At 45.6% G+C, this 261,580-nt stretch overlaps 4 protein-coding genes and 1 long non-coding RNA gene across 9 annotated transcripts; 2 read left to right on the top strand and 3 right to left on the bottom strand.

Moving 5' to 3' along the window:
- Positions 1 to 13,529: 13,529 nt before the first annotated feature.
- On the top strand, positions 13,530 to 14,920 carry FAM181B (family with sequence similarity 181 member B). The gene has a single exon (XM_030043153.2). It carries the CDS (start codon positions 13,613 to 13,615, stop codon positions 14,792 to 14,794), a length of 1,182 nt encoding a protein of 393 aa, XP_029899013.1. The 5' UTR covers positions 13,530 to 13,612; the 3' UTR covers positions 14,795 to 14,920.
- A 2,046-nt stretch (positions 14,921 to 16,966) lies between these two features.
- Positions 16,967 to 17,799, bottom strand: LOC115353559. The gene is made up of 2 exons (XR_003927604.1): positions 17,656 to 17,799; positions 16,967 to 17,568 (listed from the first exon to the last, which is right to left on the bottom strand). It is a non-coding gene; the product is annotated as an uncharacterized LOC115353559 (long non-coding RNA).
- Positions 17,800 to 36,088: 18,289 nt separating this feature from the next.
- Positions 36,089 to 41,865, bottom strand: CCDC81 (coiled-coil domain containing 81). Its single transcript, XM_041118592.1, has 11 exons — positions 41,790 to 41,865; positions 41,565 to 41,626; positions 40,905 to 41,061; positions 40,109 to 40,365; positions 39,696 to 39,781; positions 39,245 to 39,369; positions 38,545 to 38,665; positions 37,911 to 38,031; positions 37,669 to 37,815; positions 36,444 to 36,880; positions 36,089 to 36,152 (listed from the first exon to the last, which is right to left on the bottom strand). The coding sequence occupies exons 1-11, from the start codon at positions 41,863 to 41,865 to the stop codon at positions 36,089 to 36,091; spliced, it is 1,653 nt and encodes a 550-aa protein (XP_040974526.1).
- A 4,842-nt stretch (positions 41,866 to 46,707) lies between these two features.
- Positions 46,708 to 175,181, bottom strand: ME3 (malic enzyme 3). 3 transcript variants are annotated; one of them, XM_030043106.2, is made up of 14 exons: positions 174,768 to 175,181; positions 106,443 to 106,576; positions 104,742 to 104,891; positions 87,408 to 87,483; positions 82,074 to 82,235; positions 79,008 to 79,111; positions 64,512 to 64,621; positions 52,259 to 52,356; positions 50,938 to 51,051; positions 50,184 to 50,289; positions 49,437 to 49,579; positions 48,345 to 48,518; positions 47,816 to 47,914; positions 46,708 to 46,983 (listed from the first exon to the last, which is right to left on the bottom strand). In XM_030043106.2, the coding sequence occupies exons 1-14, from the start codon at positions 174,954 to 174,956 to the stop codon at positions 46,822 to 46,824; spliced, it is 1,821 nt and encodes a 606-aa protein (XP_029898966.1). In that variant the 5' UTR covers positions 174,957 to 175,181; the 3' UTR covers positions 46,708 to 46,821. The 3 variants fall into 3 exon arrangements, with proteins under 3 accessions (XP_029898966.1, XP_029898967.1, XP_040974490.1); XM_030043107.2 differs by lacking the exon at positions 174,768 to 175,181 and adding an exon at positions 120,382 to 120,399; XM_041118556.1 differs by lacking the exon at positions 174,768 to 175,181 and adding an exon at positions 114,702 to 114,756.
- Positions 175,182 to 224,837: 49,656 nt separating this feature from the next.
- Positions 224,838 to 233,327, top strand: PRSS23 (serine protease 23). 3 transcript variants are annotated; one of them, XM_030043027.2, is made up of 3 exons: positions 224,838 to 225,088; positions 229,505 to 229,725; positions 230,136 to 233,327. In XM_030043027.2, the coding sequence occupies exon 3, from the start codon at positions 230,149 to 230,151 to the stop codon at positions 231,265 to 231,267; it is 1,119 nt and encodes a 372-aa protein (XP_029898887.1). In that variant the 5' UTR covers positions 224,838 to 225,088; positions 229,505 to 229,725; positions 230,136 to 230,148; the 3' UTR covers positions 231,268 to 233,327. The 3 variants fall into 3 exon arrangements, with proteins under 3 accessions (XP_029898887.1, XP_029898886.1, XP_029898888.1); XM_030043026.1 differs by lacking the exon at positions 229,505 to 229,725 and having other exon boundaries at positions 224,839 to 225,088; XM_030043028.2 differs by lacking the exons at positions 224,838 to 225,088; positions 229,505 to 229,725 and adding an exon at positions 225,441 to 225,655.
- Positions 233,328 to 261,580: the final 28,253 nt, after the last annotated feature.

Below are 261,580 nucleotides of genomic sequence, written 5' to 3'. Positions count from 1 at the left end.
TTGGCCAGTAACTATGGACCAGGGCCAGCAGAATCAACCGGGGCAAGGATGAGGGCAAGCCAGAAATCAGACTATTAGTCTAAGTGGCTGGAAACCAGCTCCCTGGGCTACCAGCACAGACACATCCTCTATGTGCTCAGAAAGGGACCTGTGTATCCCAGGCACTTTAAAAAAGGTCATATTTTGGCTTGGTGATGGGAAGAGCTGGTGTGCTTAGACTGGCAGCCCTTAATGTCATGCTGATGGTGCCTGGCCCAGGGCATCCTCACAAAGTCACCTCTGGTCTCAGCTCCTTCTCCCCATAATCCAGAGGAGCCCTAATGAAGCGTTACCCCGTTGGGTTATCGCTGGACCTTTCTACATAGCCCTTCACGTCATGGTGCAAATCATGGGCTGTGGGCATCAGACTGTGAGGCTCACCTCCACGCCTCCATCACAGCAGACTACTGGTGTATATTTTGCAGTTGGGAAACACAGAAAGGAATTAAACCTATTACATACTGAAATGATAAGGGTGTGTTTTAGATATTGACAAGTCTAGTTTTCATGGTCCTTGTTAAATAGTGCTTGATCTAGTTCCTCCCTGAGGAATCTCCTATGGCCTGTGACTGTCAGTGGTCTTTGTGTGCTGTGCCGTGCTATTCAATACTCAGTGTATTTTGAATTTAGATCAGCTGAAATGTCAGATATTTCTCTGATGATGTCATTTTTTCCAACAGAGTGGCCTGGGAATCAGCAAGTAAAAACAAACAGGGAGGAAAGAATGTGTATTAGGTAGATACTGTCACAAAAGAGATAAAATGGGGAGAGACTTGCCGCTACATGGAAGACCTTAAAAATGCACCAAGAGTTGTGAGGAAGAAGGCTCAAACCCCCTCCGTCTCTCTCCAGTCCAGCAAATGAGGAGGTGAGTTCCATTAGGTACAAGTTTGGCGGCGGCTTATCTGGTGCCGGACCATCTGACAGAGCTATCTGATGTTGTTTGCAAAGCCTGCATAAATTAAATTCCACGTACATAGAAAAAATTTAAACAGGATCTCTGGTGCCAGCAGCTCCTCTTATCGCTTTGTAGCCTGTTTGTGTTCCCTGGCAGATAATCACCATGACTAAAATTTATCTGAAACAGCCAATTTTGCTACCAAAATCTGTTTTCTGACCTTAACTGACTATTCACAGAAATGACAGGTCCCCACCCTCCCCCAGTATAAAATGCTAACAAAGCTCCTCTCCTAGGAAATCAATGAGTTTTGTGGACACTTTATAAAGTCAAAATAAGAGGCAATGAGTGCTCCAAAGAGCTGGATGGAGGGGCTGAGTGCCTGTTATTTCTCGGTCTTAGTATTTGTGGTAGTTTCCTTCACCTGATTTATTTCTTTTGCTGTTGTAGGTTGCATCTTCAAATATAGAAAGACTTTGTGCAGTTGGATGGCCACGCTGGAGAAATAGCTGCCTGCCACCCTCTTCATGCCAACTTGACTTCTGCTCTTTCTTTCTCTGCTCTTTTCTAATCTGTGTTTTCAAGAGGTCTGTAAGGTAGGAAAAGGTGGCACAAGCATTTGGCGATGCAGTGAAGGGCACTGGGGAATTGATCAGGGTTCAGATGAACCTGGCAAGATCAAAAAAGAAGAGGTTTAACTTTAGGCAGCTCCTCAGGCTGTTCACCATGGGGCTGCACATGATGCTGGCTCCAGACGGTGGTGGGAGCTGGGGCTGAGACAGAGGAAGAAGGAAGGACCAGGGCAGATGCACACAGGTCTGCCTGTGGCTCGTTAGCAGATTTCTAATCTAACAAGGCTCCGCTGCCCAGACCAATTCCCTTGGCTGACCTGTGTCTCCATAGATCTCCACTCAAGTCATGTGCATTATAAATCCCCAGTTTATCCTCCTGGGACACAGACTGGGCAGGAGGGCAAGGAGCACTTGCTGGCTAGATACAGGAATCTTCTATCCACAAAGAGTTTTTAAGCACTTGAGAGTTAACTTATCTTTCTGAAGAACCGAATTCTTCAAGTGGATCTGCTCATTTCTTCCAAAAGTCTGTTGTTTGTACTTTCTTTGAGTCCTTCTGCCCTCTTTCTCCTTCTGACTCTTCCTCCATGAAGCCCATACCATTCCATGAACCCATATCGTGCTTCTAAGGAAAATCCACCTTCAAACAGTGCATCTAGACCACGTGTACACTCTGCAGCGGTCCAGACCTAGCGGTCCGCACCTGAAGATGAGAACTGAAGGCCCCAGACTACAGAGGGAATGGCTTAAAGACGGTCCCTTGCAAAAAAATCACCAGACTTCCTCCAAGCAGGTCAAAATAAACTGCCTCTGGGCAAAATTGAGTACACAATGTTTGTATTGCCATATTTTGCATGTCTGGCTGTTTGTGACGGGTGCCAGGCTCAGAACTGGCTCGAGTCATTGGCAAAAGTGCCCACCCTGTCTGTGTCGGAGGATGTAGCCTGAATCTCCTCATCCCTCAGGGTTTCCCAGTGGTTTCTCTTCTTCCTCCTTGTGTTGCCACCAGAAGACTGAATTTCGCCTATATTGATGACTCTCCCCACTCAAGTTGAATGAGTTCTCCATACTCCTATTCATATCTTTCTCAAAAGCCCCTTCCATAGGCCCAAAAGAAATAATTCAAAGCCCTACTCCAGAGAAGATATTGCCCTTCCTCACCTTCGTTTTCCTAAAGCATCCAGCCATATGGACAAGGCTTATGACATCTGGCAACTATTTGTTGTAGCGTTTGTACATTCTTGACATGAGGCTAATTATGGATATTTTGAGATCTTATTAAGCTTGTTAAGCTTCAAAATGGGAGTAGGAGGGATTAGATGTCTTGGAGGATTTCGCGAGAGAGATGCTCTGCTTTTTTTTTTCTCTTTCCAGCTTTGGTCCCAATCCAGTTTAAACCTGCAATGAATAGAAACAGTTACTGGCTGGGAGTTTTCACCCTCAAAAAGGAGTGTGATCACCTCTGAGTGGCTAAAAAGGATTTTCAGGACATTTTGGGCAACTGTCCTGCACTGGTTTGACACCTATTGCTCCAAAGGACGTTGGGCCGAGTTGGCAGGTGCCCTGAGTTTTTAAGGTCTGGGTGGGATTAGTTTGATTATGTTGATCATGGGGGCTCCCTTCAAGGTCAGTGGGAAAACAGGCAATCGCAAGGCAGGATCACTAAAATAGGGCAGGAAAGTTACTCTGGAGCTGCCCGTTTCTCTCCACCAACAAGAATCACAGAATCATTTAGGTTGGAAAAGATGCTTAAGATCATCGAGCCCAGCCATTAACCTGACACTACCAAGTCCACCACTAAACCGTGTCCCTAAGCGCCACGTCCACAGAAGAGGACCTGTGGGTGCGATGCTCACGTGGGGTCCTCTTCGAGAGCCACGATCGGTGGCTTTTGGGTCTTTTTTGATTGTTTGTCAGCGTCTGTGTTTGGCAATCCGGTGAGCGTCACGTTGCGGTCCTTACTGGGGTGAATTACGGCTGTGGGGACGGCGGTGCCCGGGCGCAGGCGGCAATAGCCGGGCTCCTCCTGCGGCTGAGCGGGGACCGAGACCCTCGCGCGGGTCGCCCAAGGGAGGGCGTGCGGCGTACAAACCTCCATCCTCCAGCGGGGAACCCCCTGGGAGCACCAGAAGGAAGACGAGAGCGTTAACACGCAAAAAGGGCAAAGCTTGAACGCCTTGGTCAAAATCCAAGCCCCCGAGAAGGGCTCTACCAAAAATCCACCTCGGACGAACTCAGCAGCCCCCCGACACGCGTGGCGGTTCGGACACGCGAAGCGGGAGCGGCCGCGTTCCCACCGCCGGGCGCGCAGCGATATGACGGCATGCCAAAGGATCTTTAGGGGCTGGGGCGGGGGGAAATCCTGGCATAGAATTTAAAATGTGCTCTAACCTTTTCTGCAAACTGAAAGCAAGAAAAATGCTCATAAAACTACTCTTTGTGCACAGAAAGAAGTCCGTTTTTATACTGTTGCTAAGTTCCTTATTGTTTTCTGGCTGTTTTTTGTGTTTCTGTGGCAGCCTTTTCTGTGGGCCTCTTTCAGTGACTTAGCTATATTGGCCTGCAGATAATTAGATCAGTGCTATCATTTTCACTGTCCTTTTTCCTCTGGGGCTATTTGCATGATAATGGCAGTTTGTGCGACTCTCTCCCTCCGTCTCCCTCTCTCTTTTAACAAGACACCATTTCTAAACATGAAATAATTCAGGGAACAATCTGTGAGTGGCTCTGTTAAGAAAAGACTGAAAACATCTGGTTAAGAAAACAAAAATCCAACATTTTTGTTAGCTTTAGCTTTCAAAAAAAAAAGTCTTTTTTTTTTTTTTTACAGTATTTTTAGTCTATACGTGTTTGCTATATGCAAAGCTCGTAACCACAGTATACTCCCACTCTGGGTATATATGTATATATAATGATTTATTATGTGTTTATCTAGATAATTTATAGAAAAGTAAGATATTAAGATTTAAACTCTTAGTGAATCCTATGAAAATTTAAAAGGTAGCTCTGCCCCACAGACTGGTTTTGAACCCCCCTTGCTGTGAACGAAGTCTTCCGTTCAGCAAGATATGCCCAAATCTAAGCATGAGAGTAAACGCATTGAAATCCAGAGGTTGACTTGGGTGGCTGACACTTGTGTTGTGCTGATTTAGGGTCTGGGGCTTTCCATAACAGAACGTATGGCGGCCAAGGGTGGGCCAAAGCAGCACTCTGTGCGGGAGCAGGGACTCCTGCCGTCCCCGCGTCCTGCAGACCGGTGACCATCTCAGCCTGCAGACTGTGCTGCACCACCGGGAAGCTTATTTTTGCTGTAAGAAAGGGGTCCTGGGACCAATTCCTGCTCCTGATGGGATTAAACTCCCTGCAGACATACCTCAGCAGGGGAGAGAATAAATGGTGAAAAAAATAAAAGGAGTTAATAGAATTGGTGCTGGTATCAGGAGATCATGGAATTCAGCTGAGATTTGGATTTCCCCATGGCAGCTCAGCAAGGGGAATCAGCTGTCCTGCACCCCATGTTTTTTGACATGGATCTGTCGGATCTTTGTGTCACTCTGGCAAAAACATATTCCTGGTCCAGCTCCAGGCCTCGGAAACCTCCTCAGAGCAGCCCAGGGCTGCAGCGGGCGGGTGGTGAGACTGGGAATAGAAAACGGTATTTGCCTGTTTAGTTAAGCTTATTAAAAACTGGAACCTTTGTAAGGGACAATTTCAATAGGCAAAACTGGTCACAGTTTTGATAGCATTTTCAATTAAAAACAAAGCAATTAAAAATTCCACAACTGTCTTTTTTTTTTTGAAAAAATGAAAATTCTTGGAAAGAAACAGGGCTTAACCATTTAAATACTGGAACACAGTGTTGACCAACATTTTTAAAGATGATCCTGTGTTGCAAATATCTCATAACTATTGTAACACACCAGAAAAAAAAAAAAAAAATCCTTTAGGTAAATACCTGTGAGGATTGGGCTCTGTTGTTGCCTGCCATGGGGTCACACATTTCAGCACCTGAGCCCCAGCTGTCTCCTGGCATGGACACAGATGAGATGGTGCCAGAGCAGCTTCCATAGGCAGAGACCACCTTGTTGCCAGCGTCATCACGTTACAGATCCATCAGCTGAGCTGCACCAGGTTTTTTTAAGAGACATAAAGGAATAAGAAGAGTTATGATGGCATTGCTGTGGTCACAGGTACCCGAAGTCACCTCCAAGTCAGAGACTCTTCAGCATGGTTGAAGCATCCTTTGAGAGCTACCTGGAGTGGGAGTAGAGGGCTGAGCCCAGGCCATGGGAGAGCTGGAAGGACAAGCAGAGTTTAGCTCACAGCTACGCGGAAGCAAGATGCCACATGTCGTATGAAGATTTTTGGCATGGGGTTTCCTGGCTCAAGAAAATTGGTTATTCCCAAATGGAGGGCAAAGAGACAGGGCCTGGCTCACCAGAGTCATGGGAGTCGCTGATGCTCAGCAATTCTGAAAATTAAGGTCCATTAATCGGGGTTATTCATCATTCAATGAAAGGCAATGGAAATGGCTTCACTGGGGGTTGGACGAGGTCCTTACTTCACAGCATAAATAACGAAAGAGAAGACCCCTTTCTGAAGCACTGGTGCCGAGCTGTGTTCGACCATGGACCACACACCGAACGGCACCCAGCCCTCCGACGCTCTCCCGTGTTGTGGATGGCGCACGGCCGGACCTCTGAGAAACACCGCCGTGCCTTTGGTTTCAGTGACCATTCTGAGATACATGAAGACTATTTTGCAGCATTTGCTAAATCCTCACTGTTTGCATCAGGTAAGATTTGAGGAGCTCCTGTCCTCCCCAAAGCGATGCAGCACTTCCCAGCAAAGCCTGTCCGGAACCATGAGATCAAATAAACCGGTTCTTGCCAAGCAAACAGAGATTAGTGGAAGGATAGCGTGCAGCAAACAAGGCAGTGCTTGACATTAGTTGCTATTTGTTTGCATTTCACATTTTATTTCCACCCAGCAAAGGTCTTCCAAGCAGCACCCTGCATGACTCGCAAAAATGCAGGAATGAGTTTGATCGAAAAACCGACACACTTACCTGCAGAAACGTCTCTGAGGGAAGATAAAACCCAGCAATTTTCAAGGAATATTCAAGGACTGAGGAAAAAGAAATACAAAAAAATATTTCTCAATAGTATGAAAAGTAATTTCCTTTCTTATTCTTTTCAAGTATCTGTAAATGTTTCCTAAATGCATATTTCTACCAGTAGCCAAGTGCCGGACTACGAGCAGGACTTAATGAAATGAAATTAGAATTTCAATCCCCAAAACTCTTCCCTGAAGAGGCAAGTGATGGTTTTTGCACAGCTTTTGTAGCGGTGGCAGAGAGCCACCAGGAGTATACCCAAGTGCTGTACTCAAGAAATCAGCCCACAAAGCTTGCACTATTTTTGTGGCAGACAAGTTCATGTTTTCTCAACTTTTGTGGGATTTTGATCTATACCAGGTCATTTTTAAGCAAGCCATAAATGATTATGCAAAATTTAGGTGGAAGACTGATATATTACAGCTAATACTCTTCCTGAATGCCCATGTTTTCAGAGGGTATGAAAAAATTTTTAACCCACTGAAGGCAACTCCAGTGAAGAGCTGAAAGCCTGCTGCCATCCCCTTTAAAATTATACAGAAGATTTGAACAAAAGTCACAACAGAATGAAGAAGATCAGTGTTTCTCCAACTGGAAGGTTTATATAATGACAAAACCAGCTACAGTCTAAAATAGTGAAAGCAACACAAAGTTTGTTAAGCTGGTGTTGAGGTTTGTTTTCAGATGAGCTGCCCCAGGAATTAGATTTGGACACGGTCCCTTCCCCATTGCATGCTGCTTCTGATCTTGTCCTTAAGGTTCCAGTCTACCTTCCCATAGATAGATTTCCTTCGCAATATATCATATATAAAGTGCATAACAAAGCTGTGGAACAGCATTTACAAATGCTCAGATGAAGGAGAATGAGATGGCCATGATGGAAGAGCTGATTCACCGATAAGCAACCCCAGTTTTACAGTGGAGTAACCTCACTGAAATAAGGAATTCTACTCTTCTAAAACCAAGAGTTGGGTCGGGCTCAGCTGAACGATGGACTTTCCTATTCATCCATAAGGTTAAATACAGTCTCCCCACGTGTGGTCCACGTTTCAGCTGAGTCCTGCACTCCTCACGTGGGCGAAGCAACCATTGCCTTATGAGCAACACGATCCCAGGATAGCACGCTGCAGGACTGGGCTGTGTAAATCCCCAAGATTTCAGAAAATACTGGCATATGGGAAATAAAGTCTCTCCCTGATGAATTTATGAACTCTGTTCCAGTGGAAACTTTGGATATTCAAAGTTGATTGGATGAGGGCTTGAAGTGAGCCACGATTTCTTTTCCAGTTCTAAACCGTATATGCTTTTTTTCCTTGCTTAAAATAAGCATATAAAAAAATCTCAGGTTAAATGTTTAAAGTCCACCTCAGACACTTGTGTCTAGCTCAGCAATACTTTGCTGAAACCCAGAAGTCTCCAGTGGCATCTCAGAGCTCAGCCCAGCCTGGCCAAGGACCAGGAGAGCCTTTACAGGGTCTCCTGATGGAGTGATGATCCCCTGAACACGCACAACACAGCTCTGTGCTTTATCCTTGTACAACTCTTTCCAATGTGATGCAGTGCTTACAAGCACACGTCACCCACTCACCGGTGCCAGGAGAACCACCAAAACCTGCTTTGCCCTTTCTTCTGGAGGGAATATATCCCAGGAGAACATGAAACACACACCAAGATTGAAAGAGGGGAAGGGAAACTGAGACAACGGCATCCAGAAACTGCAAAAGGAAAACAGGGCTTCATTTGCAGGGTGCCAAGTCTGCAGTCCTGTGTCCACTAATAATTTCATCCGAATAAAACGGCATCTCTAAGAAGCCGAGACCATAAAGGAAGGAACCGTGTATATGCACACGTATGAATGTGCATCATTTGAAGGGGTCTATAATGATTTAAGGCAGGTGAGGACTGAATCTACATAAGTCACACGATCTTGTATCAACACACATATACTAAATTTAGGTTAAGTGGCTTAAATTTGGCTTAAGCGGAATATGCCTTTCATCCCTCCTTCGGATTTTACTGAATATTTTCTTGTCAGTTCTTCTTTCTTCATTAGTCGGGAAGCAAACCGGTATGTTTTAAAATTTCTCCTGCTGTTGCAAGTATAAACTTCCTGAAGATTTTAGCCTGTTTGCAAGAGATTCAGTAAAATGAAGACTTTTTTTAGGTCAACATTTTCTTCTGGCAGACTGAGCCTGAAGTGCACTTTATTTCCCTTTAATTTAACAGCTCCAGCAGCTTTTCCAGTTAAATCGACTGTTCATTATTGAGCCCATTTATGAAGGGCTGTGCAGTGCAGTTTAATGAATCCCTGGCACAAAGCTCCCTTTCAGCGTAGGGAAAGAATAGCAGCCTATTTAGGTCCTGTAGGGCTGTATGTCAAAGGCTGCCTATAATACTTGTCAGGGAAGGGCAGAAATTCCCACTGATATAAGAATGTGCAAGAAATCAACTTTCACAACCAACTCGCCGATTAAGACGCGATCAGGAAATGAGACTGTAGGTTCTGAGCGGTGACACCTGTTTGGGCAGCCAGATTTTCCCATCACTCGACAACCATATGGGCCGTACAACCGGGCAGGGAAGAAAAAGTCCTCCCTCCCCTGTCGTAGAGATTTTCTTACTTTCACGCTGCCTTCCCAATGCCGGGGTGAAAGGAAAACGGGTGTTGTGAATTGTGAGGGCTGGGCTCAGCGCTGGGTTTGGTTTGCCTTCCCCAAGGGAAGGTTTTGCTAGTGATCATAGAATCATGGAATGGTTTGGGTTGGAAGGGACCTTTAAAGATCATCTAGTTCCAACCCCCCTGCCATGGGCAGGGACACCTTCCACTAGACCAGGTTGCTCAGAGCCCCGTCCAGCCTGGCCTTGAACACTGGCAGGGATGGGGCATCGACCACCTCTCTGGGCAACCTGTTTCACCACCCTCATTGTAAAAAAAATCTGCTTTATATCAGCCTGATTCTACCCTGTTTTAGCGACGGGGCGCAGCATGAGATGTTTCCTTCGGGCTGGATCCTAGCGGGATCCCGTCCCAGCATTGCAGGGGATTTACCCCGGTGTTGGACACAGAGACGGGCGGTCCCACGAGCATCGGGAGGGCAGATTCAGCTTCTGCACCCGCCTCCAGTGAAGACCTGCTCCACAAAAGTGCTGGCACCGTAACGCGGTCCTCAGCTGTGCAAGGCTTTCTTGTTTGCGTAAGCCGCTCTCTCCTTTCTGGCCCGCTTGGTCTGTAAGGATAACAAATTGTTCTTCTTGCGAAGGGCTTGATCGTGTGGCTATGAGCTCAATTTGTGGCCTGTGCAAAGCATTAGTGAGCACGGCGTGTCCCTGCTCCCTTTGATTCACAGGGTGACCGTGCTGCGGTTCCCTCAAAAAAGCCACACTTGATGCCAAGGGCATCGTTCTGAAAAGCCTTGGTTTAATCCCAGAGCTGGTTGAGATGCTGCTACCTATAATGAGCAAGAAAAGAAACAAAACCAGATAAATTTCCTACACAAAAGTGGGCAAGAAAACAGCAGTAGAGCCCCTGGAGCCCCTTATTGAGCACTGAACGCTATCCTGCGGGATGAAGGTTTGGGGTGGGGGAAGCACTTCTGCAGCCACTTCACTCACCTCGGTCTGATGGGGGGAGAGTGGAGGGACGAGGACATCTGGTCTGAACATTTGCCTGGGGTTGGGGTTATTTTGTGGGTCTTATCCCAGCGCTTCCCGGACATTAGACCTTGCCAGCGAGCCGAGGTGGATCGCTGGTGGGGCATGAGAGCCGCCCTGCGCGGGCTGAGCATCATCAACCTGAACGAGCACGGGCAGAAGAGAAGCATTGGCTCATACAGCCGCTGGGAAAGAGAGGTGTTTTACAGGAATAACCAAACCGCTATTTCCCTGGAAAAATTAAGTTTCTTTGCAAGTTGTTGACATCATGTGGCTTAGCAAATTTCCCCCCAGGCATTGCCCAACTTGGGGTAATCAGCTCTGCTTGAGAGAACACGGAGAATAAGCATGTTTAATGCAATTATGAAGGCTTTCTAAATCTCCAGATCTGGTTGAGAATATGTAAATTCGGCTGCTTAGCACAACTGAATGCAAACTTTCCTTTGCATGCCTGACAATTGTTTTAATACTCTCCAATTTTTAGGAGGTAATAAAGTCTCCCACTAAACCGTAGCTGAGCTCTCAAAGCTGTTTAATTGAATGAATTCAGCCTTACAGAAGAGAAGCCAGGGCTTTCAGCTTTTTTTTCTCTAAGCCACCGGATATTTAGCCACTCTGCATATAATACCACCCAGACTCATTAACAAACTCCTTTAGACAGGCTATGAAATATTGCCGCTGTAATGCTGAAGCAGATACTAACTTGAGGACAACTTATTTGCTGCTCTATGAGAGTCGTTTCATGTTGCTTAGATAAGAAATGGTCCCGGACTGGCTGCACATCCAGCGACAGACAGCGATCCCCATTTTCTAGACCCGTGCGCAGCTTGAAGTGGCCTCGGAGTAGATGCAAAACTATCTAGTGCAGCAGATGGGATATATATGTTGTTCTTTACATTTCCCCATCAATAAGGGAGCTTGGAGCAGACTGCAAAGCTTGACAGGGCTTGACAGGACCTGAGGGCAAAAGCTCGGGTAGCTAATCCGTGTTGGTTGTATTCAAGCTAAGTAGTTTAAATCCACCTTCTACGTAGACCTACTAATTCTGATACGGAGACGTATATAGATTTCCCATAGCCCTCTGCCTACCGGGTTTTTTTGCTTCAATTACACAGTTGCACTCAGAGCAACTCTCCAAAGAAGAGAGTCTGGGAGGCTCCAGCTGAGCAGGTTTTGCAAGGAGACCCAGTCCAGATGTGCCGGCACCAGAGCCAAGGCTGTGCCTGGGACCGCCAGGCTCTGCCTGCCGCTGGGACCCTGCTGGGACCCTGCTGGGACCTGCTCAGATGCAGGTGAGAGACCAAGAAAACCAGCATTTTTGTTTTGTAGAGGATTTTGAGCCTTTTTTCCCTCTCATGAAATACGTGCTTTCCCCTCTTTTCTCCTTGCAATATTTGCCTTGCATTCAACAAGTGTTTGAAACAAGTCAGGTGAATTTGGCCGATTTTTTCTTTTTTTACCACAAAGTACAGTCTTAGGAGCCTGTTTCCCTTTCCTTCTGCAGAGTTTCGCTTTCCGTTTTTTTCCTTCCAACACAAAACTACTGCATTTCTAATGAGTTGATGCAGACCAAGAAAACTCACTTTTTCAGTCAAAATCCGATATGCATCTTTATTCATATTTGGATGTATAATATCACCGAAAATAAATCTGGACCTCAAAGGGTTGAGATTGTTCTGCATCAGTGCAAAAGTTTTCTAAAGAAAAATCAACCAAATACCTTTTCCCCCCAGAAGAGACAAGATAGTTCCTTCAGGAGCCGTTATCAGTACTTTCAGTAGCCACTTCACTAATTTTTCTACCTTCCGTATGGGAGATTTATACTGCTGCTTCACTAAAGGCGTGCAAGTAAAAACCTCCAGTTTTAACTGAATGCAGCCCGGTCATTTAAAATCTCTACTGGATCACAGTGCTAGATTTTCTCAGGACTACACCTGACTAGGAAAATGCAATATGCCAGGTAACGTGCATAGCAATGAGCTTGGAAAAAACCTCCTTTGCAAATTAAATTAGGCTCACGCATCGTGGCAGGTGTCAGAGCAAGAGCGTGCCTCCATGCCCGTGCTGTGCGGGCGATCCAGCAGCAGCGGGGCTGACCTCGGGCAGAGGAACACATTTTGTGCCAGCTGAGCAGGAGGGGGGGACAGCGCCGGGGGTGGCCGCACGCCGGCGATGGGGATCGCACTGGTCGGGTCTGGGGGATGCTGTGTACCTGTCCCGGGGCCTGCGTACCTGTCCCAGGGGTGTATGTGTACTTGTCCCAGGTGTCTGTGTGTACCTGTCCCGGAGGCTGTGTATCTGTCCCGGTGTGTGTGTACCTGTCCCGGGGGTGTGTGTGTATCTGTCCCAGGGGTCTGTGTGTACCTGTCCCGGGTTCTGTGTGTGCCTGTCCCGGGGTTCTGTGTGTGTACCTGTCCCTGTGTGTGTACCTGTCCCTGTGTGTGTGTACCTGTCCCGGGTTCTGTGTGTGCCTGTCCCGGGTTCTGTGTGTGCCTGTCCCGGGTTCTGTGTGTGTACCTGTCCCTCTGTGTGTGCCTGTCCCTGTGTCTGTGTGTGCCTGTCCCTGTGTGTGTACCTGTCCCTGTGTGTGTACCTGTCCCTGTGTGTGTACCTGTCCCTGTGTGTGCGTACCTGTCCCGGGTTCTGTGTGTACCTGTCCCGGGTTCTGTGTGTGCCTGTCCCGGGTTCTGTGTGTACCTGTCCCTCTGTGTGTACCTGTCCCTGTGTCTGTGTGTGCCTGTCCCTGTGTCTGTGTGTACCTGTCCCTCTGTGTGTGCCTGTCCCTCTGTGTGTGTGTGTGTACCTGTCCCTGTGTGTGTGTGTGTGTGCCTGTCCCTCTGTGTGTGCCTGTCCCTCTGTGTGTGCCTGTCCCTGTGTGTGTGTGTGTGTACCTGTCCCTCTGTGTGTGTGTGTGTGCCTGTCCCTCTGTGTGTGCCTGTCCCTCTGTGTGTGTGTGTGTACCTGTCCCTCTGTGTGTGCCTGTCCCTCTGTGTGTGTGTGTGTACCTGTCCCTCTGTGTGTACCTGTCCCTGTGTGTGTGTGTACCTGTCCCTGTGTCTGTGTGTGTGTACCTGTCCCTCTGTGTGTGCCTGTCCCGGGGGGGCGATGCCCGTCCCGCCCCCGCGGCACCGCCGGTGCCCCCGGCCGGGGGGGGGTGGGTGCAGCCGGCCCGGCCCGGCCCCCGGTGGCCCGGCGGGGAGGCGGGGAGGGCCGGGGCCAGCCCCGCCGCTGAGCCCTCCTCCGCCCCCGCCCGCCGCCTTTTCCCCGCCGCCGCCGCCGCCCGCCCGCCCGGCGCAGCCCTGCGGAGCTCGGGGCGGCGGCGCCGGGCCGCCGGCCATGGCCGTGCCAGCCGCGCTGCTCAGCCCCCACCACCTCCTCTCCTTCTGCTTCCCCGCCGCCGCCGGCGGCCTCCTGGGCTATGGCGACCTGGAGAAGGGCTACGAGGGCGGCGGCGCGGGCGAGGCGGGGGACTTTAAAGAAGCCACCAGGGACCTGCTGAGCTTCATCGACTCGGCCTCCAGCAACATCAAGCTGGCGCTGGACAAGCCGGTGAAGTCCAAGCGGAAGGTGAACCATCGCAAGTACCTGCAGAAGCAGATCAAGCGCTGCACCGGCATCATCGCCGCTCCCCCCCCGCCGCCGCCCGCCCCGCCGCCGCCGCCGCCCGCCTCCTCCTCCTCCTCCTCCTTCTCCTCCTCCTCCTCCTCCCCGCCCGCCGCCTGCCCCGCCAAGCCCCCGCCGCGCCGGGAGGCCTCGCAGGCGGCCAGCAGCCTCCAGAGCAAGAGCCTGGCGGCCCTCTTCGGCTCCCTGCAGCAGGGCCGGGGGCCGGCGGGCGGCGGCGGAGGAGGAGAGGCGGCGGGCGGAGGGGCGGCGAGCGGCGGCGGCGGCGGCGGCGGGGGGGGGGGGGCGGCGGCGGGCGGCCCGCGGAAGGTGCCGCTGCGGGACCGCAACCTGCCGCCCTCCTTCTTCACGGAGCCGGCGCTGCCCCCCGCCGCCGCCCGCGGGCCGCCGCCGGGGGCCAAGGAGCTGGAGAAGGGCGGAGGAGGAGGAGGAGGAGGCGGCGGGGCGGAGGCGACCGAGTTCTTCGAGCTGCTGGGCCCCGAGTACGGCGCGTTGCTGCCCGAGCACGCCGCCCCGCCGGACGCCTTCCCCGGCGGCGGGGCCGCCGCCCGCCTGCCCGCCGAGCTGGGCCTGGAGCACGGCCTCTACGAAGCGCCGCTGCCTCTGCCCGCCGCCCACCACCACCACCCGCTGCTGGGCGGGCTGCTCTACCCCGAGCCGCCCTGGAGCCCGGCCGGGCCCTGCAGCCCCCCGAAGAAGGCGCCGGCCGAGGCGCTGCGCCCGCTCTACCCCGGCGGCGGGGAGCCGGCCCCAGGCGGCGGCGGCGGGGGCGAGGAGCCCGGCGGGCACCTCTCGCCGGGGTTCGCCCCCTTCTTCCCCGAGTGCCCGCTGCCCCCGCCGCAGGTGCCCTACGACTACAGCGCCGGCTACCACCGCCCGGCCTACCCCGGCCTGTAGGGCCGCGCCGGAGGGCTCGGCGAACCGCCCCGGCCCCGCAGCGCTCCCCCCGGGACGGTGAAATGGCGGCGGGGGGCGGCCGGGAGAGGACACCCGCGGGGACCCGGCGGGCGCTCCGGGGGGGGGGGGGGGGGGGGGGGGGGGTGTGCGTGTCCCGAAACCACGGCCGCGGCCCCCCGCAGGATTCACCCGTGTGCTCTGCGAGTCGCCGACTGCGGCGGTTTGGGAGACGCTGCAAATAAAATGTGAAATACTGGGTTCCTTCAGGTGTTTTTCTAGCGGCCGGCGACGACCTTTCCGTAGCCCTTTTCCTTAGGGGTCAGGTTGTGTCTTGCTGTAGGCAGAGGCCCTCGGCGTACCTGTCCTTGCGCGGCGTTGGAACGGGGGCCGCGCTTGGCGAAGGCGGCCCGGACCGCTCGGACGCGGTTTCGGTCTGAAAGTAAAAACTCGGCCAGCTCTCGCGGTGCGTTTAAAATTTTTCCCGGGTCGGCGTGCATCGCAAGCGCTGGCGGATGTTCAGCTGAGGACACAAAGGCGAGGAAAAACCATAAAAAATTAAACAGTGAAGCAAAATTAAAAATGCTGCTACCAAAACTTAGTGTCCTGAAATTTAACAGTGTCTTGCAGGATCTTGCAAACAGCAATTTAGAGTGATACGTAAGTTAATTGACGGCGTAAGTTCGGGACAAAAATGTACTGTAGCCGCTGCGGCGGTGTGATTCCTACGGACGGTTGGATTCCTTCCAGGAATGTGTCAAAGCTCGGAAAGCAACGCGGCTCGGTCTCATTGTGTACAGGAGATTATTTGATAATCATTTAAGTTATGTAAAAGAGTCTATGATAGGTCCTATAAAAATAAAGCTACACAATAGATCTAAGGTCTGTGGTTGTTACTGCCGTTGAAACGCGGCGTTCAAGGGCCTTTCACCGCGCCTCCACCCTCTGTAATGGTTTCTTGGCAGGAGTTAAGACGGGCAGTGGTTTTTGTCTTTCCTGAATCCTTTGAAATGCCGTATTTTATCCACAGCGACCCGTGTGTGTTTTGCCTTCATTTGTACCGGCTGTTTCTTTAACTTACTAGAAAGAAGGGAATGATAATACGCTACAAAGCCAAGGGATGAAAATTGTTACAGTTATGAAAACAAATCAAACTGCTCTGAGGTTTCCTATTGAGATGCAAGTCTTAAAAGGCAATCCCGCAGTCTGGCTCCCCGCCAGCCCCAAGAGGATTGTTTGTTTTTGAAACGGGATCCACATATGGATCAGCCTGAGGTTTTACCCTCGGTGGTGACAAATCCTTGTGCCTTCTGTCTTTTAAAAGATAATGTGAAAGGTAAAACAGTTTTCTTCATTCATCAACCCAGATTTAACTTTTCAGAGACTCGGGGTCAAGACGTTGGGGTGCGTGGAGAGGCGAAGCAAGATCTTTTGGAAATAAACCTTCAGATAGTTTGTTTCGGAAATTGGCTTCATTTTACTTTTAAACAGCAAGAGCTGTAACTTACGCTGCTGCCTCTTTCCTCCCCAAAAGCTGCCCAAGGTCTCCACAAAAGCTGTATGGACAGGAACCACCGTGGATGAATGTCCACAACACTCCAGCATCTAATAGCTGCACGCTGTTAAGGAAATGCTCTTTTCAAGTATAATTTTGCAGTAGTTTATTTAACTAAGCTTCACGAGAGCGTGTATGAGGAACAATGGGCGGCTGGTCCAGCCAAGGTAGCTACAAATTAGGTTAATCCTGCCCCGCTGCTGGTTTTGATGTCGGGACAATGTCCTGCTCTGTGAACTCAGTCCTGCCGCCTTCACTTTGGCAAACCTCCCGGCGAAGAGAGCGCGAGTTTGCATTCGCAAGCAGCGCTCTGCCAGGTCCAAGCAGAGCTTGCGTATAACCACGGTTTAGGTTACCTAGACAGGGCCAGCTGGGGGGTTATTTCAGCTGGAGAGGTGGTCTTGTTCGTTTAGCAAGTGCTTCTAGCATGTGAATTTGTAGCACGAACTGGCAGCTGCTTGGAGTATTTCAGCTCGAGGGTGCTGCGCTGATCTATCGTATTGCCCAGCTTTCTCACCTGAGCCGTGCGCCCGAGGTCGGCGCGCTCAGCCGGCCGAGCAGATGAAGGGGAAGCTGATTATGGAATGGTCTCTGCTAAGGAAAGAAAACGCCTTTTTCACTTAGGATTTCACTGAGCAATTTATTTATTTCACAAGCTCGATATGCAAATGCGTATTAACCAGGGATCTAATCCTGAAGACCTTGCAGCCTATCCTGTCAGCTGTCTCACAGACTTCAGTGACGTTTTGCTCAGAAGAAGTCTAAAAGAGGTCTTCGGGAATAGAGTCTGGGATATGCTGTGTAGACGTTGCAAACCTGAATGGTTTGGTTGCCCACAGGCCTCACCTTTTGATTCCAAGTAGCTGTGAAGTGCCACAAATCTGACCTGCCGGTGGTTTTCACTCGTTTGGTGCTCTGCTGCCTTGGTGCCCTGTGGTGCTCAGAAGCTGAGCATCGTCAGCCTTCTTGGGCGAGATCTTGTCTCAGGCCAGTGGGAGAAGCGGCTCTGTGGGTGTCAGCAGAGCCGGGCTGGTGCAAAACTGGCGCGGCGGCCCGCTCCAGATGCTGCCAGGTTGGGAGGGTTCTTTGTGGGCTTGCAAGAAGTTGGGACCGGGCTCCAGGAGTCAGCCTGACTGAACAGCAGCTGCGGATGTTGCTTCGGCTTAGCTTCTATTCTGCAATAGCTTCTTAAAGGGGGATTTTCAGTTCATAGGAGATTACACTGAAAAAAAAAAAATCAATAAAAAAATTAGTATTCTTCAAAGCACCGCTGCATTTCTGCCAGAGGATGGATGTATTTGAGGAGTACCTGGTACGGGAAGCCTGATGAGGCTGGAAAGGAGCTAACAATGGCTGGGTCGATCCCGGCAGCTTTCCCCACAGCAGAGGCCAGACAAAGGACTTCTGTGCAACTCCTGAGGAGTGCTGGAGCTCCTCTCCCTGCTGCGGAGGAGGCGAGGGCACGGCTACCAGAGCAGGGCTTGCCATCTAGCGGAGCTGCAGCTTTCAGCTGCTTTGTGCATGTGTGGGCTCTTTTTGTTGCGGTTGTTTCCCCCAGCTTGAATAGCGCAGGCACTGAAAATGTCACAAGAGTCTCGCTCAGGGACACCCTTGGGAACTTGTTTTCTCCACTGAAACACTGAAGAGCATCACCTTAAGCGTCTGTAAGAATAAAACCTTTTGTAATCGAGCAAGATATTTTGGTTTATCTGCTGCACTTTTACAAGGAGTCTGTCCCTAACTAAAGCTGATCCTTTTTAGCTTTTCTGTCTTAAAAGAAGTGTGTCCCTTTGAATGGCAGCGGGTTCTCGTTCGGTTGGATCAAGGTCAGACTATCAAACTATTTCGTTTTACAAAGCCCCTGCACCGAGTTCCTCAGATACACTAAATTCCGTTTTGTTGCTGGTGTATTTTACACATGCCATCTGATTTTACTGGAGATTTTGGTGGAAAAGCATACACAGCTGAATAATTTTTCCTATGCAGTCAAAGATGATAAAGGGGAATAACAAGAACCCCTCGTTCTCTTTTTAAGTGAGGGAATCTTACCTTTCCTTAATGGTGATTTACTGATGAACAACAAAGGGTTCACCATGAATAGTTATTACTGTGTCTCAGTATTTTGTGACTTAAACGGTCTGGGTCTTTTCCAAAGCCGCTTCAAGAAAGCAGAAAGATCCCTTTATTTTCTTGGATGGGCTTTTGAAAAAGGCTCACTAACTATTTCATGACCTGAGCTTGGGATTGCTCTAATACGGCCTGACCGTCGACGATGAGTCACCTTCGATGAGCTTACATAGTTGTTCAAACAATGTTAGTAAGAAAGATACAGAAGTTTATTGTAAACTCTTTTTGTTTTCTGGCTTTTTGAATAAACTCCTTTTGGCAACAGTGCAAAAACTGAAGGTCATTCTGCAGTTATTGGCAACGGGAGGAAAAAGGTGGTGGAGCAATTCCGTAGCGATGTGCAAGCAATTACGATGGAAATGTGAGAGTTCAGGCCTACAAACCTGACTATATGAAATGAGAGTTGGGAATGCTTTTAGGATAGCTTTGTGTCAACTGAAGAGACTGCAGCCTGCCTGCTCTGTAATAAACTCACCTCTCATTTTTAAGATTGGTAACCACTTGTTTAAAACCCAATGGTTTTTGTAACACATGTACAGAAAAGAGTAAAAATAAAGTACATTATAGTGATGCCCTCTCCCGAAATCTGTGTGGATAAAGATTGGCAGAGGATTGCTGAAAGGTGAATGTTATGAAAGGTGAGGGGAGAACTTCTGTTTTCTGTGTTTTATAGTATGTTTCAATACCTCACTGTAACCTTGATTAACCTTGGTGACTCCCCTCCATCACTGGCAGAGAACTACTTCACTAGACTGGACATTTTTAGTCTTTTATGCTTTTTGGACCCCCTCCATAGCAACTGTAAATGTGCTGTCAAAGCCTTATTTTTTTTTGTGGTTTTTTTTGGTTGTAGTCCACAGATCCACAGTTGTCCAGAGATCACAGACTCAACATCACTGCATTGTTGTCCATGGGAAATATTTTTAATTGCTTGAATTGGCCAGTGTAGGCTTTGAGGAACGTGCAGCATTTCTCAAATGACCCTTCATCTCTCCTTCTCTGAGATGGGGGAATCACGTCTTATTTGTGAAATCTCTCTGTGATCCTCCCAGAGACAGCTAAAACCGCACGCTTTACGCTGTGCTCCCTCCAGGTATTCCCCGGCAATGTTGGGCATATAAGAAAATGTGAATTGGTCCGTAATAAGGGATGGAGGACCGGAGTCAAGCTTTGTATTAACGGGTTCTGGTGCTCCTGTTAGTGCGCGTTTTGTGTGTTAGGATGTCTCCTGGTGGGCATTTTAGACTGCATCAGTCTTAGCTGCTAATTGTTATTCTGTCTGCGGGCTCTGCTGAACAAATTCTGGCAAATCCTGCTGTGCCAGATGAAGAGGTGACTGTCCCCATTTGCTACCCTGCCTCTTTGCCATAGGTGCCATCCCTTAGCTGTGTGTACTGAAGGGAACTGTGTCTGTGCCTCTGTTACTCCAGCCTGTGATCAGTGCCCAAGTCCATCGTCAAGTATGGTTGAAGTGAACTGGGGCTTGTACTGATTAGCTCAGGAACTGCTGGAGTTCAGCTCAGCCATTTCAGCCACAGCTCAGCTAAGCAAATCTGCCTGCAGGCTGGGAGTGAGTTAAATCTGAGATACTGGGTGACAACAATATGACTGTACTAGTAGCTGTAGATAGCTACTGCTTTCTGTTTCTTGAGTAGAAGCTGGGCATAATCATCACTGATTTTTAATTTGATGCTGCCAAGCCACTCTTCAAATGGAAAGAATCCTGCCTGAGACAGGCTGCTGGACCAGGGGTGGTGGCACAGGAGAGGCAGCGGCCCAGATTTTGTCTCTCCTCTTAATCGCAGACTGTGGCACAGGCCCTTCTACACTACAAAGTAAAGAACGAGTTTATAGGGACTGATCCCCACGACCCGTTTCAGTGACACGAAGCAGACGTGGCCCTTTCTGCAGGTGGTCATCCAAAGCTCACGGTGGAGAGCTCGAGCCTGTGCCGAGCGTACTGCGGTCTCTACTGCGGGTTCAGGCTGAGACAACGCTCCGGGGTGGCCTTGAGCGCTATCCTGGACGCTCCCTTAGTACGACATACGTCCTGTTTCCTTCTCCTCCCATGTCTCGTTGATGTGTTCAGCTCCTGAGCTAGCTGGAGTGCTTCTCTGGGTATTGAGGCTGAGCACCCTGAAAGGTGCTCTTTCCTCCCAGTGGTTAAAAATGAGGTTCACAGTGAATTTGTGAGATCTCTGGAAATCTCAGCGATTTTCCGAACCAATCTGCAGGACTTACAGGTTAAAATAGGACTTATTGTCCTGACTGCTGACTATATGAATACAGCCAGGGTGACTGTGAGTTGAGCTGGACTCCAACGGATCTCTTGTTCGAATAATACCAGCCGGTGTTACAATTCTGCCATCAAATCCCTTCCCGGTTCCAGCAGTCTCTTCCCTGTCAGTGGTTTGTCAGCTAGATTCATTAGGTCTGGAGCAAGCAGCCCTGTTGTTCTCGATATACAGAAAGCAGAGATCAGATGATAGGTAAAATTGGATGTGAATTCTAAATAAAAGGGAAATTCCATCCTTCTACCACCATTTGTCATCAGCGGGCAACTAATAAGGAATCATTTTTTGCATAGTAACGCTTCACAGTAGAACTGGGCTTTAAAGAATAGCTATGATTGCTTCTGTGCACTCAAATAATTGAATATAAATCAATTACCACCATTTTAGGTATTTGAACAGCCAAGCTTGCTCTATGAAGAAAAAACCTTTCTTTCCTGTTTAATAGCCAGACCTTTAGCTTCTTTGTTTATCTACATATCTGGGACAAATGATTCAAACTCAGTCATTAATTAGTGATTTTTATCAAGATTTTCCTTTCAGGACTGAAAGGTCAGCACACCCTTGAAGTGCTAACAAAACAAATGTCTCCAATTTGCACATGAAGTCAAGGCTTGTGAGGAAGAAGCCTCAGAAAATGACTTAAAGGGTAGAGGTTTAATTCGGGGTGGCTACTTGTAGGAACACGCCTGGTGTGCTAAGCACAAATGTGATGACCAGGTAGCCGAAATTTTATCCGAAAGTCTGTGATTAACATTTTCTATGGATTAGATAACCCTTCAGGCCTAGAGCCAGCTGACAGAAACGCCAGGCACAAGGGCTGAAGTAAAAGTCAGGCCGGAGGAGCATGGCCCTGACTTCGAGATTTTTTGTTTTTATTGTATTGTGCAGGGACCCTTTGGTCGTGAGAGCCACACGCTGGCTCCTGGATGCTGGGGATCAGCCAGCGCTGCAGCCTGCGGCAGAGTGCTCCCAGCAATGCGCTGCCTTGGCTGATAGATGGGCCCTGCCGGGGAAGGAAGAACATGTTTTACTATGGGACAAACGCTACCTGACTAATCCAGAGCAGCTGGGATTACAAAGAAGATGCAATTTTGTTAAATAAGAGGAGAGACGTGAAATGGCCAGGCAAAGAGAAGCGAAGGCTTTTTCCTGGCAGAGGCAATTCAGGTATCAGTCAAACGCTAGGCTTAGCATCATGTTAGGATGCCATAGTTGATCCTTTCCGGGCTTGAAATAGGCATTGATATTGTCACATCATTACCTGTATTGATACCTTTTTCTTGAATTTATGCTATTTTTATCACTGGTTTCAAATCACGTCATTTTCCAAAGGAAGAGACAAAGAACAACTTGGAACAGAGGACTCGTTCTGCTGCTGAGAGAAAAAGCGGGAGCAAACAGAGGAAGCCAAAATGATCGGCTATGAATATTCTTGCTTAAATTAGAAAACAGACTGCAAACAGACAGCAGCTAGAAGTCCCACGATGTTCAACTTGTGTTCTTCCTACACTGCTTTAATCCCTTTTACTAACTAATGTATCATCTGGTAGGGCAGCCACACAGCAATTTCTGCTTTCCGCGAGGAGTCCCTCCGCAGGAGAGTTTTCTTGTACCACACCGGCCAAGAAATAAAAAAAATTCATTGCCACTGCTTCAGTCCCTGGTAAAATGGGATGGACCACTAACAGGCGCTTCTCAGCCACGTAGAAGCCACGGCCAGAAGTCAGTCCTCGGCAGCCCTCAAGTGGTTCGCGTTGGATCCTACACGTTGGCGTCCCAGCCCTGGCAAGGAAGCCCCCCGGGCGGGCACGGCCTCCCCTCGAAGGGGCGCCTGCCGCACTTGCTCCTTTCCCAGCTCCCGCAGACAAGTACACTGGAAGACCCTCCTGCTGGAAGCAACCCTCTTTATTGTCCGCTAGGCGGTGGGGTTTCGCCCCGGGGAGCGCTCTCCCCTCCTCCGCTCCCAGCTCGAGAGCTGCAAGAGGGCAGCGCCGACTCCCCAGCCTCTCCTCCCCGCTGCGGGACTCGGAGCGCCGGGACCCTTCAGGCCGGTCCTGCCCTGCCGGTGGCTCTTCTCAGAGGCGCTGAGGAGAGACGGAGAAAAGCTTCGAGGGCCGGGTCCAGAGAGGGAGGCCGAGGAACGCCGCCTGCCCCCTCCAGCCCCGCGCCCCTGGCCGCGCGCCTGGCCCGCGGGAGCCCCGAAGCCCGCTGACGGTCTCTGCGGCTCTGCGGAGGCCCCTCGCGTCCCAGCCGGCGGCGGGGAACCCGCCGGGCTGAGCCGCTGTGCGAGGCCGGGGCAGAGACCTGTGGCTGCAGAGGCTGGCTGGGAGGAGGCAGGGGCTGCGGGCTCTGAGGAGCTGGAGCCCAGCACCGGCTCCCGCCGGAGACGCGGAGCCGCCCGCGGGCGTCGGGTGCCAGCCGGAGCCCTCGCCGGCGCAGCCGGCCGCTTGCCCTGGAGCGGGAGGGATGTCTGGTGGAGGGCCCGGGGCCCCGGTTGCTCGAGGGGCTGCTGGCAGGGGGACGCGGGCCGTTGCAGGAGAGGCTTACCAGAGCAGGAGCTCCTCTGCAGCCTCCCTCGGGTCTTCCATAGCTCCGCTCTTGCGCCCGCCTTCCTACGGGGCCTCCCTTCTCTTCTCCAGCAGCCTCCGCACCCGGATGCCCCGCACGGGACGGCAGCTGCAGCAGCAGAGGACGACGCTCTCGCTTGGGCTGTCGAGCTGCCCGCCTCCGCCTGCCCCCAGCCCCCTTCCCCTTGGTCTCCGGGGGAGCCTGAGCCCGCGGCCGGCCGCTGGGCTGCAGGGGGACGGCGGGAGTCGGGGCCTCTTCCCCGTCATTCCCTGCCAGCAGCAGCCAGGGGACGGACGGAGAACCAAAGCCCAGGGGCAGACAGCCTGCAGCCCGGGTCCCTCAGACGGCCCGCTGCCGCTTCGCTCGCACGGGCCCTTGGGGGAGCTGGCACACGCTTACCTGCTCAGTGACTCGTCCGGAGCAGCTGCCTCTGCCGCCTTCTCCGGGGGGTGAGGGATGAGAAGCTGCTGCTGCTTCCACTCCACCGGTGCCACCTGAGCGCCCGGCCCGCCACCCCCTACGGAGAGCCGTCCTCTGGGCGTCAGCGGCACCTGCATTGGCATGAGACGAAGATGGGACCCCGGCCCGAGCCCACTCCAACCCGCAGCACCGCGGGAGGCGGCGAGGCAAAGACCTCGCCCGTCATCCAGCCCCCTGGCCACCCACCGGCCGTTCTGAAGCCAGGCTAGAGCACCGTCCCCAGTCAGGGACGCCGCTGGTGTGGCTGCAGGTCCTGAGCGCAGCCGTGTGCTCAGCACAGCCGTCGCTGCCACCTCAGAGCGGGGCCAGGGCCCGGCCCGCTCCCCCCGTGGCCCCTGCACCTCGCGCTCGGCTCCCTGCAGGCAGCACAAGGCAGGGAGGGGACTGTGCTGGGCACGGCAGGAGCTCCCAGTGCAAACGCCATGCTGCCTGCAGCTTGTAACCCACCATCCCTGCCCACCGCCCTGCTCGCTGCCCTTCCACGAGCAGGCACCCCAGGAGGGTGTGTTTCACGGCATTTCACACCACGGCTCCCGGGGAGCGGGAGAGCCCCTTCCTGCCGCTGCTCTGCCTCGCCCGTGGCCTTTGGGGAAACAATGCCCCGGCTCTGGCAAGGAAGCTCCCGGGGGTGGGCACGGTCTTCCCTCCCAGAAAAAGCGCCTACCGAACTTGCTGCGTTCTCGCCAGCCTTCCCCTTCCTCGCCAGCTCCACGAGCCGCAGGGAGGATGCGCCGTCTTCCAGCAGCTTCCGCGTGTCAGCCTGCGTTTTCAGCTACGGGGCAAGCAAATCCACAGGACGCGTCTTAGGTGGAGGTGCAGAGCCAGGAGCTGTCACGCGCCGGCGCGGCAGGCCTCCCAGCGGGGTCTGCCCAAGCTCAGGACAGTTTCCCCTGCAGCCTTCTGTCTCCAAGGAATTCAGCAGGAAAGGCGTCAGCCCTTGGCCTTGAAGCCCAGGGGAAGGCGGCTTTCCCTGCGGTGGCCTTGGAAGGAGTCCTCATCCTCAAGGGAGGAGAGAGAGGCTCAGAACGTGCCGGTCCTTCTCCCGGAGGGAAGCTTCCAGGTCAAGCACAGAGAGGGCAAAAGGGTCTGCAACGGCCCCCCGTGGGCAGAGAAAGGTTAGGTTTTGGAGTGCTTGAAACATACCCGGGCCCTCTCTGCCTCATTCCTCTCCCTGCGAGCCTGGTACTCTGCCCACTTGCGCTCCTCCTCCCTTTCTCTCTGGAGCCGCTCCTCAGCCAGCGATGCCCGCAGATTCCTTTCATCCCGCTGCATACACAGGTAGCAGACTTCCTGCCGGCACGCAACGGTGAGAGCGACGTCAATGAGGGAAATGTCCAGAATCAGCACGCGTCGAATGACGCAGGCATGCTGCCCGCAGGGGGTACCTGTCCTGCTCTCCGGTGACCCTCACAGACGGGGGGTCGAGTCTGGGGCCGGGCCGTAGCAGACCGCTTGCTCTTCCCGTCTCCCTTCCTTGAAGAGCTCTCCTCGCGCACTGCCGGCAGTCTGCAAGCACGCGAGAGGGGGAGTTTCGGCTATGGCTTGTGCTCGCCAGCGCGCTGCCGCACGCGTGGACCGTCCCTCGTCTCTGCTCTGTCCCAAGGAGAAGCTGCGACCCGAGCTGCGGCGGCAGCCCCCAGAAGCAGAGCTGAGGTGCCCACGCGCAGACCCCGTCCAGAGGAACCCTCTCCCTTGCCAGCCCCCGAGCCCTGCCCTCCTCTGACCAAAAGAAGAGGCTCCCTTGCAGCTACGGAGAATGAGAAAAGTCAACCGTAGCCGCCTGCTGTGAGCATCTGCAGGCAGGTCCCAACAGGGCTGCACGCTGGCAGCGGGGGCAGGAGAGCAGCCCCTGCTAAAACCTGCTTTCTGCTCACTGCCCCGCAAGGAGAGGGCAGTTTGCCAGGACACGTGTCGCGATGGGTTTGGAGGTCACCAAGACCCTCTGACCAAAGGCAGGCTCTCGCTGCCCCAAGGAGCAGAGCCCTGGGGTTGCCTCCTCCACCTCCCCACCAGCCTCACCGGAGGGAAGGCTCTTTTGCCCCGGCAGCCTCGCCCAGGTCTCCTTCGACCGTCACCCGAGGCAGTCTGGCCGGAGAGAGACGTTCGCGCGAGAGCAGCTGGCGCTTCTCGGTGAAAGGCCCTGTAAGAAGGTGACAAAAAGGCTCTTCAGAGCAGCCCCTTGGTGACCCTGTGACCAGGCAGGGACCAAGCCTCTCTGCGTGCCGGTGGGGAAGGGGGCTGGCAGAGAGGGACGGGGACGCTCCTGGACACCAATCTGAGCCTGGGGCTTTCTCCCTCGGAACCTTGCCCAGACTGTCACTGATGTGGCCTGACAGTGCTCCCGCTGGTCTTCCTTTCTCCCTGCATTTCACAGGCAGGGAGGCGAGCCTCGGGCCTCTCCGCTGCCATCGTGGCCCCGGAGTGTCCCTTTGGGCACATCCAGCCCACGGGGGAGTTGTCAGCAGACCGGAGCTACGGGAGCCCAGTGCGGAAGGGGCCTAAGCAGTATCGAATGCAGCTGGAAGCGCTGGGCTGCCCTGCCATCTTGGTCCCTACCAAGGGCCTGCAGGGCTACGGTCACAGGAATCGGAGTCACAGGAGGGCCTCCTCCTGTACCAAGTACAGCCTTTTGGCCGTGGCTCTGAACCCCTTGCCCTTAGCAGAAGGCGCAACAGGGGAGGGTAGAGAGGTCTCGCAGGAGCCACCGCTCTCACAGTACCTGTTCGCTTAGCCTCTTCCTCCCTCCTCGCTTCTCCCTTCTTCTTCTTCTTCTCTGCCTGCCCCTTGGGAGTCTGAAGAGCCCCTTCCCCAGCAGCTCTTCCAGGTGCTACATAGAGCCCGATCCTGGAAGCGAGACGACAACGGCAGGCTGAGTCCAGGGTGCCACCTCCCAGGGCTGCAGGGCTTGGTGCCACCTTGCTTGCTGTGGGTTGGCACAGAAGGGGCAACCACTAGCCCATGGGTTAGTCACTAGCGCTGTGAATCCACCCATCTTCCAAGATAAGCAGGAGCAAGCGTGGAGTAATGGGGGATCCAGGCCTTGGGAAAGGTCTCCCTCCGGCTCCTTCCCGAGCAGCGGGCAAGCCCTGGCACTACCGGCCGACCCAAGAGAAGCTGAGAAGCTGCCGACGTGGTCAGCGGCCAAGGGCTGCAGAAGCAACCGTACTCACTTGGGAAACACGACGACATGGCCAGAAGCCGTCTGGGAAAGGGCGTCCTTTCTGCCCGATACGGCCGAACCCGTCATGCTTGAGCTCTGCGGGAGAGACAGCCCCGCGTGAGACCATTGCCAGGAAAGGAGCCCGTTGCCAACCGAGGCAGCCGGCCTTTGGGCCGCTAAGGCAGAAAGCTGCCCTCTGGCAGAGCTCCCCGTCCTCAGCGTTAAGCCCTCCTTACTGGAAGCAGGAGCTGCACAGCGAGCGCCCGCACCCCAGTCATGAGGCCGCCTGGCTTTGTGCAAGGGCAAGAGGCAGCCGTCTCAAGCAGGAGACGAGTCAGACCCACAGGAGAAGCCACTGCCAGCGGCCTTTCAGGGCGTTTCCCAAGAACCCACGGCAGTGCTGGCGGAGCGAGACACTCACGCCGAGGAGAGATTTCAGCAGGCGGCCGGTGCTCTCCAGGCTGCAAACAAAGTCTGCCGAAAATTGCATTTTGACTTTGTTCTTCCGGAAGCGCAGGCAGCCCATGTCCTTGAAGATGAAGTCCACATCCTGCTTCTTTGCCAGGGTGTAAGACAGAAAAAGCAGGGTCTCTTGAACGCAGCGCTGCACCGTGTCCCGAGGAATGCGGGTGTCCAAGGATACCGAGGTGTAATTCAACAGAACAATGGAAAGAGCACCTAGGAAAACACAAGCGAGGAGCAAAGTAGCTTTGCTGGAGTGGAGGACAGTCAAGTAGGCGCAAAGCTGTGCTACAGAGCTTCTCTAGAATAGTCCTCCGGTGCCGCCCAAAAGCGAGATGTTTGTAGCCCGTTCCCGTCCCCAGCTCAAAGCACTCTCCGGGCTGAGAGGCAACACTGGAGAGAAGAGACTCCCTGAAAACACAGAGGTCCGAGGGCCTGGTGCCCCACACCGCTCGCGCCACACCACATCCTCCCTGCTGCCCGCCGGCACCTGCAGCTGTGCCAGCTGCCTTGAGCAGAAATGACGGTCAATGCGGCCATCGGGGCGCAAACAGTGCAGAGAGGGACCTTTTCAGGAGCTGTGGCTTGGCAGCCGGCGGAAGGCGGGGGGCTGTCTTTGCTCGTGAGGAGCTCGGGCTGATCTCAGGCCTTTCTCAAGGAGCCCTAGGCTCCTCTCAGTCCCCCGGCAGCAGCGGTTCCGCAGGCACCCCGACGGCCTCACAAGGGGAGGCCATCCCGTTCATCCGCCTGCTTACCAGGAAGAGTTTCTTTCTCGTATTGGAGCCCGTGAACCCATGCAAAGTTCTCCGACAGCTGGAAGATGGGCTTCAGCGTGTGGAGGAGATCAGAGGCCCCCGTGGACAAATAGTGTTTAATAAGGCAGAAGGTGCCCAGTCCAGGTATTGTGACGCCCTGAAAAGAGAGACAAAAGGAGGAACAGGGCTCAGGATTTCTGCAATGGGACACGGCCTCTGCGAGCAAGGCGATGGGCTGTTGCGCCTCGGCTTATGGGGAAGGGGCTGGACGGTGGCAGCCTGGTGAGCTTTGGGGGTGGCCTCGCCCTCTTTCACCTCCCTCCAGAGACGCTCCAGAGCGGAGAAACGCCCTCGGCTAGGGAGGACCCCCCAGGGGCTTTCATAGAATCATAGAATCATTTAGGTTGGAAAAGACCTTCAAGATCATCGAGTCCAACCATTAACCATGCCCACTAAACCATGTCCTTAAGTACCCTGTCCACTCACTTTTTGAATATCTCCAGGGATGGCGACTCAACCACTTCCCTGGGTAGCCCATTCCAATGTTTAACAACCCTCTCAGTAAAGAAATTTTTCCTAATATCTAACCTAAATCTCCCTTGCCTCAACTTGAGGCCATTTCCTCTTGTCCTATCTCCAGCCACCTGACAGAAGAGACCAGCACCCACCTCGCTACAACCCCCCTTCAGGCAGTTGTAGAGAGCGATAAGGTCTCCCCTCAGCCTCCTCTTTTCTAGACTGAACAACCCCAGTTCCCTCAGCCGCTCCTCATAAGACTTGTGCTCCAGGCCCCTCACCAACTTGGTTGCCCTCCTCTGAACACGCTCCAGCAACTCAATGTCTTTCCTGGAGCGAGGGGCCCAAAATTGAACACAGTACTCGAGGTGCGGCCTCACCAGTGCCGAGTACAGGGGAACAACCACCTCCCTGTTCCTGCTGGCCACACTATTTCTGATACAGGCCAGGATGCAGTTGGCCTTCTTGGCCACCTGGGCACACTGCTGGCTCACGTTCAGCCGGCTGCCAACCAGCACACCCAGGTCTTTCTCTGCCGGGCAGCTTTCCAGCCACTCTTCCCCAAGCCTGTAGCGCTGCATGGGGTTGCCGTGACCGAAGTGCAGGACCCGGCACTTGGCCTTGTTGAACTTTATACGATTGGCCTCGGCCCATCGATCCAGCCTGTCCAGATCTCTTTGTAGAGCCTCCCTACCCTCAAGCAGATCGACCCTCCCCCCCCAACTTGGTGTCGTCTGCAAACTTGCTGAGGGTGCACTCAATCCCCTCATCCAAATCATCGATAAAGATATTAAACAGAACAGGGCCCAACACCGAGCCCTGGGGAACACCACTTGTGACCCGCCACCAACTGGATTTCACCCCATTCACCACTACCCTCTGGGCTCGGCCAGCCAGCCAGTTTTTCACCCAGTGAAGAGTGCACTTATCCAGGCCACAAGACGCCAGTTTCTCAAGGAGTATGCCATGAGAGACAGTGTCAAAGGCCTTGCTGAAGTCCAGGAAAATAACATCCACAGCCTTTCCCTCATCCACTAGGTGGGTCACATGGTCATAGAAGGAGATCAGGTTGGTCAAGCAGGACCTGCCTTTCGTAAACCCATGCTGACTGGGCCTGATCCCCTTCTTATCCTGGACTTGCCATGTGAGTGCTCTCAAGACAAGCCGTTCCATAATCTTCCCTGGCACCGAGGTCAGGCTGACAGGCCTGTAGTTCCCCGGATCCTCCCTCCGACCCTTCTTATAAATGGGAGTCACAGTGGCAAGCCTCCAGTCCTCTGGGACCTCCCCTGTTGACCAGGATCGCTGATAGATGATAGAGAGTGGCTTGGCAAGGACCTCTGCCACTTCCCTCAGTACTCTTGGATGGATCCCATCAGGTCCCATCGATTTCTGAGTGTCCAGATGGCGAAGTACGTCCCTAACTAATTCCTCCTGGATTAAGGGGGGTATGTTGTGCTCTTCATCCTTACCTTCCAGCTCAAGGGGTGAAGTACCCTGAGGATGACTGGACTCACTATTAAAGACTGAGGCAAAGAAGGCATTAAGTACCTCGGCCTTTTCCTCATCACTGGTTGCTACGTTCCCTTCTGTATCCATTAAAGGAAAGATATTCTCCTTGGGATTCTTTTTACTGTTAACATACTTGTAAAAACATTTTTTGTTGTCCCTCACAATAGTGGCCAGATTTAGTTCTAGCTGAGCTTTTGCCTTTCTAATTTTCTCTCTGTATGGTCTAACAAGATCCCCGTACTCCTCCCAGGTTGCCCGCCCTTTCCTCCAGAGATGATAAGCTCTCCTTTTTTTCTTGAGTCCTAGCAAAAGCTCCCCATTCAGCCAGGCCGGTCGTTTTCCTCGGCGGTTTGACTTGCGGCACGTGGGAATAGCCTGGTCCCGAGCCATTAAGATTTCCTTCTTAAAGAACGTCCATCCCTCCTGGACCCCCCTGCCCTTCAGGACCGTCTCCCAAGGGACTCTCTCAGCCAGTGCCTTGAAGAGGCCAAAGTTAGCCCTCCGGAAGTCCATAGTGGTGGTTTTGCTGACCACCTTCTTTGCCTCACCAAGAATTGAAAATTCTATCATTTCATGGTCGCTAAGCCCAAGACGGCCTCCGACCGTCACACCTCCCACCAGTCCTTCCCTGTTTGTAAACAGTAGGTCTAGCAAGGCTCCTCCCCTGGTTGGCTCACCCACCAGCTGTGTCAAGAAGTTATCTTCCACACACTCCAGGAACCTCCCAGATTGTTTACTCACTGCTGTGTTGTATTTCCAGCAGATGTCTGCAAAGTTAAAGTCCCCCACAAGGACAAGGGCACACGATTCTGAGACTACTGCCAGCCGCTCGTGGAACAATTCATCCGTCTCTTCAACCTGGTCGGGCGGTCTGTAACAGACTCCCAGCACAATATCTGCCTTACCGGCTTCCCCTCTCATCCTCGCCCATAAGCACTCCACCTTGTCATCAGAATCGCGTAGCTCTATACAGTCAAAACGTTCCCTAACACAGAGCGCCACCCCGCCACCTCTTCTACCTTGCCTATCCCTTCGGAAGAGCTTGTAGCCATCCGTTGCAGCACTCCAGTCACGGCAGTCGTCCCACCACGTCTCCGTGACGGCGACTAAGTCATATCTGTCCTGCTGCTCGATGCCTTCCAGCTCCTCCTCTTTATCGCCCATGCTGCGTGCGTTGGCATAGATGCATTTGAGCTGGGTTATCGAATCCACCCCTAACATCGGCACGCTGCCCCCAGGCTCATCTCTGGCGCACCTAGTTTTAGACCTTACCCCCTTCAAACCTAGTTTAAAGCCCTTTCTATGAGCCCTGCCATCTCATGAGCAAGGAGTCTCTTACCCCTTTGAGACAGCTGGACACCATCTGTCGCTAGCAAGCCCGGTGCTGTGTAAACCTCCCCGTGATCAAAAAACCCACAATTCCACCTGTGGCACCAGCCTCTGAGCCACGTATTAACCAGGTGTGTTTTCCTGTTCCTTTCAGTGTATTTCCCTGCCACCGAAGGCATTGAGGAAAACACTACCTGTGCTCCCGATCCTTCTACTCATCGTCCCGGTGCCCTGAAATCCCTTTTGATTGCCTTTGGATTCCTCTCTGCAATCTCATCGCTGCCAACCTGCACAACCAGCAATGGGTAATAATCAGAGGTCCGAACCAGACCAGGGAGTTTCCTGGTAGTGTCTTTCACCCGGGCCCCAGGGAGGCAGCAGACTTCCCTGCGGGATGGGTCAGGTCTGCGTATCGGGCCCTCTGTCCCCCTCAAGAGGGAGTCGCCTACGACAATTACCCTCCTTTTTCTTTTTTCAGAGGACGGGAGAACGCGTGGCGCTGCCCGACCGGGCCTAGGCACCTCCCTAGAGAGGGCTTCATCTACACCCTGATCTTCACCGGCCTGCTCCTCAAGTTCCACAGCCCCATACCTGTTGAGTAGGGGCAACTGGGAAGGCGAGGGAGGGAGACCGGGAGCGGATCCGCCTGCCTCCCCGAGCAGGGACCTGTACCCATTCCCCTCCATCTCGTAGGTCCCCTCCCGCCTGCAGGCAGGAGGGCAGGGGATCCTCCGCTTCTTGCGGAGCCTCCGTCTGCCGCCTCTGCCTCAGGGACGGCAGGGTGCGGGCCCACCCATCTATCTCCCTCTCACACTCCCCGATACTCCTCAACCTTTCCACTGCCTCCTTCAGCTCTGCCACCAGGCCCAGCAGATCACTCACCTGGTCACACCTCACACGAGAGGTGTCCCCGCGGACCTCCGTCGTCTCTGATAGACTCGGGCACTCCCTGCAGCCAGAGACCTGGACAGCTGCACGTTTACACGGCACCTCTGTCTGCGTCGCCATGTCTTGCCTAACAATGGCTTTCCCCCGAGTGGCAACCACACCCGGCTCTCCCTCCGGGCCCACGCTCACCGCCTGAGCGGCCTGCTCGAGCTGGGAAGAGGCGGGCTGCGCCCTGCCCGCGCAAACTGCCGCGCCGCGCTCCTGGTGGCCGGCGCTCCTCAGGGCCGTTCGAACCGCCCGCGGTTGCCCCGGCAACGCCCGCGCCGCGTCCGCCTCTCTGGGGAGAGCCGCCGGCTCCGGCCGGGCCCCTCCGCTCTTCCCCGGCGCCCCTGGGCCTCGGGAACCTCCCGGGCCTCGGGAACCTCCCCGTCCGCCTCCGTCTGGCTCTTGGCCGCCGACCTGCCCTTGCCGCTGCTGGCCTCGCCGCTGACTGAACGCCAGTGGGGAAAGCCTGGAGAAATGGCTCGGACCAAAAACCGCGCAGTCTGGCAGCGGGCGATGAGCAAGCTGCCGGCAGCGCGGACCGGTTCCTTCTGCTGCAGCTGGGCTCTTCTTCTCGTCCCGGGAGTCAGAGCAGCGGGGCCGGTGGCACGCCTGTGATCAGCAGGGTACCTCCGGGGTGTTTCTTCCGCATTAGGAGGCAGTTTGTGGGGACAAGCAGGACGGTGGCTGACGCCAGGGCCCTTAAACACCGCGTCGCGCCCTCCAGGACGAGTCCCAGCCCAACGGGGCTGCTCGGCTGCCTGTTAAACTCCTGCGGGGCTCGCTCTGCCCGGACAGGAGGCAAAGCGACTCCCTCCAGCTGAGGCCCGCTCCCCGGAAGGCGGCGGGAGCCGCGGGACGCCGAGGCCTTCGGCACGACGACGGCTCTCGTCCCGGGGCCGGGGCGAGCCCGCTCCACGGCGGCGCCCGTCCACGCCCCGGGGTCCCCGCGTCAGCCGAACCGCCCCGACCCCGGCACGAGGGCACCACCTTCCCCAGGCGGCTGGCGCGGCCCGGGCTGCCAACCGGCCCCGAGGACGCGCTCGCTGCCTCGCTCTCCGGGAACGAGCCGGCGGCCGCTGCCCTCACCCCTCACACCAGCTGCCCGTCCCTCCTTCCCTCAGCTCCCTCCGCCTCTGCCCCGGCCAGCCCCAGCGCCGCCCCCGGCGGGGACGGCCCGCCAATCACGCGCCCCGGGGGGGACGGCCCACCAATCACGCGCCCCTGGCGGGGACTGCCCGCCAATCACGCGCTGCCAAGCCGGCAGGCTGCTGCCCGCCCGCGGCTGGGTCTCGGAGCCCCGGAAGGTTCCAGAAGGCGCGGCGGGGCCCGGGGCGGGGGGCGCTGGCCCCCACCTGAGGGGGTCCCAGCGGCAGCCTGCCCACCGGCGTGAACCCGGGCACGCGGAGGGAGCCTTGGCCGCAAGCCGTGCTCCCCGGGGGACGCAGCCGAGGGGAGCCCCCCCGCCCTCCGTCAGCCCTCCGTTCTTGTAGCGGCGCTGGGTTTCATCAGATAGGGTCCGTGTCCCGCAGAGTCGGGACGGACGGGCGGTCGCAGCGGAAGGGACCTTACGGCGAGGGGGACTGACCGAAGGCAGCGGTCTCCGAGAGCGTTGGCAAAAGAGCGGGGAAGAAGGCGAGCGTGCGAGAGCGGGGCGATACGCGCGGTGACGGCACGGGTCCGCACCAGGTGCCTTCCCGGCCCTCGTGCGTCCCGCTCAGACGAGGGTCCTCCGTCGGGGCGCTGGCTCGGGAAGCCGCCCGTGCCGCCCTTCTCTGTCCCCGGAGGAATCCCAAGCGCGCAGCGCAGACAGGCCGGGTGCTGTCTCCTGGTGGCAGGAGGATCTCGAGTCTCTCTTGACCCTGTCAGGCCCCAACCTTGCATCCCTGCAGGAGCCCCTGTGTGGTTCAGGCACGGCCGAGCCAGTTCTCACTGGCCTCCGGGGACAGCCCAGGGTGCTGAACGACCTCAAACGCACGCTGCGTGATCCCGAGAGCACGTGGAGCTCTCCCCGCCTCGCGAGCTCGGCCCTGAACGCTGCTACTGTCCCACGAGACGGGCAGGCTCCACTAAATCACGAGAGAGAGAGAGGGGCAATGCCCCTGACTTCTGGACTAATCCTTGACATGGAGTTACCGAGGGATGCTCGTCTGAACCCCTGGGCTGACTGCCTGTGACGCTCCCCGGGGACCCGTGGGCTGGATCGCGCTCTGAACACTTCTTCATCCCTCGCACGAGCCACAGCCAGCAAACACACCAGCTACCCTGTTTTCCAAGCTGCGCTCAGGGGACAAGGGGTGGTAGGAACCCAAGCTCGCGGCCCGGATCCTCCCGAGCCCGGCCGCGGATGCCGCGCGCGCACACTACGTGCCGCCCTTGCATTTTCTGCTGGGCGCAGCCGAGGAAGCGCTGCCCACAGCCAGAGGCTCTCTCCGGTGGTGTCCCCGTGTCCCAGAGCCCTGGGGAGGCCTCCCCTAGCCCAGAGCAATTGTCCCTGCCCCCCCCAAAGAAGGCACCAGCGGGATGCCGGCATCCTTGGCCGTGACGGGGAGGGTGAGCTGTACGAGGGCAAAAAAATCAACGACCTCTCTGGCCTTGGCCGAGAGAACTAACGGGGGGAGCGATGCCAGGCTACAGAGGCGGGGCAGTGAGCAGCTTACGGAGAAGAGAGCCTGGTGAGCCTGGACAAAAAGCTGCTTGGGGCAGGATGGAGGGTCCGCCTGGGCTTCGTTGCAGAAAAGAGAGGCCATTCAGGCAACCGCTTGTGCCGTGAGACTTTGCACGTTGCCTTCGTGCCACACAACAACCTGTGGGATGCCCTGGAGGGTTGCTAACCCACCTTCCTCTCCCAGCTCCCACAGACAAGTACACTGGAAGACCCTCCTGCTGGAAGCAACCCTCTTTATTGTCCGCCAGGCGGTGGGGTTTCGCCCCGGGGAGCGCTCTCCCCTCCTCCGCTCCCAGCTCGAGAGCTGCAAGAGGGCAGCGCCGACTCCCCAGCCTCTCCTCCCCGCTGCGGGACTCGGAGCGCCGGGACCCTTCAGGCCGGTCCTGCCCTGCCGGTGGCTCTTCTCAGAGGCGCTGAGGAGAGACGGAGAAAAGCTTCGAGGGCCGGGTCCAGAGAGGGAGGCCGAGGAACGCCGCCTGCCCCCTCCAGCCCCGCGCCCCTGGCCGCGCGCCTGGCCCGCGGGAGCCCCGAAGCCCGCTGACGGTCTCTGCGGCTCTGCGGAGGCCCCTCGCGTCCCAGCCGGCGGCGGGGAACCCGCCGGGCTGAGCCGCTGTGCGAGGCCGGGGCAGAGACCTGTGGCTGCAGAGGCTGGCTGGGAGGAGGCAGGGGCTGCGGGCTCTGAGGAGCTGGAGCCCAGCACCGGCTCCCGCCGGAGACGCGGAGCCGCCCGCGGGCGTCGGGTGCCAGCCGGAGCCCTCGCCGGCGCAGCCGGCCGCTTGCCCTGGAGCGGGAGGGATGTCTGGTGGAGGGCCCGGGGCCCCGGTTGCCCGAGGGGCTGCTGGCAGGGGGACGCGGGCCGTTGCAGGAGAGGCTTACCAGAGCAGGAGCTCCTCTGCAGCCTCCCTCGGGTCTTCCATAGCTCCGCTCTTGCGCCCGCCTTCCTACGGGGCCTCCCTTCTCTTCTCCAGCAGCCTCCGCACCCGGATGCCCCGCACGGGACGGCAGCTGCAGCAGCAGAGGACGACGCTCTCGCTTGGGCTGTCGAGCTGCCCGCCTCCGCCTGCCCCCAGCCCCCTTCCCCTTGGTCTCCGGGGGAGCCTGAGCCCGCGGCCGGCCGCTGGGCTGCAGGGGGACGGCGGGAGTCGGGGCCTCTTCCCCGTCATTCCCTGCCAGCAGCAGCCAGGGGACGGACGGAGAACCAAAGCCCAGGGGCAGACAGCCTGCAGCCCGGGTCCCTCAGACGGCCCGCTGCCGCTTCGCTCGCACGGGCCCTTGGGGGAGCTGGCACACGCTTACCTGCTCAGTGACTCGTCCGGAGCAGCTGCCTCTGCCGCCTTCTCCGGGGGGTGAGGGATGAGAAGCTGCTGCTGCTTCCACTCCACCGGTGCCACCTGAGCGCCCGGCCCGCCACCCCCTACGGAGAGCCGTCCTCTGGGCGTCAGCGGCACCTGCATTGGCATGAGACGAAGATGGGACCCCGGCCCGAGCCCACTCCAACCCGCAGCACCGCGGGAGGCGGCGAGGCAAAGACCTCGCCCGTCATCCAGCCCCCTGGCCACCCACCGGCCGTTCTGAAGCCAGGCTAGAGCACCGTCCCCAGTCAGGGACGCCGCTGGTGTGGCTGCAGGTCCTGAGCGCAGCCGTGTGCTCAGCACAGCCGTCGCTGCCACCTCAGAGCGGGGCCAGGGCCCGGCCCGCTCCCCCCGTGGCCCCTGCACCTCGCGCTCGGCTCCCTGCAGGCAGCACAAGGCAGGGAGGGGACTGTGCTGGGCACGGCAGGAGCTCCCAGTGCAAACGCCATGCTGCCTGCAGCTTGTAACCCACCATCCCTGCCCACCGCCCTGCTCGCTGCCCTTCCACGAGCAGGCACCCCAGGAGGGTGTGTTTCACGGCATTTCACACCACGGCTCCCGGGGAGCGGGAGAGCCCCTTCCTGCCGCTGCTCTGCCTCGCCCGTGGCCTTTGGGGAAACAATGCCCCGGCTCTGGCAAGGAAGCTCCCGGGGGTGGGCACGGTCTTCCCTCCCAGAAAAAGCGCCTACCGAACTTGCTGCGTTCTCGCCAGCCTTCCCCTTCCTCGCCAGCTCCACGAGCCGCAGGGAGGATGCGCCGTTCTTCCAGCAGCTTCCGCGTGTCAGCCTGCGTTTTCAGCTACGGGGCAAGCAAATCCACAGGACGCGTCTTAGGTGGAGGTGCAGAGCCAGGAGCTGTCACGCGCCGGCGCGGCAGGCCTCCCAGCGGGGCCTGCCCAAGCTCAGGACAGTTTCCCCTGCAGCCTTCTGTCTCCAAGGAATTCAGCAGGAAAGGCGTCAGCCCTTGGCCTTGAAGCCCAGGGGAAGGCGGCTTTCCCTGCGGTGGCCTTGGAAGGAGTCCTCATCCTCAAGGGAGGAGAGAGAGGCTCAGAACGTGCCGGTCCTTCTCCCGGAGGGAAGCTTCCAGGTCAAGCACAGAGAGGGCAAAAGGGTCTGCAACGGCCCCCCGTGGGCAGAGAAAGGTTAGGTTTTGGAGTGCTTGAAACATACCCGGGCCCTCTCTGCCTCATTCCTCTCCCTGCGAGCCTGGTACTCTGCCCACTTGCGCTCCTCCTCCCTTTCTCTCTGGAGCCGCTCCTCAGCCAGCGATGCCCGCAGATTCCTTTCATCCCGCTGCATACACAGGTAGCAGACTTCCTGCCGGCACGCAACGGTGAGAGCGACGTCAATGAGGGAAATGTCCAGAATCAGCACGCGTCGAATGACGCAGGCATGCTGCCCGCAGGGGGTACCTGTCCTGCTCTCCGGTGACCCTCACAGACGGGGGGTCGACTTTGGGGCCGGGCCGTAGCAGACCGCTTGCTCTTCCCGTCTCCCTTCCTTGAAGAGCTCTCCTCGCGCACTGCCGGCAGTCTGCAAGCACGCGAGAGGGGGAGTTTCGGCTATGGCTTGTGCTCGCCAGCGCGCTGCCGCACGCATGGACCGTCCCTCATCTCTGCTCTGTCCCAAGGAGAAGCTGCGACCCGAGCTGCGGCGGCAGCCCCCAGAAGCAGAGCTGAGGTGCCCACGCGCAGACCCCGTCCAGAGGAACCCTCTCCCTTGCCAGCCCCCGAGCCCTGCCCTCCTCTGACCAAAAGAAGAGGCTCCCTTGCAGCTACGCAGAATGAGAGAAGTCAACCGTAGCCTTCTGCTGTGAGCGTCTGCAGGCAGGTCCCAACAGGGCTGCACGCTGGCAGCGGGGGCAGGAGAGCAGCCCCTGCTAAAACCTGCTTTCTGCTCACTGCCCCGCAAGGAGAGGGCAGTTTGCCAGGACACGTGTCGCGATGGGTTTGGAGGTCACCAAGACCCTCTGACCAAAGGCAGGCTCTCGCTGCCCCAAGGAGCAGAGCCCTGGGGTTGCCTCCTCCACCTCCCCACCAGCCTCACCGGAGGGAAGGCTCTTTTGCCCCGGCAGCCTCGCCCAGGTCTCCTTCGACCGTCACCCGAGGCAGTCTGGCCGGAGAGAGACGTTCGCGCGAGAGCAGCTGGCGCTTCTCGGTGAAAGGCCCTGTAAGAAGGTGACAAAAAGGCTCTTCAGAGCAGCCCCTTGGTGACCCTGTGACCAGGCAGGGACCAAGCCTCTCTGCGTGCCGGTGGGGAAGGGGGCTGGCAGAGAGGGACGGGGACGCTCCTGGACACCAATCTGAGCCTGGGGCTTTCTCCCTCGGAACCTTGCCCAGACTGTCACTGATGTGGCCTGACAGTGCTCCCGCTGGTCTTCCTTTCTCCCTGCATTTCACAGGCGGGGAGGCGAGCCTCGGGCCTCTCCGCTGCCATCGTGGCCCCGGAGTGTCCCTTTGGGCACATCCAGCCCACGGGGGAGTTGTCAGCAGACCGGAGCTACGGGAGCCCAGTGCGGAAGGGGCCTAAGCAGTATCGAATGCAGCTGGAAGCGCTGGGCTGCCCTGCCATCTTGGTCCCTACCAAGGGCCTGCAGGGCTACGGTCACAGGAATCGGAGTCACAGGAGGGCGTCCTCCTGTACCAAGTACAGCCTTTTGGCCGTGGCTCTGAACCCCTTGCCCTTAGCAGAAGGCGCAACAGGGGAGGGTAGAGAGGTCTCGCAGGAGCCACCGCTCTCACAGTACCTGTTCGCTTAGCCTCTTCCTCCCTCCTCGCTTCTCCCTTCTTCTTCTTCTTCTCTGCCTGCCCCTTGGGAGTCTGAAGAGCCCCTTCCCCAGCAGCTCTTCCAGGTGCTACATAGAGCCCGATCCTGGAAGCGAGACGACAACGGCAGGCTGAGTCCAGGGTGCCACCTCCCAGGGCTGCAGGGCTTGGTGCCACCTTGCTTGCTGTGGGTTGGCACAGAAGGGGCAACCACTAGCCCATGGGTTAGTCACTAGCGCTGTGAATCCACCCATCTTCCAAGATAAGCAGGAGCAAGCGTGGAGTAATGGGGGATCCAGGCCTTGGGAAAGGTCTCCCTCCGGCTCCTTCCCGAGCAGCGGGCAAGCCCTGGCACTACCGGCCGACCCAAGAGAAGCTGAGAAGCTGCCGACGTGGTCAGCGGCCAAGGGCTGCAGAAGCAACCGTACTCACTTGGGAAACACGACGACATGGCCAGAAGCCGTCTGGGAAAGGGCGTCCTTTCTGCCCGATACGGCCGAACCCGTCATGCTTGAGCTCTGCGGGAGAGACAGCCCCGCGTGAGACCATTGCCAGGAAAGGAGCCCGTTGCCAACCGAGGCAGCCGGCCTTTGGGCCGCTAAGGCAGAAAGCTGCCCTCTGGCAGAGCTCCCCGTCCTCAGCGTTAAGCCCTCCTTACTGGAAGCAGGAGCTGCACAGCGAGCGCCCGCACCCCAGTCATAAAACGCCGCCTGGCTTTGTGCAAGGGCAAGAGGCAGCCGTCTCAAGCAGGAGACGAGTCAGACCCACAGGAGAAGCCACTGCCAGCGGCCTTTCAGGGCGTTTCCCAAGAACCCACGGCAGTGCTGGCGGAGCGAGACACTCACGCCGAGGAGAGATTTCAGCAGGCGGCCGGTGCTCTCCAGGCTGCAAACAAAGTCTGCCGAAAATTGCATTTTGACTTTGTTCTTCCGGAAGCGCAGGCAGCCCATGTCCTTGAAGATGAAGTCCACATCCTGCTTCTTTGCCAGGGTGTAAGACAGAAAAAGCAGGGTCTCTTCAACGCAGCGCTGCACCGTGTCCCGAGGAATGCGGGTGTCCAAGGATACCGAGGTGTAATTCAACAGAACAATGGAAAGAGCACCTAGGAAAACACAAGCGAGGAGCAAAGTAGCTTTGCTGGAGTGGAGGACAGTCAAGTAGGCGCAAAGCTGTGCTACAGAGCTTCTCTAGAATAGTCCTCCGGTGCCGCCCAAAAGCGAGATGTTTGTAGCCCGTTCCCGTCCCCAGCTCAAAGCACTCTCCGGGCTGAGAGGCAACACTGGAGAGAAGAGACTCCCTGAAAACACAGAGGTCCGAGGGCCTGGTGCCCCACACCGCTCGCGCCACACCACATCCTCCCTGCTGCCCGCCGGCACCTGCAGCTGTGCCAGCTGCCTTGAGCGGAAATGACGGTCAATGCAGCCATCGGGGCGCAAACAGTGCAGAGGGGGACCTTTTCAGGAGCTGCGGCTTGGCAGCCGGCGGAAGGCGGGGGGCTGTCTTTGCTCGTGAGGAGCTCGGGCTGATCTCAGGCCTTTCTCAAGGAGCCCTAGGCTCCTCTCAGTCCCCCGGCAGCAGCGGTTCCGCAGGCACCCCGACGGCCTCACAAGGGGAGGCCATCCCGTTCATCCGCCTGCTTACCAGGAAGAGTTTCTTTCTCGTATTGGAGCCCGTGAACCCATGCAAAGTTCTCCGACAGCTGGAAGATGGGCTTCAGCGTGTGGAGGAGATCAGAGGCCCCCGTGGACAAATAGTGTTTAATAAGGCAGAAGGTGCCCAGTCCAGGTATTGTGACGCCCTGAAAAGAGAGACAAAAGGAGGAACAGGGCTCAGGATTTCTGCAATGGGACACGGCCTCTGCGAGCAAGGCGATGGGCTGTTGCGCCTCGGCTTATGGGGAAGGGGCCGGATGGCAGCAGCCTGACAAGCTTTGGAGATGGTCTCACCCTCTTTCACCTCCCTCAAGAAATGCTCCAGAGCAGAGAAACGCCCTCGGCTAGGGAGGACCCCCCAGGGGCTTTCCAGCAAGTAGGGAAAGCCTGGAGAAATGGCTCAGGCTGAATGCTGGGCTGCCCACGCTGGCAGTGGGCAATGAGCAAGCTGCAGGCAGTTTGGATCGGTTCCTTCTGCTGCAGCTGGGCTCTTCTTGTTGTCCTGCGCGTCAGAGCAGCGGGGCCAGTGGCACGCCTGTGATCAGCAGGGTACCTCCGGGATGTTTCTTGTGCTTTAGCAGGTGGCTTGCAAGTTGAGGACTCCTGGAACGGGCAGGGTAGGAGGGGATGAGGAGATGGCAAAGCCCACCTTGTTCAGCGCAAGCTGCCGGAGGATGTACTGGGATACGCCATTCCAAATTCTCACAATCTCTGGAAAGCAAGAGAATGGGAGGTTCATGCTCCACGTCAGCCCAAGGCACAGAGGCGGCGGGTGCCAGTGTCCTGGGATACACCCTCCCCAGGATGAACTCCAGCACCAGAGGGGAGCCCCCCCCTACAGCAGCGCTCATCAGACAGCGCCCGATGGCCTCACCATCCTCCGAGAGGTTCATGAGGGTTGGAATCATGAGGCGGCCACGACACAGGATGGGAGCGCTCCTGGCCTCCATCTGGCTCCGGCCCTCCTCCGTCCTTCACCAAGCAGCCGTCCCACACCGGTTCGCCGCCTCCAGTTGCCTTCTGCTCCTCGCGGTGAGGTGTCTCCTCGCGAGCAAAGCAGCAGCCAGCACCTTGCTCCTGAAGGCCTCGCAGCCGAGTGTGGGCTGGCGCGGGCAGCAGCGCTGGTCAGCGGGAGGTGTCTCTAGGTCACAACCGGCCCCATCGCCACCTCACTGCGCGTGTCACAAGCGGGGGGCACGTCACGCACCAGCAGCTCGGCCCCTCCAGGGCGTTTGGGTTCAAGTGACTGATCATCTCTCCCCTGGGGCCAACCCACCCCCAGGGCAGCCCCTAATTCCTGGGCTGCCAGACTCCAGGAGAGGGAGGATCAAGCCCTGCCCTTGCCACAGAGGAGCCTCTTTTTATCCTCTGGCTTTATGTGATATCTGTCACGCCTTGCAGGGACGAGGCCAGCCAGAGAGATGGCAGCCCCTGCCTGGCTCTCTGAGGACAACGATTAATCCTGGGACCTGGGTACCTTCAGCCCCCGGCTCCCCTGGAGGAGGCAACGGCTGTTGTGGGAGATGTCTAAAAGTGTCTCCCATGCCTGGGCTCTGTCCCTCTCAAGCTGTTCCGTGTGAGCCTCGAAATCAGCCCAGAGACACTTCTCTTCTGCTGCTCCCCGGTGTTCATGAAATATGAACACTAATGACACAGAGACGTAGGAGGTGCCTTTCCGGCTCCCTTACGTCCGCCTCAGGCACAGGTCTCCGCCTGGGCTCTGGCTCTTGCTGTCCTTCTGGCATCCCGCAGGAGCTGCCCTCCCATGCTGGCAGCGGTCTGCGGACACGCAACAGGAGTCGTCTCCTCCTCAGCTTGCGCTCACCACAAGGTTACCCGTGCGTGCAGCAGAAGGCATGGCTGCTGGAGAACGGTGCGTGGCACACGGCGGTAGCCCCGAGCTGTGCTGCTCAGCTGTGGCCTCCTGCCGCGGGTGCTCAGCTGCAGGCCTTCCCCTCGGGACAGAGACCAACACTGACACTCCACAGGGCAGGCGCCGGGGGGTGGCCATCCCTTCTCTCCTGCCCCCTCCATGAGACACCGCTGGCTGGTCCAAAATGCTGTCCTAGGTTCCTAAGGGGGATTCTTGTTGGGAGAGAGGGCAAGAGAGAAAGCGATCTACTGTAGGAAGAAGTTCTGCCATTGGTGCTTCGCTTGTGCCTGCCACAAAGACAGCTTTTCCTTGAAAAAAAAAGCCTTCTCTCTCCCTAAAGCCCCAAGCCCTTTCTGCCCTTGGCCAAGAGAACCAACTGGAGGAGCAATGCCAGGCTACAGGGAGGGGTCAGTGAGCAGCCTGGGGAGAAGAGAGCCCGCACAAAGAGGTGCTTAGCACAGGACAGAGTGGGGAAGAGGTAGAAGCCTCCAAGCTCACTGTATTAGGTTTGTGTGGCAAGGTTTTGGCAAGAGTCGGGCTGCAGGCATTCTATGAGAAGGTGCCAAAAGCTGCCCCATGTCAAACAAAGACAGTTCCAGCCAGGCCCAAGACGGACCCCCCCGCTGGCCAAAACTGAGCCCACCAGCAACGTTGGTAGCTCCTCTGTGATAACATGCTCAAGAAGAGGTGAAAACTGCACAGCAGCAGTCAGAAGAGACAAGGGAGCACATTTTCTGTCAGGACCCATGGCCCCACAGGGGATCCACGCTGGAGCAGTCCGCTCCTGAAGGACTGCACCCCATGGAAGGGACCCACGCCAGAGCAGTTCCTGAAGAACTGCGGCCCGTGGGAAGGACCCGCATTGGAGAAGTTTGAGAAGGACTGTCTCCCGTGGGAAGGACCACATGCTGGAGCAAAGGAAGAGAGGGAGAAGGGAGGAGCGGCAGAGATGAGGTGTTTTGAACTGATTGCGACCCCCATTCCCCACCTCCCTGTGCTGCTCGGGGTGGAGAAGGTAGAGAAGTCGGGAGTGAAGTTGAGCCCGGGATGAGAGGAAGGGTGGGGGGAAGGTGCTTTTAGATTTGTTCTTATTTCTTGTTATCCTACTCTCTTATTAACTGGCAATAAATTAAATTCATTTCCCCAAGTCGAGTCTGTTTTGCCCGTGATGGTAATTGCTGAGTGAGCTCCCTGTCCTTAATTCACAAGCCTTTGATCGTACTCTTCTCCCCGCTGTCCTTTTGAGGAGGGGGAGTGGTAGGGCGGCTTGGTGGGCACCTGGCAGCTAGCCAGGGTTAACCCACTGCATTCGCCTTTTCCATCGAGGCTGTCAGTGTAGCTTGGCCGAGAGGATTGTTGGGCAGGGGCAGGGTGGGAATGACACCCCCAGTGCCATCCTTGCACACAAAAAGAAGCCCCAGCCCTTGTTACCCCTGGGCTTCCTTTAGAGAAGAAGAGGCCATTCAAGTAAATATTTATGCCATGGTGCTTCCCACGATTGGCTTCATTCCATACAAGTACTTGTGGGATGGCGTGGGGGACTGCAAAGAGCAGGACAGCACACCGTGGCCTCTTCAAAGGTGTGCTTGGAGGAGTAGAATCATAGAAACATTTACTTTGGAAAAGACCTTCAATATCATCGAGTCCAACCATCGTCATCCATGCCCACTAAACTGTTATGGAGTACCCTGTCCACTCGCTTTTTGAATACCTCCAGGGATGGGGACTCAACCACTTCACTGGGCAGCCTATTCCAATGTGTGACAACCCTCCCAGTAAAGAAATTTTTCCTAATATCTAACCTAAATCTCCCTTGCCTCAACTTGAGGCCATTTCCTCTTGTCCTATCATCTCCAGCCACCTGACAGAAGAGACCAGCACCCACCTCGCTACAACTTCCCTTCAGGTAGTTGTAGAGAGCGATAAGGTCCCCCCTCAGCCTCCTCTTTTCTAGACTGGACAGCCCCAGTTCTCTCAGCCGCTCCTCATAAGACTTGTGCTCCAGGCCCCTCACCAACTTGGTTGCCCTCCTCTGAACACGCTCCAGCAACTCAATGTCTTTCCTGGAGCGAGGGGCCCAAAACTGAACACGGTACTCGAGGTGCGGCCTCACCAGTGCCGAGTACAGGGGAACAACCACCTCCCTGTTCCTGCTGGCCACACTATTTCTGATACAGGCCAGGATGCAGTTGGCCTTCTTGGGATTCCTCCGGGGACAGAGAAGGGCGGCACGGGCAGCTTCCCGAGCCAGCGCCCCGACGGAGGACCCTCGTCTGAGCGGGACGCACGAGGGCCGGGAAGGCACCTGGTGCGGACCCGTGCCGTCACCGCGCGTATCGCCCCGCTCTCGCACGCTCGCCTTCTTCCCCGCTCTTTTGCCAACGCTCTCGGAGACCGCTGCCTTCGGTCAGTCCCCCTCGCCGTAAGGTCCCTTCCGCTGCGACCGCCCGTCCGTCCCGACTCTGCGGGACACGGACCCTATCTGATGAAACCCAGCGCCGCTACAAGAACGGAGGGCTGACGGAGGGCGGGGGGGCTCCCCTCGGCTGCGTCCCCCGGGGAGCACGGCTTGCGGCCAAGGCTCCCTCCGCGTGCCCGGGTTCACGCCGGTGGGCAGGCTGCCGCTGGGACCCCCTCAGGTGGGGGCCAGCGCCCCCCGCCCCGGGCCCCGCCGCGCCTTCTGGAACCTTCCGGGGCTCCGAGACCCAGCCGCGGGCGGGCAGCAGCCTGCCGGCTTGGCAGCGGCGTGATTGGCGGGCAGTCCCCCGCCAGGGGCGCGTGATTGGTGGGCCGTCCCCCCCGGGGCGCATGATTGGCGGGCCGTCCCCGCCGGGGGCGGCGCTGGGGCTGGCCGGGGCAGAGGCGGAGGGAGCTGAGGGAAGGAGGGACGGGCAGCTGGTGTGAGGGGTGAGGGCAGCGGCCGCCGGCTCGTTCCCGGAGAGCGAGGCAGCGAGCGCGTCCTCGGGGCCGGTTGGCAGCCCGGGCCGCGCCAGCCGCCTGGGGAAGGTGGTGCCCTCGTGCCGGGGTCGGGGCGGTTCGGCTGACGCGGGGACCCCGGGGCGTGGACGGGCGCCGCCGTGGAGCGGGCTCGCCCCGGCCCCGGGACGAGAGCCGTCGTCGTGCCGAAGGCCTCGGCGTCCCGCGGCTCCCGCCGCCTTCCGGGGAGCGGGCCTCAGCTGGAGGGAGTCGCTTTGCCTCCTGTCCGGGCAGAGCGAGCCCCGCAGGAGTTTAACAGGCAGCGCCCAGCAGAAGATGCAGTGATGCAGTGGGGCGGACGCGTGTGGGTTTGGGGGTGCCCTGGTCTCCAGCTCGGCTCCCCGCTGTGTGTCCCTTCCCTCCTGTTCCCTTGGAGAGCAGCCTGGACTGCAGAGGGGAGGGAGTCTGTTGTCCCCATGGGGCTGAGGGAGGTTTTGGGGTTTGTTTCCAAGGGTGTGGGGCATAGGACAGCACCAGGCTGTGTGGCCCGGGCACCAGCTTGGGTTGGATGAGACTCCGCAGACGTTGGGGACTTTCGAAGCAGGAAAGGGTAGTGCTGCCCAAGTGTGCACCTCTCCCAGGGCAATGCACACACTTCCCATCATATCCAGAGAGCCACGGGCAAAGTGTGACTGTTGTGTGTGAGGGATGATCACGCACACGGCTGCTACCACGGAAGCGGGGCTCTGAGCTTCCCACGGGCACTCCCCCTAGGAATGGGACTCTTTGCTTCCGCGGTGGCCCAGGTAGCTTCTCCCAAGGCAGCTGAGCTGAGAGCTGGGCAGTACGTTAAGCAGGCAGCAACATGCAGTACTGGTTGACTGGGATGGGCTGCAGCCATAGTCTTTCTCTTTCCTTGGAGTACTGACTGCCCAGCTTGGACTCTGTTTTATTCCCTACTGATACGCTCCCACAGAGAAAAAGCAGCGGCAAGTAAAAAAACTACTTGGATTCATTTACTTTTACCATTCTGCAAGCCTGGAGGTGCATTTATATCAGCAGTGATATGAACCATGGGAACTGATGGTAAAAATGAGAAAACAGTTCTCACAAAAACTTATACATCTTGTGTTTGCATGGCTGCGGGGGGCCACCTGTAATCATCAATAACAAACGAATCATAATCAGGACTGTAAACAAGCCGTTTCACAAAGGTTTCCTTGTCTGCTGGCTCGGGGTACCAAGAAGCAAGACCATGCTTGTAGGCCCAGTCAACAATCTGCAAAAAAGATAAGCAAAATGAACTGATGAAACAACGTTGGCACGTTATGAACTTGAAACAAACTGCAGTTTGGCCCTGGCTGTATTTTCCCTCTTTCCTCCCCTCAAAATTGTGTCCTTTTTTTCTTTTTTCTCTTGTGCAAGTCTGTGAGTCGGCTGCGCTTCATCCCTTGGGTGAGGGAATCCAAGCTGCCTGCAATTACTGGCTGCTTAGAAATGCACACCCCTGCCCTGGCAAAATGGTTGGAATGTGCAATTAAAGAAGGAGAGCAGCCCTTTAACCACCTCCGCTCACACCCTTAAGCTCCTCAGCTACACTGTGCATCTGTCAGTAATTCCTAGCAGGCCAATGTGATTCTCGGTGGGTGTCCCCTGACCAGGAATTACAAATTTGATGTATACAGGGCACCAATCCCACAATTAGACAACAAGCCCAGATCTGGAATAGTATTTAGGTATTTAGGCCCCTATCCAATACAGGACGAGAGGTTCCAAAATAGCAATTTGGAACCTAAAATCTTTTGGCAACTTGTGTCATGTTTGAATTTGACCCTAAACCTGATTTTTTGAAGTGCTGAACACTCACAGCTCCAAGCAATAAAGCAGAGCTTTGTGAGCTGTGAGGCACCCGGAATCGGAAGGTATTTTTCACATTTGGGCTTTAATGATGGGAGAAATCAAAGCAGCAATTCTACCTGGAAGCATTCCTGAGAATCATTGCTTTAGGCTGTAGAATAAGTTGAATTAAAAAAACACAAAGCAAAAATGATGCCAGGGCAATTCCTGCCCTCCCTACCACAGAAAGTGGAAATAAAAGTGGAAATACTCACTTTCACAGCGATTTTGAGAGACACCTCTCTGATGCTGTCCAAGGGCGGATAGAGTCTTCCTTCTGCAAGATTCTGCTCTGTCACCTCGGCAGCAATAGACTAGAAAGAAGAGAAAGGCGGATGGTCTCAAGCACGTACCACATTCACTAGCATTACATGATGTGTGGCTGAAACCTTAGCAGTGGCAGAGCTGGGACTAGTTCTCAATGGGAACTGCTGAACTATTTGAAATACATGTGTGCATATATTTCATTACAGACTCAGAACTGGAGCCAGAATGGTGGAAGTGCTGTGCCAGGGAAGCAGTTGTGGAGAATGAGGAGAACCCTGTCATGGCTCCTGCACCTCCGTAGGTGCAATGGAAGCGTGAGCTTTCCCTGAGACTGGAAAGGGCTGCAGCTTTTTGCTGAGGCTGTGCCACTTCCACTTAACGCATTGCCCCAGGCCAGGTTCTTGAAAACACCTGAAGTAGGTGCATGTGCCTCTTATTGTTTCTTAAAAAAATATTAGTTAAATGCCAGTTGGAAACCTCTGCTGTGATGAGGAAGATATCATCAGAGATGTGCCGGACTCCGCAGGCAATGACTCCCAGTGCCACTCCTGGGAAGACATAGGCGTTGTTTCCTTGGCCAGGGAAGAAGGTCTGTCCGTTGGGCAGGGTCACCTTTGAGAATGGACTCCCACTTGCAAATATTCCTCGGCCCTGATCAAAATTGAGAGAAAGAGGCATCCAAATTCAGAAGAGAAGTCTTACATTTCTGCTGCTCGCCATGATCAGTGCTCAGGGGGCTCCGGTGACCAAGTGGACAAATCTCCAGCCAGTCAGTGAGAGGCATCTCCACCAGAGCCATCTCCAGTTGATGCTTCTGGAGGGCCTGGTCCCCAGAGCTACGAACAGGGCCATGGACAGGGGCACTGAGCACTGAGTGGGTGTTTGCACTGCCCAACTGCAAGTGCTCTGAACTTGCTGAGAAGGAGTCTCTCCTCCTCTCTATTAACCATCTATGGAGCGTGAAGGGAGACTCCTGTGGGATAAAGGTCTGGGGGCTGTGTGATTGCTCTAGCTAGCAGCAGGTGGTGGGGAGCGCAAAGGGGAGAGTGAGACAAGGCCTCCTCTCTGACGCCAGGTCAATCCACATGACAGTAATTCTTCAGTGACATTGGGTCCAAGTTGGGTGATGAAACCGTTACATAAACAACTAGGTTGGCAAAACACAGGGGACAGTAACCTGGGAGGATGGGACATCTCAGACAGCTATGGGTCAAGGAGGCAAATGCTTTCTTTAGAGGATTACAAAGTAATTCAGGCTGGTAGGGACCCAAACTCCTGCTCACAGCAAGGTCAGCTATGAAATCAGACCAGGCTACTCAGCGCTTTATCCAGCCTCGACTTGAAAACTTGCAAGGACAGAGACTGCATGAGCAATCTGGGCCCCTCTTCCACCTCCTGACTCTCCTCACAGTGTGAAAGTTTTTCTTTCTGACCAGCCTGAACCTCTTTTATTTCAACTTATGCCCACTGTCACTTGTCCGCCCACCATGCACCACTGTGGTTTCCTCGGTACAGTCATGGCCACAGCGTACCCGGAGCACCCAGCTTCCCCACGCTGAGCTCCAGTACCTCGGTGAGGCGGTAGCACTGCTCCGCTGTGCACTCCGCTTTACTTGTGGGGTTGCTCAGGGCAAACACAATGGGCCTCTCATTGAAGGCTGCCATGTCCTTCAAAATCTTCTCAGTGAAAGCTCCTGCAACGGCTGCGACACCTAAAACAACAACAGCAGAGTGAGCTGGTGCTTTCCGACTATCTGACTTCAGTGCATTGGGCTGATCCCTCCTGAACGCCTCTATGGGTAAACTAACTGTGGGAGGGAACAGGCTCCACCTCTGGAGATGCAGGTGGGAATGTTTCTTTCTCGTATTACGGCGAGATTAAAAGCCTGTCTCAAAATAAAGCCCTCTGCTCCTCTGGGCAGAGTGGGGATCAATGTTTAGTCCAGTCTGGCTGCAGCACTTTGCCTCCCAAAGGCTCAGCACTTTTGTCTCCCCAAACCTGCACAAGCTGCCTGTTGTCATCCTTGTCCTGCCCAGCCTGCCAGGGCCAAGCTTGGTGCCGAGAGCCCCAGATCCTGCATCCCTCGGTGCCCCCCTCTGCAGCCCTGTCTGGGAGGACTCCTACAGCTCCAAAAGAGAGGAAGCCTGTGCCCCACAGTTGAAGGGGAAAGGATGGGGAGAACTCAACTGACAAAATGGAGGTAAAAAAAGCTCATTTCGTTTTGACTGGGAGAACAAAAGAAGGCCCTGGAAGAAAGACAGAAACTCTCCTAAGAATTGAATTGATGTGAAAAGGTTGTGCTAAGGGAACTCCACCTATAATTGCTGTAGGCTTCACTTTCTGCACAACCTCTTCCAGCGTGTTCACACTGGGGTGGTCCTGGGCAAACATTTCTTTCTCATGGTTCAGGTGGCTCCTGCCCTGTGAGGAAAAAGGAGTCGTCAGACTTTGGTCTGTTGGCAAAAGGTGGAGACATAATGTAGTAACTCATCAGTTTGTTTCATCTCTTGGCCCTCCACCTAAACCAGATTCCACAGAGCAGCCAGTCAGGCATTGAGCTGTTGGTGTAATGTCACATGGGGCTCCTCTCACCCTCCAAAATACATTGATTGTATGTAAGAAGGATCCGGCTGCCAGGGCAAAGAAGTTGTACATGTAGCACAAGTCTCCTCAAGTCAAGGGACAAGGGCAGAGGCCTGGAGGACCCAGGGAGGGCAGAGTAGAGCTGGGCCAGGCTGGGTCACCAAGCAGGGCACAATGTTGCTGTTGTAGTACCCCATATGACATGCAAGACTTCCAGCACTGCTTGAGACCATGGCCAGCAGTGTATGCTACCTCTTTAGAGGCCCAGCCCAAAGTGTTCCCTTCAGGGCAGCCAGTGCTGTTGGTACAGTGTTGTTTCAGAGGACCTAGTCCTCTGAAAGCAGGAACAGCTCTGCTGACACCGATAAAACTGCAGCCCTTAACTCCAGCGCTGAGCAGGAGTACAACGTATCTGCCTGCTCTGGCCTCTCTCTAGCTTGCAGGAGGTGGACGGCAACTGAAGCTCAGGTCTGGAGACAAATTTACCTTCACAATCAGTCCCTTGGAGTCCACCATCCAAATTTTTTTGATGGCATCCTCTCGTGAAATTCCTTCCTTTTCCATGGCCATGAGGATGAGATGAGCTATGCCCATTGCAGCCTGGAACACAGTATATAAACACTTCATTGGGATATCACCATCTTTTGGGGGAGATTTTAAATTAGAGATATGTTGGGTCATGCCTCAGCACCACACAAAGCAAGGAGGCTTTATGTTCCATGGTGGCACAGGCATGGGGCTGATTTTAGCATTGTAGTTGCTGCCATAAATAAAAAAAACCCCAATCGTCCAGCAGAGCAGGCTGCCTGTGAGGCTGGAGCAGTGGAGGTGCTGGTAGAGGCTTGACGAGTAGAGGCTGTCTCCATCATTTAAACTAGCTGCTGCAGGGGAAGAAAAGGGGCAGACACTGAACAAACTTTGGTGATGATGCCAGTACAGAGGAGCTCAAAGCGAAGTAGGATTGCTGCATATGAAGTACTGCCAAGAGGAAAGTCCTCTTCTCCCATTCCTGCCTGAGGAAGCAGCCCTGGACATGCTGTGTGTGTTAGTGGTCCTACAGCTGTGCCTGGCCCTCCTGCCCAGGTGGGGACTAACAAGGCAGGAGGGTCTCTGTGCCACAGAGACGGTGGCCAGCACAGACGTGTCTGCCAGGAGCGGTAGAGAAAGAGAACAATCTTTGTTTCACAGAAGGATAGACAAACAGTGAGTAACAGACCTTCCCAAAGTCCAACAGGTGGGCGAGAGCTGAGCCAGGACCTGGACCAACACCTTTAGTCCACAGTCCAGGCTTTAGAAACTGTTTTTCCCCCCTGTCTCTTTGAGGAAGGTGCCATACAGACTACCTGACTTCTGCCATGGGGGCAATGACTGACTCCAAAAAGTGAGGTTATGTTTTTAAAGTTCTTTGAGTCTGAGTCCTTTTGACTCTATTGCTAAAGAGGCTCTGGTTTACCCTAAATACCAGCCCTGAGGACTCAAACCAGCCTCTTTAATGTTCCTGCAGCACCCTGCCTCATAAGGGACTTCCCTCAAGGTACTTAAAGCCCCACTGACACATGGGCAGCCTCATAGCATCCAGGAAGTCTGCCCAGGACTCATGGGCCAAGAAGTCACCGAAAGATTGTTGGCAACTTCCATGCAGCAGCAAGATCCGCCCATGGGGCCCACTCCTGCCCAGTAACAAGGAACCTGCTTCTGTGCTTTGTTTTCATGAAGCCAAGCCTTGCAGGCAGTTTCATGGTTGACTTTTCTCTCTCTAAATTTGAATTTAGACCATATTTAGGAACAAACTCAAGAACATTCTTACCTCTCCAGCTCCCTGGAAAACAAACTTATGGTCAGAGAGCTTGTTCTTTGTGATCCTTAAGGCTGCAAAGATGCCAGCAACTGCAACAGACGCAGTACCTGAAAAGAGAGAAACACCATGAGATGGACATCTCGGCAAAAGGATTGTCTATCCTACTGATACGCTGTTAGAAACCTTGTGGTAGGAACCATTCTTAGATCCTGTCACTAAAGGCTCAGAGTGCCTTCACTACTCTGAAATATTAATCCTCAGAAGACCCCTGCAAGGCAGGAGAACACCAATTTCCCTCTATATAGTCAGAGGGACACCGAATCCTAGAATGCCAAAAGAAGTTAATACTTAACTCCCAAGGGTTTAAGATGCATGTGACTTGTCTAAGGTCACATAAGACATCCGTAGCAGAGTGGTGGTCTGAACTTGGGCACCCTTGTCACAAAATCCTCTGTGATCACAGAATTACCATCCTCTTCTCCTCATTTACCTTCACAGCCCAGCACCACCTTCTCTTTTTCCACTTCCCTGATACTGTGATACACTGACACAGAGCCATCATGCTTCACTGCCAAGCATTAAGGTGTCAATGAGAATATGAGTTGGTCCCGGATTAGTGAGAAAGAATCCAGTAAATGGAGAGCAGAGTCCTGCTGTTACAGTCACCGTGATATGTACAGCTTTCCATTCATCAAGGGAGGCAGGTGTCTAGACTGAATGAACCTGCCTTCACCCCACATCAATCACATATAGTAGTCACCTAATGTCCTATCCCAGGTGAAGGAACATGGTGGAAAGAAATCAAGTAAGGCACAGACTAATGAGGATTCAGGCACTGGTGGCATCTCAGGTCACCTCGGCAATGTGGATACAAGCATTAAAGGTGAGCTAGGAATGAAGGAAGCAGTTTTATCAGAATATCTCAAATTGGAAGGGACCCAAAAGGATCATCAAGTCCAGTAGTTTTATTCCTCAGTGTTTTAAAGGATGCCAGTTCGGATGTGCCCCAACTCTGATGCTGTCCCCAGCTCTAATGCTGGTCTCTCCATTCTCATCTTCAAAAACTTTGTGAGAAATCAGGGAGTTCACAAGTAACAAGTCTTGTGTGGGTGGTCATGGGTGGGGCAGACGATGAACCCTTTTAGGCTAATAAACCTGATTTCACCAAATTTCCAGCATTTCCTATTTTCCTGCCCATTTAATCAGCCAGTGCTTCAGTGAGACCCGTTGCAGGGTCCTTAGGGCCTGGGGTGCTGCAGGCATCAGCCTTGTTGGGAAACAGAGCAGCTCATGAGCAAAGCATGACCACGAGCAGTGAAACCAGCAGATGGTGCTGCCTCATCTGTCAAGGACCGAGAAAATAAATTCAGCTTTACCTGCTGTGTTTCTTTAGTGCAAAAGCCACAGCTAAACTAGAAATCTACTGGTATATCATGGCATTGGGGAATGATTTACCCTCTCATTATTTCCATGCAAGCAGAAAACCTAGTGGGACCACAGTTACTCTGGCAGAGAAGTAACTTGTATTGACACGGCTTATTTTGCTTAGGGAACCTATATAAACCACTCTGACAAAATCTTTACTGGCCAGACCAGAAGTGTTTATCAGTACCATTAGTTCACCAACAATTTGTGTTTATAACTCTGATAAGTTTCGTTCTCCAAAAATGAATAATTAGTGCCACTGAAGAGTGATTCTGGTTTAGCAGAGCTGGCAGTGGCCACAATCCTGCAGCAAACGTTAGCGTCGCGGTGTCCCTGCACAGGCACGCCAGTACAGAATGGCAGCAGCATCATGTCTTACCCATGAGGGCATTGCAAGCATCTGTGTCTTAAACACAAAATGGACTAGAATAATGGTTGGTGGCTTCGTAAGCTTCTTTCTTGCAATGAATCACTTGAGACACTCGCTTCAGCACCCAGGATGAATTCCCTCCATTACCTCAGAAGACAGTTTGTATCATTTTATTTCCAGACCCAGAACCATCTGAGTTCAGTCAGTTTAAAAGGGAGTTGATGGGGAGGGAACCAGCCACTGAGTGCTCGGCTGCTTCAGTATTAACATGTCAACTCAGACAACTGAGGGATGTATATGAAGGATTTCCTCTTGCTTTGCCTGCACTAAATCTCTGCCTTTTTAAGCTGTATTTAAAGTAATGTATTTACCGGGGGAAATGCCATGCCATCAGACTAGAAAAATTATGGAGGAAGATAATGAACATCCAAGGAATTCGAAGGAAAACCAGATAATTCTAGTACCTAAAGGGGGCCTACAAGAAAGCCAGAGAGGGACTTTTTAGTAGGGCCTGTAGTGACAGGACAAGGGGTAATGGCTTTAAACTGAAAGAGGGTAGATTTAGATTAGATGTAAGGAAGAAGTTCTTTACTGTGACGGTAAAGGCGGTGAGACACTGGCACAGGTTGCCCAGAGAAGTTGTGGATACCCCATCCCTGGCAGTGTTCAAGGCCAGGTTGGATGGGGCTTTGAGCAACCTGGTCTAGTGGAAGGTGTCCCTGCCCAGGGCAGGGGGGTTGGAACTAGATGATCTTTAAGGTCCCTTCCAACCCAAACCATTCTGTGATTCTATGATAATTGCCTAGTTTTTAGATTTTGCTTTTTATGGGTGTCACATAGCTAGCCCATGCTCATGCTCTGTATTTCGGTATGTCTATAATCAGCAGGACTGCTTGGCTTGCTGCCATGCCAGATGCTAAGGATGGGACTCCTCTAAACAAACTTTTATGATCCTGCTCATGCTAAAGCAGACACCTGAACTGGGTCAAATGAAATGCACCCTAGAAGTGTCACTACCAGCACAGTTTTTGATGAGAGACAAGATAACTGGAATACATGTAGACACTTCTATTGCAGACATCTAAACTGTGGATGAAGGGATCCCACCCTGGCAGTTTGAACTGCAAAGAAGTAGGGAGAGACCAGGGTCCCACAGTTGTCAGAGATGCCAAGCTTGTGACACGCAGTGGAATAGGAACACCTACGCATATGCTCACGCATGGTCACACGCTATCTCCCAGGCTTACTTGGCACAGAATTCCCCAAATCCCCATGTGGGTGGGAGTGGGGAACTGATCAGAGGAAAAAAAATCCAACAGTGGAACAGTTACAGTGCGACAGTGTAAACGTCAGGTCACAGCATCAGCAGCAATAGATGCCTGGAAAGTATTTAAAAGAAAGAAATATAACTGGAGAAATATCTTGTTTCTCTTTGTCCTGACCTAGGCAAAATTGCTTTATACCCTATGACTGTCAAGAAGTCTGATGGCACAAATGCTGGTATCTGCAAACCCATTTAAATGGAAAATGCTCATGGGACATTCAGCAGAGGGACTCGAGATCTTTGTAAGAAGTTACCAGCAGGAATTTGAGAAGTGGGGCCTACAGAAAGAAAGGGTGCACGGATTCAGTCTGCAGAGCAGTGTGCATTTTGCAGAGCAGAGACCTGTGGGACTGGGTGTGCCGTTACTCATCCCCCCGCACTTGCACTGCAGCTCTGACTAACAGCAGGACTCTGTTCAGCTCTGCCATTCCTAATCCTCCTCCTCTCTCTCCAATGTGTTTCTAATCCCTCTACATCTCCCAAACTGCATCTCACTCCCATTACTCAAGTAACAAAGTTACCGTACCTTGGCCTCAGCTCAATATTTTTCTTTGATAATTACAATTTCTGAGCATGGAACAATAGAGCTACTCTCTGGAGGAGAGTTCACAGCTGGTTCGTGTAAGGAATTGGCTAATCATTGTGCTTCAATTCTGAAAAGACCACAAAATGAGATGGGGGGGGAACCCCTCACCATGAGTTGTGGCAAGAAAAAACAACCACCCTTCAACACGTTGGTCTATCTGTTTTCCAAAGAGATTAAATGCTGCTATTGCAGATAACTACTTCCTTAAGTAATTAGCAAGAGCCAGCTTGGCTGGTCTATATCTGAGGTGAGATATGGAGGAGTGCAGGGAGAAGAAAGGAAAATGCTGGCAAATCATCCCGTCTGTCCAAGACTCAAAGTGAACGCTCAATATAATATCACAAAATAGCAAACAGACCTCAGGAGCCTCTCTGGGGAGTCCAGAGCAACAGGAACAGCAAAGAAAAGAGGCATTTAAAACTAAGGTACACTCAGGAAAATGGCCATCCCTGTAGGAATTAATCTCTGACGCTCAGGCACATTCAGAATATTGTAAAACATTAAGGAAAACCCCTCTGAGGCTGACGTTCCACTTGCAGTAGTGTAAGTAAGAACAAGCCCCAGTAGATGTCAGTGGAGCTACGCTGGAGCAAAACCCAGGGGCAAGGATCTGGACCTGCTCCACAGCTTCAAGACACTGCACAGATGGAAAAGGCTGCAGCCCAGAGGCACCCACGCCTGGGGACCTTATCCTTCCTCCAGAGTGGGGAGAGCGGACAGAGGGGTGAGCGGCTTCGCACACGGAGCTGCGGGCAGCGCTGGCACGACTGCAACAGGGAAAGTGCTGCCCAGTGCCGACGTCAAGGCTGTGCCGCGGGTGACAGCACCCCGTGGCTAAGCGAGGGACGTGGGGAGAAGCGGGGACCCTGCGGGTGCTTGGGAGCAGGAGTCCCCCCATGCTGAGGGCTGGCACTGCCCTGTCACCTGGCTCGGGCGCTGGCTGAGAGGAGCTGAGCATCACCACCACGCCAAATCCTTCTGATAGCAGCAGCGACGGGAGCACGCAGCCACACCGCTGCCTGTTTCTGCATACAGTACCGTGTGGGTGATTCCCCCTTCTCTACAGCACACTGGTGGAAGAGAGGGTCTAATTCAGCCTGATCTTTTATTTTTTACCCTTGCCCCACCTGCTTGCACTTTGCCCCATCAAAACCATGCCAAGATGAGAGCCCAGGGACCAGCAAACACCAGTTTAACAGCTCCAGCAAAGGGCAGCCAAGAAAATATATCTAAATTTATGGACGCAGAGGAAGCATAGGGCTTTTCCAAATCCTGGTTCACATTAACTCCCTGCAGCAGTTCCGCCTGTTACTGGAAAGCAGTGGAGCTTGATCAGATCTGCTCCAAATACATAATCAAAAGTCAAACACAACAAAGCTGAAGCAAAACGCTGCTCAAGTGTTTGCAGCTCAAGGTCTTCACCTCCATGGCTGCGGGCTAGTGTTAGCCTTCCCCCAAAGGGCCTCTGTAAGACGTTAAGAAAATAAACCTAGAAATGGTGTGGAGCAAGTCAACAGGAACAGCACTAAAACACAAAGCATCACTGCTCAGGAAAGGAACTTGCCTTCTCCACTAGCAGACTTAGGGACACTAGTGACCCAGAAGAGGCGGTGGTATGGTGAAGAGCTGTCTGACAACAGAGACACAATGGTCACCTTAAAGTAGATGCCTAACGTAGGTCATCTCTAGGTGCCCGTTTTTAATCCTTCCACTGCAAAGTGCTTGGACTATACAGGGCAGCATCTTAAAAATACGTCACAGCGCTGGCCTGTAGCATTGCCCTCCCTCGTGCCTGCGCAGAGTGCCAGCCAGCGCACAGGCTGTGCCAACGGGCAGACCGAACCCCTCGTCCACAAAGGCAGAGGCTACCAGGCGGCTGGCAGCACTTCACAAGAAAGCATCCCCATCCCCATCGCAGCAGTGGAGACCCCGTGGATGCTGTTTCATACCAACAGGCTAAACCAGGTCAGGGCACAGTCCTGTTCTGTTCATTTTGCCTCCTTAGCCTGGACTTAAAGGCCATAGACAGCTTAACACAGAGGTGACGTATGCTGTTCTTTACTGCAAAGGAGGAGTTTGCAATGGCATCCAGTGACAAGAAAAACAGCGAACAAGAAAAGCAGGAGAGGAAAGGGAAACATGTTACAATCCCCAAAATGACAGAAGATACGGGCCAGATCTTTAGGGCCCTGCACCACTAAGCCTAAGATACCGAAGCCCATTTACACCCAGGAGTCCATACTGTTCTGACCTGGCTTGTTTAGCAATGTGTGATTTAGACACAAGTCTAGGAGCTGGCTCTTAAACAGTTAATGCAGTAGCATCAAGGGAAAATGCAGGAGCCTCTTCTGCTGCAGGGCACAGCAGGTCTGAGGGGGCCTGGTAATGGCGAACACCTACAGGACTGAGAACATCTCCACATCTATCGTCAGGCTGGGTAAATCCCCACACGGAAAGCGTGCTGCTCAGGAGCTGCCTGGCAGGACATAGCCTGCTTTGTTCTGCAGCAGGGTATCGTCCAGCGCTCCCTTCCTATTGTGCTTCCCCCCCTCCTTAGTTTCCTGTGATAATTACTGATGCATTTTCCACGCCAGCTGAAACAACAAAGTAAGATACTGTACCATTTTAATCTGCTGAAATTAGTCAATGCCGAGCCAAAAACTAGCTGCGCTTGTTTCACACAGCACATGGAAAGGTGCCCGCAAAATAGGCCACGTTTGCACATGGTCGATTTCTAACTTGCCCAAATGTTTGAAGCTGCTCTGGACAGCCTGTTCCCAACCTCCGCGGAGGTCTGGGAGCAGTGTTGCTCCAGGCTGAGACACTGCTTCCTGAAGTGTGCCGGAAAGGTTAGGGAAAGGTTATCTGCTAAGATAATGAGAAAAGGTGGCTGGTGGGTCAAGAGATATTTTGACGCTCATCAGCAGTCACACATCTAACAACAAAGGGGAATCATTGCTCTAACGACTGGGGAAAGACCCGGAGAGGTTCTGCGAAAGTGATGACCCCTGTCCATTGCCTGTAGACTACTGTAGTTGTGGAGGGACTATGGAAATACAAAAGGCTGAGTGTTTTTAATGTAGCTATTGATATGGGGTTTCCCATCTTGAGGGGCCTTGAAGAAGTCTCATTTGCATGGTGTAGCGGTTCAGCCTATTTTAGAAATCCTGTCTGTTCACAGCGTCTCAAACTGGATATAGATATATCTGAAACACTCAGACTGGTGGTTCCTTGAGATGTTATCAATGTTACACTTACATCAGGTCTAGTTTTAAAAGACTGCTACAGATGCCCAGAGCCAAGAGGTAGTAGGCTTTATGCTTCTGTGCACTATTCTCTCTGCCCTGCCCATATGTGTGAAAGGCTTTTGAATGACATGATCAGATACAATTAATTAAATAACACATTAGAGATTTCTTCATTTTTCTGCAACTCTGACTAAACTTGCAGAACAACTTCTGCTGTTCAGTACTGAGTAAGCAATCTAAGCCTAAGAAGAATTGATGTTTGATACGTGAATATGGAGGGTAACACACTGATCAACCAGGAGAATGAACTTTTCATAAAAAAAATAAGGTTGGAAAAGATCCCTGGAGGTCATCTAATCCAGTATGTGCTTAAAGCAGGGCTACCTTCAAAAGTAGATTAAATTGCTTAGGGCCTTCTCAAAAGATAAAAGTCCCAAAGCCTTTCTGCACAACTTGTCCCAGTGTTCAACCACTCTCGTAGCAAGGAACGTTTTTGTTATGTCTGATCAGATAACTGAACTATGATACTGAAGGATCTCTGTTGCACCATAAGCTGAGTCAACCAATTCCAGTCACAGGTTGATGCATTTGATCCCACTTTTGCTTAGCCCAGGCACAAACTCCTGCTGATTCTTTGGTTACTCAGTGCACATCTTTGAAGGCTGTGTTGGAATTAGACAGGCTCTTTACCACAAAGACAGTGAGGCACGTGCACACAGAGCCCTAGTCCCATGCTAAGAACCTTAGGTGTGCAAATTTACAGGGTTTCTATGGACTCCTGCCTATTTAGCAGGGATTATTCAACAGACTAAGTCCATGAGACCTAATGAGATACACCTAAGGATGCTGAGGTACGTGGCCAATGGCATTACAAAGTCATTCTCTGAAAGGTTTTGGTAACTGGGGAGATTCCTAATTCCCGAAAAAAGACAAATGTCACACCCATCTTCAAGAAGGCCCAGAATAAGGATCCAGGGAATTTTAGCTCAGTCAGCCTAACCTTGGGGATTACAAAGCAGATCTTCTGGAAGGTACATCTAGGAACATGAAGGTGATTGAGAACAGTATGGCTCTCCCAAGGCAAATCATGCCTGACCAACTCAGCTGCCTTCCTTGATGAGACAACTGGCTATGTGGACAGGGAGAAGGGTCGCAGTTGTTGCTTTCCTTGACCTGCATGAGGCCTTTGAAATAATCTCCCAAAGCATCCTTGTAGCCAAACTGGAGAGATACAGACTGAACAAGTGGACTATCAAGTGGGTGAAAAAGTGGCTAGGCTGCTAGGCTCAAAGGCTTGTGGTCAGTGGTACAAAGTGGTACCAAGAGGCCAACAGAGTGCACTCCCAGCAAGTTCATGGATGATTACAAATTGGGGATAGTGATTGATCCACTGGTGGGTATGACTGTCATTCACAGGGATCTCAGCAGGCTGGAGAAATGGGCTCAGGGAAACCTCATGAAGGTCAGCAAAGGCAAATGCAAAGTCCTGCAGCTTTGCATAAGACTTGGGGGTAATGGTGGACAACAAGTTGAAGATGAGCCAGCAATGCGCCCTCGTGGTGCAGAAGGCCAACAGCCTGCTAGAATGCGTCAACAGAAGTCTAGGCAGCAGGTCAAGGAAAGTGATCATTTCTTTCTATTTCAGCACTTTTGAGGTCATCTCTAGACTAGCATCTCCAGTTTGGGGCTCTCAGCACAAGGAATATATTGATGAACTGGAGCAAGTCCAGAAGAGGGCCATAAATATGACCAGGATGTACAAAGAGGACTGAAGGACCTGGGTTTAAATAGGCTGGAGAAGACTAAGAGGGCATCTAATTTCTGTCTACAACTACTTACTGAGTGTTTGTAAAGAAGCCAGATTCTTCTCAGAGGTGCATAGCAAAAGGATGAGAGGCAATGAACACAAGTTGCATCTAGAGAAATTCCAGTTAGCTATTAAGGGAAAAAAACGCACAAGAAAGATGAGAAAACTTTGAAACGGGTAGCACAAAGAGATTGCGAATATCCAAGTGAGGGCTGGGTGATGTCCAGAGGTCCCTTCCAAACTAACCTCTTCAGTGATTTTATATATTTTCTTGTATGAAGCAGGAAGCCAGAGATGCCTGTCTCAGGGATTCGCAAGACTTGACAGGTTTGTAAGACTTTTCAGTTGTCTACTTTCTGTTTATCACTGTGCACAGTTCAGTGGAGCAAAGTTAGAGCAGGACGAGGAAGAGCAGGATCTAAAGTATTCCCATTACCCTCCAATTTCATATATGCTTCACCGCCTGTCCTGGTATTTTACTGCAAAAAAGGAAGACGTGACAATTTTCTCCCATAGAGCTGAAATTGAAGCTGTTGCCCCTTGCATGAACCCAGACAGAGCTGGGAAAGGACTGATGTCATCACCCCCATAGAGGAAGAAGAAGCACTCCCTTAATGGGGAGCTCCCACGCGCGGGCACTACGAGCCAGCTCCTGCTAGCTCCCAGGCTAATGGCTTTCAAAATAAGAGCAATCACCTCATCCCAGTTTGCGGTACCTGGCAGGCATCCCATTCAGCATCAGCAGGCTGGTTCGAACTGGAAGAGGTCTGAGTCACATTAATTCTGCGGGGTTAGGATGGATTTGGCAATATAGTAATTTGTGTGACAAAAAAAAAAAAAATTAGGCGTTAATATTTTAAACTGCTTTCTGTTCATGTAGGCCCTGGGGCAGCAAGAGGGAGGCCTAAGGGAGATTAAGTGGAGCAATTTATACTTTTCCCACATCTCGTCTGTGTGTGTGTGTGTAGGCACATTGCATTCAGAGTCCCACTAACCAATGGGCAATGAGTTTAAATTAGTACAGCTCAGGCCTCATCTAACTTGCACTGCTTGTGCCTAAGATGTGTTTTTAAATCAATATACTTAAAAAAATGCCAGCTCAGAAGCTGGGATAATTCAGGCTTCAGGAGGTCTGTTCCTGCCTGACTTGAGTAAAATGAACAAGGCCTGCTTAAACAAGGCTTTGTGTAATTCTCATTAATCATTTAAAACACAATTTGCATTGAAGTCTCCCACTTTTTTAAGTAGTCGAGCCATGAAACACCAGCATGTTAGAAAAGAGATGGCCTGAGGCAAACCCAAAGAACGGGAGGGTGTAAGTGAGAAAATGGCAATCCCTACCTTTCTTATATCATCTGGGGATACAGAGGAGTACATTAGGGTGAGTAAATCAGACTACTCATCCCAGCTTCAACTCCATTAATCTCTGGCATGACTCCAAGACAGAGTTATCTGAGCAAATCCAAGTTACTTCAGCTTCCCAAAGGCCCTCAAAACTCATTCCTGACTACAACCCTGGCTTGGAATCCCCTTTTCTTTCTGACAGCTACATAAAAAGACCTGGAACAGTGGCTTGCTTCCCTTGACTCATCGCTTGTCTGTGCAAAAGATCAGCAGGATTTCTTACCTTATCTGCTACTGCGAAACCAATGCCAGCTAGCTGCTTTATTTGAGAATACAAGGGAGTTTTACTAGTAAGAGATAAAATCCTACTGTTTTAACAGGTGGGACTCCAGAGAATTTTCAGGGGACTTGACATCTCCCATGCACCATGACAGACATCTAACTGGGGAGAAGCAGACAAAGTCCATCTTATGGCAATGCTGTTTTACAGCATCCTCCTGGATGTGGTTTGCCCCTCCGGGGGAGTAATTTCCAGGAATTGTCTGAGGCATTCAGCTATGACCTATGGCCAAAAAGAAAGTATAAAAAATATAGTCTCCTGCTTCCCACTCAGAATCTTCAGTTTCGCTTTAGTATCTTCTTTTTCTTCTCTCTGTCAATCTAAGAAACCATTCCCACTCACCAAGAAACCTTTCCAGTTCACTCTAGTTCCCCCAAGAAAACCTATATCCAGGCCTACAGATCTGCCACTTTGCCTGGCCTCTTTTCCTTTTAACTGCTGAGTCCCCTTCCACTTGCAGAGAGAGCAACTAATCCAAAATAAATCTCTACATTACCAGTTTCTTATTATGGGCTTCATCTGTCCATCTCCAGAAAAGTTTGAGTTCTTGGTTCCTCCATTTAAGACTTCAATTCAAAGATGTATCTGTCTCCTGTGTTCTCTTTTTCTGTGCTCCTCTCTCCACTGAAAGCTTTTGTGGGTGGCAAGAACACCTAATGAGTCGTCTTCTACACGAATAAATATTTCACCTTCTCTGAAATGCCTTAAGCTCTTCTGCTTCTAAACGCTCTTCATGAAAGTGTCTTTGAGCAGGACCATGCATCTCATTACACCAACTGTATTCCCACAAGCCAGGGTCTTACTCCTTCTTGTGTCATGACAGATATGAACAAGCTGTTACAAATACTCCCAAATATTGCTAGATGGAAGAATGCAGAAATAGTGCTGGAAAATCTGCTCACAGAAGAACCAGCATTGTGTGAAAAATGGTACTGGTGTTTCCTTCGGTCTCTTTCAAATACAAGTGAGGATAAGCCCAACTGACTGCAAATAATTAAATCAACAAACCTTGGAAATTTCTGCATGTTGCAGGCAGGACTAGACAAAAGAAGAAAAGATGAAGGGACTCACAGGAGAAGAACTGGTTATTTGCAATCACTTGGGAAGATCCTGTCCCTGCTGAGTGCGCAAACAGCCCTTCCAATGGTTTAAAGAAAAGTCAGCACCAGACCAGGATGCCACCAATAAGCAGCTTGCATCCCTTTGCGCATTTGAGCAATTCTGCTGGCTGCTGAGGCTCACAGGGCCTGGGAGCAATGCTGGTTATAGCCCCAGCTTTGCTGCTGTCATTTCTCTTTGGCGCTGGAAGAGTTATGTTAACCACTCCAGGGGAGAACGTATCTGTTCTCAGATTACTGTGGAGTTAGCATCCACGGAAAGGAAAGAAGCTGGTCTACCTTTTCGTCTATGCATGTAATAACAAGGATAACAATTGAGGGACAATGCCAGGATCAGCTAATGACCACCTGGCTCATGGAAACTGAAAGCCTTGCATAACTGTTAAAACGTCATCACTGTTTTAGCTAAATTACAGAAAATTAATGGAACTCTCTAAATTACCTTAATAATCTCAAGCACATGATCCATTTTCTCTCCTGAACAACACTTCTGCAGTGAACAGCTAAATTCCTAAAAACAATGGAGACTCACTTTTCAACTTAAATTGCTGTGCTTTTGTTTATATTTTTAAATGTTTATGTGTAAACTCTAAAATTTATCACACATCTGAGTATTGTATAATAAACACTCTTGTGATCTTAATCACCTTTCCTCATGACAAGGTGAAGGTTAAATTTGCATTTTCCTAACAGTACTTACCCTGAATATCATCATTGAATGTACAGTATCTGTTGCGGTATTTATTGAGGAGACGAAAAGCGTTAGCATTGGCAAAATCTTCAAACTGGATCAGACAATTCATGCCGTACCTGCAAGTTAAAGGGTGATTAAAAATGGATAAAAATATTTCCACAACATAGGATGATATATACATCTTTTACCAGGACAATGTAGCTAGATACTCTCGTGCAGAGACAAAAGTATCGTAAGAGAAATGAATCACAGTAACAGCAAACAGGATCACACCCTTCTCAAGGTCCATACACTCAGAAATGTGGAGTCACCAAGAATAAACTGTATTCAAAATTCAAGGGGCTTCTTAATATGTATACCTATATACATATCTATCTATATATCTATATGCATTTTGGACTATTGGCAGGACAAATTTTCAGTGGTGTATTTACCGATGAGCTTCTCAAAGCGAAGGAGATGCTCTTTTGCAATGGATATTGCAACTGCCATGTTGCAATACAGCAAATCTGACTGCAAAGGGAACATCAGTTAAAGGGACACCACCAAGCACCCACTTCAACTGTAGGTGACCAAGAGACGAGAAAAAACCTGCTTGCAGGACCACATGGACTGAATGCTTTACAGTGTGGTTTCATAGCCATGTTTTTGTGCTTTGGAAATGTTTCTCTCCACTGAGTTGCTTTGCAGGAAACCAGCACACAATGACAGCTAGTGACCCGTAGAGTCAAAAGGCAGGAAATAATTGCAAACTTTCCATAATTGTCCAGTAATATCAGGGTAAGTGTGCAGTTTCGAAAAACTGGGTAATATTCAGACTGCTCCATATCTATACACTTTCAGCACTTTGTATGACTCTAGGCTGCATTAAAGCTTTGCAAATAAAATCTAAAAGGGCCCTGAGTACTCTTTTCTCTCACATAAATGTGATAGGGCACTGGGAGAAGCTCAGGGAATGAGTAATGGAACTATTAGCAACCTCTGGGCTGCAGGCAGGTGAGAGGGCTCTAAATAGCTGCACTGTGTGAGAGACCTGAGCCTCTCTGGGACCGTAAGCAGTGCCGAGGCAGCATCACCTTACATACCTCCCATTCAGACTTTCCTCCTTTGCCACTGAAATCTGAGGTAGGGGACACTCCTGCTTTAAACTAGAAATTGATACTGGATAAAACATGCTCCATTTGAGAACTGTGGCTCCTGTCATGAAAAGTTCTTTTCATGGCAGTTGCAGTGCGGGCAGCCAGGCTCTCCTGGAAGGGCCTTGAATTTTTTATTATTACGATTTTCCAGTTCAAGTACATCTGTCAGCAAGGAGACAATGATAAGCACGTGCATTGTGCTCCTTTATTTGTCCATCATGAGAAACTCTCGCTTCGTAAGCCCGCTGGTCTCAAAAAGGGAAAAGGGTTGGCTCTTATGCTTGCTTCACGTTCTCTGTGCTTGCTTTTAGAAAAGGACCACAATGGGGACAGACTTTTTAGTAGGGCCTGTAGCGATAGGACAAGGGGTAATGGTTTTAAACTAAAAGAGGGTGGATTCAGACTAGATATAAAGAAGAAATTTTTTACGATGAGGGTGGTGAAACACTGGCACATGTTGCCCAGAGAGGTGGTCGATGCCCCATCCCTGGAAACATTCCAGGTCAGGTTGGACGGGGCTCTGAGCAACCTGATCTGGTTGAAGATGTCCCTGCTTATGGCAGGGAAAGAGAATACAGTACAGAGGGGTTAAAAATTGCTTTTAACATTAGTCTATATTTATTGTGTGCCATCTGATAGCTCCTCCTTTATGAAGTACACTTACTCCCCACTCTGCAACGTCAGAGTCCAGTAAGCCCTCTCTAGGTAGGCAGATGCAAGCATGACTAGCCATACTGGCCAGAAAGGCAGCAACTTCTTGTTTACTGTCCTGAAAGGAGCCACAAAAGAGCCCTGTGCAACATCCCTGCTGTATTTGCACCAAAACTCTCACCCTGGGTATGGAGGTTTAGGCATGGATTTTCCAGAGGACCAACAGGCTTTGAAATTCAGCAGGACCTAGATGCTCAGGTGGAGAAATGCCAGCTTGCCATACTTCAAGGGGAAAAAGCCCTAGAAAAGGGACTGGACAACTGCTCCCATTGGTTTTATGACTTTGGACAGGACAAATTCTTTCCTGCACCCTGTATGACAGGCCACGTTCAACAGCAACTGGAGCCTATTGAATTTTCGCATTTCTTTTTATAAGATGCTCTTAAATTGTCCCCAGTGTGCTGCTAACTGCAAGTTACACCGAGTATTTGAGGGACAGACTGCTTATGCACTTTAAGCCTCTCCACTGCAGATTCTGGCAGCTATCAGGGAGATATCCAGTATCAAAATTTCTTCTGAAATGCTGAGTAACACTCTGAAAAGCAACAGATGAAGATTCCCAAGTCTCTTTCTCTCTGTAAAGTCTAGGAAGTCAAAATGAACACTGTGGATATCCAAGGAATTTGTCGAAATAAACAATACAGAAAGTGCCTGTGAAAATCAGTTTTCTAATGGACGATCCTCTTATTCATCGTTTGAATGTGTAAGGAAAACATGGCTAAGAGGGAGATGACACACCATCCAGAACATCTGCTAACATCTCACAGCAAAGAATTAGCAAATCTTTAAGCAACTTCAGTTGCTATAGAAACTATTTCTCTAACACCAGTCTTATTATTTATTTGTATCACTGAGGAAGTAACATTACTGATTTGCTTAATAAAATCAATGATCTCAGCCAGCATTAATGTATGTGTGACCAGCTCTCCAAAGAGCATAAGGGTAGGTGGGTGGGTTTCCCTGACTACAGACTCAAATTTGCAAACGTATTAACCTGAACATTTTTTTTTTCTCTTTTGAGCACAAAATTCTTTCCTCACGTCACATTTGTGGTCTGCAGCATGAGACAGTGCACAGTTACTTCTATTTATTTTTGTCTTTGATCATTTTTTATTAAGGAGAGCACAAGGAAAGCATGGTGGCCCATAAACACTTAATTTCTCTTCCTGTCCCTCAGTATGACAGGACAGTGCTGGAATGCAAACTCTTTTCACTGAGCTATTTTTTTGAAGATTGTTTTCTTTTTCTCTGCAATATGTCTACTGAGCTTTTTAAAGTATAAACCACGTTTCTGAGCCTATGTGAGGCTTTGCATAATGTGAGAACTAAAGTTTTCATTAATGAAGACCACAAATTAGTCATGGCAAGACCCTACGATCGGATGCTTTAAATGAAAGAATCAAATATTTCAGATTTACGGTTAAAGATGGGAATCTTGGGATGATGATCCTAGTCCTCAAGGACTACCCACTTTACTGGGGTTTTGAGAGGACTTTAAAGACCTTGTGCTGCTCAAAGTCACTGAAATTAAACACAAGTTAGGCAGCTGACTTACTGAGCTATCTCAGAAATCCACCAGTTAATGCTTACTGCTCTTTCCTAATGGTACTTTGGTGGCTGTGTGCAATGCTCCATCTTAGGATGACCTGAGCAGCGTAAGGATAAACTTAGCAAGGAGTATGAACAAAACAGCTCCTGGGGCCATTTGCAGTAACATCCTTGTGAGTATCAACATGATGAGTCAGTTCTACTGTCCTTTCCTCCACAGCACAGTAACTCAAAATTTGTGTAACCTGTTTCATCCCAAAGGAATTCAGAATGCTCTACAAAGAGTGTTTGGGTAGCGTCCAAAAGTAAAACGTGGCCAACCTGGGACTTGAGCACAGAAGTGCTTTAATATGCAGCAATGCTAAAAAAAACCCAGCTCGGGAGAGACGGTGGAGAATACTTGTTACTGCAAAGGGAAAGGGTGGCTTGAGAGCTGCTACTTGTACTGAAATTCAGCCAACAAAATGCAGCACAGAATGGAATTTCTTCCAATACCTTTACATACCTAAAGGCTGGCTGTGTAGCACCCAGCTAGACAAGCTGCGCTCTCAGACAACAGAGAGAAAGAGGCACGTCCAATAGCAACTTCTTTGAACTAGTCTAAGTAGAAAATGGAAGTAGATAACATCTCATGAGATGCCTCTTTCTCCACAGTCTCTGTGAAGACAGACTAAGATGACCAACTTAAATTTAGATGTCTAACTTTAGACACCTAAATTAGAAGAGATAATCTAATGTTATCTAATTATCACAGCTGGTTAGGAAGATCTTAAATATATGTCATGCACCCTAGGTCACTGGCTTATCACCCTTTCAACTGCAATGCTTTGTTGTCCTTCAAAGCCTGTAATTTCTTTGTTGATCTTCTCTATAGAAATTGCCCTGCTCTATCCCTTTTGTATGGTAGCCAAGTGCTCCCCTATCAGGGTACATGGAAATACTTGAGGATGGAATGAATTATATGGGCCAGTCTCCCCCCACCATAACATTTTTTAAATGAAAACTGGATTTTGACAAAACTGATTTTGCAAAATTGTTGTGCTTCATTGGAAACACTGTAGTTCCCATGAAGAAACCAAACTTAATGATTTCTTTATGAAAGAATCATTTTAGTGAGCTATGCTTTTGTCTAACCAGCTAAGAAATTTTGCTCTGTTTAACTTATGACATCTGACACGAATGCAGTCCCAGTTAGTACAGACATGCTTGCTGTCTGTAGGTGCAGAATGTCTCTTTTTAGAAAAAGTGATGGTAAAGTGAGTATTTGAACAAGGATTTCTGAAGATCTCCTCTGCCACATTTAAATATCCTTAAATTTGTGGCTAGAATTGAGGGTGGTCCTGCAGAGAGATCTTGCAAACTGCTGTGGTAGAAAGAGGTTCCTGAAGTCAGCCTGCTTGGCTCGTTGCCAGTTCTCATAGAATCTTCCATGCTTCTCCCAATCCATGTGACTCATCTAACTTTCAGCTCCAAGCCTGAAGGAGAGTTTGAAGCCAAGAGCCAAGAGCAGCAGGTCACATCAGGACTGAATGTTTTCCAGTCCAGGAAAGGCACGGCCAGCTAAGGTTGGCTCCCTCCAGTAATCTCATTCTGATATTGTCAACGACATCTTCTCTAGAGCACTCTATCATCTCGGCATGTGGGACATTAGTAGTTAAACACCCAGGATCTAATTGCCTTTATCTAAAAGGAAAGCTCAAATGTAGACTATCAGGATTTCAGATCGACAAGGTACATTGAAACAGAGCAAGTGCCAATCTCCAGTTTGGTTTCTTCCATTCCCCAGTTCTTCCCCCCTCCTTTCAAAAATGGAAGGTTTTGGGTTTTGACCCAAAAACTGGAGCTTTCCCCTTAGCATAAGTAATTCTTATATTTTCAGGCTGTGGAAAAGGATATTTGGACAGTTCATTTCTGTATCTCTCTGACAGAGGCGGTTTTGAAAGAATTCAGATATGCTGGATAGAAAGGGAGGGGCTATAACAACAAAGTCTTTTATGGTCACTAAATATTATCCAGGGTAATGTCTTAACACCCACCCCTCAACCACTACAACACATTCACACTTTTCAGCAAAAAAGAGACCTTTTGGAGTTACAAGCCAAACTCTGCTGTACTGGTTTGTTGTATGGCAGGTTCATGTCAGGTGCAAACTCTGATATCCTTTGCTGAAGGCTCTGTATGTTTTCTTCAGATAAAACATTGAATTTAATTTCTCTCTAAAAACAGTTCCTCACTTCTGTAACTGGTGACACTACAACAGTCATTATTTAATACCATCACCATGTCTCCTGGTTCACTGTTGGCTGCCAGACCACCATCTGGGGACCCTGTTCTCTACCATCTCTGGAATTAATTTAGTCATTTTACAGAGTTGGAAACAAAGAGATGTACTTTGTCAGTTCTTCCTCATCAAAAAAATCACTAGTCTTTCATGGTAAAGACTATATTGCTGTCTCATTAGTTTGCATATTTGGGGATTTTGTGCCACAAATAATTATGACCCAAATTATGGCTTTCTCTCCCATACCTTGCAAAAACCTTCCTGTAAAAATGGCCTTACTGGGAAATGCTTTATAGAATGGTCCCATACACTCATTTTTGTCCAATCTCCAGACCTTGCATAGCAAATTCTGCACAAACAGGATTTTTAATGAAATAATATGCTATTGATCAAAATAATAGTATAAGACTGTCCCCCTAATGAAGGGTGCCTCTAGAAGATAAACACAGACAATATTACAAGTCTGTTGTAAAGATTACCACCCAAAAGTATTTATTAAGAAATTATTCCATTTCCTGGAAAACAAACAAGCGTAGGATTCATGCTCTGTTTATCACTGTACTGTTGTTCCAGCACTGTTACTATCAAACTAGAGCTACGCTAAATCTCTGGGCTGTGCTAACAGGAAAGATGCTGTTCTTAGAGTCTGTATCCCCTGTAGAGGATGATGCACATCTCTCTTGGATGAGCATGAAGTGTGGAACAAAGGAGCGTAAATCCCAGAAGAGGGAGGCAGATGTTTTCCTGATGACATTGCTTTTAGCTTCGTTATTTAGGAGACTTCTCAATTGCCTGAACAATCTCATTATGCAACTTGGTTCTTTCATCCTCATTTGTATGTACCTCTTCGAGTTCATCCAGCCTCATTATGAGCCACGAGGTCAGAGAGGAAAAAATTCATGAGGTAGCAGTTACCATTTGAGAAGCATCTGACCAAAACTGCACAAGTCAGAACTTCAAGGGTGGCCTGAGGACCTGTGCAGTGCCTTTGCTGATCAGTATCAAAAGGGCATTTTTTTTCACCATGAGCTGGGAGTATAAAACATTCCTACATGCATGAAAAAAATTGTATTTGCAAGAAGGTCCAGTTTCTTTATAGAAAGAATCACAAGAAGGAGGTTCCAATCCTTGTCTGAATTGACATTTTGTAGCACTGCTTTCAGTCATTCATGATATAAGAATCTGCTTTGATGCACTGCAACTCCTACTCATAGTCTTACATAACACCACGCAGAGAACCACCAAATTGTCCTTGCCCTTGTCCTCGAGTTCTTCTTACTGCTGCTTGATACACTGGCAAGCAAAGTTCTGATTTCCAACAAAAATGAAATTTTCCTTAAAGGAGCCCGTCATCAGAAAAAAATCATGCTTGGCAATGATTAGCATTTAGGATTGGAAAACCAAAGTCCATTCTAGGAAGCTAAACAACACTAGCACCTGAGTCTGGCCAGTGTCCCAAGGCCATTGTTACTGTTAAATTGTTAGCATGATCCTTGGCAGGCTTCTGGTCAGACCAGCAGTACTCTGCCATACAATTCCTGGCCACAGTTTAAGGGTCAGTTTGGTCAGGCACCTCCTCAAGAGGCCAGCTGAGAGCAGCCCTGAGGACAAGGACTTGGGGGTATTGGTGGATGAAAAACTGAATATGAGCCGTCAATGTGCACTCGCAGCCCAGAAAGCCAACCACATCCCGAGCTGCAGGTCGAGGGAGGGGATTCTGCCCCTGTACTCTGCTCTGATGAGACCCTCATCTGGAGTACTGCCTTCAGCTCTGGGGCCCCCAGATTAAGAAGGACATGGACCTGCACGAGCAGGTCCAGAGCAGGGCCATGAAGATGATCGGGGGCTGGAGCACCTCTCCTGTGAAGACAGGCTGAGATAGTTGGGATTGTTCAGCCTGGAGAAGAGAAGGCTCCAGGGAGACCTTATAGCAGCCTTCCAGTACCTAAAGGGGACCTACAGGAAAGATGGGGAGGGACTTTTTAGTAGGGCCTGTAGCGACAGGACGAGGGGTAATGGCTTTAAACTGTAGATTTAGATTAGATATTAGGAAGAAATTCTTTACTGTGAGGATGGTGAGGCACAGGAACAGGTTGCCCAGAGAAGCTGTGGCTGCCCCATCCCTGGCAGTGTTCAAGGCCAGGTTGGATGGGGCTTTGAGCAACCTGGTCTAGTGGAAGGTGTCCCTGCCCATGGCAGGGGGGTTGGAATTAGATGATCTTTAGGGTCCCTTCCAACCCAAACTATTCTGTGATTCTATGATTCAGAGAGAGAAAAGGCAAGTCGTTCCCATAAAGTCTTTGCAAACTGAGTTTTCACAAACAAGAGTGGAAGAAAACTAGACTGTTGTCTTATCCGACACCAAGGTTGACTCAAGGCACAGAACAAGATACGTTTTCATCTACATTAGAAATAGAGACAGCACCAGCAATCTTCAATAAGCAAACACTGGTGCCAAGCTAAGAAGAGGGTTAGATGGAAAAAAGTACCTTTGTTCATCCCATGGAAAAAGGGTGCAAGGCCCAGGCTCATTCTTGCTATTAGAGATCCAGTTCCTTCCCACCTCTGAGTCTGCTGATAGCCCAGGTGGCAGCTCTGGTGTGGTTGTTGGGCTCTTTGCAATAGGCAGGGTTACACAAAAGCATAAGTATGTCCTAGAAGACCAAGGCTTTTCTACTGCCATTCATGTCTCGGAAATCTCATGTTGGGATTGCACTGCTTGCATATTTGTATATGTTTGTGGCCAAGAAGAGGAAACCCAGATAGGTAAAGAGATAACAGCAAGACAAGTTTACTACTTGGAGGCATGGGGCCAGGCAAGTGCGCTGTTGTTTACAGGGAGAGCTTACAACATTTGTGTGCTTACAGGCTGCAGACAGACATTACACTTAACATCAGAAAAAGCCTTTAATTTTTAAGACTTCCACAGAGCTAAGAGGAAGGCAAGTTTTCCCTTTAAAAACTGACAATGAAAACTAAAATTTTGATAAATTAAAATAGAAGTTGACATTCTCGTTCTGAATCCACTGAAAAAAACCTTCAAACCCTCACTCAGCACTGTGATGTGATTTAATAGCACTATTTATATCACTTATTAAATAGTTCTAATAGTGTAAAAAGGAGAGATGAAGAGATATGTTAGAAAACATGATCATATCTTACTTCATTTTGAAATAGAAATGTAATGAGTAAGGTTCATTGATTGCCAGGTTAATCATAGCGCGTTGAAAGTTGGACCCAAGGATCCACATTAGAAGTCATGACTGTTACAGCAGATGTAGCTGTTATGATGGTTGTCATGACTGAGACAAAAATGCAATTGCTTTTATGCTAGAACGTGTGTTTTGAGCCAATGGGTGGTAGTTTTGCAAAAACTTGTAGCCTTTTGTATTGTAGCCAATACAAAATTTAGAACTCTGGGTCCTGGGTTTAGAAATCCTACGCCAGGGAGCTGCATCATGAACCCAACAGGACCCGCTGCCTGCCTCGCCATCACCTTAGGCTGCAGACTATTTCTAACGCTGAGTAGGAGTCTCACTAGGTTTCTGCCAACATAAACACAGCCACCATGCTCCGAGGCATACAGCCTGCTGTGGATTCACTGAGTGCTAAGTCAATGAAAGTGACCTTTGAAGCAAAAAGATAGCAGGAAATCCCTGAATCTTGCATGACTGGAAGCTGGGGGGTATGCCAAGAATTGCATGCTGGCTGTTCTTAGTCATATGCCAGTGCATCTACTATGAGCTACTGTTAGAGACAGAATACGGGGCAAGATCACACCAAGATCAATCACAAAGTTCTTGGAAAAAAAATCCTGAAAAATCATAGTCAACCTTCATTATAGTCCTTACAGCAGAAAAAAAAACCCCAACTCTTTTGCGCACATATCTCATGACTTCCAAGCACTAAGACCAGCACCAATGGCCGCTATGGCCATTCTTGTGTTTTTATGCAAAATGACGTCATCCTCCTTGCAGTGCGTCTGAGGAAAGACTGCAGCTGGAGGTACAAGGCTTCTTAAGAGCATGGCATAAGCAGGAGATGCAACCTTATTAGTGCTGACCCACAGATGTAGCCTTGAGCTACCCTCTGACAAACAAGGAACGGAGCCACACCACCTGCCTTCCGCACAAACAGATCTTCTCCAGCTACATCTTTCTAAACCAGCTGTGGTAAATCTGGCTTAGGTGGAAAGTACAGACAGAGAGCCTATGGCAGAGGGCTTATCAACATCTAACTGCATTATCCCAAAGGATTTGAAGGCAAGGTAATAAAAGCCCATTACCACAGTGATCCCGTAGCAGAACATCTGGAGCTCAATCATTCCTCAGTAGCAGAAAATCAAGCTAATAAAACCTAAATATTGTTCTTCAAATATCACCCAGTGGCTAAAAGCAGATCACAGGAGCTGGCTGATAAGCTCATCCCACATCAAGCCAGGATAACGGGCAGCCGGGTGGCTCTTCCCATTACCATCACTTTTCCTTTCTGGATGGTGTCAGAGTCCCTCTGGCCATGGTAACTGGGGTAGACAGGCAAGGAGAATATCCACCTTGTATTCCCATGAAGGCTGGCGTCAGTCTATACCATCAGCCCTGCCAGGGCACTGGTGATGCTGTGCAGGTCTCCTAACAGACACGTAGATGCTGAGGAGGGACTTTAGGTGTTAGCAGTATTATGCCAGGGCTTTGTGGAGGCCAGTGGTGCCTAAAGACTTAAGTCTAGTCTTTCAGGATCAATTAGCCAAGTTAACTACAGCATCTGAAGAAATAATATGAGGGCATCTGTACTGGTGATTTTGTTTCCAAAAGGTGCTGGCGAATTTGTGATCCACGGCCCTGGAGAACTGCTGAAACAGAGGCAGCTTGTTTTCAAACAGACTCTGCTTGTTGGAGAGCACATGGGACCTGACTTGCTATGTTTGTGGGTAAAAGTACTGGGAAGGGATTAGGCAAAGAGGAAAAACAAACTCAGCAGAGCTAATTTCCTTCTTTTCCCATTTTGAGAAACTGAGTGCTTGATCTCTTGATATCTTCTGTGCTCTGCCATATGGCACAGGCTGATAGAACGCTTCTGTTACCCTGGTCACCCTGTTAATAAGCACTGATGGGAAAGGAAAGGGGAGTGAAGTTATGACAGCTTAATGAGGCTTCTGCGACACGGTTACTGTAGCTGCTGGGCCGAAGCCCTTCAGAGCCCAGAGAACATGCCCCAGCACAACGCATCTCCCATGGAGTTTTGATTTCAACCTTAATTTGTTCATACAGGCAAGCCCCAGAAATTCTGCGGGTTACTGCAATTATGATCCTTGGACACTCTGGGTAAATATTTATTCCAGCCTACAAAAATGTACCAGTTCAAGAATAAGACTGACTTGCCCTTTGCTGTGGTAACTGAGGAGAGGGAGAACTGAAGCAGTGTATTTTCCCATACAAAGCATATTACTCATTGTGAGAAAACAGCAATTTGTCAGCCTGCTTCATTCAGTCATAGGCTAGGCTCAATGGGCCAAATTCTGCATGTAGTTGCCTCCCAAGAGGAGCAAAATGCATAGCTTGGAGCTCTTTTTAACAAGACCTCAGTCATTTCATGTGTTTTAGGTGAAAGAGTAATGAATGGAGGTTTAGGCAGCAGGAAAATGCAGAAATTTATCCAGCTGTTTCAGAAAGGGCTTTTCTTTCTAAAATTGCCCAGAAGTCACACTTTATTTCAGAATACTGGAAGTGCTAACTCTGAAGCCTCTGACACACTCCTTGTTTCATTACTAGGTGGCTATTATGAGACCAGGAGCCCTTTCTGCCGACTGTAGGGGTCTCCAGCTATAGAAATTTCACATCTGTTTGATATTATTATTCCATTAGAAGACTAAATCTTCACTCCCCTGGCTTTCTTGTGGGCTCTGACACATTCCACTTTGGTGACAAATGTCCCTTGAGCCAGCAGTGATTTGACAGGGTGGGAGGTACTCCTGCAGAAGAACTGACAAATGGTTTCCATGAGAAGCTGAAGTACCCTCAGGAAGCAGACAGAATTTCTGCATGAACATCAAGCTGAAAAGGAAACCCCCAAATTGCAAGAGACTTGTGGCAACCCAAAAGGTTCCTCCCCAAATAACTGAATTTGCATGTGACATTATAGACTTGCATAAGAAACCACAGCAGACCGAAGATCGCAGCACTTCATACTCACAGGTTTCCTCACACATGGAAGCAGCCTACAATAACACAGCATTTTCTTGACCTTCTGAACAGTTTCTGCTTCCTTTCGTAACAGAAGCAAGAGCTCCTACTGGGTTGCATCCAGTCATTCCAGTGGAAATTTGAGACCAAATGAATCTGTTTCATATATGTTTGCCAAACCCAGGCTGATAGCAGGATTATTCACCAGCCCAGAGCTCACAGAGGATCACACTCCAACAATGCTTTAAAGTATGCTGGTGGTCAGGATGATAATATAGGGTAATGGCTCCTTTCACTCAAGGACCTCCAAATACTTTACAGATGTGAATGGAGAAGTGCAAAGTGGAATTTCCCAGCCCCACTTTGCAGAGAACATTTTGGGGGCTTACTGCATTCAAGCAATTCATCTGGGCTAAGAGAAATAGAAAGGCTGGGACAGGGGCCCCAGGAACTTGATTCCCAGTACTTGGATGAAAGTATTAGACATGACATCACCTCCTCCCAAGATAAAAGTTCATTGTTTCATGGCTGAGTGTCTTCTCCCTGCAATGTGGAGATTAGCTCATGTAAACTAAACACAGGAAAATAACAGCGAATCCTTCCTTTCCAGCAGCAAGCACAGAAGAGGCAAATTGTTTTTCTGGCCCTGTCACTGACATCGCAGGAGTAGTAGGTGCAATGAGCTTTACATTTAACACCATAAGCATAAATCTCAGAGCCAAATTTGTGATGGCTGAGACCATCATCTGGGTTCTCATTCTATTGTTCCCATTCTATCATCAACACCAACACTCCAATACCCCTGTGGTCTCCTGGCCAGAAGGAAGTGGGACAGTTTCCTTGAAGGATTAATTAGTGACTAAAATCAAAACAAAAGAAAAACCCACAAATCAACCCTGACAGCTCTTAAATCTTTTCTACTTGTACAGCCTCTTGTGATTTCCTAGCTGTGTTTTACAAGCTTTCTAGCCTCCAAAAATGTCTTCCCCCTAGATAACCCACAAGTGTCTAACATAATACTACACTGTTATCAACTGACATTTCAGTCAAGCTTTCTTATCAAATATAAAGAAGGACAAACCAGAGCACAAACAGAAAATTCTCTTCTCTGCAGTCACCCTTAGGTATTTTTAATCCAACAGGCAAGGCAGTGTTATTGTGTTCATATTCACAGATATAGGGGCTATAGGACTGGCTGATAGCAAGTATCTTTACACAGCGAGTGGGCAATCACAGCTGGGTGGGTTGATGTACTGGCCGGCCATCATACAGGACATGTCTACACCATGATGCTGAACAGCAAAGGAGAGACTCCTGTCCTAACAGCAGCATTGCATATACACGGAGTGCAGCACAACACTGCACAGAGCCACCGCATCAACAGATGCTGAAATTCTCCATGACGCACTCACCCCTCTCAAAACTTGGTTCATCAGCTGTGACTGAATGGTCCTCAGCGTTTCAGCCCCTATTTCCTACATCCCTCCACCCACAGCCAGCTGGGCAGTCAGGCCGTACGTAAAGATATGCTCCTCAGTGGGCAGGTAGGTGTTGTCATTAGGCACTGGACATGATGCCTCCCACCTGAAGGCAGACAGGATGAACGGCGAGCTGATGACACACGTACCACCCACTCCCTTCCATTTATGCAGGAACACACACACACACATACAGCCGGCTGGAGACACAGAAAGAGGGACAATCAAACATTGCTCCTTCAGCTGTGAAGAAAAGACCCTACAACATACAGACAGGCAGCAGCCTATTAATCAGGCACAGACCGCAGCTCTCTTCCACTCCTTATCAATATCATCTGCTGCTTTAGGAAAGGCAGAAAAAGCTGCTTAGGAGCTTGGGGCTTTCCAAATATTATTATTTTTTTTCCTTAACAGTTGTTGTCACTTTCCTTCTTATGGTAACCTCTCCAGATAGTCAAGGAGATTTTAATATATTTTCTTTTTTTAGAAAGAGGAACTCAATGCAGTGCAAGAGATGCACATACAGCGCTGAGGTTGTGTTTCTGCTCTTCCCATATCAAACTCCCTGGTACATCAGAGACCTTCTATCCCAGCTAGTAAGTAAGAATGGAAATATGCACTTTGTCTGTCCCACCGTTAAAAAGACAATGCTTATAAGCCTGACCTTCTCACTTTGCACTTAAAGCCAGCAGGGAAGCTCCTATTTTTAACAAAGCGATAGACAGGCAGTCTGCAGACTCACACGGACATCAGCATTTAACACACCATTTCCATTTAGATGATTTCCTTCACAATGGTGAAAGCTAGAAACTTCCTTTACAAAATGTAAACAAACCAAAGTTTAGATTCTGCCTATGCTGAATGAGGCTCATAAACGCATGATGGAGGCCAGATACAGCCCACAGGGCATACGTTTGACACCTCTGGTCTATATGGACAGGAAATGGTTATAAATAGTCAGTCCCATTTCAGTTCTCTGAAGACAAATATTTTTGACACAGAGTGCTCAAGTACAAAGAGTCATTTGTAGACCACCCAGGAGACTTGCATTTAAATGACCTTTCTTTGCTTGGACGATCAATTATACTAACGTTTATTTCATGAGTTGCAACATTTGTTCTTAAATGGAAGCAGCCCAGAGGAGCCATGTATATAATCCCACTTACTTGTTGGTAACTGCCTGCATAAACTCATCAATCAGTTCGTCGTATTGTTTCCCACGAACTCTCTTGTGTTTCAGTCCAATATAGAGTGGATCACTCAGGAGAGCCTAGGACACAAAGCAATTCTGTTGACATCTTCTCTTCCATGGATGGACAGAGATTTATGTCCCAGCCTACCCAAAAAGTTTGTCTGTTGTGGTCATATTAATTTTACTCACTATGCAGTGAAGGCCAGCTCACACAGCTCTTCCCGAGCAGAAAGTGTTTCAATAAGAAGCTATGGACTATATTTTTGTGTAAATAAAGTTGGAGGGATGTAATGCTTCTTGACTACTGTAGGAAGTGGAGCTCTGCATCCCCAGAACAGCTCTACCAAAGGCTCCCTGCCAAGGTGCCTCACTCCTAGTGAATAAAACTGACCTTGCGTGTGGAGTGTTTACTGTTCATTCAGTTCTTAATTTTGCACTGAGGTTACCAGGAAAGCTGTTGACCATTGCTTTGAGCAATGAAGATTGCCTGAAGTAGCTTGAAATGACATGTGTCATATAAGCTTTTAGGTGACAGCCCAGAGTTGACCAGAACTAGTGATGAGATGCCAAAATGTTCCCAAACCCTGCACCTACCTAGCATTTGCCTCAGTTATCTCCAGGTGTCAAGGCAAGGTGTTTTCATACAACAGATTATTTTTTGACTCCTCTAGGAATATAAAAACAGGCCATTCCTCCAACCAATCCAGCAGGTGTTAAGTCAAGACCCCTAAGCCACCTAAAAAGGACTGAGTCAGCATGGAAATAGCATATATTTTGGGAAAAATTACAGGACAAACAGTGGCAGGAGACAGGTGGGCCAACACCTCTGTGAATCACTGCAAAGCAGCTCTACTTCCCTTCCAGTTTCAGGAACTGAATCATCCCCACGAGAAGGGGACAAGCCATCTCAAACCTATTGTCCTGCAGCCATAGGGGCCCTAAATATTGGCAGGCATGCTAAAATTAGATCTGTTTTTACAGCCACAGCTGTTTTCCCTTAGAAGGAAAGATGAAAGAGGTTTTCCTCTGAGTTTGATACATTAACTCTTCAGGGCCATGAAACAGAAAGCAGACCCATTTGCATTACTTCACTGATTGCTCCTCTAGCACCATGGCTCTGGGGCTGGTTCATGGAGTATACAATTCTCCCATAGGCAAGCTGAGAAATGCCAAGCTCTGAAAAAAGACCAATTTGCTGAAAGAATATACAAAGTATTATGAACTGTGAGAAAGACAAGCTGGGAATTGATGCTAAAAATATAGTATGACTGCTGTATTTACTCCACTCTACCTGAGGTGCCTGTGTTAGCAACACAGTCACCTTAGGCTCACCATATATTAACCAGCAGAGATGAACAGGATGAATGCCTACAGGAGGTGTCTTTCTGCATTGATAAGAGTTTAGTCGTGGGGCAGGATGCTTGTAGGACGTGCTTAGGATTGGGTTAAGCTGGGTTTATGCACATGAGAAAGCCATTAAATAAATAAAAAAATTATTGATATTGTAAAGAAATATATTGTTTATATGGCTTGAAAACAGGAAGTTCTACATCTTAATCCCAGCTGTGGAAACTAGCTTCACAGAGTCGCTCCTGGACACATAAGCTACACTTGATCTTGGGCAGAACAAAACTCCCCAAGACTGACTCTGGGAGTCCCTTTCTCCGACACCATCTGACCCTTGGAGATGCCTAAAAATCATTGGTGCCACTTTGGACTTTAGAGTCCCCCTGGATGCTCAGTTAGAAAGAGATGGTCATGCATGGTCAGAAGCTTCCCATGGGAAGGGAAGCACTTAGACGCAGGTCCCTCTGGAGGGGGAGCTCCAGCTGGGGCCTCAAAGCATGCTGACACTTGGTGGTGTGCAGACCAGCACGGAGGAGAAGGAAGAGATGAAGGAGCCAAAGTCAAGTACAATGCTCTGTTGACTGGAAACTCCACAAAGTGAGAGACTGAAACTTAATTCCTGCTTTAGCCTCAGAGGGCCTGAAGTCAGAGATCCCACTTTTCAGGAAAGACTGTGGATCAGGCTGAGATGAGCACACCCTGTATTCCATAAGTCCATGACAGGCCACTATGCTAAAGGGATAAAATAATCCTGGGACTAGAGACCAAAGAGTTAATTGGGAATCTCATCCCAGATGTCATTTGTGGCCACTGATTTTGTTTTCTTTCATTCTTTTCAAGTGTCCAGTATGAGACACTTGGGCCTGGAGCGAAAGAGCTGCAGAAAATCTAGCTTTCCAGTGAGCACAGGCATGTCTGAAAACGTCGGCACTCGTTTGCCTTCATACACAAACTCAAAGCTCTTATACCCCAGATTTGTTATTTCTCTCAAGAAACGTGTGTTTGGTTTACTTGGGGTCAAGTGAGGCACGAGTACATTTTACAAAAATGGACAAACCCAGGCCCTCACAGATAACTATAGGATATTCATTTTAAAAAAGACCTCCTCACAGATGTCCATTCTGGCATTGCTAAAATGTTGCACTTCGGCCTTTCTGAGCCAGAGTCATAAGGCAAAAATCTGCAAACAGATGCAGTCCTCTTGTCTGGTTATCGTGTGCAGTAAAGTGTGCAATCTGACAAAACACTGAAATTAATCATTCCCAAAACACCCACCAGGGATTCTCCATTTTCTGGAATACAGTCACCTCTACGAAGACACGAGTATCTGCCTGTTTTCTCACAATTACCAGAGGAAGAATAAATCTAGGACTTCCTGTACAAAATCTTTCAACTCACCTTGTCATCCTGAAAGTTCGAGCTGACCCTTCAGCTCCAACTGGCAACACTCTGAGTCTTCTCACCAGGGGACCATGAGGCTATTTAGTGTTTATTTTAATGCCCCATAAGAGCAACAGTTCCTTGAGCATCAAACAGGAATGAAACCTGCCTACATCCCTGCAGTGCTGGTCTAGCCATCGTCTCATCTTGGATGTCTCTGGCTTTCCCTCCACATTTAGGGAACTGGCTCAGATACGCATTAATCTCAATCCCTTCTCCCCTCTGACAGATTTATGAAAAAAGTAAGTCTTACCTCGTTGTCTGTGCCAACGTCCAGCAGGACAGGGAGACACTGTTGCGGGTGAACTCCACCACAAGCTGTGTACAAAGCAAGCTTCCCCACCGGGATACCCATGCCGTAACTTCCTAGATCTCCTAAACCGAGAATCCTCTCTCCATCCGTCACCACGATAGCCTAGGAGGATCAAAAGAGACTGTTGTATGGTGTTGCCAAGGCAATAGAAGCAAAAGCAGCTCCACTGCCTTCACGCCGATGCCATTTTGCAGTTGCATTGTGCAATGGATATTTGCTCCTTCTACATGATCCCATGTTAATTAGCTGTTAGTGATAAAGGGCTCTTCATTTTGGATAGTAGAGACAGTGTGGCTGATGGGTAGCTGCTTGCAGTGTGGGAGAGGAGCAGCGCTGCTTGCCAACACTTCAATTCACTTGTAGAAGAGCCCAACCACCACAGCTCTTTGTGCATCCTCAGCTGTATAACCAGAAGCTGTGCAAAAGAGATCTGGCCTTGATTTTTCCTTTCTTTTTTTCTGGAAAAAGAGCTCTGTACAAAAGTGCTCATGCTTATGAACTGCATCCGTGGAAGTAACAAGCTGGTGTCTTCACACTGTTGTAGAGTAGCTGTGGAGTAGCCAACTTCAGATAATCAAAACAAAACTCATTGTAACTGGGTCCCTTTGCTTGTGGTCCCCTGACTGCAAGGCAGGTAGACAGAAGCCATCAGCACGGGCAGCAGCATGGACTGCAGAGGGGCTCCCACTCGTTGTGTTTAATATTAGACTTTTTTTCCCACCCAGCTGGGAGTTAAACAATTGCCATTTAACTCTTTGTGCAATTGGCCTTTTGCATTTCAGCAATACTGTAATAAGCCAACTCATCAAAATCTCTCATCCATGATTTTCTGTTTTTCTCATTAGTGTATCATTTCTTTGTGACAAGAAGGGAAATAAAAGCCTCCCTAATGATGTCCAAATTAGAAGCCTAACGCTGAGCTGTTCAACCTGCACTGTACATCACTGAGACCTTAGGATGCAAATGACCAAGCAGATCTGACTAAACTTCCCCATTTTTAGGTTAGTTTTGTCCCCAGGGTCCGGCATTCTTTGGGGCAGCTCTGAAATTCAGTAAGAACAGGAGTATACTGGTGTCTAGTCCCACTGTGGGAGACAAGTTGTAAACACGATAACAAACTTCAACTTTCAACACTGTCCCAGCACTTCAGAGAACAGAGTGCTCACATCAAATGGTTTATGAGACTGTGGGGGACTCAAGTGCACAGTCTAGCTTGGATTTCAAAGAAGGCGACTGCAGAGAAGTTCTTTATTTGCTGATCTGCAAAGTTAAGGCTAAACTTAGGACATACACATGCATGTGCTTTAGTGAGAAATAAGTGAATGGGGGATTAGAAGCTATCTCAATAGATGTACTTCCTTGGGGAGGGGGTGGATAATAAAGATGCATTGGTTTATTACTGTGATGGAGAAGCATCTCTTTGTTTAGGAATGGAATAGACCTCTTGCTGCACTTTCCTGTTTCGGGAAGAATCGTACTCATCTGTTTCAGTGTCCTTTCCCTGCATATTTCAGATGATTAAAGGGAAAAACCATGGAAGGACTTAAATTTTTGTACTGTAGCTTCACAATGAACAACAAATGCTCTTATTCAGCATAAACTATATACACATCCCAAGGCTATTTTCTCCCTCAACATAAACCACTGTTTGTTAACAGCAGAACAGAATTACATTACATTACATAGTTCAGGAATAAGCCTGAGGAGAAACTACAGATACAGAGGACACATGCATCTACTCTGCTTTTTACATCTATTTTGCCCTCCAGCATAATAGAGACTATTTTGAAATGGTCCTGCTATATGTAGAATACTTGGTTTTCTGCTGTTGCCAGTTCCTTGTCAGTAGGAGTTAGAATTCCTGAAAGAGAACCTTCAATGAAAAAGCTAGTAAAACTAAAAGGACTATACACCTATCCTTAGGCTAGAGGTTGAACAAGCCCTGCCACCAGATATTCACAATCATGGCAGTGATACACTTATCCGCCTCCATTTTCTAACATTTTCCTATTTGTTTTTCCTTCTGAGTCAATGTGAAGTGTTAGTGATGGGTAAGTCTCTTTTTGGGTGGGCTCCATCTGTTTCTGGGTGTGTGCTCACTTTACCACACCCAGATGCAATTGGGACTGAAAGGCAGTAATGAGAATAGGGAAAGCAGCAAGCATACGCTCTGCTACAGGTTCATCCTGAAACTGATGCAAATTAAATGAAAAGGAGTCAAAATCCTAACTATGCAGGGAATCCCTTTTTTCAAAAAGGAATTAATTTCTAATGAACCAAAATATTGCCCTGAAGCACAGATCCCCTTTCATCCAAATAAATAAGTGTTCTCAGGCAAGCCTAAAAACTTCTCAATAGCACTTACATACCCATCACAGTCTTCGATGGGCTGCACTCTGTAGGTACCAAAGCTCCCCAAGGTAACACTCAAAAATACAGGAGAACAGAAAATACAGCACAGGAGACTACAGACTGGTGTCTGTATCAGAGAGAGGAAACTGGATTCACATTTGTTTGCGGCTCTTCGGATGTAAAAAACAATGAAAAAAAAAAAGCACAAAGTTTTAGTGGGTACCTGATATACAAGCATATTAAAGTAGTGTTGTTAATTGCTCACGTTCATGTGATCAAAACTCAACAAACAGGCCATTAATCTCCGGCTGAGCAGGACAGACCCTTCTAACAGAACCACTGGTTTAACAACTAGGAACCTGTTTTCTACTTCCAGCTGTGCTACAAATTTTCTTGATGACTAGTCAAGTCTTTGGCTAAAGGTTAGGTGTGCAGTTTAAGCCAATCATCTAACCAGTTTCTAAACTTCTTTGATAGCTGATGGGGAGAGACAGAAACCTCCAGAGTGCATCTCCTCCCTCCAGCAGCTGTTTTGGGAAGGGATGAAAAGGGTATTTCTCTTTGAAGATGCTCATCTCCCTCTTCATTGACCACTGCAGAAGTACTCACAAACTGAGATTAGACACTGAGTCTTCAGGCAGCTGATGTTAACTGAAATTATTCTGGACCATAGGCTGTATGTAGCTAGCCCAGTTTTGCAATGCCTAAGTAGGAGACATCTGGCCCAGCAGAGTGATCCGGAGCACTACGCTGGCCTCCAAGCTGCCAAGGCAACGCAGAGAGGCAAGTGCCACTGTTGGCATTCCCACTTCTCTCTATTGATTGCACGAAGATGTCAGCCTTTACAGGATGAAACAACACTCTGGCTTGAATGCACCAACAGAAAATGCTAGATGGAAGGATGAGTCTGAACAGCCTGTATAGCAGCAATCCTGATGGGGATTCAAGATGCTGAGTGCACTTCTAGGGTGAGCATCCTATGGAAGGAGGGAGGGAGGGAGGGAGGGAGGGAGGGAAGGAAGGTAGGAAGGCCAGTCCAGTAGCTTGAAAGGCAGCATGCTTGCCTAGGAATATGAGATATGGTTTCTAGATTATCCTCATTTTGGGGTGGTTTGAACTCATAACTGCCAGGATGACACCCTACAACACCACTATCCTGCATGATTCTCTGCATTCCTTCTGCTCTAGTTGGGCTATCATACAGAAAAGAGTACAAGATTCAGGAACCAGAGAGACAATTAGCAAGGGGAATCACTGTTGAGGGCTATCGACATTTTATCCAATGTTTCTTCATGGCAGGATTCATTAGCAACCCTGGAAGAGACACAAAAAACCCACACTCCCATGTGAGTATGCTCAGAAACGGCTTCTTCCCACTCATTCTGCTTCCAGCACTCTGATTCTTTCAGAGCAGCTCAGCTTCAACAGGAGGGGTCGAGGTGGGGCACATCAGAGCTTGGCTGAGGCTTTGCTAAGCTAAGCAGAGCACCCTTCCAGCCCTTCCAGGCAGAGGATGCAGGCCTGCGAGCCAGATTTCCCATTTCCACAGTAAATGCTGTTGCCACGAAGCTCTAAGGAGCCACAAAGCAAAAGGTGGGGCAGCACCTCCAAGTATTTCTTCACTGTCTTTAATGGGACTTACTCTTGCTGGTGTTCAGTGTGGTCCAAGCCTTTTCAAAAAACTGGGTCCCTCCAGGGACTTAGGTGCAGTGCACGTGCCTCCCTACTTATCTCAAAACCTCAAGTGTTCCAGTGCCTACTAGTTCAGGCATGGAGAAGTCTGCGTACAAACACACAAGGAACCCTGTGGTCCAAAACCACGATACTGATGAAATTAGCTGCCGTTGTAGTCTGGCAAACCCAGAAAGCATATAGTCTGAATCTCTTCCATGGACCACTGCCCTTCCTATGGTCTGTTTTGGGTGCCAGAGGGGGCTGTTTCAGCAACGGTCTCTAATCTTTCTGTGCCAGTTTCCCCATCTGCAAAAACATCTCTATTAGCCATAATGAGCTCTGCTCACAGTCCTGAGTCAGAAACAAACGGAAATACTGAGATCTTTGGACAGAGCAAGGACAAAATATCTAGTTTGCATCTGTTCTCCATGGTTCGAAAGACAAGGTTATAGGAATATGATTACTTTTTCTGGAAACATGATAAATTCTTTTTTTTTCCCTTAGAAATGTAAAATGCTTGCAAGATTTTCTCAGCTGCCAAACCTTTGTTCCTGGAAGAAACAGCTAACTGATAGGGGACCAAGGCTCTGTCAACAGCCAGGGTAATTCCCAGGCACGTGTACTTTCAGACAGATGGAAGGAGGTGACTGGCAAGACCTGTCTCAAGTGTTGACTTTTTCTCATGCCAGGGACTTGCCCAGCCCCAAGCTCTAGTGAAAAACACTTCACAAGATCACTTTTTGGGTGGGGTGTCAGTAATATTTTCAGCTACTGGATATCAAACATTATTTGCTGAATTGCCAGTGTTCTGGATGCTGCATGACTCACTGGATTTGGGAAGGAGACCTACAAGCAAGTCAGTTACAGAGATATCTTAAAGAGCTTTGGTACATCTAACAAGTTGCAAGTTAGCCACACAATTCTTGAACACATATCTTACTTCTTCACTATGACCCCTACTCCGTACAAATTTATTATCATGCACACTTTTTATTAACCAAGGTCCTGCTACTTTGATAAAGTTGTTCTTGACCACATATACACATAACAGAGTCTCTGAAGCCCAACCTGGACTGGAAAATGAAGTTGAACTGAAGTCTAGCCTGGAAACTCTGAGGAAGGGAATAATTCGTCGCTTGTCCTTTTAAATAGGCAATTCTGTAAATAATGCCAAGTAGTTCCATTCAATAACCCATTTTGCACCCAACTCCCTGTAATTTCCCAGGCCACAGAAGACATGCCACATACCTTAATATTTTCTTCAGGCCAAGAGTTTAGCATTGTTGCAATATGGCCTTTGTCATGGATGGTAATAAACAACCCCCTAAGAAAGGAATAAAAAAGAAGAAAAATAAGCCTTGTAATAAAAATAACTCTAAGATAAAATAAAACAGGTGAAACTTGAAAATGCAGGGAAATGAGCTACTAAGCACAAAACCAGGTGATTCACTGACATGGAAATGAGACCTCAAGGGACTGCTAATAACAAGATAAATTCTCATTTCAAAACCCCAAGGCTCAAGATCCTTAATGGCAACTTCACTCAACAGCCACTGGTGTTGCACATTTCACCCTTGTGAAATGCCTTTGCTTTGGGGAGCAAACTCTGCCTTAGTGCAGAAGAGCTTTCTAGTTAAAATAATTCTGATAAATGCAGGGGAGGATGATGGTTTTACCATAAGCCTTGTTACATGTTCTTTCCCAGGGAGCTTATTGCTGGCTGTTCAAACAGTGAAAGCATGATCCTTCCCACCTAATTGCCAATGTCAATGTGGATGTGGATGGCTATTGCAGAGCTAGACATTTTGGGTCTCCTCTCTAGTCAACAGAGCTCCAACTGGATCTGATTGGATCAATATTTGCCATGGCATTTGGTTTGACCAAGCCAAACCTGCCCTTGCAACACTTTTTTTTGTGAATATCTGACCCCAGTTTTTGACACTTGCATTCACCAAATGAAAACCACCCAAAATCATGAGAAGTGAAACAGAAAATTAAATGTTTGAATGAAACCTCAGTATGAAGTATTTACATGGACAATAGCATACCCGATTGCACTAAGGTTAATCACTTCTCAACACAAACGTCTTCAAGATTTAAACAAAAATGCCTTCTTTTTAATAAAATTAGGAACTGAAAGACAGCATTCTTGAAACATGCTTTAGACTTGTGCTTATTTTTCTCCTCTTTGCTGTTATTACCAAAAATAGTATCCTTAGCAGGGATTCTTCCAATACCCAGGGTAGTATTATTCCCATTGACTGATCTCCACTCAGATATTTTGGGATTTTTTTGAAGCTCCTTCTAGGCAGGGCTAACCCTAAAGAAGAAACCTCCTCCATACCTGGCTCAGGGGAAATTGCTTATGTTGCTCACAGTGCTCTCTAATCAGCACAAATCAAGGGCTCTAACTTGATAACTCCTCTTGGCAGGAGGCGGCACTCATTTTCCTTCCCTTGTTATCTGCTCACAAAAGCAGGAGTTGTGCTGCTGATTAGTATCAGCTGGAACAACAGAGAAATGCATTTTTGCTGCTTACATCTCTCTACTGTTGCTCATCCCCAGTAAGTTCAGATCAGGTCATGGTTTGGGGTTCTAATGTGAAATGTTAGCTAGAAAAAGTCTCATTTTTGGAGGAGGCTGAAAACAACTTCTATTGTAAGTCTATATGAGTGATGAATAATCAAACAACATTGGGCTGCTCTCTCAGGCAAAGACTTCTCTCACAAGACTCTGCTAGGGGGCAGATATCTTCCCACAGTTAACTGTGGGAATCCTAATGAAAAAGCCCTTCACTTTGAAAAGAAGAAAAACAAAAGTGCTGACTTCAACACTGATCAATTCACAATCACACAGAAAGATCAGAAATGCAAAAAAAAAAAAGGAAAGTAATGGTTCATTTATCTAGCATAATTCTTTAAAACTGTGCCCAGTACCCAACGGACTAATCACATACACATGGCCTATCTCAAAGGCAGTATTCACAGATGTTAATCTTCATAAAAAAGGGGTACTGTACTGCTGCCATCTACATTTAGAAAAGAGTTATTAACCAGGAATTAAAAGCACAAAGTAGTAACATCATTGCAGACACTTCAAGTTATGACATGCTTTTAAAAACAATGCTATTGTTTTAGCGTAGCATTTTTCCATATGTAATAAAGACACCTATTACTTAAGTGTCTAGCTGTGTGCCTCAGATGTTCACATCTCTTCAGTGCTGAAGGGAGCCCACCAGCTATTTAACCTTTGAAAGACATTCAGTGCTCGCAGCAGAAGCTGAAACCCAGCTGTCTACCCAGCACCGGTCCTGTGGCTCAGTGAATTGCTAGTTGTTTCATACAAAGTGGAGAGGGCAGACACCCACGAGCTCCTGGCTCTGACCGTTGTCTTGGAAGGGCAGTGAGCTGGTTTCCAATCCCTGCTCTGGATCTGGCAGAAGCGAGAGTCCAGCCTGGGTGTTCCAAAATCTGACGACTGCTCTCACTATGTGGCTGGGAGAAGGGCTCTCGTGGCTATCACCATGACATGTTTTGCCTGATAAAGGACTGGCTTGGCTTAGATAGCCAGGTTGGTAGCTGAGAACCAAGCACAGAGAGGCACCCCTCTCAGAATTTGTATTCCTTACCTTAAACATATTATGCTTATTTGATATCAAGCAGGCCCTCCCATCGAGTATGCTGACTTCTGTGGATCCTTTTCTGAAAACAAAATGGCTATGACACACATTCACTCTCCCTTCAGGCCACGCCACGGACCAGGTCCCTAGTCCTAGCTGCTTACCTCTGCTGTCACATGCATAGAGCAATTCAGGTGAAAAATTGCTCCTTCCTTTACTCCAGGCAAAATCAGATGGCTTAATTTAGACTAACAATTATCACACTAATGGCACTACCAGCTGTGGAAAGGAAACCTTCAGGAGCAGAAATGGTGACCCGCCTGGGGAAAGTGAACTCTCTCACTCACTCAACCACATCGTGAAGTGAGCACATATCTGAGCAAGCCTCATATTTCCCTAACACTTGAGTCTGAGAGCCAAGGACCCAGTTTCAATAAAACAAAAGTTTCCAGTGCCTTTAGGCACCCAGCTGGAGCACAATCCTGAACCTGGTCCAGGCATTGTGGACTCCATCAGGTGTTCAGGCAATCAGAAGAGGATCCTGGTAGTGGTGAGCTGGAAGTCCCTTTGTAGACCGAGTATGAAACGACCAACTCTGACAGGCAGTTCAGTGAGTTCACTGTGTTTTTAAGAAGATGTAAAGGGAAACCAACACACATCAGACTTTAGACTTGGGGTGTCACAAGTAAGTCCTCATTTTGAATCATCCCCAGGAGAGTTGTGCTCTCTCCCCTGATGATAATGGTCACCCACAGAGATGAGCTGGCCAACTTACCTGTTGAAATAAGATGCCTAAAATTGGCAGAGGGTTAATCTTTCCCCAAATCCCTTCTGCAAGGCAGGCAGAAAGAACAGACAAGCTCTGCAAACTGAGCTCAGCAAAAGGCTTGCTGATGACTGAACACAGAGGAGTAGCAGCGAGGTTTCTCTCAAGGGTACACAGATTATAGGAGAAGTAACAGGAGCAAAGAACAGGAGCTTTGAGAACAGCAAGGTAGAGCTCTGAATACTGAGAGGGACAGCTTGATCTATTTGGACCAGTAGTAAATAAGAAATATCCAAGTGACAATAAAACAAATTAACCTGATTTTTCAGAGGAAAAGATGCAGCCTAAGCATTCTGAAGAAGACTCACCTGTGCCCAGGATCCTGTCATTCTACATGGGCTTAGTCATTGTATATCTTTATCCCCCCCAGAGAAGAAGCTATGCACACAGTTAGCTGGAAGCCAAACACACATGCATGGGGGCAAAAATACAAGAAATAGAGCTTAGTAAAAATCAACTGCCCCAGCAATGTCAAGCCAGAATGTACACACTCTACCACTATTTCTGGCTAAACAGTAACCTTTAGAGAGCTGTTACCTTTGTGGGGGTAATTCAGAGTGCAGAATGCTCCAACCTGCATTCATTAGGGTTTCAGAGCTCCAGTCTCCTATTCAGCCGTTAACATCACAGGTTTCACTACAGCTGCCTTTAGTTAAGGTGGAAGTCAGACTAGATTTTATTGCGCCACTGAGCATGTCTGTAAGGTTCCAGGAAACTTCAAGGAGTGTTACAACTTCATAATTTGTCACTGAGACAGTATTTCTAACTGGATTTCAGCAAGTCAAGTCAAGCTGCCCGAACTGGACTGCAGGATCCAGCAGACTGCAGATAGTCAATGCAGAATCTGTCAAAGGGGTTGGATATGTTCACCTACACCACACAAGACCTTTCCTCAACCCTAAGCCAGGGACATTTTCTTTTCCTTTCTGATTTTGTTCTGGCTGAGTTCATGGAGGTGGTCCAGAAATTATAAAGCTACACACCTTACCATGGGAAGGGTCCTGCTGTGGTGCTCAGTACTGGTTAGATCTTGGCCATCCTGATGGCATTTTGAAAGACCCACAATGAAGACAATGCCAGAATTGCAAGGCTCATTTTAGAAAGAGTTCAGGGACAAGGAAGACAGGACACATTTGATGCCCAGAGGAAGCAATGCCAGACACTGGTGATGGCTTTTTAGAATAACATTAATTTCTTTTAGATATTTGGGAAGGAACAAATTCTAACATGTCTCAGGTATTAGGAAACCAAAATATCCTTTAATGCTTTTATTCAATGAGCGGTTACTTCTTCAATAAGGCAAAGTAGTGTTCCCCTTTCTGATCTTTGTGGTTAGCATGCTGCCTTGTGAGCTATTTCCCCTTAGATGAAACAGTGTACAATGGAGCCAGGAGTGCTATCCCTAAAGCACTATTGTTTATTTACAGAGCATGTGCAAAGCTTCATTTCCCAAAACCCAGAGGAGAGTGAAAAAGATTATGCAACTTCTTTCCTCACAGCTCCAAATCTCTCCTCACTTCCCTTCTACCCTAAAGTCTCACTCCTTCTCCTGAATAGCTTTTCCTTGGCAATTACCAGTGCTTCTGTGGCTGTGTTTGCAACCCTCCCGGTGTTCTCTCACCCCACTTTTCTAGCCTACTGCTGCTACGACTTCAGTTACGTGTTAACATCTATATGATTAATGGCCTCTTTATGCTTATCATGTATGAATAACAGTCAGCAATTATATCCACTGACTTTACCATCCTGGTCAAAAGCCACAGAAGAGCAGAACAGGTGATGGCACTGGATTGCTGACTTGTATACTAGTGTGAAGCAAAAGGACCCTACTCTTTGCTATACGTGAATTTTCCTTACTAGCTAAGATAGGACCATATTTGTATACTTATGTCCCTGTGGAGGAAAAAAGACACCACTAGAAGGATCTCAAAAGCTTCTAAGTTAACAGGAGTTGAAAACGACAAAAAACCCCACCCAACCAATGCAGCTTCATCCTTCTTTTCCTCCCTCACTCCTCTAAAAGGACTACTCTCTGAAAAAAAAGATACTTGCTTAGCAGGGGAGGTATGTATTTGAACAGCATTATCCAATAATAGATACTGCAATGGTCAGGCTTGCCCAGGTTTTGGTATGTAGCATGAAGAACACAAAAAACTCAACTGCAAGTTACATGTGCTTTCTGCACAGCAATCAGTCCATCAATCTTGTTTATTGGATCTCAGAAAAGAAACATCAGAGATGTCTTGTTTAATGGGCTACCAGTCTTTCTTTGCCTTATATAATTACTTGTTTCTGAGAAGAGGGACTGATGAGGGGAAGCAGATGAAAATGGTAGCTAAGGTCCCTGATTCTCCAGATACTTACACACTGCTTGCTGTCCAACATGACAGGGGCGCTTGCAAAGTGCCTGGCTCCTCGTGTGTGTGCTGATGTACCAGCATGCAATGAATTGCAAGAGTAAACGATGAAAATGGCAACAAAACTCAGGCTTTTGTTTCATTTTCCTTCCACTTATTAACTGCTAGTCTGGGTGCTATGAGAGGAACTTACTCCACAAGAGAGGAGAGGATAAAGACTACTGCGTGGGTTAGCATTAAGAAAATGAACATACTCACAATGCTTTTATCAGACAGGCAGGCATCATGATTCAGTGTTTTCATCTGGATAGGAAAGGCTCATTCTCAGAACAAAAATGCTCAGGACAAAGGTTAAGCATCTCCACTGACACCCTGAAGATGATGAAATCGTGCCCATATAAAAGTGTTTTGACTTAGTAGAGCCTGGACTTCCCTCAGAAAGGGTAGGAAGTCCATGGGAAGCCATTGCTTAAAAAAGCAACAAACAAAAGAGATGAGTCAGATCTTTGCCAACATCTGAGCCCGCACCAGGCCGCCGTTGAACAGCCAAGAAAAAGTTGTGAGACAGCAGTCAGAAACCTACACTGAGATACGAGGTTGCACAGGAGAGGGCTCTGACAGGCATGGCACAGGCTGACCTTCTGCAGTGGTCACAGCCATTGCCTTACATAAAGGAAAGCTTTGAGCAAGACTGTCTCAGATTAACGTTGAAGTTCACCTGGCAAAATTATCTTGACCCTCAGGGAAGAAAAAGTCAAGTTGGCTTGTCACTGTGGAAGGATCCTGACTGCTGCCGCATGCTGCTCTGTCGTCTTTGGAGTTTGGCTGAATTATGCTCCAAGCCCAGACGACTGGTAGGTGTTTTGGCTGTCCAAGGCTGCAACGGAGACACATCTGAGGCAGGGATCAGCTGATGGCCTTGGCTTTTGTTGCATGCTAACCACAGAAAACTGTCACTGCTGTGCCAGAAGAACAGGCTGGAGGACCCACTCTGGATTAAAGGCCAGTCTGTGCTAGAGGTGCTGTAAAATGGGGTTATATATAGGGTTATAAAGCCCTATATTTGGTTTTGTTTATTTACACTTTCAAGACTCATACACAGAATTGACAGGTTGAGCAATATGAGCCTTTAGAGACATTTCCACCAGCTGCACCCCTATCGTCGATCTTTTTGGTTCAGGTCTCTGCCAGAACAGGACAAGAGGATTCAGAATAACAAAATAAACTTTGAAATTGCTTGGCTCTTTTAGGGAGCTTGAGATTATAAATGCCTGTGGGCTACAGGCTTTGGAGAGAAAGTATGTGCTAGCATGCACTGATTTGTCTACATACAGTACAATTAATCATCAAATTGGACAAAATCTCTGTGGTGATTCATCAGCTATTTTTGCACATTTGTTTATAATAAAGCCAAGAACTTTTTGTTGTTTTAGATAATTTTCTTTGTAAATTGTCGGATGCTGAACAGTACCCTGAGGTACTGATGAAAAAATAATAGAAACCAAGCACAATCAACTATTAATGAAATCTATACAGAGATTTATAAGGCAATATCCTATAATTTAAGTATGCTGGATATGGAGAAGGGATGAAAGGGATGTGGAAGGGAACAAAAGGTATCACAAATGTGAAGTGTTTCAGTGGCCAGAAACCAGGAAGAATCCTGGATTCATTGGTTCTGCTAGTCAGGAAACAGCCTAAAAAATAAATAGTCCTTTCGTCCTCTCCAGGGGGGAGTCGATGGAGAAAGACCAGCTCATTAACTACTGTTATTGGTCATTATGCAGCAATGTGAAAATGCAGAGGGTTGGCATTAGGTCCCCAATGAATCTCTGCTATCTACAGTCTAGGATTAAGGGAGGACGCAAACAGACCCACGTTGCTCTTGGCTTGTCATGAGCTGCTTGTCCTTACTGGATTCTCAGGACTGGATTCTCTGGTTTAACCAGAAAACTGTCAATGTCATAGCATAATTCAGTGGTTAAATCCTGCTTGTATTTGAAAACTTCAGAAACCAGTTTTTTCCAGTGTGCTTTTCAGCAGTGGTGTTTCAACAGAGGTGTTTCAGAGGACCTCTGAGAAGTCTGTGTGAGGATTGAGCCCCTGGAGTCAAGGGCTGGGTAAGAGGTTTTGGTATGTAGGGTCACGGGGTCTGACTCTTGCTTACCCTCAGCACCCAGAGCTCCCTTCTTGCTGATGTCCAGGACGGAGAGGGAGAAACCAGGCTGTTCATAACTACTCTGCCACCCATGCATAAATTTACAGATAGATGCACATGGGTAAAGACCAGGCTTTGAGGTGAGACATAAGATCCCACCACCCAGGGATTCCACCAACCAGCAAGTGTGGGCAGTTCCCAAATTCAGTATCCTTTGCTGCATTTAAGCTCACCACGCTCAAGGGCTTGAAGCTCTCCATTCAAAAACAACTTTAAGTGTAGGAAAATACGACTCAGCCCTGATTTTTCTCTGCCTTTTTGAAGGCTCAGTCCTAAACCTGCCTGTATGTTGGATCCTGGCAGTATCTCAGTAACTGGAAGATTACAGGGTTGCAGAGAGAAATGTGTTGAGATGGGCAATCAGTGCTGTTGCTCAGTGATGTTGACCAAGGAGACCTTATCTGTTTTCACTGCTAATCACATAATATATTCTTTTTCACTTGACAGTACAGAGGTTAAGGTGGGATCAAAAATCCCTGGGAAGTAAATTAAGTCCTACCCTGATTATATTTCCTTCCTGCACTGTGCAAATTCTTCCAAGACCCACACCTTCACTTTTAAAGTGCACTGCAGGGAGCCCCAAGAATGAACACAGAATTAGGACAAAGTTTGACAAAGAAAAGAAATATTATTTTGACAATACCAGAGCAATCAGCTTTCAGATAAATTGAATCTAACCTGGCATACTCTGTCTTAGTGAATCCAGCTAATAAATAATTCTAACTTTTGCCATAAATCACAGCAAATACAGAAAATATCAGCAGCTTTTACAGCAGGTCTTCCATAATCATGTACTGAAGATGTGTGTAGCTTGCCTTGTCAAAATGTTTGAATGGTGTATCTGCACACAGAGATCTCCAGAAACGAAACCCAAAACACAGCAAAACCCAAGGAAGGTAAGAATTGCAGTATCAAAGCACAGAAGTCCTCACTCTGTGCAGACCTGTTGGGAAAGTCTTCAGTAAATGCAACACAGGTCTTTATGCTACCTATTGATTTCTCTTCTCTTTCAGAAATGGATGCCCTGTTATTAGAGGATAAGGGTGCTAGCTTGCTAGCTCTGACACAGCCATTATATAGCAACATGAAACTGCACCTCACAGTTACCCTGCAGTGGCATATGAAAGTCAATATAAACTATATAATAAAAATGTATCATTTATTAATATAAATATTCCATAAACTAAAGAGTTAAAAAAGAGGATTGCTCCTTTTAAAAAATGTCCCCAGGTCACAATGCACAGTCCACAGGAGGCTGTCCCACAACCCAATGGATATCACTGTCCAAGGTTTTCATGATAGCCAGTGTGATTTCCCCTCCAATTTACATCCTGGTATTCATTATTCTAAATAATTCTCCTCCCTACTCCCTGTCTTTGGCATTTTTTGTTTAAGGTGGGGTTGTTCCTTGTGGCAGCAGCATAGATTTATACCGGATTAAAGGCAAACACATCCTTTTGAATTTCCTTCACCAGGTCAACCTCTTTCTTTTGGCCAACTCCACCTCTTCCTTTGAGCTTTTCCTGGTAAATCAGGGAATTTCAACAGAAGGGAATTTCAAATTACCTCTGACAGCAGGGGAAAGCCTGACCTTTGTAAATTAATATGAGACTTTGCTGTTAACTTCAGGGGGCCTGAGATTTTACCTCATGCCCATGGAAGTTTCTCTTGGTTGTTAGAGCCACTGCACATATATTTTGCTCAGGAAAAGTAAGGGAGAGAATATATTGGAGATACAGAAGAAGCACTGATTGTTTTTCTAATGAAAAAATGGATGCAAGTCCTTTTTCACTCCCATCACAATGTAATAACTGTGGTACAGCCTCACAGCACCAACAGTGTCCATTCTATTCCCCCAATCTTCACGGTACCTGAGATTATGGCTGGTACACCAGCTCTTCTCTCCGTACACCCAGAAGGAAATCTGTGCTCCTCTCCCCATTTTGAGAACGACTTAACTGAAGGGGGAACAGAGAAAGGACAAGGATGGGGGTACAGCATGCTGAAAAGACTTGCCTGGAAAATATGGGGTCAGCACAGAGGGAGCAGTGGGAACCCTTGAACTACTTTGCCACCTCTCAGCAGAGGTTTCCAGACAGGCTGAGCCGTTCTCAGCAGCCCTGGGCTCCCTCTGTGCTAACTGCTTCCTCTTCACCTACTCCAACCATGGTCTTCTCCTCCTCATTCCACAACCTGGTCCCATACCAAGCACTGTCTCCCACCTATATCTCCTGCCAACCTCTTCAGGGCTTCCTGAGTACACACTGTCTCCATGATACTTTCCACAGATCCCCTCCTTCAGTCTGTTACAAGACCAGTCTGCTTGTGGTGATGTTATCTAAATGCAGATCATTAAACACATTCATCTTCTCTTCCACTGACTTCAGCTGCTTCTGGAAGAAGGCTGAACCAGGCTGGTGGCAACAAGAGAAGTTACGACAACCAGTGTTTTTACAAGAAGTAGAGATTGCCTAAAGGGGTTTCAAAGCACAATTTCCGGGACAATAATCCAAACCCCAGTCTTCCCACTCACTTTTGGTCTCCACTGTTTTATAGAAAAGGGAGTGCAGACAATTCTGTGGTTAGGGACAAGTCTATGGAATTTACACCTTTGTTCTAATTTCCATTTGGTTTGGGTTTAAAGTGTCTAGAAATGGCAGGTAACTTTCTCTCCTGCTGCTCAGACTGCGCAATACCATTAAAAAAAAGTGCCTCAGCAGAGCCAGATCTCTTGACAAGACAATTCTGTAGATTGACTGGTGTTTCACTTGCTCATTTTTCATCAGAGACAGATCATAATTCTGTCAGACTTAATTTTCGCACCATCTGCATCCTGTTAGCTTTCATTCTCCAGGTTCAGCCTCAGCCCAACATGTTTTGCATTGTTCTGCAATCAGTCCTCAAGGATAGTTACGTCTCCAGAAAAGAAGAGTGAACTTAAGCAAGTTTTTTCTGTCCCCATAGCTTGCCTCCAATGGTGACGCACCAACCTGTTCCAGTCCTGCTCTCAGGGGATGCCAAAAGGTTTTGCAGAGCAGCTGATGACTTTATATTTTCAAATACCAGTATGCTTATGAATTTCCCAGTGTCTCGACAGACTGTGGTCTTATGCCACTGTAATAAACTATCCCTCACTATCACAGAAGAGATAAAACCCTGATTCCATGCCCTGAGGTAAGTTCTCTCTCTGCTTTCTCTTTGTGAAAAAGTATAAAGTCGCTTTCCAAAGGTACTGTCACAATTAAAAAAGATCCTCCAGCTTCAAAAATACCTTTTAAATAGCATTGCACATGTTCAGTCCTGTGCTGCATAAGGACACCCATGATATTCATTATGTACATTTTACATTGAAAAAAAGAAAAAGCAAAAAAAGGAAAAAAGATCACAATACTACTATGCACTTTTCTTCGTAAAGGACTTTGTATCTTCACTCTAAAGCAAAAAAGGACTCTCAACCACAGTCTGAAAGCTTTTAGGTCTGGTAGAAGCATTTCCGAAGATAACGGTGATGCTTTCTGTTAATGGGATCAAAGAACAAAGATTCCTCCTTCACTCCGTCTTTTAGCATCTCAAAAAGTTGCAAGCCCTGCTCTGTTACATTTCATTCCCTCCTCCTACCAAATTTCTGACAAGGATAAAGGATCCCCAGGCTTTGAAAAGCAAGCACTTCCAAGGCCCATGTTCCTTGGTACCTAGGGTAACCTGTCCTTTGCCTGAAGCTACAATTATGTTATCACTGCTGCTGAACATAAGCAAACCTGCTCTCCCCATGCTTTGAGCAGCTTGCTCCTGCTTCTGCACATCCCTTTCATCACATCAGCACAATTCCTGTTGCAGCTGGCAGTGAAAACTGACTATCTGGATTACTGCTAGTCTGGCCCAAAAGAGACTTGGATCTACCCAGATTTATTCCTGAACCAGATCATTGCACAGCTGCACGGACATCTGTGGAGGCACAGGGGTGGTGGGCGGGAGAAGTAAATAACCAGGGATGGATTGCAGGAGGCAGACTGCAAAGCTGTGTATGTGCAGCCAGAGGATCTGAAGCTGTACAACTCTGCAAGAAATGTCCCTTAAGTCTGGGTCATCCCTGATCATCTGGAATTACACCTATACGTGAAACAAGTCTTGTCACCTTGGGACACTATTTCCAGACATATCCTTTGGCCTTGACAACCTGCATACATCTGAGTCCCCTCACAACCATTCCAGAACTTGTGAAACCAAACACAGCAGCAGATTTTTGTAACAAAACTGCAACCGCAAGACCCTGAGACACAAAATGAGGAGGAGCATAGCCTGAGAAGCCCCCAAGAAGTGAGCGCATTTGCCTACCCTAGTCTTGTACTCCTTCCGTTACTGGCCACTGCTGCAGACAGGATCCATGGCTAGGAAGACTTCTCTTTGGACATGGTTGCTCTTCTCTTGTGCTTATTTAACGTGGTCTGATCACAGAAGAGAGATTTTGACAGGGTGCTTAATCATAAGTGTGACAGAGGTGCTATTGCTTGGTACTTCAACCTGTACTTACATAATACACAATAATTTATATTTTTTATTTCAAAAATTCAAAATATAATATGATACTGTACTTTGGCCTGAAGATTTTAATACTTATTGCATGACTTTGAATAAACGAATATTGGTAACTCAGCAGGGAGCTGCCTGGAAAACAAGATAGGAAAAATGTGATTCAACATAGACACCTTCCAGCAAAAACTTCAGAGCTCTTAGGGGACAGTGCCAGAATATCATCTTAATAATTTGATGGTTCCACCTCTCTTCCAGTTGTTCTAAACCCCCGAGTCTTCATCACATAGGAAAAAGTTGGAGGCCACATTAAAAAAATAAGGCTGCTTGAAGAAATTAAAGTGACTCCTGAAGAGAAAGGCAGTAGGAGTTTGGGGAAGGCAGACAGGAACCTGCTGGGGCATCAGGAACTCTGCCTGGCCCACCAGAAGAAGTGGAGAGACTATGGGCATCATAGATAAGCATGCCAAGAGTCGGATGTTTGCAAGTGGTTTTTTCCTAGTAGCTCTTTTCTACTGGTAAACAGAGAAAGCCTGTATTTTTAGACTGCTGGCTGGGTAGCTTTTCGAAAGGAAGGAATAGCAGGTGTCTGACCCCATTTGGAGCAGATAAATCTGCTGGCAGAGAGGATGCAGGAGCCCTGACCTGGAATGAGAACTCCAGACACTAGCCCAGTAAAAGTGCAAGTAAAAGGTCCACCCTCAATAGTTTATATATAGAGACCAGGAAAGGTAAAAGAGGCATTGAGCCCTGCAATTATGACAGCAGTATCTGGCAAACAAAATCTGCAGCCATGCGAACACTGATAAATGTATTCTGATGAGAGAAGCCCTGCTGGACCTCATAGGACTATTTTCAGATGCTCTTGTACAAGAGTTGCTTTGTAAGCAAGTTACTTGTGCCTTAATCTTTCCAGGCTCAACTTTCAAATATAAAGCCAAGCACTAATGGGGCTGAGAAATATCTCAGCACAGGGAATAAGTTTATTGTGTCCACAGGTCACTAATTGCTGCTGCTGTGGCTGCAGAAAGACTGCATAATATTCTGTAGATTTCCCTCCTCACCACAAGCTGTGCTATGGGGACACGGACAGTGGGACTGAGCGCACCCTCAGCAAGTTTGCTGATGACACCAAGCTGTGTGGTGCTGGAGGGAAGGGATGCCATCCAGAGGGACCTGGACAGGCTTGAGAGGTGGGCCCGTGCCAACCTCACGAAGTTCAATGAGGCCAAGTGCGAGGTCCTGCACATGGGTTGGGGCAATCCCAAGCACAAATACAGGCTGGGCGATGAGTGGATTGAGAGCAGCCCTGAGGAGAAGGACTTGGGGGTAGTAGTGGATGAAAAACTGAATATGAGCTGGCAACGTGTGCTCACAGCCCAGAAAGTCAACTGTATCCTGGGCTGCATCAAAAGCAGTGTGACCAGCAGGTCGAGGGAGGGGATTCTGCCCCTGTACTCTGCTCTGATGAGACCCTCATCTGGAGTACTGTGTTCAGCTCTGGGGCCCCCAAATTAAGAAGGACATGGACCTGCACGAGCAGGTCCAGAGCAGGGCCATGAAGATGATCGGGGGCTGGAGCACCTCTCCCATGAAGACAGGCTGAGAGAGTTGGGGTTGTTCAGCCTGGAGAAGAGAAGGCTCCAGGGAGACCTTATAGCAGCCTTCCAGTACCTAAAGGGGGCCTACAGGAAAGATGGGGAGGGACTTTTTACAAGGGCATGTAATGACAGGATGAGGGGTAATGGATTTAAACTGAAAGAGTGTAGATTTAGATTAGATGTAAGGAAGAAGTTCTTCACTGTGAGGGTGGTGAGGCACTGGCACAGGTTGCCCAGAGAAGTTGTGGCTGCCCCATCCCTGGCAGTGTTCAAGGCCAGGTTGGATGGGGCTCTGAGCAACCTGGTCTAGTGGAAGATGAGGGTTGGAACTAGATGATCTTTAAGGTCCCTCCCAACCCAACCCATTCTATTCTATGATTCTACTGCATCCTGTATGTGCACATCCATCCATGTTGGAGCACCGTATGGTATTTTAAAACTGAGATATCTCATCTCTCCTGCCTGATCAACAGCATTAAATGTGACGGTTTGGATGAAAAGGTAATTGCTGCAGCAGACATTCAAACCAGCTCCCTGCTGCCCAAAGAGTCAGGCCGGGAGGTGCGGCACTCTGGAGGACAGGTTTAGAAAAACTTTGAATCACTGGAGAGATGACCCAAAACCAACAGGACAGAGTTCATAGCAGGACATATAGTGAGGAGAAATGCTAAGCACTATTATACAGTGGCACATATTTGGTGGGGTAATTGTGTCAAAGAAAAGATTCACAGGAAGATGACAAAATGAATTACAGTGACCGGACCACTCAGATAATGCCAAAAAAGGCAAGGGCACGCTGGGACGTGTTAGCAAAAGCTAAAATCTAACTGCTCCAGTCTCCCTGACACTGCCAGTCCTCCATGGCAAAGCTGTGCTTACTCTTCTGTGGTGCATTTCAGGAGAAATGTAGCCAAACAGGAGACTCCAGAGTAGGACAACTCAGACAGAACAACATGAACTACAGGCAAGAAAACCACCAGGCTGAACGTGATCCCAGTCTTCTACTGTGAAAAGGCTACTGTAGAGACGATGACATTGGCAAAGAACATTTAGGTTATGTACTAGTGGAAAAACACTTTCTACTTATATGAGAGTTAAATACTGGAATGGGCTACGTACAGCAGCTCTATTGCAGATTTAAAATAAAACATCATCAGTTAATGAACAGGATTATATGATAAGGCTTCCTGTGACAGCAGAGCAAAAATGAATGGCTTGGACATCCTCTCTAGCTCTAGGTGCCATGTTCTCCCTAAAACATCAGTGAAATATATTTACATAGGTGTCATTTTGCTTTAAAAACCTTCCAATACAAATAAAATTAGGTTAAAAGAATCAGCTTTTCAGACTGCCAGTGCAGCTTAGGATAACAAACATGGGAAGCGCTAGAAATTCAAACTTAGATCTTAATTCCTGAACTCCCCAAATCTGCACGTCCCAATGATTTTAGCAGAAAGTGTTGGCATCCTATGCTGAACTAAGTGTCTTGCAGGCCAGCTCCTGATGTACATAATATGCTCCAGGAGAGAAAATATATACTGCAGGACAATAAGAGTCAGATTGACAAAAAAAGCACATATGAATGCTTCTCATTTTAATCTCATCACTTTACATGATATAATAGCTCTCTTCTTTTTGCAATAAAACCACTCTTTTGCTAAAACAACCTTGATTAAAACCAAATCTGAGGCCAGGCTGAAATTCACTCTACATCTTCAGGGAAACAAACTCCCCGCCATAGGAAATTCAGTGTACTAAGGGCATGATAGTTTGCCCTTCCCTGTGGAAGCCACGGGCTGGAATCCAGAACAGCTCCAAGCCCAAGTTCAGCAGCAAAACTGTCAGACTATGAGAACAGATGTTCTTACCACAGTGGTAAAATACTATGGGTTTAAAACATGAGAACGAAGTGAGTTCAGGAAGGGGAATTCTCCAACAGCAACAACTGCAGAAAGAGTCCAGTATATGGAAAGACATCCCTGATTTCCTGAGGATAACATCAGGGATGGAAAATAAAAGAAGTAAAGCTCCCAAATATTGTTTTAACTTCTTGCAAGGTAAAGGCAGACTAAAGGCAAAGACACAGTGGCTGTACAGCAGGAATTGTTGCTGTGAATTTTGATTAGCTGAGAACCAACAGCGTGCTCTTCCCTGCCTGACAATGCTCACAATTCAACACCTGGAGACAGAGTCTGGGCTCTCTTATCTCTGCTACCTTTTACTCTTGCCCAGAAGAAGTAAGTGTCCCCTTGTACAAAGAGCAATTCCTTCTCTGGTTTCTTCATACACACTGAGGAGGAGGAAGGGATATGGTCAAGGCTTGACTAGATGAATGACTTCACCACAGCCCAGCAGATCCAGAAGTTGGGTATCAGGGAACAGAACACAATTACCTGGGCTAGACACAAACCAAAAAGCAATTCTGAGGAGTAGCTCATGTGAAGGAATACAGTGGCTTTAGTAGAAATTTTGATGACAAGCAGGATGCAAGTGTGTTTGCCAAGATAACCTTATTCATAATATGTTATTCATTATCTGTCTACACAGCCCTTACATCTTCGAGGTCTGCCTCAGCGTCCCCCTGTGACCTTGAGTCAGCTAGTAGAATTTGCCTCAGTTTCCCCACATACCACATTACTCTCAGCTGAAACTGCAGTCAAACCTCATGCTTTTGAAATGCTTTTAAAATGGTATTATTCCATTCCTTTACTTTGCATATTCCTACAGCAAAAACTAAAATGTTTATCTGTCCACTGGTACACTTCAAGGACAAAAAAATAAAAAGCTTGCAAAGAAAACTGAACCTTACCATTGAATTTTCAGGCAAGGACTAAAATGTATTTCAGAATGCTAATGAGGTCTTTATCTAAACATTAATCATTAAAAAGAATTACACAGAACAGGGCCTTCCAACACAGTACAGAGTGTCTAATGTTGCATGAATTTACACAGTAAGTGTTCTGAGCAGCGAGGAAGGCACTGGTGCAGAGCATCATCTCCTATGAAAATGTTTCTTGTGGGGTGGTTTGTGGAAGTGCATACAAAAGTTCAAAATGAGCACAATGTATCCAAAATCCAACAATTACTCAAACACCAGCACCGCAGAAGGCACTCAGTGCTCCTGAGACAGCAGATGGGGAGGGGTGCACCCATAAGTTCAGAGAGCTGTTTGGAGCTAAGCTGCACAGACTGTACAGTACTGTTTGAGAACAAAACCACTCTGTTCGCTGTTCATAGGAAGAAGGCAGAGCTATTCTCGACTCCCCAGCTCATCATGAAATGTACACACACGAAGCTGCTTGCTGGTCCATTTTTTGATGAAGGATCGAGTTTTAGATGTTTTGGGCCACCCACATAAAGATGGACTGTCGATACAAAAGAAACATTCACATAAAATTAAAAAAAGGGGCAAGAACAGCCGCTTCACTCACCGTGGTCTCCTGAAAGCCAAACCATACTGCTGACAAGCCAGGCCAACCGTTGGGGTGTAAACGATGGGCATGAATCTCTCAATGTCAGAGGTCAGCACTCGGTAAAAAAGCTTCTCATTCCTGTCTTGTAATGTCATAAGAACAATATACCTTAAAAGTAAAATAAAATAGATACATATCAGTATTCATGGTTGTTGGCAGTTTCATAAAAAGCAGTAGTTGGCTCACTCAGTACGTATTCAGTTCTCCCAAGCCCTGACACTCTTCAGTGCTACATCATGAGCAGATACTTGAAGCAAAATTTCCCAGAGGACCTGACTAGCTCCACCATCCTCACTGACAGCTCACGAAGACTCAGTAGGACTGGAAGTCAGATCCATGTATAACCTCAGAATTTCAGAACTTGCATTAAAAACAAGTGCAGTGAATGGAAAAGGTCAAAAGTAGACTTCAGGGCTACCTGGGACAGAGCGGGACACCATCTTTATTATAAAAATTTATTATGCAATCTAGAAGATGAAATATGCATATATGCAAATGTTAATATGCACATTTCAAAGCACTGTCTTTCCTGAAATATTTCCACAAAACCTCTCTCTCCATTATCCTGCATTCTCAATCACTTAATCACTAAAACCAGAAGGATAGCTAAATTCCATCTTTGAAAAAAAAAAGACAAACACATTAATTTAGAAAATGAAATGTTAAATCAACTTTGTATTCTTAGTGTTGTCCAGACTTACACATGCATCACTGGGTTTATATGACCACTTAGTGACTTACAATACGTTACATTTCTCCCAAAGATTTTTCCTCCTTGAAAATGCTTCATCGGCTAAGATAGAATTTTTCAAATTGAAGCCAGAAAAATGAAAACCTCAGAAAAATAAAGAGAGATTGCAAATTATTTTCTGTCTGAGAAATTTGTATGAACATAACGACAAACTCCCTTTTGTGTTCAGCACCCAAGCAGTGTGGCTTCAAAAAGGCATCACACACTGCCAACAATATATAATTTGCAAGACCGACACAGGCATCTGTGACACAGAAAAGCCAATGGAATTGCTCTACAGGGGAAGAATCCTGCTGCTTCAGTCCCCAGATCAATGGCAGCTGAGAAAGATGGAAATGCAAACCCTACCGTCCATCACAACAGGCGTCAAGCACCATCTTCCATCAATAACCCTGATGAACAATACTGGATGCAATGGAAGCTCAGGAACAGAAAGATTAGTCAATACACATCATTGCTTCTGCTTTTTTATTTTTTTCCTACCAGTTGGCAGGTTCTTTCTGTTCTTCTATCCGGTATTTTATAGTGAATGAGCATCCAGATAGGTACATGCAAGTACATGTGTTCACTCTACCTGCAGTGCTCTGGGGCAGGGACTGCCTTTTCGTTCTGTACTTGTACCCAAAGTACAGTGAATTGCTAGGCTAATACCAGAGCTCTCAAGCAATGAGGTGGTAGGAAAAAGCAGTACCAGTGCTATTCTGGGACTGGGATGGCATGTAACATAGGTGAAGGCAGACAGGCCAGAATAAACACTCCTGCTGCTGGAGAGTAGGGACAGCTGGAAAAAAGTGACTCTGAGGGAAACCTGTGTGCCTCGAAGCAGGATCTTCAAGTCTTCCTGGGAGCTTTAAAGAAATGAAAATTAAAGGGGGAGGGAAGGAGGAGATAAGATGCTTTTGACATACTTGTCTAGATCATTAGATTTGTTCTCATAGTTTTTCATCACACGGAGGACTTGAACGTCTTGGCTCAAAAAGCAAGGAGGAAGGAGGCCATGAATTCCCAGCTGCAGCCTCTCTTCAAGTGTAAAAGCCATTCCCTGGGAAAAAAAGAGGAAGGCATGTTCAAATGGCACACTATGCACTACCAGACAGGATATCCAAGAGGAAAGCAAGCAACAGCATGCAGCCCCCAAGGGCCTGGAGGCAGCCCTCCCCTGCATGGACCGTGGGGCTCGGACCACCCAGACCCTACAGCTTCTGGATTACCAGTCCCAGCATCAGCAGGGCTTTGATGATCCACATTCTTTTGCCGTGTCAATTTGGTTGGTCTCTACAGTGTGTACAACTTTATAGTGTATACATTCCTAGGGTTTCTTTCACTTTATGCTCTTCTTATAATACTTAATTAGCTCACGCCTACTAGTTTCAATGGCCTTCCTGAAAGCCCAGCTCTCACAATCCTTTACAAATCACATGACAGGTTTAGAATCATAGAATCACAGAATCGTTTAGGTTGGAAAAGACCTTTAAGATCATTGAGTCCAACTGTAAACCTAAACCCGACAAGTCCACCACTAAATCGTGTCCCTAAGCACCACATCTTCATGTCTTTTCAATACCTCCAGGGGTGGTGACTCACCACTTCCCTGGGCAGCCTGTTCCAATGCTTGATAAACCTTTCAGTGAAGAAATTTTTCTTAATATCCAATCTAAACCTCTCCTGGCGCAACTTGAGTCCATTTCCTCTTGTCCTATCGCTTGTTACTTGGGAGAAGAGACCGACCCCCACCTCGCTCCAACCTCCTTTCAGGCAGTTGTAGAGAGCGATAAGGTCTCCCCTCAGCCTCCTTTTCTCCAGGCTGAACAACCCCAGTTCCCTCAGCCGCTCCTCATCAGACTTGTGCTCCAGACCCTTCACCAGCTTCGTTGCCCTTCTCTGGACACGCTCCAGCACCTCAAGGTCTTTCTTGTAGTGAGGGGCCCAAACCTGAACACAGCACTCGAGGTGCGGCCTCACCAGTGCCCAGTACAGGGGGACGATCACTGCCCTGCTCCTGCTGGCCACGCTATTTCTGATACAAGCAAGGATGCTACTGGCCTTCTTGGCCACGTGGGCACACTGCCGGCTCATATTCAGCCGGCTGTTGACCAACACCCCCAGGTGTTGTTGCCTTTTCCACCAGGCAGCTTTCCAGCCACTCTTCCCCAAGCCTGTAGCGCTGCATGGGGTTGTTGTGACCCAAGTGCAGGACCCGGCACTGAGCCTTGTTGAACCTCATACAACTGGCCTCGGCCCATCGATCCAGCCTGTCCACATCCCTCTGTAGAGCCTTCCTACCCTCGAGCAGATCAACACTCCCGCCCAACTTGGTGTCATCTGCAAACTTACTGAGGGTGCGCTCGATCCCCTCATCCAGATCATTGATAAAGATATTAAACAGAACTGGCCCCAGTGCTGAGCCCTGGGGAACACCACTTGTGACCAGCTGCCAACTGGATTTAACTCCATTCACCACCACTCTTCGGGCCCAGCCATCCAGCCAGTTTTTTACCCAGTGAAGAGTACACCTGTCCAAGCCATGAGCAGCCAGTTTCTCCAGGAGAATGCTGTGGGAAATGGTGTCAAAGGCTTTACTAAAGTCCAGGCAGACAACAACCACAGCCTTTCCCTCATCCACTAAGCAGGTCACCTTGTCATAGAAGGAGATCAGGTTAGTCAAGCAGGACCTGCCTTTCAGAAACCCATGCTGACTGGGCCTGATCACCTGGTTGTCCTGTGCATGCTGTGTGATGGCACTCAAGATGATCTGCTCCATAACCTTCCCCAGCACTGAGGTCAGACTGACAGGCCTGCAGTTCCCCAGATCCTCTTTACTGCCCTTCCTGTAGATGGGCGTCACATTTGCTAACCTCCAGTTAGCAAAGATTCAGATTTGGATACTGAATAGTATACCCAACTCATCAACTTCAGTTACCTTCTAGTTTTCCACCAGACACAATGTATATTAATGGCATATTAGCAGAGCAGAAGACAGACAGGACATGTAGGACGCTTCGTCAGTGCTAACCCTTTATTTTTATTCAAGGAGCACATAGAGTGCCACAAGTCTTTTTAAGCAGCTGACACTGGCCTACAGCTTAAGCTGGAATGCTAGATTGCGTGGGATAACCCTGCCCTTACAGGACAATTTCATCCTTCCTAGGCAGAAGCCTGAGCGTGTCCCCCTCCCGTGCACGCAGGGGCTGATGCTCCAGACGACCAGCAGTGCCCTGTGCTGGACTCACCCTGATGAACAGCAATGGTAAACGCATTCTGCAGTCTGGGAAGAAGATTATAAAAGGTCTTAGTCCTTAATTATAGGGATTTCTGCTATGCTGATAGCAGATTAGACAGCAGGATAGAAGGAAACATTTTCAGGAGCGTCTAAGGAGCTTAAATCCTAATGAAAACTTCACCCATAACTAACGAACTGATTCATATCTTGATGAACAGCTGGAAGTAAAATATTCAAAATCAGTAATTATTGGACTACGTCTACTCAAGCACACAGACAAATGCTTGAAAAAATCTTAATGAGCAGCTTTATGACTACATAGCTGTTAAACTGCTGTTTTCTTCCATGGATTTAGTATTTCTCTATGACAAATAACTGTTATTATTGTTGCACAAGAAAAACTGAGGACATATCTCGATGAACTTGGTTTTGGCAGCCTTCCCTCGCCTCCTATTGCTTGTTCCTGTCCCCGTGCCATCCCAATGGTTGTGCCAGCACGAGCATGTGTGCAGTCACATGGTTAATCAGTGAAAGGAAGTACCTGGATTAAAAATAACCAGGTCATTTGAGCTCAGAGCAGCTCCCCTGGCTGATCATACACTATAGATGGCTCTACAGACATTGGTAAACCTGGGCACAGCCACTGGGGACGTACAGCAGTGGGAATGGACCGCTGGAAGAGCCGCTCACTTGTAAGTGGTGTAGGTGCTGGTGAAAATGTTTCTCAAACTATCAGCAATGCCAAGTAACCTGTGACAGTATAGAGGAAAGGACTGAAACTGATTCAGCTTTTTGCTAGACCCATGCTTTGTACATAGTGTGACACTTCTTTTATTAGTAAATCGTGCACTAGCGCAAATTAAAAAAAAAAAAAAGTCTTCATATATTTCAGAAAAGATATTCAGCCTCTGGGACATCTGAGAAGAACACAATCTTTTTCCCACAAGCATTTTCATAGTTTTTTTCTGCTCTGTATCAGGATAGAGCCAATTATTTTCAAAATCTTTGATGTAAGAACACGACAGAGAGAAATCATCCCTCTTCCAGCCAGCAGACGAGAAGTCAGCAGTTGCCCAGGAGGCAGGAGGTCAAGATTTTGCTGTCAAACCCAGAAATGGCATCAGGGTCTCTGCGGTCACTGTTGACTGTTGTACCCAGGACATGGCTGGTTCTGCTGAAGTGCCTGACATTTCTGACCCAAATTTCCTTCCTGGACCTGAGAAGCCTTCCCCGAAATGAGTTTCATAGCAGAACTGGTACATTCCCACAAGACAAAGTTTGAGTTTTTGTGAGTCATCATTTCTGAATTTAAAAAAACCCAACATATTCTCATCAGAAAACTTGCAACCATCTGTATACTCCAGACTGGTGACTTCTGAAATACTAGACTAAGACCAATACTGGACACGAGCTCTACATCACTATTTGGCTTTACACTGACAATATTGTATCACGGCAGGGAAAATATAGCTACTATGAATGTCAAAGTTTATCTGCAATGAATGGAAAAAAAAAAAGATAAAATTTCAAACCACTTACTTCCTGCAACCTTTGAACATGGAGGATAGATAATGGGAGACAGAAATATTTCGCAGTAAATACTCCACTTGCTTGTCTAGAGAGAGTCACATCACAGGTTGGGTGATCAGGGTCACAGACCTGATCCCTGTTCATCCCCTGGAACAGAACTGAAGCTCAGCAAAAAAAGTAAAATAGTGGCGTATACTCTTCTAAAAGACCCAGGGGCAGTGTGAGAGCTGTGATGGAATTAGAGCTGCCATGAAGGTGAAGCACTTGTATCTGGGCACTCGCCCTTCAGTTCCGCTGGGTTTTTTTCTCCTTTTGGGGGAGAACTCACCAGGCTGAAAAGTGTTCAGCAGTGTGCTGGGAAACCTCTTGAAGTGGTATTGGGAATTAATGTAATAATGAATAAGACTGAATAGGGTCAAAAGGGAGCATGGGGTTGTAGAGCGGTTTGTCTGTTTAACTTGGGCTGGGAGGGACATTCGTGCATGCCTTGGGCACAACTCTGCTCAGCGCTTAATTGCTGGCTAGTTTTTAGGTCCACATAGTGCCAGGAGTCCGGTCTCTGGTGCCAAATCACTGTTTCAAGGCACAGCAAATGCAAGACTCTGAACTCTAATTTTAAGCAATTTGGAGATCTATGTGCATGAAAACATGTCTTTGGATTGCAAGAGCAGATTAAACTGTTCAAACACAACCACAGTTTTGCTGTTAACAGTCCAAGGGTAAGCATGGTCATACTAATATACATCTCTAGCTCACTGCACTTTTGTATTTATTGCATCTGAATGAGCTCTACCAGTATAACCATCTTCATACTGGAGCAATTGCAACCATGCGTGATGAGGAAGTCCCTGCCTTCACAACCAGTTAAATCTCCAAAACACTTTCAAGTACAGAGCTGGTCCATCATACAGTGGCTCTATAGCAGGGTCGGGAGCAGAGCAGAAATTGCCTGCCCTGACTTTGAAGGCTGCTTTCTGAAGTTTCTCGGAAGGTCTAGGAGTAGGACCCCGGGTGAAGTGGTTATATTCACTGAAACAGCACAGCGTGAAATGAATTTGGAAACACATTCTGCCCCAGATCAAAAGCTGGAATTCACTGAGGTATTGCTATGTTTAAGATTAAAGCTTTTAGGGTTGGATTTTTTTTTTTTAGGACTGCCTGAAAGCCATATTGTACCACTCTTTTTCTGGTCTTGAAAGGTCTAATGATTAGATGGTGCGCCACAGCCCTGCAGAGCTAAAGCCAGGTGCTCCGATTCATTTTTAAATGTGTGGGAAATGAGTTGTCATGGAGAGGGCAGATGCTATGTCACTACCCAAAAACAAAGGCAAAAACATCAGCTGCCCACAAGGCTTCACGCTACGTAGGGGCTAAGCAAGGGGGTTTGTGCTGAAAAAGGCTTGCTGCAAAGAACCCCAAATGCTTGTTTTCTTACTGCTGACAGCACCAAGTCTGTTATGCGGCAGCTCCCTCTTTGCAGCTCAAGCCCATGAAAGCCACTTATTTCAGAAACTGAACGGTGAAGCCAAGTCACAGATAACGATTAGTTTTATCACCGCCTGCACTCTCCAGCAGTGAGAAGGGGGTATTTCACTCAGGGATGAATACAAGCAGGAGGGATGCAAGCATGGCTTAGCCTTATAATTTACTCATTATAGATCATAATTCTGCAGGTGGGAACAAAGACACAAAATGGTAGTTCCTAGGGTATCAGAAAACTGTTGTTAAGGCAATGGGGGCTTAATCAAGGGCTGAATTAGGCCTTACCTAGTGCAGAACATGCAGAGTCCACTGTGGCTCAGACCATCTCCAGCTGCTCAGCACCTTTTTGGAGCAGAGTCTTGGCTTACTGCATCTTTCCATATGCCTGTGCTCTAGAGCGCAACTAGCAGCTACAGCACAGGGCGGGCTGTGGGGTGGCTTGCATGGCCAGACCAAGGGGTTTATGCAGTTTGTACAGTCCCAGGCCATTGCCCTCCGTGATGGTGACACTCAAGCTGTGGTTCTCAGCCTGCCTGCTGGGACCACAGTCCCTAATCTATGCAATTGAAAGCTGGCCTGGCAGTCTCTGAGCTGAGTAAACAGGGACCAGGGAACATCTCCCAACCACTTTCAAACAGTCTCTGGAACGGGGAACTTCCTAGTCTGGTAAGAGCAGAGTGTTGGAGGGGAACATGGGGAAAATGGAGACACACAGGGATCACCACTGCAGGCTGCAAGAGCAGGCACAGCTAATCCGCTTCTCCTTTATGATTAGTATGTTAACAGCCATGCTAGGGAAGTCCTAATAGTGAGGGAACTTAATAAGCTTACTCTGTACAGATTTTTCCTGTAATGTGTTTTCCATAGATATTTGCACCTGTCCAATTTTACAGCTGGGATGTACTTGGACTATCTGCAAGCAAAAGTTCCTGCCGTAAGGGGTCAGCGCCAGAAGCTAAACTAATCCCCACTGACACCGCATGCAGGGGCTGGGGAGCAGAGAGCAATAGCAAAACCCATCAATTTTCTACACTGTGAAAGATTTTTCTACAAAGGTCAGATCCTACTGCGGTGTCCTCATCTCTGGCTGACTTGATAACCCTCTTCACAGTGCTCTTTCTCAGCTACTTGAGCTTCTCTTGCTGCTGTGGATGGACTGCCACGGGCCCTGTCTTGCACTGCATCCCACCCTGGAAAAGCTGTACTGAAAATATTATTTGTATAAAAAGAGTGACGGAGGCACATCAGAGGGCTAATACTTCATTTTCTCATTTAAATATCTTCTTACTACCTTTAATTTGTATGTGTTTGTGCTCTTAAGCTTGGAAAAAACCCGAACCTTTTAGGATATGGGGAAGACATTGTTCAGTGTGTCTTCTCTGAAAGCTGGAAAGATTCCCCACTGTACCTTCTCAGCAGTTATTGCTGGGGAAACCTTTTGTTGACCATGATTTACAAACTCTTCTCACAACATCTATACCTCTTCCTGGGTTCAAAGTCACTAGCTAAAAAATCCCGAACTCTTGGCCATCCCCTCTGTTACAAAGTAATATAATCGTGGATTTCTAATCCTTTCATATCGTTCCTTTCTCTCCCACAGAGCCTGGGAATGCTAAAAAAACCTCCAAGACAAAGATAATTAAGCAACTAAACTTCATGTTTGTTTCAGTTCCTGGGGAACCATCTTTAATGAGGTCCACTAATTCAATTACAACTTGAGTTGTCCCTACTATTAATGAGTTTTTACCAGTAACTGTTTTGCTTTCTGCAAGTAACTTCCTTTCACTGGATTAAAGGGACATATTTCCATTATTATTCTCATTTTTACCTTGTCTTACAACTTTTGATTTACACCAATGTAAGAGTGAGCAGAACTGGAATATGACAAAGTCCCTGTGCCAGAATACTTACTGACCAGGGACCTGATCCTGCACAGTTTATCTCACAGAAGTAAATGCTTTCCTGATGAGGACATCCCTGATGGGCATGTGATGGGCAAGATGTGACAGGGTCAGCCAAGAAGAAGCAAAGCCATGCTGTTCCCACATGTTACAGGAGGTTTACCTCAATAAATAAAACTCATAAGTCAAATGTCTTCAGGGGTTTATTCCTTAATCCATAGGAGGAACTTCAGTGCAAAGCTCCTCAAGCCCTGCTCTGTGATTTCAGACTGCAGGGGTACAGCTCTATACCAAATTTAGTGGAGAACTCATTACTATTTCCCAGTTTGCCAGCCTCCAGGGTAGCAATTTTTCCTCCACAGAAAGAAAAACAACAAAAAAAAAGAAGAAATCCATATGCTAGAAATTATATGTGTTTTGTCTGCAAACAAGATTCTGATGCATTGAGAAAAACAGATTTTTTAAAACTGAGCTAGACAAACTTCCCCAAAGAGCAGCTGGTTTGGCAGGCTGGTTTTGTGAAGGATCTATGAACTTTTCAGATAGTTAAAAATAGCAGCATTGCCCTATTGATAGGAAAGGTGGAGATAGACAATTAATGCCAAGTAAGAGGTGACAAGATACAGCTGTTTTTTTAAGAAACTCAAATTTTGGGCCAAATTCAATACCTGCCCTCCTCCCATAAACACAGTATTAAGATCCTCATGGAGTTCTAGCCAAGCTAATGGGAATACTTCTTTGGCTTTAGTGAGAAATAGATTAGGCTGCTATTTCTTTTGACTTTGACTAGATTCACAAATGTCTTTACATGCATGAAGTGTTGAAATACAAGCTTCAGTGTATTTCAGTAAAGGAGTAAAATCACTGCATGGAGAATAGGACTGCCATGCTACAGAAAAACTTGGTGTAACAGGGAAAAAAATGAGAAATCTTGAGAAATTATTAGGAGCAATAGAGCAGCACAGAGTCCCAAACAAGGTGGGACACATGGTGCATGCATACACGCATACAGCAGAGTAAAAGACTGTTCCTACCTGGATGAGCTTAAAACATGAAGCATTCAGTGGTTGCCTCTTCATGGATAGCAAAATACTTGGTAGAAAAGGGAGGCCTGATGGAGCAAGCAGTAATGAGAACATCAGGTTTTGTGCTACAGCCAAGCCCATGGGCAGATTCCTGAGGCGAACCCCAAATTCTCAGCCCCCATTCAAAGATATCGCAAGTGATCTTGGCACATGGATCCCAGTGGATTGGCCTTTCTGACTCCCAAGAAAATGAAGACATCCTCGTGCCTCTTCTATGTGATTCCCAGCCCCCCTGCAAAATTCCACATCTGTTTTACACCCACCACTGTCACACCTTTTTATGCCAATTAGCAAGTGAAACGAGCTAGTCCAGAATAGAAATGAGAAGCTCTTAGTCCCCATGGCTATCTATCGCATCTGTGGGGGATGCTATTCTTTCATCTCATGGGGAGAGGGAACAGGGTATAATCAGTTACTGCAGGAGATTTGCCAAGCACAAACCCCAGTATTTCTGTCAAAGTATGGCAGTTTCTGTGATGCTGCAGGCACACATTTCTCCCACATATGATGTTTCTCCTAGACAGGAAGAATTCAGCATAAATTACAACACTTGCATTCCAAAGTCTATGAAAACCAGCCCTCATCCTCAATTCGAACAAGCAAGTACGTCTGAGAAGAAAGATCAAGGCAATTTTAAGGTTCAAATGTGATCCAAAACTTTAAGAAAATACAGTTTTAAAAGCCAGTTTTACAATGTCTGGGAACTTCTTCCATTGTACAGGCAGCTGGTCATGTGAATTGTGGTTGCATATAATTTGGGTTCAGTACTATAGAGAGCACTAACTTCCTTTTGAGGTTCCAGCAAATTACATAAAATGACTCTTGTGCACTTACTGCTCGCACGCAAACTGCATCATGCTGTGGGTTTGGAGGATAGGAGTCTCTCCGCAATTTGTATCTCATTTGCTATTGCCACTCCAGCAAATGAGGTTGCTCCAAATGTTAGTCGGAGCTGGATTACAGTTCATGGATGATTGCTGATGGCTCTATTTGGTTGAACACCACTGAAAAGCACTGCCTAAGCCATAGAACTAGCTGTTTCACAAGAAGATTGCTTGGATGGAAGCTTAATCTGAATGAAACCAAGAGTAGTTCTGTTACTGACTTTACCAGAGATGATTTCTCCACTGTACCATTCATATGTCCTTGTATGCTGCTTCTACCAAAGCTCTGTAGAAAGGAACCATCAGCAGCAGCTTCTTGAGCAGTACCAGATGCTCTCTGCTCATTCCCATCTAATCCAGGACAGGCAGGCTCGGCTTCTGAACCACAATATTGATAGCTGTTTAATGAGATGTAACATATGCCTGCCGCAGAGCACTACAGGTCATCTGAGATGCTTACAAACCATTCACATATCCCCTCAGCTAGAAGATTCTAGAAAAAGGCAATGTTTTCCTTTAAAAATTAGGAATATGAGACATAAAGAAGGCTCTAAATAAGAAATCTGTCATCTCAGTGAAAAAACACCACTAAGCTCTCCTCCAATTACACAACCACCACTTGAAGACAACTAAACATGCAGGTAAACAACAGAGCATCCCGCAGGAAATCTGTGTGAACCTCCATTTCCCATTTGAGTAATTTGCACTGCTTTTGTTTTTCCCTCACTGTTTCTGCAGTCCATCCACACTGCAAGGTCGTTGATGGACTTCAACCCAGGCAGCTTATGCTGGGGCTCAACAGAGAAACGGTAGCTAATCTGATGTGCACGGGGCCAAGGTACAGTCACCCACTGCAGTGCCCATTGGCACTGGAACGCACCAGCTGAGAGACATACAGCACTCTCCAGGGTGTCCAGCTTCCCTTTGGAAGGCAAAAGGAGATCTTCATGCTGTCCTCGTTTGGCAGCTCACCTTAGAGTTTAGCTGTGCTTTGCACCATGATGATATTTTTCTTCCCACTTCTCAGCCTTTCACAGATTCAGCCCTCTGACGGTCTTTTATTTTGTCTCCCAAGGCATTAAGATCTTGCTTCTCTCTCTTTACTCCAGCATTTCTACAACTGTATTTCACAAAACCCCTTTTTAGCACTGACAGGTAGCTACAGCTGTACGTATGCACGCATAATATATACATAGCACAAACGCATGTCCTTTTCCAATCCAGCCTCCAGCCAGCCCTAAGATGATCTCCGTGCTAACCTCAAGGGCTGTTGTTTTGCCAAGCACGTTTTGCTTAAATGCTGAGATCAGTCATCCAACTGTCCAAACTACTTTTAGCATCACCAGGAGAGCAGCTAGCCTACCGTGACTACCCTCTGAACCAGCCCCTTGTCCTCCTCCTTGTCTGAATATTTTACTTCAAACTCTTTCTTCCTTTTTAATGCAGAGTGGAAAAAGGAAGATGCATGAAGTGCTCACATACGTGCGATCTGACCTTTCGTGTCTACAGCTCTCATCACCTTTGCGTGCACTCTCCCTGCTATCTTGGTCTATTGTCAACTTGATTTGAGCTGTCTCTAAATTATATGCAGTTGAATGCACAGCACTTAGCATGCTTGGCCCCGATACTGGAGCATCTGGACTGCAATTTGTACAATAACACAAATACAAAATGATACATCCTTTCTATCAAACTTCCCCCCCAGGACGTCTAAATATTCTTCCAATGATATAGTCCTTTTATTTTCCACTTTCTTTGCTCCTCAAAATTTCAGCTGTATTTTTTCCATATGGTCTCAGTAGAACTATATCCAAATATTCCAGGTGACAAAATACCACTAATTTCATACAAGTGCTTTAATTTTTATCACTTTCTTGAGATTGAGCTTAACCACTTCCAGTTTCAAAAGCACCCGCTACACTAGAAAGATATTTACACTAAACTATAAATCAAATAACTAATAAAGTTCCCTAGATTTTTCCAAAAAAGTTCAAAAATGAAAACTCCCATCCTCCTCTTCCAACTGTTTTTAATCAAGGGCAGTATGAAACAAGTTATCCAAGTTCAGAATGGAAAAAAAAAAAAAAAAGTACAATTGCTCTGAGATTAAATTTAAAGATTAAAACCCTTTTGATTCCCTGAGCTGTTTGACAAACATTTCTGTGGAACAGGAACTGCAGCAAGATGTTATAAAATATTTACGTCAGTTTGCAACATGCGTGACCACAGGTTGGTCAAGACAGCTGAACTGTTCATTATGAGTAGGAAGCTGTAAATCACCCCTTTGGCAAACCTTCAAATGAGTTTAGAAAAAAACTGGTTCTGTTCTTGATCCCATTAGATGCTATAACTTAAAATGCAAATAATATTGCTCTTGGCACGGCTGCTGCATGTTCACCTCGGCACAATTACTCCAGCCTCTCCTAGCTTAGACGAGTATCGTCCGAGGCCAATGCAGCAGCTTCCTTCCTCCAACAGAACATCCATTCTTCTGTAACTGAAACACTTCGGCTAAATGACGCAAAGATGAAGTATGACTGCACTAAGGGTAACAAACAGAGTCCACGCTCCTTGAATACACAAGCACTATCCCAAAATAATTTGCTACGTCGATGATCAGGAGAAGGCAATGGCTAAAGCATTGATTTTACTTATGCACCTCTGTTTGTTAGGAGACCCCAGCTGATGCATCAAACCATCAAACCTGCTATTCAAAGTTGGGTTTCAACTTAATACCTGCCTTGCTGGAAGAGCATGGGTGCAGTGGGGGTAGCACTGGAGGCAGAGCCAGCCAGAGTCTGCAAAGCCTGGGAAGGTTGAAGTGACTTTCACTTACAACCTGCTGAGAAAGACCTGCATGGAGGACAACAGGAAGGCCACTGATTTTGCTTGCTTCCAAACCAGCTGATGACACTGGGCACATCTTTGGGAGTAGATCCCTCAAACTCAGATTTCAGTCCAGGGTTTTGATTCTCCTCTGCCTGGCACCACAGTCATGCAGCGACATCAGAGTAAAGCAAATGTAAAATGATTTTGAACTTCCTCAGTGTTTGAAATAACCAAAGCCCTGGACATTCAGAGCTGAAAAGCTAGATGGAGACCTTTTTGTGACCTTTCCAACTATAAAGGGTGCTTATAAGAAAGATGGGGACAGACTTTTTAGTAGGGCCTGCTGCCAATAGGACAAGGGGAAATGGCTTTAAACTGAAAGAGTGTAGATTTAGATTAGCTGTAAGGAAGTAGTTCTTTACTGTGAGGGTGGTGAGGCACTGGAACAGGTTGCCCAGAGAAGTTGTCGATGCCCCATCCCTGGCAGTGTTCAAGGCCAGGTTGGATGGGGCTTTGAGCAACCTGGTCTAGTGGAAGGTGTCCCTGCCCATGGCAGGGAAGTTGGAACTAGATGATCTTTAAAGGTACCTTTCAAGCCAACCCATCCCATGAGTCTACTTTTGGAGGAAAACAAGGCTACACTTCAGTATGATTTTGTCAGTTCTCAATGACTATATGATATTTTATCAGGCACAACCACCTTCCTCCTGGGGCTGAAACTCACATGTAAGAAGTTATCACAATATCCATAAAATCTGAGTAAGGGAGCACTCACTTCTAAGGTTGCTGGGTTACCATTGTGTTTGGTACTGAACAAAACTAAAAAGTCACACTCTGCTTTATTATCCTTTACAATAAAAACATGGTTGTCAGAGTACATGTCTTTTGGGTGTTTAAAAAAGCTTTGTCTTCTGTTCCATCAGTACGTAGAAGTGCTGACTTTGTCAGGTCAGTCGTTAACCAACATCATTTACTTTCTGGCTGCGTCTCTGCCTTGCTGCCACACGACAGCATCCTTTCCCAACCCAGGAGAAGAGGTCAGCAGTTTTGACTGACTGATCCATAATTGATGTTGATGAACTAAAGGATGCTCTCAGAGGGAAGGCGTGAAGCTGAAAGGCACCCCAGGGAGTTATTTAACAGTTATTTAAGGATGCGCATAGAACTGCATCAACAGCCTCTTCAATAAAAACCATGCTCTGGACAAAGGTCCAGGATCCCTAAAGATGGGATCCTCTTCATGATACCTGCGTAAGCAAACTGACAGATTTTTTTTGTTGTTGGTAAAGAACCTAACAGCAATTTAAGAAGAACAGGACAGTGTTTTGCTTGTGCCTTCATACCTCTGTAATTGTCTCAGTAGTATGCGCGTGATACTATATCCTTGTGTCTGAAAACTTGCCTAAGAGCAATAGAGTAGCTGGCAAAACCCAGGTGATCTCTACCTGAGAAAGTGGCAATCTCTACATGAGGGTGCTAGTCCAGTCCCTCTGGACCCAGAACTCAGTATAAGATGTCAGTGAGAGGCAGCAGGCTTTTCCTTCACTGGGCTGCACAGATTGGTTTGCAAGCTGGTAACATTGGGGTCTGTTTGAGGAAAATGTTTTCTGCTGGGAAGCCCTAATCAGGGCAGCAAGAGGAGTACCTGAGCGTAAGGTCTCTTGCAGTTGTTAATGCCACCACGTCTTATACTCAGTAACTCAGGAGGATCATATCCCACAGCTCTGAAAGGCTGTAATGACAACAGAAGTAGCATACTAAGCGAGTGCCAAGTGAGTCCAGCCAGCTGGTTAAGAAACTAGCTTGACAAACTGCCTAGACCTTTCTGTACAAAACAATGTGACCAAAAAAGAGTAGAATGGGATGGGCAAGGGGAAAATGAGCAGTTAATGGGTTACGAACTGTGCAGCTAATACCATGCAATGGTCAGGAGGAAACCTGTGGGATACTTCAGCTCCCACAGCAGGGTCACGCACTGCCCCAGGAGCTGACTCTCTTCCTCCAGGGCCCAAGGGGAGCTCCCAGAGAAAGTCACTTGGGCACTGGCATTTCCAAGCTCAGTTGCACTTCCATTCCTAAAGCAGTTTCTACTGCTTTATTACAACACAAATGTCGCTTGCTCATTCAGCCCCATCTCTCTCTTCTGATTTTCTTTCACAGAAAATGCAAAGAAGTTAAGTGGCAGAGCTGATAATGCTAGATTATCTTGTAGAAGTTGCTATTTCCAGGATGTATCATTTGGAGCTTCCAAGAACGTCAGTGAACATTGTGTTTGGGCTGCAGTTGTCACACACTGTCATCGTATTTCCTCTGATGACTTCCTGAAGCAAGGTTTTTGTTTTTTCTAGCTGGTATTAGATGTGTGCATGTCAGAAACTAAGGAAACAAATACTATTAGTGCCAAATCTGCAGGATGAACCTTACTGTTGCTTCACCACACAATAAAGAAAACTCGCCACTAAAATTTGGTTATTAGTAACTCTGGTTACTTTCATGAAAACATTCTGTGTATGAATAACATCAGTGGTAAATACAGAGGATCCTTCAGACAGTTCCCACGCATTTGTTGCTCTAGGCTGTGTTAGGGAACTCGGTGCACACCGATTTGAAGATCACAAAATAACTCCAGTTGGCACAGAGTGGCTATCTGCTCCCTTGGGGACAGCGGCTGTTGTGAGTCTATCAGCCTTACATTCAAGTGTATATGCTGGTTTCCAGACAGCAATGTTAAACCTTGGGTCTTGCTTTTTTAAAGAAATTAATGGACTGAGCCCTTGGTTACACAGATTGAATCCTGATACAGAGCTTGATCTCTGCACCACTGCAGCGTCCAGGCTTCTGAGACAGGGCAGATACCACGTCCCAGGGCAAGTTGTGTGCAAGCTGCGTACATGCTGTCCAGGGTATCTAGTGCTGGAAGAAGCTTTCAGAGAAAGTCAAGTAGATCCAGGGTGTGACCTTCTGGAAATGACCAAAAGTTTTTCCCTTCGGCAGCTCTATCCCTCACAATTCAAAACAACCTTTTATTCCTAAAGCCCTGTCAACTCAACCCTTCAAAACCATGAAGCACAACGAAGGAGAGCCTAACCACAAACAGAGTCTGGACTCCCTGAAGGAAGGAGGGCAGCGTATCCGTGGCCGAGTCCCAGGATGACGGTCAGTGATATGATGTCTAAAGATGAGCACCTAGGAGGATCTAAAGACAAAAGCACTGAGTTAATCCTTCTGCTAGAATGAATTTCAAAAATGAAAACTTTAAAGCCAATTTCAGAAGTTTGTCTGAAAGCCATCTCTTCTGCCCAAGGCTTGCAGTTTTGTTCTGAGCTTAACGCAGGCATTTGTTCAGCAGCAGGCTACGGTGGAAATGATGAAGCTGGCATTTAGGCCATGCAAAATCATACCCTGTATGTACTGAAAGGGAAAGCAAAGTGGACTAAGCTTTCTTTGTTCCTTAGCCGGAGGGTTTGGCTTAGCATGCAGCCTAGCCCTTCTTTCCAGCTTAAGACAAATTGGATTCCAGTGGTAAAGCCCTGGCTCCAGTGAATTACATGGCAAAACTCATGTTGAATCCAGAGCAGATCAGATACGATGAGTCTTTGGGATTTGTTTAATAGACAAAAACATAAATGTAAATAATGACAATTATTCCATTATTATTAAAAAATAAAACCTCCTTTAAGTGAAAGGTGAAGCAATGGCAAGACATACCAAGGTTTAATCACATTAAATCTGCAAGGTCCTGTGAGGAGCAGGGAGTTGGACTCAATTATCCTTATGGGTCCCTTCCAACTTGAGATATTCTATGATTCTACAATATTATAGACTTAAGGTTTCTAAAATAAATATAACTTCTGTAACAAAAGAAATGTTACATTATCAAGCTACATTTCTTGGAAGGAAAACTCACGCTTTTTAGTTTACATAGAGTCAACAGAGTCAAAGTTCAGTATCGGGTACTGTATGTAACAAATGCCAATGAAGTACACTCTTCTAGACATAAATCCTTTCATTTCTGCTACTCTGAAATGTCTCACCTTAATATCTTTGGATCTGAGTTTAGCTAGCAGGTACAGTATCTTTTCTCCATTTGGGCTAACCACAAAGTTGGAAAACCAACTCATATTTGATAAAGGAGAACTTGTTTTCTTTCTCCATTCTTTTACCAAAACAGAATCAAATCTATTAAGTCAAAATGAAAATGGAATTTTCATTTACTTAATGAAAACAGAGCCATATTTTCCAAGGGTCTTTAGGTACTTGTAGATGCAGAAAGATATCTACTGGGATTATCAAAGATATATTAATAGGGATAGGTCTCTAATTTGCATTGTGTTCAAATCCCAGAGATTTAATATAGCACTGCCTAAATACTGCCACAACTCTGATTGGAAAGGTAACAAGAAACTACAGATTCTCTAGTGGCTGTTAGTATTTTATTTATTGTATACAATTGCTTTTCTCAGTAAAATAAAATTATCCTAAGAGAGGCTGGCTACACAAAAAAAAAAGCCATTAGAAATTGCTTTCAACGAGAGCTCTAATTTCTAGCCAAATAGCCCTAATATAAAGTCAGAGTAAAAGCATCTGGAAAAGGAAAAAAGAAGAACACGTATAAATGGATCTAGACAAACTACCTTACTGCTTAAGTAAAAACAAAGTTTTGGGGCTGCCTTCTGATAACAAGAACTTGCTTACAGACAAACACATGCATAACCATTGCCAGCCAAGGAGAAAGAACATTTAGGAAAACAAACAAAAAACAGAAAATAAGGTTTCCTGCTTGTTATAGGTCAGCCCATCTCACCCCAGTGAGCCAGCACTTCCCCCCAGATCATTTACTCCAGTTGGATGCTGTTTCTGCACCACAGCGTTGTAACTGGTGAGTTGCTTCCACTACAGAGTTTCACTTCATTCAGAGGCCTATGTGAGTTTTCTGGATATACAGTTTGTTGGACAACGAAGTTCCTCACCTTCTAATTTTGAGACCTCCTCTGCAATTTCCAAGGCTCAAAGCATCCCAGCATATTAAGAAGATGTGCATGTGCTTGGCATTTATTGGTTTGTTAATGAGAGAATCCAGAATCCCTAATTAGGAGGTTAGTGTCCCTAGCAGAAGTGCTTAAGATAAAATGGCATTTCAGGAAAGCCTCTACCAGTTGATTTCTTCTATTTAACCATGAACAAAAAAAAAAGCAAACAAACCCCCTTAGAAGTAAATGCGTAACACATTTTTTACACGGAGCCATGTAAATGTAATTTTTCTGTTTGTTTGGGGTTTTTTTTTTGCTTTAGAGGAAGAGGGAATAATGATGCACAGGTATTAAACTGTACCACGGAGACAGACACATTCTGTTAGCATGGTTTTGTCAGGAACCATTTGATTACTTGGAGCTTTCTTTAGAGCCTGGAGCAGAGCCAGGTGGTGCCTATTGATGGCACTGAAAGCAGAGAAATGTGGTGGAGGTCAGTCACCAGAAGAGACCTTTCTGCTTCCGCTTTGCCAAGTTGCTTGACGAGGTGGCTGATGGAAGCAGCAGCTTTTCATCGGTTACAATGTGATTCTTTCAGGCTCTTTCTCATCTCAGCCTTATTGTCAGCACCATACACAGGCCAGTGCTGAGTTCTGCAATGAAATCACCATAGAAATGACATGGCGAGCATTTACTGACCTCCTAACTGCGTTTCCTTGTCCTGAAATAAATTTGAGCTCAGTTATTACGGCGCCTCTGATTTAATTAATTGGCGTTTGGGAGACACTCAAATGCTTCAAATGGGATCTTTTCTTAGGGTCAAATCCTGTCCCTATTGTAGCCTACGGGAATTTTGCCATCGGACTTTAATGAGACAACAATTTGGCCATTAATCCATGAAAATTTGCTACTGTAGTTCATGCTGCCCTCCCATTTAGGACCCTGTTGTTCAATTCACTCTGAACCAGCTTGTTTTCACTTTCAAGAGAATTGCACAGACTAGAGAGTAATTCAAACAACAAATTCAGCAATAGCAGGCATTAGCTGCGTTAACTATATGACTGCTGGGTGGACACTGCCAAACCCAGCTGCAGAATCTTCCCAAACCTGCTAACAGTCACTAAGTCAATGAAAACACTGAAGAAGCATCTTCCCCCTCCTTTCAAGAAAAAGACAACAAAAGCCCCATAAACAAGGAGTTTCTATGGTGCACAGCCTGGGACCATTAATGCCTTTCATTTCCAAGAGCAGGAGCTGATTTCTTTAGGTCAGGGAACACTCAGGATCAAATTCTGCTCTAGATGTACGTCAGGGCTCACATTAATGGGAGCGTACCTTAGGGCAGGCCTTCCAAATTGCCACTTGCACATCCTGGCTGACTTCTATAAGCTTCTATCTATCATAACATATTGCATTTTTGTAGTGTCGTTTGAGTTGTAGGTCACTGAAAATCTTCCAGAGAGATGCAAATGTTCTTTTAGAAATGTCCGTACACTGTTTGCTGTTTAGCAGACGTGCACTTGTGTTCCTAACCACCCTTCACAGACATGCTTAGAAGCAATTCACACACTCCTGGGGTTCACAGGTTAAACAACGGTGGTATAGAAAATACAGCAGATTTTCAGAGGTGACCTAGGTCAGAATAACTTCCACTAATTTTATGTCTGCTAGCTGACTTTTCCTAGGTTGGCAACTGCTCATTGCCCTCGTCCACAGCTAATTCTAAGTTATACTTCTAGACTTCATTCCTACAACATTTTGCAGCACCTGGAGAAATACCTTTATAAATACAATGGCAGATTTCTCTGTGTGGAAGGGGGTTAAATAAGATAATATCCAGGTTTCTGTGTCTCTGGTTAATAAAACATAACATTTCTCTCCTGTTGCCTCTCATCAACCCTATTTAAGTGATCTGGCATGCTCTGAAAATGCACAACAAGGGCTCTATTATGTACACGCACTAGGTACAGCAGGTTTCACTGGACTGTAACTGATTTGTTTCAGATGAAGGGATGCTGTTAACCACCACTGTGAATATAATTGCTTAGTTGATTTCCACATTCTTGTCATTGTTGGCCTGGCTACTGCAAGAACAAGCTGGTGAGGAATTCCCTAATGCTGGTTAAAAAAAGAAAAAAAAAAAAAAAAGGAAGTCTTCAGGTCAAATCAGGAGTTCATCCAGACATGCCCGCACCAGAGGCAATACAAATACCCCCCTTCACCACTTCACTGCTTGTCCTTTACTCCTTCTTTAGACCAGAACCAAATCCAGGAGGAGAAACCCTCCAGGTGAAGAGGGAAGGGGAACTTCACAGATAGTCAAAATACCGAGGTGCCACCTCTGAGCGAGCTCGGGGATGCATAATATCTGATTGCTTTTGTCACACGTGGCAGGGGCTCAGAAGGCTTTAGCAGACTTTCACTACAGGCTGTCGCTTGCAGCCCATCCTTGCACAAAGCACGGCTCTGCTCCTGACACATTACCTCTGTAGCATGTCCTGCGCTATTAAGTTTGTGGGAAAGCCCCCAAATTCCGACTGAGATCAGAGTTGGGTGCTCCCACCACAGCAGAAAGAAAAGCCGCAGTTAATTCATCACACGGGGACTTGCCAGTTCTGGACTGAGTTCCCTCCCCTCTCACAGGCTCAGAGCAGAGTATTCCCACCTTGGAGCCCGGTGGCACCTGCAGCCTCCAACAAAGACTGATGCCCACCCGTGCCAGACGCTATATATACACAGGGTACATATATTCTGATCTAAAGCTTGTTGAGCAGTGTAGCACTAGGAGTGGGAATGTTATGGGGAAGGTTTTCGCAGAGGCGTAACTGGAGAAGTCTGCTAATCCATAGGGACTGGGTATCCAGGTGACCTTAATGTGTCTCTGCTGCCATTGCACACTACATTTCTAATCCAGATTCTTTGGAGTCTTTTACTTGAGTGAGGAGAAAGGTTTTTTTCACTGCGTTCATCACTGCAGGTTTGAATCTTCTCCCTGTGATCATTTTGTCTCTCTCATGGAAACGTCCCCTGCACATCCTTCCTACTCTGACTTCATTCTTTTCCAAACACCAGAAATGAAGGCCTCCTGATTTTACAAAGGCTTTTGGACATGTTTTTTTTTCCTCATTTGACATGTCAAGTGTACACATAATTCTTTAGAGAATGGGAGTCCTAGGCTTGCTTTCTTACCTTTTAACTTATCTCCTTTGTCATTACTATCTAAATCTATGGTGTACTGCGTTATTCATTTCTCAGTAAAACTCCTTTGAAAATAAGGAGGAAACTATCATTTATAGCATTTTGAACATTTTACTTGTTTTAAGTAATTAATCAACATAAATTCTCCTTATTAAAAAAACAGTGGTGAGACATAGCCCTTTATAGAAACAGCCTGGCAGCATTTAGTATAGACAACTACACTTAGGAGCATCACTTCACAGCAGCACAAACAAATAAGCTCAATGCATTCCAGGTACTAGGAGAGGACTGTGAGCTGCAGACAGACTGAGAGAAGGGGAGTATATTTCTTTTCAATAAATGCTAAAGTTTTGTTCTGGACTATGAACAAACCCTCAAAAATATTCGTATTAGAATAGCTTGTCATGCATCACAGCCTTAGGGTCCAAAGCACACTATAAAAAAAGAAAAAAGAGATCAAAACAAAGCAATGAAAAAAAGATAGGCTCTATCCCAAAGAGACAACTGGTAAAGAGAGGCAGAAGACAACAGAGGAGCAATACTGATTAGCACGACAAGCTTCATCCTCAGCACAAGTCTCGCAATACTCTCAGCATGCCCGCAGCCAAGTCAGTAAGTCAGCTCAAAAATATTTGTTATGTTAAAGTAATCTTTCTGTGCAAGTCATTTTGCTCTAGGATGACATTCGTCTCAGAGTAAAACACAGAGGATCTTTGGCTGAATTCTTATTGTGAGTGACACGGAGAAAAAACCCTCGCCATAGGACACCGATTTATTGCCTATGGCTCCATTGAAATGTCTGCATAGAAAATCGGGCTACTCCCAACGAGCTGCATGACACCCAGCTGAGCGTGCCACGCAAATTAGGAGCTCACAGTGCCAGCTTTGGCAATAACCAGGCCTGTTGGGGAAAGATGTGGCTAAGCAGGAAAATCATGCTATAGCATAACAGACTGCCAAGGAATGCTTCCTCAGAGGGACTATATATCTATTGAGCAGACATTATGGATCTATACACTAAAGCGGAAAAGAGAGCATGTTGTTCTTTGTAAGAGCAAGAAACGCCGAGCAAGAGACGCTCCAAATTTCTGCCTTGCTTCACGTAATTGGGATGCATTACCAACCACAGGAGGTACGTAATCAGCATAAATTACTTGATCATTAGCTACCTAATATGCAACAGTTACCCTCAGAATTAATTGGGTGAACCAGGAAGGGCAGAATAAAAGTAGACAATGACACTGTATGAGATTTTTCCTGCTAATACCACTCAGTAGCAGCAGCAGACCAGCCTTAACTGCTTCTCCCAAAATTTTAACCAAAGTTTTCCTTGGAACATTCAAAAGGAAAAAGGCTAGGAAAGCTTAGTGGTGTGATGCTGTGGCAGTGTGCTTCCCCCCTGCCCTTTTCTGCTTAAGCAATAGCTACCAGTGGTGGTGGTGATGGCTGCATCCGGATTAAGTTGAACTCTGGGGAGACAGATAACAACACAATAGCTAAGGGCTATAAATCTTGCTCAACAGCTGAGGGCTAGTTGAGCATGTGCCAACCAAAATATGGCTGGTATGCAAATATGAATATAAGTCAATCATCTTACTCCTTAAATAGTGGAGAGCCCAGGGCCTGTTGAGCTCTCCTGCATGGCAGTGGGCTGTACGCCAGGATCTCCCCCTGAGTAGGGATGCCTCTCAGGGTTACTCCTCGAGGTTGAGAGATTCCTTGCTGCAATAGATTCTCGGTAAGTGATTAACAGTGTGCTAAACTTTGAAATCTCAGCTAGGTGATATAAAGGATTGATTGCACATATATAATCCTTTAGACATGAACCGCTGCCCAAGTCTGGGACTAGGAGTGGATCCAGCCACACCTAGACTCCTCTCTGAGGAGTTTAGAAAGCAAGGGGGTCCTTTCTGAACCTCGTCACTCAACGGGACTGTCTCCCTGACAGTTTTGTCTGTCCCTGTCCTCTCTGCAGTAAATACTCAGGTGTACCTTGCCATCGAATCTTGTTAAACCACTGGCGCATTTACCACTGAACTTTGTTAACTCCCTGCCTTATATCAATAAAAATATACCGTTGTTTCTCTCTTGCGAGTGAAGTGCATGACTCCATCCGTGACAGATGCCCATAACAATACGATGCCCATAACAATGTGATGCTAATGATTCTCCACACTAAAAACCCCAAAAGTAGAATTACACAATTGGTGTAAACTGGGGAAGACCCTATGGGGGAAGCTGTGGGCCTAGAAAGAGCTTGTGTTTCTTCAGTGGAGAAATGATTATGTGCTTGGAAAGTAATTTCATGGCATTTACCTGGAAGAAGGATATTTCCACAGAACATTGCTATATATGTTTTTGCTGACCAGACTTAGCTAGTTATAGAACTACATAAGTTATAGATCATCCATCTATTTATACTAGTGACCAAAAAAAATAAAGACAAATACTAAAAACCAACAATCTAAATAAATGTTGAAAGATAGTTAATGCTCCAAGTATGGTATATATGAATGCTCAGAAATCTTGTATTTGAGTCCCTAAAGACATTATTTTTATCACCCATTAATTTCTAAAGGAAAAAAAAAAAAAGCAACATGTGGATTGATATGGGGTCTTCTTCTCAGGACATCTCAAAGAAACCCAAAGTCCTTCTGTCTTGTATAATTTGTGTAAAGTTTTATATATAAAAAAAGACACTTTTGCTAAGAGAGAGAGTCCTTCCCAATGTTCTCTTGCCTGGTGGCTCAGGCTCAACCTGGGTTAACGTCACCCACCCCTCACACCAGGAATGCCTCATCAGTGTTAATGCTGGTGGTCTCCTGCCTCACCAGAATGCTCCTAGCAGGGCACGGGTATCTAAGCAAAGCTAAGGTTTGGGTAAAACAACACCATTTCTCACAGCTGAAAAAAAAAGCCTAAGAGAGGCAATACCGCTGTATCTCATCTGCAGCCAAGTTTCTCAGCTCGGGTGATAGTACCCTGTAAATGCTTACTTCTTCCCACTGATTATAAGGGAAGACCAGGGAACTACCTCTGCTGTAGATGTCTACACCCAGTGCGTGTCCAGAGCAGACCAAGGAGAATGTGGGTCAGGAGGCTCTAAGGAGAAGTTTTGGGATGGCACTACACCAAAGGGTATAGATGGCTCCTAGTAATATTCCATCACCAGGGACGTTGTATTTCAGCCCTATAACATTCTTTCACAAATTTTGTGAATACATCATTGATCCTACGAATCTGACATGTAGTAAATAATAAGTTAAATATGATCTCAATTCTCCCAATAGCTCACTTTCCACATACATTTTACTGCAAATACAAAGACACTTCAGCTTTCCAGCACCGCTGCCACATGAAGTTCACAAGTTGAATTTCGTGGTCTGCAGCTGAAATGTGCAAAATGAGTTTTCAGTTTTACTGCACCAAAGGGAAGTTTTTCCAGACTGCATAAGAACTGTAGCCAAACATAGATGTTTAGCTTCAGCCTTGCAGGAAGGGCTGAGAAGCACGCGCAAAGCATGCTCCTGCCAGCACAGCCCTTCAGGGAGGTCACAGGCTAAAGGTTTACAGCACTTTCCCTAAAATGAGAAAGGAATTAATTCATTGTTTCCATACTGGACAAAAGGTTAAAGGAAGACTCTCAAAGGCCAGGGCTCAGAGGTAAGCAGATGGAGCCTACCAAATATTCTGCAGACTTCCTTCTCAAACTACCATGGCACCGTAGGAGGGGGTCTCAGCTAGTGAGACCCAGAGCGGTTGTCCTGGAGGTGGTACTAACAGAGCTGCCCCAAACAGATTATAAAGCATAGGAAGGTCCAGCTGGTACAGGCACGCAGCAGAGCACAAATATGCACCTGCAAGATAAGCAATGATTTTGATATATCAGTATCTTAACTTGGTAAGGGAGTTGTTTTTTGAAAAGTTGGTAAGTGTAGCAGCTTTGGTGGTACTCAAAGGAAGTTCTTTCTAATGTGGGGGAAAATGAGGGAAAGCAGAAAATATAACAAGGGAATGATGGAGGCTCATGTTGCAGGCTGCTTTGAATTGGGAGTCAACATCTTGACAATAAATAAAAGAAGCCATGCAATGAGAATCACCTGTGAACCGCTCTTACCGCAAAGACTGGTTTGATTCACTACAGAAAAGCGGTGAAAGGATAGCAGCGCACAGAAAAGCTAGGAACAAAGCAAAAATGCTTCAGGTTAATTCAGATACAGAATTCTAAAAGCCTGGATGAAATTATAGCTGTGTGACATTTTAGCATAAGAAAGACCATACATTAGAGATGTTACGCCAAAAGCAGTTGATAACATGCAGACAGACTGAGTACAACCTTTAGAGAGACACAGGGTATGGGTTAAGCATCAGGATGGAGGTTACTGCTGCTTACAGCGATCCAAAAAGAAGGTAGGGAATGAAGTATCAAGTTCTCCATCCTAGGTACGCAGAGGCTAGCTAATAGCTAGATATCCCTTACGAAAGGTCAGATAAGATTGAATCTGAATTAGGCTAAAATTGTAGCTCAGAGAGAAAGGACTGTAGTTTGGAAAGAGATTTGCGTGTGGAGAACTATAACCATAAGATATACATGTAGTGATAGTAGTTGCATTTGTAATTACAGTTAGAGTTTCTCAAAGATCAAGGGAAGAGAAGGGGACAAATGGCAGAAGATCTTCCCCCAAGAAGTCCACCAGTGAAAAGAAAAGAAAAATGTGATGAGAGAAGTATGAGTAGAGGCAAATAGCCACAGATGGCAAAGGATGTCAGGGCTTCAGAAGAGAGATGTCATGGACTTTGTTGAAGGTGGTGGACAGTGGGACAGAAGGAAGAGTGTAAAATACAGTCTTTGAGTTTTTCCTAAGACAAGGTCACCAGAAATGTTTCTCCCAGCAGCAATATGCAGCGTGTGTCACAGTTATTTAGAGCACAGAGAAACGCTGCATTTGAAATTTTATTAAAGAAGGAGAAACTCCCATATCACCAGGATCTGGTCCACTAACTTCCAATTCCTGGTGTCACAGCTGTTCCCTCTGCAAAAAAAAATAATTGTGATGCAAAGGATTTATGACTTCCCTAAGGCACAGCTCAGCTGCAAATAGGAGAACGGGAGAAACATGTGGATGAAAAGCATAGCAAAATCTCAGAAAGGGTGAAGTAGAGCCAATGGAATGACAATAATCTGGAAGTGCACAACTCTTGTCCCATGGAAACACGTTGAACATTTTGATGTGAAAAGCTTGTACCAGCCTTAAAACAGCCATAAGGTATGAAGTCTTGCACTCCTTAAAAATAAATTCCTAGCCTTCAAAAACCCTGCTGAGGAACGTGCCCTATCCAAAAGCTCCAGGTCTCTGCATCAACCTCTACATGGAGCCTACAAATGAGGGAACACCACTACCAGCAGCAGTACTGGGCTACCCCAGTAGGATCTGGAGCAAGGTCTTAAGCTGAACCAGCAACCTCCTGCAGCTAACATCACAGCAGAAGGCAGCCGTCAAGCGAGGAGATTCCCCGCAGTTCAGGGTCCCCCTCTCTTTTTTTCTCTTTGGATTCTTTCTGAATCCTGAACAGCTCATCAGTGCGATTCTTAGATCCAGGGCCAAGACAACTGAACGCTCATAACGTGCAAGTTACTGAACACTTCCCCCAATAGCATGCATCTTTGTTTATAGTCCCCTTGACTAATGTAGGCCCTTCCCAATTCAGAACCTATAGGACTGCATATTTTAACAGGGTGTTCATCCTGTATTAAAAAAGCATCCTTTAACTGTAGCCAGATGTCCACTGAACTCTGCAAAAACCTTTTTCTACCAGTGTCACTTGGTTTACTCCTACATCTGTTGCGTAGCTCAGGAATTAGTAGAATGTAAAACGTTTTATGAATTCCCTCCGCCCTCGTTCAGTGTTAATATATTCAACATGTTTTTCTAAAACCACATGCAGGCACACACATGCATGCTTTTTCCCATTTCTTTTAATTTATTTGCATAACTTAACTCCCAAAGCTAACCTGGAAAATTCACAGAAATTGGAGACAAACCCCATCCGCCTATATAAAATCTCAGTCTATTTCTAGTTCTAGGGAGGATCATTTCCAAATGGTGAAATCTGACCTTTCTGCAGTTAGTGGCAAAACTTTGAGGGGCTTCATTAAAAGCAAGTTTGGCCCAAAACTACCCCCAAGACTTTTCCCTCATGCCTTTTATTTATGGTTAAGGCTCACTATCCACTTTATACAAACATGTTTGAATTAGTATTCAGGAGTTTAAAGCTCCTTGGACTGTGCTTAAGCCTATACACACCATAATGGCATCACACTGGAATTATTAGCATCGTGGTTGGTTTTTTTCTAGACATTTCTTTTTTGTCTGAGACTGAACTTTCCAACTTGCTTTCTCCCCTTCAATCCCAGGAAGTAAGTACAGGTGTCAAATCTGCCAAATAAATCCCAAATCATCTTGGTCTTTTATTTTTTGGAAATGAGTGAGGAAAAAAACAACAAACTGTAATTACCATCTTATTCCCTACTGCACAAAGCCCAAATTGCTTCATATTCTGCATAAATAGTAATTTTGTTGGCTAAAGTAAACTCTGACCTGATTCCAGTTTTCTCCTTGGTTAAAAAGGTGGTTGGTTGTTGCATGGAAGGAGGGAGAAAGCAAGTGCTCAGAGGTGGTTATGCAGTATAGACTTAACAAGAAGGGTTATGAAAATCAATGAACAGGAATTTGCTGTTCTGGATGCTGCATTTCCATCGTTCTGATCTCAAGACTGTGCTCGCAGTGCCAACATAAATCCACAGATAGCAGCAGCCTCTGCAAATCTCGTACTTCCAGGTGAATCTGCTACTTTAATGAAAATGAATTCCCTTTGCACACTGTTACCCCAGCTGAATGCTTCAAGGGGATGATCCAGCTGCTCTCTCCTTGCCACTGCCCTGCTAGCATAGCCCACACCATGTCATTGCATGTTGGCACAGGGTAGGAAATACATCTGGAGGGAGATCTATGCACAATTTTGCAGCCATGAGCCAAATTTTTTTGCCTAATGCTGCTTGCCCCTATTACTTTTCCTGGCGTGTAGAGAGAAATGTACGATTATTGATCTACCTGAAGAGATTACATTCCCCATCAAGTGGCCTTGAGAGACGATTCATTTCCTTCCCACTCAGTCAAGCCTCCATGGAAATATCTCACAGCCAACACACCCTTTGCGTCTAAGGGCCACTCAGCTGCAAAGTTACTGTCCTTTGGCCCCAGAATCAGAGAAAAAAGGGGGTTGGAAGGGGCATGAGAGGGTCATCTAGCTCATTCTTCCACTGTAAGGCAAGATGAGCTACCTGTGCGTCTCTCCAGACAGACCTTTGCTTTAGTCCTAACAATCTCCCACATTACAAGTTCCACATTGCCCATTCAGTTCACTCCAGAAAGACCTTCCTGTCATCCGACTCTCACTGCAATGAAGCTCACTACTTCCCATCATATCTCCCACAGCTACAAAAGACAATTTATCCCTCTGTGTTACTGCTCCACTTTATACATTTGAAGACCACTGTCATGTCACCCTCACTCCTCTATCAAATGGCCACCCTCTGGCCAAGTGGGCCACATCTTTTTGGAAGCACAGTGCCCCAGATGGGGCACAGCACCCACCTCAACTACACAGGCCAAAGAGAGGAGAAGGTTTACTAAACATATCTTGCAAAGGACACTCCAGTACGGAGACTGCTTTTTTTCCACAGCAGTATGACATTGTTGTCTTGTGTTTGGTTTGAGATCCATCAAAACCCCCACTGATCCTTTCCTGCAGAACTGCTCTCTGGCTGGGTTTCTCCCCTCATCTTGTGTTTGCACTGATGATTATTGCAAATCAACCTCACATGTATGCTCTTCCACATCATTTCTGCAGTTTGTGCAAATCATTTTGAATTCTAGTTCTGCCCTCAGATGTGCTCGCAGGCCCCCCATAGCTCGTTGTCATCAGCAAATGTAATGAGCAAATACAACAATTGCATTGCATTGCTTAAATTTCCTTCAAAATCACTGCTAACTCAGAGCCTACAATATTCAGAACGCAGTAAAAAGCACAGAAAAAAGAGACCTCTTTTATATCACTGCTGGCATTTGAATTTCTAACAGCCAGCTTAGAGGAGGGATTTCTCAGTTTCTGTCTTCTGCCATGGCAAAGCCCATGAGAGCATGATGGGACGTTCTTCTGGTTTCAGTAAACTCAGGAAGGGGGAACCATTGCTCTCAGCGCCAACAGCGTTCACACAATCTCAAGCAGCAGCAACCATCAGCACCTGACAAACACAGATTGCTTAAACCTTCCCAGTCCATGAGGACTTAGAGAGCTCAGTGAGTAGAGCGAATGGGGAGGTAACATACCAATGGAGTAATTTTACCATATCATTTCTACATATTGCATCCAAAACACACAAAGCACAAGCTGTTCAGCTGAAAAAAAGTAAGTACTGCAGCCGCCACTACCAGAAATGTTGGCAACATCTCACATTTAAGGAGAAAACATCCTAGACTGGATATTTCGAAGAGCAGCAGGCTCCCATCAGAATGAGCTACTCAACAGCTATTGCCAGAGGACCTCTGCACTGCGCTTCTCGCAGGGGACAATGGAGGACTGGAAGAGGCAAAATGGAACAAGTGATTTGTTTCACTTTGTGGGCCACGGTCATTATAAAAGTATAAAAATTAGTTCAAAAAATGCCTCTGAAATCATGAAACAAAGCAAAAATGAGATAAGGGAATGCAGTCAATGTACATTTTTCTGTCTTGTACATCTTCTCTGCCTTCCTGACCCCTCTCCTCTCCCTCCCATTCCTTTAAGCTTAGGCATGGCTGTAACATCGTAGTAACGAGCACTCTTGAATTATTATTTCTTCACACTAACATGGTCTACATCCCAGCTGTGTACAGCATGCAGGCATTTCACTGCTGTCAGGCATTACCTTCCATCTCTAGACATACCTCTCAGCTGTGGCTGCAATCAGCCAGGACAGCTCAGGGCTGCAGGCAGAAGTGGCTGCCAGCTCACATTTGGAGCCAGCTGATGGCTGCTGCAGTCAGCTAGAAGATTTGTTTCTCATTGCAAAGTCCCAGCAATGCCACCTGTAGTCCATGACTTTTACAGTTCCCCTGCAAATCCCCTGTGCTGAAATGGAAAGGCAAAGAGATGCATGGTGCTTGGGTACCAGCTCCTCTCCCCGCTATGAACACCCCTTTATATCAGCCTTGCCTGCCTGGTTCACAGGCCTTTTACGACCCTGCATCAGCCAACCTACAAACCAAATGTCGAGCACAGTATTGTTGCATTCATGACCTGCTCTGGGGGAGTGAAAACAAAAATTTCCCCATTTCTTGACCTACAGCCAGAGAGGATAAACACCGTAATTCACACTTCAGGAGGTCTCCTCTTCCAGACTTGGCCAATAACCTAGTGGTAGACACGGAAAAGTAGCAATAACCAAGAAGGCGTCTCCTGCCTCCCTATGAGACCTGAATAAGTAACAACGTTAAGCTATGTCTTCCCATTTCTCCTAGCCTCTCCAAAGGCCAAATCGAAAAGGGAATAAGAAGCAGACAACTTGCAGAAGTGATCCTGCCGCATTACATTTGTCCATGCCACAGGCTACTTTTTAAAAGCTTCAGTCGGCAAGCTGTGGAGGTGGGAGCACGTTGGCTTGAAAGACCTTTACCCACAGTGAAGGGTGCAGAAGCAGCAGCACAGCACCTTGGTGAGCTTCCCTCCATCCCCCAGCACCTTCAAGGGCAGCGAGCGTGCTGCGGTAGCAAAGTTGGGTGTCTGTGTTTCTGAAGAGCTGGGAATTGCAGTGCAGGAGCAGATGGGATGTCTCCTACTAGAGCTGGAGAAAAGGCAGGAGGTGCAGGCAGGACGCAGAGCAGCCGGCAGCAAGGTAGGTGCAGCAGCACAGCCAGAACAGCAACGTTGTCAGACCAATGACCCAAGCAACCTGCTCTCCTGGCTCAGACAATGGCCAGCACTAGCTATTTGAAAAAGTGGGAAACGATTTGCAAGCATGACAAACGGGTATTTGCTTTGCATCCAGCGGGTTTCCTTTTGAAGGTCTGGGGTTTATGCTTAAACACTCTATCTGCACCTACATATGTATCAGCTGAGGCTTTCACACACTCAGCTTAAGGCCTTTGCAAGCAGAAAATAAGGACCTGTATTTTTATCATGATTCAGCAATGCTCCAAACCTTCAAGTTCATTCAGTAAATAACAGGAAAATCCAGGGAACTACCCCGGGTCTCTTAAATCCTAACCTTTCTGTAACCGAATCTCACTTGAGAAAATGGGTGATATTCCTCACTTCACTGCTTCTTTCCGCCTCTCCCTCCATCTCAGGGCTGCTACTGCTGCCTCTTCAGCATCTGTCTTGAGCACAGCACAGACCCATCAGCACTGGTCTTACTGCCCCAGCTCCGTCCCTCCAACACACGAGCTAAGCTCTGCACCAGGCTATGACTCAAGCAGAGAGTATGGTACTTCTTCCTGGAGTCAAGGTTTGCAACCCAGTACCTTTACAATCTCATCTCAGGTAACTGTAAATACTGGTTTTAATCACTGTATCAAATGTTAGCTTCAACAATGTCCAGAGTTTCATGGGTTTTCTAAGCAATTTTTTTTTCGTAGCTACACTATTGAAACTGTGGCATGCTGGGAAAAAAAAGGGGGGGCAGCAACAAAAATGTTTAGAAATTTCATATTATGATGAAGCACAAAATTATTTTTAATTTCACCAAAGCAAGAGATATGGGCTAAAACATTTGAATACTTCAGACTTCTGTACACAGTAGGGTAGGAAGAAATTAGCAAACAACTCAGGTACCTTAGTAAACAAAGGACAGAAATGGGTCAGGGCAGGTCAAATAGCTAAATCCAGCTTTTCAGGCCAAACTGATCTGAATTCAAACCAATGATGTCCAATTCTGTAATTTACAGCTTAGTAGCATCTCCCTCTGGAATGTCAAAATAGCAACTCAATGCATAGTCCAGTGCTTTCCCATTTCCCTAATGGAGCTATTCACACGCTGAACAAAGCCTGAAAGGAGCCAGGCTAGGGGGAAAAAAGTATGAATCTCACTAAATAGTCAGTATTTAAAATGCAGGTCAGAGAACACAATTGAGTTTAATTAGAAAACTAAAATGGGATCCTGCATGTTAATGCACTTGCTCACTGCTTGGGTTCATTTCAAAGTGTTCCCATTTGATTGTCCTTGGAGACATTTGTGTTTGTAACTAACAAAGAAGATAAAAAATGACAGGAAATGTTTGTTCTGGGTGTATCTGTGTAAATCTGCTTGCAGCAAAGATGTTATTGCAGCCCTCCACTACAGCACTGAGTTCATGAGACAGGAATGATTGGACACTCAGTGCTGCATGAACCCTCTCCCCTGGAAAAGCCCTCACTAACCTGCATCCGTAGCAAAATGTAGTTTCCAGTGCACTGGCTTTTGACTTTTACAACTTCAGAAAATTGTGGCAAGAATTAGAGCTGTGACATAGACCTGTGTCACAGCCTGCCTGGAAATGATCGGGTTTTTTCAGTGCTTGGTGGCCAATTCCCAGCTGTAGTGCACAGGGATCCTGCTGAAATGCACAGATGCAATGATGATGGATTTAAAAAATAAAAGTTTACATGCTTTTTTATGGTTATAAATAATATTGCTTCTTGAAATTACTCAGTGTAATACTGAAGGTAGAGAACCCCAAGTGTGTGAAGCACAGTCCCCACTAAAGCTCATCAGCTACTCCTGTTGATGCTACTTGAATATGATTATAGTGAAACAAGTTGGATGGCATAAATAAAAACATTTTTTTAAAAAGCTCTCTAGAGCTCTTCACTATCTGTTTTTCAAAAGTTATAATATAAACCAACAATTTTTATAGCTGGGTTTAATAAATCTTATGTAATCAAACCCATTTTAGAGCATTATCCACATATACAGACGTAAACAAACAAATGACAGTAATGTAATGGGGTGAAGATCACGTGGAACATCCTCGCCTGTTCTTTGTGACCGTCTCAGCCTCAAGAGCAAGTGCAACACTGGAGCATGGATGTGGGATTGTCCTGCTCTGGGTAACAGCCACTTGATAGATGGCCAATGCACGGACCATGAAAGTCTATTTTGTGTTGCTTCAGCCTGGAAAATGCTAGACTTAAGTGGCTGCTTATTGAAATAACTCAATCCCCAGTTCAATGCACTTGGTCAACAGTGGTGGGTGGCTCATCCCCCTCAGTGTGACCCAGATCCATGGTCCATTGCTCACCAGTGTCCTTCCCATGATCAGTACATTGTGGAACCAGCCACAGGGACCTTAATCTCAGAGGACAACTTGTCCTAGACAAGGTCTGCTGCAGCTAAAGGCTGTCTCATGAGGGGCATTCCCTCCCTACACAGACTGAGTGCACTCAACACCATCCTCGATATAACACCCACCTCCAGCAGCTGGAGGTGGGACTTGACAAAGGCACAATTCTTCTTCCCATCTTCTTCCCCTCATTCTCTCCTGTGGTCATCAACAAATCCCATGCCCATTTGAGGAGCCAGCTGGCACACTACAAGGGAAATTCCAAGCAGATTGGCCTAGCTTCTTCGCGGGAGGGACTAGCAGAGCTGGGGTGTCTCTCCAGGCACCATCATCTGAAGAGCACACACTGCTCTTCAGAGAAGCAGACCGAAACCTGGAAAAAATGTTAACCACCTCATTTGAGTCAAACCTTATCCAAAGGTACTGGCCCAAATAAAACCAGAATCTGCTTTTAAATCCCTCACCTACTCATTTATGACTGAGGATTTTCTTTGGCTTGCAGATGCCTGTGTGCTTGTATTCTCTAGATGAGAGACATTCTCCTGCCTGCCGTTAGCTGATGCACTGCTGCAGTTCAGGACAGATTTCACTCACCAACAGTCCAACACGAATTTGAGGGCTGCATTTTTCTTTCCCAAACAGGAGACAAAAGCTACCAAGCATTTCTGCTCTTTTGAACCTTGCAGACAAACTGACACCCCCCCCCCCCCCCCATTACTTGGGACATATTTTACCTCCTGCAAAGGGTGAAAGAGGCCAAGTGCAGAGATAGTTAAAAAAAACAAACCCAGCCACCGCCCCCCCCGTCCCTGCAAACTCACTCAAGCCTAAAGCATTACCAGGGATCTCCCACTGTGGGGAGCTACAGACCACAGTGCCCTGGACTCACCCAGAAAGAAATAAAACTAAGGGGCTTTAATACAGCAGGTAGGAACTGGATGTCAGGGTTTCCTCCTGGAGGATGTGTAACAAATGCTGCGGTGAACAGACAGTCAGAGATGGGTTTCCACATGCCAGAACCAAGCTGGTCCCCTGAGCAAAGGGCTGGCAGGTCCCACGTTGCATGACCCCCTTGAAGCAGCAGGTAGCTGATGCCCTGGAGGAATGCGAGCTTTTCCCCCCTTCAGAAATGCTCCTGGCTCTTTGTGTGCTGCTCCTGATAGAGGAATTCCCTTCCGAACCCCCACCAGGAGATCGGTTTAGGCATGTGCACAGACGGACAGCCTGCTATGCCAGCCAAAACAGGCTTTCTTAAATCCTTCACATTGACATCAGGTCGTGAGCTGATGCCTAAGAAAAAAAATCTGTTTTAAACTACTGCCTTAGTGAAAAAGCTCGTAGCTGTAAACAGATGACCCTGTGTTTCACCTTGTAGAGAGCAATGGGAAAAATGAACTGTTAGACGAACACTTGAATGAAGTGAGGCAAAGTAGCACAAGGATTTCAACATGAGCTGAACATGTAACAGAGCTAAAATCAGACACGAGCGCTTGGGTCCCAACAAAAAGCCTTCACAGAAACAAGTGATGGTGCAACACAGAAAGCCACGGAGGAGTGGCAGCAAGTCAGCCATAAGCAGAAGAGAAGATGTTGCTCCTTAAGATAGCTCCAGGGCTGACTTGTATTTGAAGATTTAGCTCAAACACCCACTCACCTACACAACTCTAGGGTGCACCAAGACACTGACCTCTCAAAAGGTCAAATTCTTAATAAGCAGCAGAGTGAAGAAAGCACAAGAAACAGCCTGTTTCTCAAATTCCAGGTGGGACAAATCCAGCCCCATCAGCGGTGAGGCAGTGTCCGATGGTGCCAAAGTCAGCCCCGCTGGGAGTTGGACTTCTGCTGCTGGGCTGAATTTGATCCAAGCAGTTCAAAGATGGTTGTTTCAGTTCTCCCCCCCCCCCCCCCCCCCGCCACACCCCCAAACTGCTACTATTTTTCCACCTTTTAGTCTATTCATAAAAAAATAAAGACCCAGTACAAAGAACATAGGCCAGACAAATGAAAGTTGCTCCATCTGAAATTGCTAATGAGAGAGGCCTCCCTTTCTGGCAGGGAGGTTGAATCGAGTTCACTCACAGGGTTGTTTAAGTTTAAGTTGGTTTGTTTAGATTCAGAATAGAGGCCATGCAGTATACAAAAAGCATTCACAGATACAGCAGCGAAGGCATTATGATCCTCATAGCTTACCAGGTTGAATAAGCAAGTACTTTTCTGCAGCACGTTATATAAAATCCTTCTTTCCTGTATTTTCACTGTATCTGCTGTATTTTCACACATATAACCAGTGGGTAATTTGTTAAAAACACAAGACCCGATGATTCAGCAGAGGCATTGGTGATATGCAACACACACAGAATGAGGCTATATTTATATCAGTTCCTCCCTTCCATCTGCTCTACAGCCTCTTGTGTCTATCGCCTGCTCCCTCTGCTTCAAAACCTCTCCTCTCCCTCTGCATCTGATTTTGGTAGACTATCTGCAGGCATCAACTTTTTGTACTTTTAGCAGGTTCAGTTTATACAAGTGAGAGAAAAATGACCAAACAACAAAGCTACATTTAAATGTTTGCTCGTTACTTCAGAGAGGGTGAGCACCTTCAAGCAAGTAAGTTTCTTCTAAATACTTGCAGAGTTTGGTGGACCACAGCACTGCAGCATCACAACACCAGCTCAAAGCCTCTCTCGCCCACTGTGGGAACGGCTTAGAGCTTTATTGAGTACATATAGCCTAAAATAGGATAACTGCATTCCTGGCAATAGCTGAGGAGCTCTTAAGTAAACAGTCTTAGGGAAAAGTTGATGAAAGGAGACAACAAGTGCACATTTCAAATCTCTGGGCAGTGCTGTCTGTGTTTATGACATCCTGTAGCAATTCCTTTTTCACTCTCTTCCTATTACTTCTTCCACAGCTCTGTGTTGAGTTTCCCTGGCTACATTAGGATCACAGAAGATACAATAGGTATTTTTCTGTAGGGTGCCCCCAAAGTCAGAAAATGCTTGTGTAGAAGCCTGCACTAACTTCCCATTAACCAGCAGAATAGAAATCATGCTGACACGAGGCCACAGTTAACACCTCGCTCTGGTTCTAACTAGAGCAAGTTTTACTTCCATAATTGTATACAGGCACATGCACAGCTGCTGAAGTGGATGTAGGTAGAAAATACATTAACTGTGAAACTCTTAAAGAGAAAAAATGGTTGGCTAATAGTCATTTTTCCCTCAATGGCAATAGACATTTTAGCAAGACACATACCCAGGCTTCAGATGAAAACCAGAATTAGAAGACATTAGAGATATACCATCTTTAGATCTTTTGTTGTTAAAGCAGTTAAACTTTCTGTGTCCTACACATTAGAAAGCCCCTATATTTTCATATCAAAGGTACATGGCTGGAGTGGATGAAAAGTAAAGTGACAACACATTGCAGGCGAGATATAGTACAGGCGGTAGAGTGACACTATGAATCTTCTAAATTTTAAGGTCCCTGCAGGAACTGCCTTTCTGGAGATTCAGAATGCAACTCTAATATAAATATAACATTCGCAGTGCATGTCAAGCATCTGTATTTTCATCTTCAAAAGGAAACAAACTGTGGAACTGGCAGAACATAAACTTCTCATGCCTTAAGGAAAGCACACTCAGATGCAACAAAGCAATCCATCAATGCTGTAATAGCAAAATCCTCCAACTAACACAAAGCGAGGGTGGGCAGGTGGGGGGAGTAATTTGGGACGGGACTCAGTGCCAAATCTGGCATATACATTACTGTACTGTGTGTGAAGTACAAAATGCTTGCAGCAAGCTCCACACGGCAAATCCAATGAGAGATGTATTTAAACACCTGGGTTTTCTGAAGGCTGCAAACAGGTAAAATCAGCTTAAAGCCAGAAAAGATATGGTGACTGAGGAGCACAGGGTAGGAAGTGTAAGTTACACAAGGTCAGGAAAGCAGAGAGAAGTCCAGTCTAGAAGCAGCATGGGGGATCAGTGTCCTCCCAGAGCCCAGATGCCAAGGGAGGAAAAAAACAGGCATTTTCAACATATATTTAATGCAAGTCCTAAAGCAGAATTCCTATTGAAAAGCCTGAAACTAGAAGCTTAAAAGGACAGAGAAAGGAGGAAACATCGCCCCATCTACAGAAGGCCAAGTCTCACCCTGAGCGACCACAGGATACTACAAAGAAGAGAGTCAGCTCTTTGGCAAACCAGTCTTGGGTGGCTGGAAGTCTACTGCAGTGAGCCAAGACACTGCCACTGAAAAGGAAGGATATTTGCTAAACACTCCCTAGAAGTACATTTTCTTATGATTTTCTTCTATAGATGTTCAAAGTAGTACAATCATAACTTACGATTATCTTTATTCTATGAAGATAATGAGCAAACCTAACCCTTACCTTTAAATTTTGTCTGGTAATAAAACAATTTCCCAGTGATCTGACAGTTGCAGGGAACCTTTGGGAGTAGCAATTCACTAAACAAAGTGACAAATACCCTCAGATATAAGCTAACTAGTTCTGTAAAGCTGGAGATATGCTTTACGCCCTCCTGAAAGCAGCTGATTTAGGGACCAGTAGGACAACAGACAAACTTCTTCAGGTCTCTTTAGTGGGTGAGAAACCATTGCCTAAAGGCAGAGAGCAAGAGTGTGAAATCAGCTGCTGACCCTGAAAATACTGTCTCATTCCATCATTCAGAAATTAATATAGTTAAACTAAATGTCCTGGGAAGAAATAAGTCATTTGAAGGACACAGTGTAAAAAGGATAGTTGGGGCATTCAGGACTTTGGGTTGGTTTTTGAAATAATTTGCTGGGCGTATTGCAAAAATATCCATTTCTGTGACTGCACATGCAAAAAAAGTAGTGCATTAGTGAGTCTAAAAGTTGGTATGTGTTTCAGAGCCCTAAGTCTACTCAAGACCCTTTACTTGCATCTTAATTACAGACACACTGCCCTGGGACAAGACAAACATTTCTTTGCCAAACGTGACCAACCTTCATGTTCTCTGATGATTGCAAAATTTCATTTTTTAGCAATTTTCATGGTCTTCAAAGACAAGCATTTATAATTATTGCATTATCTAGATCAACACTTTAATACATAAACTAAAATTAATTAGTTAAGCTCAGGATCTTGCCTAGCAGCATTTCCTGTTCAGTGATTTGGATCAGCCTGGGCTGATCCTTATTGGAATGCCTGAAACCTTTAATTGTATTGCACGTGAACACAACAGTATTTTACATTCATGGGAGTGATTTAATGACCACTCCCCTTTAATGAAGTAAGTCTTTTAAGTGATCCGCAGGGAAAAAGTTAACAGCTTTAATACTTTGGCCCATACGGCTTACGGGAGTCCCTTTATTGATCAGCATAAACCCCAATACTTCTGCAACAACTCTCATAGCAAATAAATGTCAGCAACAGTTGGGCTGGTTTGGAAATGAGCGCTGCTCTCCTTCTGGCAACAGTTAAGGGAACCGTTTTCACTTGAAATAGTAAGGCTAGTTCTCATTAAAAGTCTGATTTTGGTATCACTTATCAGCAATACCTGGGGCAACTCCACTGATGTAACATAACAATGGGGTAAAATCAGGCTAAGTGAAAATAAGGACTCAGGACCACAGGCAATAAAAGTTTTGTGTCTATTTATATCAGATCCAAGCATGGCCTGGCTGATCTAACTCTCATGTGTATTCATGAAAAACAAGTAGGTACAATGCAGGAGAGGTACCAAGTAAATTTGAAAGAGCACCCACTGAAATATTTTTGGCTGCTTCTAATCTCATCATCCTTTATTTGCTCAATGAATGCAAATTGCTTTAAAAGATATTTCCTGCCCTCCAATACAGATAAACTTGAAAATGTTTTTCCTCTCTTCCTCCTATTCTGGCAGGTCTGCAACATCCGTCAGAAGATTATGAACAATCTGGGGGCTATGCCATACACCTACATGAACGTGCACAAATTTACTGTTCTTACATTCCAGTCTAAACAAACCCAAAGCTGCTCCACTCTGGAAACAAAGCAGCAGGCCACTTCATCAGCGACTAATGTGGCCGCAGGCTTCTGAAGTCAAGCTATGTTACTTCTGGCCAGTTTTCTAGCAGAAGCAAATAAACTCAAGTCTCTCTGGACCCATTCACTTAGATACAATGTGTGTCTTACCAAAAAAACCCTGAGCAATACTCAGGAGTTTGAAAATTGTTACTGATTTTGAGTTCTTGTGTTGAAGCACTTCGTGTCTGACTTTCAGATACCAGGAGAAGACATCACTTCATCAAGCTCTGGAGATGGCCAGGACTTCAGAAAAAAAATGAAAACAGAAAGACTGAAACCAATCAAATTAAACTCACATCTCAATTTGGAGTCTGAAAAGTAAGGAAAGTACTAAGAAATTCAAAGGGAACTTGTGACATTTTCGTCTCCCTGTTTTAATTCCTGGGAATTTTCTTCCAAGAGGTAGCTCATGAAAATGGTATTCTACGTTTCATACATGCTGGGAAAACTAAAGTCAGTTTTGTCCACCCTTTCCATGCCACTCACAATTTTGGAAACCAAATAGTCCCAATCTGGTCAGTTGTTTCTTATATGGAAGCCCTTCTACATCTCTGATCAACCCTGCTGCCCTTCTGTGGATCTTTCTCAAGACATCCCTTTTTGCAGGGCATTTATGAATAAGCTGAGCAGGACAGATCTCAGCAGATTCCTCTGGGACTTCACTGGTAACTTCCCTCCATTCACCCCAAACCTTTGGTTCTTATCTTTTAATTACTGATATAACCATGCCAGGATCTTCCCTCCTCTACCACCGTTACTTCGCCTCCTAAAAAGCATTTGGCAAGGGCTGCATCAAAATCTTATCAAAATCCATATAGACAATATCAACCAACCACATTACCTATGTATTTGTTGATCCCTCTGGAGATTTACAAACCAAGAGGTTTATGGAAGCCTTTAAAGAAGCCATCTGGATTCTTCCTCAGCAGATTTTATTTGTCCAAGCACCTACTCATTCTATCCTTTATTAGAGAGTTTCTGCTACTTTGCTGATGTTGCAGGTCTGTGGCTCCCCACATTCCCTTAGAATCTTTTTAAGGTGGACATCCATTGTCCACCTCGTAGTCTTCAGATACTGAGAAAGTTTTAAGCAACGATACATTTTACTGTAAGCAACGCAGCTACTTAATGTTTGAGTTCTCGTAGAGCTCTTAGGTGAACGCCATCATGTTTGTAGTATCTAGTGTACCATAACTTCTCCCACAGTAGCCTCAATATTGGACATACTCTCTCCTGAGTTTACCCCAAAATGCTCTATGGCTGTCTCACCTGTTTCTTCCATAGTGAATAACAACGCAAATAATTAGTTTGGCTTCTCTGCAATGGGGTGTCCATCATCTCCAGCTGCTCCTTTTTGAAGTGTGATCAGAAAGTGACCCTACAGACTCTCTGGTCAGCTTTTTGCTCTGGATATGTTTGAAGACTTTAGTACTAGTTTTGAGTCCTTTAGCTAATTGTTCCTTCTTTTTGCTTTATATTTTTTATGTCTCCTCTACCAGAGATTAGGATCCTTTCCATTTTCACCCTTTGGATATGCTCTCAGCTTTTCAAAGCCTGCCTTCCCATCATTTCATAACCTAATTTACTGTTTAGCCCGTACCTGCTCCCTTTGACCATTTCTAAGCCCTTATTAAAAGGTGATACATACTAGCAATTCTGGTGTGGTATTGTTCAGCATCTCCATACCTCCTGTAAGTGTTTAATTCTCTTAAAAGCCCTTTTTAACATCCTTTTATTAATCTTCCTCATGCACACATACTCAATCTTATAGAAGCTGAGCACAACTGTGGTGGATGTTTGGCCTTTTTATCTCTATAGTGACACTGAATCTAAAACACCTTGTAGTCACTGGTACGAGCTGCACTTAAAACTGCAAAATTTTCAGCCAGATCTGGCACCTTACTTAATGCCAAATCAAGGGTTGTATTTTCTTTTGTGGTGCACCTTGATCAACACCTGCAGGAAACAATCGCTGACAGCATCTCCCCATTTCACCTCTGGGCAAATATTAGACAACACATGAAGCAACAGATACGGTGGTAACTGGGTTTTCCACATGTGAGAGTATTTTCTGCCCCTGTGATCTCCGTGTATGCAGTTAGAGTCATGGTCCTGGCAGAAGAGCCAATAGTAAGGATCCAATGTTATATTCTTCCTATTTAGATATGAAATTTCAACCCAGTTTGCACAGAATCCCTGACAACTCCCACTACCTAATGTGACCTTTAAACTATTGTGTGTGGGGGTTTTTTGAGTGAGCTCGAGCACTACAAATTCATGTCCAGACTTGCACCTTACTGTGAATTAAGCCTTTCCAGATGGCAAGCGATATCTTAAATGTTGGAAGTTCAGTTGTTCTGCTCTCTCTTATTTCTAGAATAAGCCACTGACAGGTCTTCCTGATGGCCTTTAAAGAAACAAAGAAATCACCTATGTACAAATCTTTTAAAAATAATAATAATAAAAGAGTCTGAAAAATTGTTGCAAAATATGGATTAATTTTTGTGTGGAACTGCTATTTGTAAGGATTTTATCTCAGCACCTGTGAGGGATGAGATGGCAGCAGCTATCTGTCTGCCTGGCTTTCACGTAAACAAAGCACTGTCAGGAGATGCTACTCTCAGAATTAATTTTTCACGTCCCTATAGCACTGTACTGAGCACACAGACTCTCATCTTGAGCAACGGCCCAAAAATTTCTAGAGAAAAACAGGTCAAGCCCTGGCTTGAAGTTTTAAATGAACCAGAGACTTCTGCGCATGAAAACAAGTTGTCAAAGTACTTCTTGCCATCCAAGAGCGGGTTTTAGTTATCTGTGAAGACCTAGCTAGCTAGAGCAATGTCCTTGCTCCTAACTGCTTCAGAAATGCTGTATAGATGTGCAGGTTTTTCAATTTTGAGAGTTCTGTGCTAAGGAATAGGGAAGAAGAAATGAAACAACAGTTCTCCTTGGCACAGATTAAAAAAAAATATGCCTTTTGCCAAAAGTTGTAGTTTAATTTTGGTCTCACTTTAAAAATAAACATTACAGAACATTAAAATCCTACATTTTATATCCCTTAAGCAGCAACAAAGTATCAATTAATGTCAAGCTAAATAAAAGGAAACAAACCAAAATTTTTTTTAATAGCTAGAAATTAATAGCTAGAAATGAGAGTCTTCAACTCCTTAAGCTCCTGGCTTCAACCACAAGGACAGAGCTGCTCTTCTAGCTGTCCAGGGCAGCAGTGGAAGCAAAACCCCAAATACCGTAAAACAATTCACTGAAGTAGAATCTCCCTCAGTTACATGAGTACGCCACACAGTCAGATATTAATTTAGGTAGAAAGGGACTTCCAGAGGTCATCTGGTCCTACCCCTGCTTAGAGCAGGTCCGCTTGCTCAGGATCATGCCTCCTTAGTAGGTTGCAAAAAACAGGTGGGTTTAACAGAGCAAAGAGAATAAAGTGACTGGAGCACAACGCTTATCTTATCATTTAGACTCACTTTTTGGAATAAAAGGGATGAAAACAGTAGAAAAATGAACATGGTTTTGGACACCCATAGCAAACCAAGTTTTGTTGTATTTTTTAATAACAATATTATAGTCATATGTTTGAGTTACGGCCCAACTGGGGCAGTACGGCTCAATTTAGGGTTAAACATGATGCACTGTCCTTTAAGGAGGACCATTACTCAATAGTTTCACTATGTAGGCCTGGTTACTTTGTATAAACGATGCAGACTTTGCTAGTGATTATACCCCTGAAGAAGGAACAAAAGACTGATAAAAAGGAAACATCCTGCTCCAGAAGGCACCGAAGGCCGGATGATTGCCAAAAAAGCACAAACTAGGGGAAAAATAGAGGCGGCAGGGGGAGATGGCGACCACCGACTCAATTCAAGACCTGAAAGACTTACCCAACTTCCTGAGCATGTGCTGTAGAATGAAAGAACACTGTACTTCTAATTCAAAGCGGAGAAAACCTTAGCCCAATAGAAATGGTGGCAGATAACTAACGACCAATAATGATTTAGGGGAAGGACTTTGGAAACTAAGTGGGTGAATCTAAAACTGTATAAACTGCTTGCTTGTTTAACTGCAGGGTGTGCTAGCTTCGTGGAATTACCACCTAGCACCCATCTTTGAGCAAATATGAAATAAATAATGTCTCTCCTGAGTGTGTGATTATTGGCTCGTTGCACACCGGGTGACGAATCCGCTTTTCGGACAACAATATGACGAGGAACAGAGACAATCAAAATATTTATTGCTGCTGAGACCTGGCAGGCTGTGCAAGGTGACCTAAACCAGGCATGCCAGACTTTCTCATCCTGGTGGAGTTCTGCACTGACACTTACTGACCAAGGGTCTGCATCTTTGTTCATCTGCCTGAAGGAAACAAAGCCAAGTGTCTCCTAATCTTAATCATCCCTCTCCCGTTCCCTGCTTCTCTCGTGTGGCAGAGGACAGCAGAATGGTGTCTCTCACTATCTGAATTAATCATAATTGGCACAATGAGACCCCAGGTCACATAACGCTGTACAGTTCTAGACAATATAATTACAGAGATACATTTATTTTAAGATTTTTTCCATTTGCTTATTCCCCTTTTGCCTCATTTTTCCTCAGATGGATTATTAAAAAACTCAGCTGGTTGTGTTCAGTGAGTTTATCTCTGCCTGTAGGACCCTTGGAGGAGGATGGCTTTTGTTATTTAAACCTTATTTCCTACTAACCTCTTCTGTCCTTCTAAAAGAAAATATATATACGTCAGTTCCCTCCTTCCACATTTTAAACTCCCTTTTCATTAGTCTAGCTTCTTAAGTTAGAGCTATTAAAATAAAAAAAACCTGCAATGTGGTAACAGCAAGAAGAGCAAAAACCAGCAGGTAGCGTTTTATTGTACTTAGTGACAAAAAGTAAAACTTTCTTTAAAAGAGTAAATAAAAACCAGGGAGTTTTAATATTTCATTTTAATCAAAAGCTGGAAAACTTCAAACAAAAGTTTTCCACTGAAAAATTTTGAAAGATACTTTTGTAAAGGGAAAAGTTCTAAACGGCAAATAAATGAAACCCTGAAGTAAGTTTTCACCTTAGAACCTTGGGGACAGACTTTTTAGTAGGGCCTGTAGCGATAGGACAAGGGGTAATGGTTTTAAACTAAAAGAGGGTAGATTCAGACTAGATATAAAGAAGAAATTTTTTATGATGAGGGTGGTGAAACACTGGCACAAGTTGCCCAGAGAGGTGGTCAATGCCCCATCCCTGGAAACTTTCAAGGTCAGGTTGGACGGAGCTCTGAGCAACCTGATCTGGTTGAAGATGTCCCTGCTTATGGCAGGGAGGTTGGACTGGATGACCTCTAAAGGTCCCTTCCAACCCAAACCATTCCATGATTCTGTGAACTGAAGGGCTGTTTCTAGCTGTTCCTATTCACAAAGACCTTGGGTTGATCACTTGTCCAGCACTACCAGCCCTACTGGAAAAGTTAAATAATATTTTCAGCTGATTCCCAACTTCTAAGTAGGCTTCAGCACGAAACAGCTCACTTCCTTGCACTCTACCACAAATCAACAGAGACCCACAAAAAGAATTGCAGGTCAAATTCCCTGAATGCCAGTGAGGTGAACTATGACAACCATAACAGAGGCCCCAGTTACAGTCTGAAAGGAAAAAAAAAAAAAAAACACCCACACACCCAAACCCAAAACCCAACCACAGTGATGACAAACAGCCAAAACAGATGAAACTGCACAGATCCATAGGGCTTCCTGCAGAAGCAGCTTGGAAACACATGCCAGGAGGGCTGCTTAGGCACCTGGGGTGCAAAAGTTGACAGATTAAAGTTACAAACAACGCAGTCAGGAAAGAAATGTATTTTAGAGCCAAAGCTGAAGAATGCTTTACCAGAGCTGCACCTCTCCAGACAGCAGATGAGCACTACTGGTCATACTGGTCCTTGCAGATGTCTTTATGGACACACTGTCACTCCGAGGACAATATTGAAGGCTAAGCCCACCATTGCCCTGACTCCCCTCCTGCCCTCAGGTCATCCTCAGGTGACACCTCCAGCATTGTAGTGGCAGAAATCTCCCCACAATTTTGAATGAAGGGACATGGCTTTCCATCTCCATATTTCCCCAAACAGCAACATTTTTTCCTTGGTTCTAGGTTTCAGTTTTATTTTCTTTCACATTCTCTGCAGAACCGAAGCCCAGTGTGATATACTCAGCCCAGCTCAGAGATACTCCTCAGTGAAGCAGATGAGTGCCCGGTGTCGTGGACACCCAGTAAGATAAAGTAGGTGCATTGGGAGCATAAACAAGCTTTAGGGTCTGCTCCTGCAGCTCCACAGGACATCCTAGGGAGTTTCCCCTGAGGCTGCAAGGATGAACCTGCTGGTTTTGCAGTCATTCCCTTAACAGCTAATAACAAATCCTCAGAGCCCGCTGTGCAGCAGATGACTTCAAAATATGTAGAAACTTCAAGCCCAGCCTGTGGCATCACAGCTATTTATTTATTTTAAATTAAAGCCAGGCACAGAGTAGATTATTACATAAAATAGACAAGGACTGTCTCCTTAAGAAAAAAAAATGTTTTTTTACATGGTTGTTTTTTTTCTAAAAAACTTCCAACATATAAAAACTGCTGTAAAGACCCTTAAGGCTTATCTCTACAGCTTTACCACCACGGTGTTATTTACTCTTTCACAGAGCTATTTGTATTGAAATTATATCATATCAATTTATTAAATATGTTTTGAGGCTGTGGAATATGTGCTTATGTGATGCACTTGAAGTTACAGCATCAGTTTATGGAAGTAATTTCCACTGCAGAGCTGTATTCTAGATACTGCTTTAGAATTCTTATTTTCTTATGAAATGAGAAAATTTACTTCATATAACTGTACATTTCAAATTAATTTTCTAGCTCTACTCCATCACACTAGGGCTTTTCACTATCAAGTCTCCATTCTATTTTCAAATTTTCTACTCATTTCCCATGAGAATTTAAGCAACTGGCTGAGAACCAATTACTTTTAAAAAATTCATTGATTTTAGATGTGCTAATTTTTGATGATAATCTTGTGTGGGGCTGGGGGGGGTATTTTTTGTTTGTTGGTTTGTTGGTTTTTAACCTTGGTGTGACTCAAAACTAATCTGCTTCAAGGGGAATCCACATTTCCTGACTCTTGGTGTTATTCTCTTCCCCACAAACACTGGAAAAAATGGTGTTGAGATTCAGGAGGTCAGGAACATCTGAGCATTACTAATGTGTTACATGAAGCAGAAAACTTGGTAATAAAGAAGAGATATCCACCCTACCTAGTTAGCCCTAGTGCTTGGTCCCTAAATCTGAGAAACTGAATTAGGCTAGTACATGTTGTCCTACTGCACAACCACCACCACAAGGCCTTCATCAATAACACATTCATCCCATCACCACCTCAGGTGCTGAGATTCTCTAGAAGTCCCTCTTAAGAAGTGGCTGGAAATCATACTTCTCCTGGAGGGACAGAGAAATCTGGGATTATTCACAGTCTCTTCTAATAGAAGAGCAAGAAGGCATCAAACAATAACAAGTTCAAACTGCAGGTTCAAAATAAAATGAGGTACTTCTTTATACAATACTCAGTCATCTTAAAGAACTCCTTGCCTTGTATGTTACTTCTTTGAATATGGAGTTTAAAAGCATTCAACAAACAGGGGAAAAAAACAGATTTTGAAGACTTTTAAATGCAATGATTTAAGCTAGTATGTCCCTGAGCCGCAAACTGCTGGCGGCACGAAGCACTGTCGCTGCTTGCTTGCCTATCCCCATTTTCCCCCAAGCATCTGCTGTTGGCCACTGTGAGAACAGTATACCAGAATAAATGGTCTGGTCTAATTAAAGCCATGTAGACATATCCAAGCAGTAAAATCATCAAGCTACCCGAGATACAAGAGAAGGTAGGATACGAAGAGCCATTTGCTTGGCAGGATACAAAGAACCCCAAATTAGTTCAAGTTTCTCATGTTTTTTCATACTGTTTCTTGCTGTGGGGTTCTCCACAGGCATCTTTAGCATCAATGCTCCAAGGCCAATTCATTGCAGAGCCGAGGCATGTGCCAGGGGATCTTACCACACAGTTTGTGCAGAAACCAAAATTCTGCTACTACCAAGTAGTGGCTTGTAACAAGATCCCCTAAAAAGGCAAAAGTATGTTCTAATAGTTTATAAAGCACTGAAACAGCATCAGGAACGACTCAAGTAGCTGCACATCATGGAACTGATTCTTAACACCAACACAGGACTGCACTTTCTATACAGTAACCTTCGCACTGAGGTGGTTATTATTCACAGGGGAACTGGATTTCCTAATGGCAGAGGACTGGGAATGAAGTAGTGGAATCATTGAGATTTCTTCACTTTCAGATTTTTCCTTTCCAAGCTGTGTAACAGGGGAAAACAAATCAGAGTTTGGGTGGAGGGAGGACAGAATAGAGTCAGCTTGACCAGCCAAACCCTACTGACAGAGCCAAATAACATCCAGCATCAGTTATTGGCCAAAAAGCCCTACGCTAACTCGAGTGTGTTCTGTAATTGAAATACATGTAGTTCCAGCCACAACAGCTAGGCAAAAATGCTGAAATAAGCTCAAATGTGGTACAGGTAGTGCTATGGAAATAGCACCCCTGACACAATGAAACATGTATGAACGGCTTTAGATGAACAGACTGTAAAGTAATAGATGAAAGGGTGCTTTTGCAATTTGAAACTGTTTGGATGTAACACCACTGTTACTGCAAGGCTATCCAGAAGGAAATTTTACTCTATAGAAAACAAGATTACAAAGCAGCTACATCATCCAGAGGGTTTTTTTCTATATGCACACACACAGAGAACTCCTAAATGTACCAGGATGTCTCTCAAACTTCTGCTTGTGGGGGAACTCTATGGCCATAAAAGGTCTTTACAGAAAAGAGGCTGACTATGTGAACTGTCACTGAAAAGACTGGCAAGGCACAATCTTCCTTTGGAACAGCAGCATAAAACCCATCACACAGTCTCTACTAAAAACATGTAAACATGTAGGCAGCTAACAGCACTTACAGGATTTATGCATGTTTCCCTCAGATAAACAGTCAAGACAAAACTGATGTCTTGCAAGTTTGTGAAGCTAGAAACTAAGATGCAGTGCTTCTTGAAAGATGCTTAATACATTTAAGAACTGAATGCCTTTCTGAAGTGCTGAAGCATAGCACAGAAAAAGAGTGCGTCATTTAGTTAGATCCCCATCCCTGTGCCAAATCTGTCTGAAACCCCATGCTAACAACTGACAACACTTCTGAACTGAGTCTTGCTAAGCATAGACAGCAGGTTTTTCTTGGTGTTTAATGAACGTGAGATCTGTCTGAAAAAAATACCTCAAAACATCTTTTCCCTTTTTATACAGAAACACATGCTTTATTTGTGGAAAGGAGACTTGACAACACTCTACAAATGAGCGGAGCCCCTTCTGGGCTCACAGATGCAGCAAACCCTTTCAAAATCCAAACACCCACACAGAAGGGGTTGCACCACAACACAGATGAGGGTCCTCTGAGGGTCTGTGAATTGCTATGGTGGTAAAGCTTTATGTTCAAGCATGAACATTTGCTTTAGGGCAGAATGTGTGTCACAAGGCCCTGAAGATAATTGCTGCAGCAGTTCAAGATCTTATAGTCTCTGATGGTCCAATTTGATTGTCTGGCCTTGAAGTTGATTGCCTCTGTCGTAAGGTCAGCAAGAGCCTACCATGTCCACATAAAGCATGAAGCAATGAGCTTAAACCACTGATGAAGGGACAATTGTGAAGCAAGGTAGATGTAACTTTCCAAACTCCCTCTGAACTTAGCTCATTAACTCCAGAACACCAATTACCAAACACCATCCAAGATACTTCCCTCGACAAGCATCTTTTTTGGAAGGATGATGAGCTACTATTTGAAACGGAAGTCATCACTTATTCTGGCGTTGATGAAGAACTGCTTTTTGGAGATCCATCAGACTACTTGCCTCATATTTGGGACCTCTTCCACCCAGGTATCTCTACAGAAACCTTTTGTATGTACCTTCCAATCAGGCAAACCTTATAGGTGTTGCAGGTAGGAGGGCATTTCCATCAACTGGCCAAAAAAACCCTGAGTACTGGCAATCACCAGAAGCTGTGGAGTTCTAAGCAACCCTGTTCCAGAAAACAGACCTCATAAATGGGCTCTTCATTCCTCTCTGAAAGAGCTGCCCACTTCAGATGAGAAGCAGCAAAGAACATACCATAAACTATAACTAGTTAGTGCAAACCAATTAAGAACCCAAGATTTAAAAGACATCATTATGGAATTAAATATTTTAAATAATAAAATACGAAAGCTAAAAAGATCAATGTAATTGTATAAAGTTATCTGCAAATAACTTTCTCAGCTTTCATACTAGTCATCATTGTGAAAGACTAGTCCATGGGAAAAGTACCCTCCTGGGCAATGAACAACTTTCCACCTGGAAATGCTCAGCAAATGCATTAATAATTTCTGGATTAACCATATGTGTTGCCATTCTCAGCATCAGAATTACGAGCTCCTGGCATATGTCAATCATTCCCATTAAGTTTGGCTATGCCAATCAATACAGTCGGGGGGGGGGGGGAGAAGAAAAAAAAGGACAAGCTTTTAGGGTCACAAATTCTTCTCCAAATACTGGAAATTTTTGTTTACTCAAGACCACTTAACCAAGCTATAATTTGTGGGTTTAGTGCTGCATGATTCACCAACATTGAGGTAGCCCACAAAGAAATATAATTTTCAAAGAATTCCTTAAAAATGTGGGTGGGAAATCCCTGTTTGTTGTACTAGAGGTCTTCAACTCTTTGACTCTGCTGTGGACTAGTGCAAAAATCAGCAAGCAGCTGTCATACAGACCACACCAGATTTACACTGTCAAGGTGCAAGCACAGAGGTCTGGGGAAGCGGAGGTGTACTGACGCTCAAAGGGGTCAGCGTACTTTTCCATATTCTAAGCTTTTAGCCACCACTTTAAGTCTTACTAAAGCAAGATGCTCTCACACAAGAGAAAAGAGTAATTCATAATTTGCACATCCTATTCCAAAGCAACAGAAACAGACATAACAGCACAACTGAGGTACATCATCAAGAACAGTAAGACAATGTGAAATGCATTTGCATATTTTGTATTTTAAGAATAGAATTAGATATAGATTCTGCTCCAAAAAGAAATTCTAATTCTATCCAGAAATGGTTCATATGGGAATTCATACACCAGTCTCTAAGTAGAAAGCATGTAACAAAAGAAATGAGACCCTGGGGGCATCACTGATGGAAAAAAAAAACCCCAAACCACCAAACAAAAACAAACAAACAAAACCCCACCACCTCCACCCCAAAACCCAGTATGGATGAAAAGTCTCCCTAGCTGAAAAAATGGAAGTGGTAAGGTGAACTGAAAGACTACAGGAAAGCTGTAAATGAGTTGCAGAACTAAAACCCTAGTCTGTATTTTGAGATTTAAAGAAAACTTTGCTAACAAAACCTAAATTGTACTTTTGTTAATATTGAAAGTAGAACTGCACTTTCATAACAAATTATATTAAAAACAAGCATAGGGGAATAATTAAATAAATACATAACAGCTGCTGATTATGAAAAGCTATAATTACCAATACCATATTTTAACTGAAAAGCCATGATGTCTCCCAATAACAGTTAGATTCAAAAATTCTGCCACAGTCCTCTTTATAGGATTGGTGATTCCTGGATCCGCCACTTGGGAGTTATGATGGGTCACAGACCATACCCAGTAAGCAGACCCACTGTTTTCAAGGGTAAGAGTTTAGTAGTGTGCATGCAGACCTTGCGGCTGGCCTCAGTGGCAAAGAATTGTCTTGGGTATGTTTAATTTGTTAGTACAGATACTACTTATGTCTGCTGTATGTCATTTGGGATTTCTTGAGTTTTTACATCAGCAGGAATCCAGTACAACACAACATTCAAAGTAGTCCCATTCACAGTAGCCCCATTCACAGAAAGTGTTGACTGAAGTGTTCCCATGAGACAGGAATGAGCTCAAGCTACAAAGCCTGTATTAAGAGACCATAACCAGATTATGAATGCAAACATTTAATTATGTCACTGTGACTAGCTCACATGGCAAAGCAGCCCATCAGCTGTGGTTTTAAACGAGCCTCAGGATGTACTTGTCAATTAAGAGTCCAAGGAAGGCTGCTGGTGATCACAAAACAGTTGAGATCTGGCAGATTACCTGGATGTTGACGTGGGTAATACATCATACTTGATTTTGATTTTAGAGGTCAAGCTACAACCTTCCTGGATATCACACACACACACCTCCAACCACCATTTCCCCAAGAGCTTATATGTTATTATCTACAGTACCTACCCTTTAAAATTGTTAAAGGGTTACAAACATCTCTTTTAACACCATCATACCACCAACACTGTGCTTCATCAGGCATCAGGTTAAGATGAACAGGTATTTCTAATGGAAAATCCTCAATTCAAATTCAAGTCAGATGTTTTCCTAAAGTGTTTCTAGATGTATCAGAAAGCTCAGTAAACTGTGGGTAGTTAAAGTAGTTACACGCTCACATCCAACAAATGAATTTATTTGTGGCAAAAAGCATCTGGATTAAAAAATGGTTTCTCTCTTCTTCCCTTGGTAGCTCAACAGGTTTGCCAGATGAATAGAAAATCTTGCAAATCTTAAACTTGACTGTAAATTCTCACCACTTTAAGTCCTCAAAGGGCAAGAGAGAGGCATATGCATTCATTCTACCTTTGTTTTCTTGAGATATACCAGTAAAGTTTAAAAGAATGATCTGTTCCTTGACTTCAGGGTGGCACAATATACCTGTACCTGTACTAATGTGCTGCAAAGAGCTACTGATGCAGAATGGAGAAGAAAAGTAGCTGCGCTGCAGCTATTGAGTATTTTATACCTGTAAACTGCATTATGCAGACTTCACTCCCTTCCCCACTGTACAGGATCAGTTTTTCTTTTATTCATTTTGAGAGGTTTATTTTTGCTAAAATATGGACAACAGTAAACTAACTGGAAACAAAAATATTTTATACAAGATTTCAGAAACAGAAATAGCACCTAGTTCTACGGTGTCTTTTAAAAAGCCAGGTTCAAGGCCTGTTTCACCACTTGCCCATCCTGCTTATCCTCAAAAGCCCTCTAGGGAGCATTACCAGGATGATCAGGCTGCTATGACCAAGGAAAGGTCTGAAGTACTGTCTGTGCTTTACAGTACACTTAAGCATATGTCTATCTGCTGTGGGGCAGCAGATCACTCTGAGGTTCAGATACCTCTCTCTCTCATCTTTTTTTCAGTGATCTGATGCCAACAGACAAGATCATACATGTTCCTTCCTGAAACGGTCTGCACAAAGGTCTTTCAATATCACAAACAGGCTGAAGTTGGGCTGCTTACCAGGATAAATGGACAGACAGAACCAGGACCTGGGTTCCTCCAAGCCAGCCCAAGTACAGCATAGACACAGGCAACATACCAATTTTCTTTTGCTATCACTCTTCATTTTATTATAGGACAGAGATTTTGCTTCTCATCTCCTTACCTTGTACTTGTGATGGTAAAAAAAAAAAAACAAAACCTCCCAGTGTCAGATGAAAATCCGTTTTTGACATCTATGTCAGATTCAGAATAAGGTTATATTAATAGCATGGAATGTTTCACACTTTTCTCAAAAGTGTTACAGATTACCCACAGAAAGCAGCTTTAGGCTTGAAGCTATGAATTCATTTCCCAAGCATTTCCATTCATGATCTATATCCAATATTCATAAAGGTGAGCTCTAAAAGAGATGGCTTGTGCAAATACATCCAGAATGTTCTATTCAAAGCTCAGCACTTGAAAGCTGTTATTGCTTCACAGAAATGTTAATTGTAAAATACAAAGTGCACAAAATAATGGGTTAATACAAAGTAGATAAACATATCACTTTTCCATCACCAGATTAAAAGAACTGAAGCATGGATTAATGGCTGACAAGAAACACCGTAAGTTAACTGATGTCCACCTTAACAAATCAGTTACATGACAAGACATATTCAGTCTTTTAACTTCAGTGTTTAACAGAAGATAAGGATATGCCTTTGAACATTCTTTAAAAGTCATCATATGCTGAGAGGTCAGAGTGATTTTAGCATGATGTAGAAGATGTTGATGTTTTGCAGATGGCAGTAGCAATGCCTCTTCCTGCAGGAAAATCAGAAGGTTTTCATTTCAGAGAACAGCAGGGGTGAATTAGGACTCAGAATGAGGAGGCCAGATTCTGCCAAAAATCATGGTCTAGGCACATGCATGTGCTTGTTTATGGAACAAAGCAAAACAAAACAGTGTCAGACAAATTTCATGTAAAGTTCTACTTTGATGAGTATCCAAATTATACTAAAGTTGCTCAAATCCTATATTGTTGGGGATGTATATTTTGTACCTATCAAAATCTTACTTCAGACTAAAACGTTGTGGTAAGTACAGAGGGGTGCCCCTGCAGTTGCACAGTCTAAATTAGCTTCCTATTACATGTAAGGTTATAGAATCAGGTACCTCCCTACTCCATTATGCCGGCCTCAGTCAAAATTTCTGCGTAAAAGTTGTCCTGATGCTTCTCCAAGCCCTTCTCTCCCCAGACAAAAGAAAGCAGCTCTGCAAAGCTTGAGGTTACCTGAATAACTTAGACACACACACTAAATAAATAAATAAATAAATAAATATTCCAAAAGCCAACAACTTCTAAACTACATTTATGTTGGAACAGCATTGCTAAAACTCAGCATGAAGCAAACATTCCTGGTTTATTTTTGTCCTCACTAAAAATCCATGCCTTGGAGTATTTTTTTAAACAGATCTGGTCATCCACATTCATATTATTCACAGATCTTTCTACCACTGAATTTTCCCACCAGATCTCAGAATTTGTGCATCATCCTGAACCTGCTATCAGGTCTTTCTACACGGATCAAGGAGATAGGATTCCACTTCCTGACTGTTAAGCACTGCATTTAAGGATCTGTAGGATCAAAACCCAAACATTTACACAATGTTGCTGATCTCAAGCTTTCTTTTCAAGAAATACACAGACTTTTTGCTTGCAAAGATGCCTGGTATGTAGAAGAGAGACCAAGTTTGCCATGGCTGTGGGGTTTTATTCCTTTTGTCACACCTTATAGGCAATCCTCACTATGGTCTTTGTTACTGCTACAGTTCACTTGTTTTCCCAAACCTAAGAATGAGGAAGCTGGGACAAGGGCATTGTGAACCAGAATAGCAAACGTATCAGAATATGTACTTTTGCAGCAAGACAAAGTGGACCAAAATTTAACATCTAAGTATTTGGGGAGGAGAAAAGGTTTGCCCTCCTTGGCTTGGAGGCAGACCCTGGCTCCAAACACCCTTAATGTGTCTGTTTAAACAATCATATTTTAACCAAACTGCTCAGTTACTGCATAGTACCTGGGAATGACAGGTCAAGCTCCTACACTAGCATTAAAGAATGTAGGATCTAAACCCACTACTAATATTAGGGTCTGCCATACTGCTTGAGGACTTTCCTTTTATCCACTACTCTTCTGCTCCTCCTTTTTTAAATTAAAGGAAGAAAGTGATTCAATGAAAAATTTCCATGTGACCTCAGCAGTGCGAAGCTGCGAGCAAATTTATACATTCAAAAGTTTTAACACCTGAAGTGACTGTGTTTTTCTTCTCATTCATTTAATAAGGCAAATGCCAACTGGATACATTATAAGCTGTCTGAACCTCATCCTGCAAGTTCATTTTATTTTTGCAGTTGATTTTGTTCTGTCTGGTAATACACAGTAATACAGATATATTATTGTTTTTTTAATTTTGTGTCTCTTCCCTCTGAATGCAGAGCAGAAGTGCATCACCATTTGTTTACAACCCAGCTGTGCTCCTATAAAGCCACTCCTCAGAGAGGCTTTGGCCAGAAGACAGTCATAGTCTTACAGCAGTGGGATACTAAATCAAAAACCTATGCCCTAGTTCAGCAAAGCACTTTCTTAAACAATATGAAGCCAATAAGGCTATAACTCTGAATACTTTACTGCAAAGGGCTGTAATTACTCATTTGTTTCCCATCAAATTCAATCTGCCTTGGATCTAGTCCTAGACATTTGCTGGAAGGTGTCATTAAATAAAATGAGAGGAAAGTCAAGCCAATAATCTCTCAATTTCTAAGAAATCACTGCTTGTAGCATGTGTCCAATCAGATGCTTAAGCAGCAACCACAGGGGGACCACACATCACACCCAGGTCTCTGGCCCACTAGCTTTAAGCGTAAGTATTTACCCTATTTTGGTTCTCTCTTTGAATTATTACTTTAATAATGTACACGAGGTAATTACCTCAAGTTTACAGGTATTGGCATCTGTAACTTACAGAGAGTGAGACTGGAAGTTTTGAACTGTTACATAATAAACACAGAAATTTTAAGTGATTAACTAAGCATATTAATGGAAAAAAATGAAGTGAGCTCTAGTAAACAGAATTTAAAAAAGCTTCCTAGAACAGCTGCTTATTAGTGCTCACTTCCTTTGCACACAGCTTTTGGGAAATAATTCACAAAATGCTTTTCATTTTATAAAACATTGCATATTTGATGGCATGTATGGGATATAGCAGTTGATATATCACATATGTTTCTAACTGGCTGTGGCTGAGAACATTGTTGGTACAGATAAAAGATGCTATGATAAGACAACCGAGCAAACAGGTATGCTGGCTGAATGGTTAGGGAATTAATTTGGAGAGACTCATGTTCACTTACTTGATCTGCCACAGATGTCCCAAATTACCTTGGGTTAGCTAAATTCAGTTCCCCACTGAAGTGAGAATAACTATTTCCCTGTCTCAGAAATGTGCTCCAAAACTAAATGTGAAATATAATATGCCAACATGATGCCCAAGGCTGCCCGATTGTCTCTCGAATGCATATCAGTGATTCAGAAACTGCCCTCCATAACTATTTGATAGGAAACACAACGGAGCTCAAAATTGTTAGATTTAATGCAGTGAGCATGTTAGGACTCCAATAGCTTGAACTTCAATGCCTGAATGAATCTCATTAAAGAAAAGCAGAAGCTGAATGATACATGCCTTGAAAATCATATTATGTGCTGAATGCCTCCAAGAATTTGGAATAAGAAATAATAAACCACAAGTATTTCTTCCAGTGACGTTGTTTTCTTTTCTTTTTTCCCAAGTCTTGATGTTCAAATTCAATAGTTGCTATATTTTGCCAGAATCTGGCAACCACTGCCAGGGCTGATGTGTCTAACCACAATCTCACTGGACTGAAAAAGTAATCTGTGTTTCCACTTCAGGCTCAAGTTGGAGAAAATTCTAAACCCAAGTGTTGCATTCTAGATAATGAAGATGTTTCTTAATTTGTAGAGCAATAAATAAGTATCTTTACAACTTCTAGTATCTTTTTTTCTTCACCTCGTATTTGTCAGGTGAATTACCAAACACGTATATAGATGTTCTCTCTGAAGAATGAGCTTTGAGATCTACCCTCTCATGTACCGGTATCTCAAGGCATGTCCTCTGTTTCCACCTAGATATTTTATTGGGGAAAAAAAATGTAAGGACTTTGGCCATTGCCCCAGGATTTCTGAAAGTCCAGAAGCTGGCTCGGAGCTACAGTCTTACATGCAGAGTTAATCTGCAAGTGGGCAGTAAATCCAATGCCTCCACAAGATAATCACCCTCTGCATATGTACAGACTATATGTAAAGCAGATGCTGGATACCCAGAAGTCCCAGATATATGGCCCATCTCATCCAGAATGGAGATGAGGAATATCTGCAATGCATAAAGTAATATGTACCCAGACAGTCCCACCACCATGCACACCACAGGTCTGGAAAATCTCACATACTAGAGGCTCCTCAGCCCAAGTGCCTCACCTCTCCTAGCAGCATTTTTCTGCCTGGATAGGAAAAAGTAACGCTGCCTCAAAGTTAAGATTGAAGCTTCTTTTTAACATAAAGCATTTCCCATAGTATGAAATTACTACAAACCTGAAATTACTACAAACCTGAAATTACTACAAACCTGAAATTACTACAAACCTGAAAGGGAAGAGGCTCACAGAACTTCAAGCAAATTTGGTTTGGGCCCCAAATCAGGGGGGGATTGCATGCAATCATTGCAATCAGCTCAGAGTTTGAGAAAAATTTTGCAACACTAGGAAAATTAAAACCAGTGGTGAACTGACCAAGTGACTGTTTTATCAACAAGACTGAAGTTTATGCCTCCTACAAGCATACTTGATACAGTACTACAGTTCACTTGACACAGTACTACAGTTCAGAGATTATATTATGATGATGCCAAGCAAAGACATTGAGAAAGACTTGAGAATGGTTTCAGCTGTCCATTGCTTCCTAGAAGATCTGTAATCACATTCTCTGCTCTTTTTCCCTACTCCAACACTGTGGAACGTTTAAGGTCCTGTGAGCTGCTTTATTTATTCTCTGACATAAAATAAAAAGTTAAAAGCATCCACTTCACTAAATTTGCTATTCCTCAGGAAATACTAATTGAAAACTTCTTGCTCTGTGTTACAAATTGCAGTGCAAATATTATGATTCTGTAAGTCAAACAAGATTAATATCCCTCTTTCCCTGCAGGAAATCTTAATAAATCCTACAAGGGTTTCCAGCTTTGCAGGAAGTGAAACTGCTGGACTCTCACACACTTTTATATTTGGCTTCAGTGGGAAACTCATTTTGCAACTCCACCAAATACCAGTTACATTCCTACAAGCAAAGCAGTCCAGCTGCCAGTCAATAGGACATTTGACCTTGCAGAGAAACCTGAAAGGCACTTGTACAAAACAACAAGATCTGGTTACAGTTGCGCTCTCACTGCCAAAGCCATTAAAACTTATCTTTAAAATGCAATTAACTTTTAAAAAGTGACCAACACCAAACCTATTTTCCAGCAGCAGCCAGAGCCTTGCTGCAGCTTTCCAGCACCTTTGCATCGCTTCTTTTCTATTTATGAGAGAAATGACCTCGTTATCTTATAACTTCAAATACAGTTAACATGTTAAATCCAAAACAATTACTTGCCTTTAGGGAGAGTGCCCAGTTTTAGCAAGCATCAGTCATGCATTCATTCTGGTTTCATAATCCCAGTTACCCTTGACCAGTGGATATTTGGAAGGTCACAATTCAAAGGCACTTTTGTAAGTTTTATTAAGCTACTACAACAACTCTCCAGGGCAGCTTCAAGCTCTCCAAGATATCTCGCTTAGTGTCCTTGTTTTTCCTCCAGCAGCTCTTGTGAAAAAGCCCAGCTCTTTCTTCTTGCCTGCATGCCAGAGGACAGCTTTTGGCATTGGAAAGGCATCACTGAGTTGGTTGCTCCAAAGGTCATAAGGAAGATGAATGAGCTTGGATAGATAACACTAAAAGAGTATGAAAAAGTACTTCTGATTTTTGGGACACACAACTATGGAAGCAGCTAGAGCCTTCATGCGATTCTCTATCACTAGAAATTGATGATATTGGAAAATTCCATTTCTGCTTTGAGATTTTGTCTTTAACAATTAATAAGCACAATTTGTCACATATGCTTCCATTTTAATTACTATCTATTAACAGAGCAAGATGTGAAATTTCACACTATACTAGCTTTAATCTTATCCTTTTGTGATCAACTGATCTTACATCTTGAATGGTGCCATTGCTTATTCCTAGATTCAAAAAAGGTTCGATGCAAAGTTGATTGAAATCAGCAGAAAGCCTCCCAATGGCTTAAACCTATGCTGCCTCTTAGAAACCAAAAAGCAATGCTCAGGGAGACCTCTGTGCTGTTGCAAGGGTTTTTTTTTTCCCCTCGACGTAAGCCAGTAAAAGCTGCTGGCATCAGCATATGGAGTGAAAGGCATGTCACACATGTCTCTTTCTAATAAATACTGCTGCACATCACAACCTGGGCAATTTACCAAACCTAAGAGGCATCTGTTGCATGTGTGCAATGAGAAACAAGTCCCAGTGGTATGTGCACTGAAAATCCTCCAAACTTGAGGGAAAAAAATTCTTTTATTACCTTTGAGCAACTAAGTTTGTGTTTGAATGTGATTTACTTGACAAGCTTGTAAGACACCAACGTAAGCAAATTCACTAGTGAGTATAAAGTAGCAGACACCACAGAACGCAAGCCATTCTGCACTACAATCAGCATTAACTTACGCTTCGTAAGTTTATGCTTGGTAAGTTTTCTGTAGATGCACCTACCTGGAGCACATGGTCACATTTATCATTGCTTTCTGTCACTTTCACCCATCAAGCCCAGCTATCTACGAGGCACCGGGAGAAGAGAGAAGTTTTCAATTCTTCCTCCCAACACCCTCATCACTTCAAATACTTTGAGATCCTCTTGCGCAAACTGCGTCTCTCACTCAGAAACCACCTGAACTGCTAAACTGTTCTACTGCAACTGTCTTTCATGCTTCTGCAACTGTTGCACAACTCTTTTTCCCTACAAGAGAGTCTGCTGGAATTCAGACTTTGTGCACATTGCGCTAGTGCAAATGGTTTGTTCCCCCAGCAGTTTTTTTTGTTTTTAAAGAGGGTCTGTTTAAAAAAATATTCAAATCAATGGGAGATACAATACATTTTTAAATTATATTTAGTTTTTTCCACAGTATTCAGACTAGGCACTTCAGCAAGTAATTTTTGTTATTTGGCCCATTTTATGGCTAGATTTAGAAACCTTTATACAGTATTAAGGGAGAGAAGGGCCTTGTCCCTCCAATAATTGTGATCAAGGGATCTGATTTACAGACACAGTTGTTTTATCCGAGCAATTAGCTTCAGACACAAATGGCAACATGAAGACATCTAATTCCCTGTGAGGTAGGAAACGCCTAACAGGGAAAGGTTTTGGGGTTGTGTGGGTTTTTTTGTTGTTTTTTTGTACATTGGACCAACTGGTTGGGGAAAAAAAAAAAAAGTTGCTAGAAGAAGGGCTATGAACATGAAAATCCCTGGGTTTACTTCTCCTCCCCCCCATCTAAATCAGCTGGCCTAATAAAACACATTATCTCTCCCTCCAACCCCTGCCCTGCTTACATGCTTAGACCATCCTGACAACAGAAACTCTTAATAATCTGGACACTTCCAAAAATGACAGGATTTGGCATTTTCTCTCATTTGCAGATAATCACAGCTAAAATTACCTGCAGGTTTAACATCAAATTCTTCAAATAAAGATTAAACAGAGTTTAATAGTTTCCATAATGAATTTAACCACTACGCGAAGTGACAAATCTATTAGCCAAGCCAAAGATTTAAAGCTCAAGATGTCTTGTCCAGGAGAACATAGAACTGCTGTATTTGGAACAACTAATTCCTTCCTATGTTGAGAAACACAGTAAAGCCTTAACTACATGTTTTATGAGGCTGAACAGAGCTAATCCATATGGACATACTACAAAACAGACAACTTTATAAGCTAGACAGACAGAAAAAAATTGCTCTGAGATGTGGAGCTAATCTTTTTTTATATACAATACAGATATTTACTGAAAATCTGTTTCAGTTCCATGGTTCCACATGTTGAAAAAGGATACATGTGCAACAGAGAGCTGCAAAGTGAAGTGAAGCAGAAAATGTTGATACACAGAAAACTTTTGTGTTGGCGTTATTTTCTTTGTCAGAACCACAGTCTGCTCAGTGTATGTCTGAGTTTTATGTTTGGCAGCTGCAGAACTATAAAAAGCTTTGCCATTTAAAACATTTTTAAAAGAAAGATATTGTATTAGGCTGACAATACATAAGTCATTTATCAAAATGTCATGTTGTTTGGGGATACAGATAGCAAGTGTCACCCCTGGGCCTCAAAGAGGAGGTTTAAAAATTAAAAACATGCTCATCATCTCTACTAGAGCACATTATAAGCTGAAAGTAGTCAAGTTTGCTGTTGTGCTAAGCCTTCTATTGAAACAGAGGGAATTACAGCACAGTGTTTATTCTCCCCCAAGCATCAAGGCCTGTCTGACCTGCTCGCAACAGCTCTAAAGCTAAGTCTGTCCCAAAAGAATTTATTTGGGCAAAAGCTACAATAGGGTCTTCAAGGTTTGGTAGCAGGTCTGATTAAGTCAGTGAGAAAAAGACAGAAAAATAAGTAACAGTCAGAGGAAAAGCAAGAGACAAAGCAAAAACTTTGGTTTTTTCAGCCTGACTTGTCTCCTAGGTTTTGCCAACATAAGAATATTTCTGGATCCATAACCCCAAGGATAATTAAAATAACCATTTGCCTCTTTGCTCCCTGCTCCCTTGGTAAAAAAAAAAAAAAAAAAAACAAACACCAAAACCCCAAAAACCCCAAAACCAAACCAAAAATCAAACAAGCAACAAAACAGGACAATCTATACTCCTGCATGGCATTTAATCAAAGACAGGTACAAGGCAAGGCTTCTCCCGTGCAGGGCAGCATCCAGCTTTCAGCTACAGCAGGCACGTGCATTGGCAGCTCCAGCAGCAAACTCCAGGCCCTAACTCTGCAAGGGGCTTGGTGTTAGAGTGCTGTCTGAGTGCTGAGTGCTGTCTGCACAGGTGCACGTGCTGGCAGTGGTACTCTTTGAAATGAAGAATGAATAAAACACTGAAACCACAGGAGAGCTGCCAAAAGCAGATGTTTACACAGTACCTCCCATCACCCAGGCAAGTTGTGGAGGCAGGAAGGTAAATCAGCATCACTTATAGCAAGTCAGAGAAATAAAACTATCACAAAGCCCTGGAGGAGCCTAAATACTATAAACAATCATAACTTCCCCCTTCAGCAAGGGGTATCAGTAGAATGCAGTTATTCGTTAAAGACCTACCTTTCCTTTCTCAGCTCTGAATGAATGCCAGCAACAGCAGCTAGTGTTCTTCTGGAGGTTGCTGCTATAGAAGCTAAAGAGGAATTCAATTTACATTCTCTTTATTCAAAATCAAGTCAAATGGAATTTGCTCTAGGTCCAGGTTTTTTTAGCAATTGCCAGATCTGACCCACCAAACTGAAAAATTCAGGGGTCAAACTCTGCCATGCAGCACTACAAAGCTGCCAGATCCATCCCTAGTAGGTACCTTACTGCATGGCAAATCCATCTGAAATCAAAACCAAGCCACAAACAATTGCTCTTCACTTCATCTTGTGAATTAGCACTGCCTTTCAGCAGCTTCAGTTAAATCATCACTAATTCTGACGAGTACTAATGACTCATCTCAACATACGGCAGCACACAGTTTCTAACATCAACGACATTATATGTCATGCTACTTAAGTGGGCAAGGCTTGAAGCCTGCTGAGGTCAGTGGAATGAAGACTGTTTGCAGGACCAGCCCCACATGTAATACGCTCAGCCTTCCCACCAACATCTACAGTGCTGCCAAAGTAATGAACTGGTTGTTTGCCACACATTTCACTACATGCAATGAACAGGAATGCTGAACAAGCTGTAACGTTCAGCCCTAGATCCATTCTAACTGCAACAATATCAATTTTCATGCTACTTATCAAACAGTTTGTGTTACTTAAGTGCAATTCTTATTCAGATGTCAAAAAACTTAGTCCACTCTATGAAACAAGAGCTACATTCAGCCTTGGCTCTGCCCCACCAAAACATGCCTGGTGTAAGGATTAAGGCTTCTCTAAAAGAAAGGGGATGATAAAAAGAAAGCAACATAGGCAGCTGCCAAACTGATAAATTTCCACAACTTAAAGGCAATTTTAAAGGTATTTTTATAACATAAACTGCTCAGAAAACAAAAACAAGCATTTTGGTCCAAACACAATTTGGTTTTATTAACATCTTACAGTGACCGCAAACAAACTCAGCACTTATAAAAGCTGCCCAACCAATCTTCCAAGACCTCTCAATGCATTTACAAGGGCTAAAGGCAAAACAAGGACCAATGTATTACAGGGTTAGTACAACACAGAGGCAGGGTCTGCATCAGCACCCCTCTTGCCTTGGCAGCAAAAGACTTCCTCCGCACTTCCAAGCTTTCCCACAAGAGCTTTACTCTCAACGCATTAGAGGCATCCCAAAGGGGAGAGTGACAGTGTTGGTAAGAGATTATGCAGAGGGACAGGAAGGCAGATGGCCCCCTGGTTTGGCTATAATAAGGGAGAAGAACTGGAATCCAATCTGGGGAAGCAAAGGGACTTTCACAGGCTGCTGCTAATACCAGAAGCAGCAACAGATTTAGCTTGGGCTTAGTTTGCTGACCATGCCATAATGACAAGTTCTTTGGTACCAAAACATTAGGAAATGCCATTGCCAAAAGATACTTTGGACTCAAAAAAAGATATGCTTGACATTAACACCAAACAAACAAAAATGAAACTCCACGTGCCAGGATTAAGGCCAAAACAAAGCTAACTGAGCAATCATATTTCCAGAACACCACCACATTTGCCAAAGTACTGGGCCAATGCTCATCTCAGAGTTTGCTTTCACTGAAGTCAATGGCAATACACCTAGGCTTGACTGATGAAATAAAGAACAAGTAAAAACATGAAAACAGCCTCTCTGCTCTGGACACCACTGAAGACTCATCACACGGCACAGTGCTCCAGCTCACTCGCGTTTCAACTCTAGCAGAGTTAGAGCACGATTTGATAAAGAGCGCTCTCTCAGCTATGGTTTGGCTTGGGTCTGAAGGAGCCCACATGCTGCAGGGTTTGCCCATGAAAGCGTCTTGTCTGATATCCCTAGAAACAAGAGAGTCCTATCGGGTCAGTTCATCTGCACAAGCATCCTGTCTCCAGCAGCAGCCATAAACCTCGAGAGCAAATAACACAGGTAAATAGGATACTCTTCCCCTATACACTCCCATCCTTTCACCATTTTCAGTCTGGGGACTTTCTAAGTCAGGTGTGGTTTTAGCGTATTTAGTAAGCCTCAGTGGAATTTTTATTTTTTTATTTTTTTTTAAAAATGAACTTGTCCAGTCTAAAACTTGTCCCCTAAAACTTGCTCAAATAGCTATGGGCTCCTGAAAAATAAGAGGGGAACCTCCAAACTCTGCCCACCTCATACTCTTACTTTGCAAAACATGAACAGATGGTAAATGCTGGGAGTCACACAGCCACTTAAAGCCCTGGGCGGACCTCAGTAGTTATACGTCTATCCAGACTTAAAGCTAGCCAACCAGAAACTCCAGTTGTAAGAATATAACCTTGTGGATTTAGAGAGGATATTTACCAATTTGAAAACGGAATCCTGCCTTGATTTGATGTTGCCAACTGCCATTTCAGACACACTGTTCTCATGCTCATTACTAATTTTGTTTAAATGCAATCATTTTACAAATCCAGCTAATTTTAGGCCTGTTTCACCGCAGTTGCTGAGTACAGCCATGTGCAAGACTATCATTTTTTTCCTCAGCTACAGTGGCAAATTACTGAAACTATGTTCAAAGAACCCTCAGTTAGCTCAATTCTGACCCCCACAAAGCTGAAGGACTAACAAACTTTCAGCATTTTAATGATGTGTACAGCAGTACATTTCAAAAACGCTGCAGAAACCTACAGCAATTCTTCAAAGTTTCATTCTTACAGATCCAGACTGGTAATTTTGTTTTGTTGGGGTTTTTTTTTTTTTTGGTAATTCATTATGACACATTCCATGAAAAGCAATGGAGAGCATGCATGCACATCAGAAGAGTACAGGGCATTATCCAGATGTACACAGAAGACCCCAAATTCTGACCCCTGCACTGTACCTTGCAGAAAAGTTTAGCATATTATCTCAACCCTTCAAATACGGCAATATCCTGCCACTCTGAAAACAAACTGTGACCTCCAGTTCTGCATCTGTTTGTGATGGCAGACCTCCAAGGAGGCATCATTTCTCTAAAAATTAGGACTTTCAGCAAAATGCATGAAGTGCCGTCAACCTTCCAATTGAACAGTGCAGTCAGATGTCACGAACAAAATTACAGTCAATTTTGGACAAGACAAGACTTTTGAGCCCCTACAGGTGTGTGGTCAAACTGGGAATTGCCTAGCTCAGTCCATGTTCGTAAAAACACAGAGAAGACACGTGAATTTGACCAAGTCCCTGGAAGAACTGGGGAATCACGAACAGCACATCTGAGATGAGCAGAATTGCACAAATCTTCAGAACTGACAGCAGCGTCAGAGAGAGGACACAACATGGCCGTGACCACACCAAACACAAGGCAACTTTGATAAATAAGGTAGTGGGTGAGAGATGCCCCATCTTTCCTCCCAGGATCTGAGTGCTGAATTAGCTTTTCACAAGGCTGAGGCCCCACAGTAGAACAGACTTGCCTCTCAGCAAGTCCAGCACTACCGCTGCCCTGTCAGCAAGTCACTTACTTACACATGGCCAAAGCTTCTAACAAATCTTCCTGGAATCAAGCTTGCACTTGGATCGCCACAGAATGGTCTCACCATGGTTATCTGACATTGTTAAAATATTTAGGTTTTCCAATTTTGCAGCAGTCAAAGGCAGGAAAAGAACTACTTCATGAGGCACTTCATGAAAACATGCAAAAAGCTCTTCTTGATCCTCCTATTATTTCCGAGACTGTTCTGTCAACTGAGAACAACTGCTATTGCCTTTTAAAAATGCAAGTACCCTTCAGAAGAATGCTGACACTTCCCGAGTCCTGCCCTTGGATCAGACATGGGCTGTAATACTTCACAACAGAAGGAAGAACAGTATTTGAATAGTACAGAAACACGCAGCGCACTTAAAGTCTCATCAGCATACATGAAGCATAACTGGTTCCATCTTCAAAGTTCCTCCTACTGTCCAAGGATTTAACCTACAAGATTTCCTTGCACGTGACTTCCCCAATGTCACACAGAAAGCCTGAGACATAATCAAACCCAGTCTCAGAGATGGAAAGCAGTCTTGCCTTAACTGCAAGACAGCTTTTTCCTGTAAATTTTCCCCCAAATGCCTAGTCAAGCAAGCTCTTATACGTGATGCATAGGTTGGCCAAATAATTTAAGGACCGGAGATAACTCATTTACAAACCATGCTTAATACAGTGTTGGCACCCTTGATCAATATTTAGGAATTCCATTTCTTCACATCAGGAAGAACAGCCAACTTCACATAGTAAACAATGAGCAAAGGAAAGAAACAACTGCAAATTTCTTACATCCATGACCGGTTTTTCTATTTATTTTTTTCTTCTCAGGCAGATTTGGAAAACAGAGGAGCTTCTCAGAGGACAGCCTGCTTTTACTGATATTTAGGGTATTACAGAGGACCTTGCAGCAGCGACTTCCAAGTCTGCTTCTTCTTTAAAGCACCTTCAACCTAGTAAGCAAGCAAAGACTTGGATCAATAACCTCAGACCATAAAACTGTCTGTGATTCTGCTGGAGGGACATAGTCTTCTTCATTGGATAAACACCACACACTTCATAGCTTTAGACTGAGACTTTAAACTTCACCCAAAAGCTGTAAAACAGTCAGGGCATTGAATAAAGCAGCAGAACACTTGCTGCCCAAAGCCTCACTTCTGAAAATCTTCTTCAGAAGTTCTTGGAGAGATGTAAGGACTATCCCCTGCAAAGCAGCCTTCAGTCAGATGAAAGCTTTAAAGTGCCACTGCAGAAAAACAGCAATGACCCCATGCCTGCATTTAGCTACCAAAGGGGTAAACAGTAATTACTATGCGATGAGTACAACAGCTGAAAACCTACCGAGATCCCTAATTTTGACCTACTCCACTGCAGCGTAGCAGACCAAAGGGCCATCGGTCATACGTTGACAAAATATGTACTGGCTGAAATATCCCATTTCAGTTGAACACAGTTAATTCCTTAGATACTACAACGAACTGTTAAGAGCAACAGAGAAATAGAAGCCTGTTTAGAAAAGTCTGAAAGAGGGCCTGAGCGTTTACTAACGACAAGTTGCTAGTTACCTAGGTACATGAACAGGCAGTCCTTATCTCTTACCACAGATGTTAGCCATTTCTGTCCTCCTGTTCTGTAGATGACTACATCAATGAATGTAAGGTCTGTACTGACAGAGGAACATAACAACATAAACAGCAAACATCCATGCTGGAGACCCGCTGGGAGATTTCTCATGGCCAATTAAACATGGCACATTAGAATATATTTTACCTCTAACAAAAGCAGTTTTCTTCCCTTCTCTCAACATGGACCAAAATTCCATTTAGACTTAAAGAAAAATTCTTTATTTCACTGGAAGGAGGGAAAACACTTCAGAAAAGCCTCAGTTCTGAAAATTATCAAATGGGACATTCAAAGTCTACTTCTGCAGTAGCCAGATCAATTTAAAACACACGTTTTTGCGTGTTGTTATTGCATTACACTGAGCAAAGGTCAAAGTATTAATTTTTCAGTTCAAATTGACATATGTAAGACTACTAGAAACATGAGCTATGTCGCTCTTTGTAACTATCACGGAACACCAAAGAGAACAAGCCAGATGCTGAAGAAAACCCCATCAAAACCACTTAATGCTGACAAATTACTGTTGCTTATGAGATAGCTGGCAATTTCTCTTCAGTCTTACAGACATGCACTGTATAATGATTCAAACCAGACTGCTTACAAAACTGTTGCATATTCAGTAACATCCTGTGTCATCGCGTGCCTTGGTCCTTAGGGGTGCACCTTTATGGATGTTGAAATGGCACCAGGAGATGCAGCCCAGCGTACAGCATAATACACAAAGTAAAAGTTGTCATCCAAAGAGTCTCCAGTCCAGAAGAAGTCACAGGAGGCTCGTATACTGGATAACTACATACCAAGCAGATGATAAATAGTCACAGCCCCATCAACTACCAAGATCATGTTTAATACCTGCTTATTTCTAAGGTAATTAACATATTTATAGTTACTGCTAGCAATACTAATGGAAGAAAGTGGAACCCAACGTTCTTGAATCTGACATATTTGCATCCAGATTATTTTTCTTCCCCCTTTAAATTATGGAAAGGGATGGAAAAGTAGCGTGGGGCTAAATTACAGGGTCTCATTTTACACACCTTGCAGACTTGCTGAAAACCTTCCTCCTAAAGCTTTTTTTGTTTTTAATTAATATTGAGGTTTCTGCAGTATTGAGAACGAACACATCTTCATCCCAGCAAAACACGCCGCTTCGGTAGCGGAACACACATTGCTATGGACGCGCTACGAAAGGAAGCTTTACCGCAGGAACAGCCACGCGTGCTTCTTCCAACACGACGGCGTGAGCGATCGATCGGTTCCGCTGCTACACGCTCCGCACGCCGCGTACCAAAACACCCCAGGCGTCTTCGTGATCTCAGGCAAACGGCTTCAGGTCCCGGCCAAAGCCGCTCCTGCCCGACGCGGCCTCTTCCACCGCCACCGAGCCGCAGCGGGCCGAGGGAAGCCGGACGACCGGCTCCGAAGGAGGCCGCCGATGACCGTACCAGCAGGTGAAGGCCCATCAAAGCGGCCCCTCGCTCCCTTCCCACCCCCGCTCCCCTCAGCGCTTCGCCCCCCTTTTGGAGCGGGGCTGCACGCTGGGGCAAACCGGGACACCTGCGACCCACGCCGAGCACCGTCGCCCGCCTCCCGGCCGCCCCCGAGCCCCTCTCCCCTCCCTCTCACCCAGGCCGCTGGAAAACACCCCCCTCGGCGGCACCCACCTTGTTGAGGTGGGGGTTCCTGGTGATGTCGTAGCCCCGCTTTTTGACGGCCAGGGCCCCGCCGCGGGTGGCCGGGCCGCCCCCCGCCTGGCAGCCGCGGCCCCGGCTGACGCTGAGGAGAAGCGGCCTCCGGCCGGCCCCCGCCATCCGCAGCAGGCGGCCGCCCGCCCCGCCGCACACCGGCACCATCGCCCTGCCAGCGGCTCCCGCGGGCGCGGAGCGGAGACGACGACGGCGGCGGCCGGAGGAGACGGGCGCCCGGCGGGGCGGGAGGGGCGCGGCGAGAGGGCGGGCCCGGCCCGGCGCAGGTGCGACCGGCCCGGCGGTCCTCCGCCGAAGCGAAAGGAAACCCGGGAAGCGGATTCCGCCTCCACCCCGCGGCGGGTCGCGCCTCCTCCGTTACCTGTTAAGGCTCAGCCGGCGGCGGAGGCGAGCGGGGCGGAGGCGGGGTGCCCGCCGGGGCCCCGCCTCCGCCCGGGGAGCCAGCGGCGGCACCTCCGCGGTACGGCCGGCCCTGAGGGGAAGGGGTCTGCCCGGCCGGCCCTGAGGGGAGGCGGTCTGCCCGGCCGGCCCTGAGGGGAAGGGGTCTGCCCGGCCGGCCCTGAGGGGAGGCGGTCTGCCCGGCCGGCCCTGAGGGGAAGGGGTCTGCCCGGCCGGGGCTTCGCCTTCCCGCCATCGCGGCGCCTGAGGGAGCCCCTCGCCCCGCCGCCGCGTTGCGGTCCTCTCTCCTTTTCCCTCCATGTTTTCTCCCTTAGCCTTTAACGAAGGGCATCCGGAGAGAAAAGCCTGGGCCCCTGCTGCGTGAGGGGGGGCCCTGACGTTGGGGTAGGTGCTGTCCCGCCCGGCTGTGGTGCCGGGGAACCCCAGCGGGACGTGGAGGGGGAGCAAAGGTGCGTGGAGGGGTCGTTCGTCCCTGGGAAGGGCTTGGAACGGGGTGCTCGGTCTTCCTTTCTCTGGAGCGGGAGCCGCTGTGGGCGGTTAGGCGTTTCAATCGGTGTATGAAAGCTACAGGCACGCTATACTGTATATACAACCTATATACTGTGTATGTAGAATATATATTATCTATACTACACATACTTTTTATATATTGCAATCTATATATTCTGTTCACTGAAGAAGGCAGGTCCCCGCATCCCTTTTTTCAAAGAAATGAGCTCTTTTATCCTTTAAAATGGTGACATCATCATCTCTACTACCACTTCTCATACAAAAACCCAGTTCCTGGATTACTCCCCGAAAGAGTGGAAGATTCAGGTTTGTTTCCAGCTTCAGATCAACGCTGCCTTCCATACCTGTGCCCCCGTCACAAAGCTCAGGTCTGCTTTGGGTGAGGGACGCTCTCCAGCTTCTCCTTCCATTTGGGTTGCTGTCTGCAGACATATTTTTTAATGTGCTTTAATATTTGGGGGGATAAATGGTACAGTCTGTGCAGAAGAGAATGGACTGGGGAGCAAAAGATTAGATGGATACGGTTGTCCTTTCTTGCCTTGGTATTTTATAGGCACTCCATAGAATAGAATAGAATAAATTCAGTTCGGTTCCATGACCTTATGATTTCTCCCTAAAGAGTATATGGCTTCATGCATTGCCGTCTGTGTGCTCAGGATATTTATGCCTCTGCTGTAAGACAATTATTATATTCAAACCTCATACTTGAGGATTGTGGCCACATAATAACTACTAGGACCATGGGGAAGAAAAAACTTACCCCCCTCACCCCCATCAGATACATTCTGAGAGTGAGGTGGTTTGTCTGGTCTTTGGGTTTTTCCCCCTTTCCTTTCAAATACCAGAAATTGGCCATAAATGGAGACGCACTACTGGGGAGATCCAGACAGTGGAGATAAGGAATATGTGCATCCCTGAGGCCAGATTATAATCAGGCAGATTCTTAGTGCGTGAAAGACACAAGAAGAAATTTGTGACTATTATTGCTTTTTTGCATAGCTATAAATTGGGAAAACCTTGAGACTTTGATCTTGTGAGGATCAATTTGCATAAAACCAAAGTCAATATCTTGCCAGCTTGTCAAAGCTTTCCTACTCCCACCAGCCAGCACCACATTGGTCTCAGCCAGCCTAAATTTGAGTGAGCTATTCTCCACCCCACTACAGATTTGCTGTAAATTTTGCAATGTCTTTGTGGTGGTTGTGGCCATATGCATAGCAAACAGGACATTTGACACTGCTGTTTGTAGCAGAGTCCATAACACTAAATCTCCGGATTCTTGAGTCACTCCTAGTGAGCAAAGATAAAAAAGAGGAAGAACTTCCCTGTCTGCTTTGCAAAAGTGCACCATTAAGTTGTTTGAGGAGATTTATGTGATAGAGGAGAAAGTGCCAAGCTGAGCGCCAGCACAATGAGGTTGCTTTGCACAGCTGAGAAGCATCTCGGGCAGTAGCATTAGTTCTCCAAGCGATAGGTGTCCACCCTCAGGCCCTGAGCAAATGCATTTACTGTGCCTTGGAGAATCAAGACAAGCTCTTCCTATCCGCAGGACCTAATTCCACTATCTAGGGGAAAGATTCACTGCTAACAAAACTCAAAATACTTTCACTTTGCCTGTTTTGTAAAATACTGTGTGCCTCTTCTTGGAAAAAGCATCTTGCAATTTTGTGTTGAAAATGCTCTAAGAGAAGGAGAGAACTCAACTTCAGTGTAATTTGACTGTATATGTCTAAGAGTTAACTTAAACTGTTTTAGACTACATGCAGAAGGTCTGTTTGGGGTCCCTGTGCTTGCCAACTCCGCTATGAACAGCAGAAAGAGTGCCAGCTAGTTTTGTTTGAACTGGTTCACTAACTAGTAGCTTTAGCATCTTGAATTGTGAGGAGTGAAAACCATCATACATTATTGCATTATGAGCATACCTAGGGGATGATGCATGGGCTTCATCGCTGCCTCTTTCATAAAGGAGAAACTTCATTCTGTATGATACAGAGACAGTATTTTCAAAAAATCTACACTGCAACCTGAAACAAATGCAAAATTTTCACAAACTATTTTGACATTTTTAACCCAATATCTGCAGACAGAAGAGGTTTCCTTGTACGTTGAATGTTACATCATCTATGCCTAGTGAGAGCTGGACACATACACGAGCCCCACAAGAGAGGGAAAGAGAATTTCAGGGCTGGATAAAATCCCTCATTATGTCATTGTAAGTAGGTGGAACAAATAATTTGGGAGGACTTCAGACCTGCAATGGACTAAATTTCCAACTTTTTGGAAATACAGAAAGGCCTATAAAATTGTAAAATATTAAGTATGAATATGATCTAGTGAAAACAACTTTTTTTTTACAGTAATGTTGTTTTCCTGATGAAAATTGGTGTTAGCACAGAATATTTTCATTTCTACAGAAGGGTTCCAGTTTTTCAGTGAAGCTGAAACCCTAACTAGTCTCAATTTTGAATTAAAAAATCAATTAGAAGAAAATAATTTACTGCAAACAGATTTTCTAAGAATTTTTTACTGTGTGAGTTTGATTTACTAAAAGCAATGCATTTAACAACAAAAGTTCCAAAATTTCATCGGAAATAGATTTGAATCTTTAGATCAACCCAAGCAAGAATAACTTTTATTTGGTCTTTTGCAGAACTGATTGCTTAAATTTACTCATCTGTACCAAATACTGAAGATACAATACAGGACATTGCTGGCTTCTGTATCTACAAGCCGTGTGGCCTGCAGCCTCCTAATCCCCTAAACCTTCTGGTAGACCTTACTTAATTTTGCATCAGAGGAGAAGTAGATGACTAAGTACTATTAAAGACAAGATGAAAAAGCACAGACATCAGCACAGCTACCATGGAAGGCAGACACCAATAATGAAAACCAACTTTATGATCCATGCTTGCCTGATAAAAGACAGGGAAGCTGTGGGAGGAGGAAATACGACATTAAAAGTCCTTTCCCATGCCACAGGACCGCTGGCCAGGCTGACAGCTTTGGTCTGTTCCTGAATGGTGTGGGGAATTGTTATTTCTTGACATTCGACCTGAGTGAGTGAAGGTAAATGTGATACCTCTTCAGGCTGGGCTCCAATTTTCTAAACACTACAGGAATTTTATTCTGCTTTTTAATGTTCTTCAAGGTGCCTTCTCAGAACTCGTGAATCATGGCCTCTTTTTGTACGAACATGAGCAGAACACCTTTTTTAAACTAGGAATGCCCATCAACTAGCACACTGTGAGCTAACTGAATTAATTCATTATCATTGAAAGGATTTCACACAGTTTTCTCAAAAGTGAATCAGCTTCTCCTGCCTAATACTGTTCCAAGGCACAACAAAATAAAGGAGCTTCATAGCTTGCTTTGGAGGTTGTCAGACAACGTTGTCCCAAAGCAGCAATCTGAAATTGAGAAAGCTCCCCTGGTTGTTGGCTCAGCCTCTGGCTGGGGGCACAGCTTCCACTATATCCCTGGGAGAGAGGGGCCATATAAATCTTGACTTTGCACGTCTGTCTTCTCCCCGTCAGTGCTGGATCGAGGGTCATGACAAAACCATAAAGCTGTGTGTGAACTGTCAGAAGAGAAGTCTGTTTTCTTTTCCTGGCCCTGAATTGATAGAATTATTATCTCCATTTCAAGAGTGCCTGGAAATATGTCAGGGACCTTTCACAGTACCCCCTCAGAAGTTTATGGTCTATATGTGAAAGAGGGACAAATGTGGGCAGGGAAACGGGGACATCACTTGCCTGGGGCTACACAACAGGTCAAATGGCAAAGGTGGGAATTCCTGCACACCCCTCCCACAACGGACTGGCAAAAGTGCAAGATGCGGAGTGAGGGAAGGGCTGTGTCTGTAGTAGCTCATTTCTAAATGAGCTGCAGAAATGGCTACATATAAGATCTCCCACTATTGACTGCTGAGGATATAGGACAGGATTATACAAAGGGTTATTTTTAACAAGCTCACACCATTTTGAGCATTTTTGGCTCATGCACATACTGCCACAGGAAGATATATATACTCACGCACACGTATGCTTTTGACTTTATTGTTACTATATGGGCTCTTTCACATACTTTATTTCCTTCATTTTAAAATTCTGGCTTATATGCTTCTCAGAGCAGGGATGAATTATATATTTATAAAAGTAAAAATAAGGTTTTCTCTGCAGCCATGAATTGTCTCCCTGCTGTTGTGCAGACACTGAATAGTGCCTTGCCAGGGGGCTTCTCATCTTTTACCTCCCATTGGCTGACAATAGCCATCAAACTGATTTTTTGCAACTTAGTGAGAAACAAATTACAAATGCTGGGTTTCTAAAATTTACCTGGCACTGCAAAATAAAGCTTGAATCTGATTTAGAGTCTTTATCTCCAAGATGCAGAGTGCTTGCTGTCAGATGCACATGAATGCACTTTGTCTAACGTGCAAGCCTCTCTTGAATACAAATTTGATTGAAGCACTGGTTAAATTCTTGATTAAAAAACTAGAAAGAGTGTTACAAAAGAAGCTATAAAGCAATGAAATGCACACTTATATTCAGCATTGAGCTCTTAGGATTTTATTTAAGCTATTTTTCAGCAGCAGGAAGGAAACAATTGTTTGTGGAGTGGGATTCTATATACACTTGGGGATTTGCGGGTTGCTACAGAATGCAATTGAAGTTTCAAAGCGTGTTATAAGAGCTAATTTATTCCTCCAGTAATTTAAGAAACTTCTTTGTGCTGTGGCCTTGCATTTAACAGTTTGGCATCTGAGAGAATGCCTATGAAATACTCTTTAAACTTACTAGAGAATGAATCTCTGACATATAAAAAGGGACCTTATAATGTCTATTCTTCTACGGCATTATGAGGAAATGAATTGAGCTGCAGTTATAAACTTACATTGGTGTGGTTTTCAAACCACATACCTTGAGAATTCTTGGCATTGTACAGCCGTGTGTCTTCTGGTTTATTAGATTTTGCAGTGACTATATACTATCCATTCATGCAGACTGTTAACTTAAGTTCATCATGACTCAAGAAACCTAACACAGCAGGAGCGGTGAGTTTTGTTCAGGACCCCTCTGTACAACAACCAATGGCAAGAAAAACTATAAGTGGTATAGAAGAGTCTAGAGCCAGCTGGATCACAGATAGCTATGGCAAGCTCCCCATATAGGTGATATAACGTTTTCATCTGCTGTAGCATTTATACTGCTATTCTTGGTCATATTGCTATATAGAATGTATATATATGCATGCATACATGGAGAGAGAATATCTGTAGAGTAATGTGTATATAGTAAAATATATACATTACAGATAAAGGTATGCTTTAGCTCAGTTAGAAGTTATGGGCTCAATTTATATGACATATGCAGGGTATCAGACTGGGTCAGACCATGGGATTTGAAGACACCACAGGGATCATCACACCAGCCTTTTGCAACTGCAAGCAATTACATACTGGATGTTTAATCCACAAGGATTCACAAAGCCTGCTCCAGATGCAGCAGCCCCAGAACCCTTCTGTTCACCTCTAACAAATACAAGACCTAAGGTTACAGACAAAACACCACAGATGATCGCATGCCACCATAAAATAGCAGATCCCTGCAATGGGATAACAATCCTCTGTGGTCTTAAAAATCTTTATTACTGCAGCCTGTCCCATGCAGCAAAGTTTGAAGTCTTTTTTTCTTTTGGAATATAAGCATGGTTAATGCCACTGTGCTAACTCTGTATTTTCTCATACACGTTACAGACGGAGGGACATGCAGAAGGTTCTTGTTCATGGTCATATACTCAGACAGTGATGGAGCTGGGAACAGGATCCATATGTCCTGGCTGTCAGTCTCTTGCTTACTTTGTCATCTATCACTAGGCTCCCTTTGTCACAGTTTACTTCCTTGACATATGCTCTCACAATGTTATTCTTCAGCAGTGAGAGACTTCGCTGTTGTCCAGACAAAAAACATCTGCAGTTGTGCAATTAAGGCCTTAATCAGACCTTTGGACCTCTTTCATGGCTTTGGCTAGTTTTAAGTGATAATGATGATGGTTTGTACTTACACCTTTTAAAATGAAAAATGAGCATGGAGATAAACACACTTCAGTCAATAAATTCTCCTGTCCTCTCTAATATAAATGTTGGCTTTTTTTTTTTTGTTTTCCTCCCATCTTACTACAGATGTCCTAAGTAGTACATTAACCCTGTAGTGCACCTGCATGATCCGCAGTGTCCAAATTCTTGAAGAGAATTGGACAGAACAGCAAAGACAATGCACTATTTAACATCTTAATTTCTACTAAACAGAATCAGTTTATAGTGAAACACAAGCATATAGTTTTGATTTATTTTACTACTGAAATTTTTTTTCATAGGCATGGGCTTTGAACTTCCTCCCATGGGAGGTAGCATAGGTTTTACAGTTGGCTTCAATAGCACTTGAATACTGCTATAGTCCAGCTATAAATTTTAGTCATATTTTAAATTCAAAAATCTCTATACAGTGCAAGAGTACATTTTTACATCTAGCATATGATATTATTTTTGAGTAACATCATACATGTCTAAACAGAAGGTTTTGAAGACAAAAAGGAGGTGGATAATCTTTTTCCTTAGAAGTCAGTTTGTTATTTGAAGGAGCACAACTGACCTTCCAACTAGTAATGTGCCACAAGTCTGACCTGCACTGTTATTCTTGCTAGAAAACTGTGCAATTGAAAGATTGCATTAATAGTATGGATTCATTAAAATGATGCTGAGTGAGACTTTGCAGCTCACAAAAAAAGATAAGATGTCCTGATAATGCTTTGTGATATAAAAGAAGTCAAGGAGGTGTTCAAAGACTCAGACACATGAACAAGAGCTGTTATACAAGTTACTGAGGGGTAAAATTACTATGTCAGCTGATCCACCCATGCACATCCTCCCTCGCTGCTGCTGTGAAGGCAATTTGAGGTGGGTTAATTACAAGTGAAAGTACACTGTAGTGATCTGCATTACCTTCAGCATGACTGGGGTAAGCATACAGATGGTTGGGTTAGCCTGTTTCTGAATAGCTCACATTTGTCATGGCATGGGAACACGTACGTGTACAGCTGATATGCAGCAAGTTTAACAGTTCATGGTAACCAAAGTTTTAACAGTCCTTTCTGGCTCTAAAGCAATAAAATATTTATCATCATAACAGAGTTTGGTCAAAGGAGGTTTCAATAATGACTTGCTGCCACAAAAGTAAGCATAACATATTTCTGAACAATCTTTTTCGATTGTGCAAAATTGCAATTAGCACTTGACTTTATCAGTTCAATAGTTTCAGACTAGATGTAAGGAAGAAATTTTTTACAATGAGGGTGGTGAAACAGTGGAACAGGTTGCCCAGAGAAGTGGTAGATGCCCCATCCTTGGAAACATTCAAGGCCAGGTTGGATGGGGCTCTGAGCAACCTGGTCTAGTTGAAGATGTCCCTGCCCATGGCAGGGGGGTTGGACTAGCTGACCTTTAAAGGCCCCCTTCCAACCCAAACCATTCCATGATTCTATGATTCTAATTATTTTAGGTCATGTTCTGACATTCCTAAATCTTCTAGGACAGTACGAGTCTTTATGATTGTTGTGGTTTAATGCCAGCCAGCAACTAAGCACCACGCAGCCGCTCACTCACTCCCCCCCACCCGGTGGAATGGGGAAGAGAATCGGAAAAAAAGGTAAAACATATGGGCTGAGATAAGAACAGTTTAATAGAACAGAAAGGAAGATACTAATAATGATAATAGTAACAATAATAAAATGACAATGATAATAATAATAATAATAATAATAATAATAATAATAATAAAAGAATTGGAATATACAAAACAAGTGATGCATAATGCAATTGCTCACCACTCGCTGACCGATGCCCAGTTAGTTCCCAAGCAGTGATCCAGCGATCCCTCCCAGGCCCACTCCCCCCAGTTTATATACTGGGCATGACATGACATGGTATGGAATACCTCTCTGGCCAGTTTGGGTCAGCTGTCCTGGCTGTGTCCCCTCCCAACTGCTTGTGCCCCTCCAGCCTTCTTGCTGGCTGGGCATGAGAAGCTGGAAAATCCTTGACTTGGTCTAAACACTACTTAGCAACAACTGAAAACATCAGTGTGTTATCAACATTATTCTCATACTGAATCCAAGACATAACACTATACCAGCTACTAGAAAGAAAATTAACTCTATCCCAGATGAAACCAGGACAATGATGAAAGGACAAAACAGTGTGAGAAGCTTTTAATGAGACATGATAATTTATACTTCATAAACATTGTATTCATTGGCTTCTTTGCCAATGTGATTTTTAAGTGTTTTACTCATATGTGTGAAAAGGTGAGGTCTAAAAATAGCTGGTTTTGAATATTGCAAAATGAGAAAATAATACCAGGTTGTACATAGGGAACATTAAGAAAATGCCTGCAGAGCCCAGTGAACCTGGGTATCATGAAAGAGAAAATACCATGCAGAAACCTGCATGCCTGCATGCAGAGCATTTCTTCACCCTTCTCTCTACAACCAGGCAGTTGTCATCCCTTCATTTTTTGAATCTCATTCCTAGAAGACAAGCCTTTTTAACATTAGGTCGAGCATTTTCCAAGTGCTATATTTATGTATTACTCTTTATACTCACCCCTATCCCAAAGGATATCTTCCTCAGTGGGCAAGTCTCCAGTACGAACTGTAGTAAGAGTAAGGACTGGAAGAATTCATCTGTTGAAGATTTTTCAGGCTCTTAAAGAAACTGGTGCCAGTATGGTACAAGGCCCTTTTAGAAATCCACTTTAACTCAGCTGGCCTCTGTATAATTATATTAGTTTGCAATTAACAATCAAGTGAAATTGCCTCCTAGTAAAATCATCTCATTAGCACTGTACCCGAATGCGTGCTTTCTTTAAACTCTTTGGCAAGGGGAAAATGCCGGTGCGAAATTTTCGAGCGATAACCAGTCACAGAGGGCAGCGGCCTCCTCCTGAACTTTGCTGTGCATCCCGTTACGCGTGACAGAGCTCTGCAGAGGTATATTGATGAGGTACAGGACTGATAAGGAAAGTAAACAACTGAAAGTGAGAAGTAGCTTGAAAGGTCAGCTGCGCCATTGAATAGGTACAGATGTACTTGGCTGCTGGCATGCCCTCGTACCTGGATTGGAGCTCTCAATCTCACTGCCATTTAAAAAACCTGCGTGTAAAGTCAGCATAAACGTTTTGCAGAGTCCTGCGCAATGATAAAAGAAAAAAAAAAGTGACAGGCTTCTTAAATCATGTGGCATAAAAGCATGCTATTTACATAAGTAAAGCAGAAATGTTTGCTGGTTTTCTCATTAAGTGCTCTTTTTTGGCAATACAAGGGTTTGCAAAAATTTTATCTGTTCATCAATCAATTCTATAACCTCCAAGATATTCTTCCAAAAAGCCTTTGGGTCTGATTTTAGGAGGCTTTGAGTCTCTTAGGCCTTTTAAAATAAATCAGGACAAACATTTTTGAAGTCAATGGGCCTATATTTTTGACTGCTATAAATCACTGTAGCTTGTTCTGACATAAGTGTTCCTCTTATTTACCCTAGCAGAAGTTTAACAGACTTGTATCACTGGCTTGATCACTTCATTCCAAACACACAGCATTTTTCCTGAGTGCTTGTAGTTACAAATACATATTTATTACAGAGACAAGAAAATGAGAAAATAGGAAATTAACACTTTAAAAGGCCATTTAATAGAAGTGCAGGAAAGCTTGCACTGCTAAAAGTCAATTAATCTAGATAGTCTGCTGAGAAATCTCTCTCAGGTACTCCGCTGAGAAGATACAACACAGTTTAGGTAATATACTTTATGTCATCGAGTCTGCATGCATGAGCCAACTGTAGAAAGGAATTTTAATCAATGTGTTCATTTTCTAATCAGAACTGCTGCCCATCATTAAAAATTGTAGCCTACCAAGCTCCAGCTGAAGCTAGACCTTGCACTGAAGCTGCTGGGGACTGGGCGGATCTTCGCTTCTGCTGACTCTGCTCTGAGAAATGAACTGCTGGCAAAGGGGGGGGGACAGCTGGCTCTGCTGATGTTGTGAACTGCTGCAGCACAAGCTGCCAGACCTATGTGTCAGAGAGAGATTTTTTTTTAAAGGAGGGAGAGAAAACAGCAATCATAACACTGTACCAGGCAGAAATGAATTTGGGTTTGGGTTTGTTGTTTTTTTTTTTCTTGCAAATAGACATTCTTTAGGTCACAGTGGGGAATTTTGACATTGCAAAGGAGGTGAATGGATTAGTAGGCAAAATAAGAGCAGCCTCTACTTGTAGCTGTAATGTGCAGAGGCTGCCATCACAACCGTACAGGCTATTGGGTCCGTGCAGAAATGCAGGAGGCTTCCAAAAGCCTTTTTAACCCATGGAAAATGCCACATGTGAAGGTTAACGCTTTACGAATTGCCGTCTACTACTTGGGGAAAACACAGAACATTGTAATGGTGAACTGTGCAAAATGGCTAGTTTATGCCATCATGAATCTTAAATGATGAACTAATTTGTATTACTTATAGACTAGGAGGAACGGATACAGCAAGCCAAAGATCCATCCCTAGGGAGCTCAGTTTAATTCCATTAACACCTATTGGCATGTGCAATGCTGATGAATAATCTCGTTCTCCAGGGCTGCGTGGAGGCAATTCATCACTGAGAGAGAGAAATCTGCAAGCAGCAAAGATTGCAGTGAGCCATGCTTAAATGAGGAGACACTCCCCTAGAATCATAAAAAGCAACTTGATATCAAAATAACTTCACATCTGAAAATCATATCAAAAGCCATGTAAAACTATATGTCTGTATCCCAACATCACTGGCCAGCAATGGAAGGAGTAGGAGGGGAGAAAGCTAGACGGACATGCTAAGGTCAAAGCACACACACAAATTACAGATTGTCTCTAAAATCTGAAGACCTGCTAAGATCAAAATATTTCCACAGGATAAATCGCACATCTAGCAGCAGTATGTGGGTGGAGTGTTTGTTCAAATTATGCAGTAGTGGATATTTCACTGAAACACAGCTGTGAATGCTGGCATGGCCATGAACAACTAAGTACCCTCCTCTCCTTTGACATTTGATTAGCAGGACATATAAGCGTTCAGAGCAGTGAGCAACCGAGGGGTATTGGAACACATTTTCAAAACCAAACTGCCAGAACAGAAAAAGAGGAAAGTGATACCATCGCTTTATCACAAGACAAACTTTTATCTGCTCATGTGTCAAATTGCCAATGTGCTGTAATAAAACTTTGTGTAACAGAAGAAAATGAATGAAGAACCTTGTGAAGCCCAAAACCATATTAAAAGAGAATCATAAAATCATAGAATCATTTAGGTTGGAAAAGAGCTTCAAGATCATCGAGTCCAACCATCAACCATGCCCACTACCACGTTTTGAAGTGCCTTGTCTACGCGCTTTTTCAATACCTCCAGGGATGGTGACTCAACCACTTCCCTGGGCAGCCTGTTCCGATACCTGACAACCCTTTCAGTAAAGAAATTTTTCCCAATATCCAATCTAAACTTCCCCTGGTACAACTTGAGGCCGTTTCCTCTTGTCCTATCACTTGTTACTTGGGAGAAGAGACCGACCCCCACCTCGCTACAACCTCCTTTCAGGCAGCTGTAGAGAGCGATAAGGTCTCCCCTCAGCCTCCTTTTCTCCAGGCTGAACAACCCCAGGTCCCTCAGCCGCTCCTCATCAGACTTGTGCTCCAGACCCTTCACCAGCTTCGTTGCCCTTCTCTGGACACGCTCCAGCACCTCAATGTCTTTCTTGTCGTGAGGGGCCCAAACCTGAACACAGTACTCGAGGTGCGGCCTCACCAGTGCCCAGTACAGGGGGACGATCACTGCCCTGCTCCTGCTGGCCACACGATTTCTGATACAGGCCGGGATGCTACTGGCCTTCTTGGCCACCTGGGCACACTGCCGGCTCATATTCAGCCGGCTGTTGACCAACACCCCCAGGTCCTTTTCCACCAGGCAGCTTTCCAGCCACTCTTCCCCAAGCCTAAAAAAATGCTCCTAAGACATTAGATGTTGCTAAACCACTGAAAATGGGATGGCTAGTTTAAGCTAGGCAAACAGAGTCTAATCGTGAGCCTAATCTTGAGCGAACAGAGAAAGATGTCTCCAGAGGGCACTTTCTCCCATCCTAAAATAAGAGTTTCAGGGGCAGTGAATCACCAGCTGGGGAGTGCCCGACTCCTCTCATCCTAAAGCATGGAGGCATATCTTTGAGCTGCTGTCTAATATTTAAACAGGCAAAATTGATAAGGATTAATGCTTAGAGACAGACCACTTGCGAGAAGCCTGGTTTGCATGCCTTGTTCACTACAGTTTATAAACTGAGTTACGGCAAAGATTATTTTCCTCTCGCTGAAGCTGGCTGCCTCCTTTACTGCGTATTCACATCAGTATTCATTGGGAAAAGCTTCTCCTGCAGCCGGAGAAAGATTTCAGCTGACAGCTAACTCCTGGTTAGATGATGTATCTCTAGCAGTGAAATCTTGGTAACTGAAAGATTAAATCTGAAAAAGTGCGAGGTGTACGTGTGTGTGCTGGAAGGAGGGTGGAAGAGAAGACAAAATACAGAAGCAAAATTCCTCTGGAGTACTGAATGTGCCGGGAACCTCTGGTATGATAGTCTGCGTACCAACAGCTGTAACTAAAGTGCACAAGTGCCCTTACAGCGTGCCAGGCTTCTCCCCCATTCCAATACAGGCAGATACAAGAGATCTTCCCCTTCCCACTCACATTTTCTAAAACCTGGATGTTTATCAACACACACTCAGCTGCATTTTGGAGCCTGTGTGAGTCACTGAGCTAGGGTTTATTACTCACTGCTGAGCAATAGCTAAGGAATTAGGAGCTCTGGGGCTCATGTGTCGTGGTCCCTATATACACGATGTCAAATACGGCAGGTTTGCCTGGGAACCCTCCGAGTCATCCCTCCTCTTCTTTAATTTATTTATTTAGTTTTCAACAGGGTTCAGGGACAGGGTGTTCCTGCTTCCTGGGTTATTTTGTTACCCTTGGGTGAGCAAGCAGGCAAACTGTGCAAGAAAATGGATTTTATTCATTGTGGGAAAGTGAGTGTATACCGGGGGAAAAAATGTGTTCCACATTCTCTCCACATGATGAATTTAAGATTCATGTGGAGATAAACCAAAAATACCCATGAAAGGGCTTTGGTTTTTTGCATTTCATTTCCACAGGAGATTCCCAGAGTTGTTTGTTTGAAATAAACAACATAAAAGGAGACCCTCTGCCCACTCTCTGATGTGAAGTAATTAATGGCTGGATCAGCATTTCCACTCTTAATTCTGCTTTTCATATGGTTTGTTTTACAAATTTGCTCCAGACATGAACTTAACATGTAATAATACTTTGCATTTAGAAAAGTCTTTCATCTGAGCAGCACAAAGTGCTTTGAAAATATTAGTCAATTAAGATTCACAACATCATGAGAGATACAGGCTTTTTTTCAAAGAGAAGCTGAGGCATTGAGGTTCAAACACCCTGGTGACATTTTGCCTAGTGATATGACAGGGTATCAGAAACCCAGAATTCTGTTCATTAGTTCTGATCATCTTTTGAACCCATCACTGTTTCCATATCGTACTTAAAGATGGCTTTTTTATTTTTCATACTGTGAAGAAATGTGAAACTATTATTTCACTAAAAATTTTCTATGTAGCTAGATACACCTTTATCATACGAGACAATAATAAATAATAGATAATAATAAAGATCTTGTGGTGTGTATAATCATCCTGAATTATTGTAACAGACCTCATTAATGAAACAGTGGGAGTCACCCACTGATCCGCAGCCATCTTACGGGTGTTGAGCATCAAGTATTAGCAGCACACATCTGCACTGCAGCAGAGTTTAAAACAGATAATGCAGATGGGAGGAGGAACTGTAAATTGTACTTACCTGTGGCAGAATTGGCCCTCAGTCCCATGATTATTAAGAGTCTGGATGGGGTTTAGTCTGGGTAATTTATGCAACTAACTTACACCCTAAATTTCCAAAACCTAGTATAACGACTCTTGTCCTTTATAGGGTGGGTTTCCTGTACAGTCACTGCAGAGCTAGGTGCTGTTCAAGGCTGCCAGCGGGAAAGCCTGTTTAAATTTAGGCACCCAATTTAGGTGGAAGCCTGCCTCTGGCTGTTTCTAAAGGCACTTACCTCTTTCCATTGACCGCACAGGTTCTGACTTTTAAAAGATTGCTTCTTAGGTGGATACAATTCAGGGTACCACTTAGGTGCTTCCATTAGACAGATTGGATGCGTGTCTCCTTCTGATGTTCTGCAAAAACTGCAGTGGAGTCTACAATGCCCAAGTGTCCCCTCCTGCCCCCAGCACCTTTTCAGCACTTGCTGCAGCATTTAGGGCTTGCTCAAGGATCTCTCAGCCCAGTATTTGGAGCTGGCCTTCTCCATGAGAAGGTGTAAGTTCACAACGCGATACAGCCAAACCGCAGGTGAAAATCTTATTTTTACGGCATAAAGAAGTAAAAGTCTCAATATTTTTTGTTCTTGCTCATTTTGCTCAGGTAGGACAGCTGCTAGGATGCTTTGCAGTGTGGCAGGGAAGATTATCCAACCCTACTCTGCATGGTGGGACATCCAGCCTAAGCCTGTGGGTGCTCTGTGTATTATGGGAATGACCCATAAAGAACCAAGTCAGAAATTATCCTTGTCCCCTTCCAACCTTGATACCTGATTTATGGAAGATTGCAGAAGGTAGTTGTAACAAGCAAGCAGAAGGAACTGAAGAAAGGAAAGAGATTTTATAGGAAACCACGGGATTACATAGCTCTAATGAATGCACAATCAAGCAGTTTCAAGTCAAGTAATTACAAAAGAGTAAATTATACAAAGTATGCATAAAATCAATGAGAAAGAGATGAGATGCCTCTCCTGACCACCTGCCCAGCTGCAAGCAGTTGGCATCATGGAACAGCATGGTACAAAAAGTAGTGCAGGTGTGGGAAAAGATAACAGACACACTGGAGGAGCTGAAGCTGGGCTATTAAGGTCCTAATCATCTCTTCAGTCCCAAAATTCACAAAATTAAGCCGATGTGGACAGCAGTGCTCTGCTATCCTACTTGATTTGTGACATTCGGTTTGCCACCAATATCCCATTTTGGACCAAGACAATCCAATACCTTAGTTGAGAAACAAGAGCCCTGGAAAGAAGACCATGGTAGGCTCCATTTGTGGGACTGCACAGAGAAACATGGAGGGAGGGGGTAAGTCCTCATTAGTCCTGTTCATCTCTCTTTCTGAACATGTTTTTTCCAGCAATTACAATGATCGATCAAATTTCACTAGTCCAGGACCACCATATCTGCTCCTCCTATGGTCTGACCCCCAATGCAGATATTAATTACCAGTGTTTTACACGTAATGATATAACTAAGACCAAAAAGTATTAGTATTTCAGTAAGTTTGCCTCCAAACAAATAAATTTAAATTTCATATTACAATCTGTTCAAATCCCCCAAAGACCACAATGTCAGAGTTTGCATATAAACTGGTTTCCTGACCTTTATCAGGAGAAAATGTATTTCAGCTTTAACTCTGGAGAGACAAGAGTACGGAATATGCGTGATTGGTAATAAGCTACGCAGCACACAACGTGCTGGAAAGATTGCAGAGTCATGCATTGCTCTAATGACTTTGAAGGGAAGTGACAGTCCTGCTCTACAGTATATTGATCACCAAAGCAGCTGCCAAAACCAACAGCAGTGAAATATTAAATATACATTGAACTTGGCCCCTTTTCACAGTATCTCTTTCCAGGATTTGTAATTGAACAACTCGAGGCATGAAATGGTCCTGTTTGCATTAGCTCTGTATTCCTCCCGAGGAGCCCTCTGTAACTATGGTGTCAAAGCACTTCCCATCTTCAGCCTGGTAATTCTTGCTCCAGTCTCCTGTGATTCCCATTTTTCAGTAGGGAATCTGCACCATAACTAAAGAGTGACTTTTTTAGGATCACGTGGGAAGTCTGTGTCAAAACAGAGGAGTTTCACCCGTCCAGCCTAGTGCCCTAAGACCAAGGCCATCTTTCCCATTTGGATTTTCAATACATTCTTGGGTGTAATCATCTTTTCCGTTGGACTGTTACAATGCCGAGTGCCATAGGTCTTCTGACTGCAAGTGCAGTAGATACAAATAGAAATAATCCTCGTGGCACTGTACCAGCAGCTGGGGAAGCTGCACACTGTAACAGGAGGTGACTAAGCTGATGTATAGCACAGAAAGAGATGGCAGCAAAGGGACTGCTGTAGGGATTGTAGCAAAAAGGTATGTCCCTGCTGCGTACAGAGCTTAGACTTTGGTTTGTGTGGAAGCTTGTGATGTTGCATCTTCTTTTTTTTGTTTGGATTAATCTAGGGCCATTGTTGGTGGTATAAAATCCTTTTAACAGATTGCTTAGGGCACGGCCCAGTGTGATCAAGGGCAGCACATTCAGTCCCTGTCATTAAATAGCGCTGCCTTTAATCCCCAGAGGTAAATGACGTTCTGTATTTTACAATGTGGCAAATGCATCTGGCAATGTTCAGATACGGGTTATGAGAAAGCATTTTTTATAGGCACACATGCAAACATACAAAGCTGTTCTAAGCAAGGTCAGGATAATTCACAATACATATTTTGGCTCAGCTTGAAGATCATCTGCAAAACCTACATACAGAAAATTGCCAGCAAGACTAATAAAAAATTTAATGAGCCTTGACCAGCAGGAATAGTTTATTATGATTTGGTTTAATAGTCCTTTCAGCTACTCTTTCCTCATGCCAATAAATATCGGCCATTACCTGCCATGAACCTTTTTTTAGTTCGCCACGAATGACACCTCAGAAAAGACACTATATGGGAAGGGTGGTTGTGCAGACACTCAATGGCTTGGAAGGACCAAAGCCAGATCTCATATTTTACATCCACACCCAGAACAATTACATCGGAGTCACTTTTCTGTGCCAAAACTTAGTTTCAAAATACAGCCTTGTTTATAACAACCTATTCCTTTTTAAGGCTAATGCCAGAAGATTAGATGCCTTTGGATTGTTTTAGCTATTATTCGAGGTTATTTTGTTTGTCTGATAAAAGTCCTACTTGAATATTTGGGATTTATGCTGGGGAAGACAATAACAGGATATGGTCACATCAACAACTGACTGGGAGGAGGTTCACTAGTGATGAACTTCTAACACTTCAGCTATTTTGTGGTAACAGCCTTTTGCATGCTTCAGCCCCAGTCGCCGGGGAACAAGCTCCCTGCAATCAGGCCACGTTTCCCACGGAGTATGGCCCAGGAGTTACCAGGATGTGACCGATGCTCTGTGAACCCACGTCCCAACTAACCCCTCAACAACACGTTCATGGGCCGAAGCCCAAGACATTTACAGCTGCAACACACAATAGCAGGGACTTGTTAGCATCAGACAGAGGACGCTTCTGTCATGCGAAAGATTTTGGATGTTAACAGAGGGTGGGAGCAAGAGCTTTGCCAGTGAGTGGGTTTTCAGATGAGCTTTGAAGGAAGAGAAGGGAAGATTCTTGGAGTGCAGAAAGCCTGAAGTGCTAGATTTTGTTTTCCCTCTAAATAACACACAAAGCTGTGACCACAGGGTCTGCCCATCCTGAATCTCTGGGATACTGAAGGGAGACGATGAGTGATTAGAAACAGCTGAAATATTGCTTTAAACCTCCATTAATTAATCCTGTAGCAATTCCACTGTCTTCATAACTTCCTTTAACAGGAAAATTCCCTTCCACTGTCTGAATGCTGAAGACAATTTTTTTCTTATTATGTCAAAAACTTGTTTTGAAATGAGTTTGTCAGATTGCCGGGAGTGATGCCGCACCTACCAAATTAACCTGCGAATGTGAAGAGCCACCACAAAGCATTAAACAAATCACTCCACCTATGGGAAACAGTTTGTAGTGCATAAGCATCCCCCCGGGCACCATCGCAGCTGCGTTCCCAGTGCCAGGTACCCAACTTGGCAGGACACCACTGCTCAGCATCTGGAAACAAACCTGCGACCGCAGCAGGAGGGTGTCACGGGCTCTCTCCCACGACAGTCTTCCAAAGCTGGAGCTGGGAAGCAGCCTTTGAAGAGGTGCCAACAAGAATAATTGTCCTAACCCTCTGAAAGGGCAAGTCTGCACCTCTGAATGGATGTTTATGGATCCTATCAGTACTAATGCACAGGTAAGACAGTGTATAGGACACCTAGGAATCTGCGTGCTGAAAACCCCAACAATCCAAAACCCTTATCTGCAAGATACAGAGACAGGAACACGCATGAAATAGGTGTTAATTGTGTTGTTCTTGCTCTGCACAACACTGACTCATTCTTTCCATTTTGACAGGTTATATCAGGAAAAACAACACTGGATGGTGGCTGTGCATTGCCTACAATTCTGGCAGAGATACGGCAAGATAGATCACTCCTCTTTTTATAGATGTAAAAAGGCCAATGGTGAGAAACAATCAAGATGGAAGAAGGCATTTTTGTTTACTCCACAAAGCTGATTGAGTTAAAAACGTGTGGTCGATTTAGGTAACCTGGCCTCGCATCTGTGAGCTCAGCTTGCTCCTGAGTGTGTTAGATGAGTGCGTGTCATCTGGGAGAGCCGGAGGATTCCTTTGAGACTCTGACACAAAATTCACATGGGAATAATTCCTTAAAGCAGAGCCACATCCTCTTATGGAGCTCTACACAGAGCGGGGAGGAGTGCTGGGAAGGTTTAGAAGTGCTGTGGATCAGAAGCAGTAACTGAAGGATGTGGCTGCTGACAGGAGAAGGGAGGAAGGTCCCAAGTAGCTTGAAAGAGTGAACCTCAGCTACCAAAAGGTCTTTCTGCTGTCCTGTTTTGAGGATAACCTAGCTCAAATGCCTGAGATAAGACTGGCACTTAAGCTTGGTGTTGTAAAAATATGCTGCAAGGTCCTCTGAAAGCTTATGGGATATAAAGTGGGGCAGGCAGCGTGTGGGAGAAGGATGCTGTTCCTTCCCATTACACAGTGGTTCGCCCATGACCATGTAGGAAGCTGTGGCAGAGCTGGACTTTGCACATGGGTCTCTGGAGCCAACCTTGTTTGCTGATTGCACATGATACGCTTTTCTCATTAACTGGATAAAGCCTGAACGCCACAAATGTCTGAAAGGCAGGTACGCTGAACTGGTATTATCTCACATAATGAAACAAAAAGAAGCACAAACATCTCTCATACAAATCCACAGGATTATGAACTTTTATAAGAAAATAAAATTAAGCCCAAAACCTGAACGCACTCAGTCCCAACTCCCTCTGGAGTGTGCTGCAGTGTGTTCGCCTTTACCCGCAGGGAAGGGATGGGACAACAAATAGCAAATGCCAGATGTTGTATACATATTGCATAATGTATTACTGGAAAATAGTACAGGGATGAATGAATAGATTAATAGTGAATAATACAAAATATATAATAATAAAATGCACAAATACAAAACAGAACAAACAGCTCTTACGCAAGAAGCACTACTAGGCTGAGAAACTGTCACCTATAGGAACCTGAGGAAACCCCATCCCTTGTCAGAGTTTCAGCTAGACTGGACAGAGCATTAATATACACCCATCAGGAATACTCCTAGGAGACCGATGAATCATATTATATGGATCACTTTCCCATCTCTAGATAAAAATCAGACTATAGAAAATTATGTTAAAATACATTCAATTCACATACAAACGGGCTGGTTTTTGACTTGGTAAGATAACTTGTCAGAAGCAGGCTTCCTTATTTATTCCCTTGAAGATTTTCCTAATTTTAGGTAAGAATTAAGAAAAGATCTTTTTTATCTCACTGAAGAAAAATATCTTTACTCTAGTAGTGATATATCAATTGAGATATATCAAGTAGCTTCATCCTAATGCTAGGGAAAGAGCAGGGAAACCAGGACACCTCCCCTTTCCCCGCTCTTCCCTAGTTAAACCACGACAGAAGGATAGATGAAGATAATGGTATTACTAAGGGCTTTGTCATATGGGCATCCTTGCACAGAGGCCAAAGTATGTGGTTACATGTTGTAGAACAGAACTGAGGCTTTGAGCTTTGGGGTTCCGGGGGGAACACGGGGACTGCCATTTCAGGCATCCAAGTGCAGGAATGCAACAAATGGGCTGCGTTACTACAGCTTAATGAATCACTGCCCATCAGCTGAGCTGCTGTACACACCAATATAAAACAACTTCAACTGTCATATCTGCAAAACAAAATGTATTAACTGACCCTAACACGAAGGTGGATCCTTTCCAAGGCACTACGAGAGGAGTTTCAGCAAATGCATGTCGATTAGCTATTCAGACAGGCTTAAAACTAACCTGAGGTGCATCTTAGCTGACATGGCAAAGTCACAGTAACCATATTGCCTTTATTCAGGTAGTCGTGTAGACCACCACGGTTTTGGTTTTGGCACTGATAGTCTATGGTCAGTTATTTCCCCATATATTCCATGGGCTCTCCTTATAACACACACTGAGCAACTTCCCAAAGTAATTTTTCCTTCCTTCTTCTTTGGACCCTGTATTAATACAAAATATGAATGTTATAAAACTGCCTTGGGAACAAGAGAAAGGACTGAGTTTCAGACTTATACCTACATTTTTTTTGTTTAATCCAAGCCCAGATCACAAGGTATCCCTTGTGTATTATAAAACATGCCATGTAAATAAATCATAAGCCCCTTAAGTGGAGGAGGAGTTAGGGATTGTAAATCTTTCCCTTTATGGTCTGTGCTCTAAGTGGTTTAGAAACCTCCCCCTTTTTTGTGCTCCAGGAAGATATTTGAGTTCAGCTAAGCCATTCCAGCAGATGTTTCCTAACATTCACGTATCCCATGTGATACCCTCCATGCCAGCATAACCAAGCAAGCAGTCATTGGCATTGCTGGTGTACTGTGAGATCGCTCACCCACTCTGTTAGGAAGGGACTAGTAAAAGTGTGTTGGTATCTACTGAGCCAGGAATATCCTTTATGAGATTATATTACCCATGACTGTATGAGGCTCTCCAAAACGCACCTCTTGGGTTTTTTAGCTAGTGAGGGAGATTTTGACCATGAGCACAGAAGGTTTCAAGCCTTTGCAACACTCTTGGAAAAAGTATTAGACTCAGAGGCCCACCCTGGTTTAAGCAAACTACCTTCTATTCCCTGTGATAATCTTCTGCCATATTCCCCCATTGCTCTCGCATTTGAGAATCATAGAGCCTGTTTTCAACACCAGCTAAAATGGTCCAGAGGTCACACATGTTTTATAAACCCATTTCAATAACAAGTCTTTTCCCATAAGAAGCAGCTAAGTGTCATTAGGCCTTTTTTTAACATGCTCATTCAGATTATGATGCAGAGGTAATTTTAAAAATAATCATTGCATTGCCCTGAATTTAGGGAAGCACCAAAGGTGCAGGATACCCAGTTACCCAGTACTCATCCTTCTCATGGCTGAATCGACCCTTGTGTTTATGCAGCATCATCTGGTGTGAAAAAGGCTCTACCATTCTGTTTTCTGTTTTTAAGAAGTTTGATCCTTACCTATTCAAAAACCAGTGGGTCCCAGTTCAAAACAGGCTGTTGGATACAAAAGTAAGCGTGGCCAAACCCAATAAGAGACATGTAAACTTTACACACACACACACACAGATGTTTGGCATATGTACATGTAAATAGTGCATCTGAGGCATATGTACGCTTAAATAGTAGTTTTGTGTGCCCTGGGTGCTGTACCCTTGAATGAACTTTCCCTTAGACCAGAAGTGTAGGGTTTTTTATTTGTACTCATAATTTTTTTCCCATAAAAATATTTTAATGATTTAAGTCCCATAAGCCCAAAAGCTCCAGATGCATATTTTAGTTGTTTGTCATAAGAACCATCCAACGTAAAAAATGACCATCCTTTCAGCCAGAATGAGTTTGCACAATGCTTAATGTTAAAGAGAAGTAGAAGCATTTTTCATTACAATAAAATAAGTCCTTAAAAAAGTGTCATTTGTGAAGCTTTAAAACCAGCAGTGGTAAATTAAGATTTTTGCCATCTGAAATGCTTTAAAAGGAACTAGGTCTCTAGAAGGTGAACTCCAGTTGCTACCGAAGGCAGCAATAATCTTTCAATTGATTTCAGTGGTGCTTATATTTTACAGAGAGATACAGCTTTTAGCTTTTTCATCTTTTGACTTTCTGGAGTCTTGAATTACTACCATCCTACTGATAACTCTTTTGGAAAGAACTATGTACCTACCATACATTAACCAAACTCTCCTGCAAGGGTAATTTAATAAAACAGTCAGACACATTTTTCCTAAGTCATCCTAATAGATTAATGAAACTAAGCACTGATTTTTCCAGAGGGCCACGCAAGACATTGCTCACCTGCCTGTGATGTTACTAGATCAAGGCAAGACATGGACCTACCTGTCTGGCTTCATATTTCTTCTACTGGGAGCACCCAGGTACTTTGTGAGGGCCTGGATGTGAACACAACAGAGGAACCCAGTGGAATTGCATGTATGTATGGGAAAATATGCATGTGCTTTAGAACAAACTGGGATTGCACTGATTGCAGGAGGCAAAATTCACTGTAATCTGCCCAGGAATAGGATTTGGATACATCTCTATCTCTACCTCTTTGTGGAGAGTGCTTGCAGAGTGATCTACTGGCGGGAGCAGACTGTTTCAAGTCAGATGTAGTTAACAGAACCTCCACTTCTCATCTCTATATAAGAAAGTGTCATCAATTATCCAATTCTTTTTCAAACTCCTTATCTTTCACTCTTTGTTAATGATTTTCCAATAAGCAACACTGCTTCTGGAATTGCTCAGATGATGCCCACTTAACTGCCTTTTGCCCTTTTCACCTTGGGATGAACTCAGATATGAAGAGTGATTTACCTAAAAGGGAAAGTTCTTGCAGTCTTCCATTAATATTTACTTATGCCTTTTTTGGTTTGCCTTGTCCTTGACATTCCCAAGTCCTTTGAGACATCAATATCAATTCCCACTGACTCTATAGACACTTATCTCCTCAAGCAGGGTTACTCAATACTGTTTTGGATGCATTTTCTACTACTTAACTTGACTGAAAATGTTTTCATATTTGTGTTACAAAGGCCAACAGAGACCTTGTGGACAATTTCTTCCTGTTCTTAGAAAAGTACGTGCAAGAGTGGTTAGGGTGCAGACATTCCAAACTGAGTTCAGACTGGACTGCAGGACCAGGCTGGAGTATTAACCTATATAACTCAGAGTGATTACAAAATTACTGAATGAAGGACCTAGGTCACCCTTCCGTCATCAAAGCACATTTACTGAATATCAGTAAATGAAGATGACTGCTGAGGTACCTTGAAACCTCTTGGCTTTTCATAAGAGGAAGCAACAGAGAAGGAAGGGAAACTAGGGGAACACCATGGGCCTGAAATACAAGAAAAGTGAGATCAGGTTCAAGATAATGTGTGGATGTGGCTCAGCGTTGAAGAAGCTATCCCTCATACTCTCTGTAGCAGCACGCTAGTTACCTAGACCGCCTATTTTCTGAACAGAGAGCGTTTTAATGCTGTGAAAAGGAAGAAGGTAGTATGCTGAATGGGGAATTTCCACAGCCTTGTGGTTAAGGGACTCCCTTGACACCCACGATATCCCGACTCAAAGGCCTTCCCATGGCAGGGACTTGCTCTCCAGCTGCTGTTACCTTTGGTGACTGATCCAAGTACCATCTTATTTGTTATTATGAAACTGGTTTTTCTTCAGCTCTCTTACTTCCCATATTATATTAAATAAGTAAATATTTTTAAGGTCAGACAGAAGTGTTTGAGCCAGCTTTGAGTATAATAGGTTGTACAAAGTTGGAGTAGTAACAAAAGGCTGGAGTGACTGAAGGCAGCCCGTAGTGAGGACACCACTCACCTGGAATGTGGATGGATTCAGACAGAGCAAGAGTTTAAACAGGAGCTTCCTTCCTGTCCCAGCTGAGTGATGCTAAGGTGTTACATGCAAGGGGCAGCACATGAAACAGAGATGTCCTGTCCTGGCTGGTTTTTGTACCAGACCAAGGAGGTAGATACGTTCTGAGGCCTGGGAAGAAGAAAGGAATGCCCATCTTGAGGATCCCACCAGAACTTTATCTTTAATAAAGACCCCTAGTGATGAGGTGGTGGCAGGATGTAGGAGGCTTTATTCATACACCAAAATATTTCTTCTTAAGCATTAATGAGAACTTTTTTCCTGTAGTGTTATGCAGCAGCTGACATGGATCCAAAGCTGCCAGTGGCACTCCAGTATTGGACTTCTGTACCTAAATAATTATTTTGGTGTTTGAAGTCCATTATAAACATCGACTTTAATGTCTGCAGTCCAGAAAACCATTTTTTGTATACTCCTAGCCTGTACATGTAGCTAAACAGAGAAGCTTTTCTGTATTTCCCTCTCTTTCCCAACAAGGATGCCTCCCTCTCCATTCAGTTGTAGCTAGACACTCACGATCTCTGCATGAGCTGGAATTCAGTAGGAACTGATGGCTCAGTCAGATTTCTGCCAGAGTCTTCATCTCCCCAGATGATTTAGCATTACCAGAATTGCTCATGCTGAAAGGTAACGCCGATGCTTTCTGAAATGCAGTGTGTATCATTTCCACTTGTCCCTTGTCTAGATCCGACATTGATGTGGCAAACGTACAATACTGAAACAAAACAGAAATGTTACAGAATTGTCTCTAAGATGTTTATGAACTTCCTCCTGTGTATTAAGTATAACATTTCTACCAAACTCAGCCATGCATGTTTTTATCTCCATATTTGATTTTACAAACCATAGTGATGCTGGTTTGCCTTTTTGCCTTTTACTGACTGATCAATCAATCCACTGACCCTTAGGTATCCTTCTGCCCCGACTGTACCCACAGATTTCTGGGTTCAGTGGAACAAGAAAGAAAAAAGAATGTTGGCAACAAGCAGAGTCCTCAAGTCAATCCTTTCCAGCATCCAAATTCTTTACAGAAGCGGCACACAGGAGCAAAGAGGTATTCTTTGCCTCTGTGAAAGTATCTGTGTACTGTCAATCCAAAGACCTGTTTAGGGCAGTGGCTGGCAATCCAAACTCTCCCATTTCGTTACTCATGTAAAAGCACCTCGGGTTAAAAGTTATTTGTGTTTGCCTTGAAGATAACTGATCAGATTCAAGCCAAGCTGTCTTGAGCAAGCCTTGAACGTGCCCACAGGCACGGAAAGGTATCTGGGAGGGACAGTGCCAAGCCTTCCTTGTGTACGTTTAATCTTAGGTTGCCGATAAAGTTTGGGAAGCGCAGCAAAAACCTCATGACACAGTCTGTGCTTTGACACAGCATCAAGACCTTTGTGGAAATGTTGTTTCTTCCCCTGGAGGGGATCAAGCTGCTATCTATATATTATGGGCTTTCTTCAAAAGGTACCTAGTGATGCTTTTCACAGTTTGCTTAATTGTTCCATGGAGCTTGTTATTAAAAAGTTCCACTGGCTACATCTGTACTACTGAATGTAACAGACAAGTGACTGTTGTCTGGCATGAAGCCAAAGAGCATGTTATGATTCATATCCACATGACTAAACTCTTTTCACCCTAAAAACAGGGTGGCCACACCCAGGCTGCCTATTGGGAATGGTCCCAAGAATGTGCTGTTCTCTACACTGTGCTCAGGTATTGTCTGCTAGCTGATGCTAATCCATGTCAAGGGACCATGAAACAATATAGACAAGCATGCACCAGTGTTAAAGCTAGTGTCATGGCCCTGTTTAATTTACTAGTCTAGACATAGCCATTAATATCAAGAGTTTAGCAGGATTCTTGAAAGGGCCAATGCATTTATATGGCTAATAAGAATATCCAGAGGAACAGGAAAAATATTTCGAAAGCAAAAACCAAAACCAGATCAGGTGTTTTGGCAGTGATAAAGTGCTAAGTTCCTCTGGGAACCGAATACACAGAACTGCTCCTTACAGGGTTTCTGGTATCATCCTCAGCAACAGCTGGTGCTGCAGGCTCTTGGGAAGAGGATGCTGGACATGGTGGCCCTCTGCCCACTCTGCTACGGCAGTCCCAGTGCTAACTGCCATGCAGTGTTACACTTTTGGTAAAAGATATAGAAAGACTGTGAAAATACTTCTCAGGACCTCTGATTTCCTTGACTCGCTCCCTGATCTGAATAGGGCAAAGCTTGGAGTTGGAAGCTGACAGCTGGCTTTTGCCCAGTTCTGCATCCAGATTAGCAAGCCTGCGTGCACTGGGCACGTTCCTGCTGGATGAAGCTGTACTGCTTCACACCTGGGCTGGTACACTGACACAAATGTGGATTTGGTTTGTAAGGCAGTTTTACTGTCTGGTATCTTTATACTTTTGGGATGTATATTGCTAAGTTGTGTCCATCATGACTTTTGAAATAAATTCTTCCACTGATCCCCAGCTTAAGCTTTTTCTTATGTTTTCTTATTTAAATCTAAATAAACAAAGACATTTAGTCCCTCCCATGCACACATACCATCGCTCGCCTCCTGTGTCCCTTCTCTTACCTCTAGGATGCAACTCAGGATCTTGTTCCAAACATGCTTGTGGTATGATGAGTTGGAGGCTTTTAACAACTTCCATTTGAGCTTCCTTTTGTGAAAGTCCATGAGAAGCAGCAGCCGAAGAAGAAAGGGCTGAAGCAGCTGTGTAGAAACAGCACCATGGGCAGACCCAGCCAGCAGAGGCACTGATTCTTATAGCAGCCAACCCACATGATTGCCCTGGCTGGAAATATCAATAGATTATGAGAAGTTCAGAATAGCCACAAACAACAACTGCACCCTCTTTCCTGAGAGCGGAATCTAGGATACAAACGTAGCCATTATATGAAAAAATACAGACGCTTGAGTGAAGAACCAGTCTTAGCAACCCAGGTCGAGTCCCACGTAGAATCCGTAGCAGGATCCCCAGGGACCACATGCATAAGTCTGTTTGCATGGTTAGGCCCCCAGCTTGCGTACAGGCACAATGCCTCTGAGTGTGGGGATGAAGACACGGATTGGGAAATCTCTGTTGGAAACCCTGAGCCAAAATGACTCACGTCACACGGTTTCCTTCAGATGAGTGGCACTGTCTTTGATCGGTGGTAATTAGTCTGCAGATATTTTATGTGCAGTGTCCATTTACATCGAAGAAGTATTATCATGGATAACATATCGGTATTCCCCTTTCATTACAAAGGCAGGTTTCAGGTATGAAGTGAAATGTGAAACCACATCCTATATCTCATGCTGACTCCAAATTCCCACCAAAAAAGGGCTGTGGAAATACAAAATCAGACACAGGCAAAATTCAAATGCAGTTTGTCCCTGTTCTTTCTTGTGGTTGATATTCAATCCACTACTGAGGCTTAGCACAAAGCCTAGCCAGCACTTAAGCCCCTCAGCAGGATGTGTAAGTGGTGTCTAGGCTTTGTGCTGGGTCCCTGCACTAGCGTGAATTTTTACCAGTGGGGAGAAGGGTTGCTTTGTCCATATTGAAAAGTACACAGCCAGCCTTCTCTGTAGTATGTCTCTTAATTTAGTTTTGATTTAATCCTTTGCATTGAGGGGATGCTGGTTGCCCTAAAGGAATAAAAGCTGACACTCTGAGGCATGTGCCTTTTACTATCCATGCAATCCAAACAGTTACATTCAAATCAAATCAAAGCACTTCAACAGCCAAATCTAGAGCAGTTTTTCTTAATTGGCATGTAAAGTTTTAGTTCCTTTTGTTAATGTTTTAAGGCAAGTTAAAAGCAGTATTTTAAATGCTGAGGATTAAGCACAGTAGGCTCAGACATGTGAATACTCCCACACCTCTTACTTCATATCATCTACCTGAGCTCTGACTAATTGTAACCGCAAGCCTTTAAAGACAGCACCTAATCCTTAGAAGCTGCAATAGCTGTATTAGGTATGGTTCATCATAGAAATATTAATATATATAAATGGATGTCCGCTTACAATGCTAAAGGTTCCTTCACTTTGGACTGTATACACTGATTTCCCCTTGTTTCTATTCTGCTGCCACTAGCAGCTGTTTTTGAGAGGCTAGGACATCAGATGCTAGCCATGTTGCTTTTGCATAGTAGGTTTCTAGTGAAAGTCTCAAGGATTTGGGCTGTAAAATGGCTGTTGTGTAAAAAGAGGGGCTGATAAGCTCTGAAAAACAGTCAGCTGGAATATAAAACCAAATTTTTGGTTCAGTGGCTTGGTAAATATTCCAGGAACTACTCTTCTGTCCCTGGCATTGGGGGGCAATCCTCCCTCATTTTCCCTGTCTCCCTGTGGAGGTGGATGTATCTGGTACTCATTAGGGCATGGTTATAGCAGTGGGATCAGAACAGCTCAGATTATAGTTGTGAGGCACTGTGGTCTCCTGGGTTAGGCAGGGGCTGCAACTCAGACATCCTGACCTGCGTTCCTGGGTTTGTCACACTGACTCAGGCTAAGGACAAGCGCCCAGATTCCTTTCATCTGTATATTTGGTATACACAGCGCTCTCCAGCTGTGCGCAGAGGCTGGGCGATGCCCCAGTGAGAAGCACTATAAATGCAAAGATGCTGGCATACAGGTGATGAGGGAGAAGTATTTTACTAAACAGACCTACTGATATCATAATCAGGAAGAAGAGGGTGGAAACAACAGTCAGTAACTAGTCAAGAGGCAACACTTGTCAGGAGAGCATGATGAGGACCCCCAACCCAGGTGACCAGTAACAGCTGAGAACATAGAATCATAGAATCATTTAGGTTGGAAAAGACCTTTAAGATCATTGAGTCCAACCGTCACCCCGACACCACCATGCCCACTAAACCATGTCCTGAAGTGCCTTGTCTACGCTTGGCTCTGGAAGGTCCCAAGTACAGGGCTGCAAGCATGCGCTTAATCACCAAGCTTAAATCCATAAATAAACAGCTGCTTTCCAAGAGCACTGAGCACCAAAAGGAGGTTCTCTTGAGTTCCTCTGAAGTATTTAGGTTATATAGACTTACCTTGTCAACTTAGATGTTGGGCTGTCCCTCTTTTCTGATGAGTAGGATCATCACGTGGCTACTGGATGGAAGGAGTTAACCCTGTCCCTCACATAGCCGTGTTGTCCTAGCACATCTCAGCTAACTTCAGACACTTATCTCGTACATCTAAGGCTACGCCTCCACTAATAAACAGGCCAAGGAATGTTACAGGGCTCAGCGACTTGGACTGCTGCTATACTGCCAGAAGGGCCCCTGACATGGGTGTAGTGGAGGGTACTAGCCCTGTCCAAGAGTCCCTGGTCATAACGTGGGAGCCCACCAGGCTGGGACTGCTCCCAGCTGGTGGTCCCTACAGAGACACCTTGATTAGGAGAGCAGGAAAAAATACTGTCCTGGATGGCGGCTGCATGGTGCCAACTGGCCTCAGGGCTAGAGCTTGGACGCATTTAAGTTACTAATACAGACCAAGTCTAAGATCTGGAGAGATAAAGACCTTCCAGAGACTGAATCAGCCCACCCAGGATCTGAGTCAGTCCTGGAGCCGTCTGTTTGTCTCTGCGCTGGGAGACTTAGGTGTTACCTTCCTATGCAGCTGCCTCAGCTGCTTGCGTACAGTCAGGCAGATGAATCTGGGCAAGTGAGGGTAGCCAAGGTGTATGGGATTAGACTGGAGGAATGTATTTTCCCTTGTACTCTGCTGGATGATAAATTAATTACATGATTTATATTGTTTTTAATACTCCTATCCTGGGTCTCCAATCATTGTAATAATAATATTTAGTGCTTTGACAGCTAATCTGAATGTTTTTAGAATAAGAATTTAATACTTTGAATCCATCCAGGGTCACAGAATGCTTTATAAATGTAATTCATTTCCATAATGTTCTCAGGAGGTCTCTGAGTAGTAGTGTCCCTGCTTGATGAACGTGTAAACTGAGGTATAGGGAGCTGAAAGGACTTTTTGTCCATTTTTTTTCATATAGCTAGTCAGAGATGAAGCTGAAAGTGCAACCCCTGGGGCTCGGTTCCTACCCTTGCAAACCTGCCAGCCGAGAAAGTGTCTCACTTTGTTTTAATGAAGTTCTGTTTGCCATTTCATTTTACAGACTGTTAGCCCAGAATAAAGGGAAGTGGGTACCCTGATGGATGACAGGAAGCCTTTCTAATTTGTCAAAGTACAATTAATAGCTGGCAAGCTCAAGACCAGCTCTCTGTCAGTAAATACAGTTTGGGCCAGAGTCACTTAAAGGTTTCTGCCCTTGTGCCTCCAGTTGGCAGGGTCAGCTGCAGCTCAGTCTGGAATTTGAATCCCCAAGTGCGCAAGCAACCCTGATCCTGCAGAGCCTCCTTAGAAAAGATATCACAGGCCTCCAAGACCTTGAGTCTTTTACATCTGGTCAGAATAAAGGCAGAGAGACAGTCAGCAAAGGGTGAGGTCTGATTTGGGCTTTTTAGTGGAGTTTTGTTGTCCTCAAGCTCTTCTCTGAGGTGAATTTTCTTGCCAGACATTATCAACTTCAGTGGTTTGGCTCAGATTTTTGCTCCAGATTCTTTTGTCCTGTTGACTTTTGGATCAACTCTCCACTGGCTCTGTTTTGAAAGTTGCTTTACCCATATTAATGTTTAACTTAAGCAAGTATTAAATCATAAGTTTAACATGGAAATGTTTTAGTCTCTGGACAGTTCCTTTCCTTGGTGCTTTCGAGCTGTACATGAGTACAGCTTCACTTGGCAGGATTTCTTCTGTTTGGTGCTGGTCTCATGACACTCTGTTATTACTGTTGCTTTAATGCAATGGAAAACAACAACAAAAAACGCCACTGTGGTATTGTAGGCAATACTGTGGGCTCCTGGGAGCCAAAGTGGCCCAAAGTGGGGGGACAGAAGCCTGAAACTCATTTATTTCACATTATATCCATGCAGTCTCCATGGAGAGTGTTTTGGGGCTGGGAACTTGGTGGTGGATTTAGAGGCTCTATGAGGAAGAAAAATGTCTCTTACCATTGTCATATATCTCTTTACAACTCATCAGTCGTGGTCTGGGCATTAGATGCCAATTCCAATAGGAAAAACAGATATTATGTGTATCAGGACAGTTATCCCCATGAAGAGTAACTTAGCTTTCCATGTTGGTATCTACTTTGTGCAGACTTTCCAGGGAACCCACTGATAGAGTAGCTGCTGTTCCCACTGCCAGGAGTTGCCTTCAAGATCTCAAAGAGGGGCTTCTAAAGGCTTAATACCCTGAATAGCATGGGCATACCGCTTTCCTTTTCCAATGCTACTTTGTCCCATATCCTCCTTTTGTCTGTAGCACCCTCTGCAGAAGATTAACATAAGTTAAAAGACATCTTGTCAAGGTCCTGGGTGGCTTTCCCTAAGCATAGAATCCTAGAATATCTCAAGCTGGAAGGGACTTATAATCAGTGAGAATAGAAACAGTTACAGCTGTCAGACAACAGACATTGATTAAAAATTCTGCCAGCCTCAATGGCAGCAGAGCTTGGACCCACACTGAGTTGTAACTGCCCCCTCCATACCTCTGAAAGATTCAGGCTGCTGTTTTTCCACGTGGTACAACCTCTGCATGGTCCCTCTGTTCCCAGTTTGTAGAGGTTGTCCCTTAGCACCTTATAGACCATGCTTGCTATACTTGAACTCGCACTGTCCACCATTCACGTTTACTAGCCCAACTGCATGGGCTTTAGTCCTCTCCTTGTCTCCTGCTCCTTAGGCAGTTATAGACCATAGCAGAAGAGTAGAAATAGGAGCTAAGGCCTCTCCAAATGGCTACAGAGCTCATTCCATCCATATTTGGCTGTGGAAAGGTCTTTTAGAGAAAGAATGACTTACTTAATCTTTATTTCCAGCACACCCATCAACAAACAACCCTTGATTTGGGGCAAATGACATCTAATGATGATGGTCATCTTCTGCCTGGTAGTTTTAGGTTCCCTGCCTTTGCTCCTGCAGGTGAGGGTGCCATCAACTTGCATTGCTTCAACTCACTCTCCTGCTGTGTCTCCACTGGGACACATTTTGAAGGAAATGCTGTCATTGTGCTCAGCAAGGTAAAGGCAAAGCAGCCTGGGAGTGAGGAGAGGAGCTCCACACTTTAATCTCAGGCTATTTATCTTGCTTTTCTATCTCCCTCTACAGCCCTAGCAGAAAGCTCTGCCTTTGTAGAAAGCCATCCTTCCTAGCGTCCGAGTGAGCTCTCTAGACCTTTCTGCTCAGATCTGCACAGCATGCCCTACCTGCCCGTTCACATCCATGGCAGAGTCTTAGATACTGCACATAAAGCACATCAAGCCCATTAAGCTGTAGGTAACTGAGGCTGCTGACCACCTTCTGGGGCAGAAACGCAGCACAGGTGCCTAATGTCTACCTCGTCCAGATGAACTGGGGGTCAATCGAAGGGCCCAGAGCTGTGCTTCCCCTCTTAGCACTCTCCAGAGCAGTGAGCATGCTGCTCGTGGGCTGATGATGCTGAGGCTATCGGGGTTCACCAAGCCCTCTTCCTCACCATTCAGGTTCCAGGTGGATATGCTCATGGTTTTCAATAAGCTTGCAATTTATAGTCTGACATTCTCAAGGCATTTTATAAATCTAATACTTAAAGCACACTTTGCTTAGCACTGAAATACTCTCATCCAAGTTGGTGCTCAGCAGAGCAACTACTCAAACGGCACTGGTAGAGCTGTTAAGGTCAGAGAGTGATGGATAAGTATCCAACTGCTACTGTCAAAGCACTGCAGATAAGTACATTGTACTTAGATTGGAATTCATCTAAGACTCAGAACTGAACATCTTTGTCTTACAAAAAGATTTCAGGGTCTTCCGGGAGCATGGGCGGTTTGGTCTTCAGATTTATAACCCTTGCTCTTCTGGCAGCACATGTGCCATAATATGCAATGGGATGTTTGCCTGCTGTTTAGTCAAATAAAAGTCACTTTCTATGATGACTGGAAGGGTCTTTTGGAGCCTGTCTACTCCCTTCTGACTTCTGCTGCTGCTGCTTACAGGAGAGATCTCAGCCTGAGGGTAACTCTGGCATCTCTGCCCGGTTTCATAAAACGGAGCCAGAAGCCAGCAGTATGAGTAAGGCAGGATCCCATGTGATTGTGTAACCACTGCTTTCCATGGGAAGATATTTCTCACATTAGAAAGCCCAGCGAGTGGGAGGGGGGAAATCTATAGCAGTGGTTTGGCTTGGGACTGTGGAAAAGATATGTGATGCAAGCTAAACTACTGGCCTCTCTCACCTTTACTTGGCATGGGAAAACTGTCTCTTCTTTCCAGCTCACAACTGGCAAAGACTGTGCAAATGGTTATCTACTAAAAGGTGCTGTAGTTCTGGGTTCCTCCTTGTGATTTATATTTTATTAGATGCAAAGACTCAGAAACTTTGGCTTTGTCATGGCTACAAAAAAAAAAAGACTGGGCAGAATCATTCCTCCAACACAGTCCCTCAGAAAATGAGGAGGAGGTTCACCCAGTGAAGCAAAGGGGTGGTAAGCGAAGCTGTGCACATCGTTCCTGGCTCCATCCAGCTTACTGAGATAGCTTGCCAACCTCACTTGTCAAGGATAATGTATTCCATTTTCCTCCCCATGACATGTGAAGTTTAAATTAACTGGAGCACCAAACAGACAGAATCTCTATTGACTGATTTTGGCTGGAAGTACATTTTCTGATTTCCAACCAAATTTTTCATGGAGGTTAAGATCATTTTATGACACAACCATGTCTCCCTGCTTTTATGAGAATACAGCTGGACTCTGCAAAACAGGTGTGAGTCCCTGCTTTTAAAGTTTTAGTCTATATTAAAATAACAAAGGGAATAGATATAAGGGAAACTTTTCTCCATTTCTGTGAAACAGATGCTATTAGATCTAGCTGAAACCTCAAGTTTCCATTCCACAAGAAATGCCAACATTTTAATGCCAGTTCTATTATGGTAGAACAAAGAATGTTATTCTGACTTTAGCTTTTTGGAGTATTAATATAATGTAACATAGAACAAAATATGTTTGGAGACAACAAGTTGTTGTGAAATGAAAAACTAGTCAAAGAAGTCAACCCAAAATATCATCAAAGTCAGCACTGTTATAGAAGAAGTTTTCTGTGTAGATGAAACAGGAAAAATATGCTGTCAGAATATTTTCAGGCAGTCGTAGATGCTTTAATTATAGTTGCATTATCAAATAGGTAGATAAAGATGAAATAAATGTATGGTTCTTTCTCTGGTGAAATCCAGATACTAAGTCCCTTGGTTTGCTCTTACACAGTGTCAACACAGTCTAGTAAGAAATGCAGCTAACCTATACATATATATATATGTGTGTGTGTGTGTGTTTGGTACAATCCAGCAAATAGGTGGATAAAAACTTTCCACAGTGATATGTTTCTAGGAACAGTGTGAGAAGACTTCCAGTAAGAAAGTCTCTAGCTTTCAGGAGAAGATACCAGCATTAATATCTAGGATGGAGGAATAAGCCGTCTTCTGGCAGTGAGGATTTACCTCGGGGTGACTGTAGAGGCACCTGCTCTCCTCATTAGCACTGCCCACAGCTCGTCCCCATCTCTGGATGAGACAAGCTGTGTATCTGTTGCCCCACTTGCTATTAGTCCTGCAGATACCTCCACCCTTGCCTTGCGTTGTAGCGGGTTCGCAGGGGTATGTATATACATAGGGTGTGGAATCAGCTGAGCTGCCAAGCTTTGAATCACCTGTTTTCACCAGAGTGATATTTTCAGGCTGCCTGACCCAGAAAAGATAACGTATCCCTGAGCCACGGAGCAAGAGAAACGCTGACATTTCAGAACAGTTGGCATGAACCCCTGCCTGGCCACTGGCTCCTTGTCCTTGAGACATTCAAGTTCACCTGTGATTTTGATTTGATTGCTGTAGCCCAGGGTGCAGCCTCCTCCTTGCACTGCACCCCTACGGACTCTCTCAAATTGTATCTCTCAGCTGCAGATAACTTGGTCCTAATTCCCTTACGGCAGCATTGTGCATCCTTCCTAGTTTGCGTGGCCTTTTTTCTCCATATGAAGGTCTGGATCCTACAGTGGGAAGACCAGAGATAGCAGAAATAAAGTGTCAGCACAGTTACCTGTACATATCTCATTCAATCACTTGCTTATTGCCTTTCCCTTTCTTCTGCTGGCAGGCGGGAGCCGTGCCTGATTCTGTATCTGCACTGAGCATTTGAAGTTGACTGCATTCAGCTTCCTGGAAAAATCTCTTCTGGAAAAATTCTCTTCTGGCCACAGAGGGACCCCTAAGTGAAAAAGACCTTGCCAGTCTGCAGTCATTCCCACTTAAGTGCCAAAGGACCTCTTCCTCAGAAATCACTGGAAAACATGACTGCAGAATTAAGGTGGCAACTACCTCCCACCCCAGTCTTTTGCTTCAACTTCCAGAAGGCTATTTCTGACAGGGTCTAGCAGGACTGACATCCAAATAATGAAGAGGCTGTAGAAATCACCCAAAGCAGTTAAGCATGGAACTATGTACGTCCTACCCATTAACCACATTCTAAAAAAAAAAATTAGCTACTTCTATGACTGGACATTAGTTTTCACCTGCTGTAAATTCATATAATTGAATAGGCAAAGTGATTGGTCAGAGTAATTTCTGACAGATTTTAAGAAAAAGCTTAAATATAAACTTTCAAAATTTCACTTGGCATTTCTTTACGTTATGGCTCCAATAGTAGTATCCCTTCAAATAATTGTTTGCAAAGCAGCTTTCAAAGTGAATTTTTATTGCAGGTTACTATTTGCTGTAAGGATGGAGAATGATACTGCCTGCAGCTGGGCATGGAAATGATTAAAGTCTTCTGGGCAGCATAGGCAAAGCTCCCTCTCCTGATGGCTCCAGGGCTGAGGGGGGAAGGTCAGAGGGAGACATGGAGGGCTGGGAAAGACAAAATGTCATCAGGCATTTCAAAGAAAGTCCAGTTAAGGGTAAAGCGGCTTGGAGATGTTAGTGCAAATGTAACTCCCTCTGTTTAGCCCCCCTGTCGGTCTTAGGACTTTCTATCCCAGCCCACCCCTTCACGAGAGCGACAGCTTTAATTTTTTGCTGTGACTGCCCCTTAACAGGCTTTTGGGCTTCTGATACTTCACAGTAGTAAAATGCCTACCTGAGTACTGAAAACATGTCCTGCTTCTGCTTTTATCATTTAACCAATTGCAATTTCTTAGGTTGCCCTGTTTTCCTGTATAAATGCAATGCTTGCAAGAAGCAATTGAATGTGAGTCTGCCAAAATGAGAACTAAATACTGGCTGATATTCCCAGACACAAATGATTTTTCAGCAGAGGATGTCAGGAACTTGTCTTCTTGGCAGTGTCTTTGTAATTCCAGTTTTATCACTAATTTCGGCAAATGACCAGGAGGGAAAAATGTTTTCTAGCAGAACGCAGGGGGAATAAACTGGGACAAGGGAAAATGGACAACGTAGGCTGGCCTCCTGATGAAAGATCTGTGAGACTGAAGAATAATCCTCCAAGGAAAATGCATCGTGGAGAACTGTAGAGAAGTTTACTTTGTAAAGGACCTCTGGAGATATCTAGACATCCTGCATGTTGGAGCTCTCCTTGGCACTGAGCACAGCCTTCTTCCCATCTTCTCTGTATTTCCTAAAGAGTGAGTATGCATGTATCACAGCTCTGAGTGCATCTATGCACTCCAGCCATGCAAACATCCCACCACATCTCTGTAATCGCAGCGATGGCATAGCTCTGCAGCGGCACAGACCTCCAGTTCCTCCTGTTTGTTTCCCAGACGGTGTGTTTGTGTGCAGGAGCTCCCCAGGATGTCCTCTGCCTCCGGGGAGCGCAAGGGCCTCCCCCAGTACCCTGTCTCCTCTGTGATTTTGTCTCCATCCACAGAAGAACCTACTTGAAAGCCTTCCTCAGTGGGTTAAAAAAGTCAGCCAGGGGAGCCAGGGCCAGGCAATGACACTTGGAGCTTTTCCCTTTTGTCAGGCATTCAGATCAGGTCCAAGGCAGCAGCAACCTGAGTTACTGTCAGCTGGCAGTTTGGAGACATGGGCTTGTAATCTAAATCCAGCCTTCCAACAGCACCATTTTTTGACATATTTATCAGTTGACTCAGCAGAAAGGCCAGAGACTGAGTGAGGAAGACCAGAAGGTCCCCATGCTCCAGCACGGAGCCTGCCGCACGCTAAAGGAGCAGGTTGCTGGTGCACAAGAGGTTCCTCTGATGGGACACCACTGATCCCAGAGGGAAATCACAGAGGTTGTTACCTCTTTTTAATTCCCACACTGGGGAATGATCTGGATGATCTCTGTCAAACTATGAAATTAATTAAGCACCATGAGGAAACAAACAGCTCCTCAGATAACTTTTGGAAAGAGAATCAGTTTAATCTCAAAAGCTGCTGTTCTCCAGCTCTGCATTTCTTTTGCTTTCTGTCTCTCAAACATTTCCCAGAAGAAAGAAAATCAGCTCCACCGATGTATTTTTATCTTCTCGAACACATTAGAGACAAATTAAAAGTCCTGTCGTTTACCGAATGTCACATGGTTTTTTATTATGGGATCTCTGTCAGTCTCCTGAAACTACTATAGGAATATGGAATATGAAAGAATATGAAATTGAAAGGTGAGTTAAGTACTAAGGTTAGGGATGCAGCTGAGAAACCTAATTAAATTAGAGTAATATTGCCTACTGGACAGGGGTTCAGGCGACATTGGCTTTATTCCAGGTTGTGCCAGCAACATGGTGTGCAAACATAGGCAGATAGACTGTTTTTTCTATCTTGATTGCAAAATAGGGTGGGAAAGTATCTTTTATTTTTCTTTTTTTATAATGTATAGCACAGTGCAGTTCCAAACTGAGTTAGGACTTGTGGATTCTGGAGAAATACAAATAATATATGTAGCAATATAATACAATACTGTTCTTAATCAGACAGAGCTCCCATTTATTTCAATGAGAATATTGCCCGCAGGATCAGGTTGTCGGGTCCTAATTAGGGCTCAGTCAGCTGTCGGCTTTCCCTGCCGAGTTCAGTACAGGGGATCCCAACTCCATGTCACCCTCCTTCTGCTACTCGCCTACCCTCACAACAGAAACTCCATATTCAACATTCAGAACAAGAGCATTCACCACACACTGATTTAATTCTGACCAGGCCTGGCATTCCCCTGGCTTTGTTAACGTCTGCGCTTGCTTCGGTGCCGTCCCTTATTGTAAGCCTAATAAGTACATAAAGGCTGAGGAATGGGGATCCGGGCAGACTCACAGCAATGAGCTTCGAGGAGCTTGTTTGCTCAGGCAGACAGACTGGGTAAACAATTAGCTCCAGCTCAAACGTTCAGGTCCTGTAGAAGAACTGGATGCTTGGCACTGGCCACTCTCCATGACATTCAAAATTTGGCTTTTCTCCAATCAAATATTTAAACATTTGTGATAGTCTGCCCAGCCCCACAGGCTCAGTTAGGAATTTTTGCTCCATTCTATATTTGTAAATGGAGATCCGGCGATTATTTACTAAGAACTTTGAAAAAAATGTGCTTAGCTTTACAGCAAGGGTAAAAGAGAGTTTGTTTGAAAGTCATATAATGGAACAAGTCAGCAGCTACCAGCATAATACTATAAGCAATGTACACTTAGACAAAGTATAACTTAGAGCGTTGCTGTCGCAGACCCTTCTGTGTTCATTGCTGGTAGCAAACAGCTGGCTTTTAATGAAACATAATAGAGAATTTGTTATTTTAAAACTGCCTTTCCATGTATAATCATGCTTGTTGCAGTACAATGGAGAATTGTATCCTTATTCCTTCATTCTGGCAATGCAGGAAATATTTAACAAGTGTGTGTTAAGTATTTATTTTAAAATATATTAATGGTGTTCTCTAAATCAGTAAAGTTAGTGTACTTTGAGTCATGCAAACATGTCATACCTTTTGTATCAGGACATCATGTTTATTATAATCCATGCCTTTCATAGTTTCAGTTTGATATGGTAAAAGATGCACATGTTATCTAAGTTGATCTTCTGTATATCACAAACTCTTACGTTTCACCCTTTTTCACTTTATCCAACCCATCTCTTCAGTTAGAGTAAGGAACTTACTCAAGTTCTCAGGAAATTAACCTGCTGTATGCCACAGGTCTGCCAACCCAGCTTCAACACAGTAAATAAATAAATAAATAAAATCTGGTAAACAACATATGAAAAATGGCAGGAAAATATTTTTTGTAAGACATTTGAAGAAAATGAGAAAAAAAAGGTTGCCACACTTGCACATAACCACTAAACTTGCTATTGTTTTCTTCAGCCATATACGCACAAGACATTTAGAAAAGAACAGAAGGTATGGCTTAGATCACTGGGGAAGTCTCAACCAGTGAGGCTGTACACATTCCCATAAAGAACTTGCAACCCATTCAAAGGCAGTGGATGGTCCTTGATGGATATTCTGCAAGAGGGGTTTTATTGGACTTAAGAGGTGAATCTAAGGCTCAGCTTTGGACTTGGTCCTGCTTTGAGCAGGAAGTTGGACTAGAAGACTGCCAAAGGCAACCTAAATTATTCTATGGTTCTCTAACTAGTTTTAATGACTACTGATGGTCTAAATGAATACTAATCACAGGTCATCCCATGTACTACTGAGAGTAGAAATCTCACAGGGAGCCGCTAAGAAGAATGTTCAAGTGATCTGGAAGAACTGGTAAATGCTAGGCAGAAGTTAGGCAAGTGAGGTAAATAGTTCAAGTTAAAGCTTTGAGAAATGTTGGCCTACTTTTCCTAGGGGAATGGGACAGTTAGATGGCCTCCAAATCAAGACAAAGGCATATAGACTTCTCTGGGATCAGGCTGGGGCATTAAGCTGACAGAATAAGAGCAGAGTGAAAAGGTAGAACAAAAGCACACTCATTAGCATAAATTTAAAACATCGTGAAAGAGATCAGCAAAGCAACCAAGAGACTTGCAAAGAAGAAAAACATCTAATTTTCCTTAAGCTAATACTCAGTCTGGAAAAAAGCAAGAGGAATTTGCCTGCTCATTAATAAACAACAATTTGACCTAACTGGTATTACTGAATTTAGTGGTGGGATTTCTGCGATCAGACACTTTAAATCACTTATAATAACTAAGCCAGCAAGCAGTGATCTCAAAATAGCAGAAATTGTATGTCAACAATGGCATCCCCTCTTTCTGTCACTGATAAGGGAAACCATTGATCTCAAACATTTTTGAAACACAGGATAAATCCCTACTTAAAAGATCTCTCTGCAATATATAGAGAAAGTGACTTAGTCTGAATGATGTATTCTGGATTTCCCACAATGACAGTAGGCCTTTCTAAAAATTACCTAAAACAGTTTCCTAGACTGAAAATCAACACAGAAAATATAATTTAGCCTTGCCAGCTAACAGAGGTATCATTCCAAGAGTTAAATATTATTGCTTACAGCTGTTACTAAAATTAGACATTTTAAAATAAGGAGTTTTCAAAAACTTGCCAAGAAGCTCTCTTGACCATTACTGTCAATTTTCAATTAGTCCTAAAGCAGAAGGAAAACTGTAAAGGTCTAGAAGAAAGTGAAGGTAATATGAGTATTTGAATAGGATATATGGAATTACCCAGATAACTGTGGGCTTTTCTAGTTGATTCCAACCTCAGATCACATAATCAGATTGATCATATTTCACAAAGGATTAAAGTAATATAATTAAGATTTATGGAAACAGATTTTGTCAAAGAATAATACCGCTTTTGATGAAATTGCAAGTTTTAGAATAAAAGTAATTGTACTAATACAGTATACTTAAGACTTTTAAGGCCTTTGACCATAACATAACTTGATAAATGGCTGAAGTATAAATAGAAATAACTAGACAATGATGAACCAAAGGCTGTAATGTATACCTACATTGTGATAATTTTTAGCTCAAGACTGACTGTTCATTAAAATGTCTTTCTAGCTCAAACAAGACTAGTGACCAGGAGCAGAGAAGTCCACCGGGTAGCGCAGGATGTCATGCTAGATGACAGTGCTTCCTTCCAGCTATAAAACCCTCTTCATGTTGGTAACTTGACTATCGAGTGAAGACAGACCAAAGTGTTTTGCAGCACCTAAGGCACAGCAAAAGCTGGTACTTCTGGCTGAGGTCTTGCCTCACGGCCCAGGTCCACTACTCTAATCAGTAGTTATACGGGATCCTCCTACTAATACACTAGGATGAGGGCAGTGTCAGGACCTTTACTTCTCCCGCGTGTGGCTGAACTACCATTCAGGGAGTCTCTGTGTGGCTGTCTGGGTCAGGCGCACTGCTCACTCCTCTCCTGTCCTAGGAAGTCTTCTGCCAAGGTGGCCATGGAACAATGCCATGGAGTTATCTGGGATGCCTCTCAGACTTACTGTCGTAGGCTGTCGCTAAATGTAGGCAGATACCTATACCCTGCTTGTCTTAGTTCATGTTTTCAACGAGGGTGAGGATGAGAAAGTTATGTTAAATTCTAAATGATATTTACAAGTTTGATGCATCACTCAGCTCCTGGTGCAGACCTGGTCTCAGACTCATGTCCATAGTATCTATATCTTCATCTGCTTTGGTTTGTGTGAGGCTGTATGCATGTCATTAAAAATTAAATTTGTCCACTTAAATCTCTCTCCTTGGTACAGAAGGGAACCCAACTTAACTGAAAGAGTGTAGACTGAGAACATAGATTTGACATTTCGGAAACAGGCTTTTTCGCTGAGTACATTTGAGAGAGGAAATATTTACAGACCACCAGTAAGAACCTGGTACATAGTATGGAGCAGCACAGGGCTATTTTTAGACATCTTTGAGTTTTGAAATGCACTCAAAGGCACACTGTGTCGGAAATAAGTTATAAGAAATCCAGACTTGCTATAAATATTCCTTATGGGATGCGTCTCTGCAAGACATATCATGAAATGGTTTTCTTATCTTCTAGGCTTTGAACTGCAGATTGTAGTAATTAGTGCTGGGAAGGACCTATTGAATTGCCTAAACTGCTACATGATATTCAGGACTGTTCCCTTTCCTAATGTTTTGCCCTCACACAGTTTATATATTCTTGGGGGGTGAGGAAATCCCCTGGGATACTATTTCACAACCAGTTCACACAGTCAGAAATTTTTCTGGTGACATTTAGCCCAAATATGTCTTTTCTTATCTCATCGCATTATACTCTTGTCATTATGCTCTCTAGTGCCATGTGAAATAGTTCCTCTTTAGGGTCCTATATACTTTACACTGCAAGTGTAGACTGTTAGAGTCATCCTATGATAAACTATACAAGTTTTATTTATTTACCTTTAATAATTTTTTGTTTATTTTTTTTCTTAATCACTTCCAATTTGTCTACGTCTCACATGGAACTAGGTAGCCAGAACTAAATACAGTACTGCAGCTGCAGTCACAGCTGAGAAACATAAAATTGCAATTATTACCTTGCAAATGAAAGATGTCATCTGCCACAAGGGAAAGAAAAGGATCATAGGTTAGTGAAACAGGTTGCCTATTTGGGAGAAAAATCATCACTGTTTTCATAGCTGGATACACTAGATTTGGAAAACAAGCCAAGCTCATCTTGACAAGATGTGAACAAGAGTTGCCCAAGAGCAATTCTCTGATGAGGAGCACTTAACTCTGAACGGTGTATTGCCATCTAACTTTAAAAGCCAAATGTCCTCTCCACATGAGCTGTCTAGGCTGCCTCTATTGACACCCAAGAGAAAGTAATTCCGGACTGCAGTTCATTCCATAATAACTGCAGCATCTAACATGGGTGGGATGGGTTGCCCACTGGAGATACCTCCTCTCCTCTGACTTAAAGATGGCCTTCCTTAGGCTACTGGCATAATTTTTAGGTGGCTAAATTTAGCTGAGGTTAGTCTTGTTTACCTGTTCCCAAACTAATCATAACTGACCTCTCCTGGTTCTAATCTGACTCCTCTTCATGTTTCAGACAGTGGCCCCTATCAGACAGTCCCATGTGCTGTCTGTGATGGCTAAACAGCCCTCCTGTACACCCTGGACCCTATGTTCATTCCCCTTAGGAGCACCGATTCACAGGTGTTATGTGGATTCACCGAAATTCTACCAGCAAAGGCTTATTTGACCGAGAAATTAAGGCAGAACCGCTCACTGCAATGGTCCCAATCCCTGCCTGGTTTTCCTTTTTCTTTGTCTCCCTAAGCTGGGGAGATACACTTGCTTTAGGTGTCCCCACAGGGCCTACATCTGTTGCAGGATGATCTTGCCAAGACCACCACCTTCAACTCTTCCTCTCCCTGAGGGAAGTTTTAACAGCATAGGCTCTGTTTGTGCTGCCAGACGGACCACAGCTAGAACATAGTCTGAAATATGATGCGGTCTCTCACTTACGAGTCATGCTGCTAACTTCAGGGTGCCTTCATGCTGGGTGCAACATGACCACGCACCCAACTAAGTCTGAGCTCAAGCATCTTATTAGAAGTCCTACCAATTCTTGCTGTACAACAGGACTAGGAAAGGCCCTTCCCAGCATTAGCCAAGCAAAACCATTGCAAAGGCTGACAGGCAGATGGTGAAAGGTTTGACCAAACACTGTGCCCAGCTCATCTGCTCTGCAGGCGTGGGCTCTCACCGCCGGGAGAACCTTCTCCTTTGCTGTGTGCACTGAACGTGGGTTTCTCTTTAAATGAGCTGGGCACGAGGTGAGTATGATCTCTAACAGGAGCTGAAAAGCAGTCTATTAATACCCTCAAGGACCTTCTAACTATACAGTAACTTCATGGTCACATACAGCGCTTGTAAAATGCTATAGCTCACTGTTCTTAGATGAGTACATGGTGGATTCAAAACTGCCAGACAGAGCAGTGAAACCTACAGCAGAATCTAAACCCAGCAGATAGACAGACACAGGCTAGCATAAAAACAAAAACAGTAGTGATGAATGTGATCCAGTTCTGCGTTACACTGAAGATTCCCTTTTTCAGGAAATTCCTGAAGTTCTCAGGGAGTGCAGTTGCAGTGTTTTATTTTTAAGGTGTTATTTTGGGATTACTTCACTGTATTGATATGCTGTTTATCCAAATGGTGAAGATGCAGTGTCTTACAAGAATCTCAGTCTTGTCGGAGCAAATCCAGGTGCCTGTTTTATTTCAACAAGTTTTCACTATCACAAAATTAAAGACGCACCGTTAGTTTAAATATCACTTGTCAGAAATGTTTTCAGTAATACAAACAGCAGTAATTCCCAAGATCTGTATATTTAAGAAAATATATAATATATATAGCTGTGAATTTTTGAGCCAAGCTGAATTCAAAATGTTCTTCCTCATTTTCTTCTTTCTATGCATCTCATCATTTGATCAAAGCTTTCTACATAATATACTGTACTTCAAGCAGATATTTAGACAGTCCCATGCCCTGTCTGACAGATATAGATAATCCCAATAAGCCTTTCAATTGAGAATTCGGAGGGGTGGGGGGGGACCAAACCCTACAAATGTATTCCTAAACGCACTGTATTTTCAGTCCAATATTACCTCTTGTGTTTCCCATATAGTAGTAGATTACTTTTCCAATAATTTTAGAAACTTTCTGTAAAGCTTGATTTGTCTCAGGCAAAGCTCTTTATTTGCACAGTTATGTCTGCAGGTGGAACTGTGCAGTAGAAACCGTCCCCTGTTAGTATGAATTGCAACCAGATGCTCAAATATCCCTATTCACCCAGGAAGAAAAGGGATACAAGTGAGTGGGATTCACTTCATGTAACTGCAGGCATCAAAAAGTTAGATTTAACCTCTCCTAATAGACAATGGAAGGAAATGAGTGCTTTTAAGGAATGATTGTCTGGCCTATCTTATATCCTGTTTTAGGATGTAATAAATTGCCCTCTGAGGTAGCCCCTAAAGGCCTGCAAAAGGAACCTAGAGTGGTCATGCCTAGTTTTTAGTTGTCTTTATTTGGGCAGAGGAATCCTCTCCAAGGCTGGAGTCCTCCACCTGCTCCACTGCATCACGCTCGCTGATGACAAGATTTTTACCAACACTGGAAGGACATTGTATACATTCAGCTGTCAGTTTTCCTACTGGGCAAACTTTTTCATAAACCAAACAACTCAGATTCTCAGTCCTCACATGCTTTCTTTAAGAGCTGACAGTAAAAGCATCTTGTTTCTGGGAACTAGGAGTAAGTGCCTCCCCCACCACCCTTGCACCCACAGTCTTGTAAAACCTGAGAAAAAGAGTTCATTCTCTCTGGGTGTTATCATCTGATGGTGCAACATATCTCAAGCAAATGTCTGGCGTTCCCTGTCCCATCATCACAGCACGCAGTCACGGGACAGCCGCCGCTGTATTTATCATCATAACACTGCACTGAGATAGAAGACGCTCTCACACTCGTTGCACAGATTGAGAACCGAGGCAGCAGAGCCTTCCTGAAGTCCTGCAACGAAGTAGGGCAGAGATGGGGGTAGGACTTGCCTCTCCAAAGTCCCAGTCCGCATCATCCTTGCCTTCAGAATAGACTGTTTTCAAAGGGATGGAGAGTGTCTTCACCTTTAACTTCTTCCTCTCCTGGTTAGAAAGAGCTTTGGGAAACAGGGCATCTGTGAGTCTCTGTCCTGTGCAAGGAAAAGGGAGCCTGCTGGATAGCTGCCATTGCAGGGGGGAACTCCAAGGCCTTTTCTGCTGCATTACATCAGCAGTGAGCAATGGGAGGACTCATTTGAGCCAATTGTGGGTTGTCATTCTTCCTTCCAGACTCAGTGGCCTCTGAAATCGCTCCATTGTCTGCGGCGGAATCTGGCACAGGCCCATAATGCCAGGTTACTTCACTTCCCTGCAGAATAAAAGATTTCTTCAACCATGAGAAATTATCTCCTGACAGTGCCATTCATTAGGGCTCCCACCTGTAGACTGTTTCATTTTCAGCTTACTCGCAAGGTGCTGAAAAGCCAGCGTGTGTGTTATCACTTCACAATATAGTACAGCTAATACCTCTTCACCTTTACGTATGTTGTCACTTATTGCTCTTTGCCTCAACAATGGCTCACAGTAACACTCAGATCTTGGACTTCACTCTCTTTTTAAAAAAGCTTGTGCAGCCCAATTTCACCAGAGCTCTTCTTTCTTAAGAATTATACACATAGGGAAAAAAAAAATGTCTAGAATTGGTATTTTTTTCCTCTTTTGAATTAGAAAGTTAAAACATTAGATTTTGTCTATAGCTGCTGGAGAGAACTGGACAGTGGTTCATTTTTTCTTAAGGCAGGCATTAAGAGAGGCCAGGCAAACTGTCTCTTCTGAGCTTATGGTTCTATGTATGCCCTAAAAACAAAATCTAGAAATTTTTGTGGCAACCAATTGCCTCATAACTCAATTTCAGAATAAATGTTCTTCTCCACAGCTTTTGGCATGAAAGAAGTTTTGCCCAACACTTTCTTTAAGGTTTCATTCTCAGGAGGAGTCCTGTAGATACCAAGCCTTGTGGCTCCTATGCATCTATCTGTGTCGTGCATAGAAGTACATAATGTCTTATAATCCATATAACTGAAATAGTGTGGACTGGTAGCTATGGACCAGCTCCCCATGCTGTACAAACAACACAAAATGAAGATGATCCTTTCCCCTAGCCAGAAGTAGAGAGACAGCAGGCAGTCATAGGAAGACAGAGACACACTAGGGAACCATGAGAAGTGTGGTGGGATGTCTCTAACTACGGACATTCAGATAGACACCTTTTTTGGATGGGATGCCTTCATCTTTTCCTGTTTAAGTGTCTAATGTAGGTCAGACAACTTAAACCCTGACAGTGCCTCTTTCTCTTCATTGGCAATTAAGGTGCACAGAGGGAACACCTCACACATAGACCTCTAGATGCAAATGTTTATGGTTTGAATGAGGTTTCTAGTCTCATTCGAGATGCCTTAGGGCATCCCACCTGACTTTCAGCTGCTGCTCCAGATGGGGAAGGTCTGTAGTCCTGTGCTGTATCATGGACAGCCAGGGCATCCCAAACCCCTACAGTTAAGTGAGGTGAATCCCACCATACGCATCTCAGCAGCGCCTTGTATCTGTGTCCCCCCCGTCTGCTGTAAATATTTCTATCAGTGTCATATCTTCTAGGATTGCGTCTATTTGAATTTGTGTCTGGAGATCAAACAGTCCTTCTCTAGTCAGTCAGAATTTATTCACAGTCACTGTAAATAAAAAATTGGGGAAACATACAAAGGAGGAAACAATTACACTAATATTTATTCCTTCTTCCCACTGAGACTCTTGAAAACAGCAGCGTGATACAGGAAGGCTGATACATTTGAGACAAAGCAGGAAAGGGACATACAGAGAGTTGTTCAGTGGAGGGTTTGCAGTCATCTAGAAGTGACTGCTGGGCAATCTGTACTTAGTCAGAAGAGTAGAAGTGATCAAGAGGCCTCATTTGGCGTGGTGACCTACTACAGTCAGGAAGACCTGTGAGAGGAAAGCTGGGAAGGCCCTGGAGCACACGTGGCACTTGTGACAGAAGAGGCTGTGTGCCCATGGAAAGCAGGAGCCCACCTGGGCCACTGCTGCAGCCCTGACTCCCACTATGTAACCAAACCTCCCAGCGCTTTCACCCCCTCCAAGACATGGTCCACCTCCTCCATCCACGCAAAACAGCGGAGCAGTGGGACTGCGTATGTAATCGGGAGGCGAGTAGGCACAGAGTCGAGGTAAGGAAGGGATCTGTGATTAGTATGGTACTGCTGATGGAGTCTTACTCGTTAGCTGCCCAGCGACACTCCAGGTATCTTCTTCGCTGTTGCGTGATCATGTCCTGGTGGCCCAAGAGCAGCTGAACTGGTGTCACCAGCCCTTGCTTCCCCCTGACACCAGTTGTATTCTCTACCTGTGTTTCTGCTAGAGGTGTTTGCCCTCTACCTCTGGGGACCTCTCCCTTCATATTGAGAAAGACTTGTCTGAGTAGTTACGATTTTTGTAGCGCTTGCTTTTTCCAACCATCCGTTAAAACCTTTCCACAGACCCAAATGGGGTTGGTGCTAGGCCCCAGTAAATGCAAATTAGACAAATCACGTCTAAGAATGCAAGATCCCGTAACATCTCAGCTCCTCACGTAGGGTCCATGTGTGAGGCAGAGCTTTTGCTGTGCTTCAAGCTCTCCTGGTCCTTTGTAAGGATGGCAGCGGGGTGAAGTGGTCAGTAGAAGGCAGGAAATAAATTGATCCCTGTGAAATTTGTATTTTCTTTCTGGGGTAATGGTGATCAGCCGGGAGTTTTGGCACAACCTTTTGTGGATTTTTCTCGCGGAGCTAAAACACGTTGCAGGATTTTTGCCTTCTTGGCTCCGGTTCCCTCTTTTCTTGCCAGATATCATTATAAGGATTCAAGAAGGATGAGTAATTAAAGCCCATGCAAAGAATGTGTCCGCCAATTAAATTCAAATATCTGCCTGACGAGGCAACATAGGTGACAGACCGCAGAGCTCCCGGAGCTTACGCCCTGCGATGGCAGGAGGGACCCCGGGGGCTCGCCCCACGGCCGGGGACCCTCCGAGAAGGGACCTGCCACACTGGGGACGCAGATGTCGGGGACAGAGGGGGTCTGGCGCCCTGGGGGCCGCCCAGGTGCCACCACTGCCCCCCCGAAACCTCCCACCCCAGCCCCGGGGTGGCCCGGCCATCCCTGGGGTAAGCGGACGGCGACCCCTGAGCTGCCCGCAGTGCCGGGACACCGCGAATAAAAACAAAGACGAATAAAAAAAAAATACGGTTTTCCTCAGGAAATAAATGAAAACAGCAGTAAAAGAGGAAAAAAAGGGGGTGACGCCCCACGGGGTGCACCGGGGCGGCGGTAGGCCCGCGCGGAGGGACGGCCTCGGCCCCGGCCTCGCCCGGCGCTGCCCCCCGCGGAGGGGCGGTGGGACGGGCAGAGGGCGCCGGCGCCGCCGGGAGCGCTGCGGAGCGGAGCGGAGGGGAGGGGAGCAGGAGAGCAGGAGAGCAGGAGAGCAGGAGCGGGACTCGGCGGCGGCGGCGGGAGCCACCTGCGGGAGGCGCCGCTCCGCCCCGCGCCGCTCCGCCCCGCTCGGAGCGCGCCTCTGAGGGAAGGCGCCCGGCGGGAGGGGACGGGACGGGGCGGGAGGCGCCCCCCAGCCCCGCGGAGGCGGCGGGAGGGATGGGACCGGCCCCGCCACCTGCCTGAGCGGCTCCCGGAGACGCCGCCGCCGCCGCCGCCGCGGCGGGAAGCTGGTAGGTAGCGGGTCCCGCCGGCCGGGAGGGTGCCGCGGAGGTGCGGGTCACCGCGGGGGACAAAGGGGCGGCGGGGAGGATGGCGAGGGGCCGTTCTCGCCCCTCGGTGCCCCCGGGGCCAGCCGCCTCACCTGCCCGGCGGGCGCGGAGCCGAGGGGAGCCCGGCGCTGCGGGGCACCGGCCGTCGCCGCCGGGCGCTGCCGCCGGCCGGGCTGCCGGGAGCCGCCGTCCCGGCTCGGGGCGAGCCCTCCCCGCGGAGCTTAATTTTTAACCCCGCTCGCATCAACGGGAGCGCACCCGGCGCCGCCTCTCCGGCGGCGGGCGAACAAAAGGGATAACGCGGCTTCTCCCCGCCTCGGGTCCCCGGCGCCGGGGCGGCCAGCGCCGCTGCTCGCTGGTGTCCGTGACTGACTTGGAAGGGGCGTCTGGCGAGGAAGCAGCTGATAAAAATTCGCCTTTGCCGCGTGGAAGGAACACTTGGGAGGCGTCAGAAGTAGCTCTCCGGTTGAGCCGCTGCGGTGCTAGACTTTGGTTCATCGCCGTGACTGAGAACACCGCATTTTTGGGGTGTTTGGGTTTTGTTTTTTTTTTTTTTTTTTATTAAGAAATGCATGACACGGTCTCTTCAGCGAAGCGGTTGCTGGAGCCTGCGGCGGTCGTTCGCCTCCTGCCCGGTGCGAGGGGTCGGTAAGGTCCCGCCGGAGACCCCGCTTGCGCGGCTGCCCCGTGGCTGGGCTGGTTTGATAGCCCTGGGGATGCATGTCCTTGCTCACGGCTTACTGTTTTATTCAAGTTGACCGCCACTGTCCGCCTGTAACGCAGTTTGCTCTCGTACAGTGAAACCGAAGCTGCTTTACATGCCAGGGAGAGAGGAAGAGGAAAGAAAGGGGGGCGAAGGGAGGCAGTGAAAATATTCTGTAGTAATTGGACTAAGTGGCAAACGGATAATAGGATCCCTTTCCTCTGTGTGTGCATGTGTCACTGACAGACGCGTCAAAATACCTGCTGTGCCCACTGTGTATGTTAACAGACACCCTTGGCCTGCCAGTATCAAAGTTCGTTTCAGGTTTTCCAAGACATCTCTTGCAGCCCTCAGTCTAGTGGGTAGGGCACTGCAACTCTCGCACTACCTTCAGCATCGCAGGCAGGCTAATAGAGATGTTAGATTTTAATGGCAGTAAGGCTTCTGTAATTCTTAAAGTGCGACTCAATTATTTTTGCTGTGTTTTAACAAGTTCTGTGACTAAGAAAAGCAGCAGAGGTATTTTGGCGTGGCAGTGATTTAGTTCACCTTTATAATTTGGTTTGAGGCAGGTTTTTCTCTCTTACTGTCTGTCTTCATTTTTTTTGCCGTGTTAATCATTCTGGCTTCCAGCACTGTGGAAAAACTTTCTTCATTTCAAAATGTAATGGAGACTGTTCAGTTCATGGGCTTTCATAGTGGATGTTTCAAGATTTATTGTTATTTAACCATCTATTACAAGAACCACCCCTGAAGTAGTGAGCTCTTCCAGAAAAATTACTTGCTTATTAGAAAATGATTCATGTCTGTCCTGAACAAGGCACTTCTCTTTCACCAACATCTATCTCGAGGCGTGAATGCCCATAGCAGGCAGGAAAATGTGTCTGTAAAGTGTTTTAGCGGCGTGGGGAGCCCCGGGGTAGCTGTCACTGTTTCCATTCTCTAAACAATTTTAATGCCATTAGCAAGTGTGATTATGTACAAACCGCTTTCTAGGGGGTTCCTAGGCTGGATATCAGAGCAGGGCTTTGTACTGAGTCAAAGGGTGGATTGAGTTTATGACACAGTTTAAATAGAAACAGAAGAGCAGTACTACAGTAGAGCAACACGTCGTAATTCATTCAGTATCGTTTTGTGGTAGCTGTTCAGGGAAGTACTCGCTTCTTACCTGTTTGTTCGGTTTGAGAACATCTTTCAGGGTCACCTGTGAGTGAGTAGCTGAACATAGAGAGTGTTAACCCTGTTTTTTGCAGCTTCTTGTTTTTGTTTTAAACAAAAAGGAAAAGAGAAAGGAAAAGGAAAGAAGAGGCTAACTGGTAGGTCTCTTTAAATTTAGACTACTTCTAAAATTCCTTCATCTTTCTGCATAACCATTTATTTTTTAAGGAGGAAGGATCTACACGGAAGAGGTACTATGCACTAATTTGGCATCTGGTTATAAATAAGACATATTTTTTTCTATTTATTGCCGCCCAGAGCTGATTTAGTACCAGTTATGTCTCCAGATAAGACATAATTACAAAGACTTCAGTAAATGCTTTGATTCGGGAGCACTGTTTAGCCTCTATGGTCAGGTATAAACTCACAACTTTATTTTATTGTTAGGTTTTAATAGCATTTAATAAATAATAGAAAAGTTCTGTAATTGATAAAAAGGCTTTTTTCATCCCATATCTCTGCAATATGATCATAGCACAGAAGCAGCAGGGGAGGGGTGTGGGGAGGCTTGCTCAGAGACGTAAAGTGGAGTAAGTACCGCTTTACAGGGCACGGCACAGACACAGATACCATCTTCTGAAGCCTTTTTTGGGGGACCAACTTGAGTCCCAGCTCCTGTCTTGCTCTCTTCATAGGGCGGCTGCCCTCTGCTGTCTAAAACTGCTTTTCCCGTGTTGGCGTTGCTGTAGCAGTGATGGTAGGGAGATAAGGGAGGGCAGGTTGCAGGGAGAGGTAATTTCTCTTCTCAGCCCGGGTGATGCTCTCCGAGGAAGCAGAGAAGTTGTTGGGTACAGTCCCTTCATCCGGTCGCTGTGCTGATGGGCACGAGGGAATCTTGCTGCTTGTGCAAATAACTGACAAGACACTTCTAATTTTCCCCTGCCAGCTAAATAAACCAGCCAAAGGCCAGCATTGGTTCAGTTAGCATGAATGATTTTTAGATCCAAGAAGTGGCGTGAGTGGTGCAATTTAGACAAGAGATTCCATCTATCAAGAAAGCTTCAAATGTAATTTGTAGGAATAACTTTGGTGTGAAGCAGATGAGAGCAGACTGCTTATAAATACATGCTGTTAATGATGGGATCTGCTACCTGATGGTGCAGCATAACTGTGTTTTAGTCTGTTCTCAGCTTCTAACTGGAAGACCAGTAAACATTTCTGTGTACAGTCCTCACTGTCACAAGTAGGACAGTTAACAGTTGACTTATGCTAGCGTGTATTGTCTTTGTGGTGATGGAGTGGTATCGTTTGTCCCTGTTACCTTCTTTTTATCTTTTCCTAATCACTGTTATACAACGAGCATATTTGATATACAGCAAGTTTTCCCTGGCCCATCCTTATTCCAATGTGAGACTGTCTCTTTTCATAGCTTGCAAAACCCAGCCACATCCAATATTAATCTCTGCTGTGGAAGGAGCCAGAGGAGCTGATGGTTTTCCTTGAATACATAAGCAAGTATTTTCCAATTTTGGGACATTAAAAAATTATGCAATTCTGATTCATGTTTAAAATGGCCTGTATTTTCCAGCATGACTTGCCCGCTAGGTATAAAGCAACACATTCTATAGAGCTTAACCCTTCTGGAAAAAAATATGTCCCTTTAAAGATGTCCTGTTTGTTAATGAAAAAATTACCAAGAGAATGTCTGGTCATTTCTGGAAGAGTCAGTACCTGCCTCTGTGGCATCAGTACCATCAGCTCTGTTCATCTACATCTGGCTTTTTGGAATGGAAATTTTTTGATAGCCTGCATGAGTCAATTGATATTTTGAACATTGTGTGTTTTAATTACAGCCTCCATTCCCAGAGAGGATGCTACCAACAATGGAAGAATCCAGGCCCAATATTTGAGTTGGACACCTTTGGACTTCAGCAGTCTGTAGCTTCTCAAGTCTTTTTTGGTGCAGCTTAGGGATGGAGTATTCCTACAAAAAGCGTTAGAGAGAAGGATTTTTCTTTTTTATTCTTAGATAGCTGTGGTGATCTGAATGATTTGCTTTGGTTAATTCATTTGAGGTATTTCAGGAATGATCCTGCAGTTGTGATCAGTGTAAGCTCAGCAGGGTTTTAAATATGTGTAAGCTCAACATAATTGTGAAGTTTTGTTTGAATAATCTTTGTATGAGGGAGATCCTGCCTGCCTTCCTGCGCAGGGCGCAATGCCTCCTGCAGCGATTCAGCTGTATGGCTAATTTTCAAATAAACTGAAGTTACACATTTTCTTGACACAGTACTAGAGCACGCTGTTCTCTGCAGTCTGAGGCTCTCTGCCTGTGGTTCACAAACACATTTACAGTCTCATTTGCCTCCCTGAGCTCAGAGGGGGTTGGTTTGCATTTCTAATTAATTGAGTTTATAAAGGAATAAGCCAGGATGTTAACTGAAAATTCCCTCAAGAATTGTAAACTTACTTGATTAGCTGCCCTCGTATAATCTTATCGCCCTTTCTCATGTAAGCCTAGGGGAAAGCAAATGCTACGTGAAGCAGAAACCTTCCTCTGGTATGAGTTGCAAGGGGAAGCGAGTCTCCCATGTGGTCATGTTCTGCAACCCAGCTCCTGTTCAGGTTACCTTCTTTGTCCACCTGCCTGTTCCTGCCATCAGCTTGATGTCTCTGGCTAAGACAGCAAACAGTGTGAAGTGATTTAAGGATGTCTCTCAGTGGAGTCAGAGAGTAGGTGGGAGCTTTCAGAGAATACTGTAATCTAGCTGAAGACAGCTACATTCACTCTTTGCAGGAGCTATGGTTTCTGAATGCAGGAATTTACACAGGGTCTGAATTTTCCTTACGCCGTTTGAAGACAAATACCATAACTTCCCACTTGAAGTCAGCTGGGAGTTGGTGGCTCAGCACACCTAAGGGTTAAATGCCCTGTGATTCAGTGTTAACCTGGGACAGTTGTTTCAAGATACCGGTTAAGGCATTAGTTTATCACTGAGAAATCTAAGTACTTGATGATAGTTGGCTCCATTCAAATTGCTTGACCCTTATTATATTATACTTGGTTAGAAAGCCATTACTTAGCAAGGTAGATTAATCTTGCAACATGTTTGGGTGAGTAACTGGACTTCCTTTTGCTTTCCACAGACCGGCATTCAGAATGGCAGGCTTGTCCACTTTAATCCTCCTTTTGTGTGCTGCTAAAGATGCGATGCCCTCCAGTTCTCACTGGAAGCCAACTTGGCCATCTTACAGAGTTCCAGTTATCCTGCCACAGTCTACTCTTAACTTGGACAAACCGCAGTTTGATGCTGAAGCCAGACTGGAAGTGGTATCTCCCTGTGGCCCAGCGTGCCACAAAAGTTCTCCGCTGCCAACTTATGAAGAAGTGAAGAACTACCTGTCCTATGAAACCTTGTACGCTAATGGTAGCCTCACTGAAACTGAAGTGGGCATATATATTTTGAGCAACGGCGGTGATGGCTCTCAAGGCAAATCTCGAACTAAGAGGCAGATCTATGGCTATGACAGCAGGTTTAGCATTTTTGGGAAAGACTTCTTGTTGAATTACCCATTCTCCACATCAGTGAAGCTATCTACAGGTTGCACGGGGACGCTGGTGGCTGAAAAGCATGTTCTTACTGCCGCTCATTGTATCCATGATGGCAAGAGTTATGTCAAAGGAGCTCAGAAACTGCGGGTGGGGTTCCTAAAGCCCAAACTGAAAGATGGCAGCAAAGGGGCCAATATCACCAACTCAGCAATGCCTGAGAAAATGAAATTCCAGTGGATCCGAGTGAAACGGACACATGTCCCCAAAGGATGGATCAAAGGCAACGCCAATGACATTGGCATGGATTATGACTATGCCCTGCTGGAGCTGAAGAAGCCTCATAAAAGAAAGTTTATGAAGATAGGTGTGAGCCCACCAGCAAGACACTTGCCTGGAGGGAGGATTCACTTCTCTGGCTATGACAATGATCGTCCAGGAAACCTGGTTTACCGTTTCTGTGATGTCAAAGATGAAACATATGACCTGTTGTACCAGCAGTGCGATGCCCAGCCGGGTGCGAGTGGATCTGGGGTGTACGTGAGGATGTGGAAGAGGCAGAATCACAAATGGGAGCGTAAAATTATTGGAATATTTTCAGGCCATCAGTGGGTGGACATGAATGGCACCCCTCAGGATTTCAATGTAGCTGTTCGCATCACACCCCTCAAATACGCACAGATCTGTTACTGGATCAAAGGCAACTACCTTGACTGCAGGGAAGGATAAAGACAATGAAACTCCTTGAAAGCACTTAATGACTGGTTTTAATTACTCATCTGAGGAAAGGCAAGACTTCTGCTGCAAATGTGTGTGATACGATCTTGTAACATCAGGATGTGATCTATAGCTTTTCAAGCAAGCCACCTGGTTCTTAGGACAGGGGCTGTGTGGTGCTGTCATTACAGCTTGAAACTGGGGAGAAAGGAACGTCTGCTGGGTGGGGAAGGAGCAGGTGGACTTGCTGAATTTGCAGCTGAGCAACTGAAGATTAATTAGGGGCGGATCAGTAAACAGTACGAAATCAGAACCGTCTCCAAAGAATCTTATAAAAGGGACGCTGTTGACTATCTCATGCCTACAATGTTTGTTTTAATAAATCCTAGGATTAGTAGAAATGCTTTGATCTGAACTTTTAAAAGAAAATATTTCTGTGCTGTTGGGGGCTGAAGAGGGGCATTTAATGGTGTTTGCAACCCAAACATTACAGCTTTGTGTTCCTGCATGAGAAAGGGAGTGTGAAAAGGGCAAGGCATGCGCTGTGGGAGATGAATGCCACACAAATAGCGTGAAGGGTAAATAACCGCATAACACTTCTAACCTTCTTTCAGCCTGAGTGATTTGAGACTTTATTAGTAACATAGTTAAGAAAAATGCTTTTTAAGCAAACAGACCTTGATGCTGCAAAGACTTGACTGTGAAGATGATGTTGGTCATAGGAGCAGTGCCATTGCATCCTGCTCTGGGAAACACAAATCATACATGGGCTTAAATCTTTACAGCAGCTGGGGCATAGTCTTACACCTAGCAGGATCCCTATGAATATACTATCATAGAAAGCATATGGGGACAGAGGCTTGTTTTCTGTTATGACCTACTTACATCTTTTAAGGAAAATCTCACGTCAGCAACTCAGATTTTTAGAGGGGAAGCCTGTCTTTGGTCTTGCTGGCCATCTGAATTGCTGCCTGCAAAGCAGGTAAAAGGGAAAGCAGGACAAGGGTGCTGCTGAGTTTTCACTCTTTTTGTTGTAGATCCATGCTGTTCTACCTAAAAATACACCAGGTAGAGGGATCCTAGAGTTATAAGCGTGTCTCTATCATATCCCTTTGACAGTGTAATTTGTACGGCATCTTGACTTCTGTTTCTTGTGTTGTTTGCGGCAGGGATCCCGCCCTCCTGTCAAACTGTTGAGTTACAAATAATTCTTGGCAAATGCATGGTTTGGTAATTCTACAGCTGGAATAGAGCCACATTATAGGGTGTATTCTGAGTTTGCTATGAAGTGATGTTCTGCTGTCTCTTGCAGATAGCAGTGACTTACATTTTTACTGTAACAGAATTGGACTTCAAAGCAAGAACTGTCTTTTATAGGTAAAATCAGTGCAGCTAAATACTTGTAGCTTGGCAGACAGCACTGGGAAGTCAATGTGGTCTGTACAATGTTTCTCAGGTGGGTTGTGCCACCGTATTGCAGTAACATGGTTAAGTACATGCTGCCATGCCAATACTATTTTTTTAAACAGGAGGATAGACACTGGCTCCAGTTCCAGTTTCTCTTCCACCCATCCATCTCTCACTGTCTCCTGAAGCTTACCAAGCTGCCCATGGCGCTTAGTGTTGTGGGGCAAATGCAAGTCCCTGGTGTGAAATGGGAAGGAATGAATCTAAGCAGAGCTTCCCTGTGCTATACAAATACAAAGAAAATGTTAATTCAGCTAAGCCTTTCTTACACTCTACTAATTACTATGGCATTTGTAAACATATGCCTGATGGTGCTTTATCTTTGTGATAGCTTTGGCTCTAGTTCTGAAAAACATTTTTTGCTAGAGCTGCCTATGATTATTATTTTTATAGGTGTAGCATACAAAAACATGGACCCTCATGTGGGCTTTTGGTGCACTCAGATACAAGCAGTTATTAATGCTTTGAAATATGAATAATCACCATATGTATCTGATGGTCTTTTTCTGCCTTTTTATTTTAATTTCCTTTACTCTATGGCTGTTATCTGGAGCACTTTTGTTTGAATGTATCACAGTGAATAAAGAAAAGTTATGGAATTTCAATGCAGACATTCTTGTATTTGTACTCTACTTGGGTTGCACTTTCAGTTTCATTTCAGTTACTTATTTGTAAAGACGTTCAGATACAGAACAGATTTATTAATATCCTCAGTGCCGTTTATTTTCCTTCAATTTTCTTTTGTCCTCACCTGTTAGAAGTTTTTTTTGTTCAGTGTTTTTTTTTCCGGTAGGCTTAATTACTCTTTGTCTTTGGATGGTAATAATCAATCTTAGCTTTTCTATGATTGTTGCAGTTCCAAAGCCAGTCATGAGCTCAGATTAGTTAAAGCTGAAAATAACCTATTAGACTAAAGAGTCACATTTTTTTTATTAACTTCAGGGTCAGTAAACTATGGAGGAATTTGAACTAGTCAGTCTAAGGTCATAAATCAGGTCTGTCTTCTTTTTCTTTTAGTTGGTACAGTAAGAAAAAAGTTCCTCTGAAGCCAACAGTGAGACCCACAGTTTTTTGAGGAACACTGAGTGCAGAAATGTTCTACTTTTTCATTTGGGAATTGCTGTCTATACACCTTTCCTGATTTCTGGATGTGCACGCTACAATGTGGGCTTGAGAATGTCAGTCCTGGTTTATGGGGCATATTTCCCATCCATCGTCATATGTTCTGAACTGCTTCGTTGGACTGTAAACTGAGATTTTTTTATTCTCTTGAGATGACTGGCAGAGTGGAGTTGTGCAGAAGGCAAATGAGCTTGAGTAACATGAGCAAGTTTTTTTTTTTTTTAAATAATCTTCACAGCAAGTTTAGTGTAATCGGGAGTGGGAGACTCTCTTTCTACTGTACACCCTATGCAAACATTCTAGATTGTTTTTGGAAAGAAAAGGCAAGCTCAGATAACATGGGTAGCATTGTTGTACTACACATTGTTTCACCTAGGCCCACCTGAGTTGATGGTAATTTTGCCAGTGTATTCATTCAGACCGGGGTTGGGCCATTGCTAGGCAGGTTTGGAAACTGCATTCTGAGTATATTTGCTTTGATGCTGTAAACAGCTCTCTTAAAACCAGACCTTTAAACCATGAGAAAGATAGCCATGCAGCCGACATATAGTTCATCAAGGAAACACAAGTAACTAAACTATATACAGGCATGACACTAGAAATTTTATTGTCCAACTGCTCATGACTGCCAATAGTCTCCAGAACTGAATCAAATGCCTCTATTCTTGTGTCTTAAGGCAGGACAGCAGATGAGTATAGAGGGGCTGTTTCAGTTGTGAGTGGAAAGGATTACAATATTCCACTCCTGCATCTTTAAGAGTCTGACAAATGAAAAATTCTAGTTAATGTGGTATAACTCCCTTGAAGAACAGTGCTGGAGATGGAAACTGAGGTCTCGAGAAAGCACAGACCATGCCGAGCTCTTCCAGAGCACACAGTGAACTTAGCCTACTGAGGACTGCAGAATATCACCGAGTTTCTTTCTCAGAGGAAAGGTATTTTCCTTGCATCTGTAATTGTTTTGCAACTGAATTCCCAGGCCTGCCTGTTTAGAGGGCAGCCCTCATCTTAAAGTTGCACGCTGAACTCCAAGCAAGTATAATACATGCTTGAAATTCTTTTCCGTGTTTCCACTTAATCTGCCATTTGTTAGTGGGTTTTGGTAGCGTGCCAACGCAATATGCACAGGCCTTGAGAAGAGAAGCTTTCAAAGGGTGGATAAAGTATGATGGGTGGGTAAAGACTTCTTTGCTTTCCTGGAGTAAAAAGGAAGCGTGGACAGAGAAGTGCAGCAAAGAATGAAAGGGCAATATGAGTTGTACCACAGAAGCAAGATTCCTAGTGAATCGGTTGCTGTGTATATATGCACATGTATGGATGTGCATGTGTGTAGGGTTTTTATGAATAATACTGTTCATTTCCATTGCCTGTTCTACTAGGTATAAAAGAAAAACTTATGAGCTGAATAAATTAAACATCTTAAAATGAGTGCGTAAATACCAAATCTGAGGCCAGCATGCAGCACATATGAGAAGTTTAGATTATGACTTGTCTATAGGTACACAAGAAAAGTGTCAGTGACGTTAGAATTAGGAACCTGGTCTTTTCCACCCAGAAGATGTTTTTTCCTGTCTCATATGGTGGCTATTAGGTTGCATGTGCTTTGTGCCTGCTGTTAAAGGTAGTGTGGGCTTTTATAGGGAAATGATTAAACAAGAGAAGACAAGAGAAACATCTTAGCATGCCCCAAACACTACTAGCAACACTGATTATTCCCAGGATAAAATTATCAGTGATGCTTTGGGTGTGGATTGATTTTGAACTAAATGGGAATAGGTTGAGTCATGAAGCAGCCTCATACGCTTTTTTATCTAAAGATCTCTAACATTAATTAAGTGATTGTGGCTCAAGGGGGGACAATGAATGTTCATCTGCAAACTTTTAATGGACGTTGTTTAGGTTTTTTACAATAAATTCCATTTAAAAGATAAGTATGCATCAGCAGAGATCTACAAGAAGTTAAACACTTCTATTACTTCACCAAGCAAATGATCATGATATAAAATACTCCATTTAAACAGCACTTACAATGAAAATATCTGATACATGTTAACTGACATTTGCTTATTTGCGTTCATTTCAGTTTTGGAAATCACCGTTCATGCCAATTTGGTGAGGAGAGAGTATTTTTCTGGCAAGCCTGGCCAACTCTAATACAAAGAGCATGTTCATGAAATACTGACTTGTGATGGGAATATGAAGGTTGTTAGTTCTTATTGGAGTGACAGCAGTAATAAGGAATAATAAATTTTTCCAGTTTATCCTAAACAATTTCCTATAACTATTTTCTGCCACATCATCATGGATTTGGTGATTTTCCACAGGTTGCATACATAAAGAAGTTAATGATGATCTAGATTATTTTTTTTTGCATCCCCTTACCTGTGAAGCCAGATGTGTTTACTGCTACGGGCAGGTCAGAAGAGGACAAAAATGTTCGCATTTGCAAAAGTTCATTAAGGGCTTGTCTAACATAAAGGCCCACTTCCGAGCTGATGTTGAACCATTTTTGCCATCATACAGAGAGGGGTGGGTTTAAATGGGGTAGTTAGATGGGTTTAAACGTAAGCTAGCTAGCAAACAGTTCTTTTTTGGTATTTTCCTACTGTCTCCATCTTTCTTTTTCTGTTCCTGCCCATTCTTGGAAAATAAAACTTCCTGTGATGAAAATCCTTAAAAATGAGGGGATAAGGTGCACTTCAGAAAACCTATTCGACTGTTAATGTTTGTGCTTTCGTGCTGCAAAGAGGGTGCCTACCCAATGGCTTGGCTGTTCTGATCGTTCTGGGACAGGCAGGTGGCACTTGCTCTGGTCTTAACTGAAAATTTCCATCTGGGTCAAACAAACGTTTCTGATAAAACCTTGTTTGAAATCAGGATGTTTCAACAAAGCTTCAGTTTCTGTGAATTGCTATAAAAGGCTATATTTCTAATGAATTCCCAATCAGACCCTGCTTCAGTTAACTTTTCCTGTGGTGGTGTTCTGGTCCCCACGGGAAGGAGGATGGTGTCCCTGCTTGGAAGATGGTATTATGGCTTATCAGCAGCATTCAACAAAATTCTCTTGTCGGTCTGAATGGAGCACGCAGGGCCTTGTTTCGTTGTTGGTAGGGAAAGGAGTATGTGGAGGAGGCACACACCACTGCAGCACAGGGTCAACTGACCGTGGGACCAGAGGCTGCAGAAACAGGTGGAACGACAGGGGTTTTCTGACCTCCACCGTCTCACAAAAGCTTCACTCAGCAGAGGAGCGTGGGGCGGAAGAAAATGTCACACTGGGCTTCATCCCGCACCCACCAAATTCTGCTATTGTGTTGGGTGGGCGCAGGATCCGTGCGCAAAGGGATCTGCCACACAGCTTAAATGTCACCAGTCGTGTGGGAGTACTTCTCTCCAGCCAGCCCTTCTGAGGGATCATTGTGGGCAATGAAAGGGCAGGAAAGACTTTTCCAGAGCGTGTGGGTGGGGGAAAAGCAACCCTTCATGCTGGGAACGCATCAGATGTGCGGATAACTCTGAAGCGTCTTTTCCCTGAAATAAAGGGTGAGGCTGAGAGAGCTCTGCAGGTGGAAGGAGAGCGGCTTTGCTCAGCAGGACTCGTCCCCGTGCTCGGGGATGTCTCTGGCTACAGCCAAGCAGGAGGGGGATTGCCACGCTCTCACCGTTACGGAGGAACCACTCAATACCTGCCACCTGCCTCCTGCGGGAAGTAATTATTTAACAGGAAGAAGACTGAAAAATGAGAGAATAACCTGAGAGAAGCTGTGAGAAGTGTTCAGTTCACAGTACCCATGAAATAACTGTTTCCAAACGGGTACCCAGAAATACTCGTATTTCTTCTAAGTACCTGTGGCCACTGCTGTTGTTCCCAGTGCTAAGAACCTTAACTGCCTGAGCTGGACTCGAGCTTGTAGGTACTGTGGAGACATCCGCATTAGAAATTCCCATTTCCCAGGCTTCACCATAAAAACAGACTTTCTGTCTCCTTGTTTCCACCAGAAGTCATTCAGGAAACACAATCCCCTTTTAAGTACATGATCTTAAGCTTTGTATAATGAAATATCTTTAGGGTATTTCTCAGTAATCGGCTCCCTGAGTTCTTCCTGTGAGATATTCTGCTGCTTTTACCAGCTTTATGTCATCAGCAAATTTCATTAATGTGCCCCTTCTTCTTGTGCAAACATTGCTGGTGAATATTTGTAGTTAAGACTGTCTGAGAGTGATGCTTGAGAAACTGTGCTTGTAACATCTCTCTACCCTGACAGTTCCCCTGTCAGCACCTTTTGTCTCTGCTTCGGCCAGAGCCTTTAGCTAATAATTCCCTATATGGCACTGTTTCAATTGCTTTGCTGAAATCCACTTAGATGAGGTCCACCAAAACCAATTATTATAAATTAAATCGTTGCTTAAGCAATGCTAAGAATCTGCAATAAATTATGTGCAAAATAGTTGGCCTATTTCATCACACTCACTTGAATCTTTATTTTAATGTTCACCAGAAAGAAATACTTCAATTAAGATTACAGTTTTGGGGTATAGCTTTTAGTGTAATATTATCAAAATAATTGGGGGTCTTATGGGACAAAATCTCAAAATTATCTAGGTTTCAAGCTTAGGAAAAAGTTGTATACATTCATTGTTATTAAGCTCTAATCCTGAACATAAACACTGTATTGGTTCTTTTTCTTCATACAGCTGATTGTTTAGAAGCTGATAAACCACAGATAAAGCCTAAGGACACAACTGTGATTTTTTTTATTCTCTATAGCTGTCTTATTTGCATTGTTACTAATCTGAGCAGACACAAGATCTTTAGCATCTTCATGATGATAAAACAGCTCATTCTTTTGATGTCAGATAAAATGCGATTTTGATGTGATTCTGAAGCCAAGAATCATTAAATCTGCTGTCACAATATCCTCCTCTACACTTGAAAGGGCTGTGAGACATCTGGAAATAGAAGAATCTTTTCTTTTGCCCCATAAAAAATAGTTTTGCCCTCTTTTTCCTTCCAGTTTTGACTCCTGCAATCTGGAAAGATTACAAAAACAAGACTGTGAAGTCAGTTTATGGAAGGCTTTAGTAGAAATCCTCTGTTTGGGGTATGAAATATTTTGCATATTTGAATGGAAGAGTTAAATCAGGAATCACAGTGACGAATATCGTCGGCACTAAGTCACACAATCCCCCACTATTTCGGAGTTGCTGCTGATGAGAGGGGCACGGTTCCCAGCACGACCTGCCTCTGCCACAGCCTTGGGGGGATCTCCAGTGCGCAGGAGTGACCTGGCATGAGCTGGGGGCTGCCGGGACCCCTCGTTCCCCTGCCGCAGGGCAGCGGGAGCAGCCTGGGTAGTCCTGGCTGCTTGGCACCGAACTGGGATTTGGGGTTTCCAGCACCATCACAGTGCAACCACCAGGGTCATGTACCCATCTGACCTGAGAAGATCCTGTTTGATCACTCTTAGGTTTGACTGAGGTACTTCCCTAGCTCCTTTTTTGGTTATTTGGGTTTGGGTTTTGTTTTGCTGTTGTTAGCTGCTCCCAGATTTCCATAATAATGTCTTCCCTTGTGATACAGGGAGAATTGGAGCCTCTGGACTGATGTGCAGGGAGACTTTTTGTTAACGTTTGTACCGAACACTGGCACATTCACTTGCTTTCAAATGCATTATTTTTCCAAAAGTCCTGTTGCTGAAGGGACAAGTCATAGGAAACCATACACCCAGCAATGCGCACTTGCTTTTGTGAAAGATCCGTAGATTGAAGGTGAAATGGGGACAGGCTGCAGGATTTAATGAACTATTTCACATGATCCCTCTGAATTTAATACATATGGTGGCTTTGGGTCTCACAACACTTCACAGCAGACCAAGTACCATTGCTACTATATTCTTTAATAAACATGGAAATCAAAGTCTGCAGCTTCTGATTCTGCACATATTTTTGCTGCTTAGTGCATGATACGTGCCTGCTAAATGTCCTTACCAAGGCAGAACCTGGTATATTAAAAGGAATGTAAAAGAAAAAGCATGGCTTGCTTTGATCTTGAAGGTTCTTGTGCTACTTGCCACTGAAGGTTTCCATTTGCTCTTCATACACTATATGCAACTTGTTTGGCTTTCAATAAAAATGACAGACAGAATTAATAACAGCCCTGATATCTCATCAGGAGATGCATTCCAAAAATATCTGTCTATCTACACAGTGAATGTATGAAAGCCTGTATAGGATCCTTGTCAATAAAATTCTTCTGCTTCACTCGAAGAGAGACTTTTCATTAGTTTGGGAAAATGCTTTCCTCATTACAATGGCTCACTTTCATGCATCCAGAAAGATATCAAAGGTAACTGATCATTTCTAAAGAATAAACCTTCCACACTACTACTGCCTAAGTTTGCCTTTTGTTTATTAAAAAAAAAAAAATATCATAGAATGTTCTTTGTGGAAAAGGATGAGGCTATATTGTAATGCTCTGGGTCACACTGGAGAAAGCACATGGTACTGTTTAATTAACCAGTTTTATCAATGTACATCAACCTTGAATTAAAGTTGCGTGGGCCAAGAGGATGCTCACATTTCTGAACTTCAGCGCAGTCTGGGGATGGCAAACTTAAACTGTTCTACAGGGATCCATCTGGTACCCACACTGGTCAGCAGCACACGCAGACCATGGTCTTACACCACAGACCCTCCATCATTTGAGCTAAATCATAAACTGCATCACTAGATAGTTCTTTGTTTTGAGGGTGGGCCAGCTATGTAGCCAGGGATGGGAGTTATCTTTGTCCTTATACTTCTCAGACACTTCCTGACAACAAAGGAATGGTTAAAATTAGGACTCAGATTCCGATCTCTGCCCTAACGAACAGAAATTCCTCCGTATATTTTCCTGCCAAGTTTTATCTTGTCTGCTACACTCCTCTTTCTTCCTCATCGCTACCATCTGGTGCTGGAGACATTCCACTTTGTGTTGTCTAAACTGGTTATCAGAGAGTTAATGAGTACCTGGGTAATATGGATGGAGACGTGTTCCATCCTTCCCGCACGTCCTGTTTAGTCAGTTGGATTTCCCCCTCTCCTCAGCTTTATTTGTGATGCAGTAAAAATAGATCAGCAGAGTTCCATGCAGTATTGTGAGCAGAGTTTACTTTTAATCAAACTATGTGGTCTTTTTACAAAATCAGTGACAAAGCTGCTATTAAATACCTTTGAAGTCCTTCATAGCCTCCAACCTCAAATGCTCTAACAAAACAGATCCATTAAAGCTTTTAGCTAAGAGATAAAGAAGGTGAGTAATAGGAGCCTGGAAACAAAGCTGGCTCCGTTTCTTTTGGAGTGTTGAATAACTCTTCAAATACCAATGGGCATGAGCAAGCCCAGTCTAGGAAGGGAAGGAAGATAGGAACATGTTTGGATGCAATCCATTCTCCAGAAGACGCAAATGATGAGGGAGCAACCTTCTCACAAATAAAATCATAGTTTTGTGTCAAACACAGTGTCAAGCCCAAGGACTGTCTTTCTTTATGTCAAAAATGGAAATATCCACCAGCTGCTGTGTGGTCTGGGTACCAGCAAGTTGAAAACAAGACCCTGGTCTCATAAACTGCATGGGATTTATGTCTTGTGGGATCCAGCTCCTAAACCATGTCTATCCACAAGGCGATAGGTGATGTTCAGCCCTTGCTCTTGACTGGTGACTGTCCACGAAGAGCTTTTTCTAGTAAGGTCAAAGTCAAGAGGTGTCTGTAAACGTGCTAGTCCAGGAGGCTGGTAAGAGTGGGCCTCTGCCTGGAGATGGCATGTCTACCATAGGGAGGAGCTGAGCTATAAATCAGTAAAAAGCCCATCCAGCTAGAAAAAAGAAAGTATTAGAGATTAAAATCATGAGGTCACAGTACACAGGTTTGCTGTGAATGTGCCAAACCGGAACCCTTCTCCACCCCTGCACTATTTCAGTGGGAAATATTCCTCCTCTGCCTATGTGAAACATTAACTGAAGCTGCAAGTTCCTTGGAGAAGACAGTGAATGTAAAAGCTTCTTTCTCCCAGGCTCACTCACCAGGCTTCTCTGTCCAGTCCCCATCTCCTTCCACAGCCAGTTCCCTCTTTACTGGCTTTTCTTCCTCTTTGTAAGCTCACCCCTTCACCTGGGCTGATCCCTATCACCAGTGGTCTGAGCTGGCTCCTCATCTCCCCGCAGAGATGGGAGAGGAGGATATCCTGGCCATGCAGTCGCTTCTTCAGCCTATATGTCACCTCTGCATTGACTCCAAATCTGCATCTTTGACTACCTGTCCCAAACCAGATCCCCCAAGTCACAGTCTCACATGAAAATTTAGATCCTTCTCAACTTCTCTGTCACTTCTTCCTAATCCCAAATTTCCAGCTACCCACTAATCCTTTCCCTTTTCCTACTCCTGTCTTAAACATTTCCATGTTGAATTAAAATGTTTCTTTCTTGGTGCTCCTGGGAGTCTGGGTCACCCAGAGCAGAGCAGATACCAAGTCCCAACCCTCGGTTCCAGCACCAGCCACAGCTCTTCATCATTGGGAAAGTCAATGTTTGTCCCTGCTGTCTTCAACTGGAGCCGACATAGAGGTCTGGTGGATTCGATGCCTTTGCAATCAGGTTAGCGCCAGGCCCTGGTTAGCACCACACTCTCATGACTGTAAATGGTTTGAGCACATGGGAAAAAAATGAAAGGTTTGAGCAGGCACAGTAAGGACAGGCTCTTCCAAGACGGTAGCTTTTTGCACAGAAGAAGCTTCTGTAGAGCAAATATAGGTTTTTTTTTCTGAGAGCTTAGAGATTGGTCAGATTTGGGCAGACTTTTAGAAAATGAGAAGAGAAATACAATTGCTGCAAACACCTGGTCTGCTAAAATATAAGCTCCTCTTCCAAATCCAGCAGCTCTTTTTTTACCCAAAATGTTGCCTTTTTTTTTTTTTTTAAACCAGTGCAACAGTCTCTTTCGTCTCCTTGTTTCAACCCAGGAATGAGTGAAGTTTCCAAGAATATGTCAGCAGGAAGCTGAACATCAGGAACATCACTACCTTACAGCTTGAGTTTGCCAAGATCTTAGGACCTTTAACCAGGATCTTATAAAGGAAAGTAGCAGGGAACCTCAATAACAGGCAGAGTCAGTGAGCTCTGAGATTTGTAGTTGAGGGCTGACAGGAGTTAGGGAGCAGAGGATCTGAGACAGGAGAGGTCAAGAGCTCTAGAGCCACTCAAAGTGTTTTGAAGGCAATGCCAGGAAGAGCTGTGTATGGAGTTGGATGACTGAAGAAGAAGGAGTCTTAAGGCAGCAAAAAAGGATGTGAAAGGTGGATTGGATATCTGTTTCTTCATTATGGGAACTGTGGTTCAGTTACGGGTAGAAGTGGGTGGAAACCCCTTTTCCACCTCCCCAGTGAAGGAGAAAATCTCTAGTAGAAGAGGGGAGAAAATTGGCATGGAGGAAAAGAGGCATACATGAAGGGAAGAGAAAGGCAAGATGATTGTTTTCCCTGGAAAATATGGTGCTTTAGTTGAGCTAGAAGAGAAATTTACTGCAAACTTTGATAACTGAATGATATCACTACAAAGAAATCCTATAAACCATTTTCACCCTATTGTACAACTTCATCTAACCTACGGCAGAGGATGACAACTCAAACAGCTGTAGAGCTTTCTGACAAGATTCAAATGTAAATATCTGAAGCAAAATAATCTGGACAGATGTGATTTTAGACAGATTTGGTGTGCTGTAAATTTGAGACAATTAGAGTTAGGATTAAGTTTTAAATGATGAGACAATTTAATTCTGAGCAAGAATTCTGACATGGAGGAAATACTGAGATTTAACCTTCTGAGAATTTTTATGCTCTGTTGAACAGAAGAACTCAAACCATATTGGCCTGTTTGGAGAATTTAGTTGTAACTGAAGAAGAAGCTAAAACCAAGCCATTTCTCATTTTATACCAGACCCAGAAGGGAGATAATCCAGTGGTCAGAGGTTAGCCTGGAATTCAGACCTGGATTTACTTCCCCTGTCTGTGTAACCACGCAGAAGTTTGGAAGACTTTTAAATGTCAAACTCCAGTGAAATAAAGAGAATTAGTCTGGGCTTTAGTTTCTCTGGATGCAATTTGGACTGAGTAAATGCAGATGTCTATGATGTGATAAATACTTCTTCACAGTCAATGGAGAGGAGAAGCCATTTTGTAGGTCACGATTCAAGTTTCCCTAAAGTTGATGTTTAAAATAGGTCAGATGAATCACTGAATAATACTGTTTCTCTCTATTGTCTCTAAAAGGAGCTGAGGGCTTTTAGCTCAGTTACAGGAGAGCAGAACTTTCCTGTTTTGGAAAGGTAGCCGACAGCTAAAACTGTTAAATTTGGAAGGTGCTCAGACACTGGTCTAGCAACATCAAAGTACTATAGATAGATTTGAAAGGTCAGCCTGGAACATACTTCATTTCCTCTTGAAATTCAAAGGGATTTGAGTCAGATGTGAGCTCCACAGCACATCTTTAGGACTTCTGCCCATCTCTGAGAAGCGTTCTGATTTTCTGGGATCCAGTGAAAGCCATTGATGTGGGGGAGGATTGTGAAGTCCTCAAAGGAAAATGCAAGCCCTAATCACCAGGCAGACCTGAGATGGCCCCCAGCACAGTCCTTCCTTTTGCCACTTGACTTACTTACTGTGCCACAGGCCAAATAAATTAAGGAAACTATAACTAAATGCAGTACTGAAAAAAAAAATAAAATTGAAATTGACCCTGATTGGCCATGCCTAGCTCTGCACATTTACAGGGATTTGCATCTTTTCATTGTATTTTGTATGTTCACTTTTCATTCCCACTTTCAATAGCTTCTCCCCTTCCTTTCTTTGCAAAGAGTGTTTGTTTTATGCTGGCTACATCACTCTGGACACATGGCCCAGTATCACATCACCTGCTCTGGAAACCAGCTTGAAGTCAGGAAACCTGTGCTTCATATCTCATTCCACTTTGGTGTTCTGATCCTCTGACCACATCAAATGCAAGCAGAAACCACCACATGCACCAAAAGGCATGCCTACTTCCACCAAATCCCTTCAGTATTGCTTCAGGAACAGAAAAATTGCTTTGACCTTCAAAGAGTTTTTCCTGGTTTTGTCGCACCATTTGTAGGTGCCTGCCCCTGTCTCAAATCCCTGGGACCTTTACAAAAAAGGCCTCTGTCCCTTCCTGTCTACTTGTTTCCTCTCAGACGCTTTCTGCAGCATTTAGCTACTAACTTTTTTCTCCTTTTATGTGTGACCTTTCCAAAGCCATGCAAGATATTACAGCACAAATCTCAAAGCCACAGTATGTTCTGCTTTGGCTGGGCAGCTCATAGCACTAATTTTTCCCTCCATTGCTTCTTATCTTCCCTTTCACCTTGCAAAGTTCATATGCGTGTTGTCGTACAGGCTCCTCCAGAGCTGATGCCGTGCGCTGTTTTAATATGCTGTGAAGCCCCCCACATTAAAGATGTGTTTCAGGATAGTGCTGTAGTACTGAGCAAGATCTGATGCTGTGTTTGTGGGTGGAGAAATTTCCCCACCACCACCTTCAAAAGACCCAAATCACATGAAAGGTTGTTCAAGGTTGTTCTTCGCAGTGTTGCAAGACTGAGGGAAATACAGAGCCAGGTCTTTTGCAACTTTCAACATGTTTGAGGATCCTCAAGTGCAGAAAACCTACAATATCTGGGTGACTCTTATTCCAGGAGTTTGGGCAATAGGATCCTATTCATTTCCACAGACACCACCTTCCCATCCAAACTCACAAAAGTCACTTACCTATTTTTCCACTGCTTTCTATGGGTTTGCACCTCTTGAGCTCTGAGCACAGCTCCACTCCCTCTCTTCCACTGTTTTCTCCACATGCTTCCACATCTCCCTTTGCCATAACTTTCTTCCCTGATAATTTCCTTCTCATGCACTGTACTCCGTTGCCTGTAATTCACCTATTCTTACCTGTGAAAAATCAAGAGTTATCCCATCTTTTTTATTACCTCGCCTGTCATAAGGAAGGAAGATGACACCAACATGCTATGATGCATACTGAATGGGGATCCTAAAGGAGCCAGAGAGAGAGCATAGGGCTTCAGAGCTGTCCCAAACTGTTTTCCTATGATAAGCTCACCAAAATGGTCCAAAAGGTCTTTTGAATGCAAGTTTCGTTAGGCCACGAACAGCAGGCAATGAAAAAAGGCTCCTACATCTCTGCTGGCCCTCATGGCATGTCTGGAAGCAAGGTGTCAGCTCACTCAGAGACTTTCTGAGCTGCAGCAAACTACAGAGTCCTTGGTCATGCTTTCCTTTTCCCTCCTGCTCCTGCCCCTCTCACCTCCCTCGCAGTTTCTCCATGGAGCTGTAGGAGCCCAGCTCTGAGCTGGGACACTCTCCTTGCCCCTTGTCTCCTCTGCTTGCCATCTGGAGACACTCAGTTGCCTCCAGCCAATGGATAATTTTCTATCCACCTGCTCTGGTCACTGAAAATATGACATGAACTGGAGCAAGCAGACTAGAAGTGTCCTGTCCTTCACAAGCACATTAGGTGATTTTGTCCTCTAGGCAGGAGATTTGTTTTCCACCCTCTTGGTTGCTCCTGGTTCCTACCTCGACATTTGCTCTGATGGCAGTTCCCGAGCCTTTTCCCTCTTTGCAGACTGTCACTTGGCTGTTCTGTCCTTTTTCTAGTGGTTTTGGGGAATTCTAAAAATTCATAGAACTGTATTTCCTAAACTGCACAGTGTGGCAGCAGGCCTGGCAGTGCCTTTGGCTTTTACAGCTGCTGGGTTTTTTGCTTTTTTTTTTTTCTTGCAAGTCTTAGAAAAGTCTTAAAAGTCTCTCCTGCTATCATGTCTTTAGTAGCACTCTAATAACTTTAGAATCTCAGACAGTAATGGCAAAAAAGATTTATTTCATCATCTAGTTCATCCTTCTGCCGTTGCACAATTATTCCCAGGGGAGCACTTCAGGCTCCCATCCAAAAAGTTTTTATGTTTAGCTTCAATCTCAAAAGCAGTTCTGCAAGCATGATAGTGCAAGGCTCATTGTCTGCCTTTCAGCCATTTCAAAAATTAATTTGCCCAAAGTACAAATAAAAGGTTATTTTTTTTCCCCTTCCAACAGTCAGGCCCGTAAACTGTTGGAAACATCAAAGCCAAACTGCATTTCTTCTGGCTCTAACTTCATTAGCCAGAAAGCATCTGCAACTGGAAATGAATCTGCAGCTGTGTTGATGGTTTGCAATCCAGGGTTAAAAAGCACTTCACTTTCTCATAGTTCTGTTAGCACTTTATAGTAAGTGGGACGGGAAGAGAAAGAAATCATATTGTAATTAATATGGGTAATAATGTTAGAAGAGTGATCTTTATTGAGTTATGTTTGTATGTATCAGTATTTCAAGGAACTCCATTTTTAAAAGGCTGCTTAACTCTGACAGTCACTTTACTTAAGATATGAATCATAATTCATTCAGATCAAGTTTGTTTAGACACACTGACTTCATTAGTGCTAAAAGGGAGCAGGGACAGGTGATTAACACAGCTCTGTAAGGCAGGAGACAGACGACTTCTCTTGAGCTACCATGGGAGAAACTACTTTTTCTTGTCTGTGCCTCTGTGACCCTTCTCTGGGGAAATACCATTTACTGATTTGTGTCTTTTGCCTTGTAAATGGTGCAGGTGATACAAGGGAGCCACAGGGGCATAGGTAGCCCCCAAATCCTCATTTTGTTGAATATGCAGAAAATGTACAATACAGTCACCCACGCTGTCCTCGGGGTATGAGCCATTTTATGGGATATTCACCCACACTCACTCACTGGGCTAGTGTTCATGGTTATTGAATGTATTTTCAAGAACTCCAGACATGTGTAGTGACAAGGCTCACATGGCCAGAAACAGTAAAAATTACTGCAGATGCAATGTGTTTTTCAGACCCTTAAGACAGATTAACCTAGAGATAAGTAAATGCCGTGCAGAGGCTTTCCCACTGCTTTGATCAAAGAACAGGTTTTTGAATTCCTTAATTAAAACCCACAGGTCTGTTATTCCCCTCATCCACCCATCATCACACTCAGTTCAGCCAAAAAGGCACTGAACCTGGAAGGTCACCAGATTTCCCACTTTCCCTCTTTCCATCACTTTGCACCCAGAGCTTGTCGCTGTGGGGTTAGTTTTGCTCAGGGGGTTTTAAGCTGGGAAAGTCCCTTGTAAGGCTCAGCTTTTGGAGCATGGCTGGCGTGAGGAAGAATGGCAGGGCTGGGCTTTTGTACCAAGGTTGGAAGCATTAGCTTGGGCACAGCCCCATGGCGGGATTGCGCAGAGAGGTTCACAATCCCACGCTCCTTTTTGCCATTAGAGGCGCGATGTGGCCAGTTCGGGAGGCCCGTCCGCGTCCTTGGGATACCTATGCTGCGTTTGGTGGTGACGGCTCAGGTTTTGCAGGGTGGCAGAGGGAGAAGAGGACTCGGATGGGGTCTGGGACTGCTCCGTCGAGGGCGATGCTCGAGCTGTGGGCTGCAGGCAGCTCCTGCCCGGCTGCAAGCAGCTCTCAAGTGCTGCTCAGGTCCTGATGATGGGAACCTGAGACTTAAAAAACAATTTTGTTTTAAAACAGTCTGTGCCCCTTGGAATGTACTCTCTCCTTCTGGGCTGAGCATTTGCAAAATGTTACTTAATAGAGACATAATGTAAAATCCCAGCTCCAGACGCACTCGGCTCTTGGTCCAAAAATAATCAAAATCTGAGGCTGGAACCACATGCCAGTTTTGCAACTGGCTTCGTGACAGCAGTTGAACTATAACCACAGAATCAATCAGCCCAGCTCTTTGGGAGGTTGAAATCCAGGCCAGATTTTGAAATCTGGGACCTCTCTTTAGTAATTTACAGCATACACAAAGAAATTCAATAATAGGCCTGGTTTAGCTTCCCTAAAACCTTTGGGTCGGCAAAGAAGCACTTCCACATGTTCAGATCTATTGGATCCCTCTGCTCTCTTTACGGTGAAATCCTTGCACAGCATGAAGTGAGACAAGTTAGTATTTTCCAAACTTTTTGCATGGATTTTAAACTAATTCTCCTTCTTCTCTCTGAGGAGGGATGGGTCCAAAAGAAGAGGGTTTTAATGAGCAAGGAGGCAGCTCTAAACACGGACTGCATGTGACACAGTGGAGCAAGTGACATTTCTTTGCTGATCTTGTTGATGAGCTGTTTAGTTCTGGGTTTGTTTTTGCAGCAGTGGATCTCTCTCCCCTTACCTGGGACTTCTGGGACCTTTGTCCTGCAAATATTTCAGAACCGTAAAAAGCTTGAAAAACAAGAGTGACTACAGGATATTAAATGCTTGTTGCTTTTAAATGAGCAGATGGTACTCTTACCAAATGCTATCATTTTGGCCATATTTTACTTGTGCTGTCATTTTCTGATAGCTTATTTTTACTGTAGAGTAGAAAAGGTCTGTGAAGCAGCTGCCAGCAAAGTGATGGTAACTGGATAGCATCTTTACATTTGAAAATTTTCTTAAATTATATGCAAGGGAAGACTATTAAAACATGTTTGTCTGGAGTTCAGAAGGTATTTCATGCAGGGAATTGTTCTGCTGCAGCCTACATCTGCCTTTTTATTAAAACACAAAATTAAATTACTGTTAAAAAGAGTACTTAAAATGTTATTGGAACAAATTATCGCCAGATATCCTGAGTGTTGTGGTAGTTGTGCAGTAAGGCACAGACCTGGCTGCGCTGCACATCTCAGCTTGTAAAGAACGGGCTGCTTTGAAGCTCCATCTCAGCATATATACTAATGAAATGAAGTAGTGATGAATGTTTATATCTGCATGGGATAAACGTGATGAGAAGGACTGGCTTTTAGAGGTCAAAAGAAGGTCCATGTGGAAACGCAAAGGATGCCATGTGGAATATTTCATTTCAGATATTCTTAGCAACTACCACTTTTCAGTGCAATGTTTCATTGTCTGGAGGTAAGAGCTAGGGAGACCCTCTGCAGCTCGTGTGAGAGGTCATAAATCTTCCTGTTGGAAAGAACAGCTACTAAGAGTTTCCCACCCATCTTTTTATTGCCACTAGCTCTTTCTGAAAAATTTTCAGCCTTATCAAAACGCCAGTTATCATTAGTAATGCTTTGCTATTCAGATACGCTTTTCAGGTGATGATCTACCTGCATGTCATACGAAGTGACTGTCAGTTGGTGTTGTACACATATTTAGTAAAGAGTAATGTGCTAAGACTGAAAGCAGTTCTGAGAAATGAGCCATTACAAGCTTACCTTATTGCTGGATAAATTAGGCTATAAATGGCATATCCAAAGTTCCCAAATCTGAATTTGACACTGAATGGTAAGAATGCCCAGGTCCTTTTGTCTGAGCTGAGCTAGAAGAAACCATGGAAGTGTATGGATGTGTGTATATGAAACTGTTTTTTTGGTTTGGGTTTTTTTTTTTTTAGTTTGTATATAACATACAATTTATCATGACATAACACTCTGTTTTTAACCTGACTATATCTGTATATAAACCCAAGCTTTCACTTAACCCCTTTCTTCAGAACTTAAAACTGGAAGGAGTGTTGAGTTGGCTGGCCTGGAAACCAAATCCCTCTTCGTCTGGAGAACATCCATATGTCTTTAAGGTGCTCCTGAAGGTCATCTGTCTTGATTTGACTTGCAGTGAGGAGACTTGTGCCCAGTTGCCTTGCTCATAGGACACTTGCCAAAGCTGGGAAGGTTGGTGAAGCAGAGTATGGAAGGCGCTCTGGGATGCCTGCAAGAGCTGTTGTTAGCTACTCATGGGATCCTCATGTGTGGGCCAGGTATATGATATTTAAGTGCCTGCTCAGGACCAGTAAGAGTGGAGCTGCTCCACGAGGGAGGACAAGCTGGAAGCTGAGGGTGATCCCAGCATGGGCAGTGCCATCCCTGACAGGGTGCAGTCGCAGGTGGGCCAAGAGCAGTGACCAGCTCTGTTGACCATCCCGTGGCCATCAGACAAGGCAAGGTCTGGGGTCCATCCAGACAGCCTGGTCAGGAGCAGGTGGAGATGGGGCCAGAGACAGGACTGGAGACAAGGCTACTTACAGCATGGGTGCAGGGAGGTCACGTTGGTCAGGTCAATTAATTAAGGCCTATGATTGGTCTGAGGGTCATGACACTGCTTAGCAAAAGCTCGCTCATTAGCAAGACAGTGTGGCGGTAGGCAGACCCTGCTCTGCAGGACAACTGCGCAACAGGCAGTGGGTGCTATCATATAAATCTCTCCCTGACCTTCACACCTGCTCTGCTTCTATGACTTCTAGCCCTGTCATCTTGGCCCGAAATCTCAAAAGCCCTGAGCCAGCGTCCTCGAAAGTAGTTTGGATTCTTTCCAATGGTTTCAGTTTTGTTTGAGCCAGCCAGTTACTGGGGCAGACTCTTCCTGGTCTCCCAGCTCTGCTGCTGACCATGCTACTTTTGCCACCCACTAGAAAGGCAGTCATCAGAGGAGAGGTTTGGGTCGGGTGACAGCCAGGGAAGTTGGCTTGCAAATGGCTGTAAGGGAGTTCAATTATTAGAAATTAAACCCACGCCATGGAGAGATTAAAACAATTCTTGCTGCAAGTGCAATAAGGTCTGTTAGCCAGAAGGCCCTGCTCTGCTTTTGATTAATTCTTGCTCTTTAATTAATCCTTTCAGTTTATTATCCTTCTTGGAACTTTTCTGGAATAACAAAATGACAAATCTCGGCAATCAATCAAATATGTTTTCGCAGGGCTGAATCTGCATCGGATTGTGTTTGACTTTCCCTGGCTTCAGGGAGAGCGGTAGCAGCCGTGCCCCGAGGGAATAATCCACGTTATCCTCTGTGGGCTTCCCAGGGGCAGCAGGCTGACCTGTGGCTGGACCAGAGCTTCACCCAGTGTTTGTGAGGGAGAGGGTTTGGGTTTCTGCGGCACCGGTTCCCTTTTGCTGCTGGGGCTCCCTTTGTGCGGCTCCTTGGCTAAGGAAAGTCCCCTCTCAGTCCTTGAGCTTGATAAGTAGAAGGGGCATTTTTTTTTTAACAGGAAAAAGCCACTTGGCTCTATTTGTCATTCTTCATTAACCTTATCTTGGTCCCTCTTTATCCTCCTTTCTCCCATTTTGCCTGGCCACTGTAGCTCTTAATACTTCCTCTCTTGATAAAGTTGTTTTGTTCAAAGTGTATTTATATCATTAGTTTCAACTGCCTTACTTGGCAATGTGACCCTTTGTGATCGGCTTGGTTGTTGTTTTCTAAGTCTCAGTCCGAGGGGCAAGGTTATAAAAATGTCCCGTACATTTGGTGAGGCTCACCCCTTCCCAGGAAATGTTTCCAGGCTTTAATCTGTGCCTTCGCAGATCGTCCCTGCGGCATCACGTGAGGTCAGTGCGGCTGGGCTGCACGGCGGGGCACATATTCCTTAGTGCTCAATTCTTCAGCCCTGGCTCTTAAGGAAGCTGGACCCCAGGAACAGCAGAGCAAAAAGCAGAGCCGAGGAGCCCTGACTGCCAGTTGTCCCCCCCAGCCCCTTGATTTTCTTTCATTTTTCAACACATTATCTGGCTATGCTCGGTTGAACGCCCTCGTCATTTTATATACTCTTCGATGTCCTTTACAGCGACGGTGACGCCGAGCGCTCTGGGTGTTTCTGGTTATCAGGACAGCCTTGCTTACAAGCAGTTGCAGCATCTCTGCAATCTCTTGCTGGGCTGCAGGCGCCCGCCTCCCCCTCTGTCAGCATTCCTCAGCCTTTCGGACATTTAACTCTGAGGACTTCGGGACTGATTTTTCCCTCTCTTCCTGTCCTTTGTTATATAGATTAGATATTGCAGAGAGCTTTATGAACATAAGAAGCCCTTGATTTCCAGTGTTAACCCACAGAGATTTAAAGGTCCATGTAACAAGAGCCAGTGATCAGGCTTCTGTTACAATTTCCTATGGAAAAAAGGTTGCGAAAATAGATAGATAAATAAAAAAAAAAAAAAAAGAAAGAGAATCAAAACCCGAAGAGTATTTAAAAATATTTGGAAGCTTGGGGCAGTTCTAAGATGTGCCAGGGGAGGCTGCAAGGACTGGTAGGACAGTGTTTGTGTATGTTTGGTTTCCAAGACTGGCTTTCATGGAAACAGCATCATGGAAAGTGGTTTTGGTCAGGAATCTCAATACCTTTCATGCCAGCACAGTGCAAGGCAGATAGCCCAGGCTGTCGGTGTTAGGGCTGACTCCATTTTCCCATGGTTGGAGTTCAAACTTCAACATCAGGTTTCAAGTCTGTTACCTGTAGACACAAGGCATGGTAAGGTAATTCTTGCAGCTTGAGAGTGGCTTGTGTTGTCCATGTGGACAGAAGAAACTGTTCGGGCATTTTGCTTTGAGCTAGGGTATTCACCTCTGGTTCGAGGGTACTTAGAGAGCCTCAGTTTCCTTGCTGTGAAGAAACAGATGTGCAAGGGGAAGAGTGTGATGTGCACAAAGGAGTAGGCTCTGTACGGAGTGGGTGTACCTGAGACACAACTGGTTTAGTCACAGCTTGAGATATCTTGACTACAGTTACACAGGTGGTCCATATTTTAACATCTGGTATGGGATTCAGTTACACACTAAAATACATAAGTGCTGGTGTATACATGAGGTCTGTGTCTATGCTCCCTTTATACAGACCATGGAGCCTTCAGCATAATTTGCTACAGCTTAAAGGAGTCACCTGATAGTCAACTGAGTAATTTCCAGGCTCCATCGACTATAATTTTATTTGAGGCACCATCCATATTTACTATGATGAGAACATGGTCCGTAGTTCACATGCAGACACGTACAAGTAGGTACTTGAATCCCACCCCAGTTTCCTTTGCAGTTAACACCTCTGGTGCCTGTCAACTTCTTGGAAATTTTGTAGGAGTCAAAATTAAAAGCAATGACATTATCTTTTATCAAAGTCCCTCAGAATGGAATTATCTCTTAGGCACCTGAGTCTGAAAATCTTGACCACTGTTGTTATTCTCAGATTTCACCCTCTAGACAGTTCGGTTTGTCTGGTTCTGGATATGGAACAGAAACCTAACACCAAAATATTTCTCCAAGCTTTGCTGGCTTCTCCATGAATACCATCATGTGTGACTCATGCTCTTTGGCATGGATGAGTAGCTAGATTTAAAATATGGTTTTGTACTTCTTTTGATTTTCAATTAAAGCCTAATGGAAAAATATTATTTATCCCTGCACTTTATGCATTAAACAATACACTGACTTGGTTGCAATAAAAAACTACTTAATTCCCTATATTGAAAAAAACCAAGCGTGTTTTTACCAAGCATTTTTAAGTCTGAAAAATCTGGGTAAGTTTCTCATTAGTGCAACCTTTTCTGATTAGCCTGGGCAGGGGAATACTTCTCTGCTGTCGCAGTGCCCTAAAGCTCGGCTTGTGCTACCTGAGAGGGTGTTTGGGATGCATCTCAGTGGAGATTAGCAGGTGCTATAAAGCTGCTGACCTTTTAAACACTAAAGTGAAATCTGAAATCTCCGCTCGTAAGTATTCACAACTTTAATTTTCAGGCTGTGTCTTTAACCTTGTCTTTAATTAGACACCCGGGTAGTATCACAGCAGAAATAACCCAGTGTGTCAGCACCATCGTAGCCTTCAGCAGTAGACGCAGATGCTGTCTGGCAGCCCGGCTTCCCCCAGCACTTGCATTCCTTCTGTGTGCACTCACCTTCCCCCCGGTATCTAACACTTCACCCCGGGCTCCGGTGGTGGAATAGGGAAAATCATAAAGAAATTCATGAAGAAAAACACAAACTCGGTAAAGTTGCAGCCAGCACAGTCAGAGAGAAAAGGAGATGAATGCTTTGTCTGTACTACACGTTTTCCAAACCCAGGTCAGACAATGTTGGGTTGCTCACCCTCCAGAAAAGGAGGTTTGTCATGTTGCTTTTCACTACTGTGCCCTGTCGTCATCCCAGCCAGTGCCTCTGACTGACCTTAGGAAAGCCGCCTAAACACTTTCTTCTTCAGTTCTTTCTATGTACAGAATTATCCTTTCCCCGCTGCTCTTCGCTCTCTCCCCTCAGGTAGACCAGCCAGGCAGAGGAACGCAACCTCAGCGCCGTGCTAACGTGGTCGCGCAGCCGTCGGGTCAAAGCTGGCTTACGTCCACCTGCTCTGAGCCCTGGCAAGCGAGTTCACGGCTGCCCGAGGTCTCCCAGGCAGATTTATCCAAAATGACCTAGCCTGAATACTGGAAGTCATTAGTGCGGTGCACCGTGCAGGTTAATTTATCCTCCTTCGCTGAAGGCAAATGGTGTGTGAAAAGGAGGCTTATTATCCGACTTTACTGACAGGACATTCAGCTATGAAATACTTCAGTCTCTTCAATATTAATCTCCTTGCTATTATGGGGATTGCCTTGTACTGTAAGGACTTGGCACAATGCTTATCTCAGGGGGATTCTTACCTGAATTGCTCTATATTAGTGCTATTGTAAAAGCGATGATTATAATACAAAGCTTTGGAAAGAATAACAACTTAAATGCCCCTTTTTTCCATGTTTAATGGCATTTCCCTCATTTCCTAATGTTTAGGGAAATTCAGTTTTTTTCCTAGTAGCTGGTTTTAGCTTTATCTAGGAAGTTCAGCTTTATGTAAGTGACATTGTCCCAGCGGAAGGACTAGTTAGATCTGTGTAAAGGATGAGTGTTTTGAAGGAAAATGAAATGCCTTCCTCCTTTGCCTTCAGATGGTGAATATTCCTCAAAAGTAAACTGGAAATATTTTAATCCAAAGATGACCTTGCAGCTGAGACAGAAACAATTGCTTGCAGTGACGGAGACTGAGTCACTTTTTGACAGAGCTGATCCGGGCAGGAAGGGTTTGCCTAATTTCCTAAAGGTGCTCAGGGACTGAATTTGTCTGATCTCCTCTAATAGCCAGACTCTGGTGAGGAGAAAAAAATGCTTCTTTGTTTTGTCTTAAGCTTAATCTTAGTTTTTTGTTATTCCTGAGATAGCATCACTGTCTCAGGAAACTAAAATGGACTTGATCATTGATACTGGAATCTGCCTGGGAGCCAGTGGAGACATCTGTGTTGATGGAAACCCAAAGCATGGGGAAAGCAAGCTGAGTTGGACTTGTCTTCACATTCAGATTCAAACAGGGAATCCCAACAAGTCAAATGGGAGGTCATGAAGGCCTCCCCCGGTGACCCTGCATGGGTCACCGAGGCCTCATCCAGGAGGAAATAAGGGAATTTCCTAGCTTGCCAGAGATGAAGTAAGGTGCTTTTAGAGACTGTTGTCTTGCAAGTTCTGAGAAGGACTCCAAGTTTCTTCAACATGGGGATAGCGAGGAGGCGTGTGCTATGGAGTGACGTGAGGTCAGTGTCAAAGTGAGCTCTTCAAAGCATTTCACCTTTTTGACCAGCATCACTTTACTCTTGCTTGGGTTCATCTGATCCACTGTTGTCTGCAAGGTGATGTGCAGTGATGCTGAGAGGAGCGTGGTTAAGAGTCATCACTTGTTGGCTACGGCTCTGGATTCACAGTCTCAGACACCGGTGTCACACTGATATGAAGGAGAGGTACAACCAGGGTGCGTATTTCCCTGACACCCTCCAGGCAGGAGCCACGGTTTCAGCTGTCACCTCACTGCGGGAGGAAAATGGTTGGACCAGTGCAGTGCCCTGCGGGCAGAGAAAGCCCCTCAGAAAGGGCATGCAAGCCTTAGAAGAGGCTACAACCATACAAAAATATTTTTTTTATGCCACTAGAGCAGTCCCTGTGTTTCTGATGAAGTATTACATGTTTCCAGTTAGTTTTGCTACTGTCATTCTCTGAGAAGTCACCAACTTCCGCACACAGCAAAAGAATGAATAAAACTAAAAACCATAACCTACAAAGTTTCTGAAGATGCTTGAATAGGTTTTTTGCTGGTCCTGGAAGAGACACCGTAGTCCCAGCTGTGGAAAGAAAAGAAGCATCAGGAAAAAGTCACATGGCAGCTCATAAACAGGAGTTTGCCACGCACAGACCAAGGTAAGGCAAAGAAGGACCGATCACTTTGAAAATGTGAACGGGCTATATTACAATGTTTATGAGAATTAGAGGTACAGACAGAAACTGAGCCAGCCAAACTAATGGCCAGAACTGAGCAAAAATTTAATATGGCATATCTGGGCAAATGATGTGTAGCTACTATTCTGTTGAACCCAAGATGTCAGCTAAAGCTAGGGAAGTCTTAAAGGGAACAGGATGAAGGCTAGGAGCCAGGTGGAATTTTTTTTATCTGAAAACATGCAAAACTTGGGGATTTCATATGTGGTGGCTATTAAGTGACTATGGAAACATGTAAACATGTCTGGCCCTTGCTTATGCAGCAGACTGAATTCCTGCGTCTACGCAGGACCTTACCAACTGACTTGATTGACTAAAATAAACTTGCAGTGCTGCTTCTCCTTGCGAGCTCTGCAGGGACAACACGTTCACAGCATTAAAGTGGGTTTCTGGTTTATGGATTATAAACACAACTGTTTATGAAAGTCCAAACACAGATTATTGGTGATGGAAAAGTGAGAGAAAGCCAAACCTGACTTCCAGATTCAGGTTCAGTTTGTAGACTGCAGGAGGAATGTTTGGCGTGAAATCCCGAACCCACTAAGTTATGCTATTGGGTTCAGTGCAGCCACCCTTGATTTCCTCATAACTTGGCTCTCTTGCTTCAAAGATAATCAAGGCACAGATAACCCTGACTTCTATTCCTGCCAGTAGCTGTGCACAGTACAGCTGACTTTTCAGATGGAAATTTGTGACTTATTGGGTTTTGAAACAATCAAAATTCATCGGGCAGAAAAAAAGATACCCATGGTCTCACCTGGTGAAATGTATAGAGACCAGATTATAATAGAAATGAGGAGAACACAGGCAGGAAGCCCCTTTTCTTGGGTTTGGGTTTTTGGTTTTTTTCCTTTTCTTATTTTGTAAGGAGCATGTATGTGAATAACCATCTCCATATCCAGAGAAGCTGTCTGATGCCAATACCTCATTCTGTAAGATGGGCCAAAAGGGGTGGTTATTTTCTTCAACGTGTTGGCTTCGATTTTTTTCTGAAACTTAGTGTTATGATGCCATCTGGAACTAATAAAATTTCCCTTTATTTACAGCAATCTCATTTTGGACTGTATTTTGCCTTTGATTATATTAGAAATGACTCTTTGCAAGGACTCATCTCCATGTGACTCCTGGCCCCACTTCCATCACAGTCTGCAGCAACGTCGTGGCTGTCCTGGGATGCTTCTACACAAACTGCTTTGACATATCCCCAGTTTGTATGGCTTTAAATCAGCCCGATGTTGTTTCACACTGGTTTCACTGCAAAAATTAAATATGCCTTGTGTCATTTGTGGCTTCATCAGGATTTTTTTTTTCCTGTGCCAGGGAAAAAGGGGACAAGGGAGCGGTAGGGGATAAAGGAGAGGGAGTGTTTACCGGCAGCTGAATGCCTTTTTGGCTTTGTCTTGGCTTTTTCTCACACGCGCTTTGGTTTTGTTAATATTGTCCCTCCAGGAACATGTTGCTTTTTGGAAGCTGATTTGCTGCAAAACAGATCTCTGTCAGAACAACTGTGGAGTGGGAGATATCTCCTTTTTGGGGTGATTGTTTCAAATTCTTGTACCATATGTAATTTACTGAATGAGGGTCGGGGTAAGCAGAGTAGAAGGAACTCCTATAAAAACATTTATTTATTGACAGAGTCCCACAGAATTAAATGAAAAATGCTCTAGACTGGGTTTAATGGCATTTTTCCCAAGTCTGTTAATACTGTCACTGGCCCAATCCTGGTATTTCTTTTCGTGCTTTTCCGCTGTTGCAGAGAGGATGGAAACTCGCCCTAAGAGTGCGTGCACGCACTGGGAAGAGGAGGGGAAGGCTATAAAGACGGCAGAGCTGAAGCCCTGCGTCACTGCAAAGCAGCACAGTCCCTGCTTTCACCGCCACAACTTGAGCATGGCTGGCATCAGGACTTCCACCTTCACGACTGCTAACAGAAAAGCTGGTGTCTTATGTGAGACTGATGGAGACACGGAGAGGCAGTGCAAATATTTAGATTTCTAACAGTATCAGTAGTGCTTCAAAAGACTCGCCTTTCCTCTAGACTACAAGTGACAGCAAACTAAACGTGACTGGCAAACAGCATTGAGAACCCACTTGGCATTTTCTTCTTCATTCTTAATGTTTGCCTTTCTGTCAAGAAAATATTTTAAAAATAAGTATGTTAGATTTGCAAAGGACATTCTTGTTATGATCCAAACAAGCCTCATAGACCTGACCTGCTCATCTCCTGTCACAGGACCGAGGTTACCTGCTGTCATCCCAGATGTTTTCTCCAACCCAGCAGCGAAGGATGAACTTGCCGGCGGCCCCTCATCACACGGAGCACTGGAGCGTGATGCCTGACGGCTGGGACCTATCTAGCTGACTCCAAAACTGGGAGCACAGCGGGCAGAGGACGTTGCACACAAGCTCATCAGCCTTGCTTATGGCAGGGCTTGTCAGTTAAGAAATTACACTGATGTGGATGCCCTGCTTTGCCGAGGTGGTATTCTGTGCTGCTCTGCACCCCATGGACGTACAGGCTCAGTGGGTGTTAAATCACGGTCTTTCTGCAGTAATTCGTTGTACAAAACCCTGCACCCTCGGACAGGACTAACAAGACCTCCGCAGTGAGAGAACCACCATGGAAAATGGCCTGTCAGTAGTCACCCCTCGGATATGCTTGAAAGAAATGAAAAGAGGAAAGGGGTAAAAGAACATTAACTTAAATATGAACAGATTGGTAGCGCCCCATTAAAAAGACTGGGGATATTTACATTCAAATCATTTAGGCTTAAACCAACACTAACAACCTGGAAAATCAGGACTGGTGAAGCAAATGTATGTTGAAAGTAACTGTTCTGCTTTCAACCTTGCTAATGCAATGACCAGTCATCTCCTGCAGTAGCTGAAGTGATTTTCAAGGATAACCTAGGCAGGGCATTTCACGCTAATCTAATCTGCAAGCAAGGGCTATCAGACACCGACACCCCCGTTTGCCAAATTCAGACTGACTAATGCTTCCCTGACCTTGGCTCCTGTTACCATATGAATCTGCACTGCACAGGAGAATTGGCAGCGTGACAGCAACACAGGCACTTCATCTTCAAGGCATTTTATTCAGCATTCCTCTGAAAAGTGGGGGTATTAAGACGCCTGGTTTACAGAGGGAGGAGAGGTGACAAAGGGCTGTGCCCTGGGCTGGGGGCCGGCTGCTTTTGGGGCTGGAATTCAGGCTCAGGAATGTCCTAAGGCAAAACCCTCTCTGCATCTCCTTCTGTTCCCCTGACAGTTCTTGCGGTCGCAGAAACAACAGCCCGCTCCTTTTGTAATATTGCGGTGCTTTTTTTTTATTTTATTAGAAAATAATCTCATCAAGGCAGGAATCACCTTCATTTAACATCTTCTCACAGCCTCTGCTAGGCTTGAGCCAGGAGTTGTGTCGAAGCACATAGCTGGGATTAACTCCTTGTGCTCCTTTATTCTAATATAAAGCAGAATTTGGACTGAAGTCTCCAGCAGAGTGGAGGAAGAACATCTGTGCTTTTTCTTAAATTTCTTTTAGGAACTCCTCAGGACTCTAGGATACCCAGGAGATGCATTAAAAAAAACCAACCAACCTAAAACCAACTCTAAGATGGTATTTTTAATCTGGGATATTTCCATGATGGTTTGCTAGCACTGTGATCCTTTGCCTGCTTTCTGGGGCAGAGGGAGGCAGGAATTTGACCATTTTTTTGATAAAGGGATAGTACGCACTGTTCCACTCTGCTGAAAATAGTATTAACATGAATTGGACAAAAAGATCTCAGAGGTAGACTTCATGTTGAACCAGAGATTTATCCTAGACTTTGCGTGGAGATGTGTCACCATTTCATTGTTTTTCTCTTTGGGAGAGGGACCCGGGATCCAGCCAGAGCAGCGGTTTCTGCAGCCGCCGTCGCTGCGTGTCAGAGGCAGCCTTGTCAAAAACTTTTCCTGAGTGGAAGCAATTGGGTTTGCTTCCAAGGCTTCCTCGCCGGGCCTCCCAGAAACGGGGCTGGCCCTGGCTTAGCCTTCTTTCTAACAAGTGAACCAGTGAGTGAAAAATAAAAGCAGAGGTGTAACCAGAGTCTTTTCTTTTCCTCATATGATCCTGCAAAGCGCTGAGTATTTTGACCCCACTCTAATAAAACACTTGCTTACTGCAACGCACAGAGCAATTCCTTAGAGTTCACTGAGTATTCACTTAAGATTATGCAGATTTGGGTCAGTATTTTGCTGAATTTAGCCCAGACTCCTTACCAGCAGCTGCAGGGAGCAGCTTGCCTGTCCTGGGGAGCGCACAGGCGGCTCTTCCCAGCCTGTTTATGACAATTTATAGTTCAGTCTGGGTTTGTTGCATTCATGTAACTCCCTCTGGTGGAGAGTTATATAGGATTTTTTTTGTCGATGTAGCTCCTTTGCTGGGGCCTTTTTCCTAAGGGTGGAGTGTGAGCTAGGGAGAAGAGTCACGTTTTGCAAAATGGGCTTAAAAAATGAGGCTTAAGGGGTTAGATTTCCCTGCAAGCCACGGGTACTGAGGCTTTCCAACTCTGATCCCCAAGTCTTTTTTGCTAACTTCCCCCAGTCTCCTTCCAAC

This window comes from Aquila chrysaetos, chromosome 19 (assembly GCF_900496995.4).
Source record: "Aquila chrysaetos chrysaetos chromosome 19, bAquChr1.4, whole genome shotgun sequence".
Lineage (NCBI taxonomy): Eukaryota > Metazoa > Chordata > Aves > Accipitriformes > Accipitridae > Aquila > Aquila chrysaetos.
Note: the sequence above shows the minus strand (reverse complement) of the source record. Positions and strands in the feature narration are given on the sequence as shown.

What these genes read in the sequence shown, in the direction of transcription:
- ME3 (XM_030043106.2), bottom strand. Translation starts at nt 174,956, where the DNA reads ATGGTGCCGGTGTGCGGCGGGGCGGGCGGCCGCCTGCTGCGGATGGCG. An exon ending in CCAAGGGACTGATTGTGAAG is followed by an intron (nt 50,290 to 50,937) that starts GTAAATTTGTCT and finishes TTTTCCTCACAG; the next exon opens with GGCAGGAGCCACCTGAACCA. An exon ending in AGTGCTACCGCCTCACCGAG is followed by an intron (nt 48,519 to 49,436) that starts GTACTGGAGCTC and finishes AATTTTGATCAG; the next exon opens with GGCCGAGGAATATTTGCAAG.
- CCDC81 (XM_041118592.1), bottom strand. Translation starts at nt 41,865, where the DNA reads ATGGAGGCCAGGAGCGCTCCCATCCTGTGTCGTGGCCGCCTCATGATT. An exon ending in TGCTGAAATCTCTCCTCGGC is followed by an intron (nt 39,782 to 40,108) that starts GTGAGTGTCTCG and finishes TCTCTCCCGCAG; the next exon opens with AGCTCAAGCATGACGGGTTC. An exon ending in ATGAGGCAGAGAGGGCCCGG is followed by an intron (nt 36,881 to 37,668) that starts GTATGTTTCAAG and finishes TGCTGCCTGCAG; the next exon opens with GGAGCCGAGCGCGAGGTGCA.
- PRSS23 (XM_030043027.2), top strand. Translation starts at nt 230,149, where the DNA reads ATGGCAGGCTTGTCCACTTTAATCCTCCTTTTGTGTGCTGCTAAAGAT.
- FAM181B (XM_030043153.2), top strand. Translation starts at nt 13,613, where the DNA reads ATGGCCGTGCCAGCCGCGCTGCTCAGCCCCCACCACCTCCTCTCCTTC.